The 281,086-nt window shown below is 35.2% G+C and overlaps 35 protein-coding genes, 3 long non-coding RNA genes, 1 other non-coding gene and 13 pseudogenes across 58 annotated transcripts; 22 read left to right on the top strand and 30 right to left on the bottom strand.

The window, feature by feature from the left end:
- Nucleotides 1-208: 208 nt before the first annotated feature.
- Nucleotides 209-2,457, bottom strand: LOC104790193 (uncharacterized). 6 transcript variants are annotated; one of them, XR_015560296.1, is made up of 5 exons: nt 2,238-2,457; nt 1,381-1,969; nt 1,190-1,269; nt 1,012-1,095; nt 209-947 (listed from the first exon to the last, which is right to left on the bottom strand). It is a non-coding gene; the product is annotated as an uncharacterized LOC104790193 (long non-coding RNA). The 6 variants fall into 6 exon arrangements; XR_015560300.1 differs by having other exon boundaries at nt 1,012-1,082; nt 2,238-2,338; XR_015560299.1 differs by having other exon boundaries at nt 209-935; nt 1,012-1,082; nt 2,238-2,317.
- Nucleotides 2,458-2,636: 179 nt separating this feature from the next.
- LOC104790192 (allene oxide cyclase 2, chloroplastic pseudogene) lies at nt 2,637-3,743 on the bottom strand (annotated as a pseudogene).
- Nucleotides 3,744-14,762: 11,019 nt separating this feature from the next.
- Nucleotides 14,763-16,054, bottom strand: LOC104790191 (allene oxide cyclase 2, chloroplastic-like). Its single transcript, XM_010515896.2, has 2 exons — nt 15,606-16,054; nt 14,763-15,425 (listed from the first exon to the last, which is right to left on the bottom strand). The coding sequence occupies exons 1-2, from the start codon at nt 15,835-15,837 to the stop codon at nt 14,899-14,901; spliced, it is 759 nt and encodes a 252-aa protein (XP_010514198.1). The 5' UTR covers nt 15,838-16,054; the 3' UTR covers nt 14,763-14,898.
- Nucleotides 16,055-17,101: 1,047 nt separating this feature from the next.
- On the bottom strand, nt 17,102-18,211 carry LOC104790190 (allene oxide cyclase 2, chloroplastic-like). Its single transcript, XM_010515893.3, has 2 exons — nt 17,814-18,211; nt 17,102-17,717 (listed from the first exon to the last, which is right to left on the bottom strand). Exons 1-2 carry the CDS (start codon nt 18,031-18,033, stop codon nt 17,191-17,193), a joined length of 747 nt encoding a protein of 248 aa, XP_010514195.2. The 5' UTR covers nt 18,034-18,211; the 3' UTR covers nt 17,102-17,190.
- A 1,094-nt stretch (nt 18,212-19,305) lies between these two features.
- Nucleotides 19,306-19,875, bottom strand: LOC104793885 (putative F-box protein At3g25750; annotated as a pseudogene).
- A 55-nt stretch (nt 19,876-19,930) lies between these two features.
- Nucleotides 19,931-22,014, bottom strand: LOC104790189 (methionine aminopeptidase 1C, chloroplastic/mitochondrial). 2 transcript variants are annotated; one of them, XR_015560294.1, is made up of 10 exons: nt 21,864-22,002; nt 21,669-21,702; nt 21,330-21,573; nt 21,072-21,233; nt 20,942-20,983; nt 20,799-20,870; nt 20,640-20,719; nt 20,456-20,500; nt 20,324-20,371; nt 19,931-20,247 (listed from the first exon to the last, which is right to left on the bottom strand). XR_015560294.1 is itself a non-coding variant. In XM_010515892.3 (10 exons), the coding sequence occupies exons 1-10, from the start codon at nt 21,970-21,972 to the stop codon at nt 20,099-20,101; spliced, it is 1,041 nt and encodes a 346-aa protein (XP_010514194.1). In that variant the 5' UTR covers nt 21,973-22,014; the 3' UTR covers nt 19,931-20,098. The 2 variants fall into 2 exon arrangements, 1 of the variants encoding a protein (XP_010514194.1); XM_010515892.3 differs by having other exon boundaries at nt 20,456-20,556; nt 21,864-22,014.
- A 1,305-nt stretch (nt 22,015-23,319) lies between these two features.
- LOC104790187 (AP2/ERF and B3 domain-containing transcription factor ARF14 pseudogene) lies at nt 23,320-24,644 on the bottom strand (annotated as a pseudogene). The gene has a single exon (XR_015560293.1). The product of XR_015560293.1 is annotated as an AP2/ERF and B3 domain-containing transcription factor ARF14 pseudogene (transcript).
- Nucleotides 24,645-30,191: 5,547 nt separating this feature from the next.
- Nucleotides 30,192-33,243, top strand: LOC147942174 (uncharacterized). Its single transcript, XM_087455956.1, has 7 exons — nt 30,192-30,476; nt 30,585-30,695; nt 30,778-31,372; nt 31,446-31,780; nt 32,326-32,465; nt 32,553-32,727; nt 32,851-33,243. The coding sequence occupies exons 1-7, from the start codon at nt 30,192-30,194 to the stop codon at nt 33,241-33,243; spliced, it is 2,034 nt and encodes a 677-aa protein (XP_087312082.1).
- A 9,746-nt stretch (nt 33,244-42,989) lies between these two features.
- On the bottom strand, nt 42,990-47,002 carry LOC147942173 (uncharacterized). The gene is made up of 8 exons (XM_087455955.1): nt 46,708-47,002; nt 46,191-46,665; nt 44,727-45,129; nt 44,430-44,645; nt 44,148-44,232; nt 43,995-44,048; nt 43,609-43,781; nt 42,990-43,466 (listed from the first exon to the last, which is right to left on the bottom strand). Exons 1-8 carry the CDS (start codon nt 47,000-47,002, stop codon nt 42,990-42,992), a joined length of 2,178 nt encoding a protein of 725 aa, XP_087312081.1.
- Nucleotides 47,003-59,229: 12,227 nt separating this feature from the next.
- LOC147942172 (uncharacterized) lies at nt 59,230-59,781 on the top strand. The gene has a single exon (XM_087455953.1). It carries the CDS (start codon nt 59,230-59,232, stop codon nt 59,779-59,781), a length of 552 nt encoding a protein of 183 aa, XP_087312079.1.
- Nucleotides 59,782-64,058: 4,277 nt separating this feature from the next.
- LOC104790185 (small polypeptide DEVIL 6) lies at nt 64,059-64,606 on the top strand. Its single transcript, XR_015560406.1, has one exon. It is a non-coding gene; the product is annotated as a small polypeptide DEVIL 6 (transcript).
- Nucleotides 64,607-65,435: 829 nt separating this feature from the next.
- On the top strand, nt 65,436-69,144 carry LOC104793884 (uncharacterized; annotated as a pseudogene).
- Nucleotides 69,145-70,350: 1,206 nt separating this feature from the next.
- On the top strand, nt 70,351-72,184 carry LOC147942171 (uncharacterized). Its single transcript, XM_087455952.1, has 6 exons — nt 70,351-70,355; nt 70,823-71,156; nt 71,239-71,358; nt 71,419-71,478; nt 71,614-71,820; nt 71,900-72,184. The coding sequence occupies exons 1-6, from the start codon at nt 70,351-70,353 to the stop codon at nt 72,182-72,184; spliced, it is 1,011 nt and encodes a 336-aa protein (XP_087312078.1).
- Nucleotides 72,185-76,942: 4,758 nt separating this feature from the next.
- Nucleotides 76,943-79,835, bottom strand: LOC104790184 (transcription factor AIG1). 2 transcript variants are annotated; one of them, XM_087455748.1, is made up of 3 exons: nt 79,263-79,835; nt 78,316-78,816; nt 76,943-77,129 (listed from the first exon to the last, which is right to left on the bottom strand). In XM_087455748.1, the coding sequence occupies exons 1-3, from the start codon at nt 79,749-79,751 to the stop codon at nt 77,040-77,042; spliced, it is 1,080 nt and encodes a 359-aa protein (XP_087311874.1). In that variant the 5' UTR covers nt 79,752-79,835; the 3' UTR covers nt 76,943-77,039. The 2 variants fall into 2 exon arrangements, with proteins under 2 accessions (XP_087311874.1, XP_010514188.1); XM_010515886.2 differs by lacking the exon at nt 76,943-77,129 and having other exon boundaries at nt 77,944-78,816.
- Nucleotides 79,836-88,272: 8,437 nt separating this feature from the next.
- On the top strand, nt 88,273-90,953 carry LOC147942170 (uncharacterized). Its single transcript, XM_087455951.1, has 3 exons — nt 88,273-88,962; nt 89,047-89,563; nt 89,782-90,953. Exons 1-3 carry the CDS (start codon nt 88,273-88,275, stop codon nt 90,951-90,953), a joined length of 2,379 nt encoding a protein of 792 aa, XP_087312077.1.
- Nucleotides 90,954-91,375: 422 nt separating this feature from the next.
- On the top strand, nt 91,376-92,448 carry LOC147942169 (uncharacterized). The gene is made up of 2 exons (XM_087455950.1): nt 91,376-91,832; nt 91,949-92,448. Exons 1-2 carry the CDS (start codon nt 91,376-91,378, stop codon nt 92,446-92,448), a joined length of 957 nt encoding a protein of 318 aa, XP_087312076.1.
- A 1,282-nt stretch (nt 92,449-93,730) lies between these two features.
- LOC104790183 (aspartyl protease family protein 2-like) lies at nt 93,731-95,505 on the bottom strand. The gene has a single exon (XM_010515885.3). The coding sequence runs from the start codon at nt 95,253-95,255 to the stop codon at nt 93,891-93,893; it is 1,365 nt and encodes a 454-aa protein (XP_010514187.1). The 5' UTR covers nt 95,256-95,505; the 3' UTR covers nt 93,731-93,890.
- Nucleotides 95,506-96,276: 771 nt separating this feature from the next.
- Nucleotides 96,277-101,848, bottom strand: LOC104790181 (protein CHUP1, chloroplastic). Its single transcript, XM_010515882.3, has 11 exons — nt 101,596-101,848; nt 101,113-101,177; nt 100,033-100,278; nt 99,876-99,940; nt 99,031-99,807; nt 97,568-98,956; nt 97,358-97,489; nt 97,089-97,270; nt 96,903-97,014; nt 96,654-96,797; nt 96,277-96,544 (listed from the first exon to the last, which is right to left on the bottom strand). Exons 3-11 carry the CDS (start codon nt 100,127-100,129, stop codon nt 96,416-96,418), a joined length of 3,027 nt encoding a protein of 1,008 aa, XP_010514184.1. The 5' UTR covers nt 100,130-100,278; nt 101,113-101,177; nt 101,596-101,848; the 3' UTR covers nt 96,277-96,415.
- On the bottom strand, nt 101,813-104,754 carry LOC104790182 (uncharacterized). Of its 3 annotated transcripts, none has more exons than XR_015560289.1 (11): nt 104,384-104,754; nt 104,195-104,281; nt 103,942-104,100; nt 103,762-103,850; nt 103,569-103,657; nt 103,371-103,474; nt 103,195-103,282; nt 103,026-103,101; nt 102,813-102,932; nt 102,183-102,714; nt 101,813-102,106 (listed from the first exon to the last, which is right to left on the bottom strand). XR_015560289.1 is itself a non-coding variant. In XM_010515884.3 (11 exons), the coding sequence occupies exons 1-11, from the start codon at nt 104,622-104,624 to the stop codon at nt 102,013-102,015; spliced, it is 1,674 nt and encodes a 557-aa protein (XP_010514186.1). In that variant the 5' UTR covers nt 104,625-104,754; the 3' UTR covers nt 101,813-102,012. The 3 variants fall into 3 exon arrangements, 2 of the variants coding, with proteins under 2 accessions (XP_010514186.1, XP_087311873.1); XM_010515884.3 differs by having other exon boundaries at nt 102,813-102,927; XM_087455747.1 differs by having other exon boundaries at nt 102,813-102,927; nt 103,569-103,665; nt 104,384-104,752.
- An 8,668-nt stretch (nt 104,755-113,422) lies between these two features.
- Nucleotides 113,423-116,486, top strand: LOC104790180 (piriformospora indica-insensitive protein 2-like). The gene is made up of 2 exons (XM_010515881.3): nt 113,423-114,048; nt 114,389-116,486. The coding sequence occupies exons 1-2, from the start codon at nt 113,839-113,841 to the stop codon at nt 115,613-115,615; spliced, it is 1,437 nt and encodes a 478-aa protein (XP_010514183.1). The 5' UTR covers nt 113,423-113,838; the 3' UTR covers nt 115,616-116,486.
- Nucleotides 116,487-118,466: 1,980 nt separating this feature from the next.
- LOC104793883 (serine/threonine-protein kinase ATR-like) lies at nt 118,467-139,109 on the top strand (annotated as a pseudogene). Its single transcript, XR_015560411.1, has 13 exons — nt 118,467-118,768; nt 119,127-119,242; nt 119,326-119,624; nt 119,766-119,890; nt 123,611-123,755; nt 123,864-124,373; nt 124,463-124,529; nt 124,648-124,939; nt 125,050-126,264; nt 134,127-137,419; nt 137,511-138,049; nt 138,225-138,859; nt 138,936-139,109. The product of XR_015560411.1 is annotated as a serine/threonine-protein kinase ATR-like (transcript).
- LOC147942168 (uncharacterized) lies at nt 120,285-122,517 on the top strand. The gene is made up of 2 exons (XM_087455490.1): nt 120,285-120,337; nt 120,535-122,517. Exons 1-2 carry the CDS (start codon nt 120,285-120,287, stop codon nt 121,109-121,111), a joined length of 630 nt encoding a protein of 209 aa, XP_087311616.1. The 3' UTR covers nt 121,112-122,517.
- LOC147942167 (uncharacterized protein At4g04775-like) lies at nt 122,477-123,083 on the bottom strand. Its single transcript, XM_087455489.1, has 2 exons — nt 123,062-123,083; nt 122,477-122,975 (listed from the first exon to the last, which is right to left on the bottom strand). Exons 1-2 carry the CDS (start codon nt 123,081-123,083, stop codon nt 122,500-122,502), a joined length of 498 nt encoding a protein of 165 aa, XP_087311615.1. The 3' UTR covers nt 122,477-122,499.
- LOC147942166 (uncharacterized) lies at nt 127,029-128,350 on the bottom strand (annotated as a pseudogene).
- On the bottom strand, nt 128,769-131,878 carry LOC147942165 (uncharacterized). Its single transcript, XM_087455488.1, has 6 exons — nt 131,389-131,878; nt 130,134-130,470; nt 129,872-130,051; nt 129,713-129,794; nt 129,173-129,440; nt 128,769-129,085 (listed from the first exon to the last, which is right to left on the bottom strand). Exons 1-6 carry the CDS (start codon nt 131,876-131,878, stop codon nt 128,769-128,771), a joined length of 1,674 nt encoding a protein of 557 aa, XP_087311614.1.
- Nucleotides 139,110-140,517: 1,408 nt separating the features above from the next.
- Nucleotides 140,518-141,479, top strand: LOC104793882 (nucleoside diphosphate kinase 1-like). The gene is made up of 3 exons (XM_010520308.2): nt 140,518-140,657; nt 140,796-140,844; nt 140,965-141,479. The coding sequence occupies exons 1-3, from the start codon at nt 140,526-140,528 to the stop codon at nt 141,324-141,326; spliced, it is 543 nt and encodes a 180-aa protein (XP_010518610.2). The 5' UTR covers nt 140,518-140,525; the 3' UTR covers nt 141,327-141,479.
- An 11,139-nt stretch (nt 141,480-152,618) lies between these two features.
- On the top strand, nt 152,619-155,437 carry LOC147942164 (uncharacterized). The gene is made up of 2 exons (XM_087455949.1): nt 152,619-154,159; nt 154,255-155,437. The coding sequence occupies exons 1-2, from the start codon at nt 152,625-152,627 to the stop codon at nt 155,435-155,437; spliced, it is 2,718 nt and encodes a 905-aa protein (XP_087312075.1). The 5' UTR covers nt 152,619-152,624.
- A 7,023-nt stretch (nt 155,438-162,460) lies between these two features.
- Nucleotides 162,461-163,652, bottom strand: LOC147942163 (uncharacterized). 2 transcript variants are annotated; one of them, XR_015560292.1, is made up of 4 exons: nt 163,399-163,652; nt 163,227-163,310; nt 163,000-163,048; nt 162,461-162,864 (listed from the first exon to the last, which is right to left on the bottom strand). It is a non-coding gene; the product is annotated as an uncharacterized LOC147942163 (long non-coding RNA). The 2 variants fall into 2 exon arrangements; XR_015560291.1 differs by having other exon boundaries at nt 163,000-163,310.
- A 2,400-nt stretch (nt 163,653-166,052) lies between these two features.
- LOC109133424 (protein IDA-LIKE 1 pseudogene) lies at nt 166,053-166,645 on the top strand (annotated as a pseudogene).
- Nucleotides 166,646-169,135: 2,490 nt separating this feature from the next.
- On the bottom strand, nt 169,136-170,202 carry LOC104790178 (protein MIZU-KUSSEI 1-like). Its single transcript, XM_010515880.3, has one exon. The coding sequence runs from the start codon at nt 170,184-170,186 to the stop codon at nt 169,305-169,307; it is 882 nt and encodes a 293-aa protein (XP_010514182.2). The 5' UTR covers nt 170,187-170,202; the 3' UTR covers nt 169,136-169,304.
- Nucleotides 170,203-171,563: 1,361 nt separating this feature from the next.
- Nucleotides 171,564-173,058, top strand: LOC109133412 (uncharacterized). 2 transcript variants are annotated; one of them, XR_002038517.2, is made up of 2 exons: nt 171,564-172,059; nt 172,430-173,058. It is a non-coding gene; the product is annotated as an uncharacterized LOC109133412 (long non-coding RNA). The 2 variants fall into 2 exon arrangements; XR_015560290.1 differs by lacking the exon at nt 171,564-172,059 and adding an exon at nt 172,066-172,301.
- Nucleotides 173,059-190,546: 17,488 nt separating this feature from the next.
- LOC147942162 (uncharacterized) lies at nt 190,547-191,146 on the top strand. Its single transcript, XM_087455948.1, has one exon. The coding sequence runs from the start codon at nt 190,547-190,549 to the stop codon at nt 191,144-191,146; it is 600 nt and encodes a 199-aa protein (XP_087312074.1).
- A 1,965-nt stretch (nt 191,147-193,111) lies between these two features.
- Nucleotides 193,112-193,690, top strand: LOC147942161 (uncharacterized). Its single transcript, XM_087455947.1, has one exon. It carries the CDS (start codon nt 193,112-193,114, stop codon nt 193,688-193,690), a length of 579 nt encoding a protein of 192 aa, XP_087312073.1.
- An 11,066-nt stretch (nt 193,691-204,756) lies between these two features.
- On the top strand, nt 204,757-208,003 carry LOC104790177 (ABC transporter G family member 21). Of its 2 annotated transcripts, XM_010515878.3 has the most exons (5): nt 204,757-205,076; nt 205,168-205,969; nt 206,434-206,634; nt 206,729-206,898; nt 207,235-208,003. In XM_010515878.3, the coding sequence occupies exons 1-5, from the start codon at nt 204,870-204,872 to the stop codon at nt 207,874-207,876; spliced, it is 2,022 nt and encodes a 673-aa protein (XP_010514180.2). In that variant the 5' UTR covers nt 204,757-204,869; the 3' UTR covers nt 207,877-208,003. The 2 variants fall into 2 exon arrangements, with proteins under 2 accessions (XP_010514180.2, XP_087311872.1); XM_087455746.1 differs by lacking the exon at nt 207,235-208,003 and having other exon boundaries at nt 204,784-205,076; nt 206,729-207,218.
- A 4,029-nt stretch (nt 208,004-212,032) lies between these two features.
- On the top strand, nt 212,033-213,506 carry LOC104793881 (uncharacterized; annotated as a pseudogene).
- A 1,941-nt stretch (nt 213,507-215,447) lies between these two features.
- LOC104790176 (phospholipid-transporting ATPase 10) lies at nt 215,448-220,382 on the top strand. The gene is made up of 10 exons (XM_010515877.3): nt 215,448-216,177; nt 216,335-216,784; nt 216,870-217,765; nt 217,845-217,955; nt 218,053-218,329; nt 218,405-218,493; nt 218,576-218,894; nt 218,977-219,201; nt 219,280-219,471; nt 219,563-220,382. The coding sequence occupies exons 1-10, from the start codon at nt 215,761-215,763 to the stop codon at nt 220,211-220,213; spliced, it is 3,627 nt and encodes a 1,208-aa protein (XP_010514179.2). The 5' UTR covers nt 215,448-215,760; the 3' UTR covers nt 220,214-220,382.
- A 694-nt stretch (nt 220,383-221,076) lies between these two features.
- Nucleotides 221,077-221,703, bottom strand: LOC104790175 (putative calcium-binding protein CML16). The gene has a single exon (XM_010515876.3). It carries the CDS (start codon nt 221,701-221,703, stop codon nt 221,215-221,217), a length of 489 nt encoding a protein of 162 aa, XP_010514178.1. The 3' UTR covers nt 221,077-221,214.
- Nucleotides 221,077-223,051, bottom strand: LOC104790174 (uncharacterized). The gene has a single exon (XM_087455912.1). It carries the CDS (start codon nt 223,049-223,051, stop codon nt 222,548-222,550), a length of 504 nt encoding a protein of 167 aa, XP_087312038.1. The 3' UTR covers nt 221,077-222,547.
- A 2,267-nt stretch (nt 223,052-225,318) lies between these two features.
- On the bottom strand, nt 225,319-227,149 carry LOC104790173 (uncharacterized). Its single transcript, XM_010515874.3, has one exon. It carries the CDS (start codon nt 226,773-226,775, stop codon nt 225,501-225,503), a length of 1,275 nt encoding a protein of 424 aa, XP_010514176.1. The 5' UTR covers nt 226,776-227,149; the 3' UTR covers nt 225,319-225,500.
- Nucleotides 227,150-230,498: 3,349 nt separating this feature from the next.
- Nucleotides 230,499-230,978, bottom strand: LOC147942160 (putative nucleolar protein 5-1 pseudogene; annotated as a pseudogene).
- Nucleotides 230,979-232,545: 1,567 nt separating this feature from the next.
- Nucleotides 232,546-233,090, bottom strand: LOC109133269 (agamous-like MADS-box protein AGL97; annotated as a pseudogene).
- Nucleotides 233,091-233,271: 181 nt separating this feature from the next.
- On the bottom strand, nt 233,272-235,145 carry LOC109133392 (large ribosomal subunit protein uL2my, C-terminal part-like). Of its 2 annotated transcripts, none has more exons than XM_087453998.1 (3): nt 234,925-235,145; nt 234,619-234,750; nt 233,272-233,953 (listed from the first exon to the last, which is right to left on the bottom strand). In XM_087453998.1, exons 2-3 carry the CDS (start codon nt 234,716-234,718, stop codon nt 233,406-233,408), a joined length of 648 nt encoding a protein of 215 aa, XP_087310124.1. In that variant the 5' UTR covers nt 234,719-234,750; nt 234,925-235,145; the 3' UTR covers nt 233,272-233,405. The 2 variants fall into 2 exon arrangements, with proteins under 2 accessions (XP_087310124.1, XP_087310123.1); XM_087453997.1 differs by having other exon boundaries at nt 234,619-234,800; nt 234,925-235,058.
- A 2,442-nt stretch (nt 235,146-237,587) lies between these two features.
- LOC104790172 (choline/ethanolaminephosphotransferase 2) lies at nt 237,588-241,066 on the bottom strand. Of its 2 annotated transcripts, none has more exons than XM_010515871.3 (17): nt 240,840-241,066; nt 240,319-240,512; nt 240,204-240,213; nt 240,081-240,131; nt 239,916-239,993; nt 239,616-239,815; nt 239,437-239,531; nt 239,290-239,358; nt 239,118-239,187; nt 238,947-239,010; nt 238,803-238,843; nt 238,603-238,687; nt 238,455-238,517; nt 238,316-238,374; nt 238,099-238,224; nt 237,936-238,005; nt 237,588-237,818 (listed from the first exon to the last, which is right to left on the bottom strand). In XM_010515871.3, exons 2-16 carry the CDS (start codon nt 240,453-240,455, stop codon nt 237,984-237,986), a joined length of 1,170 nt encoding a protein of 389 aa, XP_010514173.2. In that variant the 5' UTR covers nt 240,456-240,512; nt 240,840-241,066; the 3' UTR covers nt 237,588-237,818; nt 237,936-237,983. The 2 variants fall into 2 exon arrangements, with proteins under 2 accessions (XP_010514173.2, XP_010514172.2); XM_010515870.3 differs by having other exon boundaries at nt 237,588-237,815.
- Nucleotides 241,067-243,171: 2,105 nt separating this feature from the next.
- On the bottom strand, nt 243,172-245,276 carry LOC104790169 (thioredoxin domain-containing protein 9 homolog). 2 transcript variants are annotated; one of them, XM_010515869.3, is made up of 4 exons: nt 245,088-245,276; nt 244,732-245,007; nt 243,710-243,868; nt 243,172-243,628 (listed from the first exon to the last, which is right to left on the bottom strand). In XM_010515869.3, the coding sequence occupies exons 1-4, from the start codon at nt 245,106-245,108 to the stop codon at nt 243,452-243,454; spliced, it is 633 nt and encodes a 210-aa protein (XP_010514171.1). In that variant the 5' UTR covers nt 245,109-245,276; the 3' UTR covers nt 243,172-243,451. The 2 variants fall into 2 exon arrangements, with proteins under 2 accessions (XP_010514171.1, XP_087309020.1); XM_087452894.1 differs by having other exon boundaries at nt 244,737-245,007; nt 245,088-245,210.
- A 2,390-nt stretch (nt 245,277-247,666) lies between these two features.
- Nucleotides 247,667-247,999, bottom strand: LOC104790168 (uncharacterized). Its single transcript, XM_010515868.3, has one exon. The coding sequence runs from the start codon at nt 247,943-247,945 to the stop codon at nt 247,751-247,753; it is 195 nt and encodes a 64-aa protein (XP_010514170.1). The 5' UTR covers nt 247,946-247,999; the 3' UTR covers nt 247,667-247,750.
- Nucleotides 248,000-251,672: 3,673 nt separating this feature from the next.
- Nucleotides 251,673-252,749, top strand: LOC104790167 (S-adenosylmethionine decarboxylase proenzyme 3 pseudogene; annotated as a pseudogene). The gene has a single exon (XR_015560288.1). The product of XR_015560288.1 is annotated as an S-adenosylmethionine decarboxylase proenzyme 3 pseudogene (transcript).
- Nucleotides 252,750-257,008: 4,259 nt separating this feature from the next.
- On the top strand, nt 257,009-258,226 carry LOC147942159 (uncharacterized; annotated as a pseudogene).
- A 1,645-nt stretch (nt 258,227-259,871) lies between these two features.
- LOC104790166 (protein CLAVATA3 INSENSITIVE RECEPTOR KINASE 6-like) lies at nt 259,872-263,530 on the top strand. 2 transcript variants are annotated; one of them, XM_010515867.3, is made up of 11 exons: nt 259,872-260,553; nt 260,635-260,767; nt 260,864-260,935; nt 261,023-261,166; nt 261,264-261,335; nt 261,439-261,498; nt 261,675-261,772; nt 261,876-262,028; nt 262,107-262,448; nt 262,531-262,910; nt 263,003-263,530. In XM_010515867.3, the coding sequence occupies exons 1-11, from the start codon at nt 260,397-260,399 to the stop codon at nt 263,330-263,332; spliced, it is 1,941 nt and encodes a 646-aa protein (XP_010514169.2). In that variant the 5' UTR covers nt 259,872-260,396; the 3' UTR covers nt 263,333-263,530. The 2 variants fall into 2 exon arrangements, with proteins under 2 accessions (XP_010514169.2, XP_087311870.1); XM_087455744.1 differs by having other exon boundaries at nt 260,247-260,767.
- A 141-nt stretch (nt 263,531-263,671) lies between these two features.
- LOC147942158 (putative F-box protein At1g12855) lies at nt 263,672-264,861 on the bottom strand (annotated as a pseudogene).
- A 300-nt stretch (nt 264,862-265,161) lies between these two features.
- LOC104790165 (uncharacterized) lies at nt 265,162-267,276 on the bottom strand. The gene is made up of 2 exons (XM_087455832.1): nt 267,078-267,276; nt 265,162-266,206 (listed from the first exon to the last, which is right to left on the bottom strand). Exon 2 carries the CDS (start codon nt 266,172-266,174, stop codon nt 265,377-265,379), a length of 798 nt encoding a protein of 265 aa, XP_087311958.1. The 5' UTR covers nt 266,175-266,206; nt 267,078-267,276; the 3' UTR covers nt 265,162-265,376.
- Nucleotides 267,277-269,441: 2,165 nt separating this feature from the next.
- On the bottom strand, nt 269,442-271,730 carry LOC104790164 (ceramide synthase LOH1). Its single transcript, XM_010515865.3, has 6 exons — nt 271,237-271,730; nt 270,682-270,920; nt 270,432-270,587; nt 270,146-270,331; nt 269,891-270,075; nt 269,442-269,808 (listed from the first exon to the last, which is right to left on the bottom strand). The coding sequence occupies exons 1-6, from the start codon at nt 271,372-271,374 to the stop codon at nt 269,777-269,779; spliced, it is 936 nt and encodes a 311-aa protein (XP_010514167.2). The 5' UTR covers nt 271,375-271,730; the 3' UTR covers nt 269,442-269,776.
- Nucleotides 271,731-277,688: 5,958 nt separating this feature from the next.
- On the bottom strand, nt 277,689-278,422 carry LOC104790163 (uncharacterized). Its single transcript, XM_010515864.3, has one exon. It carries the CDS (start codon nt 278,332-278,334, stop codon nt 277,834-277,836), a length of 501 nt encoding a protein of 166 aa, XP_010514166.1. The 5' UTR covers nt 278,335-278,422; the 3' UTR covers nt 277,689-277,833.
- Between the last annotated feature and the right edge of the window lie 2,664 nt (nt 278,423-281,086).

Here is a 281,086-nt window from a genome sequence, read left to right as displayed (position 1 = left end):
AAATCAATTATATTCTCATATCAATCAATAATCCTAAGATCTAAATCCAGATGGTTAATCAAAGATCTCGTATTAAGAACAATTTATGATGAAGATCTAGATAAAGAATCCTAAATAAACAGATCTAATAAATCATAAAATCCCTGTGAAAAACCCTGAACCTAACAAGCAAACTACTCAGATATAATCAATGAAGCACAAGACATCATTCTGAATAATATGCAATAGAAATTAAAAAAGAGGGAGTTCAAGAATTCTTCTCTCAAAGCAGTTCAAATCTCTCTCCAAAAAGCTCTCAAAATCTCACAGGGTTGCAGAAAATAAAACCTGCTAGAATAAAACTTCAGGGTTTTCTAAAACCCAAAAACACTATATATATCCTAAAACACGTCAGGGACTTGTGTTGCAAATATGGAAAACTTCGGGCAACTTTGTAAAACTTCCAAATTTGTGATTCTTCATCGGCTGGAGAGGGTGTCGACCGATGCTCCTAAGTGGTGTCGATCGATGCCCTTGTTTTGATCCGAGTCCAAATTGATTCTTCGATATTTATGCTCCAAAATGATCCAAATTGCTCCACTTTGCTCCTTCTGTGCCAAAGTCCTAGAAAACCTGCAAAGACTCAAAAACATCCTAGAAAACAAATCAAAAGACTCCTTATATCATGGTTAAAAACCACAAAAACCATGATATATCAGGTATCGTGGAACAAGCTAACAAGAGCAAAAGGAGAAGGCGAGCTAGGTTTAAGAGACTTATAGAGCTTTAATGACGCTCTCCTGGCCAACATCAGCTGGAGAATTTTGAAAAACCCTGATTGTCTCTTGGTAAAGGTTCTCTTAGGTAAATACTGCCATACTACCCCGTTCCTAGACAGTGTAGCTCCTGCTTCCACTTCTCATGGTTGAAGGGAAATCCTAATTGGCAAAGAGCTCCTGAAATCACAGCTAGGAAGGTAATCGGTAATGGGAATGATACCCTTATCTAAACATATTCCTGGATCTCTCTTACCTCCCCACTGATACCAATGGGCCCTCTCCCGAAAGATACAAAAACCCAGACTGTTGCATATCTGACATCTCCTGCAACAAAGGACTGGGATAAATAAAAGTTACAACGAACCCTCCAAAGATACGTCGACCAAATTCTGAAGATCAAGTTAAGTAAACTAAGAGCAAAAGATACTTACGTCTGGCTACCAACGATATTTGGTATCTACTCTGAAAAATCTGGTTACTATGAGACCAACGTCCACTGCCCAGAAAATACCTTACAACAAGATTTGAATAGAGGCTTCAAGTAGTATGCTTACATTTGGAGTACAAAAAACTTCACCAAATATTAAATTCTTTATGTGGAAATTGATTAGAGGAGCATTACCGGTGGGGGAAAACTTGAGGGCATGAAATGTGAATAAAGATGCGGTCTGCCCTTTTTGTGGAAACCTTGAGTCAACTCTACACCTTTTCTTCTCTAGCAGATTCACCAAAGAAGACTGGAACTTCGCTCCTCTGAAAGTACCAAGGAACCCGCATCATTTTACTACCATTAGAGAGGGTTTTGAAACACTAAGGCACCATCGCTTTGCCACCTTCCGGAGTTCGACAATGCCCATTCACCCTTGGATTCTCTGGAAGATCTGGAAAAAGCGTAACCACCATATCTTTTCCAAACGTCACAACTCTCTGGGAGAAACCGTATCAACTGCGTTATACCTATCTCGTGAATGGCAGGAGGCCCAAGGAACGATCCAGGAACCAAAATAAATTCGCCCTAAAGAGAATATCCCCACCCTAAGATCCGATGTGTTGATACTCCAAACGATGCGGCTTGGGATGCGATCTCTCTTAAAGTTGGATTATGCTGTCAATTCTCAAATCATAGATCGGGTATCAAGATATTCGACTCCACTTCAGTGCCGCATGTCGGATCACCACTGATGGCTGAAGAGCTTGAGATGCTTGACGCCCTGAGACAAGCATCGTCACAAGGGTTCACAAAAAAATTTGTAGCTTCAGACTTAATTCAATTGATTGAAGTCATTAAATCGGAGATTCACTAGAAAGAACTCTACAAGATTTAACATATAATATTCTGATTATCTCTGCTTCTTTTGAAGAAATTTGTTTTAGATTTGTATCAAAAAAAAAAAATAAACAGGCGGATGCTTTAGCTAAGACTGCTCTACGAAATTCTCCTATTGTAAAGACCTAATTTTAATTAATGAAAGTTCTGACCTTGCAAAAAAAAAGTTAGAGAATTTTCATTTGCTTGGCCTCGTTTTTTTTTATGTCAAGCCCCAAAATATTATTTGCTTATTATTTCATTTGTTTATCATAAGATTAACAAATGCTTCAAAACTGTTGTTATCAATTGAAAACACTAGAATGTGGTTTTGTCGTTTTATTCTTCATTTTCCGTCCTCTTTACCTTCATCTCTTTTTACGCCAATCTCCTCTTCTTAGTTATCACATGTGTTTTGCCCAAAAAAAAAAAAAAAAGTTATCACATGTTTTTCCCCAAATTAAGTAGATGATTATGCATGTGAGCTTTACCATCATGGTCCTCTTCCATTCTTTTTTTTATAAAATTTATCAGCAACTTTTTAAACTTTGTGGATGGAGAACTTTGGCATGTGAAAAACAAAAAAAAAAACTTTGGCATGTAAATTTTACCAGACATTTTTTTTCACGATATATATACTTTATTGGCGACTACAAAAAAGAGATTAAAACATAGGACTAATATCAGGAATTAATTAGTATAGTTACTTATAACTCCGCTAAGCTCCAGCGCCTTAGCTTCCGCCGCTGGTTTCACGTCTTTAGACAGAGGAACCGGCGTTCCGGTGAGCTCGTCCGAAAAATCATTAGCCAACCCTTTAAGGTAAAAAGTGTAGAACAGTTTTGTCGGGTACACAAGCTGTTGAAGCTTAACCTGTCCGTACGCACCTTCGAAGACTCCTGTGCCACCAGTGATGGCCAAGAACGAGTCCTCATAAGTCAAGTACGGTCCTTGTACTGACAAGTGGCCGTAGTCTCCGAAGTAGAAGCTGTACGTAGCTTAGAATCTGTCACCGTTCTTCTCGGGGACGTGTTCGATCACGACGCAGAGACAGGCGGTGATTCCCACACGCTTCTTAAGATCGCCGGTGTAGAGTTTGTTTGTGAATGGGACAAGATCGCCGAGACCGAACATTAAGCTGAAGGCGTTTTTGAGAATTTTAGGGCTGTGTCTATCTAGTTCGTTGAACTCGTACACGCTTAGTTCTTGAACTCTACCTGAAATTATCACAAGGAGAATGAAAAAAATAAGTTAATATGTGAGTTGGGTACTTTGTAATTAATGAGAGATGAGATCATGTTTAGACAACTTACTTGGTCTAGCGTCTTGGGAGAGAGCTCGGGTAGGAGTGAGGTTCTTCTTGGGAGTGATACTTGATGGAGAGGAGAAATTTCGACCGTTGGATGAGATTCCAAGATTCTGAAAGGATTTAGAGAAACCAAGAAGAGAACTAGGATGAGATTGGTTATTGCATGACAGATTGTTTGGAGTTGTCATAGAGATAGATTGGAGAGACATAACAAAGGAAGCCATTGATCTAAGAAGACTGTTTAACACTTTTTTTTTTTTGGAAGGCTGTTATGAAATAGACTGGACTTTGGTTTATGAGATGAGTGATTCTAATTCTACTAAATGTCTGTTTATTTATAGATAAAGATCAGACATTGGATTGAATGATGCAATAGCTCTTTCTAAAATCTTGTAAAGTTCTCCAAATATGATATTTTGCATGACTTTATTTTGTAAAGAAATTGTCTAAAATCATGAACCAATAACATAATGATAATTGAACTCATTAACAATCCTAGATTCTTTTGTTTTAATTGAATAACACAAAACTTTTAATGACTTTATAAAAGTCTGAATCCAATAACCCAGATTTGTTAAGATTTTAAATGCCTTTTTACAAATCACAAACTAATAACACTAAACTTTAACAAAATCTTGATCTAATAACAACAGATTCTACGTAACATTTAAAATCTTTAAAGCTCTATTAAAATCTCAAACCAATAACTCCCACTTAAGGGTGGTATTGGATTCTAATTTATGAAGATTTTTGAAGGGTTCAACAATTCATTAAAAGTGAATAAGTGAAAGATTGTTAAAGATTGCTAGACAGTTTTTTTGATTAGTTTTCTAAAATCTTGTAAAGTCCTCCAAACAATCCATGTATTTTTATGATACTTTTCATGACTTTATTTTGTAAAGAAAGTGTCTAAAATCATGAACCAATAACATAATAATTGAACTCATTAACAATCCTAGATTCTTTTGTTTTAATTGAATAACACAAAACTTTTAATAACTTTATAAAAGTCTAAATCCAATAATCCAAATTTATTAAGATTTTAAATAACCTTTTACAAATCACAAATCTAATAAAATTAAACTTTAACAGAGTTTAACAAAATTTTGATCTAATAACAGCAGATTCTACATAAAATTTAAAATCTTTAAAACTCTATTCAAATCTCAAACCAATAACTCCCACTAAAAAAGTCAAAACATCAAAGTCTTGTCGATCAGCATGTTTTAGCGAAGGAGTATAAAGGTGGTCGGTTGTGTCAAATTTCTGTGTACACATAAAATATTTTCAAATAGTTCTATGATCTCTAACAAAATCAAATTGATTTTGATGTTCTTTGTGCATTTCTGAAACATGGAGTTTACTACTGACTGTCACATTACAAATAGTTTGAATTTTTCGCCTGTCTTCGGTCCTTCTTTGATTCCCTCTTGAATGGCTATGTTGCAGTCTTGTAGACACGCACGGCTCAAAACAAAATTAGATTAGATCAAGAGGTATTCATTTTGTAAATAATTTAAAGCCTTTGAGCGGCAGTAAAAAAAAACGCTCTTTTCACTCTCTAAAACCCTAGCCGCACAAAGTAGATATGAGGGAGATGAGGATGATACAGTCTACTCCGGCGCGTTTTTGCTGCTCTACCTCCACTCAGGTCCCTGTTCTTTGTTATTCATCGCTTTCATGGTGAGTTCTCGGTCTGGCGGTGGGTGTTGGCCTTGCTTCCCCGATGGTGTAGTGGAGTGGTAGATCCGCCCTAGATGCTTTTTGTGGTCGAGACCGGCGCTAGGAGACGCCTTGCCATTTCGCCGCTGATGAAGACTTAGTGGTTAGGTTTAAGGTGGCTCGGCTCACGGTGACAGTTTCAGATCTACAAAAGGTGGCGGAAGTCGAAAGGCGGATGGAGGGTTTTATACCTTTGTGGGAGAGATTAGCAATCGGATCTTTTTAGATATGTGTTGGCTGGCTCGGATTTGCTAGGTCGGGACAAGGAGGTGGTGGGCACCGTTTGTCTTCGATTTGGTTCAGTCCGGAAAGGGTGTTGCAGGTGAGATCTGACGGTGGCTCTAGGGCTTCTCCGGATCCGTTAGCTTCGGCTGAATAACTAGTGCCGCCGAAGGAGAAACAAAGTCATGCCCTTTGCTAACGCCGGAACTCCTGGACGGGAATCGATGTCTCCGGTAGTCAGACCAGGTCCGATCTACAACTCCGGCAGGTTGTTTCCGATAGTTTTCCTTTTTTGTAAACCGTTTGGGGTTAAATAAAATAAAAATCCATTTTGTGATATATATTTTCTAAATTTGTAAATTTTAAACCCTAAAATACTTAGCAAAATTGTTGAAAAATGATGGGACTCTAGGCATATGCACCGTGGGCACATCCTTAGAGCTGGGCTGCTTGTAGATGTACCATTTCCAAACAAATTTTGATAACTCTCTAAGCTAAGGCTTTGAAAGGATGTTATGGACAAAGTAAACTATATCACATTCTATTTTTTGGAGCGGATAATAATTTGTTGCATATTGAAACAATACGACCCGTTTTTTCAAAAAATATATATATAAATAATAATAATAATAATAATAATAATAATAATAATAATAATAATAATAATAATAATAATAATAATAATAATAATAATAATAAGTACTCTACAACTAGTGGTCCGATACCCAATAGTCACCTAACCATAATTAAACCAAACAGCGAAAATAATACCAATACTAATGAATATCCAATAATTAATAACTAATAATTAAACCATAGCAAATATCTAATAACCAAATAACAGGAAACATAGAATCAGCAACCTAACAATGCCAAACAACTAATCGAGTCTCTAGAACATCCTCCTCTTCATTGCATTGATTCCACGATCACACTTTGCCTTTACGTGCACCACAAACACAAATTGCAATGCATGAATATTTTATAAACACTCAGTAAGGCAATCCCCCCCCCCATCTATTGGGCTATACACACAAGCAATAGAGACATCACTAACCATCAACCAACAATCATTAACCAAACAACAACAAACCAGAACTTTGCATCAACCGACACCAACCATGCATCAATCAACACGACTGGGATTGCATCGGCCGACACAAGCTCGCATCGACCGACACAAGGTTCACTTTCATCGATTGACGCAATGCTCGACATTACGCAAAATCCCTAATTGCATCGACCGACGCCTTCACATAGCATCGACCGATGCTTCTAGGTCAATTCGCGTCGTCCTCGCATTGCATCGACCGACGCACAAAGTGCATCAACCAATGCACATGCCAAGCATCGTTTTCCCCAAAGCTTCTCGCCGGATCTTCGTTCCTACAACAATCAAAACTCGATCCCAAGCCCCAAGAAAGCCTCACAAGGTCCAGAATATCATTCTAACAAGCCACACAACACATAAACAAGCAGATCAGAGAAATCTCCAGCTTAGATAAGCCATGGTGATGCACTTACCTTTGCCACAGAAGATTCTGAACCACAAACAAGCAAGAACACGCTCCTAGGAAGCTCCTACAACGATCCGAGCTACAGATCTCTACAGAAATGCCTCCAACTCCAAGAATCTCACCAAAAACACTCAAGAACACTTTTCTCCTTTTCTTTTCTTCCAAAACGGCCAAACCTCGGCCACAACACGACAAACCCCTTTTATAAACGGTTTCAGGGTTTCCTAACCCCAAAATGCAACGTGTAACTTAAACTCGCCCGCACAAAACCGACCTTGCATCGACTATGTGCATCGACCGATGCACCCTCTAAACCGAGATTTCGGTTTGCGGATGTTACACATACGAAATTTATTTTTATGTAAAAGCGGTCCATAATTGATATGCAGTGAATTATTTTTAATATTTACTATTATAAATATGATAAATAAAAAATGGTCTGGTTCATAAATATATTTATTACAACTGTTTTAACCATTAGAACCGTAAAACTCGTCAATTTACTAACCTTTTACTACCAACTACATGAAAATATCAATTGATGCGTTAGAGGCAGGGCCATTTCTAATGCAATATTATTATGATATGATCATGCCTGACCCGGTAGATATATCTTGTCATAGGACCAAAAATATAAATTGACCAATTTATATCACATTCATTTTTTTGAGTTTTTAGTCCACTTAAAAAAGAAAAAAGAAATCTAAGATTGGACCCTTATATGTAAGAATTTATTCCAAGAAAATCAAAATATCAACTCCTAGATATATTTATGAGAATTTAGAAGTGACAGAAAAGAATATTTGTGCGGTCCTTGAGCAGGATCTGGATGTGCTTCCAATAGCTTCTGCTTTTTTAAAAAAATTATTTGCTTTTACTGAGCTGCAATATTTTCCAATTGATAGATTACGTGCAAGTTATGTAATAATGTAAGAGATGGTTCATGCATCTTTTCAGTAGCATTGGTCCCAGATGTATTACCAGTTCCATCTGAATCTACAAATCCAAAACACTCTGAATATATAGATTTCAAACAATTCTCATCAAGCATTTGGGAGCCAGCATGCTTCCTAGTTTCATATCATCAACAAGGTAATGGCCATATATATACAGATGGTGGGACACGGAACACTGGTTTTGTCTTATCATTCGATCTTTTTGAGAATTAGTTAGAGAATTCTCAATCAACACTATAATTCATCTCTCAAAAAAAGCTCTTTGGCACAGTTCCCGAAATGACTGAAAGAAGTAAAATAAGTTCAAGATAGCAGATCTCACCCACTTTTATTTCCTTTTCTAGCAACGTTTATTATATTTTTGGCTTTATACGATGCCTTGAGGCGGCCAGCGTCCTCCCTATTGAGTCCGGCGTAGGAGACACCCCTCATGCCACTTTCCTGCTGAGCTGACCGAGTAAAAAACAACCCCTCTCACTTTCTAAATCCTTGACTCGGATGACTATAAGAAAGGAAGCAAGACAAAGCATTCTTGTAACCTTAATCGTACAATCATTACAAACTGCTATTATGGTAACGTTGAGCTTCTCTCTTATTTAAGACTGCGCCTTTAAATACCTAAACCCATGATATGCTCAAATTAAACCCTAGAGCTACTCTCTCAAATTAAGAGGTCAAAGTAGTACTTAGGGGTCGAATTCCACAAGGACTCAAGTCTAGATAATAAATTATAGAGTTTTATAATTAAGCTAAACAAGTTGATTTAAATAAAAAAAGCAATGGAAAATATTAAATAAAACTGTTATAAATTCAGAAGATCAAAAAGCTAGGTCCAGGGAATTTCTCAGGAAATTACAAAATATTAAATCAATGATTAAATAGGATTCAAGCAATTAAAATCATATCTAGAACTCTAAACAATTTTGTAAAATAAATCAGTTCTCACTGCAAATATTATCTAAATTTAAAACCAGAAAATCCAAATCTTTTTGTAAAATTCTAGGTAAAAAAAACAGCTTAAAAACAAGTTTAGATTGTTCACAAAATTACTAAATCAAATCTCTTTGCAAGAAGTAATTTTGCTCATCAAAAGGTTTTATCAAGAAAATCAATTATATTTTCATATCAATCAATAATCCTAAGAACTAAATCCAGATGGCTAATCAAAGATCTAGCATTAAGAACAACATATGATGAAGATCTAGAAAGATAAAGAATCCTAAATAAACAGATCTAATAATTCATAAAATCCCTGTAAAAAATCCTGAACCTAACAAGCAAACTACTCAGACATGTTCAATGAAGAACAAAACATAATTCTGAATAATAAGCATTCGAGATTAAAAGAGTAAAGAGGGAGTTCAAGAATTCTTCTGTCAAAGCAGTTCAGATCTCTCTCCCAAAAACTCTCAAAATCTCACAGGGTTGCAGAAAATAAAACTTGCTAGAATAAAACCTCTGGGTCTTCTAAAACCTAAAAATACTATTTATATGTCCAAAAACACGTCAGGGACTAATGGTACAAATATGGAAAACTTTGGGGTAGATTTGTAAAACTTCCAATTTTTGGCTCTCTCGTCGGTTTGGACTGGGTGTCGATCGATGCTTCTTAAGTGTCGATCGATGCTGGTCAGTTGCTCAGACTCCAAATTGACTTCTTTGGTTAAATGCTCCAAAATCCCTTCTAATTGCTCCATTTTGCTCCTTTCATGCCAAAATCCTAGAAAACCTGTAAAGACTCTAAACCATCCTAGAAAACAAATCAAAAGACTCTAACAGACTCCTTATATCATGGTTAAAAACCACAAAAACCATGATATATCAACCCACTCACCTTTAGGTTAAGAACTGTTTTTGTTGGCTCGCATTTATTGCCTCTTGTTGTAAGTATTTAACTCTCAGCCCTTGGGCAAAAAAACAGCTCTTTAGGAAAGAACACTCCCAACTCTGTGTGAAGAACCCTAGCTTAGGATACTTTCAATTTTTCTCTACACTATGGACAGAAGAATTCCCTACAACCTAAGAGGGAAAGGGAAACAAAGTGAGTTTGCAACTCCTACTTGCAGAAGAGTCTGAGCCCCATAACTGGAAAACATAGACCTTATCAAAGAAAACCCCATACTTTAATAGGGAGGCTCACCAACCCGACTCTCCAACGCCTTTGGTCACTCATCCCAAAGTGTTTTCCTGGTTATCATCCTCTAAATATGCACTGGAGAGAAAAAGCTATAACATCCCGTTTTCCTAATTTTAAAATTTGGCCGGTTTGATTTAAGTTCTCCTGGTTTAGAGTTGGGTTTGAAAAATCCTAAGAGGACGTTTATAAGCTTTGGACGCCTCCTACTTTTTTTGTGGATTTTCGACACTTAGAAAGAAGCAGAGAGAGAGAGCCTTGGTCGATTCGGTGTGAATGCGAAGGAGAAAGAGATCAACAAAGCTTTATCTTAGAAAGAAGTAAAAGGGGCAGAATCATTAGGATTTGGGAGAAGGAGGATCTGACTGTCAAATTGTCTCGAAAGGTACTGATTTTTGGTAGAAATGTAGCTAAGAGATTTTCGTACACTCTCCTTTTACAGAAGTGAATTTGTGTTAATATTCTAGGATATATCGGCAGTCTCGTGGGGCGTTTCTTCGCAGTCGCGGATTGAGACCAGCGGGTGTTTCAGGATCAATTGCGGTTTCGCCTGAGATCTGATCGTGCTAAAATTTTGTCAAAAGCTTTGAGACATCTAGGGCTAGCATTTCACCGAAGTGATTTGATAGTTAACAATTGGTTTTTATTTTAGGGTTTCGTCTTTGAGACTGTCCTTTTATGATGCTTCTGTCCAGTTTTGCTATAAAGTCGTTTTTGGTTGTGTGGCTTGTTGTACGGCGTTGCTGGGCTGTTGCAGATGTTACGAGAGTCTCAACTGGTTGTATTTGTTGTAAGAAACAGCTTGTTAAGGTGAGTGCGTGACCATGAGCTTATTTGAGCAATTGAGTTGTATGACTTGTTTTTGTGTGATGATGTGTAGGTATGGTGCATGTATTATTGGATTTTTTGTTTAATGACTAGTTTGTTATGTTTTATTTGTGGTTATACTCTTAATTTTCTTGTGTGTATATCTCGTAGATGGGAGGATCGCCTCACTGGGTATTTCTGGTAATACTCACGCATCTCGTTGTGTTTGTGGTGCAGGTAATGTGTAGAGTGGAATCATGGCGATGAGGAGGAGGATGATTTAGGGTCTCGGTTGTTGTGTTGTGTTTATGTTATTTTGTTGTTGGACTCTTGTTAGAAGTATGCTAGGTTGCTGGTTTATATTGGTTACGATTCATATTGTATTTATATTAAATTGGAGTTTGTTTGGTTTGTCTTCCGTTGTGCATGTTAATTTGTTGTTTATTTATTGTTTAGGTTGTACAATAATTAAATATTATGGGGTATTTAATTATATTATTATTATCAAAAAAACGGGTCGGGTTGTTTCAGTTCACTTGTAACTCCCCGACCGCCACCTCTTAGTGGGCCCCATGTCCAATCCCAGTCTATGGGTCCATCTTCCTTAATGGACTTCATGTCCTCTCACTAGACCCGTGAGTCCATCCATATCTGACGGGCGGTTTGCTATGTCGGGGAGACTTTAAAGACTTGTTACCGTCCCTACAAATCACCACATGATCTTTCCCTTTGTTTTGTCCTCACTCGCACAGTTCCGAAAGTCACTTCGCGGAAGGTCACTCATCCTGAGACTACTCCAGCATAAGCAAGCTTAACTGTGGAGTACTCTCAGGACCATTGACCGAAAAGATAAGTGCACTTTGGTGACATAGGTGGCCAAATCAATTCTTACAAGTCTCTGAAACCGAGGTGTCACAATTCACCCCCACTAACAGATCGCAACGTCCTCGTTGCAAACCAAGATCGTCACCCCCAATGGTGACCCCACTCGACTCCACACTCATCTGGGTTTGGTTCTGATACCAGTTGTAACGCCCCGACCGCCAACTCTCAGTGGACCCCATGTCCACTCCTATTCCATGGGCCCAAATGGGCCTCACGTCTTTTCACTAGGCCTGTGAGTCTATCTATATCCGACGGTCGGTATGCTACATCCATGAGGTTTTAGAGACTTGTTATCATCCCTACAAATCATCACATGATATTTTCCTGTGTTTTGTCCTCACTTGCAAAGTTCCGTCAGTCACTTCCCAGAAGGTCACCCATCCTGAGACTACTACAGCTCAAGCATGCTTAACTCTGGAGTTTTTTCAAGACTCTTTAACCAAAAAAATAATAAGTACACTTTGATGACATAGGATTAACAAATGCTTCCAAACTGTTGTTATCAATTGAAAAGTGGTTTTGTCCTTTTATTCCTCATTTTCCGACCTCTTTCCCTTCATTCCTTTTTACGCCAATATCATCTTCTTAGTTATCACATGTTTTTCCCCAAATTAAGTAGATGATTATGCATGTGAGCTTTACCATCATGGTCCTCTTCCATTTTTTTTTTTATCAGCAATCTTTAAAAATTTGTGGATGGAGAACTTTGGCATGTAAATTTTACTAGACATATTAGACACTTTTTGAAAAGTAATAAGAGTTCATTAGTGTATTAGACACTTTTTGAAAAGTAATTTGAGAAATAGGCAGTTTTTGTTAAAAATTTGAAAAGTAGACACTTTTTAACTTTTGTGAAATAGAGAATTTGTAAGATATAGTATAAGACAAAAACAAATAGAAAGACCAATATACCCAGACCATGTGTCACAAAAAGAGAGTTTTATTTGTGGTCCTGGTTTTAAAGGAAATGTGAGATGGAATATAATATATAAAAAATTAAATGTATCTTCCAATGAAATTTTATGTGTGGGGGACCCGATTTTGAGGTATTAGATTAAAAATTAATGTTTCATGGTCCACTTAAATTAAGAAAATTCTCTCAAATAACATCAAATAACTTTTATTTTCAAATTTAGCACTCTAAATTTTTTTAAAAAGGGCTTAATTTTAATCTTAAACTCTAGATACTAAAACACTACCCTTCAAAATTATACATTAAGTGTAAAATAGAGATTCCAAACCTAAAAAAAAAAATATTCCAAAAAATTATTTTAAAATATTGCAATGTATCAGATAATGTTAATTTGGTGTACCATCTGGATTAAGTGTACAATCTGGGTTTAGTGTACAATCAGGGTTTGGTGTACCATAAGGTTTGATGTACTATATAAGTTTAGTGTATCATCTGATTTTAGTGTACAATCTAGGTTTAGTGTATAATATGCGTCTGGTGTCACATATGGGTCTGGTGTACCATCTGAGTCTAGTATACAATCTATGTATGATATACCACCTGAATCTGGTGTACCATCTAGCTCCGGTGTACCATATGGGTCTAGTGTACCATTTGGGTTTGGTATACCACCTGAATCTGGTGTATCATCTAGTTGTGGTATACGATCTGAATCTGGTGTACCATTTAGGTCTGGTGTACCATCTGAATCTGGTGTACCATCTAGGTCTAGTATACCATCTGGATCTTTGTACTATTTGGATTTGGTGTACCATCTGGGTTTAGTGTACCATTTAGATTTGGTTTATCATCTAAGTTTCGTGTACCATATTGGTTTAGTGTACTATCTAATTAAATTTTCAAAATGAAAACTCTACAATATAAATACTAAATCTTATTCAAAACTATACATTAAATGTAAAATAGAGAACCCAAACCTAAAAAAAAATCTAAAAACTAATTTAAAATATTGTAATGTGTGAAATATTGTTATTCTGGTGTACCTTTTGGGTTTGGTATACTATCTGAGTTGGGTGTACCATCTGGGTTTAGTGTACTATCTGATTTTGGTGTATCATCTGCGTTGGGTGTACCATCTCGGTTTTGTGTATCATCTAAATAAATTTTCAAAACTAAACCCTACATTATAATATTAAACTCTATCTCTTCAAAACTATACCCTAAATATAAAATAGAGAACCCAAACCTATAAAAAATCTAAAAACTAACTAAAAATATTGTAATGTGTGAATATTGTTATTCTGGTGTACAGTTTGGGTTTGATATACTATCTGAGTTGGGCGTACCATCTGGGTTTAGTGTACTATCTGAGTTTGGTGTACCATATGTGTTGGGTGTACCATCTCGGTTTTGTGTATCATCTAAATAAATTTTCAAAACCAAACCCTACATTCTAATATTAAAATTTATCCCTTCAAAACTATACCCTAAATATAAAATAGAGAACCCAGACCTATAAAAAATCTAAAAACTAACTTAAAAAATTGTAATGTGTGAAATATTGTTATTCTTGTGTACAATCTGGGTTTGGTGTACCATCTAGGTCGGGTGTACCATCTAGGTTTTATGTACCATTTGGGTTTGGTGTATCATCTAAATAAATTTTCAAAACTAAACCCTACCTCTTCAAAACTATAACCTATATGTAAAATAGAGAACTCAAACCTAAAAAAAAATAATCTAGAAATTTTGGGAAGTTTATGAAATTTCTAAAATAATTTAAAATATTGTAATGTGTCTAATAAAGATATTTTGGGAAGTTTGTGAAATGTGTGATATAATTGTCCATAAAACATGTTTTAGTGTTGTTTTAAGATATTTCTCAAAATCAAGCACATATATAAAATTCAAAACACATAAATCCATTAAGAAAATGATTTATTCATTTGTAAAAATAACTTTTTATTTAATTTATTAACTTGGTCATGTGTAAAAAAATAAAAAAAAGTATAAAATTCATCCATTATTAAAAAACATAACTTTGTTATTGGATTGATTTTTATTAGACTAGTTTAAAAATAAATTTGTCTATGTGTGGATACATAAAGAAATAAAAAAAAATTAAAAATGTCATTTTTTTTAATACTTGTCTAATAGAGTTTTCTAGTAGAGAAGAAAGAGAAAAGTGTCTATTTCTCGAATTTGTTTTAAAAAGTGTCTACTTTCCAAATTATTTCGAAAAAGTATCTACTTTACTAATTATTTCTATATATAATTTATTGGCGGCGACAAAAAAGGAATATGACAAGTAGATAATCCCTAATGAATCTATTAATACAAGAGATTAAACATAGGACTAATATCAGGAATTAATTAGTATAGTTACATATAACTCTGCTAAGCTCCAGGGCCTTAGCTTCCGCCGCCGGTTTCACGTCTTTAGACGGAGGAACCGGCGTTCCGGTGAGCTCGTCCGGCAAATCATTGGCCAACCCTCTAAGGTAAAAAGTGTAGAACAGTTTTGTCGGGTACACAAGCTGTTGAAGCTTAACCTGTCCGTGCGCACCTTCGAAGACTCCTGTGCCACCAGTGATGGCCAAGAACGAGTCCTCGTAAGTCAAGTACGGTCCTTGTACTGACAAGTGGCCGTAGTCTCCGAAGTAGAAGTTGTAAGTGGCTTCGAATCTGTCACCGTTCTTTTCGGGAACGTGTTCGATCACCACGCACAGACCGGCCGTGATGCCAACGCGCTTTTTGAGGTCGCCGATGTAGAGTTTGTTTGTGAATGGGACGAGGTCTCCGAGACCGAAAATTAGGCTCATAGCGTTTTTAAGAATTTTTGGGCTGTGTCTATCTAATTCGTTGAGTTCGTACATGCTTAGTTCTTGAACTTTACCTGAAAAAAAAAAAAAAAAAAAAAAATTCATGTTTATAACTAGATACTTGATTTGAGGTATGGTCATGTGCTTACGTGATCAAGTTTGCAAAGTATTAATTAAATTGGATAATTTTGTTTTTTTGCTAAAACATAATATTTAATTATGGTAAAAAAGAAAAAGGGGTTCAATTAACTTACTTGGTCTGGAGTTTTCAATATTCCCGTTTTGGGAGAGAGCTCGATAAGGAGTGAGGTTCTTCTTGAGAGTGAAACTTGATCGTGAGTAGAAATCCGGACCGTTAGACAAGATACCAAGATTCTGAAAGGATTTAGAGAAACCAAGAAGAGAGCTTCGCTGAAAACAGGAGTGATTGTTAAGATTTGTCATTGTCATAGACACAGATTGGAGAGACATGGCAGATGAAGCCATTGATAAGAATAGAAAAGAAAAATACTCAACGAAGAAACTTTGACTTGATTGGTAAGATGAATGAGTTGAGTTGCATGGAATGTCTCTTTATACGTATGTACATATTTATAGATAACACATTGGGGTGATAAATGATTGATGATGTGATGAAATATAGCACGTGCCTAAATTTCCAAAAGATGCTATGAGTGAATTTGGATTTGAATTCCATGGTCGGAACGTCGTCTAAGCTTTGGGTCTTGGATTTAAGTTGAATACTTTTGGCCGGCCGCAGACTAAAAGAATGAAAAACGTGGGGATATATATAACCAATAATATCTAAGATACTTATTTTCATAAAAAAATGAATAAAGTATTAATTATGTTAGTGAAAAAGTTACAGAGCTCATAAACATATACTTCAGCCATTCACATTAACTCGAAAACAAAAATTAATACATCAAAAATATAACGATGTATGAGTGATGAAGTAATCTGTGCACTATGCTTTAATGGATAATTAAATATGTTATTTTACTTTTTTCGAAATTAATTAATCTTGATATAAATTAATTCTGAGTTCTTAACTATTTTAGATGAAAATCTTACTCTAAAGTTATTGATGGATTGTTGATCGTAAATTAAGAAAAAAACAAATTGTTGATGGGTACTGATATTAGCACTAAAACGATTCAAACGGATATTGGCAGTATATAGCCAACTGACGTAGTATAGTGGACTAGTTGTCATTTTCACCACAGATATGGAAAATTCTCCACACCGGCATCATGATAAGAATTTATTGTAAAAAGAAAACAAAAGAAATTGGCTCCACAGTATGCAAAACAAATAATGTAAATCGAACTATTTGAAGTAAATTTTAGATGATAAAATTGTCAATATAAGTAACATTCTAGAGGATTAGTTTTGAATGTTCATGAAACTTGGTTTTGCTCATAACCAAAAAGACTTATCTAATAAGTGGCAATCACTAGATTGCACAATGCGCTAGAGTGAAGACCATGCTAGAATGCAAAATCTTCCATGTATACTGACATATTCAAATAAGTCGTTAAAAATAAATCACATAAAACTAGAGTAAATGAGTCTGCCTATATATGGTTTAAGTATACTACGGATTGTTACATGCAACTTATTAAATTATATATGTTAATATGTTATTCCCTGAATCTCATCATCAAAGATCTTCGACTTTGCTTCTGAATCTTTTCAATTAATAAATCAACATAATGTTTTTGACCAAAAAAAAAGATAAAATTGACTATACAAGAATAAGAATTTATTTTTTTATAAAGAATATATCATTATACATAGACATGATGAGTAAACAAAAGTCTATATTAATTATTTTCACTAATTAGTATAATTGCTTATAACTCCAGTGGGCTCCAACGCCTTAGCTTCCGCCGCCGGCATCACATCCTTAGACGGAGGAACTGGCGTTCCGGTAAGCTCCTCAGGCAAATCATTAGCCAACCCTTTAAGGTAAAAACTGTAGAACAGTTTCGTCGGGTACACAAGCTGTTGAAGTTTAACTTGTCCGTACGCACCTTCAAAGATTCCAGATCCACCAGTGATGGCCAAGAACGAGTCCTCATAAGTCAAGTACGGTCCTTGTACAGCTAAGTGGCCATAGTCTCCGAAGTAGAAGCTGTACGTAGCTTCGAATCTGTCACCGTTCTTCTCGGGGACGTGTTCGATCACGACGCAGAGACCGGCGGTGATTCCCACACGCTTCTTAAGATCGCCGGTGTAGAGTTTGTTTGTGAATGGGACAAGATCGCCGAGACCGAACATTAAGCTGAAGGCGTTTTTGAGAATTTTAGGGCTGTGTCTATCTAGTTCGTTGAACTCGTACACGCTTAGTTCTTGAACTCTACCTGAAATTATCACAAGGAGAATGAAAAAAATAAGTTAATATGTGAGTTGGGTACTTTGTAATTAATGAGAGATGAGATCATGTTTAGACAACTTACTTGGTCTATCGTCTTGGGAGAGAGCTCGGGTAGGAGTGAGGTTCTTCTTGGGAGTGAAACTTGATGGAGAGTAGAAATTTAGACCGTTGGATGAGATTCCAAGATTCTGAAAGGATTTAGAGAAACCAAGAAGAGAACTAGGATGAGATTGGTTATTGCATGACAGATTGTTTAGAGTTGTCATAGAGATAGATCGGAGAGACATAACAAAGGAAGCCATTGATCTAAGAAGACTGTTTAACACTTTGGTTTTTTGCTGGAAGGCTGTTATGAAATAGACTGACTTTGGTTTATGAGATGAGTGATTTTAATTCTACTAAAATGTCTCTTTATTTATAGATAAAGACCAGACATTGGATTGAATGATGCAATAGCACGTGACGTAAATTCCCAAATTCAAGTTATTGGTTTGTGATTTGAATAAAGTTTTAAAAATTTTAAATGTTATGTAGAATCTGTTGTTATTAGATCAAGATTTTATTAAATTCTGTTAAAGTTTAGTGGGAGTTATTTGTTTGAGATTTGAATAGAGTTTTAAAGATTTTAAATGTTATGTAGAATCTGTTGTTATTAAATCAAGATTTTGTTAAAGTTTAGTGTTATTATTTTGTGATTTTTAAAAAGTTATTTAAAATCTTAACAAATTTGAGTTATTGGATTCAGACTTTTATAAAGTCATTAAAATTTTTGTGTTTTTCAATTAAAACAAAATAACCTAGGATTGTTAATGAATTCAATTATTATGTTATTGGTTCATGATTTTAGACACTTTATTTACAAAATATAGTTTTGGAAAGTATCATAAAAATACAGGAATTGTTTGAAGGACTTTACAAGATTTTAGAAAACTAATCAACAAAACTCTCTAGCAATCTTTAACAATCTTTCACTTATTCACTTTTAATGAGCTTGTTGAACTCTTCAAAAATCTTGATAAATCTCAAACCAATAACATAATAATTGAATTCATTAACAATCTTAGATCTTTTGTTTTAATTGAATAACACAAAACTTTTAATGACTTTATAAAAGTCTGAATCCAATATTTGTTAAGATTTTAAATGACTTTTTACAAATCACAAACTAACTCATACTAAACTTTAACAGAGTTTAACAAAATTTTAATCTAATAACAACAGATTCTACATAATCAAATCTGAAACTTAAAGTTTATTTTAAGTTAATCGGTCGGCAAGTTTTCCATGGTCCAAGTTTTTGGGTCCTAGCGTGGGTCTGTCTAAGTTGAGTACACTTCTTGGCCGGTTCCTAAACTACGAAAGGAGAAATGAAAAACGTGTGGCTTGTGAAGCTTTGAATTCGTTATTCTAACTAGATTTTTGGTCCACAACGAATATTACGTCTAAGTTCTATAACTAGATATTTGTCCCACAATAAAATATTACTTCTAAGTTCTACCTAGATATTTGGACACAATAAGTTTTTATTATATGCAATAATTAAACAAGGTACAAATTAAAGATAATTAATATTTTCAGAGGAAGGGAGGAGAGAATATGTCAAAACAACTTTGAGATGAAGTATTTAGTCATCTCGATGAAACTATACCATCATCAAGCTTGAACACTTTAACAATTTCGCCGTTCACTGTATCAAGATAAGGGAAGTAGGTAGAATTCTTCAAACATCCATAATATTCGCAGGCTACGACCGTAAAACAACCGTCCCAAGCCACAATGAATGCGTTGTCTCCCAAGGAACTAACCCCAACCCATTTTACCAATTCCTCGTCCATCTTATAAACTTTAAAACTGACGGTCCTCTCGTTATAATTTTTCATCAGTTACGGTAAGTTTATAAACAATGCACAAATCTCCACAATATTCCAGGAGCCTTTTGTCTTTGCAACTATCATATTTAGAATAGTCCATCGGAGTTGAAGGTGTCTGTTGAACAATGCTTAACTGTGATAAACTAATCCACCAAACTGCTCCTTTTATGTCCACGGCATAAGATATGTCCCTTGTGAAGTATAATGTCCGAGAAATACGACTTGGTTATTAGTTTTTGTCCAACTTCTACTTCCTTCTCTAGTGCTACTGCACCAGATTTATAGGAGAGAAACTCTAAAGAATATATCTGATGGTATCTTCTCATACTTCGAGTTATAACATATCTTGTCGTACTTTAATTCATCGAATATATGAATCTTGTAAGATTCCCCAACCTTCAAAAGGTCTAGGGTTTGGTGGGAAGGTGAAAAACTACTTTGTTTTACACTTTCTAAATGGTTAATGATGTAAATTTCAAGAACATTGTGATATAGTTCATGATGATATGGTTAGAATTTCTGCACCAGTTGTGGTAATAAGAATTGTATGCTCAAACTGTGCGGCCGGACCACCATCTGCTGTCACAATTGTCCATTTGTCTGGCCATGTTACAAAGTCCGTCGTTCCAATGGTAAGAATTGGTTCTGTTAACAAAGGAACGAATCACTTTGTAAAAAGAGTATAAATGCATTCATCAAATTCTATATAGAGAATACTCACCGAGCGTAAAAGTTTGACCTTCAATCATATATTTAAGTTCATAATCATCTGCACAGAACAGAGAGATTTTCAGAGAAGTTCCACACCATTACCAAGAGTTGCTGCGGAAAAGCCCTTTTTGTTGTTACTTACAGTTACTATGAAGATATATAAGAGGTTCCGAATGTAATGCAGTTCCTACACCATGACCGATGAAACGCTCCATATTATAGCCATACTTTGCAGCATGCTCACTGTTGAAAATAATCAAAACTGATCCTCCTAACTTCTCTATTGTATATCTTATTTAAATCCGATTAGTACTACTAGTTATTACCTAATTATCTTCCCAATATGTTTGAAGCTTGCTCCATCTTTACAAACCGATATACCTTTCTCCAAGCATTCTTGTGTGACCTGTTTAGAACAATCTCTAATGTTTTCATAAAAATTAAGAAGTAAAGCAAAAAAAAAAAGGAAAGGAGTATCCATTAACCTTCACAAGCTGTGTAAGGCTTTCATCAACGTCACCACATAAGAAAGTCTTTGACGTATCTCCATGATATCCCTGATTGAAGGTGTTACATCCAAAACTTATAATAGCAGAGTAGCTAAAGAAGCTCATAAAGAAAGACTTACATCCAAGTAAACCGCGACATCGATGTTTACTATATCTCCATTCTGAAAACAAGGATTGATTAGTGATATATTATACTACATACAAGAGAATTTTTCATACGTGAAAAAGCAGTTTCATACTACTACAAACCTGTAGGGGACGAGAATCAGGAATACCATGAAACATACATTCATTAACCGAGGTACAAACACTTTTCGGAAACCCACCATAACCAAGAGGTGAAGGATAAGCACCAGACTCAATAACCATCTGATGCACTGCCTTGTCAATTTCATCTGTAGTAACAAATGGCTGCAACACAACAACAACAAAAAAGCTATCAAACCAAAAGGGTTCAATCAAATTTAGAGATTTCACAATAAAAAAGCTAATCTTTTTTTCACTTACTCTAACCAAAGTTCCTGCATAGTCTAACACACGAGCAGCGAGCTCGCATGCTTTCTTCATTTTCACAATGCCTATAGAGTCAGGAATCTGAATCTCACTTGATATCTTTGGTACTTCATTAGACTCAACGTATGTAGGCTTTGGTATATGATCAGGCACAAGAAGACGAGGTGATACTCTTCCACATACTAGAGGTGGACGTGGGTTTATTCTATCTTCTAATGAGTTTTGAAACTGTTGAATCCTAAAAAAAAAAAAAAAAAAAAAAAAAATGCATCAAATTTAGAACTGCTTCAACAATGTCACACATTCATGAATATTGAATTTTGTTATATATACCTTTTAATTCTCAGAGAAGATGATTTCTTCTTACCTGCAACAAAACAATACGTAATATTTCGAATTATGACTTACAGATTCCAAAAATTTCTCGAATTCGCAATCAAATTATACTAATCCCTTCATCACTATCAATTTCTCCAAAACCTAAAACACGAACTTGACGAAATAAACAAACAAAGAAAACAGAGAAACCTGAGAGCGGGAAAGTGGTGAAGTTGGTCGGAGCTCCGGCGAAGTTTTTTGGAGGCGTTAGTTTATCGCCGTTAAATAAAGAACGTGACGGGGAAATCTTCTGCAACATTTTTTTGTTTCCTCCGGTGAAGATAAAGCAACGGACCAAAAAGATTTTGAGGAAGAAACCCTTTGATGGGCCTGTAAATCAATAAGGCCCATTATAATTACGAGTATGCCCCACAAAAAAAAATGTAATTTGATTTCTATTTTGAATATCATCTATGTTGTTTAAATTTTTTTTCTAATAAGAAAGAAAAAGGTAAAAATTATATATTATTAGTTTAAATATTTACTGAATAGATAACAATGTATAGTTAACAATATATATAATAATATATTCTAATCTTTATTGGTTGGTTTAATATATATTTTGACTTAGTAATTTGTAAGTAGCTATGTGTTGATGATATAAAATAATTAAAAGTAGTTATATGTTGACATATATATATATATATAGGCATGCAAACTTAGTATAGTAAGAGTTTTTGTATAATCTTTTATTTTGCTTCTTTTGAACATTTTTTTTTTTTGCTAAAGATGTAAATATCATTAGAAATTAAAAAGGTTTTACAAAAGAGTAACACCTACACAAAAGTAATATTGGCAACAAAAAAAAAAAAAAAAAAAAAAAAACAAGGCTACAATAGAGTTAAGAAAGATTTGGGGGTTAACCAATCCAAAGAATTATTAGCTTTCCCCAATGTTTCCTAAGCCTTCTAGTAGTGATGCCGAAGCTCATGGTCGATGACTTTGAAGACGATCTCTGGAGCTATCCTTTGTGCATTGTGGAGGAGATTGTTTTGTTGAAGACGATTGCTTCTTTTGAACATAAATACTATTTTATTTAGATATTTAGTACTTAAATTTTTTTGATAATCTTCATAAGAAAGATAATGTTTTAAAGACAAAATTTGATTGAAAATGTCATTTTTCATACTTGTATTTTCTTATAAAGTATACAATATTTTGCTATTATTAAGCAATTATAGAGCAATATACAAATATTAAGAAATTGAATTACCAAAAAAGACAACTTTGGGCAATATGCCAATAAAAGAAAAACTGTGTGAAATATTCTCTTTACATTTTGTAGTTTTACTTAGAGATTCATAATAGTCCGTATAATTTTTAGTAGGATATAGCAATGGTGTAAATCAAACTATATATCTTGATACTAAATTTTTTTCTTAAGACATTACTGGATGTAGTTTTCTAACTTAATTAATAAAATAGAAATATGTAATAACATTTAAAAAATATGCCGTATATGTGAGTTTAGCAACATGAAATATAGTGGTTTCTACCAGTTTTGTCACTATGTCACATGTTATTGTTGACTAAAAATAAATTCATAGCCGGAGTGTGTGTGTGTGTGTGTGACTGTTGACTAAAAATGAATCTATACATGTTTCAATGGTTTAAAGAATTTTCCCTTTAATTTTTGCCCAACATGTTACAAACCTACAACATAAATAATCTCAGCAAAAGGTGTAAGTTAACAGAAAAATAAAAACTATAGAACTTGTTATCACATAGCTCGTTGCTTCTTGTTACACCTTAACGACACTAACATGTCCTTTTCTTCCTTCTTCGCCACCACAGCTGCGTCGTTAAAACAAATATCAACCCCAAACAACCTCACAACTCGATCCGACCCAGACCCGGACCCGGATCCGGATTTCGATTTCCACCCGATGAACAACTTGTCATCCTGACCGTTGGATCTTCTAAAACAGATCAGGTCACCAGCACAAAGTCTCTTCTCTTTAACAAATCTACTCCACCCTTTAGTCAACACATAACTTTGACTACTATTCCAATACGAGTAACGGAACCTCCACACTTTTCCGTTAACGTCCTCAAAACTCAACAGCATACCTTTCACGGAGCCGTTGTTATCGTTATCAACACCACCTAACGGTAACGGGAAATGTTTCTCCGCTTGGTGTTTCGGTATAACCAAACGGTTTAGTTTCCCGACGTCACTAGGCGTTACCGTTTTCTCAAACAGTAACTTCGACGTTTTAAACCCCGTTATAACCGCAGCGGTTACGGAACCAAACCCCGTCGTCTTGTTCCCGTTACCGTTACGTTTACGTTTCCTCTGTTCCAGCTCTTCCTTGTAAGTGTGTTTCCTCAACATATCAACGATCTCTGATTTCGAATGTGCGTTTAAAAAGTCAACCTCATCCTCGTCACCTCCGTCGTTACCGTTAAGTAACGTCGTCTCTTTGAAATTAGTAACGGCGTCGCGGCCGCGGAAACGGTGAGCGGCGACGTCGTAAGCACGCGCTGCTTCCTCTTCTTCGTTGAAAGTACCGAGCCATACGCGCTGGTGCTTCTCGTATATCTGAGCTCCCCATCTCCCGTTTGGTTGAGGGACAACACCTTTGAATCTTGAAGAAGGAAGCTTTCTTGATTCCGCTTCGAGGCAGTTGTCGGAATCAAGAACTACGCTTGTTCCGCTTCCCATTCTGTATAGCAAACCCGCCGGAGACGGTGACTTTCTCGCCGGAATCTTGACTGGAGTGTGAATGGAATCTGTAGTTGTAGAGCTTTCGTTTACGCTACTCATGGTGTCCATGTTTTTTTTGAATCGAAAGACGAAGAGATTGAGAAAAATCACAAGAAGATTGTGAAAATGTTGATAATGTGAATGTATGTGTGAACGTGTGTGAATGAATGCGTGTATGTTGTATATATAAATAGAGAGACAAGAGGGAAATAAGAAAACATCAAGTGTGCATGTATGTTATTAGTTTTTATATATTTCTTTCCTTTAAATTAATTATTTGTCCTAGTGTGTTTTTAAGGAGATAAGTATAATATATGGGTAGGTGTATGGGAATAATATGGGTGTGTGTGGGTGTATATGTTGTGGGTCAACTTAAATTTACAGGAAGGTTCATGCAGAAGATAGAAGAATATTTTTTAAGAAAGGTTAAATTGGCATGTCCATATTTTGGGTTTTATTTAACAATTAAGGAAATTATTATATAGAAAAATTTTACGCGCTTATAAAAAAATGATTCAAAATCTATAATGAATATAATCTTTGACTGGATTATCCGCACTGATCGATTTGTAAAACGAGCGCAAAAATTATTGTTTTCCCCTCTAAACATTCAAGTTTCAGTGTGACTAGCTCACATAGGTAGTGTATTTGAACCAGCTTAATAAAATATAAAAAAAATTCAAATTGTAAGAAAAGCAAAAAAAAAGCTTAAAACACCTAAAACAAATCATGAAGTTAAATTCATTAGTCATTATGTGGTTATTATTATCAGCAAAACTTTTTTGATCTTTAGTGTTTTCGTGTTTTTATAATTTCTCTGTTATATACCGTATTACCATTAAATTGACTGTTTTGACATATCAATTAATCATCACCAAGCTCTGTTAGATAATTTAAAACGTATGAAATTATTATATTCACGACCAAAAAAAGTGATATGAATATGTTGTGGGCTGCATGGGGAAGTGGGGTAGACAAGTGGACCAGGAGGATGGATAAAAGAGGTTCACATGAGAAATAGAATATTAATTCTTAGTTAAGTTCATTCCCCCTGATGTATGATTTGCTAATTTACAAGCATAGTAATCAAAAATAAACTCTCATTCTAATGATAAACAATAGATTAACAATAAAATAAAAATAAAGTAGGAGAGGATTCTTCTTTTGAAGATACTATAGAGAGAGGTTAATCAACTATTACGATATTATTCCTTTCTCACTGAAAATTAATATGTTTTTTTCCAAATCTAAAGTGAATTTTGTTCCGTGAGGATCTTTTTTTTGCAAGCATGAATCCTTCATGTTTACAACAAATGCAATGGTCAATGATCTTGAGATATTATACCTTTTCTTTATTTCATTTTATTTTTGTATATGTATAGCAGCTTTGTTCATTTTATAAGTATTATTAATTTAGAAAGGAACTATGTGTGTCTTTGGGATTGTAATATATATAAAAACTAGGGGAGCATATTAACCGTGATATTAATTAAATTGTATAAAATAGAGGTTCTGACTTGTGACTATTTATTGTTACTGGAATGTAAAAAAAAAAAAAAAGCAAAAAACATTAGGAATGAATATTCTCTATATATAGAATATAGGGTTTTAGGATTATAATAATCAAACTTGAGTCTCTATTTACTAATATTTTTTTTTGTTGAGAAATTTGTATAAATATCACCAATACGTGCATATTTTACAAAAATACATTCCACAATTTATTTTCTGAAAATACCACTACTTTCTGTAAACATATACTAATTTATTTTCGTAAAAGTTGATTATATTTCCCTAAAAATAAAGGACATGTATTTGGTGATTTTTTTCTTCTAAACCCGCTAATTTGTGCATAGTTTGCAAAAATACTACTACACTAGGTTTCGATCCGCATGTACGTGCAGAGTTATTTTTGCATAATTTTTTAATAATATAATTGTCAAGCGATCACATCCGTCTAATATGTCTGACTACAATGTTTAAATTTTTTTTTGACCCGAAAAAACCATATTCCTCGTAATTCATATCAGTAAATAGTATGTCCGCATATGTTCTGCTTGAATTTTTGTTTCCAATATTCTTGTCCCGTATTTTGTCATACATGAATATACCCACACAAAATTCTCATAATCTGATTACTATGTAACTAATTTGGATGATTTCCTAAAATATAATAAATCTGTTGTTTAATCTTTTTTTTCTTCTTCTTAATATTTAAATTGGGTCAATTTGGCAATATGAATATTTGATATGATTTTTTTTTAAAACCCTTAAGTGTATTCTCCAATTAATAGTAGAGATTTCCTTTAATTATTGAATGAAATATTCTTAAGTTATACTAATGACAATTTAATGTAAATAATAAAGTAAGAGAATAAAAAAAATAATAAAATGGGATATCAAGCGTGAGTATTTTATATAGGAGATACTAGAAGGTATTTTATTAAGAAGAATTCTATTAATTTGGATATTATTAGTTTTTAAGTAATATATGTGTCCGTAATTGATGGAGATATAAAATTACAAAATTATTTCGTGAGGAGGAAGGCTATAATTGGTCATTAGATCCCTTATATAATTGGTTTTAGTTATGGTATTATACCACTGGATTTTATAAATTTTAATTGGTCATTAGATCCCTATATATCTCAGCTATTGGTATAATATTATTACTTGTTTTCATTTTTATTGGACTGTGTTTTCTAAATTTTAAGATTTCTGTAAAAACACTATAACTACATATTTATATATAATGTTTAACTACATAAATATCCAAATTAAAGTATATATTCATGTCATTTTAATTGGTGATCATATGTTTTTTTGGGTAAATATAGAACTTATAGGAGCAAAATATTGTGCATATAAATAAAATGAACAGTAGTGGTAGTTGACATATATAGCAGTGACAGTTTTATGTAATTTTATGGAATAATAAGGGTGAACAATAAATTGGGTACGGAGCTCTCTGGCGATGACACGTCAGCTTTTTCTCCTGAATGCTTCTCTGTTAATATATAGGAGAGTTTAATTGGTCATTAGATCCCTATATATCTCAGCTATTAGTATAATATTATTACTTATTTTCATTTTTACTGGACTATTTTCTAAATTTTAAGATTTCTGTAAAAACACTATAACTACATATTTATATATAATGTTTAACTACATAATTATCCAAATTAAAATATATATTCATGTCATTTTAATTGGTGATCATATATTTTTTTGGGCAAATATAGAATTTATAGGAGCAAAATATTGTGCATATAAATAAATGAACAGTAGTGGCAGCTGACATATATAGCAGTGACAGTTTTATGTAATTTTATGGAATACTAAAGGTGAACAATAAACTGGGTACGAAGCTCTCTGGCGATTGGCGATGACACGTCAGCTTTTTCTCCAGAATGCTTCTCTTTTAATATATAGGAGATATCTTTATCTTTCTGAAAAAGATTACTATTTGTTTTTCAAAAAAATATTCAAGTTTCTCCATCTATCTACCACATATTTTTGTAATAACTGTTAGTATTTCACATAATTTATACTTATAAACAACTAAATGGTGGTGCTCAAGTGTTTCAAAGTTTCAGTCTATATTTGTTTTTCTTCTTTTGCAGAGTTTTAGTTCGTCTATTGTGATTTCAATCAATTTAATCACTTATTGACATTTTAATTAGGTGATCAAAATAAACAAATTTTAAATGGATTTTGAGAGATTAGTGCGAGAGTTGGTGTAGGATTCTCTCAGTTAACAAGGAAAATCTCAGGATTTGATTTGCTGCTGTAGTTTTATTTTTAAAGAGTTGGTTTCAAAAAGTTGTGTATATGATGTGGTCTTGTGGAAATAACAAGTGAAGATGATTGCCACGATCTTATATGTTTTTTCCAACTAGTATTATCATTTGTATAATTGCTATCTAACTTCATCAAAGTCTAATTGTGCCATTGCTAACAGTATGTTATTTTGAATGCGACCAATTGGAACACTGCAAAAGTCTGGACGCATAAAACGCTCTCAACTCACAAAGTCACAACTCCAATATATATATTTTTTGGCTGATTCATTATTTAATTAATTATCTCACCTGATTAGTTCAAAAAACATAACATAGACAACACTCACAGACCCACAATTCCTCAACTTGATGAAACTGACTGCACAAGACGATTGGCAGCTTTTAAAACTTAAGCTACACATGATAGACTTTTGACAAAGAAGAAAAATAACCATACGAAAGACTTTTGTTTTTTGTTTCTTTTTTGGGTGGGGGAAGCAAAAATATATGATATACTGTCACTCCGATTTGTATTGTTTCACTTTTTTTTTTTCACTGAATGAATTATATTAAAAATAAAGAGTTTGGAAAGGTTACAAGTCATAAGAAAAAAACAAAAATAAAATTAAGAGATACAATGATCTTTCCATAACCTGCAACTAGAAGAGGAAATGATTTTACAGATATATTGTTTAACCTAAAAATATCTTGTCTCGAGACTGATTGAGCTCTCGAAAATCATATGGACTTCTCACATATCAAAGGATGATAACGGGCTTTAACACAAATGGGGAAAACAAGAGAATAGAACTTGGCTTTCTCAGCAGAAGATGCATCTTCCTCTATAAGTGCTTTGTCAAGAGTCTCCCGGGATGTAACCGTAAAATAATCTAGACCCACTTGAACCTTTCAACGCCACAGAGAACAAGTAATTAAGTTAAACCAAGCCTTAATTCTAAATGTTCTAAACTAAGCACAAACCTAAGCTCAATCCCCTAACTAACAAAGAGATATAGTCGGGGATAAAAAACTTAGCCCAAACAAGGGAGGCTACAGCCCATAAAGGGAAGCTACAGAACCTGAGCGACTGATGATATCAGATCTTTAACGGTTATAATCTGATCAAAGAAAACAGGAGACACAAAAGGAAAGCAGTAGAGAAGATCGAGATACCGAGATAATGAAGATTCGAAATCGGGCTAATGCAAAGATTTGTCGATGAAGGAAGAGGAAAGAACCGTCGATAGAAGAAACAGGGGTCTCCACTTCGCGTATACTCACTAGAAAGAATCAGTGGTCATAACTGAGCCTAGCCAATAGTCCCCTCCGTGAATCGCAAACACCAGCGGCTCCCCCAGCACATCAGCAACCAACAGATCCTAAGAAACGGGAACCAACAATCACACTAGATCTGAACCTCCATATCTACAGATCCTCTCGCCAAAAACCTCCATGCTTCAAAAACTGCACGATACAATAACAAGGACTGAAAAACTAAGCAAGAATGTAAAGGAGGTGACCGACGCTGGCGCTATATGAGCCGCCACGCGTCGGTCAAAGTTTTAACGGAAGCTTTGAGAATGACAGGCGGCGAGAGAGAAAAACTAGGTTTAGAGAGAGTTTTGATTGAGTTGAACTTGTTGTGAATTTTATTGTTTCACATACGTTGTAATTAAGAAAAGTTGCAATTGGCCCCAAAAAAAAGAAATAGAAAAAAAAGAGACACCACAACAATATTTTGGGTAGGTAACAAAAAAAAAACTAGGTGGTAAATAAAATCTAAAAATAAGTATATAATAATCATAAGCTTAATCCAAAAAGATGAGAGAGAGTAGAGAGAGAAAACGCTCCCTGGCACGAGTTTCGAGTTTTCAAATTTCTTCTTGATTCCAGATCTGAGCTTACTGATCTACGGTGCGCTACCGCCGGTGCTACTGTTTTCTTTTCAGTCCTTTCGCCTCTCTTACATCTGCTGCTCTCTGAAGCGTGATGTCGCAGCGTCTGTCATATGCAGAGAAAAGGAAAGTTGTTGCTTCCTCCAACAACGGACCCCGAGTCTCTACGATCAAAGCCCCTGTGTGCGACAACTCTGAGTTACTTCTCCGGCATAAACTCACAATTATAGGAAGGATCACAAACCCCCTAGTCCAACGAGCGTGGACTCTTATTCCATTCTTTATGGAACACTGGAAAACTTCTTCCAGACCGTTGGGTGCCGATTTAGGGCATGGACTTTTTCAATTCCAGTTTGCAAATGAAGAAGATTTGCAATTAGTCCTGGAGAACAGACAATATCATTTTGCTGGCTTTATGCTTATCATGCAAAGATGGGAACCCACGATTTCCTGATCTTTTCCGTCGGAGATCCCCTTTTGGATCTAGGTCATAGGTATCCCAGTCCATATTTGGACAAAAGACCTAATTAAAAGCACCAGTGAAGATATTGGGAGGGTTGAGGAACTTGATGTCACCTCAACAACGGCGAGGATGCGAGTTAGTATTAATGGACTCCAGCCCCTGATGAAGACCTCTATCGTTGAATTTGGCAATGAATAGGAGATTGAGGCAAATTTAGTCTACGAAAGACGGAAGAGACACTGCAAAAAAATGCTTGCGTTTGGATCACGAAGATAAGGCTAGAAGGGTAAGTCCTAGTCTGAAAAAGAATAGAATTTCCTCCAGAGAGGAACAAGGTAACCGGAGGATAAGTCCTCCGAGGGACAGAGAGGAAAGGGTCAGATGGTTGGGTCGTCCTCTGATCTCTCACCGGGAATCCCCTTATAGAAGAAGGCGAGAGGTCGATGGCAAAAGACGCGATGATGCTGATAGCCGCGACTCAAGGACCCCAGACAAGGATAGCAACATCGGGATGCTTCAAGCAAAGCCAGAACTGAGGCGTATGGGAGGAATCAATCTCCCTATTCAGATAAGCAGAGATCTAGATACTACTCTAGTAGCTCCCGAGCAAAGTTTCATTCAATGGGGCATTCCCCCCCTAAAGGAGAACTCTGTTCAATCTAGAGCCCTGGAGTCAAGGGGAATCTCTGATAAGTATGCTGATGATGAAGCTAGATGCGGTTCCAGGAGAAGTTATTCCCAAGTGGGTGAGAGTCACCTTGATGAAATTCGAGAGTCTCCACATAGAACGCACAATCAGGTGAACCAGCGAGGTTCCCAAGTAATATTACAGGCAGCAGCTGCGAATGAGGTTAGAGAAGTAATGATAAACTATGCTAATTGCAGTGACCCAACTGATGGTGGAGCTGCAAGGAAAAGTGGAGAAAACAGCCGCACAAATTATTACTTCAAGCCTTGGATTACTGGAGCCCGTTAATCTCCCAGTTATACAAGACTTGCCAGAGGATGAAGGAAGTGTGGATAGAGTCCCGATAGCGTTAAGGCTAGGTCCAACGAATGTCGAAATCCCCCCCTCCACGTCCTACAAAACGGGTCCCTGGGAAACGCAAACCAGGAAGACCTCCAGGTCGACCTCCGAGAAAGAAGCAGACCAATCTCAATCTAGCCCTATGAACCTTGTAGGGGGAAGATCCAAGAAGAGAAAGATCCTTCGGGCACAGGTAAACCCGCGTAGGAAGCTGAATATGGATCCGTTGTTACCCTCTCATCCTCTGAGGAGCACTCTTAATTCACTCTAAGGGGACCAAGGTCAGATTTTGGTAGGTGACAACTCAACACTTCCAGGGGCTGATACTTCTCACCCCTCTGTGTCTGGTTTGATGGATTTCCGGAATCCATCCAATTCCCTTATGTAAAGATCGCGAGTTAGAACCGTCAATGGCTGGGGAATCCCAAGACAGTTCGGCGCATAAAGGCGATTCATCGACGATGGTCTCATGATTTCTTATTCCTCATGGAAACGAAGAATGCTGATAGTGTGGTACTTAAAGCAGTTCAAGATTTGAATTTTATAAATAGTTCTTTTGTTCCCCCCATGGTCACGGTGGGGGGTGGTTTGGCCCTTTTTTGAACTCAAGATTTTACGTTGGAAATCCTTGTGTCTGGTGATAACTTTATAGACACAAAAGTCACTTTGGCAAGGAAGTGTTTTTATGCTACTTTTGTGTATGGTGACCCTGAACCTGGGAAGAGGAAGTTTGTCTAGGAAAAACTAAAGGAGATAGCCACCCTCAGAGAAGGACCCTGGTTTCTTATAGGAGACTTCAACGACCTTGTCAATAGTTCAGAGAAGCGTGGAGGACCTCCAAGATCAGAATGGTCGTTTGTGGATTTCAGATCATTCATGTATGAATGCGACTTGTATGATATTCGACATTTTGGAGACCCTCTTTCTTGGAGATGAGTACGAGGTAATCATGTGGTGTCATGTAGACTGGATAGAGCAGTGGGAAACAGTGACTGGGCAGAGCAATTTCCAAATGGTTGTTGTCTCTATCTTCCCTTTGAGGGCTTAGACCATAGGCCATCAATTACCTTCTTTCGGCTGGAAAAGAAGAAGAACCAAGGCTGGTTTCGGTATGATAGGCGGCTCAAGGACAATGAAGAGGTTTGAAAGTTAATTGAGGAGGTGTGGTTGGAGGATGAGAGCAGACCTGTCCAGTCAAGGATTTCTAAAGTACGTCAGTCTCTTGTTTGTTGGAATAAAGAGAACTTTCGAAATATCAAAAAGGCCATTGAGCTGCTGCAAATGGAGCTGGAGAAGGCAATGGTAAGCACCATAAATGACCCCACCGTGCTAGACAAAAATAATTTGGCCCTGGAGGCAGCTTATAAGGAGGAAGAAAGCTTCTGGAAGTTGCGAAGCAGGCAATTATGGCTTTGTCTCAGTTACAAAAACTCTGGTTACTTTCATGCGGTAACCAAAGGAAGGAAGGTAATCAACAAATTCACAGTCATAGAGAATGAGGCTGGAGAAGTCTTCTTTGAGGAAGGACAGATTGCGGATATATCTCTTTGTATTTCCATACTCTGTTTGGATCTTCTGAAACAGAGTATGGAAAGCAATGTAGACAGATTGTGGATATATCTCTTTGTATTTCCATACTCTGTTTGGATATTCTGAAAGCAATGTAGAGGGGGTGGAGGGGATTATAACACACGCTTTGACCCCCTGTGTCACCGCAGACATGAGCAAGAGTCTGATTAGAGATCAGTCTCCTGAGGAGATTAGAGCAGCAGTGTTCAGTATTCATCCTGATAAAGCCCCTGGACCAGACGGGTTCTCCGCTTTCTTCTTCCAGACTAATTGGGCAGCGATTGGTCCAGCTATGGTTAGTGAAATCCAAGAGTTCTTCATAGCAGGGGTGATCCTCCCGAACCTTAATGAGACACATATTTGTCTTATCCCTAAGGGACAAGGACCAAGAGTGGTGGCTGACTACAGACCTATTAAATTATGCAATGTGTACTACAAAGTGATTTCTAAACTTTTGGCCAAGAGATTACAGCCCCTATTGGAGTCGCTTATCTCGAAGAACCAATCTACATTTATCCTAGGGAGAGCAATTTTGGATAATGTCATGATAACACATAAGATCTTACACTTCCTCAAGCACTTAGAAGCTAGGAAGTGCTGCTCAATGGCTGTAAAAACTAATATGAGCAAAGCCTACGACAGAGTAGAATGGAGCTTCATTCAAGCTGTTTTTCAGAGATTCGGCTTCCATCCCAAATGGACAAACTGGATCATGCAATGTATTTCCACTGTCTCTTACTCATTCCTAGTTAATAATTCCCCTCAAGGGCGAGTAATTCCAGTACGTGGAATAAGGCACGGGGATCCCATCTCCCCTTATATCTTTATCTTATGCAGCGAGGTCCTATCGGGACTTTGCAATAAGACACAAGTTTCGGGAAAAATGAAAGGCATATTGGTGGCAAGAGGGTGTCTAAAGATCAACCATCTCTTGTTCGCAGATTATACGATGTTTTTTGATAAAGTAAGCGAGAAATCCTGCCTGAATCTAAAGACGTTGCTTGCTAAGGATGAGAAAGCGTCTGGTCAAAGAACAAGCCCGTCAAAGTCATCCATCTTCTTCTCAAGAAACACTTCAGAGGTGAAAAGACAAACCGTGATGAGAGCAAGTGGAATATCTAAAGAGGGGGGAGTAGGAAAGTACCTTGGCTTACCAGAGCATTTTGGGAGAAAGAAGAAGGATATCTTCTCCTTTATCGATGATAGGATTAGACAAAGAGCCTTTTCGTGGTCCTCAAGGTTTCTCTCTCAAGCCGGGAAGCGTACAATGTTGAAGAGTGTGTTGACAGCAATGCCAACTTACTTAATGTCTTGCTCTCAGTTGTCGGTGTCTCTGTGCATAAGGGTCCAATCTACACTGACTAGATTCTGGTGGGATTCAAAGGCTGAGAAAAGGAGTATGTGTTGGGTGGCATGGGAGAAGCTGACGGGTAGTAAAAGGGATGGTGGTCTAGGCTTTCGCGACCTCCATTCTTTTAATGCCGCTTTGCTTGGTAAACCCTCTTGTTTGTTGGCTCGTACCCTTTTGGGGAAATATTGTCAGGAAAAAACGTTTCTGGAAGCGGACTGCCCTAACTCATCATCTCATGGCTGGCGAAGTGTCATTGTGGGGAGAGATGTTTTATTAAAGAACCTGGGCTGGGTGGTTGGTAATGGGGAGTCTATCAAGATCTGGGAGGCTTCGTGGATTTCGTTGGAATCCCCACTTCAACTGTATGGCCCGACTGTTAGAATTGCGGAAATGTAGAGGAGAGATTAAGAGAATAGTTTGAACAAGAATAGAGAAAATAAAGTAAAAGACTTAATTAGATAATTTCTTATGTTTGTTACATGGTCTAATATAGAGGTTTAAATGGCATATAGTCGTTAGGTGTGAGTGTAAGCTGAAAGGGACACAATGTGGCTTGTCTCGAACTTGTGCAAGGTGAAAGCGACCCGTCCTCCCTTTGTTTCACTCACATTGCCCGCCTACCAAAGGCACACACGTGATTCTTCATTCTTGCTAGATATTTAAGCTCTTCTAGATCCTTCTTTCTCATGGGCCTCTTTGTTATAAGGCTGCTGCTACACATCTCACTCCAATGGCCCTCATAGCCTCATTGCTTCGACTGAACGGACACTTGTACAGATGATTGTACGGACACTCACCCTTGATCTCATTTTCCTTCTTCTCATCAATACTCCCCTTCAAGTTTAGCCGAATGCAATGGCTAAACTTCCACTCCCGTGAAGCATCACCTCGTTTAAAACCTCAACATATAAAACCACTTAGGATAAAACTACATTGAGGGAAAAAGAGTGTGATGACCACGGTGGAAGGATTGAGATCATGGATGAGTCAAGTCCACAAGACCAAGTTTGTTGTGAATATGAGAGCAAATTTGACGACTTGCAGCCTTGATGAAGTTATCGGCGAGCTGATCCTTACTTGGTGTATGACACAGAAGTGTAACGCCTTCTTTAATATTTTCCCGGACCTTATGACCATCTAACTATATGTGCTTGGTTCGTTCATGGAACACCGAGTTTGTTGCGATATGAATGGCAACTTCGTTGACGCAATGCATAGGGATATGTGTGGAGGATTTGATGCCTAGGTCTTCAAGAAGCGCCTTGAACCATGTGAGCTCAGTAGTGAGCTTTCTCATTGCTCGATATTCAGATTCTGCGCTTGACATAGAGACCACCTTTTGCTTCTTTGTCTTCCATGTGACTAAGTTGCCTCCTATAAAGGTACAATAGCTGGTTGTAGAACGCATATCCGTCCTATCACTGCCCCAATCTGCGTCACAATATCCAACTAGCTCGGTGTTGGAGTTCTTTCCCATCCAAATGCCTTGTCAGGGGCTCTTCTTGAGATAGTGAAGAATCCTTTCCAAGAGGCTCCAATGATAGGTGGTGGGAGCTTTCATGTACTGACTCACCTGATTCACGGCATAGCAAATGTCAGGCCGAGTAAGTGTTAAGTAGATTAGCTTACCCACCAATCGACGATAGGGAGAGGGATCTTCATATGGTGGATCCTTTCTCTCCCCTTGTCGTTCTACTTGATATCCATCAGGAAGTGGTGTCTCCACAAGTTTAGCTCCTAGCTTTCCTGTCTCACATAACAAATCAAGAGTATACTTCCTTTGTGAGAGAAAGAAGCCTTCCGAAGAGCAACAAAATTCAATCCCAAGGAATTATTTAAGCTCTCCAAGATCTTTTATGTCAAAGACCGACTTAAGATGAGCCTTAATATCTTGAATACCTTCTTTGTTGTCCCCGGAGATGATTAGATCATCAACATAAATGACAATAACTATACCTTTGGAGCTTTGGAGGGTGAAGAGAGTGGTATCCATGTGAGACTTCTTAAAACCATGGCTTATAAGAGTGGTGCTCAGCTTATGGTACCAAGATCTCGGCGATTAATCTAAACCACATATGGCTTTTCTTAATCGCAATACCTTTCCCGGAGTAATGGTGTCTTCAAGACCAGGTGGTGGTGTCATGTATACTTCCTCATGTAGTTCTCCTTGTAGGAATGCATTTTTGACATTCATCTGCCATAACTCCCATGAAAGGTTAGTAGCAAGTGAGAGCACAACCCTTACAGTATGTAGTTTTGCTACTGGTGCAAATGTGTCTTTGTAATCTTCCCTATATGTTTGAGTGAAGCCGCAAGCGACTAGTCGAGCTTTATATCTCTCTATTTCTCCATTGCTCAAATATTTGATAGTGAATACCCACTTGGAGCTTACGGTTCTTTTTTCCTGGTGGAAGATCAGCTTCATCCCAAGTGTGATTGCGCTCCATTACTCCAACCTCATCGTCAACAGCATTCAACCATTCCTTACTTTCTTTGGCTTCCTCATAGGTTTGTGGAATGTTGTGTTCATCGATTTTGCTGAGGAATGCTTGATGATCAGCCGGTAGTAGCGCAAGAGAGCAAACGGCTTGAATCGGATGAGAAACAGCTTGATTATTGTAGTAAAATCTTTTATCTTTCCATGTGGATGGATGTGACTTCATCCTTTGGCTCCTTCTCAATGGTTGTGGCGTCAGTTCTGTTGTGTTGACCGATTCGAGGACTTGTTCATGTTCTCGTTCCTCATGTGTCAACTCAAGTGTGTTCTCCCCTTCCGGCGCCTGAACCGTGGAGTCAAGATCATGAGTTTCAAGAGCTGGATAATCTGACGTTGGAAGTATTTTAGTCGAGTCAGGTGAAGTATCCTGGGACACATTTTGGTTTTGCTTTGGCGAGATGCCAAGGTGATCAAGAAGGAACTTGAGGCTTGCGGATCGATCGGTTGGAGTTGCGAGATCCTTTAGATCATTCCAATCTTTCTTAGCAAAGTATCCTTGTTCTTCAAAGAACTTGACATCCCGAGACACAAATGTGCGACTATTGATCGGATCAAAGCACTTGTATCCTTTTTGCGTGATTGAGTAGCCTAGGAACATACATCTTGTGCTCTTTGCTTCAAGTTTGTTCCTTACCTCTCCTGGTACTAGAACAAAACAAACACACCCAAATAATTTTAAATGACTTATGGATGGTTTAAATTGGTTCAATACCTCAAATGGTGATTTATCTTCCAAAATCTTTGTTGGAATACGATTGATGAGGTAACATGCGGTCAAGACTGCATCTCCCCAATATCTCTTTGGTACATTAGCATGGAACATCATTGATCTTGCTACTTCCATCAAGTGTCGATTCTTTCTCTTAGCCACTCCATTTTGTTGAGGAGTGTATGGGCAACTTGTTTGATGTATAATGCCATGCTTTGCTAGGTGTTCTTTGAATTGATTGCTTGTATACTCGCCTCCATTATCTGTTCTAAACACTTTAATCTTAGCATTAAATTGATTAGTAACATAATTTTGAAAGTTTATGAAGGCATCTATCACCCGATCCTTAGAGGGAAGCAAAGTAACCCAAGTATATTTCGATTTTTCATCTATAAAGGTCACAAAATATTTGTTGTTATCCCTAGAATCACATGGTGATGTCCAAACATCTGAATGAACTAAGTCAAAGTATTTTTCATAAAACGTAGTGGACTTAGAAAATACGGGTTTACAATGTTTGCCAAGAATACAAGCTTCACAACTAGAATGATCAAAAGAAACATTAGGTATTATCAATTCAAAGGCTCGAGAATGAGGATGAACTAATCAAGCATGCCACATAACATTAAATGAAACACCAAGATGAGAACTAGGAGAAAAAGATTTAGGTGAGCTTGATGAAATATCTTCAAGAATATAAAGGTCATCTTTGGTTCCACCTTCACCAATCAGTTTTCCAGTCTCAATATCCTGAAAGTAAACATCATTAGGCCCAAATATAGCATAGCAATTAAGTTCATTAGTTGCTCTTTTAACCAACAAAAGATTAGAAGTGAATTTAGGCATATAAAAGGCCTTAGATTATTTGTTAAACAATTTTAAGTTTCCAACTCCTTGAAATGGTATCATATCACCATTAGCAATTATAACATCTCCTCTAGACGGTCAATATTGTTTAGAATATCCGAGTTACTAATCATATGGTGAGAAGCACCCGAATCAACAACAAGTGAACTATTAGGCTTTAGAGTTAAGAAAGTTTTACCGGACTCCTTGAGAGCCAAGGACTTGAAGAATGCTTCCAAGTCTGATTTCCTCACAAAGTCGTCGGATGTTGTCTCTTCTCCACTCTTTGATGAGCCGGCAGCTTGTTCATCGTTAGTGTGAGTGAGGTTGGCTCTTGGATCTTTGTTGTTGAGTTTACTCGGTCTCAAGTGGGGGTGAAGGAACCCTCCTTTTGATCTTCGATCCTCCGGCTTGAATGTTTTTTTTGTTAGCCGTGACTAACTCCCCTTTACCACTAAATAGGCCAAGTGAGCCTTGTTCCTTTTGAATTTGTGAGCACACATCATCAAGGCTAGGGAGCTTGTCAGACCTTAGGATGTCTTTGATGAGGTCATTGAAAGTCGGATTGAGTGTGAGGAGTAGAGCAAAGACCTTGTCTTGTTCCCTTTTCTCGTTGAGTACCGCCGGATCCATGGTGTTTGGCCTAAGCATTTCAAACTCGGCCCATAGGGATCTGAACTTGCCGAAATGCTTGTTAAACTCCATATCTTCTTGGCTCAAGTCGTTGATAGCTTTCCTTACTTCAAAAACATGAGTCAAGTTGGAGATGTTTCCAAACACATTCTTGAGAGTTTCCCATAGTTCACTCGTTGTCTCACAGTATGAGTAAGCTTCAAGGATTGGGGCTTCAAGAGAGTTTTGGAGGATGGAGAGAACTGTTTGGTCTTCTTGGAACCACTTGGCTTCTTCTTCTACGAGCCTAGCTTCCTCTTCATCCTCTTCGATGGATTCTTTTCCATCTTATTTGGTGGCTTACTTTGGAGCTTTTCCACCTTCGATGTGGCTCCAAAGTCCGCGGCCACATAATGCGGTTTTGGTGGTTCTTGACCACAGGAGGTAGTTACCTCCTTTGAGAACGGTTGGTAGCACCAGCGGCTTAGAGTTTTCCATGGCCGAGGGACAAATCTTTTAAACTGGAGAATGAAAGTGGATCAGTGAACTAGAACCAAGTAAGAATGACAAGAATCTTGAGAATAAAGAGAATAGAAGAATCAGATTGTCAAAAACGACAACATGGCTCTGATACTATGTTAGAATTGCGGAAATGTAGAGGAGAGATTAAGAGAATAGTTTGAACAAGAATAGAGAAAATAAAGTAAAAGACTTAATTAGATAATTTCTTATGTTTGTTACATGGTCTAATATAGAGGACCACAGGGCATATAGTCGTTAGGTGTGAGTGTAAGCTGAAAGGGACACAATGTGGCTTGTCTTGAACTTGTGCAAGGTGAAAGCGACTCATCCTCCCTTTGTTTGACTCGCATTGCTCGCCTACCAAAGGCACACACGTGATTCTTCATCATTGCTAGATATTTAAGCTCTTCTAGATCCTTCTTTCTCATGGGCCTCTTTGTAATAAGGCTGGTGCTACACATCTCACTCCATTGGCCCTATTAGCCTCATCGCTTCGACTGTACAGACACTCATACGGATGATTGTACTAACACTCACCCTTGATCTCATGTTCTTTCTTCTCACCAATACCGGCTACTTTAGCCATTAAAGACTTGAAGGTATCAGATCTCTTCGTTGCATGTACCCGGGAGTGGGATGTTGAAAAAGTTGGGATACTTCTCCCACACTTTAAAGATGTAATCCTCCGCATCAAACCAACCAGATTGGGAGCCCAGGATAAACTAGTCTGGTTGGGCAATAAAAAAGAAACTTATACTACTAAGTCAGGTTATTTTGTGGAAAGAGGGTCCCAACCCACTGTTTTGGGACAACACCTAAGGTCAGTCAACTGGAAAGCCGAAGTTTGGGCTATTAACATGGCCCCAAAGATCAAGGTTTTCATCTGGAAATCTCTCCATAGGGCTCTACCTGCGAAGCAGCAGCTCAAGGACAGGCAGATTAACATACCGGTGGCCTGTCACCATTGTGGAAAGACGGAAATTATATTACATTTGCTCTTTCTCTGTCTGTTTGCATAGGAGGTGTGGAGGTACGTTCCTCTGTCACATGAGCTTCCTTTCGAGCATGTGAACATAGAACTCAACGACCTCGACCTGCGGAGCCACCATCCGGGTCTTTTCTCCCTCACGAAGGACAAGGCATGTTATGTGCCTCGGATGCAGCCTGGCAGTCAAATTTAAGAGTGGCAAGTCTGGGATGGACAAGCTCTCTACTCTCCTCTGGGTCCCTATCCCACCACTCAGCAATTTGTGAAAATGTTTCTTCATCTCTTATGGCAGAAAGCCTTGCGTGTTGAGCTGCAATTCATACTGTAGTCAGACTAGGTTTCGATCACCTCTACTTGGAGTCTGATTGTCTACAATTGGTTGGATCTATAAACTCTCGATCAAGTCTTTTGGAAATCCATGGCATATTGTCGGACATATTTTTATCCCTGGACTGTTTTGCTAATTTTACATGTTATTTTATTTTTATCCCTGGACTCCATTGCCAAGAATTGTCTAAGGGTGTATACCCAAAACTTTGGTTGATCAATATATATTTGGTGCACAAATATATATATATATATATATATATATATATATATATAATAATCATTAATAATAAAGATTATAACTAACCGTAAACTTCAGTTTTGAATTTTGATCTCTATCACAATTATTTGATATAATTTTCAAACTCTGTCTTTTACCTTTTTTAGGCAAAACAAACTATGTCCTTTTTTTGTTCAAAACAAACTCTATGTCTATGATGTCAAAAAATCAAAACAAAGACACAAAATGTTTATCCTTAGTTATGCGCATGGGAGAAGACAAAATATCTAGTTTAGTATTAACTAATACTTACTTAGCAGTAGTTGGTGGAAAATAAAATTTTAATTGATTTGAAAATCTTTTAGGTTATGCTTACCCAATTTGTTGAAATATATCAAGATTATTCGAATACAAACAGGCGTACATTATATATATATATATATATATATATATATATATATGTACTTTATAAATGATGTATGCATAATGCATCCGAATGATGATACAACGACAATATTAAAAAATCAATATGTTACATGTTTTGTTCATAGATAAGTTAGATAGATCATATATATTGCAAAGTTGTAGATCAATTAACATGATGGGTTTAAATAATAATTTGTAGATCAATGACCGGATTTTTTTTGGTTAATTCAGAGTAAATTACCAGGCTTAAAGAGGGCTTGAAACTAAACTCTGGGAGAGGTGCAACCCACGGATAGACCTTCTCTCCGGATATTTAAATGGGCCGTTAGATAGACCCATATCCGTGTAAAGGTGTCCAGGTAAAAATGACTTAGTTTCGTACAGCAGAAGAATCAAACCTGAAACGTTGTAGCGTCCCATTCCCACTCCCTACCATTCGACCACAAGCTCCCGGATATTTTTGATAGAAATACAGCATCAGTTGGATTACGCTGGCTATTAAGTAGTTAACTACATTGCATTTGATAATAGATACAAGCATCATGGTTATAATCCACTCAGGCATTTAGCGTTCCCATTTACCCCACCATTGTTATATTCAAAAAACATTTGCTATTCGTTTTATAAAATGTCCTCTGTGTGTAGTATAAAGAATTAAAATCTCAAGTTACACATTTATATTATCTCTTTTCACTTTTATATCTACATATCGTGAACCTTTCAAGTTAAAACCTCAAGAAAATATAATGAAAATAATTGATTTGCGTTATGTATACTGTATACATCAATGTTGAATCGTATACCAAAAAAATTACTGAAACATCAATTCCATTAAAAGAATCTGTTTTATAAATTAATTAATTATTTACCAAAATTGTAAGTTCATAATGTAAGAATTACAAACAGATGAGTATGAGAAGAATAGAGAATGATATAGAATGATCAAGAGAGAAAGAGAGAAAGAGAGGGCGGCTAGGTTAGAATAGAGGAGAATGAGAGATTCTCATTCCTTCTATAATAATGACCTAGTTACAAACTATTTATAGGGATACAATAGAGTCTATATAAGGAATCTACTAGAATGTACATTTATAATCGTAGGAAGAACGGGTTCTTATATCCTAAAAAGAACATGTTCTTATATCATAAGGAGAACACGTTCTTATATCACAAGGAGAACGCGTTCTTAGTGTGTTCATGTTCACACTCCCCCTCAAGCTTAACCATTTTGGAACAGAGGTTAAGCTTGAAACTATGACCACCCACCTCATTAAAAACCTTAGTATTGAAAACCCATTTGGGACAAAAACATACTAAGAGAAAAAGAGTATGGAGTCAATAGCTTAGGGTCTTCATCGGTGGCCTGGTTAGGTCCATAAGTCCAAGTTTGGAGTGTATATACTCGCAAACCTTGGGGCTCGCTGCTTTGATGAAGATGTCCGCCAGTTGTTCAGAACTCTTGGTGTGAGATGGCAAGATAACTCCTAACTGAACTTGTTCTCTGACTTTGTGGCAGTCCACTTCTATGTGTTTCGTCCTTTCATGAAATACTGAGTTTGATGCAATGTGAATAGCGGCTTCATTGTCACAATGCATTGTGATCGGCTTTGGAGTCTCGATGCCTAGATCCTTCAAGAGAGCATTGAGCCACATGAGTTCGGTTGTGAACTTCCTCATTGCCCTGTATTCAGACTCTGCACTTGAGAGAGATACCACCTTTTGTTTCTTACTCTTCCAAGTGACAAGATTTCCTCCAAAAAAACGTGCAATAACCAAATGTTGAGCGTCTATTTTCATGATCCCCGACATAATCTGCATCACAGTATCCTACCAGCTCTGCATTTCCATTACATCCCGTCCATATGCCTTGTCCTGGTGATCCTTTGAGATACTTGACTATTCGGCTCACCATTTTCCAGTGATGTAATGTTGGCTTCTGCATATGTTGACTCACCTGGTTCACAGCAAAGCATATATCATGTCGAGTTATGGTGAGATAAATAAGCTTACCTACCAACCGTCGGTACTGTTTTACATCTTCGAAAGGAGCATCATTCAGCTCCCCCTTACGATCGGCCTTGTAGTCTTCTTCAAGTGGAGTTTCAACTGGTTTTGATCCAAGTTTACCTGCCTCATTCAAAAGATCAAGTGTGTACTTTCTTTACGACAAGAAGAGTCCTTCTTCAGAACGACAAACTTTTATCCCAAGAAAATACTTTAGTTCTCCAAGATCTTTGATATCAAAAACTGATTTAAGATAGAGTTTGGTATCTTGAATACCTACCTTGTCATTCCCGAAGATGATAATATCATCAACATATATAAGAATGACTATAATACCTCTTTGGCTTGGGTAAGTGAAAAGAGTGTGATCAGCTTCTGATCTTCTAAATCCTTTTTCCATCAATGTTGAACTAAGTTTATGATACCAAGCTCTTGGTGATTATTTCAACCCATATATTGCTTTCTTTAATTGAAACACCTTTCCGGGACCAATAGTGTCTTCAAGTCCTGGTGGTGGTCTCATATAGACTTCATCTTCCAGTTCTCCTTGTAAGAACGCGTTCTTCACATCCATCTGCCACAATTCCCAAGATAGATTAGTAGTTAATGAGAGCACTACTCTTACCGTGTGAAGCTTGGCCACTGGAGTGAATGTGTCAGAATAGTCATCTCCATAAGTTTAAGTGAACCTCTTGCGACAAGCCTGGCTTTATATCGTTCTATCTCCCTTTTACTCTTATACTTTATAGTGAATATCCATCGAGATGTCACAGCTTTCTTTCCTTTTGGTAGATCAGCTTCGTCCCATGTGCGATTCTTCACCATTGCATTAGTCTCATCTCCGACCGCATCACGCCAAACTTTATGTTCTTTAGCTTCCTCATAACTTTGTGGAATCCAATGCTGATCAATTTGAGTGAGAAACACTTGATGCTCAACAGGAAAATGTGCCAGAGTGCATACAACTTGTATAGGGTGAGCAACCGCCTGACTATTGTAGAAGATGCGAGGATTTTTCCAGTTCTTAGGAGAAGACTTGAGTCTTTCACTTCGTCAGAGGGGAATAACTTCAATAGCTTCATCCTCTGTAGCCTCAACCTTTGTAGCCTCATCCTCTGTAGCCTCAACCTCTGTAGCCTCAACCTGAGTCGGATGTTCTTCCACATGATCTTCTTCCTCTAATTTAGGTTCTTCTCCCCCGGAAGCAAGATCATCCTCCTCGGATACACGTTCTTCACCTAGATTTTTCAGTTCATCTTCAGCTTTATCATAATCATCTACTTCTTGACTATGAGGACTATCAGTTTCTTCCAGAGAAGAACAAGGTTGATGTTGATTATTCGCAACTCCAAGCCTTTCAAGAAGAATGCGGAGATTGTCTACTCTATCTGATGAAGAGTAGGGAAGATCTTTCAAGTCCTCCCAATTACTTGTATTATAGAATCCCTTAGATTCTAAGAACTCGACATCCCTTCAGACCAGAACCCTCCTAGCTTCAGGTTCATAACACTTATATCCCTTTTGAGTAGTTGAGTAGCCAATAAACATGCTCTTGACACTCTTAGCGTCAAGCTTGTCACGCTGCTCACCTGGTTTTAAGACATAACACACACATCCAAATACACGTACGTGATTAATAGACGGTTTAATTTTGTTAAGTACTTCAAATAGAGAGATATCACTCAGTGTTTTTGTTGGAGCTCGATTGATCAAGTAGCATGCTGTTACAACAGGATCTCCCCAGAACTTCTTTGGTACATTTGTGTGAAACATCATAGATCGAGCAACCTCCATAAGATGTCTATTCTTCCTTTCAGCTACGCCATTTTGTTGGGGTTTATAAGGACAACTTGTTTGGTGAACAATCCCATGTTTGGCCAAATGTTGTTTGAACGCATGACTTGTATACTCCCCATCATTATCTGATCTCAAAATTTAATCTTGCCATTATAATGGTTAGTCACATAGTTTTGAAAGTTTGTAAAAGCATCAAGAACTCTATCCTTAGAAGGAAGCAAGGTTAGCCAAGTATATTTTGATTTTTCATCAATAAAAGTAACAAAATATTCATGATTTTCACGAGATAAGCAAGGTGAAGTCCAAACATCAGAATGAATTAAGTCAAAACAATGCTCATATATAGTTGAGGACACAGGAAAAACAGTTTTGCAATGTTTACCAAGGATGCAAGCTTCACCATCATTATTCTTAAACGAAATACTAGGCAACAAAAGTTCCAAAGCACAAAAATGGGGATGACCAAGTCTAGCATGCCACACTGAACTATTAGCCTTATCAAATATTGATTTAAAACATGACGAAAGGGAAGTAGATAAGTTTGAATCCTCAAGCACATAAAGATCATCTTTAGTGGTTCCTTTTCCAAGCACTCTACTCGTTTTAATATCTTGAAAATAAACATCATTAGGGCCAAATATTCCATAACAATTAAGATCATTAGTCGCCCTTTTAACTGATAACAAATTAGAGGTGAATCTAGGCATATAAAAATCTTTAGATGTTTACTCAAACAAGTTTAAGTTTCCTATTCCTTCAATAGGTACTTTATCTCCATTGGCTATGATCACATTTCCTAAAGTCGGTTTTATATCTCTAATTAGCTTAGAATCAATAATCATATGGTGAGAGGCTCCAGAATCAACAATAAGAGGTTTCATAGCATTGAGAGTAAGATAGGCGTTACCAGAAGACTCTTTTAGAGCCTTGATGAGTGCATCGAGATCAGATTTTCTCACCAACTCCGAGGAGGCTGCTAACGCTGATCTGTTTCCTTTAGTGATTTGAGGAACCATTAGAGCTTGTATTTCACCATATCCACTCGCTTGATTCGCTCTTGGATTAGTTCCTCTCGGGCGAAAATGTGGATGAAGAGCCCAACATTTCTCCTTAAGATGTCCAGGCTTCTTGCAATGATCACATATGAACCGGTTCTTTCCATCATTTATATAGTAGCCCTTGTTTGCAACAGCTACCTCTCCTTTGTTGGCTGTGATAAGATCACCTTTTGCTCAAAACAAACCAATGGAACCATGCTCCTTTTGAATTTGATTGCACACATCATCAAGACTTGGAAGCTTATTTGAACGAAGAATATGTTTGATGAGATCAATGTATGACGAATTCAACGTCAAGAGCAAGCTAAACACCTTGTCTTGTTCACAGCGTTCATTTAGAACCACTAGATCCACCGAGTTAGGCCTTAAGATTTCCAACTCTGCCCAAAGAGATCTGAACTTCCCAAAGTGTTTAGTAAACTCCATGTCTTCCTGGTTGAGATTGTTAATTGCTCTCTTTACCTCAAACACACGACTCAGATTGGACATTACCAAACACATTTTGTAGGGTATTCCAAAGATCCTTAGCTGTCTCACAATATGAGTAAGACTCAAGAATCGGAGCATCCAAGGAATTTTGGATGAAGGCTAAAACACTTTGGTTCTCTTGGAACCACTTGTCGTTGTCACACACAACGATCTCTTTCCTTATTGTTTGGTCGTCGGCTCCTTCACAGCTTCATTGCTCTCAATGTGCTTCCAGAGCCCGTGACCGCACAGTGCTGTCTTTGTGGTTCTTGCCCATAGCAAGTAGTTTCCACCTTTGAGTGTAACAGGGATGATTAGGGTTTTGATGAGATCCATGATGATATTCTGGTGCGGAAGAGGAAATTTTGAGAATAAACACAATAGGAGCGTTACTGCCTGATACCATGTAAGAATTACAAACAGATGAGTATGAGAAGAATAGAGAATGAGATAGAATGATCAATAGAGAAAGATGGGGCTGCTAGGTTAGAATAGAGGAGAAGGAGAGATTCTCATTCCTTGTATAATAATAACCTAGTTACAAACTATTTATAGGGATACAATGGAGTCTATATAAGGAAACTACTAGAATGTACATTTATAATCGTAGGAAGAACGGATTCTTATATCCTAAGAAAAACACGTTCTTATATCATAAGGATAACACGTTCTTATATCACAAGGAAAACGCGTTCTTAGTGTGTTCATATTTACACAGAAATGGTCACAATATTATTACTAGTGTTTAAATTTTGGTAAATAATTAAAACGTAGCAATTTTTGTAGACCACCTTTTAACTTCCAGTTAGAAGTAAGAACATTGGTATAAAAATGTATCGAGAGGAGTAGAGGACTAATCAATTCAAATCATTCTCAAGATTAAGTATTATATCCTACATACACTTGTGACTTTCTCTACAAGTCTACAACTATGCACTCTAATCTCATTACATCAACTAAGAGAAATTTATATTATCTTCTAAGAAAAATGAGTATAATTGAAGAGTAAGGACAAACAACATACACGTTACAGCAACTTGTTAGTTAGAATTAACAAAGAAAAAATTAGTTTAAGAAAAGTAAAGAGAATGCTGATATTTATCGATGGAATGTGATGAAAAAAGAAAGCAAATGCTTGATGCCAAAAATATATATATATATATATACATATATATACAAAGCAAAATGGTTATCCACATTTATATTGTTTGGATTAATTAGTTTAATATCGCTGGAAATTATTATCTTAACTTCTTCAGTGACATAAACTTAATAGTTTATACTTATACTATTTGGTGCGACATAAGAAACTTGCTCAGTTAAAGATCAATGAAGTATACTATAATGACACTTGTATGACTGCGCGAAGTCATACCCACGCATCTACTGTCGGCAGCCGGGTAATATGCTAAAATCTTGTGTTATTGTGTATCTGATTTCTTTTTTTTTTAAGTATTGTGTATCTAATTAGTATTATAAAAATACCAATATTGTACTATATACTCCCAAATTACACATCTATTTTATTGGGGATCGATCGTATTCTTAATTCGTTTCATATTTCTCAGATCAAATACGAATATCAAAGGTCGTGTCTTTGAAGTATTTCGGATAAGTTTTTGGATAAGATCTACTAAAAAGAAAATAATATACATGTAACACCTTCTTGGAGCTAGTTTAGATAATGGTGATTACTTTCTTTCTTTTTGTCAAGCAGATAACGGTGATTACTAAGCAAATAAGCTACACGTTTTCAAAAAAAAAACAAAAAAAAACAAAAAAAGCTCGAAATAGATTGAATACTATTTACAAATGTAGCGTGTATAATATATCTTCAACTTACTTTCTTACATTCCTATTAAGTAATTAACCTTAATAAAAAATTATTGAGACATCAATACATAAAAATCAAAAATGAGAAATAAGCAACTTAATTATTGGAATATATTTTGTATTTGTTTACTTTTTATATTTAGTTTTTTTTGTTTGTTTCTTGAAAATTTGGCAATTCCAATTTTATTCATGGATCTTGCGCATGTTTATCAAGATAATCCAGTCTAATTTAGTGAGCATTTTTAATTTTATTTTTGTTTGGAAACTAAGCCGGATTAGCTTTTTACTTCTTTTTACGATCCAATATAAAGGGAAAAAATGTTACTCTTGACTCTTTAGTCTTTATTAAGATGTATTAATAAACTACAATGAGTTTCCGGACGTTTATTTTTGTTTTTGTTTAATAGGAAAAAGTTCAAAGAATAGTGGAATGAAAATGGTTTACACTTTACAATGTTGCGGTACCAATGACATCAGACATTATTTACATTTATCTTACAAAAAGTTGAAAATGTGAGAATTTATGATCTGATCTATGAACCAATGATTTCTTTAAACTCTCTTTTGATTAATAGAAAATCTGTTTACAAGTTTGTTCTAAACAATTTTCTAATCTCTCAAAACTCTCTTTAAAGAAACCTCACGATCTCTCTAAGTTCTTAGCTCTTTTCTTTTCTTAAGGACTAAAACTTAGTAGCTAGGTTAACTTTCTCTTGTTTGTGCTAAAGTGTTCAATCGGCCTTAGCACCCTATTTATACAACTAGGTCTTTGCCACACAATAGGCAATCTACCTATTCTAATCCTAATAGGAATTGGACAATTTCCTTTTCCTTTATGTTTAAGGAAATTTCCTTCTTTCCTCATGTTTACATTCCTATTGTAAACATGAAGTTCTTTACTCTTCTAGAAGCTTCTCGTGCCTTCTACTCTTGTGTAAGTCTTCTTGATTGTTAATAAACATCCCGATGTTCTGTTCTTGTACTTGTACTCTGTTCTTCTGAAGTAGTTCACCTTTTGAACATATATCACATCTTCAATCTCCCCCTTTTTAACTTTGTGTTTCTCAAGCATAATAAATTTTGGCTTAGATAAAACAAATATCTTAAAACCAAGGTCAACAGTTCATAACAGAATCCTAAAACGGATCATTAAGCCAAAGTCAAACATCCAAACAAAATGAACCAAAATGATCACCGAAAAAACTTCCAAAGTTATAATGAAAACACAAAGCTAAGCTCAAAGCTCCCCCAGAATCTCAGACCAGCTAGAAGCTAAGCTCAAAGCTCCCCCAGAATCTCAGACCAGCTTCTTCTCCATCTCCCCATGCTTGAGAATACAACAGTTAAAAACAACTCAAATCATCTTGGAAAGTGGATGATTCTGTATGAGCCTCTGTACTACTTCTGTAAGTCTCTGAAGAGCTTGTGATGTATCGACCAAAGCTGCATATGAACTCTCCTCATCTGCTTGACCTAACTGTGGCACACGAATGCTACCCAACTGAATTACCTCAGATGCCGAAGAAAATCCCTCATTTGTTTGTTCTTGAACTGGTATAGGATGTCCATCCTCAGTGAGTAACCCGTGTTTAACCCCATAAGCATATCCAGTTCGAACATCTTTAGTGTAGAACTTAGCTGTAACTTCTTCTTCTGCATTTGACCACTCAAGTGGACCATCCTGAATCTTAAGAGTTCCAAAAATTGTCCGAGGAAAAATCACACGCCTTGAAGGATCACTCCACTTCATACCCACAATCTGATCATAGATCAGCTGTCCGAGATCAAAACGAATACCTTTAATCAGCTTATACACAACTCGAGCACGTTCGACTGAAGGATGATTCGGATGAACAGATGGAACCCAGTTATAAGCAGCGAACATCAAAAGAGCTGCAACCTCTCCAGGAAGATCCCTAACTTTCAACTTCGACCAAGGCAACTTATCTTTTCCACTTAGAACTACTGCAAGCTCATTCTTACTCAGCTTATTAACCGCATCACTGGCTTTGTTCTCATCTAAAGTCAAATAATCTAGATTAAACGCCTCATTGATCATCCTAGGAGAGAATTCATACCACTGCCCTCTAATGAACACCTTAACACCATCTTTGGCCTTTTCGTTTGGTAAATTGGCATAAAACTCACATATCACTTCCTTGACATATAACGATAACCCTTGAACTGATTCTTGTAATCCCAACTCCATGATTTTATCAAAAATCCCAAATTCATCAGGTTGCGAGAAATCTAAATTCCTTTCTTCTATAAACTCCCTAGTTATAAGCTGGGAATACCTGGCTTGAGCAGCTTTTTACACAAACACATCAGACCTAAACTTTCCCCTTGTCCTCTTGTCACTTGATTCTGCGAATTTTGACCGCTTCGGTGTAGAAGAAGATCCTTGCTTTGTCTTTCTCCGTTTTACTGTTCGACGCTTAAGCGATTCTTGCACACGAATTTCCTCAGGGTCAGAATCGATTTCCTCATTACCAATGGTTTCTTCATCGCTAATTTCTTGTGCCGATTCATTCTTTGAAGATTCTTCATCTTCCATCTCAAAGACTTGATCATCTGGTTCCGATTGGTCATTCTGTGAAGAATCTTCACCTTCTATTGAATCGATTTGAGCATCACCACCGGATTTATCGACAAAGTGAGATTGATCTTCATCACTACTCGATTCATCAACCAACTGAGGTCGACTAAACCTAGCATCATCTCGAGTTTCCGTTGATCTCCTTCCTCCTCTTACCAACCCTCGTCGAGTTGATCTCACCATCTTCTCAAATCGTCGATACACCCGAAGAACACCACACAATGTTTTTTTTTCTTCGATACAACCAAAGACAATACCAAATAAAAAGTCTTATTATTATCTTTTTTTATCTTCTCCCCATCGATACAACCTATGCTTCATAAATCAAACAAGTCTCGAGCAAATCTTCTTAAAACTTTAACCAAAATTAAACCGATTTTCTCCAAAAATATAATCAAAATCATATAATCCGCTCAAATTAAACCATTTAATTAACCTTAAACTCCACATCTTCTCGATCTTGCTCTTGAACCAGCCCCACAAAGACTCACATCTCACAAACCCCAATTGAATTTCTTAAAGTTGAAAAACGATTAAAATCTAAAGCCTTTGTGAATATATCTGCTAACTGATCTTCAGTATCAACATGATCAATCTGAACCTGCTTTCTCTCAACCAGTTCTCTGATAAAGTGATGTCTTACATCAATGTGCTTGGTCCTTGAATGTTGAACAGGATTCTTAGAGATATCAATTGCACTTTTGTTATCACAATATACTTGTAGTTCCCCTGAATCCATACCATAATCAGCTGACATCTGCTTCATCCACAATAATTGAGTACAACAACTCCCCATTGCTATATATTCTGATTCAGCTGTAGACAAGGACACTGAATTTTGCTTCTTACTCAACCAGGCTATTAGATTGTTGCCTAGAAAGAAAAAACCTCCACTTGTACTCTTTCGATCTGTTACACTTCCTGCATAATCTGCATCACAGTAACCAACCAACCCTTTGTTCGAACCTTTAGAGTACCAAATCCCAAAATCAACAGTTTCTTTGACATACTTGATAATTCGCTTGACTGCTTCAAGATGAGACTGTTTTGGTTTTGACTGATACCTTGCACATATACCAACACTAAAACTCAAATCTGGTCTACTAGCTGTAAGATATAGTAAGCTCCCAATCATTCCTCTGTATTGCTTGACATCTACATCCTTACCATCAACATCTTTTGACAGTTTCAATGAAGTGCTCATAGGTATCACAACTTCTTTGCACTTATCCATCTGAAACTTCTTAAGAAGTTGTTTAGCATAAGTACTTTGTGAAATAAAAATATCTTGATCTGACTGTGTAATCTGCAACCCAAGAAAATACTACAATTCTCCAACCAGACGCATCTCAAATTCTTGTGTCATACTACTCACAAATCTATCCACCAACTCTTTTGAAGTACTTCTAAAGATAATGTCATCAACATAAATTTGAACCATCATAATATCACCACCTTGTTCCAAAATAAACAGAGTCTTGTCCACACTTCCCCTGTTATAGTTCTGCTCCATAAGAAAACTAGTCAGCCTTTCATACCAAGCTCTTGGGGCTTGCTTCAAACCATAAATAGCCTTTTTTAGTTTATATACATACTCAGGCCTAATTGGATCTTCAAACCCTTTGGGTTGTTCAACATACACTTCCTCTTGCAAGATCCCATTCAAGAAGGCACTCTTAACATCCATTTGAAAAACTTTGAAGTTCAGAATGCAAGCCATTCCAAGAAACAGTCTTATTGACTCAAGCCTTGCTACTGGTGCAAAAGTTTCTTCAAAATCTACACCTTCAATCTGTGTATACCCTTGTGCAACTAATCTTGCTTTATTGCGAACTACAACACCACTCTCATCAATCTTGTTTTTGAAAATCCACTTAGTACCAATAATATTCACATCTATTGGTCTACGAACCAGTTCCCAAACACCATTACGCTCAAACTGTTCTAGTTCTTCTTCCATGGCTATGATCCAAAAATCATCTTGAACAGCTTCTATATGATTCTTTGGTTCGATCATTGACACAAAACACTCATAGAAAACAGTTTCTAGAGTTGTAAAGTAACTTGTCATTTTCTTAAAGTCAGTCTGCACTCCTCGAGTCTTCATTTTCTCATTTAAGTCCCCAATAACATCAGATGCGGAATGATTCTTATGAACTTGTTGTACTTCTTCTGGTTTTGTAACTGGAACATCCAACTCAGAAACTTCATTGTGTGCTTTAGTGATGCTTACCTGTTCTGAATCACTGTCTGAATCATCATCTTGTACAGCTACAGATTGATCGTCAAAGACTACATTCACTGATTCCATGATTAAACATGTACGTCTGTTGTAGACTCTGAATGTTGTACTACTTTCGGCATAACCCAAAAACATGCCTTCATCACTTCTGGAATCAAATTTGCCAAGATAATCTTTGTCATTTAAGATATAGCGTTTTCATCCAAACACATGGAAGTAACTCAGATTTGGTGTTTTGCCTCTCCACAACTCATAGGGTGTTTTTGTAGTATCCCTTCGGACATAAACTCTGTTAATTATATAACACGCAGTGTTCAATGCTTCAGCCCAGAATTTCTTAGAAACTTGATTTCCATGTATCATTGCTCTAGCCATTTCCTGAAGAGTTCTATTCTTTCTTTCTACTACTCCATTCTGTTGTGGAGTCCTTGGTGCTGAGAATTGATGTGCAATCCCATGTTGCTCACAAAACTCCTTCATAGCCTCATTTTGAAATTCTCCACCATGATCACTTCGAATTTTCTTGATTCCTCCTCGTTCATTCAGTAGTTGTAAAGCTAAAATCTTGAAGCTGTCTATTGTATCTGACTTCTCACGAATAAAACGAACCCAAGTGTATCTGGAGTAATCATCAACTAAAACAAACACATATTTCTTTCCTGCTAGGCTTTCTACTTGCATTGGTCCCATTAAATCCATGTGAACCAGATCCAGAGCTGATTTTGACTGAACATATGGAACCTTTTTGTGCTGAATTTTGACCTGTTTTCCCTGATTACAAGGCCCACACACCATATTGTCTTCCCCTTTAAGCTTAGGTACTCCTCGAATTATCTCTTTATTCACAAGAGTAGCAAGATTCCTTGTATTCATATGTCCAAGTCGTTGATGTCATAGATCTATACTCCCTCTAGCACTGTAGCATTTGATTGAATGTTTCTCCCACATGTAACAATTATTCCCAGATCTTACACCATATAACTTGACATTACCCGACTCATCCAATGCTTTGCAATCAACTTTTGTGAATAAAACTGACAATCCTTCGTCACAGAGTTGACTAATGCTTATTAAATTTGCACGCAGTCCTTGAACTAGATACACATTCACCAGTTGTGGAAGCTCTGTATCACGTGTTGTACCTTTGCCTTGTATAAAACCATGACTTCCATCTCCAAATGTTACTGTACCTCCTTTCAATTTCTTGATATTCTGTAGATTACTCTTTGTTCCAGTCATATGTCTTGAGCAACCGCTGTCAAAAAACCAAGGCTATGTGTCTTCTTGTTCTTCAGTAACCAAAGCCATATCACACATTGATTCCGTTTTTTCTTGTTCTTCAGTACTCATGGCCATATTGCATCTAAACCTTGATCCTGAGGCTACCATTGATTCCGATTGATATAGGTCAGCTTTCTTCATCCAAACTTGTCTTCTAACTCCATTCCAGAAAAATCTTCCTTGTTGCTTTAAGGTACAGACCTTCTGCCAATATTTGTAACAAAAACGTTTGTAGTGACCGATTTTTCCACAAAAGTAACAAGTCAAAGATCCATTAGAAACACCATAAGATGTCTCCTTCTCAGATTGATAGGCTCCCGCAGATACAAATTTGGTTGTCTGTGATTTAGCTCCCATGTTCTCATTAAAGCCTAATCCTCTATGAGTCTTCTCAGTTCTCCCATAGCTCAAAATTTTGTCAAGTTGCTTGGTTCCTGCAAACATATGAATCTTCCTATTTTGTTGGTCTAATTCAGTTTGTAGTTCTGTAGATTTATTCCTTTCTCTAAGTAGCTCTTCTTCAAGCTTGTCAGCTTTTGCCGATAAGACCAACTTCTCTTTCATCAGATCTAGCGAATCTTTAGCCAGCTTTTTCTCATCCACCAATTCATTCTGTAACGACATAACAAGTGCTTCTAAACGAAATTTTTCAGTTATCAAAACTTGATTTTCCTTTCCTAGAGAAATAAGTGTATTTCGCACTTCCTTGTAACTCTGAACAATGTCAAGAACTTCATCTCCTTTTGATTCTGAATCAGTTACTTCTTCCCCATTCTCAAATTCAGTAATACCCACCATAGCTACTAAATTAATGAGTTCTTCTTCGCTACTGCTATCACTATCTGATTCATTCTCAATGCTAATCATAGACTTTTCTTTCTTGACTTTAGAGTTGCTCACACATTCCTCATGTGTGTGTCCAGTCCCTTTACAGATTGTGCACTTGGCATCTCGTAACTTGATTGTTGGATATTCTCGGATAAAATGACCATATCCCTTACATTCATGACACTGCATATCAGCCTTTTTGTCTTCACTTGTCTTCTTGAATGAATTACTCTTCTTTTGACCTTGACCTTGTTCTATCCTTCTTAAAGCTCGATCAAATCTTCTTACCAACAAGCTCACAGCATCTTCTTCTCCTTGATCAGTTAAGTCTTTGCTTACTGCTAGAGCTATTCCTTTTGATTTCTTAATCCCATTAAGGTCCATCTCGTGTGCCTGTAGCATTCCAACCACTTCACCGTAACTGAGATTTTCTAAATCTTGAGAGACAGTTAAGGCTGTTTTGTATCCCATAAACCTAGATGGAAGACACCTTAAAAACTTTTTGACTAACTTCTGATCCTTATACGTCTTCCCAAGAGTTAAGGCTTCTTGTGATAGAGCACTCAACTTTGAACTAAAGTCTGAAATTGATTCATGTTCCTCCATCTTTAGATTCTCAAATCTAGAAGCCAACATATCCTTTCTTGAATTCTGCACTTTTGTTGTACCTTCATAATGAATTTGAAGGATATCCCATGCTTCTTTAGCAGTTTCACATCCTTGAATCAAATCAAACTGTTTTCTCCCAACACTGCAATGAATAGCACTTAAGGCTCTTGAGTTGTATTTTGATCTCTTTTGTTCTTCATCAGTCCATTCTGCTTCGGGTTTGGGAATTCGCTTGCCTGATTCATCCTTGATCGTTGGTTCCTCCCACTTTTCTAGAACAGTCTTCCAAGCAAGGCGGTCAATACCTCGTATGATGGATTTGATCCTCGACTTCCAAAACCCATAATTTCCATCATCCAAGATGACTTTGTTGTTGTTGATCAGATCTCCGTAGCTATCCATCCTGTCCGCAGAATCTCACATGTAGTAATCCGAACAAGTGTTGCTCTGATACCAATTGAAAGTGTGAGAACTTATGATCTGATCTATGAACCAATGATTTCTTTAAACTCTCTTTTGATTAATAGAAAATCTGTTTACAAGTTTGTTCTAAACAATTTTCTAATCTCTCAAAACTCTCTTTAAAGAAACCTCACGCTCTCTCTAAGTTCTTAGCTTTTTTCTTTTCTTAAAGACTAAAACTTAGTAGCTAGGTTAACTTTCTCTTGTTTGTGCTAAAGTGTTCAATCGGTCTTAGCACCCTATTTATAGAACTAGGTCTTTGCCACACAATAGGCAATCTACCTATTCTAATCCTAATAGGAATTGGACAATTTCCTTTTCCTTTATGTTTAAGGAAATTTCCTTCTTTCCTCATGTTTACATTCCTATTGTAAACATGAAGTTCTTTACTCTTCTAGAAGCTTCTCGTGCCTTCTACTCTTGTGTAAGTCTTCTTCATTGTTAATAAACATTCCGATGTTCTGTTCTTGTACTTGTACTCTGTTTTTCTGAAGTAGTTCACCTTTTGAACATATATCACATCTTCAAAGGTGTGGCAGCGTTAATTGTACATATAATAATGTTTTCTTAGCAGCAATTTAAATAATATCTTTGTGACGGAGAGATCTTATCTATCTTCTGTTCACGAGCCAACAATAATAACGCTTTTGGTTATAAAAAAAAATTAATATGAGAGACTAACCTGAAAATAGCCCAACTTCGCTAATAGCCTAAATTCAACTTCGGCTAACTAGGTGATACTTAACGTTTAGAATTTAATAACTAAACTTATCAATCAAGTCACGGATATTGCAAGACTATATCAGTGGATAGAAAACTAGTAATAGTATCATCAGAGCATGGGCTACTTGTGGACCAGATGTAGTTATACCCCTCATTCCGAGTAATAAATCAAATCAAGTCATAAAAAAAAAATGATTATAAAAATAACCTAATCTATTATTTGCTTACTAATTCATTACAAGAGCTCGTCACACTTTTAAATTAAACAATTAGTTAGTGACTAGTTCCTCGTGTTATCACTTCAAGTTGCTTTTGTTGAATTAGTTTCAATACAAAGAAAGAAAAAAAAAAAGATAATTGGTCGAACCCATGGGACCAAATTTCCCCATACAAATCTATTGCCATTGGTTGAGAAGCTGATTTCTAAGGAGCCACATTGTTACCAGAAAGTAATAAAGTTTACTTAATTTTCTAACAATTTGTTTGTTCATTTGTGCAGATTGATGTATATTGTTGACTATCCGGATGGTACGCGAAAACTCTAACACAAAGAGGTAAAGAGGTCTTATTAGAATCGATCGTTTTAGGGATGTCCGTTTTCATCATGACCTGTTTCAAACTTCCTAAAACAACTTGTTCAAACCTGGAGAGTGTGATGGTAGGTGGAACAATATCAAGCATGCAAATAAAATCTACTGGCAAAGTTGGGAGAAGCTGTGTTTACTAAAAGATCTAGGAGGAATGGGTTTTAGAGATTAAAACTTTCAATCAAGTTCTACTGGCTAAACAAACCTAGAGAATTCTACAATTCTTTGATTGTCTCTTTGCTCAGGTGATGAAGAGTAAGTACTTCCCTACCTCACACTTTCTAAAAGCTAACCTGGGAAGAAGACCATCTTTTGCTTGAAGAAGCATCTTACATGGGAGGGATCTTCTAATCAAAGGTTTAACCAAAAACATAGATAATGGTAAAACTATAATGGTTTGGATGGAAAATTGGACTGAGGATGGTGATTTGTGTCCACCTTGGAGGAAAAATAGCTTTTTCAACCCTAATCTCAGAGTTTCTGAGCTGATTGATAAAAGAAGAAGATTTTGGGATCCCCAAAAGTTGAAAGAGCATTTTTTGCCGGTTGATATTCATAGAATCATCAAAATCAGACCGGTGCTATATCATGAGGACTTCTTTTCTTGGTGATTCAACAAGAGTGGTGACTTTACAGTCAAATCTGCTTATTGGCTAGCCTTTCAATCAAGTAATTCAGCTATCAGAATCCAAGCTAACCAACTTCTCTCCATAAATGTCCTGAAATCCCAAGTATGGAAGGTACCCACTGACCCTAAATTACATGTCTTTTTATGGAAGATTTTGTCTGGAGCTTTACCTGTGTGGCTTTGGCTCTAAATGCTCGGGGCTTACATACTGATGAGAGATGTCATATTTTTGGTTTTGAAGGGGAATCTATAAACCATGTTCTTTTTGTATGTCCCATAGCGAGACAAACCTGGGCGGTTGCAGGAGTTCCCTCGCTAGAGTTTGGTTTCCATAACGGTTCTGTAATCTCCAACATACATTACCTTCTTATAAACCAGAAAAATAATGTTTGGCTCAAGGAGATAAGGAAAATTTTTCCTTGGGTGCTGTGGAGATTATGGAGGAATAGGAATCAGATGGCTTTTGAAGGGGTATGTTTCTCACTTGTTGATTCGGCTCAAAAAGCGAAAGATGATTGGTTTGAGTGGATCGAGGCTCAAACAATTGATGAAGAGGTAGATCCTCTGTTGGATAACAGGCAGGTGAATGAAGATGTCAACCTCAGTGGAGGTTTCAGTCAGGATGGCAAGTTATGGGTGCCTCCGCCTAAGGACTGGTTAAAGTGTAATATAGGTACTTCGTGGTCCAAAAGAAATGAACTGGATGGTGGTGCTTGGGTATTGCGAGATCACAATGGTGTTGTCCTACTCCATAGTAGAAGGGCTTTCTCCAAAGTAACCGACCAAAAAGAAGCACAGTTTATATCTCTTATGTGGGCTATAAAAAGCATGAGAAGTCACAAAATTGAGAAAGTGATTTTTGCTTTTCAGGAAAAGTTTCTGGTTGATGCTATTAATAAACCGCAAGCATGGCCATCTTTCAGATATGAAGCTATGGAGGGCAAGTTTTTGTTGCAAACTTTCAAGTATTGGAGAATTATTTTGGAAAGTTCAATCTCAAACAGATGAACCTTTTTAATAGCCTAGAGTGTTACAAGTGAGTGCAGGTTGCAGTCGTATGCTGCCTCAAACCATCCTACATGGCTTCATCAAGTGTTTATGGACGAAAGCCAAACACTTTCTCTTTGATTTTGAGCTTTTTTGTAAAAGAAATTATATGGGTCCACCTGAATTGGGGGGGGGGGGGCTTAGGAGTAGCCGTAAGTACTTTTAACCCATCAAAAACATCATATGTGGTTTGAAATCTTTGTAATTATTATCGATATCCAATATATAATTCCAGCTGGTAAAAAAAAAAGATGTATATTGTTGACAAAATGTTATCATTCTTTTCAATATGTATATATTTGTTAATAAATGTGTTTCCATGGTTAGTGGACCTGAGTTTTCTACAATAAAAATTGTATAAGAATGATGTCTTAAAAATTATTAATTAATACTGTATTTGAGTGTTTTTGTAGTAAGTACATTCACGTTGTCGACATGACACCCCATGAGCGAATTTGATTTAACTTAGCAACTTGCATATGCATATAATTACTTTTTCCTTTTTTTAGATATATCTTTAGGGAATTTTTTGTGTTGTAATGACGAACGCAGTTGCGTCACCACATGATAAAGTGCTAGTTCAAGGTCAACCAAGTCAACGAGCTCACCATACAAATGGACCGACATGTTTTAGAACTTCTAAAGACATCAAAATGTGTTACGCCATTGACTTGCTTTAAGCTTAAACGTATTGTTTGCATTATTTCATTACTACAAATCGCGGTTAATTAACTAACAAGAGGTATCAACTGACAGTTTAATGAAACTTCACATTATAAGGGTTTTCTCTGAATCAAAGAAATGGTGATACATTTAGAGGATTCAGACTCAAGATTACATTAGGCTTTGGAAACTAATCTTCACATCAATTCTTTTTAAATAACTGAACAAGTTACAGACCTAACCAAACTATATCTTGGAATCTAAAGAAACCCAACCTCTAAATCATTCAAGTTCTAGGAAAACCTCTTTAACCATTTAACTAGAATAAGTTGGTTTAGTTATTATGATTCATTTGTTCAAAAAAAAAAAGTTATTATGATGATCATCATGCAAAAAAATAAACAACAACTGTGTATACTTGTAAGTTATAACCAAATTACGTATATGTCGTCAGTCTCAATGCGTGGAGAATCTTTCAGCCTTTATTCTGCTTGAATCGTTAAACTTTTGTAAAATAAGTTATCAACTATGTCTATCAGAAATAGCCTTTATAAAAAACCATATCATTTTATTCAAACTGAAGTCCAGACTCCATATCATTTCATTAAAGTAACATATCAATTCGAGTATATATATCACAACGATTCTTTACACTGCAGGTTGCATGTTTTTTTTCTTGACATCCACTATGATTGCATGTTATATATCTATAAAAGCCTCGTGCCTCTTATCCTCGGTTCACATGCATGTTTGCAAGCCCCGTTTTGCCCATATATAGTACTCTTTTACATTTTTACATATATAGAGAATAAATGTAAAAATGGTTTGGAGTGTATATAGTTATTTTAGGGTGAGTATTAGGGAGATTACAATTTCTAGATGAGCCCATTGATCATAACAATGCATATCTCGTTGTAAAGTGTTGGAACTTTCGGTAGAAGATGAATCTTATATTATACAGAAGACTGTACACATCTATATATACTTGTACATAGAATACTCTAGAATATAACTATAAACAGAATGTTTTATAAATGACATGAATACGGGAATGATACGAGAATATTGAGCTATTGAATAGTGTATCATTGCGTATTTGCGTATCTCTTACACTTTCGACTTTCGAGCCAGCATTACAATGCATGCATACAAGAATTTGAAAGCTACAACGAAATTAAGGCTGACTAAATGGGCTAAGCTATGTCGATATTAATGGGCTAGGTTTTAACTTTATATTTAAAAAGTCCAAAACTAAGTGCATTTGAAGTTTTTAACGTTAACTCTTTATTTTCTTATGTGTTTTGTTCTTGTTTTGTCATATGGAATCTCCCTATAACTTAATTGCTTTCAAGTTTTCAACGCACAAATGTGTTTGCGGACACGGATAGATGATTACAAACAGATACGATAACAGTTTAACATAAAACTACCATAAAATACATTGTTTATATCAAAAACAAAAATTACATAATAATGAATTGATAAATATAAATAAATCATCAAATGACTTGAGAACATTTCCTGAGAGGTAATTTGGAACGTTTATATACAAATATGTTATAAAATTATATATATATATAGTTTAATTATATATATGTATCATGTAGATAAGAATTATAAAGATAATATTTGATACAACAATGAAAGAGAAATTAATTTTTGGAGTGTTCTATATGATATTTATTATTATTCAAGAAAATATATATAATATAGACAGAAAAAATCAACCATCCGCTATGGCATATACTAAAAAGTGAGTTTTAAATTTAGAGCAATTTGAAACGTTATAATACGATGTGAAGCGATTACTATGATTAATATAGTTAATACCAAACAAGTACAGTCGTAACTTTTACACATTTTAAACCCTTTAAAAAAAAAAAAAAAAAAAAAAAAAAAAAAAACTTGTACACTTTTTTAATGTAAGCGGTTGCGAGAAAATCAACCCGTTACTAAATATGAATTATAGTAACCCTTCTTAGACCATCGACATTTAACGTGTAGATCAAACTTTTGCTTCTGTTTAAAGTTTAAACTAACCAAAACTTTTAAGTCGAACAACTCATGGGCTGAAAGACCCAGATGTGTTAAGCTAAAAAGACCCAGATATATATTAATATATACCCAAAAATATCATCACATTACATTTAATAGCACCCACTTTTTGGCTTTAAGCTAGTAGTATCTACGAACCATGTCATCATCTTCCAAAATCATCATTGCCACATCGACAATGCACCATATGTTCAACTCGAATGGAAAGTCTAACTGTTCTGACGTGGATCCAACACAAAAACAAATTATTATTCAAAAGTTATATTCTTTAAATTCATACTGTCCAAACAAAGTACCAAAATGATAAAATTATTAAATATAATATTTTCAAATAAACCAATCAACTATATATTATTACATTTCAGAAGCTTGTATAATCGAACATGTACAAATAATCAAATTTTTAGCTGACTACTAATAATTTGATCCGGTTTGTCCAAATTAAATTAAAACTTCAAATTTGATTCCATATTTCAATTTAATTTATAATTAACCAAGGTTTGACACGTAATTTTAAATGGAATATATTTATATTTATATATATGAATAATTAATTTATGAGCTTTAATATTTTGTATTCTCGCAATCTATTATAATTAAAGGTCTCAAAATATTTGGTTGAAAATAAAAGAGGGAACAAAGAGGGGCATACATGTTCGCGGCTTGTGACCGCATAAAATATGAACACGATAACTGGCTTATCCGATTCATGTTCAAACCTAATGTAGATACGTATTTGAGATTCACAATAATATTGCATAAAAATTAACTTGTAAGAAATATAATATTTTTGAAAAGTCAATAAACAATTCCTTTTTGTAGTAAAACCCGTAGAATCATCGAAAATATAAAAATATCGGAATAAAAAATAAAAACATTAAAAATAATTATATAATCGTTAAATATTTTATTATATTGTCATTTTGTGGACAACCAATAAGAAAGGTAATATCTTAAAATTGATTTTTTTTAAAAAATTCACAAGTCACATGTGCATTTTTACCAGATTTAAATTCTACTAATCAATATTTATGAGTTGTGGAGCATTAGGTTTTTGTGATGAGGTGAAGAAGTGATGATAGATTTCAATAAAATCATGTTGATCAACATGTATTTGTTTATCCTAAATTCCTAATTGTTCTCATTTATTTGTTATTGAGCGTCTAATTCGTTTGTCGTCGGTGAAAATAAAGGAATAAATTGTAAACTTCCAAAAAGTTATGTAACCCTCACATTTAGAAATGTATCACTATAAATTACATATGTCTTTTTATTTGGACCCTTTTATTTATGTTTTAATCATTTTCTGATAAATCAATTTTACAATTCAAATCCTATCACAAATGACGGCAATACCAATATAAATACGCTAAATTATAATCTGTCTATCTCAAAACATTGAAAATGATGTATGACATTTAACACAAGTGGATGGTGAGAGACAGTGTCGGGTGACTTGGGGTGCACTTCCACGCGCGACTTCGACTTGTTTGTCCCTACACAACTCTCTTCTTCTTCTATAAAAGAACCTTTCTTTGCTCATCTCAATTAATCACTTTCTCTTATCTTCACAAGTAAAAGCTTTAAAACCATCAAAGAAGAAACCTTAAAGAAAATCTCTGTTTATACCGAAGATGGGAGTTTTGAAGAGAAGAGTTTCGGGTAGCAGAGGTCTTGGAGGTGTTCTTAGAGAGCAAAGAGCTAAGCTTTACATCATCAAACGATGTGTTGTGATGCTCCTATGTTGGCAAGATTGATCTTGGTTGATTCAAGTGGTGATACTTTGAAGCTTAACAGGATCAAACTGATGATTGCAAGAAGATTGTAAGAGGAAGAAACCGGTTTGGGTTTTGCTTGCCGATAGTCAAATCTTAGGGGGACGAAATGTTAACACTTTCGATATACGAATATGGGTGGGTTTTTCGTTTTTGGAGGGTATATTTGTAAATATACGAATAAAAATTTGGGATAAATTTTGTAATGGCTTTTGCCTTAGTTCCATAGTTCCCTGTGTAAATTCGACTATATATATCTCACACATAATCTAACCAAGATTAGTTCTTGTTTACTTATTGCTTAATTTACTAATTGGTTTCATAGTTTACGTACGAGCTTGTGATAGGTATATGGTGTATTTAATATTTTCGTCTTCTAATATGTGAAATTGCATGAATCCAAATAAAACGTTATTTACTGTAAAAAATAATAGAATATAAGAAAATGGTAAGCATGGCTAACTATCCGTAACATCCACTAGAATTTCCAATTTCAAATTGTGTTTTAAGAAGGGTGTAGCAACACATACATCAATACTACAAGAAAATAAGGTCATAACTGATGGCACTTCTGACGGGCAACTATCTGTCGGTAATTACCGACGGTATACTGACCGATTTCTGATACCATAAAAGTTTGTCAGTTTTCCGTCGGAAATTTATCGACAAACAGTTGCCGTCAATAATCTGTCAAAATTTTCGACGGATTACCGACCAGATATTACCGTCCGTATTTTCCGTCGGAATCTCATCGGTAAATCAACATTTCTGACGGATTACTGACCAGATACAACCGTCAGTATTTTTCGTCGGAATTTCGTCGGTAAATATATCCGTTGTTGTTGTCGTTTGTATATTATTCAATTACCGACAGATTTCCGACGGGTATTAATTTACAGCCGTCGGAAATCCGTCCATAAACTTATTATAGTCGTTTAAATAAATATCTGTCGGATATTCGTCGGTAAATATATCCGTTAATGTAGCCGTTGTATAGCCCTTGAAAATTTCAAAAATTACTGACGGATTACTGACAGAGTACGGGCGGATACAAAATTTACTTTCTCTATAAAAACGAACCACTCCTTCTCATACTCTCACTCATTTTTTTAGAAAAAAAAAATGTCTTCTTCTTCTTATTTTCGATCTTGGATGGACGGACCGATGCTCGATCCAGAATCAAATTTATTGAATGATGAGTATGCTCGTGGTGTAGGCGAGTTTATGGAGTTGGCATGTCAACAACCGATCGTTCTTCAAACCCGTAAGTTGAAATGTCACTGTTCGATTTGCCGGAATTCTCACAATATTAGGATTGATTTAGTATGGGGTCATCTTTATTCGAATGGTTTTATGCCGGGTTACAAAATTTGGTTTCTCCATGGTGAAAGACCAGAGTATATTAGTTCTAGCGAACCATATATTGTTGATAGCGTAGAGGAACCTAGAACAGAAGTAGATTATGGTGTGGGTACTGTTGAGATGGTGAATGATGCATATAGGGAAAATATGCAATCGATGGGTCAAAATGTTGATAGGTTAGAGGAACCTAATGCAGAGGCATGCAAGTTTTTTTCTATGTTGGACGCAGCTAAGCAGCCGTTATATGAAGGTTGTAGGGAAGGTCATTCGGCTTTATCATCTGCAAGCAGATTAATGACCATAAAGACGGACTACAATTTGGCTGAGGAATGTGTGGATGCGATAACAGATTTTTTGAAAGACATTTTGCCTGAAGATAATCATTTTCCAGGTACATATTACGAGATTCAGAAATTGGTCGCCGGTCTTGGTTTGCCGTATCAAATGATAGATGTATGCGAAGATAATTGCATGATCTATTGGAGAGAAGACGAAGATAGGACAAGGTGTCGATTTTGTCAAAAACCAAGATATCAGGAAACAAGCGGTAGGGTTCCAGTTCCATATAAGCGGATGTGGTATTTACCGATCACAGAAAGGCTGAAGCAATTATATCAATCTGAGCGTACGGCTGGTCCAATGAGATGGCACGCAGAACATAGATCAAACGGAGAGATTACACATCCTTCAGATGCAGAAGCATGGAGGCATTTCCAATCTGTGTATCCAGATTTTGCGTATGAGCCAAGAAACGTGTACCTAGGATTATCTACAGATGGTTTCAACCCATTTGGAAAGCATGGAAGGCAATATTCGTTGTGTCCAGTAATCGTAACACCTTATAACTTACCGCCATCTTTGTGCATGCGTAGAGAGTTTCTTTTCCTTTCGATTTTGGTTCCCGGTCCAGATCATCCGAAGAGATCTCTTGATGTGTTTCTGCAACCGTTGATATATGAGCTGAAAATGTTATGGGATCATGGTGCTACAGCATATGACGTTTCAACCAAGCAGAATTTCCAGATGCGTGCAGCACTTATGTGGACGATTAGTGACTTTCCAGCTTATGGGATGCTATCTGGATGGTCAACTCATGGAAGGTTAGCATGTCCGTACTGTCAAGATAACACAGATGCGTTCCAGTTGAGGCACAGACGTAAAACGAGTTGGTTTGATTGTCATAGAAGATTTCTACCAGCTCGTCACCTTTATCGGCGTTCGAGGACATTGTTTAGGAAGAATAAGCAAGTGGTTGATGCACCACCTCCTGAAGTTGACGGAAATATTTTACTGGAACAGTTAAGAGACTTTGGAGCAGAGAGGACTACAGATTGTGGTGGTAATGGACATGTTGTTGTTTACGGTGCTGGCATCAATCACAATTGGTATAAACATAGCATTTTTTGGGTATTGCCTTATTGGAAAGATCTTTTGTTGAAACATAATCTAGATGTCATGCACATCGGGAAGAACGTCTTCCACAACCTCATGAACACTGTTCTAAATGTCCCGGGAAAGACAAAAGATAATTTGAAGTCTAGATTAGATTTGCCAGATATTTGTGATCGCGATTCGCTTCATGTACTAGAAAATGGGAGATGTCCAGTCCCGTCATTTCGGTTAGACACGCGCATGAAGGAAGCGTTCTTCCACTGGATTACCCACAATATTAAATTTCCTGACGAATACGCATCTAATTTACGTAATTGTGTTGATATGGCTGAAGGAAAGTTTACTGGAATGAAGAGCCATGATTGTCATGTTGTGATGCAGCGACTTCTTCCATTTGCATTTGAGCATCTTTTACCAAGTAATGTCCACCAAGCAATTGCAGGTATATTTCTAAATATCGCCATTTTTTAAAGAATTATATACATATTTATTTATATATACAGCAAAGAATTAATTCATAGAGGTTTTACAGTATTAATCCGATCTTCTTTTTACTTACAGGGGTAGGTGCATTTTTTCGGGATTTATGCTCTAGAACACTTACAGTTGACGGAATTCGTAACTTGGAAGAAAACATACCAATGATCCTATGCAATCTCGAGAAGATATTTCCCCCATCTTTTTTTGATGTTATGGAGCATCTCCCAATACACCTTCCGCGAGAAGCTAAACTTGGTGGTCCTGTTCAGTACCGGTGGATGTATCCTTTTGAGCGGTATATGTTTCATCTGAAGAAGAAGGTCAAAAATTTAAGCAAAGTTGAAGGCTCTATTGTGGCACAAAGTATAAACGAAGAAGCCTCAAATTTTGCCGAATTTTACTTTTCTGCCCAAGTTCGTACAAAAAGACGACGTCCTACTCGTCATGATGATGGAGGCGAAGTGGCTAGTTATTCGGTATACGTACCTAACTTGTTTACACAAGTAGGAAGACTCAGCGGGACAAGAAAGAATCGCCAACTGTCGCAGCAAGAGTATACGCACTTACATATGTATATTCTCACAAATTGTGAGGATATTATGGAATATAAGAGGTACATTTTAAAATTAATATGAATTAAAACTTAAATTTATAATTTCATATCTTCTAAAATTCGGTTTTTTTTTGGTTTTGTAATAGGATTTACATGGCGTTAATACGCTCTTACTACCCGACATATACCGAGGAGCAGCTTGATGAGCATAAGCAAAGGGATTTTGCGCCATGGTTGAAATATTATGTAAGTGTTTTAATAGCTTGGTTTAATAAAAATTTAATATTAAATATCATTAATTTTTTTAAACATATTTTTTAAGGTTAACGATGAAAACGAAAAAGGACAAACATTTCCAACATGGTTAGTAGAATTAGTAAACGGTTCCAACTATATTGCAACGTCTTGTCCGGGGTATTGCACGAGGGGATATGCATTTCGGATTCACGAGGAAGGAAGTAGGCGGAAAACAACCGATTCGGGTATATCATCTCATACAAGTGATGTTGTGTACTATGGTGTCCTTAGAGAGATTTTAGAAGTACGCTATCCGGGGATGTTAAACTTGAGATGCGTTGTTTTCCTTTGTGATTAATATGATCCTTACATCGATCGTGGTGTCAGAGTTGACCAATTTGGTGTTACATCCGTTAACATAAGACGTAGGTTGGTGAAATATGATCCGTTCATCCTGGCGTCACAAGCAGACCAAGTAAGGATTACATTATCGGTTTATTGAATAATTATTTAAAGAATTTATTTACGTAATTAGTAAAATAACTTTATTTGTAACAGGTTTGCTACATTCGCCACCCTCGCGTTTCTAATACTCGAGATCGTTGGGTAACAGTTACACAAATATACAGAGTTGCTGATCATGATCCTTTGCAACCTAGCGGAGTTGGCTACATGGCCCCAGTTGAGCATTCTTTTGATGTTGACCTCGTGGTTGACTTCTCCCAATTCACTGATGACAGAGTCGACTTAGAGTCAGAGCATGAAATTGGAGAATTTGACGGAGATGATTCACTCAGTTTCTTCTGATTCAGAATAGTTTGTTTTTATTAAACTTATTGTATCTTTAAAGTAGATATTTAATTTTCAATTTTAATTCCAGTTTATTATTTTATTTCCAAAATTTTAGTAAAAAAAATAATATCTCTTACAAATAAGTATATAAATTTTGATACTTTTAAATATCTCTTATAAAAAAATAAATATCTCTTATAAATAAAATAAAATATCTATTATAGAAATAAATAAATAAAATAATTAAATATCTCTTATAAATTAAGAAATAAAGAACTAAATTTAAATACTTTCAAATAAAATATCTCTTTCAAATAAATAAAAGAATAAAATAACTCTTATAAATAAACAATACCGTCGGAAAATGCGTCGGAAATTAGTAAACTGTCGGTAATCCGTCGGTATTTTCTGACAACTTTCCGACGGAAATAAATTTTTCGTCGTTTTTTAATTTTTTGTCCGTTTTTTCGATTCTGTCGGTAAACCATCGGTAATAACCGACAGATATTGACGGTTTACTGATGGACTAGTGTAAAACCTCTAGTTTTGGCTCTGTAACGCACTTATTTTATAAGAAACGTATAGAGATGGATGTTTTAATGGCTTAATAATCTTCTTTTAAACAACAATCTTCAAAATTTGTTTTTGAAAAAATAAGTTAAGTTGTTTGGCTAAAGTAGTTGTAATGTGGTATTACAAGTTATGGTTCAAGTATTTGTTACTTATCATTGAATTTTTTTTTTCTATAACTTAATCATATAGATGCTTATTTTGAACATTACTTACATGGTCAATCTAAACACATAATATATGCGTATTTGTGAAGGGAAATTATGAAATAAAGGGGTTTAACCTCTAAGCCATCGGAAATCCGTCGGTAATAGTTGGAGATACTGACGGATTACCGACGGTTTGCGAAATTTTAAAATAAACCGTCGGAAGTCCGTCGGAAATAGTTTGGAATTACTGACAGATTTCCGACGGATCCCATAATTTTCCCCGGGAATGAAATAAAATGAAATTTTCATTAAATATTTCAGTCTAAACCGATGGGTTTACTGTCGGTTTTCCGTCGGTAATATCGATAATAACAAAGTTGTTTTATCTTCTTCTCCCCCGAGTGTTTTATTTTATCTCAGACAAAAAAACATCAAACCGGCGAAACTCCCTCCAAACCGGCGAAACTCCGGCGATTGTCTCCCTCCGATCCGGCGACTTCTTATGGCGTAAGTTCTCTCTTTTCTAATGAATTTCTTAGGTTTGTTAGATTTCTTAGGAATATGGTAGAGTTATTAGATTTGATTAATTGGCTCTGTTTGGGACTTATTAGATCTTTTCTAGGAGGACGCCAAGCTCTTTATTAGTGAATTGAGTTCTTCATTTTTCTCTGAGAATTGAGATTTTTAAGAATTGTAAGTGTTTGATTGGTTTGTTCTTAAGGGATTGAATTGGGTTTTTGTTGATTTTGGTTTTGAGACAACTATCTAGATTTTGAGAATTAGCTTCAATGGTTATTGATTTGAGGATTTGAATTGTTAATTGGATAGCATTAATTAAATTTTGATGAATTAGTAAATGGTGGAATATAAATTGTTAATTGGGTTTGATGAATTGAATTTTGTTATTGATTGATTTTTGTTAATTTAATTATGCTTGAAGATTTTTTCTAAATTTTGTTGTTTTTTTGTTGAAGGAACTATGGTTCTTATGTTGCAAACACTTCTATGAACCAAGCTAATGGAGAAGCTAGTGCTTCACAATCACCTAGTAGCGCTGTCCCAGATTCTCAATGTTCAGAAAATGTTCCAGTGGAGATGAGCATTGAAGAATTCGTTTCTCAACCTGGCCGATCACTTTTCCCCCGCTTAGATCCGTATGGTGCTCCAGGGACAACATGGTTTTGTGATTCTCATAATGGCATCACAAAATCCATTTTGCATATGGTGTATGGAATCCTCAAAACACCATATGCAAAGTTTTCAGTTATGCCTACAAAAGAACAAGACATTTGGTTTTGGCAATTTGCGGTAAAGTTTTCAACTTTAACAACTTAATTTTATAACATTGTTTTATATATTTTTTGCTAATGCATTTTCTTTATATTTTTAGCAAGATTTCAATTGGAAACCAGATGTCAAGAGCCAAGTTCGAACAGCTTTCAAGAAGTATGCCGCAATACGATATTCTAAACAGTTGCATGAGTGGAAGCAATTGTGGAAGAGAGGAAAGGTGCCAAAAATGTGAACGAGGATCTCTTTAAAGGTTTCATTCAATATTGGGGGGAACCAGCTACAGAAGCAACATCCTCCCAACATTCTCAGAATAGAAGAAGCGAACGCGGGGGGTTGGGTATGGCTACCCACAACAATGGTCCAATAAGTGCCTATACCCGACAAAAGCAACTTGTAAGTTTTAAGACTTTCTATAATTAGTTTCTTTATCATTAATTAGACAATCTTTACATAATTTAAATGTTTTTTTTAGACTGCTAGGGATGGTGTGGTACCAGACTATGTTACTTTGATGGAGGATATGCACACCAACAAAAAGACCGGCCAATTACAAGATGGTAGAGCTAAGCTGCTTGTTGAGAGTTCGAGGAAGCGGGAGGAGGAGATGCTACAATCTCTTGATGGATCGGAGTCTACGGTCGAATTTAGAAGAGAGAAATTAAACGAAATTTTTTTCGAGGTAACATTTATTTTTAAAATTTTTGTTTTACTTTTGTTTTATTTTAAAATATTTATATAATTTTAAAATGCATGTGTAGGAAACTATTAAAACCAAGGGACGGGTTTTTGGACTAGGAAATCTCTCCGAAAGAAGTTCGGTTTCTCGTTCATCGGGGTTCTCATTTGCTCCCACCCAAGAGTTCCAACAAGCTATGCAAGAGAAGGATGCTCGGATTGCAACTTTGGAAAAGGAAATGGAAGAACAAAAAGCGGAAATGGAAGAACAAAACGCAGAGAACAAAAGAAGGGACGAGGAGTACAAGAAGAGGGACATGGAGCTAGCAGCCTTCATGAGTGAGATGCGGGCAAGACATTCCACTTAGGTTTTCTTGAATCGTTGCTTTCTTTTTGGAACAATTATTTGTTTTCGGTTATTAGAATATTTTTCACTTAAAACATATTTTCTCTCAAACTTTTAACTTTCTGAATTTAAATATATAAGCATTTCAGTTTTAATGAATATTTTCATAATAAAATCTGTATAATAATGTTATTTATAAATATATATATATATATATATATATTTCCGTCGGAAATCTGTCAGAAATGACGGAGTTTCTCGATAACAAACCGTCGGAATTATGTCGGAAACGACGGATTTTCTCGAAAACAAACCGTCGGTAATCTGTCGGAAATGACGGACTTTCTCGAAATTCCGTCGTTAAATCGTCGGTTTTCCGTCGGTTCGACGGATATTTTCCAATGTTGTTCTGTCGGTAATTTTGTCGGAAATATATTTCTGACGGATGTCTGACAGCAAATTACCGACGGGATTACCGACAAACATGTCTCCGACGGCTGTCCGACAGGCTTTTACTGACGGATTTACCGACAGTTTACCATTAATATTATTGTCGGTAATCTGTCGGTAAATGCTTGTCGGAATTCCGTCAGTAGTTACTGACGGATTTCTGACAGATTTATTTTTCCGACAATCTAGAATCGACGGATGCTATCTATCAGTAATTTGTTGGTAATAGGTGTTTCCGACAACTTACTGACAGTTATGCTCGTCAGTTTTAAGCTGTTTTCTTGTAGTGCAATGACAACTATTCAACCAGTTATATTAATCAACAAACCAGCTTCAGCTTTGGTCTTGACTCTTGAGTAAGCAAGTAATGTATCTCATTAACAATTACATGAATGCATAAAATTTACTTCTCCGTTATTAATAAGTCTCGGTTCATAAAACCTAATTACAAATGTTAAGTATACAAAGATTATTATGAGACAGGTATAAGTTTGAATAATACTATGTTTAATGCATGAACAGAACTCCCAATTTTTTTAGTCAATTCAACTAACCTCTTCCTAGTTCAAATGATTAGCTAATTGATTTTGATGATAACTTAAAAATTGAAATTTAAGTATTCTTTGGTTACTTGTGTAAAATCATATGTCATGTTGGTGCTCCACGTATGGGATAATCTCTACTTTCTAATTATGACTCTAATTAAATATTCTTTGGTTATTTGATTAGTTTAGTTCGTTGGACTCATATCAAGACTTTTTAGTATTATGGTGATGTATATATGTGTATAGTTTCTAATAAATTATAAAATTATACTAATCAAAGTTTCAATGACTATAGATATAAATCAAGGGACACAATATCAAAATTATTGATCGGTCCCTCTTGATTTAAATCTGACGTGACCATTAGGTGCCAAATTATTTATGATATTGGAAAGACATGTATTGTATGCTGTCACGTCAAAATTATTCTATTAATAAAACCAAATAAAAATGAATTTTTCTTTTTAATGGCGTCAATATCGTAAAGACAACAACAAATTACTAAGCTTGTGGGCATATTACGGCCCATTAGATGTTCAAGATTCTTGATCTAATAAATTTGTGATGACTCGAAGTTCGAACTAAAAATTAGAATGTTAAGTGAAGATTTGAAGTATCAAAGGTTTTTGAATGAGAGATAGTAAATAATCTAGGACAGTCTCAACCGCTCCAACCACAAAATATTATCATTAAAATATGAATTGCTGCCAAAAACATTGAATTGTTCACGAAAATTAGCTATAGATTGGTGATGAAGAAAGGAGGAAAAATGGGGTCAAAATGTCAGGTGAGAAGAAACTGAATCTGCATCATTGTTGATTCTGTTGTCGGCCAACTTTAACTATGCAGCCCATATGTTTTTTGGTACTCATCTACACTACCACCTTATAACTTATTTTGTCATGTATATATATATATATATATATATATATATATATATATATATGTGTGTGTGTGTGTGTGTTTTTCTTCTTTGATGAATGATAGAGTATCATAAAGCTTAAACCACACACGTTTTCAGATATTTATAAACTAAGAGAATCTTCTCAACTAAATATCAAGAAATTGCATGGTAGAGAATATGAATATGGATATAAACCGTATAAAGATCTTTAAAAGTAGTGTCAATAATAAGTGGAAGCCTCATGGGCTAGAGCTTTATACCAGATTGGAGTACTAGACTGAGATGCTTGATTGTTTAACCACCAGTTTTTTTCACTCATTCACGCAAATAAAACATTTTGGTAATAAAGTTAACAAAAAAGCAATTATCACATAACTATGAAACCTGGCTCAATACATTATTTTTGTTAATCCTACCTTTTTCATCATGTTAGTTGCCATGGTCACTAGAATCTGATATTGAGTCTGTACATCTATCTATTATTATTCCTCGTTGGAGAATTTTGTAGAATCTATGACCAGTAAGAAAATCTTGATGCACAAAGTTAGCGAGGATCGATACAAAAGAAGTTGAACGGTCAAAAAGACAAGTAGATAGGCTCGACCACGTGCGGCGGTCCTACCACCGTCGCCGTCGTGGCCACAACCGTCGTCCTCTTCTAATGCCGCTTCTCACATCTCGGTCCAAATTTTATTTATTGATGTTCACATCATTGAGTTTCTATTTAATGGCTTATTTTACATTTCCCAATAAAACTAAACATTCCTATGTAACATTTGTCAATTGTTTTTATTTTCCAATTTTAGAATTGTTACAAGAACTCAATATCTTCATTCTGAAACATTGTATTCCATGTTGCACTATCTATGAAAAAAGCTTCACAAGTATTCCAAAACGATTCTTCATTCTTAATTCGGTAGGATTTCACTAATCGTAAAAAATTCATGATTCATTGATTCCATAAATTTTTGGATAAATAATTCTTTTATGCCACAAGGCTAATGAAAAACTTATAACTGAAAGAAGATTAAGTGAAGTTTTTTGTTCCATTAATGATTCTGCTAATTCATTTTATCATACCAGTGTATCTTTGTTGCATGATGTGTTTTTAAAACCAAGTTTTTCCGAATAATGAACAGATCGTCTTATATATGGTGGCTCCAACTACTAATCACAAATTCCAACTAGCTAAAGTGTTTTTGGTCTGTATGTAAATTACATGATTATTTGGTCTTCGGCCTCGTGCATTGTTTGTGATATTATTTTTTTATATATGTTTAAAAAAGATTCGACATTATTGGTCCACATACTTATATATATTCACTTCTATGTACTTCAAAACACTTATGGACTTCTCTCCAAGTACACTTCATATTTGTGTTCTTCTAATCTGTATACATCGCACCTGGTTTTCTCATCTTATTATATATATATATATATCATACATGAATATATATATATATATATAGACATCATATGGACAATTTATTACTTCATGTAAACTTCTTTATATAAAAAACTTATCCTCAGTTTTGATTATCTTCTTCTATCGCCAAGTATCACAATTTTATATCCTTCTTTCTAAACTAATAGACTATGCTGTTATTTTTGGCTGTAGAGACTTTGACTTTAAAATTTTAACTGCAGAGAATTTGATTGTAGATATTTTGACTGTTGAAACTTTAACTGTTAAAATTTGATTGTTTACCAACAACTTTTAAAGTTGCAGCTGTTATTTTTATTATTATTATTTTAATAATAATGAATATATATTATGTCAAAAATTAACTCATATAGCACTTTAATGAAAAATAAATTTTATTAATGATAAATTAAAATTCTAAAAAATATCAATCAAATATGTGATTTTGTTTGAAAACTAATAAAAAATAAACAACTATAAGAATAAAAAATAAATAATTGAAGTTAGATACATCAATTTATTAAGTTATTAAAATTTGAAATAATGCAAAAAATATAAAATGCATTGAGTAGTTATATGAGCAGTCAAATATCTATTTACCACTAATCAAGGCATTGTTCGAATGTTATTCTATTATTAATGATAAATTTCATAAACTCTTTTACATTATTATTAGTGATGATGATGAAAAAAGAAAATTTGTTATTGAAATAGATCTTAAAAGAAAGAGAAAAAATGAGAGTAATTAATTTATAAAAATAAAATATGTTAAAAAATATATATATATATACTTTTAGATAGCTTTTAAATATAAAAGGAAGAAAAAATGTTTTTAAAATTGTTTAGTGTTTAAAGTATGGGTTACGAGGCTTTAAAAAAAATGGGAAAACAAAGAAGATAAAAAAAGTAAGTAGCTTTCAAAGCTTTTAAAAAAATAAAAGGAAAAAAAAGTTTGATTGGCAAAAATGTGCCTATCAAAACTATCAAAACTTTAAACATTTTTAAAGCCTTAAAAGTGTGCTACCAATCAGGTCTATTCGTATGGTAAATTTTGATATGTAGCATGTTAGCTAATAACGCGAAGGTCACAGGTTCGATCCCTGTATAGGCCACATTTTTTGTTGTTTTTAATTTTTCCCTAACATTGGGCCTCAACATCAGCCCATGTGTCAAAATAATAAGCACATCACCACGAAACACAAATATCGAATACTGCATTTGTTGGGCCAAATTTGGGTCTACGAGTTGGTTCACTCTGGCCTATAACATACTCATTAACGGGTTGCTTTAACTAATTCGTACGTAACTGTATTTTGAGTCATTTTTTTCCTAGTAGATTATATTTTCGAGTACATTTCTCGTTGGAATCTACACTGTCTAAAAGCCGTCCAAGAAATACAACTTTTGGACGATTTTAGATCATTAAAAAACTCCAATAGAGAAAGAACCTAGTTGAAGTGTTTGAACCAAGTTAAAATAACATGTAAGATCCATGGTTACAAAATAAAGTCTTTTCTTTTGTTGTAGTACTTGTACGTAGAATTTGGGATAGTGACTAAATTAGAAGAAAAAAAACTATATATACAAAAGTGACGACGAGATCATATATGACGTAATGTGCTTGTGGTATTATCATCAAATGCCTCTGTAATAATAATAAATAACGTAGGTCAGTAACGGCGAAAGAGACAATATTGCAAGAGATCCCAAAACTAAGTTTCTATAAATAGAACAAAGATCTAAGTTCTCACTTCCCACGAAAAAGATTCGATCTACTCCTCTCAATCGATTTCACTTGTCATAACTTACAAACCCTCCATCACATAAATTCTCTACCTCAATCTTTTCTAGGAAATATCGCATTAATAAACTATATATTTGTACGGTATATAGATTGAGAGGAAAAAATATTACGAGCGTCTTATACGTATCAGAAACTAGCAAAGGTACGACTACGATATAGACCATTTTTACCCATGCACATTTAAAACTGACTTCGACATAAATAATTGTTTTTCGTTTGTAACAATGGATATGCGAGAGTGAAAACTCTACATATACTCAGTGTTCAAAAAAGCGGTCTAGGCGCTAGGCGTTCAGCAGACGCTTAAATGACCGCCTAACCCGCTTAAAATTACATATATTTTATTTTAATATTTATTTCTAATTTTTAAATTACATATAATTAAATTATTATGTTTTATATCTATATACGTAATTATAAACATTTATATGTTGTTAATATAACTTAAATAAATGTATTTTTCTTACCGTTGTTTATAAATTTTTTATTTTTATATCATATATTTTAATAGAATTATATATATATAATGTTTTATGTTGTAAACGCCTAAACCGCCTAAAAACCATCTAGGCCCCAACTAAGCGTTCTAGGCACTAGGCGTTGGGTCACCGTCCAGATACCGCCTAGCGCTTTCTTAAACACTGCATATACTATATGATCATAAAATAACTTCTTGATTCCACTCCTTCATTAATTAATACAAACCCAAACTCTTTAATTACATTTCCTATATTAATCAAGACGAGAAAATTAATGTCTTAATGATAGCACAATATATAAGCCAAACCCATCACTATAAAACCCTAAACAAAGGGTTCTTCATAGATTAAAAAAACATAGAAGAAGAAACCCAAACCAAATCTTAAAAAAGACACCCAAAAAGATACTACTAAATATTAAAACCACCAACCCATAATCCCATTTTGCAATTCTAATTAACTAAACCCTAATTAAGTAATGATGACTTGACAATCTAATTAATAATAATTTTATGGAGAGGGATTAACTAATTGTAACATCGATTTACCATCTTACTAGTCCTTTGTCTCTTAATACTCCCTGAAGATGACTTCTCCAAGTTATTGTTATCATTGCTTTCATCATTATTATGGACACACTTCTCTATAACCGCCTTTAACGCTTCTTCTATCGAACTCACACGATCATTCATCATCCTCTCTGCATCATAGCCTTCCATATCGTCACCATCATGATCCTCTTCATCGTCTTCTCGGCTCAAAAACAGGACGTTCTTGACACGACCACCTACGGTTGCGATCTCAGCTTTGAGAGTTCGAAGGCGAAGAGACTTCAAGGCATTAATGACGTCATGCATGAGGTCAGTCCTGTCCTGGCAGCAAAAGGAAGCTCTTATCACCAAGTTTCCTTCTTCGTCGTTGTAAGCCGAATCCACGGTCAGATCGTCGGGCTCTGTGGGGACTTGACACGTGTCCGTGATAAGTGATGTCTGTCGTTTTAGCTCCTTCATGTGTTGGATCACTTCCGCTAGCAACGAAGCTTTATCCGTCTGTATTAAAGAGAAACGAATCATAAATATGTACTAATTTTTTTTTTCTGCTTCTTCGTAATGATAATAACTACAGATTAAAATACCACATCTATGAACTATACTTGCCTACCAGAAATACCAATTTAATTAAGATTTTTCATAGTGTTAGAAAAAAGATAAATAACAATGAAAAAAAAAACAAATGACAATAGTACCACATATGTATATATGATCGATAACCACAGAAAAAAAAAGCATATAAATATATCGTGTTGAGGCACTTATCAGTTTTGAAAATTTTACAATTACTATTACTATTAACTAATTATAACTGAATAGAGATAAATTTTCGAAAGTACCATTAGATAGTTAAATTAATTAGTATAAATTTTTCGAAAAACATACTTAAATTTCAAAAGATCAGAGACGTGAAAGGGGAAGCGTATTAATTTATGACAACTTACTTTGGTTGTGTTTGGTAGAATACTACGCAACTTAGCAAGGTGAGTGTTGATTCGCTCTCGTCTTCTTCTCTCAGCTTCACTATGACTCTTGGAAGCAGCTAAAGCCTTAGCATCCATGACTTCTTGTGCACTCAATTTTCCCATGATCTCACCATCGAACCCAAAGGACGAGCCCCGACGCATGATGGGTCCAAGAGCTTCGGACAGAATCCTCAGATGGTTCTGATGATGCTCCATGGAAGGAGGAGGAGAGACGAAACTGTCGTTATAGTTAAAGGAAGAAGAAGACGCAGAAGCTCTTCTGTCAAAGCAGTGAACTGGGTCAGAATAACGGGTCGGGTTAGATGGGAAATGGGTCGGGTCAAAAGAAGGTAAAGATGATGACGACCAAGGGAGGATCTGAGGATGGTGATGAAGAAGAAACTGGTCTTGGTAGTCTTGTAAGTTGTGAAATGTTTGAAGACAATCTTCTTCTTTCATTGCATACATCTTTTTTGTTTTTTTTGTTTTTGGAAAAGAGAAAGAGAATTATAGAAGACGAGACAAAAGGTCACAAACATCCCATTTGATAATGGATACACATGTTTATATATAGTGGTATATAATGTGTCTCCCTATATTTTAAACAAAGAAAAATGCTTTTTTAATTTTAATATTAGTTATTTCTTTCGAAATAAAAAAAATCAGTTAAAAAAAAATAAACCTTTTTACCGGTTTGTACAATCAGACCGCCATTATCTTCGATAAAAATACACATTACATATACTAAATAAAATTTAATGTAACCTAAACTATTACAAAACGTAGTAATGTTTATGGATTTTTTTTCTTTTTTGCTAATCAAAAATTTCTAGTAAACTTAGTTTCTTTCTATTTCATAATTATATAAAAAAAAGTCAAATTCTTTCATTTACTGAATCTTTTCTTTAATTAATGTTAGTATCAATTATACGTTTTCTTTGGGACCACGAGTTTTTTTTTTTTTTTTGGGGTATATTTATCATGAATATTTAACAAAAAGAAAATGAAACTGTAAGGGCTGCACATCTTCTTTGCTTTTCTTTTACGACTTCTAAATGGGGAGCTGTCATCATCTTGTAGATTTTTCTGATGGATTTGGCTTCCTATGAACAATTATTATTTATTTGTGTTCTTAGGTATACAGATTTAATGTTAATGAATGTGTGTGCTTTTCTAATTGTTATTAGAAGAATTTTTGGTTCCTTTTCGCACATAATTTAATCGTGTTTAGGATAAAAGTTTTTGCTATTTGAAAACGAGGAATACCACGTCACCACCTTTCTGATTAGTGCTAACTATAAACTACTATATAATAAAAATTACGATTTAACAGTTGAAGAGCTATATAGAGTTATTTCCGAATTAAATTAAATTAGTATGATCAACGAAATGCGATCAAGAATATTATGCAATAATAGAAAATTCTGTCATGAGGCGTTGAGTAAAAACTGGTAGAAAATAAATGATTTTAGCAAGATGATTGTGGTCAGCTTCATAGACAAACATATAGTTGACAAAATTATTTCATTTGAAACTTTTCTAGAAGTTAGAATGGTCAAATAGACACTCATGTTTACTTATATTTTTTTGGCATTTGAGCATAATCAGGACCCAAAAATATTGCCTAAGAAACCTTTATTATTATTATTATTGTCTCAAGTGCCAACTTGTGAAAATAGAAGTTTTTTTTTTTATAACAACTTGTGAAAATAGAAGCTGATGTCTAAAAATTATAAATAAAGCACAGAAGCAATATATACACATTTACTATATCAAAAGGTGAATTTTTCTTCAACAAAAAGGGAATTAGTCAATGTTTTAAAATCTGGACTGGACCGATCCAACCACGATTCGGTAGATATTCCGGTCCTGGTTACCTATAAAAACCAGACAACTAAAAACCCACAAAAAAAACTCAAAAACCCCGCTAAAAACCCGTGAACCGGTGGTTGAACCGGCGTGTCGGACCAATGGGTCAGTATCAAATTAAAATATTTTATTTTTATTACACTTCAAACTCAAACCAAATTAAAATTAAATGTTGTTATTTATAGAAAAATTACTTAGTTATTTTATCTAATCATTTCAAAGTTTAATTTTAGTTGTTTAGTACTTCATTATGTATGATTTTTTCATATAATCATATATTTATAAAAAAATAGATATTATATTTATATAATGTAAACAAACCAATAAACTAATTGACTCGTGATTCAACCGATCGATCGGTTGATCCAGTTACCCGAAAGACTTCCAATTCATTTTCCGGTCCGGCTGTTTTAAAAACAGTGGAATTAGTAGTTGAACAAAACAAAAAAAAATGTTCTATTAATTATATTTTTCTCGGTTAAACCTAGCTCATCTATGAGACTAATGCCTAAAAAAATATAACTAGAAATTTACAAGTTATGTCACGGCTATTTAAGGCAGTGATTAAAGTAATTTTATAAAATCATAATAATTTGACATGCATTTAAAGGGGAAGAAGAAAGAGATAATGAGTATTGTTTTTTCATCAGTGTCTGAAACAACGCGTTAAAAGAATTTCATTTGGCTGCTTAATGTTTTTTGTTTTTCCAGTGGAAAGTAAAATAATATTATACTACAAAAAAAACTCGAAAAATTAAACTAAAAGAATATTATAAAAAACAAACACTGACCACAGGACACACGGATTGTCTACCGACCAGAGACCAAAAAGACTTTTACTTTTAATCATTAATAATCGCACTCGTTTCTTATATAGCCAAACCCACTTTCTTGTTTTTTCGTTCCTTCTTTAATCTTGTTTTTAATCTAATCAAAAGATTTTTCTATGTTTTAGATTTGTCTCAAGTGCACTGAGGAGATTCTCTTTTTTTATTAGTCTATTCATACATATCCAAAGAATATCTCTGATTATGATCTGTATATATCTTTCATTGTATACTATTTGCTATAATCATACTAAAAATTATTCAAATCCTAAAATGAATTAATAAATATGGTTCAACCTAATACAATTTTTTTTTTGGTTGGACCCTATAACAAGTTTACCGTCAGCCATTTTATCAAATACTAGGACATTTACTAATTTTTCAAGGAAAAGAGATAGAAAGGCTTATTTCGTATTTTTGTGTGTGTTAAATATCCATTTCTCAATAAATGATAGGATACTAAAATGCTTTGTGATTCAGTTCAAATCTTTGGCTGTCACACGTATTATCAAAAACTAATCTCCGACCAAAACAGATAGTAATATCAATAGAGGAAAATGATGAAAGAAAATTTATACTCTCTGCCTCGTGACTATTGATGTTTAAAAGCTTTTACATATTTTAATAAAATAATGATTACTGAGTTTAAATATATTTTTTCTTTGATTAGAAAGATATTATTTAATTTTAAACCAATAATAATTCAAAATTTTAAATATTTTTAATAATTATTTTTAGAAGTTTACAAAACATCAATCTTTATGCAACAAAAAAATATTTCAAAACATCAATCTTTATGAAACAGAGAAAATATAAATTATACACCAAGAAAATAGGATAGGGTATGAACTAGGGTTTTGGGGTGGTGGTGCAGAGTGAAGAGTGAAGCCCACACAACGTTCAACATTCTGGGCTCTTTCTCCACGCTGTCTTCTTCTTTTTCCTTCTCCAAGAATTCTAAATCATTGTCTTTGAATTTACTCCTCTTCTTGTTTGTTTCCAATAATACTTCTATTTTATCAGTACTTGATTGATTTTTATACATGATTCTTTTCTGTTTTTTCTTGTTGAAACTTGAAACAAACCTCGCTATTATTCTTTTCTCGAAAACTTTTTTCATAGGTCGTCCTATAGAAAAGACATTTTAACAATCGATTTTACAATATTGTATATGTATTTTTTTGCTTAAATTTGTTAAAAATTTACATATCAGTAAAAAAGATTAACTCGGTGTCATGTATATTAATTTTTTTAATATAAAAATTAGATGTTATAATAAATTTTGACCCTAAATTAGAGAAATTCACTTGACCATCCAAGTAAATCAATATACAGGACGGATTGCTACCATACCAATACCTTTTCAGCCATTTAAATAACAAAAAATAAAAAATTGTTCAAAATAATCAATGTACTTAAATTTAACTAACTTACCTAGAAGACTTGTCTAAATTAATGTATACGAAAAGAATGAAGTAATGAACACAATGCATCAAAATCAAGTATACGAAAGGTAAAATATATCATGAAGCCATATTTTATACACTGAAAAAAGTGATAAACATCATATCAAAAGCAGCAATAAAAATACTAGTTTCTAATGACTATGGACATAACCTGACCATGTTTCACGGTACCCAATACTATATAACAAAAATACATTTTTTTGCATCTATTATATTATATATTGTCACGAGACCATGCCCTTCAGCGAGTATGTGCGTAACTGTTGGTCCATAAAATGTAATAATTTTATGGTGAAGAATCATATGATAGGAAACCATTGTTGGAAGAAACCTATAATCATTACCTTTAAAATAAAGTCAGTAATTCATGTTCAAAAGGCCTTTGAAAAAGCTAAAATCATTTTCATCTTGACAAGCATGGCTCATTTAGGAATCCGCTCATTTAAAACAAAATCAGTTAGTTACTTTGGCTTTAACTATATAGTGTGATAAAAAAAAAATTATAGCAAAAATATATCAGCGAATCTGAATGAAACTTCAGTATATAGTAAAATTGGTATTAGAAAAATTATGAAGTGATCTAAACTCATAGAATTAGAATACATTTGTAATTTCAATTTGTACCCCAAAATTATTTTTAATATTTTTTTTCTTATCATGAAATGAAATGAAACATTATAAAACTTGAGAGTTATATATGATATGTCCTTCATATTACTTGCAAATTGCAATTACCAATGAAAATTTAAAATTGGGGTTGTGTTGCTATTTTCAATCCCATTAAGAATATATACGCCGCTGAAGAATTTTCATAGGTTATAAACTCTTTACGGTTCATAAGTATTAATAAGTCTTATAATATTGACCCGTTAGCATGGAAATTAAAACGTATACATATTTACACTTTTTTTTAATATCATAAGTAGGAACTTGTAACCATGATCAGACCTTAATCTGTCAATAATATGCCAACCATGCACCATACCAGTTGAACTCAAAATCAAATATATACTGACTCTTTACACTTTCAACAACCAGTTGAGTTACTTTCAGATGTCATATATATATATATATGTATATAGCCAGAGGTTGACCTTTTACACGTGAATATGTGACTACACACAACAGATTTGTGCAAAGGTCTTCACGACCACATCATTACATATGTATGTGTATATACATACACACATACGTAATTCAAGGGTCTTAAAGCATGTGTGAAATAGATCATGATTGATTACAAAAGTGTTCTTCCGTTTTTAGGTTTCATGTAATTTTGTGTGATGTGTGTGTGATTACTGGCCTATTTGTATCCCATGATTGGGAGTAAGGTCGAACTCTTGTACCAGGGAAAGCAACAAGACTAACTTAACAATCTCTCTAAGAGGTTTTCATTTTGGCAATATTTATGTAACTTAAGCAGAGAACAAGTGATATAATTAGAGAAAACAAAGTGTCCACTAGTTTTTTGCTGTAATTTTTAATTAATAAACAAAATTGGAGTACAAATTGATTTCTGGGAATTTCGACGTGCATCTATATATAGTAGTGTACAGCAATAATAAGAATTATCAAGTTATCTTATTTCGATCAGGTAACTAGTAGATTATCATTACCTGGTTAATTACTCATTAAAAATCAATGGAACGCATGTTTTGTAATATTATAGCAAAGTTTCTTTTTGACCACATTTTATGAAAACCTAATCTCAATGAAGTGGTGGCATAGAACATCATGAATTGTATGAATTAATGTATAACGTAACATGCCGGGGATTTTATAATTGTATGAAATGTTTAATACGAGAATATATATGACTAATTAACTACACATTCGCTAGCTGACATCCATTATTATTATCTGTAAGTGAAACAAAACTAAACACAAATAACTTTAGTAATTAACTGTTATGCGAGAAGGAGCTTGTGGAATAAATTACAGTATGACTGAATTTTTTTGGAAAATAAGTCATGGTGACATATATAAATATAATATTAATTAATCCATAACTAAGTTTAACCATAATTAAGGTCCATAACTTAATCATTAGATGTTTACCAGTATCCGTCGTTCAAACACCATATTAATATTTCATTCATCATCCATAATAATAAAGCATGCACATAATTGTGTTTGGTCTATGATCCGAAGAAGTAGACAATTTTAAACATTAGTGCACGAAATGTTGTTTTCCAAAATGAATATAAAGATGCAATATTGCAAATATGAAACGGTGACGTGTGATGAGGTAGGTCTTATGGAAGCAAATATGAAATATTGTATAAATTAGTCTTCTTGTATATGGAAGTGCTTGCCCATGTGTGTGTTTGTGATCTTTTATTGTGTAATTTTTGATTTATAGATAAAATAAATAAAAATGTGTAAGCATATATATAAGAAATAAGTAAGCATCACTTTGTGGTCACACGCATGGGTTGTCTCTGGTCCATTTGCGTTTCCTTTTTTCACATTTGTGGCCATTTGTAGCCTTCTTATGTCACCCCTTTACATATATATTATATACACACATGTATGAGTGTGTTTGCACTTTCTTAATATTTTAAGGTTTTTTAAAGTGAATATAAATTCTTTAATAGAACAAAAGTTTGGTTACGATTTGTGAACATTATCCCGGGCGGTGGGTGCTCTTTTAGGGCTTTGATAATCATGACGCCATGCTTACTCCACTCATTTTACGTCTTCGAATTACATATCATATTCATAATTCATTATACAACTTAACATGTTGCAATTAATTGTCTTGTTCACTAAGAGAAATAGTTTTTATAGAGAAGTTAACTCAAACAACATACATTATACATGTTTACAACTTTCTAATCTATAAAACTTTGGTATGTCTCTAAATTTTAACTCTTAATCTAAAAGCACTACTATCATGTTGACCGAATCTACCACTAGACCAAATTTCTTAATACGAAATATTCTTCGTAGCTATTAATTGCATAAGATATGGTACGATGTCTATCTCTAACGTTATAAAATATATCAATGTAAATATTATATATCAGTGCTCTAAAAAATTCATTTAAGTCTATATATCGGCCAAAGGAAACAAAGTTTCGACATAAAATTATCAAAGTATACTGTAAATGTGGCTGCCCATAAAAAAGAAGATTATACACACACATATATATATATATATAGTATAATATAGCTGAGATTTTTTGAGCTCTAGAATAACAATCGAAATTTTGAAGAGTCGCGTATTCTTATCATATAATTCGTTTGTTAAAATCAAATAATTCGTACTGTTAAATTTTAAGAATTTTTAACTGTAAAAATTAATTGTTAGCAAGTAGATTAATCTGTTATATATATTTGTGTTCGTTTTCTACATAGTATGTGAAATCCTAACATACTCTAGTGAAATAATTATTTATTCATCTCTGATGGAATCTCGCTGATTTTTGGATCGGTTATATTTGTTACTAGACTCTCATTAATATTGTATCATAGATCATGAGATTCCAAGTTAAAATTGATTAGTAATGAATAGAGTGATTTCTATCTTTAATGTAGTATTTTTAAATTTTGACACTCAAACATGTTTCTTAATTCGGTTTGGCCCCAATAATACAAATTGTTGTTTGACAATTTTTGTTTTCCTTTTCAAATTTCTCATGTTTCTGGAAAGGCTTTAGTTGGACTTACTGTGTCACTTGTGGATTTGTAATAAGAACACTTTTTTCATTATAAGCAGTTGTTTGGGCTTATGTCATATTCGGCCAATTAGTCATTTTGGGCTAATATGTCATTTTCTGAGTCGCGTAGGTCGATGCATTATACCTGTGTTACAGTTCTTTTTCCCGTTAATTGCATATGTTTTCTGTTTAGGACCTTACTTGAACAAGATACTTCAACTAGTTTACTAGTACATTTTCCAGAATTAACAGTCGGTGGCTGTGAACAAAATAAAAACTAATAATTGTACTTTAGACTGTTGCGTCTTCTTTATTTATTTAATTAGTATCCGGACTCGGAGTATAAGAAAGACAAAGAGTATCTTATAATTTTTAGATAATGCATTGTTAAGAGAAGTTACTGCAGCATAGATGTAAGTTTTTGGAAAAACATAATTGATTTACAAAATCTTTTGCTTTTAATTTGTTTAACAGAGTCCAGGGCCAAAAAACTTATATAACAAAGAGAAGAAAAAAAATAAAAATGAAATAATATGAAAATGAAAAACACAATAATCATCTTTTAAACAAAATAAATAAATTACTGTCTTTTACATTGTTTTTTTTTTGTCTAACCTTATTCAAATAAGTTGCATATATACAATATCATCTATATAGTTTAAAATTAGTGTACAAAATCTTCATTTTAGATTTTCGAATACAGTATCTAAAACTATCTTATAATTCTTAGCATATTAAACTACATGGCTGATTACTAAAAAATCCTCATATTTCTTACTATAAGATATTATAATAATCATATCATTTATTTACATCAAATTAGAAAACTAGGGGTAATTTACTTTTTCTTTTAAAAATAATTGTTTCCAAGCATTTAACTGAAAATAACATTTCAACAAGTTTATCGTATTAATAACCAAACATATATGAAAAAATGTTTTGCTCAAAAAAAAAATTGAAATATTATAATAAAACAATTCATTTTTATTCTATTTTTTCACACATGCTCTCTAGTTACAGTGATACTCTTTTAAAATATAGATAATTTTTGTTGACATATATCCAGTCTCTAGGGCGATTTTTTGTGCGATTGAAAGTTATTACCCGGAGGATCTTATCTCCTTGCCGAAGTGTCTTTTCAGAGTGTTTTTGTAGTTTTGGGACAATGAATTTGCTTGGTTTCTTTCTGCCTAAACGGTTTTATGGCAGTTTTTCGATTCCGTTTATCACGTTGGATAACCGTCTTGAGAAACCGCCATGGCCTCAACAGTATAAAACCCCCTTTCCCGGCAATTCTTCTCTATCCATTATGTCTTCACTTTTCCTGACTCCGTTCCTTGATACTTACTTAGTCACTATGAGTGATTACATCAAAAAATCTCTCCAAGATCTGGATTTGGGGATTACGGATGCCCCTGTTCTGCTACCCCCTCAATTCATCGCAAAGGCTATGACTGCGAATCGATTCTCTCTTGTGGTTCGAACAGTGAATCCTAGGAAACAAAATTTGCGGGCTTTGATTGATCATATGACACGGATTTGGGGTTTCAAAGGCTCGGTGATTGGTCGTATCATGGGGGCTCACAAAGCTCTGTTTGTGTTCCAGTCTAAAGAATCCCTGAATATGGTGTTGCGCCGTGGCCCTTGGTCTTTTAATGAGTGGATGTTGTCGGTTCATCGTTGGCACCCACACATCACAGATGAGACCTTGAAGACAATCCCCTTCTGGGTGCAAATTAGGGGTATCCCCCTCCTCTACCTTTTGAATGACATGGCCAGGTATGTTGGTGAACAGTTAGGGCCTGTGGATATTGTTGATTTCGATGAAAATGCCCATTTGGTAGAATTTGTAAGGGTTAGTATAGAGTGGAATGTGGATTGGCCCTTACGCTTTCAATAAAATTTCCAATTTACTGTGGGTGATAACACTATCATTAAGTACCGGTTCGAAAGACTTAGGAAATTCTGTTCAAAGTGTGGCTCACTGAAACATGATGTTGCTGAGTGTGGTGCAAATGATGAGGAAGCAGATATGCACCATGATGTACCACCACATGATGAGAACCATGATGGTGTTCCCCCGGGTGATCAAGATGGTACGTCTGAAGCCAATACCTTGCAGACCATTGATCCTTTTGAAACAATACCAGGCCTGAAATGCCACTACTCTACCCCGGGTGCGGGTCCTAGTTCTGCTCCAAGTTCTTCACCAAGTGTTTTCGAGGATACCGACTCAACTACAGAACGTCTACGTTATTTACACACAAAGTTTACCAAGGAATTCATAGACACCTTCTCACCCGTTCATGAAAACAGAGGTTCGTTCAGAATAACTGAACCTGGGAGCGCAAAGCGTAAACGTGTGGATGTGGAAGCTTTCTACCAACAGTGGGAGGCGGCTGAAGATCAGGCGGTCTTGAGCCAGATCCGAAAGAAGGAGAGGGTCGAGTCAGAAGGTTCGTGCTCTGCAACCAACAAAATAGACAGAGGCGCGGGGGGCCCGGTACCCCCACTGTTTCCATGACGATCATCTCATGGAATTGTCAGGGTTTTGGTACATCAAATACTCAAAATCGTTTACATAGGCTCTGTTGTATTTTTAAACCTAATATTATCTTTCTAGTATAAACTCTAAATAAGTGTGCTAAGGTGAGTGACTTTGCTCATTCTCTAGGATATCAAAATGTAATTACTGTCCCTCCTGTTGGTAGGAGTGGTGGTCTTGCTTTACTTTGGAAAAACAATGTTTCAGTGTCCCTGAACTTTAAGGATGCTAGAATCATTGATGTAAACGTTAAGTATTATAATTTTCAGTTTTATTTGTCCTGTGTTTATGGTCATCCAATCCAAGACCAACGTCACCATCTTTGGAATCGTGTAAAACAAATTTCTTTAACCAGAGATGGTCCTTGGGTATTGGTTGGAGACTTTAATGAAATTTTCTCAAACAATGAGAAATTGGGTGGTCCTATCCGAGCTGAGTGGACCTTTCGAAACTTTAGACATCTTATGTCTTTTTGTGATCTCTCGGATATAAAATCAACTGGTGATAGGTTCTCCTGGGTTAGAGAACGACACTCTTTTACGGTTAAATGTTGCCTTGACAGAGTTCTAGTCAATGAATGGAGTGCCACTTTCCCAAATAGTGAATCAGACTTTCTGGACTTCAATGGTTCTGATCATAGATCGGTTCTACTATGGTTTGGGGTTCATGATCCAAAATATCGTAAACCTTTTCGCTTTGATAAAAGATTATTAGATGTGGCAAGTTTCAAGGATTATGTAAGAGAAGGTTGGAATGGTTGCAAGAGTCAACGAAATCATACCATTATTGACCAGATCAGGCAGTGTCGTACTTATATGGCACGTTGTAAGCGCAATCACAAGCTAAACTCTACAAAACAGATAGATGCTCTTCAATTTCGTCTTAACAGAGCAATGTCTAGTCTATATCGTCCAGACAGAGACCTTATCCCACAGCTGAGACAAGAGCTAGCAGTTGCATACAAGAACGAGGAAATCTACTGGAAACAGAAAAGTAGAAATTTGTGGCTACAAGCTGGAGACCGCAACACAAAATTTTTCCATGCTACAACAAAGAACCATTTCGCACAAAATTATATAACTTCAATTAAGGGCGATCAGGGTAATTCCTACTGTGGTGATACTGTTATTGGCAATCATGCTGTTGATTTCTTTCAAAATCTGTACACTTCAACTGGTCACCAAGTTACACCGATGGACTTCGCTGACTTCGCACCTACTGTCACTCAAACGATCAATGATGAACTAACAAAGCCCTTTCTATTATTGGTGATGATAAGGCGCCTGGTCCGGATGGACTAAAGGCCAGATTTTATAAAGAATGTTGGGATATTGTAGGCCATGATATAACCAACGAGGTTAAAGAGTTCTTTGCTACATCTACCATGAAATCAGATCTAAATAACACCAACATATGTATGATACCTAAAATTCCTGAACCGGTTACACTTTCCGACTATCGTCTTATTGGTCTTTGCAATGTAATTTACAAGATCATTTCTAAGTGTCCGGTAAATCGGTTAAAAGGCCATTTAGACACAATTGTATCAAGCTCTCAGGCTGCTTTTATTCCAGGTCGTATGGTAACTGATAATATCTTAATAGCACACGAACTCATGCATTCTCTCAAAGCAAGAAAACGAGTCTCTCAAACATATATGGCGATTAAAACCGATGTTAGTAAGGCTTACGATCGTGTAAAATAGAATTTTTTGGAAACAACGATGAGGTTGTTTGGTTTCTCCAACACTTGGATCACTTGGATCATGGCCACTGTTCGTACGGTGGAATATGCAGTCCTTATAAATGGTACTCCATATGGTAAGGTGATTCCTACCTGTGGGATAAGACAGGGAGACCCGTTATCACCGTACTTGTTTATCCTCTGTGCTGATATTCTTAGTCATCTCATCAATTCTCAAGTTGCGTCTGGACATTTGCAAGAGATAAAGATTGGCAATAGAGTTCCTCCTATCACTCATTTGCAATTCGCAGATGATAGTTTATTATTTTGTAGAGCAAACAACCGTAATTGTCAAGCCTTTGATGTCTATGAATACTATTCAGGACAAATAATTAACACATCAAAGTCTCTTATCATGTTTGGATCGCGTGTGTATGGACATCGCCAAGTTTCAATGCAGCAAATTTTGAAAATTTTTAATAAAGGAGGTGGTGGAAGTACCTTGGTCTATCAGAACAATTTGGTAGCAAAAAGAAAGAAATGTTTGAATATATTGTCAATCAAGTTCGACAACGTACTTCTAACTGGAGTGGAAAATTCCTATCACCAGCAGGGAAGGAAGTTTTACTAAAATCTGTAGCAGCTGCAATGCATGTTTATGCAATGTCATGCTTTAAACTTCCACTTGGTCTAATATCAGAGTTGGAGTCCTTATTGATGATTTGTTGGTGGAAGAAGAACACATCTACAAGAGGTATCTCGCGGATTGCTTGGAAAAGACTGCAATTTTCTAAGAAAGAAGGTGGTTTGGGCTTTAGAGATTTAGAGAAGTTTAACGATGCTTTATTGGCGAAACAAGCTTGGAGGATACTGAAATATCCTAATAGTTTGTTTGCTAAAGTTATGAAAGCAAGATACTTTTCTGATGATTCAATATTAGATGCTACACCAAAAAAATCTCAGTTTTATGGTTGGTCGTCTATACTTACTGGTCTTGATTTGCTCAAAAAAGGTGTACGATATGTGGTTGGAGATGGTTCATCAATTCGTGTAAATATTGATAATGTTATAGCTGACCATCCCCCACGCCCAGCTTGTTCTACTGATCCTTAACTACGATGCACTCTGTATGCATTTATTCAATTACATGGCTCTATTAAATCTTGGAATACTTTCACTACGACCAATCTTCTGGAACAAAAGGACTATGATTCTTTAAAGCAAATTTACATTCTTCAATCCGAAATGATAGATAAGATCATTTGGCACTACAATTCCTCAGGTGAATACTCTGTTCGATCTGGCTATTGGCTTGCTACACATGACCCTACAAATATGACACCTGCTCCAAATATTCCTCATGGTTCTGTTGAGGTTAAAAACAAAATTTGGGCTCTAAATATCTTACCAAAAATAAAGCACTTTCTTTGGAACGGTTTGTCAAAATCAATAGGAACAACAACTAGACTAATCTCTCGTGGTGTTGCCATCGATAAAACTTGTCAACGATGTAAACAGTCTGACGAAACGATAAACCATACTTTATTTATTTGTCCCTCGACACAGCTAATCTGGAATATGGCAAATCTACATCTGCAGAGTTCTTTTCATAACACAGACCTTGAAGTAAATGTCTCAGATTTGCACAGAATAAACAAGGATGTTTCTTTGCCTATGGAAAAAAGGCTATTACTCTTATGGTTAATTTGGAACATTTGGAAATGTCGCAACAACTTTATCTTCAATAACATGACTGAGGATCCCCAACAGACCTTTACACAAACCAAAGCTGATGTAACTGAATTGATATTGTCTATGGAATCACAGAAGAGTCAGATGCTCCCTGCCTTCAATCTCCGATCAACATCAATTGGGCAAGGCCTACACAACTGATGGTTAAATGCAACTTTGATGTTAGTTACACAACTAACTCCAAGAAAACAATAGGAGGATGGATAGTTCGTTATCATTTAGGAAAAGAATTATTCTGGGATTCAAGTCTACTAAAGAAGAATGCAAATAATCCTTTAGAGAGTGAAGCAGAGGCGTTATTGCTCTCAATGCACCAATCTTTAAACAATGGCTTTACAAATGTTTGATTTGAAGGATATAGTAAAACCTTAATCGATTGTCTAAATGGATCTTTGGTAAATATTTCTATATATAGCTAATTCAAAATATTAAGTCATGTTCCAAACAGTTTACTAAGGTTCATTTTTCCTTTATTTATCGTTCAAACAATGAGATAGCACATTTATTAGCAAAACAAGATTGTAATAATCTAGATTTCTGATCAGATTGTAAAAATCCACGGTTGATGGAATCTTTGTATTTTGATAAATTTTATTCTGAATAATTTTTTTTGCTGAAAAAAAAATATATATAGAAATCGAAATTTTACAAACTCCCAAAAATATTTTTTTATTTCTATTTTCGGTAACAGTGAACCGTCACCCAAATTTCGTACTTCCAAAAGAACACCAAAAAAACGCAACAATAAAAAAAAGAATCTTTAAGCGATCGAAACAGCATATCCCGGTGAGAAAAAAAATTAATCACGGTAAAGCACAACCACGGCGAGAAAAACCTAACCGTGATCTATCTCTATCGAATTCAAACAAGAAACCTTGCTGCATCAAATTCCCGATCACCGAGAATCCAACTTTTGGATTCACCGATTGAATCGCCAGACACTGAACCTCCTCCTCCGTCTCGATAAAGTAATTCCTCGGCGGCGGAACGAACACCGCACCGCCGGAAAATTCGAATTTCAACCTCGGCAATAACTTCTCCGGTTTCGAAACGCCAGAGACGTTTAAACACAGATCAAATCCGGGAGTCAGTTCATCCGCGTTAGGGAGCTTGATCCGTCGTCGAATCGCCGCTAAAACCAATCGATACGCCGGATCGGCTAAAAACGCTAAGGTTGTCCCGGAATCCACGACGGTTCCGCCGTTACCTGAACTGTCGATCTCCCAAATCGAAGGATCGATTCGTAGCTTCGCACCGTTGACGGAGACGGATCTCAATTTAACGTAGTAAAACGTCGGAGAGAACGTATTCGTTAGCAACGGGGTGAAGAGAAGCTTCGAAACGGCGTTGATTTGTTCTCCTCCTCTTCCGCCGCCGTCACCGATGATGAGGTAACTTGTAGGGGGCGGAGAGAGAGTATAATCCATTAAGCAATAAGAAAACTTGTTACCAAAACGACGACCCAACTGAGAAGCAAAAGAAATTGGCCCACGGCCCAAGCCCATTACTCCATGGGCTCCATTAAAGCTAGTACCCGATACAGATTGACCCGAGATCCGAAACCCGCATCCGAAAGCGACGTTTTTAAGTTTCGCCTCTTTACCAGAGCTTGTCTTCAACGACGTCGTTTCTCTACCGAATAAACCTGAAGTTAATGAACCGTCTGCGTAGCCATACTCATAATGACACGTGGAATGGATCCGGGTATGGTTACATTTCGGAGCCCGACCAGGTTGAGGCACTAAACGGCAAACCGGGTCGTAGCAATGAGCGGGAGAAAACGTTGAGGAGTGGCGAGGGAAGAAGACGGTGGCCGGAGAATGATGTGAACAGTTCCGACAAGCTGAGCATTTCACCCAAACGAGATCGCTTCCTGTATCGGCGATTAGAAGTAACGACTGAGGCGGTTGTCCGATTCGAAGATCCACAAAGTATTGACCCGACCCGGAAGATGCGCCGGAGACCACCGGAGATTTAATGAACGGGATGGGTTTACGGCGGAGAGAGAGGAAATGGAGACGGCGAGTGTCTAGAGCCAAAGCTTGCGTCGGAGAAGGAAACGGAGATTTGCGTAACAACGGAAGCTTTAAGTACTTGCCGTCGTTACTCACGGCGGCGAGATTCGCCGTCGGGAGGAGGAAGAGAGAGAGGAAGATAAGAGGAAACATTGTGAGAGACAGAGAGAGAGAGAGTGAGAAGGGTTTTGTTTGTGTTATTTTGTGTCATATGTTATGAAGAAGAAGAAGAAGAAGAAGAAGAAGACCGTATAAAAATACGGTATTTTTGTACGTATTTTGTCAGGTTGTGGTCGAAATATAGTTTAAATACAAGTACATTGTAACGTGAAGACTGAAAGATATCTCTGTTTTTGGGGGGTATCATCAAGCTTTGGCTTTTGCAATAAAAACTCTTAGCTGTCTAAATGTGTTTTTGTTTTGTTTCTTTGTTCCTTTCACTTTAGTCTTTATACATTTTTTAAATCATTGATTCGATTGATAATATCTATAACACAAATTTTTGTAGTTTTTTTTTTACGTTTGTTTTTTGTTCATTTTTGTTTTAGTTTGTAATTTGTAGAGGAGTGTTATTAATGCCAAAAATGGTTGTTTTCTAGTGTGATAATCTTAGATCCGTGAATTTATTTCATTTATAAGAGGGTCGGTTTATTTATATAGATTGTATTATTATGATAATAAATTTGTAATTATACGAATACAATAATAATAATAAATGTAGATCTTGTTTGGACGTGAAAAGTACTATACCCAAGAAATGGACCCTGTTTGTTAGGTGGTGGCAGAAATACTTTTAATTTCCAAATATATATAAAACATGAATATTATTTCTTTATACGATTGCATAAAATTACAAAATAAAAAATGAAACTCGTCCTTGTTTTCATTTGCTGTAAATCTAGTAAACCATTATTAGTTTTTTGTTTTGTACTTTTTATTCATACATGGGAAAATAAAAGTTTTGCCAAAAATATTGATAAATTGAAAATGATAAAAACATTAAAGAGTGAAGAAGATTCGGGCGATACTTTTGCATGGCTGCACATGATATGAAACATGTGACTTTTAAGACAAACCACAATTATTTTATCTTTTCTTTCAGTAGTTTGGGAGATTACAAATTTATTGCGAATTTATTATAATCTAAAGCTATATAGTAAATAAATAACCAAAATTAAAAAAAAAAATTCCAAAACCTAAAACAATAAAAAATGTATTTCTTACAATAATCTATAAAAATCACTGTACTATAAATCAAGTATGTGTGATACAATGATACAAAGAGACATAGAAGAAAAAGAAAGTAATAAAACTCAGTTTACAGATTCTTCCTCATTGTTATTATTATTATTGTTGTTGTTGTCTCCTCCACTCTCAGTTTTGGCTCTGCTTCTAAGCTCTTCAAATGCTTTCATGCTTTCTGCATCAAACCCTCCAGCAAACTGCATAATAAACATTGTCAGTTAATATAATACATCAAACACTTGAGAATAACTGGTCATTTTAATTTGGTTACTTTGTGTTCTGATCTGAGTTTAGTTTTGTTTATACCTGATGGACTCTAAAAGCGAAACGAACACCTTGGAGAAGCAAGAACTCTCTGTTTGGATCTTTATCCGAACCACTCACTGAATCAAGCTCATAAGCTACTCGTTTCATGTACTTCTTCGCGAGCTGAACTGACGAAAGCTTGATCTGTGTTGTGTGATGAAACATAAACAGAAACAAAACAGAGCATTTTCAAGATTGTTTAACAAGGATTTCGCAATCGAAAGGAAAGAAATAACAAATGTTTTTTACCTTCCCAACAACGCCAGTATCAGATAACCAATCAACTGGAATTCCGAATTCTTTATACCGTGAAACCGCCATGTCTCTTGTACGTAAAAGCGCATATACACTTTGTTCAACCCTGTGATAACACAGACATTTAGTAAAGAAAGATTTAGTGTGAATTACTCTGTTTTAGGGGTGCAAGTTACTTACTTCTCTAGCAACTTGTACATCTTCTTCAAAGCAGGTTCACAAGGAAGATTAGGATCATCGACAAAGGAAGTAACTTGCTTCTCCAATTTCATGAGATCTTGATATTCAAAAGCTGCTTCCCGTAGTGCATCAGCTTTACCTTCTGGCCAGTCAAAGTGTTTAAGAACTGCCCTTTCATCAACCTACTCAAAAAATACAGCAAATGATCCGTGAGTAAAAAGAACCAAAGTAACGGTTAGAAAGTAATATTGAACAGAGGAGTTACTGACCAAGAAGGAGAGCTCTTCATCTAGCCAGCTAACGAAAGCCAAGAGATCTTCTATACTGGTGAAAGAAGAAGCTCGGACTTCAGTTGCTAACGACTGAACAAAGTCCCCTTGTGTCTCCACATCCGCTTTTACCTGTAATCAAGTTTTAAAAATTGTTTCTTTGTTTGAAATACAATTGCAGCAAACATTATACTGAAAGTGCGAACTTACTGCTAAGAGGAATGTTGATCGATTCTCGATTTCCCCAATCATATTGTTCCTAGCTGCTGATGAATTACCAGTTCCTGAAGAGACCAAAGAAGTTGCCCCTTCTTTCTTCGATTCACGTTTCATCAATGACTGATAAAACTCAACAAGCTCAGGAGCTCGGTGAACTTTGCTCCCGCCTCCTGCTCCTTTTCCAAGTGCTCCAGGAGGCGGCGGTGGTGGCGGCGGTCCACCACCAGGTGGAGGAGGAGGCCCACCGCCTGGTGGTGGAGGAGGTGGCGGTGGACCACCACCTGGTAAAGGAGGTCTAGCACAGGGTAAAGTGCTATTTTTACCATCTCCAGTTGATCTTGGAGGCGGGCGAGGTACTCTAGGAGGTCGTTTCTCAATGTCTACAAGCTTCATTTTGGTTACGGCTTGAGCGTTTTCGCTGGTTTTACCTTCGTTAGACTGATCATTAGATTGATTAGACTGATCACCTGTGATCACCAAGGGAACCACAACCTTTTTCTCCTTTAGTTGAGCAAGTTTAGGAGGCAAAGCCACATTACCACCAAATCTCTCTGCTCTCGCTTGATCAGCTTTATGCTTAATGTGCTTCTCCCTTTCAACCGCCAACTTATGCCTGTCTTTGTACGCGGGATACTTCTCATCCAAAACATTGTCAACTGATTTAGACATCACTTGGAACGATGATGCAACTGAATTCAAAGTCTCACCAGGAGAAGAAGCTTGTTGTTGTGTTCTGATTCTTGGAAGATTCGGTGTTTCAGGGGTACCAGGAGCTGTTTCTTGATCCACTTGACCAAATGTTGTTATGGCTACTGATTCACCTGCGTTTCTAATCATCAAAGATTCTAAAGGACCTCTCTGTTTATTCATGCTCGAGCTAAGTCTTCCCGGTGATCCTCCATAGAATGATCTTGAAGGTGATGACTGAACGCTTGAATCATCCTTGCTCTTGCCCCATCTTTTGAGTTTCTGTATCAATCCCGGTTTCTTGCTAAAACTACTAAACCTACTCGTGGAACTATCCATTGAAGCATTGTCGAAATCATCGCTTCCGGGAGATGAAGGTTGAGAATAGTTGCTCTCTAAATCAGTATCTCCTTGGCCACGTTCTGAACCAGCATACTCTAGCATTAACCGTTTTGCTTTTGCTTGTGACTTGGGACTTAGGTTCTTGCTTAAGTCACGAGCTGAGATTTTACCAGCTGGTGTCTGGTAGTTTCTTAACTCATACCGTAAACATGCATTGACCCAACGGAGATAAACCAACTCCTCAACTTCACTAAACCTATTCATCTGAAGCCCTTCCACTTGCTTTAACAAGTCTTCATTGTTATGCTTCAAATTATTAACCTCTTCTCTAACTTTCGCCACTTTGTCACTCTACGAGTAAAGATAGAAAATGTTACTCTAAGAAAGAAAGAAACACTGATATGGAGAGGAATCATTACACTTACCTCAGTCATGTTTGAAAGAGCTGCAATTCTTGCTTCCGCTGAATCGAGTTTAATGGATAACTCTCTCTTCTCGTGTTGAAGCTCTCTGTTCTTTCTCTTAAGTTCCATAACTTCCACTTCCAAATCCTGTACAGCTTTTAACTTCCTCTCCACTTCGGTATCTTTATTCATCGCATCTTCTTCTTTCATTTGGAGACTCGACACATGCTGCTTAAGCAACAGTAACTGTCCTTTCGTCTGGTTAGCATCGAGCTGGATTTGCCTCTGCAACTCCTTGATCTTGTTTCTCGCCACCTCAAGCTCTTTCCTTACAATACCGTTTTGAGAAAGCTCTTCTTGAAGCTTTTTCCTCTCAGCTTGAAGAGAATTAATAGTGATGTTTAACATATCAATCTCCACAGTCTTGATCTTGAGCTGTCTTTGTAACTCAACAATATCTGATTCTTGCTCTTTGAGTCCATAATATTCGAGTAATTCTCCTTCCAGTTTCACTTCTCTTTCTTCTAGCTCCTTGACTAATTGTTTCAACCTTTCGAGCTCACCATCGTTATAAGCCATCTCGACTTCATATTTCCTCTCTTTCTCTGCTTTCTCCAAGTTGTTATTATCATCATCATCATCAGGCAATGGATACTCAATTTCACCAGATAAAAGATCTTCAAACTCGGGTAAAATATCATCATCTAAATAGTCCGAGAAACTTCCACGAGTCTGATTGATTACACTGTTGATCAGTTTCACCTCTTCTTCTTCTTCCTCCTCCTCCTCTTTCTCCACCTGAATATATTATCCGATTTGTCACACCAAGCACATGATGAAACAAAACTGTTCCATAGTACACTTACATTCTTATCGTTGAGATTGTTGTCGGGATACACAGCCTCTTCTTTATCGCCTCCTTTGCCATTTTCTTAGAGCAAAATGCAGAGAACATGAAAGGTCAGATTCTATATATGGAGTGAAATGCAATCAAATGAAGAGTATAAGAAGAAAAAACACTACCTGATTGTTTGCTCGGTTTGGTGGGTTTAACGTTGTGCCGCTTAACAACAACAGCTGCAATGGAAGCAGCAACAACAAACCCTATTCGGACAAACATATATTAAAATCTTGAAATGGGAATAAATTCCCTTCACCGTTTCATCTACAGAACCCGAAAAGCTCCTTTATATTTTCACTGCTGATACAATAACTCAACCCATCCTTCCTCCAAGAAAAAATCTCTAGTCCAAAATCCTGTTCATGAACCTTATGACAAATGGATAAACACACTTGTTCCTGTAAGAGACACTCCCAGGTACTGACAAAACTTTTAAGGAACTATGTCCACCCAAGGAAAAAGAAAAAAGAAAAGACACTTATCATCACAAATTCGATCTTATCAGCTTTATGGACCTCTCAAGTCTCTTGCATCAAAAGCCAAAATTTTCAGCATTAAATAAGTTGAAAACAACCACAATTATAGTGGTCTGTTTTTAGCTCAAGACAGATGAGGAAATAGACATGTATGGTAGTAGATGGGGTCTTAAGCCAAGACCAAGAAGCAACCGTAAATAAAACAATAATTTCTGAATTTATCCTTCTTTGTCTATACGGGTCAAAGCAAAAGATTGTGAATTATGTCTCTTTTTGTCAAAGCATAACTAAATACAGAAGATGGTTAAGATTATAAGTTCATTGATTTATCAATCAAGACCAACCTACTCAATGTAAAGATTAGTGATCTCAAATTGGTGTAGGTGATTGATTCATAAGGGTTTAGATTCTGTTGTGATGCTTTGGGACCAGTACCAGCGACCAAGTAGAGGTTGTTGCCACGCTACGTAGCAATTAACCAAATTACAAGAAAACAAAAGGTTGAAATTTAATTCTAAATGTCAAATTTTTTTCGTTAAAATGTTAGAGAAAAATTGAAATCAGCCAAACAAGAATGGACTTTTCATTATCTTATCAAATACTCCTTTTGCTCAACCATAGATTTCATTCACATGTTCAGCCTTTTTTAGCCTTATCTAAGATGCGTGAAACAAGAAGAGATAACAAAAGAGGACAAGTTCTTGTAAAAAGATGTAAGAATCTTACATGATATGGTGTGAAAACTCATATTAAACCCTTCACTAGATTCTGATTCCTTGTTTTTTACCAATCTGCACATTGAAAATGAAGATTAAATGGGTTTGATTCAGACATTGCCAGGTAAGGATCAGGACAAGTGGATACACGAAAACGAATTTTATCAAATTCACTGTTTCATTGTATGGCAGAGGAATTTTATGGTGGGAACAGCTCACAGAGGATAAATCTCTCAGAAGTCAGAACACACACACACTTGCAAAGCAAAAAGACAAGAACAGCTCTAACTGTTGCGTAAATAAAAGAGTTTTAAGAAACTTTCTTTTCTAAAACAAAAGACGTAACTCTAGATATGACCCAGTTTTGGTTTGACTGTTACTCTGCAACTGTAACTACGAAACCCTAGAAAAGCTATATGTCTAAAGGAAGAAGAAGCAAAAAAGTTTCGATTTTTAAGCAAACCCAGTTCGCGAAAAGGGAATAGAAGCATACCAGACTTCAAAATTAGCCAAGATTAGATCGATTCTTGCTGATTCAATCGATTCCTGGTGGTGGTTGAAAGAGCTCTGGACTTTGACAAATGGCGTGAGGATTTCGTTTGATTTAACGGTTCTTGTGAATCGCTCTTCAAAATTTGAAATTTCATTGCTAAAGTGTGAGAATAAGTTCAACACGAATGATTAGATTCTTTGGTTACTATTCTCACTCCTTTTTGATATTTTGAAAATTATGAAAGTTTCCCCAATTTTATTGTTTACAATTTGGTTTAAAACCAAGATTGAATTACATAGAATATAAACCAAATAAACCAACAAACAAAGTTTTTTTTGGATTTGCTTAATTTCACATTCCAAAACACTCATAAAACAAAACAATCAGCCAACAAATTTTTGTACAATGAAAGAAGATTCAAGCATGGTCATTCCATTTCCATCTCCGTCCCGCTTCTTCGAGAACCTTAGCTCTCGCGTGGCTTACCCTCGCTTCACCCTCTACCCAAGATCTGCATTTCATTCACTCATGACTGGTTAAAACTTTTCCAAAGATCAAAACTTTGCTACAATGATAATAACCATTACCTTAGAATCCGAAGAGCTTCGATTTCAGCTTCAAGGACAGATCTTTTATCGACCAGCGATTCAAGTTTTGATTGTAAGTCACTTAACATCTCTTGTAACTTGCTGTGCTCACTCAGGTAAACAGATTTATCTGATATGAGCCTCTGAGACATCTCATCAATCTCCTCACTCAAGCTTTGAAGCAACTGTTTCTGACACTCTATAGCTGATTTCTCTTTCAAACGCTCGGCAAACCACTTCTGCTGATCCCTTTTTTCATCTTCTAATTCACTAACCCTGGAGAGATTTAGATCGTTCATCTCAACTCTTCGGGATCTCTCTATCTGAAGCTTCTCATCCCAAAACTGACTTATTTCCCCTTTTTCTAGCAACTCGACTTTGATTCTTTCCATCTCAGCTTTCTGTGAGAGGGACTCTGCTTCTAACCGTGATACCTCTGCTGAGATAGCTTTCACCATCTTACCGCTTGTTAATGCTACAGCCGCTTGTGCTTTTGTAACAGGTCTATTTGGCTGAAACCGCTTAATCCTACCTGTAAATTTTGAAATCTTCATTCTGTTGTAACGCATACGCACATCAACGATCGAACGAAGAAGGAGAAGGTCGGAACAAAGAGAGGTAGAAGAATACCAAAAACGTTTCTGATGGTACTCTGGTCACCCATCAAGAAGTCCAAGAAAAATCCGAGGGCCATCTCGGGATTGAGATTCTTCGTGTCTATATAATCTACCTTTGTCCTTGATATCTGGACTGTAAACAAGTCAGGCTTTTAAAAAGATAAAAAAGCATTTGATAAGCATCACCGTTATGCCTAAAATGTTAGTAAAACTTAATCACTCACACCTCTTCCATAATTTCTGGATGGAAACCACACTCCAATTGAGCTTTCCAGTTTACCAAATCGAGTCGGGAAACAAAACTGCAGCCACCATATATATGTTAAAACAATTAGAAAACAGTAAACAACAAGACAAATAAATAGCAGATGAAGAAAGCTAATCTCCTTTTATACCTTTCAGGATTAAAATCAATCTTTCCCAAGTCATCTCGAGAATCTTGGCTGCTGAGCTTGCTGGAAGTAATGCCTGCCTCTGCCAAGGCTGCATGAAAAATCGAAAATAAAAAGTCAATTATTGAAGCTCTAATAAACTACTTAACCAAAGTAGAAATGTCTCTTATCGATTTTACCTTGAATGTACTCGAAGTCAGGGTCTGCGGTATTTATATCGTCAAATGCAGGAATTGAAGAGCCAGCTAAAGCCACTGCTGGCACAATCCTGTGCATTGGATTTCTGAAGGCAAGGGAAACACATTGTGTCAGTCCACCACAAACACTAAGAGACTTCTAACATTTGGGGGAAAAAAGTATGCTCCAAGTAACGTTACCTCTCTAGTAACAGATTTGAACGAACTAGCCATCTAGCATACTCTCGCCTAGTGCACAACTCGTCTGCCACTACATCATCCTCAATTATCTGAACAACTTAATTACAAGTGACATGTTCATGATCAGAGCTGGACAATAAGGCTCAAACTTAAAGTCAAATAGTTGTGTGAGAGCAAGTTTCAAGAAATAAACCTTTAGTTTCTTTAAAACTGCTATTGCTTCTTGTTGAGCGGCATCCACAGCAACCGGAGTGATGACACGGTGAGTTTTTCCGGCAGAAGCTAAAGTAAACACAGGTGAGTGAACTCGAATTAACACTTGCTATAGCAATTTGTAAACTATGTCTCAAAATTGACCAAAATTAGAACTTACTAGTGTCAACAGTATCTGAAACATAGTCAACGCCTTCAGAGTTAGCCTCAGAAGCAGGATTACTCTCATCATTGAATAGAGTTTCACTCTCTTCATTCTCACTCTGATCCAAATCAACACTTTGATAATGCATAGGATTACTAATGCTAAACCTAAAACCTGTCAAAAGAGACACAAAACCCAGAATCTCAAACTAAACAAATCCTACAAAAATTCAAGTCATCATCAAGGCAAAAAAAAAAAAAAGAGTAACCTTTTCTGGAGATTGAGAAGTAAGCAATAGTAGCTAATACAACAGCAAGTGAAGATCCAACACCAGTGATTACAACATTCCTCCACTCTGAAACCCCAAAACAAAAGATTCAAAGTCAAATTACAAACACATAAAAGTTGAGAAATTTCTTTGATTTTTTCCCAATAAATTAGAAGAAAAGATACTAACTTTTTTTAGTTTTCGAATGAGCTTCATCTTCAATGAGAGCCCAACCACCATATTTGTCTTTAGAAGCTTGAGAAACCCATGAAGAACCGGAGAGAGAAGCGACGATGCGGAATCGTGGCGGTTTGTTAGGAGGAGGAACGAGTAATGGGAGAGTGAGACGATGTCGTATAAGTAGTAAAGGTGTGGTTTTGGGGAAGAGGAAGGATGAATTTGGAGACTTTTTGACGGAGAAAGAGCTCATTTCTTGACTAGAGAATTAGGGTTTTTCTGGGGAGTGGATGCTTCAGTGATCGAAGAAGAAGAAGCAACGAGAGTAGATGGGGAAGGGAAGAGATGCTACGCTACTGGGAAGAGATGCTACGCTACTGTGTGTGATACATCAAAACTATCCTTCTAAATGATTCCGAGGGTTCCGGTTTGTGCTAATTCTAACATCCGGTTTAGTCTCGGTTAAATCATTATCAACCCAATGATTCCGAGGGTTTTGGTTTGTGCTTATTATCCGGTTTAGTCTCGTTTGAAATGGAATCCCTCATCAACTATGGAGAAATGGGCACTAGTATCTCCTCAGATTCATTACTGTTATCTCAAACTAATACTTATAAACTCATATTCTAAATTTATTATGAAATGGTTTTTTACTAGATATAGGTTTAACCACACCAGTTAAACAAGCTTGTTAACAATAAGAAAATTTTCCAGGAAAATCAACAAAATTCACAAAATCTTCTTTATTTGTCATAATAAAGTTGCACATGCACCAAGGTTAAAAAAATGAAGTCTTAAACTTCACAAATGAGTATTATTGATTTTTTTTATTTATTTATTTATTTTTTTTTGAAAATGGCTTTCTATTTAAAATTGCAGAGAAATAAAATGATACAAAAGCAGCCCAGCTTTAGAGTTAATTGAGAAAGTCCAGTTTAAAAAAGGGCTAAGCCCATTAAACACATAACAAAGAAACTTATTGAACCAGTTAGGAGTTGGAGGATGGAATAGTAAACGTCATTGATGGCGGAGAGAACCAGAAGTCGAGCATCTTTAGAGAAGTCGAGGGATCTGAATCACGGATGCTGGAGATTTTGTTGCGGATGGTGGAATCAACCAGACGGAGGAGGATCGCCGGAGATCGGAAGGTTTGGCGGTGGAGCCTATGATTACGCTCCTCCCAAAGTAGATATATAACACACTGCCAAGAGAGTAAGGAGACTATCTTTTCTGCTTTAGACCCGCGGAGAGATTGCATGCCACTTAGAGTGAGATCCCAAGAAGAGTTCGGTTGAATCCTACACTTTGTAGCTATTGGAGCCCAAACAGACCAAGCGAAGTTACAGGAGAAGTAAAGGTGATCCCTACTCTCGGGCTGAGAGTTACAGAGAAGGCAAGTAGGACTCGTCTGGAGACCCCAGCTGAGGATACGATCTCGGGTTGGACAGCGATTCAAGACCATCAGCCAAGAGTGAAAGCTATGCTTTGGTATGCCTCTTTTGTTCCAAACCACCTTGCACCACGGAACCGGAGGATGGACAGAACAGAGCAGATTGTAGACTTGGCCGGTAGAGTAGCGGTTGTAGGTACGACCCTCAATTTCCCATTCATAGTAGTCTTCCTGTGAGTTAAGATTCAAAGTGGTTATGAATGTGAGAAGTGAAACCTGTTTATCTGTTCTAGCGTGGGGGAGGAGCCAACATCCTTGCGAGAAGAGTGGGTTAAGAGTGGTATTAGGGGGACTCCAAGTCGAGAATCAGCAGGGGCAGAAAGATAGGTCTTTATGTTACCAAACGGAGACCAATTATCTGACCAGAATCTGCAGGTAGCACCATTACCAACTTTCATCTTTATCCAGCAATAAACCGTATCCCTCATCTTCACCAATTTATTTGCTAACCAGGAAAAACCTTGCCTTTTCTTCATTGTCCAGTAGTTACTAAGGGATCCCCTCAAGAACCGCAGTCGAAACCAGGCAACCCACACAGACCCTGACTGGAAAAATATGAGCCAGATAAGCTTTATAATGCACGCCTTATTCCAGATGGTAAGGTCTCTAATTCCCAATCCTCCCTGCTCCTTTGGTTTTGTAACAGTTTCCCAGGAAACTCGAGCAGTATGACGACCTTCAATGCTTCCTCGCCACAGGTAAGCGTTACATAGGGATTGGATCTTAGATATGCACTTTTTTGGGAGGAGAAAAGTGGAGCACCAGAAGTTGGAGATCCCTGCAATTATCGTATTTATGAGCAGCCTCCTGCCTGCAAAAGATAAGTGTTTTGCACTCCAATTGCTTATTTTTCCTTTCACTTGTTGCAGTAGAGGCTCACAGTCTTGAAGGGTTAGTTTCTTGGTGCAGAGTGGGACACCTAGGTACCGAACTGGAAGACACCCATGAGTTAGACCAGTGGAAGCAGCAATTGACTGTACTTCTTCATCTGTCAGACCTCCTGTGAAAAACGAAGACTTTTGAAGGCTTATGGCTAGACCCGATCGCTCTTCAAAATCTTGTAGCACTTGGAGTACATTCTGAACTGAGGAGAGGGATCCATCCATAAAGATAAGAAGGTCATCAGCAAAGCAAAGGTGAGTTAGCTTTGCATCCGCACAGTTATGATGGTATCCAAACTTACCCTCCTCAGCTGCTCTATTCAACAAAAGTGATAGGTTGTTCATTGCAATGACAAACAAGTACGGTGAAAGAGGGTCACCTTGACGGAGCCCCCACTTCCCCTTGAAGTAGCCATGCACCATCCCGTTGTAACCAATAGTGAAGTTAGGGGTACATACACAAGCATTGAGCCATCTCAAGTATTGGACCGGAATGGAAAAACCTTTTAGACAGTTAAAAAGGAAATCCCAGGAGAGGGTATCAAACGCCTTAGCAATGTCGACTTTAAGAACAATGCGTTTTGGTCCAGAAGCCTTGTGGTATCCATTCACGAGCTCAGCAGCGAGGATAGTGTTTTCAAGCAATAGTCTGTTCTTCACAAAGGCTGTTTGGTTTGGTAGTATGAGGGTTGGTAAGAGGGGCTTTAGCTTAGAGACAAGAAGCTTGGAGATAACCTTATACAGTGTATTGAGGCAAGAGATAGGGCGGTAATCCACAATTTTTGACGCGCCTGGTCTCTTTGGTACCAAAGTTAGAATCGTTGCATTGGTCGAGGTGGGCAGGAAGGAGGATCTGAAGAAGTTTATAATAGCAGTGGTAACTTCCTCACCAATAAAACCCCAAGCAGCCTTGTAGAAGCCTGAGGTCAGACCATCAGGTCTCGGCGCTTTGTTTGGGTTAACCTTGAAGAACATTTTGGTAATCTCTTCAGGAGAGGGGATCCTCATCATAACATTGGACTGTTCTTGAGAGCAGCGGAACGGGCAAAGCGTAGTGAACCAAACCTGAGACGACCAGACTGTATGAGGGGAAGATGCAGGGGCTAAGATGGATTGGAAATGTGCAATGGCCAGTTCACTCATCTCTATTGGATCTTCAATTTGGTCCCCAGAGTCAAGAAGGAAAGACCGTATAGTATTATAACTCGCTCGCGCCTGGCAGACTTTCTGAAAGTAAGAGGTATTAAGGTCTCCCTCCTTTAGCCAATTTACCCTGGACTTCTGCCTGAAATAGCTTTCTTCAATCCCTCTGAGAAAGTTCCATTGTAAATGCAGGTCTCGCTCACGCTGGAAGGTGATTGGGGAAGGGTCACTCAAAGCCTGTACCTGCACATCTTGCAACAAACGGTTAGTAGCACTCACTCTCTCTTGTATTTGTGAAAAGTTCTCTCTATTAATAGTTTTTAGGTCTCCCTTAATGATCTTTTGCTTCCAACAGAGATCTTTTAAGTTATCCGCAAAGCTTCCGGCCTGAATCCAAGACTCAAGTACCAACTGGTGAAAATTTGGATGTTTGGTGAGGTAGTTAAAGAACTTGAAAGGTCTAGTACTAGCTTTGGGGAGCTGATAGGCAAGATCTACTAAGCTGGGAGAATGGTCAGAAGGTAGGGGAACAAGGAAGGTAGCTACACTATCGGGGAAGATGGTAAGCCAGTGGTCATTGACAAGTACATGATCCAACTTCTTAGCTATTGGGCCCGCAGGTTGGTTATTACTCCAAGTATAGAGAGTGCCTTGAAACTTGAGGTCAAACAGATCCATTTGTGATAAACAGTCTTTAAGTTCTGTCATCGATGCAGACAGGCCGTTTACAGTAGAAGATGAATGCTCCTGAGGATGAATGATCTGATTAAAGTCACCACCTACTAACCACGGGCAAGTATCCAGGGAGAACATCTGTTGCAACCGTAAGAGCTCCACCCACAGGTCAGTTCTTTCCTCTCTTAAGTTGGAAGCGTAAACAGCTGTAAATACGAACTGAATCTTGTTTGCAATGTTGACCTCACAGGTAACGGTTTGACGCGATTGATGCAGGACTCGAACTTCAACGGGTTCCTTCCAAATTATCACAATACGGCCATCCTCATCAGATAAGTGGTTCGACGTAAACTTCCATCCTTTACAAACCTTTTCCATTACTCGGTTCAAACTAGTTTCTTTGATATGTGTTTCCAAAAGAGCTCCAAAAAGCGGCTGATGAAGCCTAAGCCAATTACAAAAGGGCTGATGCTTATCCGGGTCATTTAGGCCTCGGATATTCCAAAAAAGAAAGTTTTGTATCCATTAAGGAAGGGCTGGAGGCACTCCCTGGGGAGTGGTAGCCAACAATAGCTCTTGAGTAGTAGCCAAAAAGGGGGTTGGTGTAGTAGATTGGGTAGAAGGCAGTGAAGTGGGCTGCAAAGGGGGACTGCAAAGGGATGGGTGGGATCTAGAGCGTTTAAGAAGCTTTTTGGGAGAGAAGGGGTAAGGGGTGCCCTCTTGAGTGAAACCTGCAGGAAGGCCAATAACCATTAGAAGATCATGGTCAGATTCTGGGATATTGACTGCTAAGATGGTATGAGACTCAAAAAGTGTAGTTTGTATAGGGTCAGGAAGGGAATGGCTAGGTATAGGAGGGTCTGATAGGGCTGGAGCAGGAGGAAGGGGAGGGGGAGCCGCTAATTGAGAAAGGACTGCAAACCGGTTAGTGATCGCGGGAATAGCAGTTTGAGGAGGAGGGATAAGAATAGAGGATGAGCAGAGGTAGAGATATCAACAGAATTTTCCACGACAATAGAAGGCGGATCAGAAGTGGAAGGTAGAGAGTCCTCTTGTCCCTGCGAAGAGTCTTTTTCTTTCCAAATAGCCTGGGCAACTTATTTTTCTCGTATTTTTCACAGTTTTGAAACGTTTCTCACATTTTGTGTGCTTTTCGTGAATACAGATATTGTAACATTGAAGAATAAACTAAAATAATAATAGAGTCTACTTACTTTCACGTCTAGTCATCTAATATGTGGTAATCAAATTTTTTATTCTCACAGTTGGACAATTCATGGGAGTAAGTAATAGTTTACAATATTATACTGTATCATTTAAAACTTACAATTTGTAATGTTTTTGTTTAATTTATATCACACATAATATAGAATTTAGAATATAGAGATATTGGAAAATCGATATATTTTTGTTTGTTTGCTGTATATACAAATTAATTATTTTTGTTTAGAATTTACATCGTTAGAAGATATAATGTTTTTGTTTATTTGATGTATACAATATATTATTGTTTGTTTATCGTATTTGCATTATGATTATGTGAAAATTAGGAATTTGAAAGTTTCCCCAATTTTATTGTTTCCAATTTGGTTTAAACCAAAACTGAATTACATAATCAATTAAGAGTTTAATTGTGTCACCCAAATAAACCAACAAACCAAGTTTTTTGGATTTGCTTAATTTTCGTATTCCAAACAATTATAACATAACAAACAATCACCCATCAAATTTGTGTACAATCTGAAAAAAAAAATATACGGATGTGGAGGGATGAGCATCTGCTTAGAATCACTAGAGCTCATTTTTTGACTAGAGAATTAGGATTTTTCTGGGAATGATCGAAGAAGAAGAAGCAGCGAGAGTAGATGGGGATCGGAAGGGAAGAAATGCTACGCTATTGTGTGTGTGTGATACATCAAAACTATTATAGATGATTCTGAGGGTTCCGCTTTGTGTTAATTCTAGTCTCTGGTTTAGTTTCGGTTAAATCATTATCATCCCATTGATTCCGAGGATTTTGGTTTATGCTTATTATCCGTTTTTTTTTTTTTTGAACAACGGATTGAAATGAAATCCCTCATCAACTATGGAGAAATGGGCACTAGCATCTTCCTCAGATTCATTATTGTTATCTCAAACTAATTACTTATAAACTCGTATTCTAAATTTATCATGAAATGTTTTTTTACTAGATATAGGTCTAACCACATCAGTTATGACCTTATTAATTTTACCAACTCACTAATGTGGTACATTGAGAACACAATCGATTGAATGATAATACTTCACTATTCTTAACAATTCGAATTCTAACATATGCAAAAAAAATCTACAACATTGGATTAAAGTGTATGTTTTTTTTATAAGTGAAGTTAATTACACTAAGATTGACTGAATTAACAAAATGATAAAATTTATTGATTGGCTTAAAGATTATCTTAATTGCTAAAAAATTGATATTATTTTTGTGGCACTTGGCAATTGGTATTGTTGTCCAAACAAAAACATAAACTCTCAACAACGATTACATAAAGGATTGGATAAGATATAAAATTATCGCTTGCACTAGGTTTGTATATTGTTCTAACTTTAAAATATTTATAATTTGTTTAGTTTATAAATTTTAAATAGTTTTTAAGGAGATTTTATATATATTATGTATTTCTTTTCTATTTTTCTTATTTTATTATTTGAGATGTTCTAATCTCATTTAATGAAGACCATTTGGTATGATTTGGCTTGCATGCATTTTTTTTTTAAAAATTTTGTAGCTTTTTACTATTATTTTATAATAGTATAAAATAGTAAAATAGTTAAGAAACTCGGTCACACTTGGTTATATATATTTTATAATTGACATTTTAAGATAATTAACTTAAATTTTTAAATTCTCTTTTAGTCTATCGAGCACATTTTTTTTGAAATTCAATAATATACCATCGTTTTTATAATTTTATTAAAGTACATAAATTACTATTTGACATTTTTACCATTAGTGTATATTATTAGACATATAAAAAATCATGTGATGTTGGTTTTAACATGGTGAACAAAAATACTATGTTGTATCATTTAATTGTTGCAACTTTCTATTAAATTTTTGTCACGCTCCCTCGTGAAATACTAGGAGTCTAATGTCAAATTAACGAAACAAAAGCTCAATGTCTGGCTGTTTCATCATGAGAAGACTTTAGTATTGTACCAAATGACGTCTGGCCGGAGCAAGGAGATATGATCGTGTTATTTAAAATGGGTAGAGGATATGTATGTTGAGCCGTTGCGAATAGGTGTGATGAATGCATAGATATTCCCGTAATTAACTAACAAATGCATGTTCTACAGAGCCAAAGCACAAAACCTATCAAATTGTTTATGTTTCAATATGTGTTGCAACCAATCCACACAAAACCTGGCTACAAAATACAGTGAACTATTATAATTTAAAGTAAAAAATGTGAAATGAGTCGATTTGAAATCTTGGGAAAAAGCACATTAATGCTGGCAATAAAACTAACATTTCCAAAGTTTAACACGTAAAACTGTAAAAGAATAATTCTCCACTAATAAAATTAGTGTCAAGTATAATCTGAAAAAATCTATTCGGATATGGAGACAAATACAGTACTACTTTTTATTTGGCCAAAGAATATAGTGAACACACAAAGTCAACATTGACGTATCAAGTCACACAAGCACTGTACAAACGGTAATTTCGTTTTAATATGTCTAGTAGTATTTACTATTCCCTACTTCTCAAAATATATAATATATGATGTTTTAACTAAAACACGCAAATTAATAAGTCTTTACTTTTAACAGATTCAACCAATCAAAAACAATACTGCATAATATAAAATACTAAACGAATCTAAAAGTTGCATAAAAACTTGAAAACATCTTATATTATGAAATAAAAAACTTCTCTAAAACATCTTCTATTCTCTCTGTTTCATAATATAAGATGTTTTAGAGATTTTTCTTTGTTTCATAATATAAGATGTTTTCAACTTTTTAAGTAATTTTTAGATTACTTTTCTATTTTTTATTATTTATTTTACGCAGTCTTGTTTATGATTGATTGAACTTTTTTAAAGTGGTTATTTCTTTATTTACGTGCTTTCGCTCAAAACATCTTATATTTTGAAACGGAGGGAGTATTTTGGAACGGAGAGAGTATTTAGTAGTAGTAGATTTAGGCATGACCAAAATTAAACCGTAACCGTATTTCGAACTGTAACCAGACCGTATCATAACTGTAACCAGACCGTAACCGTATAAAATGGTTTAAAACTGTAACCGTTAACCTTAAATATATGGTTAAATTATATTAACCATAACCGTTAATTAACTGTAACCATATCAAAATCGTTGGTTAACCGCATAGTTAAACCGTAATTCGTTAACCGTAACCGTTTCAAAAACATAATAAAATATACTAATAATTATTTATTTAATATGAATCATATGATATGAAGAAATATGAGTACACTAAAAGAACATATTAGTTATAAATAAATAATATCAATTATATTATATCATCAAATAATATCAACCATATCATATTATCGAATAACCGCAACCGTATATAACTGTAACCGTTTCAACCGCAACTGTATTTAACCGTAACCGTTTAACCGTATATTAAACAGTTATGGTTAAGATTAAACAAAATTTATAACCGTAACTGGTGGTTAATTAACCGTAACAGTGATAACCGTCACCGTGGTTAAGTAGATTGGTACACAGAATAATAAAGCACCTTTATCCCATTACTTTGATAAACAAATCCCAATATTTAACTACAAATACTGTAAATTTCAAAGGCACATCTCACAAGAGCAATAAAGAAAAGGAAAAAAATCATTGTCAATAATCAGTAGACATTAAATTCAATAGCTTCCTTGATCCTTGTGCTTCCTCCATCCTATTTTCCACATTAGCCCTCTTCTTTTTCACATACACTACTTCAAAGTTCAAAACACAACACACACACACAAAAATAAAAAGTAGAAGAAGTAAATACGTGTATGAGATATAGGAACAAATGCCACATTTACTTTTATGTGACAGAGACAACAACATATAACCAAATGTCTTTCTCGTTACAGTCCCTCGATTTCATTTTTTCTTTTTTCTTTTTTAATGTAACGTTTTTTTAGCTATATTATTAATAATAATGAGAAACCCCATTGACTCCCAACGACCTCTCGCTCTCTCTTCAATAAATAATAGTAACACCAATTGATAAAGAAACCCAGAGATAACCTCAAACCCCAAAAAAATTCCACAAACCTTTGTTTTGTCTCACTTCCTCCACAATGTCTTGGATTCACTCTGTTTTGTTCCTTCTTCTAACTTGCCGGTGGTGCGTCGTCACTGGAGAATCATCTCCCGAGGTTACTGATGATGGAGCTCCCATGGAGAAAACAGAACGAGAAGCTCTTTACTCAGCTATTCAAGGATTCGTTGGTGATTCTTGGAATGGCTCTGATCTTTATCCTGACCCTTGTGGTTGGACTCCTATTCAGGTTTGAATTATTCATAAACTCATCTAGTTTCTTGAGATTTCTTAAATTGTTTTGAAGATTTTGGGAAAGAGTTTGTTCTGTAGCTGTCTGAATAATTCTCTTTTTCTTCAAAGTGTTTGTTCCACTTTGAAATTTCCATAATCAGCAAGTGAAAATATTAAGCTTCAACGCATCAAAGTGTATGCTATTTACATATAAGATCCCATTTTTGTTTCTTTATATGTATTTTGGATTCAATTATATATGTACAATAAATAATTGGCCCACAACCAACAAAATTCCTTTATTTTTATTCTTTCAATAATTCAAACCTTTTTGTTATTTTTTTTGGAAATTTCAGGGTGTTTCTTGTGATCTCTATGGTGACTTGTGGTATGTCACGGATCTAACCTTAGGTATTGTTCACGAAAACTCGCTTCCTTGCGTCACAAGTTTGGAGATAAAGCCACAGTTGTTCAAGCTCAAGCACTTGAAATCTCTCACATTCTTCAACTGCTTCACCGCGGAGATAACAATAGCTAAAGAGGATTGGATAAACTTGGGAAGTAGCTTAGAGTCTCTCGAGTTCAGATCCAATCCTGGTTTGAATGGTGAACTTCCTGAAACAATTGGTAGTCTCACGAAGCTGAAGTCTTTGGTGGTTCTTGAAAACGGGTTTAACGGGAAAGTACCGGCGAGTCTCTGCAATCTAACGATGTTACAACGGCTGGTTCTTGCGGGTAACTTGTTCAATGGAACGATACCGGATTGTTTCAATGGGTTTAAAGATCTACTGATCTTGGATATGAGTCGAAACTTATTCTCAGGGACGTTGCCTTTGTCTATTGGAGAGATGGTTTCATTGCTTAAGCTTGACCTAAGTAACAACCAGTTAGAAGGGAAGGTGCCTCAAGAAATCGGGTTTTTGAAGAATCTGACACTTTTGGATCTGAGGAACAATAGAATCTCTGGAGGGTTGTTCGAAAACGTTTTCAAGATTCGATCTTTAACCGATCTTGTTCTATCAGGGAACCCAATGGGTAGTGATGACGATGACATGATGGGACTAAAGTGGGAGGATATGGGCAGCTTAGTCATTTTGGATCTGTCAAAGATGGGTTTAAGAGGTGAGATTCCTTCTGGTTTAGCAAGTTTGAAAAGATTGAGGTTTCTTGGTCTGAACGACAACAACTTGACCGGTACAGTCCCATCAAAAGAGCTCGAGACTCTGCCTTGTCTCGGTGCTCTGTACATTAACGGAAACAATCTAACGGGAGAGCTTGGTTTCTCAAGAAACTTCTATGAGAAGATGGGGACAAGATTTAAGGCTTCAAAGAATCCAAATCTTTGTCTGCGTATCGTGTCAGAATCTCATCAGCAATGTGTTGGATTGAAGCCTTGCATGATGGAGAAGACAGAGGGTGGTTTGGTAATTAAACAAACGTGGAGCAACCTTAAGAAGGATGACGATGAGTCAAGTTCATCAACGGGTGTGATGGTTACTAGACATGTGTTGTCAAATGGGTTCATATGGGATTTGCTGCTTTTGGAGCTTTCTCTTGTTCTTGTCTTATATTATTATTATTGATATAATTTTATTTTATTTTGGTTAGTTTGTTAACTTTTTGTATGATGGTTAATAGTGTCGATGTGTTGGTTGATAGATTTTGATGTCGGTGTTTGCTTAATTAAGAGAAGAAAATCAAATCCTTCTTGGATGTAACAAGTCTGATTTCTTCTCCATCTGTCTTAACCTAATTTTTTTGTATATTTCTTCTTACTCTATTCTCTATCTCCGCCTGTTATCCGTAGCGCCGGCGAGAAAACATATAAAAAGCTTACTCTTTCATGGATGGGTGATGAAAACTTCGCGGAGCACTCTCCTCCCACTAGATCCTCTGGAGCAACCAAATTTTTCAGATCTGCAGAAAGTATCCTCTTCATCTTATTATCAGGTCGTGCTCCTCTCTGTCTCACTCCACCGGAGTTATTTTCCGGTGAGATTTTTTATCCTTTCCGTCGGTTGAATTTATCACCGGCGAGGCTTTCTTCTGACGACGTTTTATGCCTCACCTCCGGCCATGTTCTACCGCCGTATTCCGCCTCACCTCCGACCATGTTTTACCGCCGGCTTATCTGCCACCATCACGCACCTCCTTATGGGGTGTTATTTCTCCATCAGTCCCAACAACCGCTTCCCCTTTTGGATCCAGATTGGTGGCAATGTACTGGATCTAGCGCCTCCGTCTCCCATCCTCTGCAACCACTACATGTCGGCGTTCCAGATGGGTTTCGGGTATTGTGCCACTTATGGACTGTGCAGATATTGGATCATATTGAGTGATGGGCCTATTGTATCGAAAGTCCATGTTTTTATGTATCCACAGTGTCCATTTACATTATTTTCTTGTAGTTATTGGATGTGGTCACCTCAACTGATGAGAGATTACTATTATTAATGTCCTCGTTGTTGGAGAGAACTTTCCTACTACAATAAAACCTCTATAAATTAATAAACACTATAAATTAATAAATTTTGCTAGTCCCAAGTCGGAACAATGTAAAAAATAACAAAATTCGATAGGATAATAAGATAATAATTTTTTTGAAATCCTCATGTAAAATATGGTTCCAATAATATCATAAATTAATAATCATATATATATATATATATATATATATATGCTGATATAGTAAATATGTTTTTCTTAAACCTCATATCTATAAAACAATTGTTATGTTGTATTTTCAAACTATAATGATATAAAATATTCTATAACATTTCATAAAACAGCTAAAACTTTTTAAAGTTTTCACTTTCTAAATATGCATCATTTACATTTTGATAGTTTGATAGACTATTAAAATACGATAATTGATATTTTTATTCATATATTTGAATATTTATGTCATGTGTATAAGTGAATTTGTCTATAATATTTGTAATTCATTGTCAATAATATTTTTTAATTATTTCAAATTCAATTCCCCTGAGTCCATTCCCTTGACTACACAATTCCGTCTTGATTCACCCTTTCCGCTATTCATTCGGTTAAGCTCTTTCAAAAGGGTGTGGCATGATGATCTTATCTCAGATTTTTTCTTCGTCACTCGACTTATGGGAACTTGTTCCCAACCTACTCTCCCTTTCCAGGGAGCTGAAGACTTATCATCTTTAGTGCGAGTTAGGTTTATTAAAACCTGTCGGAATCTCAGCATTCCACTGTGGCATATCGTCGTTTCGCAGCCAATGAATTGGTCTTGGGCAGCCTACTATCACTTTATGTGGCCTATCTTCCTGGTGGTTCTCACTATCTATAGGGTCTTAAGACCTTTTTATCTTAGTTTCAGTATTTATTATACCTCGTTCTTTCTATTTTAATTGCTCGTAAGCACTATGGCTTTCTTTCCTCTTGTATAAGTTAGTTGGTTGTATTATACTCCTCTTAGAGTGGAGTACCAAAAACCTTGTAACTTAAGTTAATCGAGTGTATGTTTGACAAAAAAAAAACACGAAATTACATACGTATCTGGAGCTGGAGTACGTACATACGAGTATCAGTATAGACCACTTTATATTTATAGAATATTTCAGAAGAAACCATATCCTCCTAGTTTTTTTTTTCTTTTCACTAGAGTATCTTTATTGATTAAGCCTAGTAAACAAGCCAATATTACAAGCCAAAAAAACCAAATGTACAAAACAAACCAACTAAAACAAAAGCCTACAGGCCCAATCGTAATTTCTTCCTTGAGACTGAAGAGATTAGATGGAACACAGACCACATGGCAAAAGAGAGACATGATGGTTGACACGTGGGAAGTCGAAAAATGGAGTCTCCGGTCACCGGCAAACGGAAGTAACGCCGGAAAACTTCGATTCCGGTCAAAATTCTGGATCTACACCTAGAAAAGTTACAGCGGATTCCAATTTTGCTGAGAAAATAACTCCAAAGCAGAGCTTCATCATCTTCGTCTTCAGTAAAGAGCTTTCCAATCTCCAAGAAAGAAGATCTACATCATAAGCCTGCAAACCAAACAAACTCCATCGACCCATCAAACTTCGGCATAGGCACATGCATCATCATCAATTACTTCAAGTCAAACCAAATGAATGATAGAAGCAATCAAAATCGGATCCGAAGATTAACCGAATCAATTGAGTCAACAAAAAAAAACTAAAACCAAACACCATTGAGAGAAGGCAGCGGATCTACTAGATAAAAGCCGACCAAGCAATGCTAAAGTAGTCATCACTGCCGGTGAAAGCGCCAGCCAAACCGGCGTTAAAGTAGCCACTGTTGCCGGAGATAGAGCCGGCCAACTCCGTTCAAGAAACTAGAGATGCCAGAAGCGAGCCCGATAGCCGGAAAACAAAGCCGGGATATACCAACTGGCGAACAAAAAAAGATCGGAGAATTTCTCCCTCTCTGAATAATCGGAGAGAGAGAAGAGAGAGAGAAAACCCCTTGTTTGTTTTTACGTTTTATTTAACCATATCCTCCTAGCTATACCTATAATTATGCAAACATATTAAAATCTTGTACTCTAATATCATCTGTTTCAAAACCAAACCAAATAAACCGGTTGATCATACTATCTAATGGAAAAAAGTTAGTTTCAGGTGGTTAAGAAAATGGATCACTTGCTTAACTCCGTCAATGCCTCGCCGGAGAGCTGTCACCGGAGAATCGGAGCATCCTCCCAAATCTATTCAGTACCGACGATGTCTCTTCTCTCGGTAAACGCACAATCTCTTTCTCTCGAATATACGGGAACTTGTTAGGTTAATTAAACCTACGCTTTCATTGAAAATTTACAGCTTAATCGTACACTCCGTTTACCAATTTTTTTCTTCATCGTTGAGTTCCATTTTTCCGGCGAATCGCTTTTTTCATCGTCCCTCCCGCGTTGGGTGTTAATTTCCTCGACAGGCATTAGGACATAGTCAGATGTTCTGGAGCTGGTTTGTCGTGTTATGCTCTTCTTTGCCGAACCATAATTTGTGTGAGTAGATAGAGAGATTCGATCCGGTGTGCATAGTTACCGTCTCTAGGTCGTCTTCTTCAATTTGTTTTCACTTTGTTATCCAATTGCAGTCCTATGCGAGGAGTAATTCTGGAAACTGTTGGATCTCTCTTATTATCGTTGCTGCGTTTCAACTCAACGAAGGTGTACCAGATGTTCTTTAAGGACGCCATGAAGGTAATTGATGGTGAGAGGTGTTACAAGGACCAACTCTATATGATTGGAGATAGTTGCTTGCTGAACTAACCGTGCCTTCTGTATGTTGTTCAGATTTGCATCTTATTGTGTTACTTCATTCCAATGACCTTGGACTCGGTCAATTTACGTGTTTCTGTATAAGCTTCTCTGATTTTGGGGGTGATTCTTGTTCTAATAAGCCCAAATCTGGGGATGGTCTTCTGTTTAACCTTTTGGGAGACAAACGATGGCAAAATTTTGCTATTTGTATCTTGAAACTCATATGTAGAAGCCTAACTGAGGGGACACAATATGTTGAGGATCTCATTGGTACCTCATTTGTCAATGTTGCTTGTTCTTTCGTGTGCTGTACTGATCAAGATGTGTCGATGGTGAGTTGCTAGTTTCTTCATAAGCTTGGTGGATTTGGTTTTTTATCTGATCGGTTGTCTAGTGTAACTGGTGTGTTTAATTTTTCTTTGAAGATTTTGGCTTTTGGGAACATTAACCTCAAATCTAATTTTATATGGCACGCATGCTTTGAATTTGCTTCTCTTGTCGGATCAATCCTTAGTATCAACATCCTCCCTCACAAGAACTTTATACAGTCAATCATCAAACTTTTGATTTCAGATGAAACATGACTTCCTGTGTACAGGTGTGGGAAAAACGGCTTTTTCATACCTCCACAATAGTCTTGTGTTGAATTTATACATTTGACTATTGATCTGGCGTAAACATACATTATGTTGATAGATATTTGAATTTCGTACCCTAACTTTGAAATCAATACCCCAAGTATAATTGTTTTGCCATAACATACAAAAACGTGTTTATCGACTAACTCTGTTAAGCTTCCGTTTAATCAAAATGACGTGGATCCAAACGACGTCGTTTTGGCAAAGCAAAGAATCAAAAATTTTGTCCAAAACGACGTCGTTTTTTATTTCTATCCAAAATCTTTTTTCTTCTCTCCCGAAACTCTCTCTCGCGGCGGAGGAACCCTAGAATTTGGGCGTTTTCAATTTCGAGTCGATCTGAAGCCGAAGGCAATGATTCCCGGGGATGAAGGTGGTTCGGAGGTTGCACCTGGAGATCGAAACCGGTAATTTTCGAAAAATCATTTACGAAATTCCTCATAGTTCATCGATTGATTAGCATTGGATAGTTTGTTGAATTCTATTGTGTAATTGCATCAAAAATGTGTTATAATAGTGGGTATTTGTATAAGTTGTGTATGATTTGTGTGTGTGTGTTAGAGAAAATCTCGGTTTTGAACAATATTTGGTTTTGTTTTTGTAGACCTGAAGATCCAATTTTCATAATCTTCTATAATGGAAAGTTTGAAGTCGCCAATGGTGCTGTGATTGCATATGTTGGAGGCGAGACTTGTAGTCTTGAATGCAAGGCAGAGACAATATTTACAAACATGGTGGAGTCGATTGGGTTGTATATGATTGGGCAAAGGATATGGTTTAAATACCCCTACGAGATGTTCTCAGAGTTGAAGTTGTTGTATGATGGATCCGATAGTTTCCAGAGAATGTGTTCAGCTGCGCTGTGGACAAGATCAATAGAACTCTATGTGCAGAAGGATGAGATTTGTAATGATGGAGCTGGTGAAGAAGAACACAATGATGATGGAGCTGGTGAAGAAGAACACAATGATGATGGAGTTGGTCAAGAAGGAGTCAATGATGGTGGAGATGGTGAAGGCAACGATAGAGCTTGGTCTGCTAGAGGTAGTGATGAGGAGGATTGTTTCGGTAGAGGAGATGATGATGAGGAAGATGAGGCTTGTGATTCTGAGGTCACTCCTCAGAATTCAGATGATGAGGATGGTGGAGACACTTACTCTCCTAATCTACATTATACTTAAAATATGAGTTTGAGACACTTACTATTTTTATGATAGGGCCTGCTTATTGCTGTGGAACAAGAGTTGCCCAAAGTCGAACATCGTATGTGTGCACGCCACATATATGGGAACCTTAGGAGAGCATATCCGGGTAAAGAGCTGCCTAAACACCTATTTTGGGCTGTTGCCAAAAGTTTCAATAACGCAGACTACAACAGAGCCACTGAAGAACTGAAGAAGTTTGATCAAGGTGTTTATGATGCTGTGATGTCGAAGAATCCAGAGAACTGTAGCCGTGCTTTCTTCGGCTACACATCAGTAAAGATGTCTCAAATAACTTCTCAGAGTCTTACAACAATACTATCAACAAAGCAAGAGAGATGCCATTGGTAGCAATGTTGGAGACCATAAGGCGACAATGCTTGGTCCGACATGAAAAGAGAAGAAAGAAGGCTGCAAAGCACAAGGGGAAGTATACTCCGAAAGTGGCCAAGACTATTAAGGAAGAGCAGAGATACTTGAAGTATTGTCAGGTAATCCCCTGCGGTAATGGTCATTATGAGGTGGCAGAACATGTTCATCATGGTTTCAGGGTTGATATGAATGCAAAAACATGTGCATGTAGAAGGTGGAGTATGACAGGAATTCCTTGCCGTCATGTCTTGCGTGTAATTGGGATGAGGAAGAATCTGAAGCCTGAGGATTTTGTTAACTCTGACTGGTATTTGACATCAAGATGGGTGGCTCAATACAATGAGACAATGAGGGGAGTTAATGGTATGTACTTCTGGAGAAAATCGGGTGAAACAGAGATTCAACCACCACCTAGAGAGCCAACTAAAGGGCGGACAAAGATACAAAAACGAATCAAGGGCAAAAATGAATCTCCAAAGAAAAGGAAAAAGAAAGCAAAGGTTGTAGAAGATGTCGCTCCACCAAAGAAGATTAAAATTAGCAGAGCAGGAATTATTTTGCGTTGTGCTAACTGTAGCACGGTAGGACATAACACAAGAAGTTGTCCTAATCTTGGGGTCCATCGCTATAAGCCAAGGAAAACACAAGGGAAAGGTCCAAGTCAAGCAAGTCAACCAAGCCAATCAAGCCAACCATCACAGATTTCACTTGCTGATTAGTTGTTTTATAGCTTATGATTAGGATGGTTCAAAGTTTTAGGATCATGTTGTTTGGATTGAATGTTTAGGATGATGGTTTTTTGGTATATGGTTTAAGATGTAGGATGCTTGTTTTTTGTCTACTTATTGAATCGGATGTTGTTTAAAACTTTGTCATCTAAATGGAATCATCTAAAACAACAGTCTTTATAGCATTTTAGCTCCATTACCATTACATAAACATATTGCTCCATTAACATTGGTAGCAAGCAAGTCAAGACATGTTTTGCTTATTGCTTAAAAGATTAAAGCATATACAACAAACATGACTACACTACACACAATCAAATTTTTGAAGCTACGTAATGCTTGAATCTCTTTCTCACAACAAACGATCATGGCTTTGAGTTCTCCAATCTCCTTCTCACATCTTTGTGCAACAGCTTTTATGCCTTCTATTTCACTTCCATTGCTATTCATTGCTAGACTCTTCATCTCAGCTTCCACATCATGTAAGCCTTTCTCTAAGCTTCCCACATCTACTTGTATCTTCTCAACAACACTCTCAACCTCTTCAATCTCTTCCACCATAGATAAATCAGTCCATTTGAACAAATGACCACAATTCTCCTTTGAGCCATAAGGACAACAATAGAATAACCTCCCTGGATTCTTCAATGTTTCTGAAGTTTTGATTACAGACACTGCACCACATCTACATTTTCTAGGTATCCCTCTTTCTTGTCCACGACGATTGTAGCTCGCTTTCAACCCTTAGCCAAATTTCCAAATCAAAATTCGCATATATATTATCGAAATTGAATAATTAAAATCAACCAAAACAATAATTATTACTTACCAGAACTAGATGATGAATACATACGATAACCTACTTCAGATCGACTCGAAATTGAAAACGCCCAAATTCTAGGGTTCCTCCGCCGCGAGAGAGAGTTTCGGGAGAGAAGAAGAAAGATTTTGGATAGAAATAAAAAACGACGTCATTTTGGACAAAATTTTTGATTCTTTGCTTTGCCAAAACGACGTCGTTTTGATCGTCGTGCACACGTGGAATCCACGTCATTTTGATTAAACGGAAGCTTAACAGAGTTAGTCGATAAACACGTTTTTGTATGTTATGGCACAACAATTATACTTGGGGTATTGATTTCAAAGTTAGGGTACGAAATTCAAATATCTATCAACATAATGTATGTTTACGCCAGATCAATAGTCAAATGTATAAATTCAACACAAGACTATTGTGGAAGTATGAAAAAGCCGTTTTTCCTACAGGTGTGTTCCCCCAACATGTGACTCTTTCTTCCACTAGTTAAGTGAATCTTCTTTTACTATGAAAAAAGACCTACCTTCACTTTGAGCTTCAAATTCTGGGTTTGTGTTACAGGAATGCGATTTACGATTCTACCATTGCACGTTGCCTTACGACAGTGTATTTTAACTGTTCTGATGTCACTATCAAACAGACTGCAGAAAGTTTAGTGTTAGTCTTCCTTCATGCATTACGGAGAACAAAGAGCGATGAGCTTAAGGTATATTTGGACACTCGAATGAATGTCGTATCAATACTCTTTAGTTTCTTTTCGCTATTGCTATTTCAACGACTTATTGGGAAACCATATTGTGTATTTTGTATGTAGGCTTCCATGTGCAGTGCATATGTGCGAGTTGTCAAATCTTGTCCTTCTCATATTTGGCAGCTATAGTCTCTTTTACAATTTCTCTGTCATCAAGAGCCTTGTTTTCAGTTGATAGAATGTTTAGACGCTGTTCTTGTTGTTCTTGGACCTGATGCTAGTCATACAGTAGCAGATAAATCTATCAAGGATGCTAACGTTGGACAAAAAAGGCATATTAAGGATGAAAATACCTACTATAGTAGGAAGCGCCAGAAAACTATTGCTGGTATTTAACAAGAGATTTGCTTAGCTCTTGAGGTTATCGATGAGAGTGATGGAAAAGATGCTGCTTGTTTGCGTGAGATGCTTATTTCAATTGTAAATTCTTTAAAGCCTCCACCTGATGGACCTGAAACTTCAATAGCGGCACTTAGCATCCTCACCAATGCATTTGGTTTATGCTCCTCGACTGGCATAGCTTCTAGCTTGTTTCACCAGATGTATGCCTAGATTCGCTGGATTGCTAAGAAGGTAACTAGAACTCCCCAGTCCCAAATCTTTATTAGCGTTTTCATTTTCAATTTTTTTTTCTGAAAGATTTGGATGTTCATCGTTAGCAGTTGGATCCTACCATCGTCGATATTTCTATCTACTTGGAAGGGATTGACAATATGCTGCTCGTGACTGGTAATTTTCCTTGTCCATGAAGTCTGAAATTTTCTTTCAGTGCCAAATAATGTGTGGTCATCTTTTGCTTTATACCAGTTTTGGATCCAGCATTCTTAATGTATTCCCTTGTCATCAGATTTACATGATGATACAAGTAAAGAGGAAGATTTGACGGCCATACAAGTCTTGCTGAAGCTTCCTTGGGCGCAACCTGATTTGTTTGCGAAGACTAATTCTCTAATCAAGTCGAAGTGCTTATCTGTGGGGATATGTGCAAAGCTTCATTTACATGAGAGTGATTTTGGTATCTTCGATTCGGCTCTTTCTGATGATTCTGAACAAGTGCAAGCTGCTGCTGTTATCTCCATGCCACTAAACGCTTTTTTCTCTGACTTTGATGTACTTCCTTATATATTCCAGAGACTAAAGTAAGTTGATGTGAAGAAAATGACAACATAATCCAAGTTTATATTGCTAATTTTACTTATGGTTCCTAATAAAGACATAGCTTAACTGTTCTTTTCTCTTACATTCATAGGGGTTTGTTGAAAACAGAGCATTTGATGGTTAAGAAGACCATTCCACAGTCTCTTGGCTTCTTATCGTGCTTTAATGGATCAAGTACTACTGGCTCAGAAAAAACTGCATGCCATTTATTACTACATGAAGATAGAAAGAAAGATGAGACTCTGATTGTGTACTTCGAGGGTTCCAATGTTCAAAGTGTGATGAAATTATCAAAAGGCAAGATGAGAAGCACTTCAGAATGATAATGACTCCGGAGGTGGGGAAGACAAAAATAGGCCATCAGTGTGATTACTCCGATCTTCAGTCCATATATTTTCGCCTTCTCCTTGATGGCTCTCCTGAAGAGACTCAACTAGCTTGTGTAGAAGTAATACGAAGAATTCTTGGCCACATTCCCCCAGATATACTGACCCAAACAAGGAATCAGTGGATAAGTTGCATTGAAGATCTGCTACTTCATGAAAATACAATTGTAAGAGAAGCATTCAGTGCTCAGATAGGTATCTTTGTAGAACATCCTATTATGAGCTGTTTGTTTCTTGATGACAATGGTCAGAAGAAAAGCAGCAAGAGGATATTTTTTGATTTGATTGAGGATTTTCTAAGAAAAGCTACAGATCCTCATGTCATCCAGACTCTCTTGGAATCGACAGCTAAATTTATGGTAGATGTTGATAGTACTAGTGCGTTGTTCTTCTTTTCACTTTTCCTACTGATTGATCAGCTTGATCATCACAACTCCATCCGCCGAAAATATGTGACAAGTTTAATAAATCAGTCATGCTACTTACATGAAAAAGGAGGATTTATGATGCTACTTTCAAGAGCTGATGTTATTTAAAAGAAGTTGTTTGACAATCTATCCCTCAAGCTGACTAGCCGTCCAAATGTCGTAAGAGAATTTGCAGAGGCCGTATTGGCTGTTGAAACTAACGAGCTTGTGGGGAGAATGGTCCCTGTTGTTCTTCCTAAGCTCATGGTATATTGGGAGGAAAATGCTCAAGCAGCCAATACCTTGAACGAACTGGCCAAGTTATTAGACACAGAAGTGGTACCTCTATTAGTAAATTCGCTACCCCAAGTTCTTGCTTTGGCTCTAAATCAAAAAGAAGAGAAGAATCTTCTCGCAGTTTTGCAATTTACTCACAGATTGGTGGACATTTCTGCAGTCTTAGATGAGCGCATGTGCTTTGTGGACATTTCTGATACATTAGAGACAGATAGAAGGAATATACTTGCGTAGGTTTGGACATTTTAAGCAGAAATTGGTAATTGGAAATAGTATTGGCACTACAAGAAAACACGTATTTTGCGACTACACTATTAGTCGCCTTGTAGTCGCATAATCAAGAGTTACGACTAATTAGCAACTATTTCATACAGTCGTGAATCGAGAGTCGCTAATTGTTGTAATCACAATTTTGCGATTAATTTACGATTATATACATGTTGTCACACAGTAGTCATCATTTAATCGTAATTTATAGTGACTATTTTGCGACTACGTTACGACTATATACATAGTAGTCATCATGTAGTCGTTATTTATAGTGACTAGTTTGCGACTATTGTATGATTAAGAAACCTGAACAAATGGGTTGCTTAATGTGGTCGGGAAATAGTCGTATAAGTTTTGGTGACGTTTTGGCGACTAATATATGTAGTAGTCACTATATAGTCAGTTTTTGGCTATATTGTTAAAATTTGATGACTATTTGGTGACTAATGTTTTCTGAAATTGGATATAGATATTGTAATTTCTCTTTTTCCTTTTTAACCCTGTAAACCAAACCAAAAAATGATTCTAAATTGGAAAAGCAACACATAATATTCATGCCAAAATACATTGTACTTAAAAGTTATTATTAGTTTCCAAAACACAAAGTACAACACTTAGAGTCGCCATTGAGTTCATCAAAAAAGAGTTAATTAGTAGGTAACACATAGAGTAACCTATGGAGTTGAAGTTGGATCTTCTTGTTGAACAGGCTATGTGGTTGTCTCTTTATCTGAATGGGTTGTCAAGAACTGCTTGAACCGTGGATCACATTCCCGCAGAAACTGTCCCACCAAGCCGAACTCGTCAATCTTCTCCTTCTGCCCAGCAATAATTTCGGATTGTTGAGCAATTTCTGCATCACACCTCAACATATGAGCAGCCTGCTCCTCTATCTTGCGTTGAGCTTCCTTCAACTGTTCTTGCATAGCCACAAAGGTAGAAGTGTCTCCTGCTAGCTTCTGCTTGCCCTTGACAAGGCAGGCATGGAGGCTTCAAACTCCAAAAGGTTTTCCTCTTGAATCCTTCTCAGTGGACTGCAAAGTAAGAGAAATCAGATATTAGAGGATGACAAATTAAACTCCAAGATAACATTTGTGTATTGTTAAAATAAAACATAATCTGAAGAAAGATTTCTGTATATTCTTCTGTTGTGAGCTCCCGAGGCCGTGAATAACCATCTGAGACAGCAAAAGGATCTTCCTCGAGCTGAGACAACCTCTCTTGCACATTCTTCTCATATGTTTATGCTATCATCTCTGCCTTCCGATCAACATATGTCCCATCAGGCTTTGTATGTGCCTTGATGAAAGCCTCACCAATACGTACTTCTCTTCCTAATTCCTCTTCCTGCAATGATAAGAAACAAACAAGTAAATTTTTAATGTAACAGCTAGGTCAAAAATAAAAGTGGCAAAGGTGTAACTATAGAATTGGCTCACTAATTCGCCTTGAATCTGTCGATACGACTTTGGCCCTGAGAGGTGGACATGAGGACCGAGGCCATTACGGTCAGACATACGGGCTAATGAATATGTTTTGCTCCTTTGTTGTGCTTCTTCAGTGTCCCAAAATTCTGTCATTGTTGTCCATAGAGTATTTCCAATCCATTTAGGTTGGCGTCTAGTAGTTCTCACGGTGCTAACCATGTCTTTGAGCCGATTTTGACATATGGTCTCGAAGTTAGCTTGAACAGTCCCATTTATCAAAGGATCCCAAGTGTGGGTTTTCTACAAAAAAAAAGAAAAAGAAAATAGCTAATGTGAGTGAAAAGAAGCACAAGTAAATAAAGCAATATATGAAGAGTAAAGCAGTATAAGAAGATTAAAGCTATATATGAAGGCTAGAGGACAAAACACTTAACCGCAAACTCAATGAAGTATCTTTCTTGTTTATCCCGAGGCACACATGTCCAGCTGTAGTAAGGACCTTCGAATTTGTTTAAAAAAACTTTAGTAATCTTCCGAAAAAGCTTAGATCCAGTGTCACGATCAAACCTCCATACACATGAAACAATAAAACCAAAGGCAACCATCAGAGACACTCAAAAAAACAAAACCAAAGGCTAAAGCAAAGCAATAATCAAACTTAATGCTTAGTCTACGATATCAACTAAACTAAGAAGAAGAAGGATGAGAGCTTTGATGGATTAGGGTTTAGGAATTTGGGGAAATCGAGAGGAAGAAGAGAGTTGAGAATGGATTTGGGTTTGGGTTTAGTTAGGATTAGTGTTGGGTGTAGGTAATTTTAAGCTGGGCCTGTAATCTAAGCCCAAATTTTAAAATTTAAATTAGAAAGATTAATTAACCAAGGTTTATTTATAAAATACTGAATAATTTTTATAATATTACACAATAATATTACACAATCATATTACACAGTAAAAAGAAAAAAATTAAAATACAAATACATAGTAATTTTGCCAAATAATAATACATAATATATTAAATATACTACGCATATTGTTCTTCGTCTTCTTGTTCTTCATCATCAGAAGACGATAAATTACATTGAAATTCATCTTTTGGATCCGCATTTCCAACATCGTAATCAAGGTTTATTGGATTAGCGTCTTCTACCAAACTGGCGACTATGAGATCTTCAACTGTAGTCATCAGTACAACATCATCATTTTCTGTTTGCAACAGTGTCGGTTCATTGTTTTCATATTCTCCTGAAATGTTTCCCCTCGGATTTACTTTCAGAACACTTAGCCACTCCCGCTTTGGTTTCTTTGTGTATGGATACGGAATATAGCAAACTTGATCCGCTTGAGATGTTGTTTGCAAAATCACAATTTAGTATGGATAGTTACATTAAATAAACTTATATCTAAATTATATTGAGTCTTACGTACCTAAAATGAATGGCTCATATTTGTTGTATTTTCTCGAAGAGTTCACGTCAACAACGCCACTATTGCTCTTCCGAGTCCCTCTACCAATGACAAGATCATACCACTTACACTTAAAAAGTGTGATTTTCAACTTGGTCATCCCTTCGTACTCAAGTTCTATGATATCAGTTAAGTTCCCATAGAAATCTGCACCATCAGATGCATCAGTGTAATTTTCACCTTTAACACATTCACCATAGTTACATGTCTTCCGTCCAGCGTCGTGATTCTGCGTATGAAACACATAGCCTCTTGTAAAATATATTGGCCAAGTTTTGACCTTGTGTAAAGGTCCATGGACTATCTCTTGAACCCAAGTAGGAAATGGATTTGTGGCGTTCTAGTATATAACCTGGATATATATATATATATATATATATATATATATAATAAGGTCAAACATTATTATATACATATAAATATTATCAATGATATAAATAAATGCACAAACAGAGTCGGTTACATGCGTTCAAGTATACTTACATAATCTTTCACTCACACATGATATTCTTCAGCTCTTTTCGTGGACAATTCTTTTTCGGTGAATTCAGGATACTTGGTAGAAAGAAAATCCTCGAACATACTTAGAAAATAAAATATATTTAATATATATGAGAAAAAATGTTGGAGTCTATATATTTGCGATTCTATATTATATACCTCTCAATTGGTTGAAAATAGTCACAATTCCGTAAAACATATGCATGTGTGCACTGATAGTCTCTCTCTGAAAGCCATAATTCATGCATTTCCCCACTTGGACGACCGACATGAGTAAATATATTAGGAACTCCAGGCACATGATGTACTGGGACTTCACCTTCATAGAATCTTGTTAACCTGATCAAATAAGATAATTAAAAGTCATTCAAATTAAGTATAAATTATAATTTCATTTACCTATATATGCATTTAAATATACCTTGATTTTGTTTGTATATGATCAGCAAAGTAGTAGTCAGAGAAGTAAGCAATCTCATCATTGATATATGACTCAACGATTGATCCAGCCGCATATCTTTTGTTCTTTGCTTTTCCTTTCAACTTTTTGAAAAATCTTTCAAAAGGATACATCCATTTATATTGTACAGGGCCTCCCAATTCTGCTTCATATGGGAGATGTATAGGCAGGTGGTCCATCACATCAAAAAATAATGGTGGAAATATATTTTCTAAGTTGCATAAGATCAAAACAATGTCATGTTTAAGAATTTGAACGCGACTTTTTTGTAAAGTTCTTGAGCATAAGTCCCTGAAAATGCTCCAATCCCTGAAAATGTATTCAAACTAGGTTTTCATCCGCGCTAAATCGCGGGAGCAGGACTAAATTATAAACTAATTTATTTTAAATAATAATTTTTAATTTATTTAGTTTTCAAATTTCAAATTAATTAAATTTTATCTAATTAATTTATAATTTTGTTTAAAATGATTTTTCTTCTTCTTACGTTTTATACAGTTTATAACTTAATTACATTAAATTTATTATAAGATACAATATAAAATTTTAAAACACTTAGTTTTGTTTTCTAAAATTAAACAGAGGTATATGCCTTTATGGTATGTTAGTGTATATTTTTATGTGTATACAATTTTTTTTTGTTTGGAATATTAAGAATGTGTTGTAGTATGTGTAATATTTTGTAGTTCATATACTAAATAATTTATAAGTTAATTTTCCAAACTATGACTAAAAATTTATAGTATATGAAATAAACTAATAGTTTTAGTGTTGGTTCTATAGTCCAAACCCATCATGCTAGGCGGATTACGCAACATGTTCAAATATTTTAAATCTGCAAAAACTTATCATACGAAACTCGTGAAAGTAAAATATAGTATGTGAGGTTAAAAGTCACTTTTTCTCAAATCTATTTTTCAAATTTGTAAAGAACAATACCTTTTCACTCACCTCCTTATAAATAAAGAAATAAAATTTGTATACATTGACGATTATGTTTATTACTTTTTAAAACACTTAGTTTCTATAAAAAATCAAATATAAGTATAGTTAATTTGTTTATTAAATTAATTATTTAATGTTAATGGCATGTCTGTAAATAAGTGCCAACTTCAGGATTTATTTTATAAATGTCTCCAAAAATGTATATATAGAAGATTGCATGTCTTAGGAAATTATATTTAAAAATATATAGTACTAATTTAATTAAATAAGTAATATGTAATACATGATAATACAAGGTGAACGTTCCGGTCTAAGAGTTCTGCGAAGATAAATGGAAGAAGTCGCTCCATAAAAACATTGCAATCATGACTCTTCATTCCTGAAAACTTGCCATTGATCAGATCAACACAACTAGCCAAGTCTGACGAATAACCATCTAGAAATTTCACCGCATGCTGGACACATTCCAATAAACTTGTTTTGGCTTCCTTTGTCAATGTATATGCTGGGAATGGAGCTTTACCCTTCCTATCAATATGTAAGTGTGGTCGAGAACAAAATTGTTCTATGTCCAATCTTGACATGATGTTGTCTTTAGATTTACCTTGTACACTCATAAGAGTATACAAGATATTGTCCACAAAATTCTTCTCGGTATGCATCACATCAATATTATGTCGGAGATTGAGGTCTTTCCAATAAGGTAGCGACCATAATATGCTTTCTTTGTGCCAATTATGTTCCTTTCCATAGTCTGGCATCTTCTTTTCATGACCGTTACCATCGACTTCCCTAGTTTTTGGTGGATTTACACATTTTAAACGCTCGTAATAAACTTTTCTTCCTTAATTAATGACCATGAGGTAGGAATCTTCGGTGACAATCAAACCAACATGTCTTCCTTCCTTTGGGTAGATAAAACGACTTTGTACTTTCCATGCAAATTGGACAAGACAATTTACCGTGGGTGGTCCATCCCGATAACATGCTATACGCCGGAAAGTCGCTTATCGTCCACATCATCACTGCTTTTAGATTAAAGTTTTGATTCAAAGACACATTGTATACATCGACTCCAGTAGACCACAACTCTTTTAACTCCTCAATAAGAGATTGTAGGAAGATATCGAGGCAAGCTCGCGGATGATTTGGCCCAGAATTCAGAATTGTAAGAAACAAGTACTCCGTATTCATGCACATACCAGGGGTAAATTATATGGAGTCAAGATCACAGGCCACAACGAATGATTACGAGACATTCCAAATGGATTGAACCCATCGGTACATAATCCAAGGTAGACGTTACAGGGTTCTTCCGCAAACCGAGGGTTAAGCTCTTGGAAATATCTCCACTCCGCCGCATCAGAAGGATGATTCATTTCTCCCTCTTTTGATTGGTGCTCCGCATGCCATCTCATTTCCGCTGCAGTCTTTTGGCTCTGATACATTCTCTTCAACCTATCAGCAATAGGTAGATACCACATACGACTATATGGTACTCTTATTCTCCGTCGGTCCTCCTTAGGCTTCCATCTTGGTGAACCACAAAATAGACATGTCTCTTCCTTTTCGTCTTCTTTCCAGAAAATCATACAATTGTTAATACAAACATCAATTGTATCATATGGAAGGCCTAAATTACGCATCAATTTCTCTACCACGTAATGTGAACTAGTAGACTGGTTGTCTTCTGGTAAATAATCCATCAAAATTCCGCAAACCGAATCTACTAACTTTTCACTCATATAATACTCCGCCTTATTTTGCATGACTCGAGCAGCTAATGACAATTGCGAGTGACCTTCACGACAACCATCATATAAAAGAGTTTTTGCACTATCTAACAAGTCGTAAAATTTCTGCGAATGGTTTTGTACCGGTTATTCCACATTCTCATAACTATCATTTTGATGATAATTATCATCTAAACCCACATTATAACGAAATGCATCATTCACCATATCCACATATGGATCTTCTACTATATTACCCATTTCTTCATGACTCCCATCATACGTCCTATCAGTATAACTACTTCCTATATCCAAATTGATTTCTTCTCCGTGGTTATACCAAACATAATAATCTGGCATAAATCCATTACTAAACATATGACTTATAACTCTTCTACCTGAGAGACATCTATTGTTATTGCAAACACTACATGGACAAAGAAACTTACCCCCATTATTCTGAACTGTATCTTGGCTACTTGCAAACGATAAGAATTGGTCCACCCCCACTTCGAATTCAGATAAAAAATTTTCCGTCACTTTATCGAACCTCTTGTACATCCACTCCTGATAATTACCGCCATTACCACCATAATTGTAATATCCCGCCATTATAAATATATATATATATTATATGAATATATATATATATATATATATATATATTTTGGGAGAAAATATAAGATTCTATAAAGCCAAACTTTTTTTTTTTTTAGAATTTTTTTTTATGAAAGGAAAGTGACTTGTCTCGGAAATCGGAATGAAGAGAACAAATGAGTGCAACTCGTTTTTATAGACTTTCCTAGGTGACTAATTGGCGACTCCTTCATAAAAGTTGGTATACCAACCCCCACATGGAAAACATGTTTTTTTAACTATATTTTACGACTATTTGGCGACTACAAGATGACTATGGAATGACTTGCCGCATGAGTCGCCGTGCAGTCACCAAATATATGACTACCTAATGTGGTTGGTACCGTAGTCGTTAACTTGCGACGACATAATTCCATTAACAAAATAGTCGCTTCGTAGTCGCTAAAATACGACCACCGTACCGACTGCATCAGTTAGTCGCTATAGAGTGACTCAGTAGCGACTAATTACTTGTAGTCACAAAATAATCGCCAATTTGTCACTATGTAGTCGTTATTTTTGGCGACTTCATATGTAGTCGCTATTTGTAGTCGCTAATCATTTGTTTTCTTGTAGTGTGGTAATTGGCGATTGTTTGTGGTTCATGACATGCTGTTTTATGTCAATACTTTGCTTATGCCGGATACAGAGACTGCCTGATGTAATAAAGAAGATCTCAAAAGTTTTAACAGATACAGATGATCTTTCTGAATTCTTACAAAGCTATTTTGCTGGACTCCTTAATAGTATTGACAGAAAAATGCTTCATGTAGACGATAGTTTTCTTCAGGAACAAGCATTGCCGCGTATTAAGCTTCTCGTTGAGATGATGGACAAGTATCTCAACGCACATCTGCCGAAGATTATGCTTCTCCTTATCCATGCCATTGAGAAAGATGCACTTCAGAGCCAGGATCTCTCGATCTTGCATTTTTTAACAAACAAGATGGCTGCCAAATCGCAATCTAGCATGAAGAATATGATCTCTCAGGTTTTTGCGGCATTTATACCCTTCTTAGAAAGAGAGAATGAATGGCTCGACAAAGTGGTGAAGATTCTTGAGGCACTAGTTTTGAAGAACAGAGATATTCAAAAGCAGCACCTCTGTGGGATTCCCAGCTTACCTACCATACCTTGTTTAGAAGAATTGAACCAAGCTATTGCAGGAGCACGTGGATCAATGAGCCTGAAGGATCAGTTACGGGATATTGTAAATGGTATGGAACATGAGAACGTGAATGTCAGGTACATGGTGGCATGTGAGCTAAGAAAATTGCTGTACTGTAGAAATGAAGGTGTTGCTGCACCGATTGCTTACGAACTTGTTTCAGACATGGAGTTCTTGAGCACATTGATCACATCTTTATTACAGAATTGTGCAGAAGAATCACGAAATACAATGGGTCAGAAATTTGAGTTAGTCTATGCAGATTTTCTTGGAGCAATAGGTGCTATTGACCCCGCCAAACTGAGAGTTGCTTCATACAATCATAACTGAGAGTTGCTTCATACAATCATTTTGATGTCCTATTCTCAGATGATGATCTTATATTTGAGCTCATTCACAAATACTTGGCAAGAGATTTTAGAGCTGCACATGATACTATCATACAAGACTCAGCTGCTTTTGCCATATAAGATTTACTAAAGTTTGCTGGTTGTATGCCATCATTAGCTGGGATTGTTGTGCCACACGATGTATCTGATTCTGGTGGATCTGACGCGAATAAACAACGGGGAGAAGAACTGTGGCACCGGTTCTCAGACGAGATTAAAGAACTAATAGCTCCATGCTTGACTTCAAACTATAAGCTTCCGAAAATTTCTAGCCCTGAATCAGAGTTTCCAATTTATCGGTCTTCTATGTCATTCAGAAGGTGGGTATCCGACTGGATAAAGAAATTGACAACATATTCACATGAATCCAGTAGAAAGATGATATTTGAGGCTTGCCTAGGCATAGTGTATCATGATATGCAGATAGCTACTTATCTTTTACCATATTTGGTTCTTGATATTATTGGAAATACAAGTATAGGAAAAGAAAGAATTAAGGAAGAGATCCTTTCTGTTCTTGATCCTGCTGCGTCAGAAAACAGTTTTGGTGTTGGCCAGAGTGCAGTTTGTGTTCAAGCTGTTTTCACGCTTCTCGATAACCTTGGCAAATGGGTTGATGATGTGAATCAGAGAATAGCATCTTCGGAGTTGTCACTCTCATCATCTTCGGATTCGTCACTCTCGTCATCTTCGGAGTCATCAGGCGAATCTGCAACAGAAGATGAGTCATCAGGCGAAGAAGCAACAGAAGATAATGAACAAGAGAAACTTCGTTTACAATGTAAAAACGTGTTGGACTTTTTGATTGCTATTCCCAAGGACAAGCTTGCTAAGGCACCATTCAAGTGTCAAGCTTATGCCAGGTCATTGATGTACCTCGAATCCCATGGACGTGAAAATCCAGGCTCCTCAAATCCAGTAGCAGGGAACACCTGCATCTTTGAAAACGCTGATGTTTCTTCTCTAATGGAAATATACAGCTGCCTTGATGAGCCTGATGGTCTTTCGGGCTTCGCAAGATTAAGTAAATCGTTAAGTTTACAAGACCAATTGTTGATAGATAAGAAATCTGGTAGCTGGGCAGAAGTTTTTATTGCATGTGAACAAGCCCTTCAGATGGAACCAACATCAGTTCAAAGACACTTAGATGTTCTTAATTGCTTACTTAACATTTGCCACTATCAGAAAATGGTCACTCAAGTTGACGGACTAATTTTCAGAGTACCTGAGTACAAGAAAACGTGGTGCACACTAGGTATACAAGCTGCATGGAGACTTGGAGAGTGGGACTTGATGAATGAGTATCTTGGTGGAGCAGATGAAGAAGGCCTACTCGATAGTAGCTCAGATAGTAATGCCTCTTTTGACAGAGATCTCGGCAAGATTCTCCAAGCAATGATAAAGAAAAGTCAACACTCTGTAGCTGAGAGGCTAGAAATGTCCAAACAAGCTCTAATTGCTCCTCTAGCCTGTGCAGGCATGGACTCCTATGTAAGAGCTTATCATTTTGTTGTCAAACTTCACTTGCTAAGGGAGGTAGAGGAGTTTGAGGTGCTTTTTAACGAGGGTTCGTTTAGTACAAGTGATCCGGTGTTTCCAAAAGTAGTAGCTAACTGGGAGAACCGGCTCAGATATACTCAATTATCATTGTGGACAAGGGAACCTCTCTTAGCTTTCCGAAGGCTTGTCTTTGATGTCTTTAAGCTTGGTGCTGAAGTTGGAAACTGTTGTCTTAAATATGCAAAGCTTTGTCGTTTGGCTGGAGACTATGAATTAGCTCGAACGGCAATTAGGAAAGCTCAGGCTTCTGGTGCACCTAATGTTCATCTGGAAAAGTCAAAGATTCTTTGGATCACTGAGCATCGGAAAGATGCCATTACAGAGTTACAGGCGTCTCTAATGAATATGCTGCCTAATATGCTGCCCAAGGAGGTTGTTTGGTCTAGTGTAATTTCCTCTGTTAAAAACTTATCGATAGCTCCGCCAAGTTCAACTACTGATGTTTTCAGTGACAAAAAGGAGGTTGCGAAGACTCTTCTTTTGTATGTCAAATGGACCCATTACAATGGTTTAAAACAAAAGAATGTTTTAGAGTTTTGCAGCCAACTAGTCAAGGAATTGCATCCATGGGAGAAGGGATATTCCCACTTGGCTAAGTATTATGATGAGCTACATGTTGATACAAGAGGTTGTTTTGCCTCCGGGTGGGATTACCTATATGAGGGAATGTATTTCTATGCTCAAGGCCTTATCAGTGGGTACAAGAATCTCTATGAAGCTCTTCCGAGGTTGCTTACACTATGGTCTGAGTTTTCCGATTTCTACCAGAAGAGTGGTTCAGCAAAAAACCAGGAATTGGAAAGTATTCATATAAAGGTGAAAGAGTGATTCTTTTTTATACTTAGTTCTCCGGGTGTTTTTTTTTATTGATATGACATCTATATATATGTTTTTATTTTTTTGGCAGATAAACAGTTTGATGAAGAACTGCTTAGAGAATCTGCCAACCTATCAATGGTTAACTGTGTTGCATCAGTTGGTTTCTAGAATCTGTCACCAGAACAAGGAAACATCACAAATGGTTAAAGAGATTATCACTTCTGTGCTAGTTCAATTTCCTCAGCAAGGGCTCTGGTTTATGGCAGGTGTTTCAAAATCTTCTGTTTCTGCTAGGAAGGAAGCAGCTGCAGAAATTATACAAGGAGCACAAAAAAAAGTGACGGATGCAAGAATATGTTCGTACAGTTTACTAGTTTGACTGATATATTCAGAGAACTATACGACCTTGACACTAATGATGAATCCAACAGTATCAATATAGCGGCTGCAGTCGAACCCTTGAAAGGAATGATGCCGCTGGATATCATCATACCAGTTAAACAATCTCTAACCATTAGCCTACCAGCATTGGATATGAACAACAGCGCTTTTGGTTCAGATATACCAACTATATCTGGTCTAGTTGATGAAGCCAATGTATTTAAATCCACTACGAAGCCAAAGAAGGTATGTTTTTCCATTTTTCACGTTGAAAGCGTCAAGCTAATCCCATATGATTCTCTGCTCTGCTCGCTGCTCATATCACATAATGTATCATTATACCATACTATAATTACATTTTATCCTCGAGTATCAGTCCTGCAATATGCCTTACCTATAGATTATATTTTGCATCATTCAGGTTATTCTGGTGGGAAGTGATGGTATTGAGTATCCATTTCTCTTCAAGTGCCAACATGATCTCAGGAAAGATGCTCTGATGATGGAATTTGCTGCGATGCTAAACCACTTACTGTTCAAAGATCCCGAAAGCAGGCGAAGGAAGCTATATATCCGCACAGTTGCAGTAGTTCCTCTGACCAAGGACAGTGGTATATTGGAGTGGGTTAAACATACGCGTGGACTCAGAAGTATTCTAGACGATTTATACTTTTCTTGTGGGAGTTTTGGTGAGAAGAGAACAGATTCTCAAATTCGAAGAAGGTATAACCACTGTCAACTTGGGAAGAAGTCTGAGATGCTGAAGACCGAGATCCTCCCTAAGCTCCCTCCAGTTTTCCATAAATGGTTCTTGACAACGTTTCCTAAACCAACTGCTTGGTTTAGGGCACGTGTAGCTTATGCTCGCACCACAGCAGTTTGGTCCATGGTTGGGCACACTGTTGGGCTTGCTGACCGTCATGGAGAAAATATACTCTTCGACTCTACTTCAGGGGATTGTGTTCATGTAGACTTCGATTGCGTATTTGACAGTCAGTTACTAGTAGTAACTTACTACAGCCTAAGCATGAGATGGTGCCGTTCAGGTTGACCCAGGCAAGCAACTCGTTTCTGTGTGCTCTGTTTTTTATTTACTCCTCCGTTCTATCAAATGATCTTGGCCAAACCACAGAACATGATCGATGGTTTGGGCATCACTGGATATGAGGGCATCTTCAAGAGGGTATGTGAAATCACTCTCACAGTGTTGAGGACACATAGGGAGACATTGATGAGCATCCTGGAGTCTATTATCCACGATCCTTTTGTGGTGGAGTGGAGATACACACGTGCTCGGCAGGTTTGAATAATCTTTCTTTGCCCCCTTTCCATTATTTTTTGGTTTATTGTTTTTTCTTCTCATAGTCAACGCTATTTATTTCATTTCTTCTGTTTGTCTTTTTTTGGGTGCTGCGATGGTTGCGCTCAATCTTCTCCCCGCTTCAAAGGACAAAGGCAATGGCCAGTCTCCTGATCTCCTCTGTGTCTCCGGTTCACGCTTGCAAGTTTTCAGTTGATGCCGCTAATTTGCTCGTCCGTTGTGTCTGGTTGATAATCATTTCTCTGTTTGGATTAATTGGGTTTAGGTGATTTCCTCGTCTAAGTAGCTTGGTTTAAGTAAGTTTTTGCTCTCTCTTATTAGTGAATCTATTAACAACTCGTATAAGTGGGGTGGGAGGGTGGACGTGGTTTCTTGAGGTGAGACAAGACGAAAGAGGTAGCTATACAAACTCAGAAAGGCCAACAACTGGACCTTTTCAGAGTCGAAACCCCATATAACAACGAAACTTATCATTCAATCCGAAGTTAATGTTAAAAAATAAATAAATATCCTAAAAACCAGTTTCTAATTTCAAAAGGTACAACTTTATTAATTTAACCTCTATAAATCTATTAATTTATAGTGATATTAATCTATCTAGTTATAGATATATACTTTAATTTAAAAAAATTTTAAATTATGATTTGAGACAATTTTAGCGAAATAAGACTAGACTTTAGGATGTTATCAGTTTAGAATTAAATTTGTAATATTTGGAAAACATTATTAACTATAAATTACAAATAATCTATAAAACTATCAAAATGAAGATGGTGGATATGTAGAAATTGAAATTTTTTAAAAAAACTTGACTATTTTTTGACATGTCATAGAGTATTCTCTATCATTATAGTTTGAAAAGATAATATAACCATTATTTATAGTTATGAGTTTTAGAAGAAAACTCAAAATCTTAAAGCATACATATATCAACATATATATATATATATACATGATTATTAATTTACAATATTATTGGGACCATATTTTACATGGAGATTTCAGAAAGATTATTATCTTATTATTTTATCAAATTTTGATATTTTTTACACTGGCCTGACCAACAAAATTTATTAATTTATAGTGTTTATTAATTTATAGAGATTTTACTGTACTACACACAAATAAAAGGTGAAGTTAATATTAAAAAAAGGAAAATGAAAAGAAGATGATTTCCAAGCAAGATAGTGACACCAGATTGACGGAAATAACAAAGATAATTAAGTATTTGCTATTTGATTGTATTTGTAATTTCATTACTAATCTTGTATACTTCTGGTTCATATTAATGAAGTTTATTAGATGTTAAAAAAAAAATGAAAAATTTCTAATAATAAAAATTATATTACAAAACCCTAAAAGGCTAAAACTATTTGGCCGCCTCCTCCGAACTCCTAAGCAATGCATCGATCGATAATGCCGGAAAAAAAGAGAAGGAAAGAAGCGATGATGGAGAATCAAAGAAGAAGAAAAGAAGCTAAGATGGAGAAAACTTTCGTCATGATCAAGCCCGACGGTGTCCAGAGGCGACTAGTACGTTTCCCTTAAATCTTTCTTTTGTTTTAATGTTAAGTGTGATGCAAAGCAGAAAAAAATATTGGTCCCTCATGCATGTGTTTCAGTTATTTTGCTTTGCTTGACAAAGATTACATATGTTGTTTGGTGTTTCAGATCCCTGAAGTCATCAGAAGGTTTGAAGAGAAGCGTTTCAGTTTGAAGGGTAATTTAATTTGATTCCTAAACTCTTGCTTGAGTGATTTTTTTGGAATTAAAAAAAAAAAAAGAAGAAGATTATTTGACTCAGTCAAGTACTGAATCGATCGTAGGAGTGGATGTACAGGCATGAAGCTGATGAATGTTGAGCGGTGTCTTGCTGAGAAGCACTACGAGAACCTGTCTGACAAGAAAGTATTATTCAGGCGTCTGGTTGATTACATTGTGTCTTCAGGGCCTGTTGTTGCAATGATATGGGAGGGGAAGAATGTTGTGGAGACAGTTGGAGAGATGATTGGACCCACAAACCCATCAGACTGCTACGCTGCAACCATTCGTAGGGATTTTGGTATTGACAAGATCAGGAACGTGATCCATGGGAGTGACTCTGTCGACATTGCAAACAAGGAGATTGCATTGTGGTTCCCCGAAGGACCTCTCAACTGGGACCCAAAAATCAACAATTATTGGAACCAGTTCGATTGTTGAATACTTGAATAACGTTTCAAAAAATATCAACAATAAAAAAATCAACTCCTCCTCCTCTCTCTATTTTACAAAATAAGGTTTGCTGGTTGTAACTTGATTTTTTTTATTTTCTTAACAGAAACATGATATTAAAAACATTCTTTCGTTTTCTCATGTGTCTATATGAGAGAATAGAGACGTAGAGAAGTAGAGACATATTAAGAGATAAGTTGGAGTCTTCATCTTCAAAGATTCCTCATAGTCTTCTCCTCGTTTATTCTTCTTTGCTATTATAAATCTGTAACAAATAAATAAATATATCTCTATGAGAGCATAACAAATGGAGTTGCGACAGTGGTGACGTACGTAGATGTGGAAGATGGCGGAGAGAAGAAGAAGCTGAGAGGTGGGTAAGCAAATCTCGGGGAAGGAGATCAAAATTAACCCTAACCCTCATTCCAGTGTTAGCGTCAGACGGGTAAACAAATCTTCTGATCTCTAGTTAAGTTGTTTTCGTTTTCTTGTCTCGGATGGCCAGTGGTTAGAGGATTTTTTTTTTTTTTTTACTTATATAGAGCTAATTGACATAACTAAAGAATTTAAGCAATTCAGACTCGGAGAAGGAGGGTTTAAATCATTAGCCATGGTGTTGTTATTTAGCTTAAGGTGGGTAACGTATAACGGGACTGTGAGTTTAAGGTAGAGGTTAATATCATTAGCCGTGTTTACTAGCACCATTTGGTTTTCTTTGGTTGGCTACTTCATTTCGGGTTCATAGGCATGCAAGTTATTTTTTATTCTTACATGGGTTCTGTTTTTTACAGGGAAGGGACCAGAGGTTAATACCAGCTCTAGTAATTGTACTCTCATAGTCTCATGTTCCTGGATTCATTGACAAAGCATTAAGGAACTGAAGTCAAAGGGTGTTGAAGAGTCATTTGCTTTACTGGTGACTCGGTGAGTATGTTATATAATATGAGAAGGTTTTCATTAACTTTACCTTACAATGCGACATTTGGCATTCTCTTTTAGTGACACGTATGATCCTTTATTTTCATTTTATTATTTTAAAACAAATTTATATCATTTCTAATGTCAAATAATCATAGTTCTCTTCTTAATAGTGGTACAATTGACATATATTTTTAAATCCACTTTTATATATTAAGTCCTTTTGTAAAACAAAATCAGATTATTGACATGATTATGATTAAGTTTTTATGTAATTTTATAAACCTTAATTTTTACATGTTTTAGAATCATATAATATTTTCTTTCATTAATTGAGTAGGCAATAAAGTTAGTCAGCTCCACACTTCTATTAAAATCCTATTAAATTATGATAAATTACACAACAATAGCTTTTCCTTTTATATCAATACACATATCAACAGAAAATCGTTCTTGTCAAGAGCATTTTAGAATTGTTGTCATGTTCAAATCATATATATATATATATATATATATCTTATTATATAAAGTAGGGTTATGAAAGTTAGCCATTAACAAGATTTTGACATGTGTCAAATTATCAATCTTAGATTTTGACATGTGTAAAGTTAATATTTAATAGGAAAAAATTTGATTACATCAAAAATAAAATACTTTGGTTTAAAAAATACTCCATCTGTCTCTCAAAATTGATGTTTTGTGATTTCTTTTTGTCCCACAAAGATTGATGTTTTACTTCTTTCAGTTAATTAATATTAAACTTTTGTAAACTTCAAGAACTGATCATTAAGAAAATTTAAAAATTTCAATAGTCATTGGTTTATAAATATACTAGATAAGAGCCCGCACGATGTGCGGATTTTAAAATGGTTGAAGAAAATAAATCCTAAACCCTAAACAATTTTTTAAAAATAGAAACAAAAAATATTTCTTGAAGTAGATATTTAAATATTTTTAGTTAGAGAAAAAAATCATATTTGTATTTACCTTCATACACTTATTTATATTTTTATATTTTAAATATATTATAACAATTATTACAATAATCTAAAGCTAATTTATACTCCACCAAAACTTTTGCCAAATACTCATCATTACAAATATTATTATTGTCAAATTTCAAGAACATTTCACAACTTATTACAAAATATTTTACATGCAAAGAATTCATCAAAACAACATATAATTAACAACCATGTACAATTTTACTGTATATTTTACCATTAAAAATATGCTCTTACACCCAAAATTATTTTATTGTTAAAGTATGTTCTTTATCACCACCTAAAATGTCATTTAAAAAAATTAAACAAATTTTTATGTTGCTTTACTTTCATTTTGGCATAATTATAGTGCTTATAATTACTAAAATTGTTTTGTGACATAAGTTTTTTAACCATAAAATTTTTTAGTCCAAAGATATTTTGGATGAACAACTGGTGAAAATTATCTACTCGAGTACACTGATTTTATGACCAATCCAATAAAAGTTTTTTTATTGAGAAATTGAAAGAAAATTAATATAACATGATAAAATTAAAAATTTGAAAATTATACAAAATTCAAAATAAAAACTTTATAAACAATCAAAAACATGATACATGTCATAATCTCGTTTAAGGGTCGACGACTTGTTCACTCCTCAGAAGTATCACATTGTACCAAAATTACTTAGAACTATGACCTCGTTTCAAATATTCTCGAATCGTAAGTTCTCAACTTATTTCTACCCAATCAAAAGTTCTCATATATTTCTCTATATACCTGGATTTAAACGGATTACGAACCTAACCCGATAAAAAACCACATAAATACGGTTTGAAACCAATTTTAAAACGGTTTACAGTTCTAACTTCCCAAATTTCAAAATCACTTCTCAATTACTCGATCAAGTAGCTTTTGTTTCAGTACCGGAATCATTGACATTATCAAGAAAAGAAAACTCTAGATTTTGATCAGAAACATCAACCATCGATTTATCTTCGAAACTTATAATGCTACTAACTGTAGAATCAATTTTGGAACATCCATCGGTATCTACATCCTCGATTAATTTAGCGGGCTTTATATACTTTGATTCCATTTCATTGCATATGATAGCTTCCATTGAAGAACCTGCACGAATAAAAGACCCACAATAGATAAACAAAATTATATCAGGAAAAAATCAAAGATCAAAGCTTTCTTTCTTTTTTTTTTTTGCCAACAAAAGATCAGCTCAAAAGAGCCAATGAGAAGGAAAAGTGTTTACAAACAAAATATGATGCGGAGATGTACGCGCTTGGCGTGCCAAAGAATCCGCACTTACATTAGCATTTCTAGAAATATAAGATAAAGAGAATGAAGAAAACTCCTCCCTATCGATATTGATATCGTCGAGATAGATCTTGAAAGCCTGCCAGTCGTGAGGAGAAGACACCATCTTCACCAAGTCTGAGCAATCTGTGTAAAAAGCCACCTCTCGATAATCATGGCCAATCATGCACCGCATAGCCCAAACTAAGGCTTCTACTTCAGCATGCAGTGGGGAAAGACTTCGTCTGAAATTAGCAGCTCCCTTCGTCGTTGAAGCTTTCTAAACATGTAAATTTATGTAGATATAATGTTATTGTCTTAATTAGGTGTCCTATTATGTTTCAAAAATAACAATTCGTTTGACATAACTTATGTTATTCTTTTTAGATTTGTTATTCCCTATTTACTGATTAATAATAATATACATGTTTAATGAATTTTTTTTTGTTTATACATGTCAAAATCTAATTAAGAAAACACGTATAATATAATTAGCATACAATGAAAGATATATTAGTTTGTTAATTTTCCTTTTTGATTTAGGAAATTTATTTTTAGATATAAACATGTAAATTTTATGTAGATTTAATGCTATTATCTTAATTAGCTGTTTTGAAAAAATAATAATTTTTGATACATTTCAACATCTCATCAGTCATGATCCTGTTAATGACTAATTTTGAAAACCTAACTTTTTATAATAAGATTTTATGATTAGTAATTTTTTTATTTCTTGATTTTTTTAAAATATTTTTTCTTTTAAAATTAGAAATTTGTATAAAATTGACACTTGTCACGATCTGGTGAGTTAGTAACTTTTGAAATTGACATGTGTCACGATCTGGTGAGTTAGTAAGATTTTCTTCTTTGAAAATTAAAAATTTGTGTAAAATTGACACTTGTCATGATCTGATGAGTTAATAATTTTTGAAATTGACACGTGTCACGATCCGGTGAGTTAGTAACTTTTGAAACCATACTTTATATAATAAGATAATACTTTTTTTTCATAGTAAAACAATATTGTATTTAAAATTAATAATTATTATTTCTTAATTTGTGTGAAATCTCTCAAACATCAATCTTTGAGTGAAAGAGGGAGTATTAAACATGTAAAATGATAATTATCAAAAATTACAGAATTTATAAAAAAAAAATATAAAGTTATGTTAAATAATTATAAGGAGATTTTATATAGAAATTCATCAAATTCGAAATTATAATATATTTTACTTATTTTTAATTTTAAGTTATTAATTCTACAAAAAATATAGAAAAATGGACTAAGGAAAATATACAGTTAATTCTTAAATCTAAATTTATAAATACTCATTTCTATATAAACATAGATCGTCTTATTTTTAAATAATTTATTCAAAGACACAGTTTTCAACTTTGTTTAATTGGGAATTTTTTTTAATAGGAAGGTAAATTTTTCTTATTTTTGTAAACTATAATTTTCTCCTACTTTCTCCTTTTTCAGTTGGGAATAGGTAAGATTAATATGTTGACCCAAAACAAAGAATAATATATGCATCTTCTTTTCCTAATATTGTATTTTAAAATTTGTTGTAGTATTTTTAGATTGTTTTATTTAATTTATATTTTCATCTTTGAATTATTTGGGATTTATATATTACCATGATTATAATTTTCTATTGTTTCTTTAATTTTGCCAAATTATATTTTTTCTTATTTCTCAACCTTGATTGGTTGGTCATAAACCCTTTTTTTTTTGCAAACATAATTGTTATAATTATTCATTCAATCATGAATGAAGATAACGAGTAGAAGCTCATCACCCTAATGAATGGATAAAATAGGCTAATCAAACACAAGCGTACAACAAACATAGATACATAGATTGGAAAAAACAATCGTTGTTGATAGATCCATAGGAGCTCAAAGACTCTCACACCATGGTTTGCATAAAGGTGTAAAAGAATAGATTTTGCCACATACGTCACCAAAATGTAATTATTTTTTCGGTCAAGGGTCCTAAGAGAACTTCATGATATGTGACCTTCCTAGAAGTGATTGTCGGAACGGTGATAGTGAGGACAAAACAAAGGAAAAAATCATTTGTTGATTTGTAAGATCCGTAAATAAGTTTTTTAATCCTCCCAGACGTAACAAACCAGCAATCAAATATGGGTGGGTTCACGAGCCAGGTATAGATTTAGGGGCATTTAGAAAGGTGGGCCCATGGACTGAGAGTGGACATGGGCTCACTAAGCAAGATGGCAGTTGAGGCGTTACAGAGACAGAGACTAAATCATGGTGTGTCAAAGACACTTCCACGAATACATTGGACGCAAGGTTATCTACCCAATGGAGGAATGTGGAAGAGGTTGGACGCAAGGTTATATCCACAAGGGAGGAAGGCGGAGCCAAGGTTCTCTCCATGGTGGAGGAGGTTGGACGCAAGGTTCTCTGCATAAGTGATGAGGGCCGAGCCGAGGTTTTTTCCATGGCGGTCATATATTATTGTGATGAATACATCATTGATTATTATATTATGTAATATATAAACACATTAAACAACTAGATTACTTTCACTTTGGCATAGTTACTATTACGAATACATTGAGAAATTTAACATTAGTTATTATCAAAAGATTTTGTCACGTTAGAAAAAGATTTTTACTTTCATTTTTTGTCGGATCAAGCCATTTTGAGATAGCAAAAAGACGTGAACATGTTTTTTCTACATAGGAATAGAGCATAGCTGAGGTTCTCTCTATGGTGGAGAAGGTTGGACACAAGGTTATCTCCTTAAGGGAGGAAGGTGGTCTCCCCAAGGGAGGAAGGCGGAGCCAAGGTTCTCTCCATGTTGAAAGAGGTTCTCTCCATAAGGGATGAGGGCAGAGCCGAGGTTTTCTCCACGGTGGTCATATATTATTGTGATGATACATCATTGATCAGTATATTATGTAATATATTTTTTATTCAAAATGTTTTTTGAGCCAACAATTTTAATAATCCAAAAACTATGCAGAAGTGAAAGTAAATAGTTGGCTTAATGTGTTTATATAGACATTTTTTAGGTGGTGATAAAGAATAGATTTGTAACATAGAATATATTTAGGTGTAAAAAATACACTTCTAATAGTAACATAGATAAAAGATTTGTAAATGGATATAAATCAGTGTATTCTAACAAAAATAAAATTTATAAATAACATACAACAAATTTAATATATATTTGTTAAATTTAATTTAATTTATAAAATTTTAAACCCGCACATCGGGCGGGTCCTCATCTAGTATATATATATATATATATTCATATATGTTGACATTCTTGATTTTCTATCTATTTATTTCATTTGAAAATTGTAAGTGACATATTTAAAATAGTATTAATTAAATCATTAAGTTTGATTATTTCTTATATGGAAAATATATTAAAATTTGATATTTAATTTCATGTAGTGGGTTACAAATTGCCTTCACCATGCATTAAAGAGAGTTATAATTTCAATAACCATCCATTGAAATGTATTTAATCTAATGAAAATATTTCCGTTTTCAAATATTTATGTTACAAAAGTTATGACACCAAATTCCATAATTCCCAAATTTATAACTGTTAATAAATTATTTTGAACCTAAGAGTAACATTTATCTAACATTCAAATAGGTAAACATTTACTTAAATACTTAGACTCAAATTTACTCTCAAATTATAGACCTGTTATAACATATATCACCAATGCTAGCTGCAAGAGGAAACAAGATCGTCATGTTTCTTGATTATGATGGTACCCTTCTCCAATCCTTGATGATCCAAACAGAGATTTGATGTCTCGCAAGGGGTCCTTATAATTAACCAAAATATATATACCTTTTCTCTCCATAATCAAGATATATTTCATATATTTTCCAACTTTTATAGTTACGTAGACGCATTTATTTTTGGTAGAATAGTTACATAGATGCATTGACAAGGTACATTTTGTAAAATAATTTTGTTTCCCATTTTCTTAACCAAATTTGTTAACGATCAAATTACACTGATATGTTATTTATTATTTATTATTTTTGTAGATTTATAGCTTAGTGAAGCTAGCATAACTCTATTATATTGAAGTCATGGAATGGAATCAATGGATATTAAAGGCTCAGCTAAAGTCTTCTCAAGATAAAAGAAGGTAGATTCTTAAAAACAATGATTAACCAAATTTTAATCTGAATTCCTTTATTTACTTTTTAATCAAAATTTACTCTTGGTTTTTATATATGTAGCCATTATTTTAACTTTCCTGAGGATTAGTTAAACGTCTTTATTTTAGGTTTATGTGTTTGTTTTAACATCTTATCAAGAAAGGAGCCAATCCAGTTTCGGAGGATAAGCAAACTAAACAACCTTAGACCACAAATTTATATTATGTTTAAAAGCCATCGAATAATATGTATATTATAATAGTTACAATATATTTTTCTCACTAAAATCTACTTCATCCATTCTTTATTAATCCATTTTCTAGAGAAAAACAAATGTTGCACAAAAAAAATAAGGATTAATCAGTAACAGAGGGAGTATTGTCTAATATAACCATTTAATACAATCCCACATAAATTTTAATATTTTCAATGATGGGAAGTTTTTTTAGTCAAGTGGTTACAACACCAACTCTGTGACCGATCCCACCGGAGTTTGATTCCACTATGTCACGTTATCTCGCTTAGTAGGGACTGGCTATGAATCGGGCCTTTGTGATTATATGTTGAAAAAAAAATCAATGATAAATGGAAATAAGGTCGGAATATGATTTGTGGCAACATTTTCATTTTGTTGGATGAAAAGGGATTTAATTTCATATAACAATATTGGCCAGGCTGGATTATGGAGAATCACTATCCATGAAGATAGAGGCATATCAAAGGCACTTAAAAACGTTTGGACCGAGCAAAATCGAAGTCAATTATGGCCGGCCAGTTGTGGCCCAATGGTTGAGAAAAAAAAAAACATAAAAAGTTGAGGCAAGTTAATTCAAGAGTGATGGAGAGATAATTGTTTAGTATTATTGGTGTAGGTGCGGAAGCTTAAAGGGGGTTAAAAGGCGACGGCTCTGTTTTGTTTGGACAAAAACAGAGTGTTTGTTCGTCATCGTAGGTGAGGGGGAAGAACGGGTCGACGAAGGTGGAACAGAACGAACAAGAACGAAACGAGAGTCCTCCTCTCAGGTCTTGACACAAGCTCTTTTGGCAATTACTATTGCCTCTGTTTTGGGTTTTTTATTAGACTTCAAATCAATGATAATGATACAGAGATTTGCGACTCTATTTAAGGCCAAACTAAAAGATACGTCCTAATCCTAAATCCAAGAATTTAGACTCGAGTTTATCCTAAACCAAAGGAAAACAAATCCAAAAACAAAACGTATAATGAGTCTTGTGGCACAAGCAACACAACATCGACGTAAGTGTGTCACAAGGCGGAAGTACGATGCACGCTGCATCAATTATAATGTTTAGTATGTTAAGTATCTGGTGTTTAGGGTTTAGAATTTAGTTATTATATATATATATATTATTGAAAATGGATTACATGAGAAGGGATTTCTTTTAAAATTATTTGTTGTTAAGTATTACTTTTAGATGATGAAAGTAAAATAAATGTATAGAACAACATTAAATTATCTATCAAAGTAATTATATAGTAAGGTCTTACAATTTTCTTTTTAGACTACTGATCAGTTTTTTTCCAAAAACAAAAAACAAAAGTGTAAATAAATATAATTTATCTGAATTACTTAACAAAAATACCAAATTAAATTAATTTTGCGGTAACTTAAAAAATAGTCCTATTATTATAATAACATATTGTTTAAATATTTTCAACAATACCACGTACTTCCTCTATCTCAAAATCACTCTTTTATAAAGCATCATATAACAAATATATATTAAAATATTATACTTAAACCGTAATATTATAAAAATTAATTTTCAATACATATAGTAACAATTACATATAAATTTCAAATACAATTGAATATAAATTTCATTTTTTATTTCAAATAAATAATGCATACAAAACCCACGCATCGTGTGGGCTAGTTTCTAGTGAATTATATGTTTTGATCTCATCTCTGTTCTTACCTTTCTAATGAATTTGTGTATACTTGTGAAATCTAATCAAAATGCTGGATTCGTTCGTCAATGTAAATTGTAGTTGGTGTTTGAACAAGTTGTATAACCTTTTGGAAGCTTTTCCACTCTTACGGTTCTCACTTCTTTTATCCACTCTTTTAATGATCAGTGTGAGTGGTGTTGTATTAATAAATAATAATCAAGTGGTTAATGAATTTATCTGCTGCAACGACTAATGTGGCCTTTATCCAACTGATCAGAACTTTCATGGGGTTTCAAATGTTATTTAAGTCATGATATTCTGATATCATAACATATGCTTTAATTTTGTCTTTCCTAGCTCTAGGTCGGTGGTCTTCAGATTGTTTAGGCTCTTCTGTTCAGTTTTAGGACTGATTTGCATATATGTTGTTATAGCGTCTTGTATACTGATTGATAGTCCCTTTTATCAATCAAATTTGTGTTCAATGTATTTGACTTGTAAAGTCTCTTTATTTGAAAATGCAGGATAAGTGAGGAGTACAATTGCAACATTTAAAGACGTATAGATGTGTACGACATAGAGTATTGTGTGCTTGTGCCAAACTGAAAAGACATGTCTTGACTCTTGAGTAAGTATGGGTCTACTAAAGCAGGTTCCTTTGAGGACTTCGCGAACGAGAAAAAGCATCCGAAGGTTTTAACTCTAAAAATACTTAGCTTCACTCCTAGAGGTGAACCTTTGTATTCACTCCCTCTCCTCTCAACCAATCATAATGTTTTATCTAATATTTTATTTTAAAAGTAAATCAAAATTAATTAAAAAGCAAAACAAATTATATAGACTTTTATTTAAGAAAAATTAAATACTGGTTTGGTTTAGATTTTACAATTAAACGAAATTATATATTGGTTTGGGTTTAGAAATGAGAAATAGGGTTTAGATTTTACAATTAAAATGAAACTATATGTCGGTTTGGATTTACAAATGAGGTGGTTAGGGTTTAGATTTTACAATTAGAACAAAATTATATGTAGGTTTGGTTTACAAATGAGGTGGTTAGGGTTTAGATTTTACAATTAGAGACGAAATTATATGTCAGTTTGGATTTACAAATGAGATGGTTAGGGTTTAGATTTTACAATTAGAACGTAATTATATGTCGGTTTGGGTTTACAAATGAGATGGTTAGGGTTTAGATTTTATAATTAGAACGAAATTATATGTCGGTTTGGGTTTACAAATGAGATGGTTAGAGTTTAGATTTTACAATTAGAACGAAATTATATGTCGGTTTGGGTTTACAAATGAGATGGTTAGGATTTAGATTTTACAATTAGAATAAAATAATATGTCGGTTTGGGTTTATAAATAAGATGGTTAGTGTTAAATTTTATAATTAAAATAAAATTATATATGGGTTTGGATTTATAAAAGATCGGTTTAAGTTTTTAATTTTATAATAATGTATACAAATTTTATTTACTTATTTTAGAAGGAGGTGAACTAAGAAGTTATGAAGTATTGCTCTTTTAACTCCCTCTCATGAACTTGGTTCGATGACTTGATGTAGTCAAAAATTTGGTACCTATGTTTTGGGTAATTTATATAATATAGTTTTTTAATAATATTTTTTAACTAAAAAGGTTTATATTTTGACTTTGCCAAAAAAGGTTAAAAAACATGCAGCGTGGTACAAAAGTGGTAATACAACATTAACATTAAAATTGTGCTACAAAAGTGGTAATCATATCATAGAATATACGCTGTGATATGTGAACATATGATATTGTATCTAAAAAACGCTATAGTATATGGTGAAAATTTATGTAAACAGTAAACGATATTATGTCAGTATAGTGCTATAATCACCCATATTTCTGTCTTGTGATCGGGTTCTTATAGATGGATTGAACTAACATGTTTTATCCGTAAAAAAAACTATGAACTATGGTGATTTAGTGACGGCGAGGGTTGGCGATCAGGATGCTGCGATGACTGATGTCGGTGAGAGGGCCAGGCCGCCTGGAGATCCTCTTGACCCATCGAGAGTTTGGGTGGAGAAGTTGATGGGTAGCACGGGTGGGGGGATCCCAAGGCCGAAGAATGTAGTTGATGATGCCTTCGTAGAGGCGAGGCTAAGTTTGGAGTTTTTTGATGGAGAGGATGGGGAACCAGTGCTTACAATTGGCAATGAGGTGCTGGAAGCTATGAACGGGTTGTGGAAGAGATGCATGATAGTCAAGTTGTTAGGCCGACCTGTCCCAATTAATGTTCTTAATCGAAAGCTGAGGGAGTTGTGGAAGCCAAGGGGTGACATGTTTGTTATGGATCTGCCTAGGCAGTTCTTTATGATCCGCTTTGAGCTAGAAGAAGAATATATGGCGGCGCTCACAGGAGGACCGTGGAGAGTGTTTGGCAATTATCTTATGGTACAGGACTGGTCGCCACAGTTCGACCCATTACGAGATGACATAGTCACGACCCCGGTATGGGTGAGCGTGTCAAATATTCCATATAACTATTACCATAGAGCGATCCTGAACGCGATAGCACGTGGATTAGGGGAACCGTTAAAGGTGGATATGTCAACGCTGAATTTTGAGAGAGGGCGTTTTGCTCGTGTCTATGTGGCAGTTAATCTGTCTAAGCCATTGAAGGGGACAGTGATGATTAATGGAGAAAGGTTCTTTGTGACGTATGAGGGCCTACCGAATATCTGTTCGCTGTGTGGAATATACGGTCACTTAGTTCATGCGTGTCCTAAGAGAGTCGTAGAAAGAAGTATTGTGGTCGCAGAGACGGCTCCGGTGATGGAGGGGACGGTGCCGGTGAGTCATGGTAATGAATTCACGGATGTGAGGAGGCACGGGAGGCGGTCCAGCTCAACGGTGAAGCCGCTGGTGTTTACTGCGGGTGTGTCGGCTGAAAGAGCGGGGGACAAATCAGGAAAGAATATCCAGGGGATCTCCAGGAAACCGGTTTTGGAAACATCAAATCGTTTTGGCAGTTTGGAGGATAATTTAGTATCTCACGAAATCAGGGAAGTCGCTAATGTGGCGGAGGTGAATAAGGAAAACATATCTCCTCAGAATCAGCGGCAGCTGGAGCAGAGTAAGGCACACGCAACAGAAGCGGCTACGATGGCAAATTCAAATAAAGGTCAGAGGGGGCGTTATGTTGGGCCGCATAATAAGAAATCTGGAAAAAATAAAGTAGTTGAATCCAGTGGGCCGCAACAGAAACAAGGTTTATTTAAGAAACACTCAAAGGGCCTCGTTTTCGGGCCCACTAAAGGGGAAGAGTTGTTGTTCACCACTGGTAAGCGACTGCGGGTAGAGACGGGGGAGCTGGGGAGACCTGGAGGAGTGTTCACGAACAGTGGAAGGGACCAATCGATGGAGAGGCAGCAGATTGAGTTGCCCATGAGCATGGAGGATGGTTCTTTGTTGCCGGAGAATAAGAAACCAGATGATGGAGATCCCTCCCAGAAGAATTCCTCGACGGAAAGGAGAGATTTGGGGTCGCAGTAACAGTTCGCCCCGGTAGTTTAGATTTTTCTCATTCAAATCTCAATGAATTGTTTATTGTGGAACTGTCGGGGGCAAATAAACCCAATTTCAGGAGAGCTATTCGATATCTCTTAAAGAAATTTCCGACAGACATACTTGCGTTGTTTGAAACTCATGCCAGAGGTACCAATGCGGATCATATTTGTCAAGGTTTGGGCTTCGATAGTTCGTTTCGGGTGGACTCGGTTGGGCAGAGTGGTGGTTTGTGGCTTTTGTGGCGGTCAGAGATTGGAGAGATTACCATTGTGGAATCTTCAGATCAGTTCATAGTGGCAAAGATAGTAACGGGGACGGAGGTTCTGAATCTCGTTGTGGTGTATGCAGCTCCCTCGGTGAGCCGACGGAACGGGGTTTGGGATCAACTAAGTCGAGCTATTATCGCGTTAGATGGTCCTGTCCTGGTCGGGGGGGACTTTAACACAATTGTGAGGATTGATGAACGGTCAGGTGGTAATGGGAGGTTGTCACCGGATTCACTGACGTTTGGGGATTGGATTAATAGTCTATCTTTGATCGACATGGGTTTCCGGGGGAACAAGTTCACATGGCGTCGAGGCAGAATGGAACAGACGTGTGTGGCAAAACGGTTAGATAGAGTTTTATGCTGTGCTCATGCGAGACTGAAGTGGCAAGATGCAAGGGTTATCCACCTCCCATTCTTGGCTTCCGATCACGCACCCCTCTATGTACAGCTGTGCCCGGAGGTTGTTCGCTGTCCAAGTCGAAGACCTTTTAGGTTTGAAGCGGCCTGGATAAATCATCCTAGCTTCAAGGACCTCTTAGCAACGTCGTGGAATGGCCAGGTAACAACACCGGATGCTTTGAATGACTTACGGGTAAAACTCAAAGAGTGGAACAGGGATGTGTTTGGTGATATTACGAAACGGAAAGAGGAGTTGATGAGGAAGATCAGACGAGTCCAGGATGATCTGGATATAATGCATTCGGATTCGTTATTACTTGAGGAAGAGGATTTGTTAAAGGAGTTTGAAGTGGTTCTAGAGCAAGAGGAAACTTTGTGGTTTCAAATATCAAGGGAGAAGTGGATAATGCAAGGAGACAAGAATACCAAATATTTTCACATGTCTACTATCATACGAAGAAGGAGGAATCGTGTGGAGATGTTGAAGAATGATGAGAATAGTTGGGTCTCGGAGGCTCAGGAACTGGATAGGATGGTTGTGGCTTACTATAGTCAACTATACTCGTTGGAGGATGTTCCAGCACCTGTCTAAGTCTTGCCGTGTGCCGGTTTTGTCACTCTTACGAGAGCGGATCGAAATGTTCTAAACACACCCTTTGTTGAAGCGGATGTGGTGAAGGCTGTTTCTAGTATGGGGGGGGGGGGTTTTAAGGCCCCTGATCCGGATGGGTATCAGCCTATATTTTATCAAAAGGGTTGGGAGACGGTTGGAGAGTCGGTAGTCAAGTTTGTTCTAGACTTCTTCAGGACAAGGGTCTTATTACCTGGTATGAACGATTCTCTTCTTGTTCTGATACCTAAAGTTACAAAACCGGAGAGGGTAAACCAGTTTAGGCCGATAAGCATGTGCAACGTGCTATTTAAGATTATCACGAAGATGATGGTGATTCGACTCAGACATGTGATTGGTAAACTTATTAGACCTGCACAATCTAGCTTCATTCCGGGGAGATTAAGCACCGATAACATTGTGATAGTTCAAGAAGCAGTGCATTCAATGCGCAAGAAGAAGGGTAGGAAGGGTTGGATGCTTCTTAAATTGGATTTGGAAAAACACTACAAGAAAACAAGCCTTTTGCGAGGACACATTGCGACGGAGTACAGCTCTCGCAAATTTGCGATAGATTTGCGAGGGATTTAATAGGAAATAAAAAATCGTAGCAAATCCCTCGCAAATTTGCGAGGAACAACTCCGTCGCCAATCCGCTGCTCATTTGCGACGCATTTACGACGAATTCGCTGGGAAGGTCCCTTTCCTCGCAAATCCCTCGCAATATTGCGACGATTTTGCGAGAACAACCTCCATAGCAAATTTGCTATGGAATTGCGAGTAATTTGCGAAAGCCATAGCAAATTTGCTATTACAAAACTTAATAGAATTATTCTGAAATACATTTGAATGTGTTCATAAGGTGAATTTAGTAACTTTTAACATTATTTTGATGGTTTTTACAAATTAGATATTCAAGGTTTGCGACTGATTTGCTAGAGCCATAGCAAATTGGTCGCAAATCCATTGCAAAAGACCCAAAACATAGCAATTCCCTCGCAAAAAAAACTTTAAACCCTTAACCCTAAACCCTAAACCCTAAAGACTTATTACATTACTATTAATGATTAAAAAGGATGAATCCAAAATTGTTAATCAAAGATAGCAGTGCAACACAAAATTGTTAGAGAATTGGAAAATTTGGCAAATATTTGTCTCAATGTATTGAACATATATGTGATATAGTGTAGAACATCATCATGTTTAGAGTAAGATGCAAAATTGGACAATTTTGGAAAGTTTGATGATAGAAAAGAGTATGATGACACCATTGGACCTTATAATATACTTGAAAGTTAATTTGACTAATTTGTTACAATTATTTTGATGGTTTTTGCAAATTAGATATTCAAGGTTTGCGACAATTTTGCGACTGATTTGCTATGGCTTTAGCAAATCAGTCGCAAATCCATTGCAAAGGTCTCAATACATAGCAATTCCCTCGCAAATAACAACCCTAAACCGTTGAACCTAGACCTTTAAGACTTACTTTGCGAGGGATTTGCAAGAGTCCCTCGCAATTTGGTCGCAAAAAACTGTAAATAAGAAAATTTATATTAATTATTGTTTGCGATGCTTTTGCGAGGGACTCTAGTAAATCCCTCGCAAATTTTGCGAGAGAATTGCGACGCCATTAATTTCTTATATAAGTAAAAAACCTAGTTTGAGCGAAGCTCAAACCATCACCCGCAGCCGACAAACCCTAAAAACTTCTCTTCTTCTTCCGATTTCATTCTTCTCCGGTTGTCTTCTCCGGTTGTCTACTCCTCATCTCATCCCTTCTCCGGTTGTCTACTCCTCCTCTCATCTCTTCTCCAGTGTCTACTCCTCCTCTCATCTCTTCTCCGGTGTCTACTCCTCCTCCCATCCCTTCTCAGGTTATGCTACTCCTCCTCTCATCCCTTCTCCGACTAATCTCCTCCTCCTCTCTCTTCTTCTGTTGTTTTTTAGATGGGTTTCGATTTAGGGTTTGTCGATTTAGGGTTCTTAATTCAATTTTTGGGTTTCGATTTAGGGTTTTCCGATTAGGGTTTCGATTTAGAGTTTTCCGATTAGGGTTTCGATTTGATTAGGGTTTCAATTAGGGTTTCGATTCGATTTTAGGGGTTTTAATTCGATTCGATTGGGATTAGGGTTTCGATTGGGATTAGGGTTTCGATTGGGATTAGGGTTTCGATTGGGATTAGGGTTTCGATTCGATTGGGATTAGGGTTTCGATTCGATTGGGATTAGGGTTTCGATTCGATTGGGATTAGGGTTTCGATTGGGATTAGGGTTTCGATTGGGATTAGGGTTTCGATTGGGATTAGAGTTTCGATTCGATTGGGATTAGGGTTTCGATTGGGATTAGGTTTTTAATTCAATTCGATTGTGATTAGGTGTTTTAATTTTTGTTTTTAATTTAGGGTAATGATTAATTTTACATATTCTCCTTCTCTTCTCAGATGTCTTCTCGAGACCAAAACGGATCTGTCAACCAAAACCATTACTCAAGGTTCATATCTTCACAAGGATTATCTCCTCCCGTCCCTTCTCGAGGGGTACGTTCTACTGGCTCTGCTCAAAGGCTACATTCTACCGCCTCTTCTCAAGGTACCTCACCGGTGCAAAATGATCTTCCTCCTCTGCAAAATGATCCTCCTCAGCAAAATGATCCTCCTCAGCAATCAACGTCGTGTGTCAACGGTGCAAGTGCCTCTCAAGTGTTTTTCACTTTGGAAGAGTTACTTGCAAGTCTCGGGCGTGCTGGCTTACCAAAACTGGATCCTAAGCGACCTCCGGGTACTATGTGGTGAGAATGTTATGTATCTAACATATAGTTTATCTTTATATTTTGTATTTTCAATGATCCTAATTCCTTTTATCTTATGTTTTGTAGGTTTGACCAGGATTCTTCGGTTGCTGCTACTGTCCGGGCCATTTTTGAAAGAGATTTCAAGTCAGCTCATGCCAATTGGACCCAAACACCAGGTCCGGTTGTAAACCGGTGGTTTGAAACTTTTGCGGTAAGTTACAAATTGTTGTTGTGTTTAAATTTGAATTTGGTTCTGATTCTGTTTCTGATTCATTTTATGTCTTTACAAGCAAACATACAATTGGGATGCGTCCATCAATGGAAGAGTTAGAGCTGAGTTTGAAAAGAAGTTGAAGACTCGAATGAGTGATCAAGTGTCTCGGTGGAAGGGTAAGTGGAGGAAGAAAGGTAATGATGCAATGCCGCGGTGGCTTGATCCTACTGTATGGGATGGCTTGGTCAACTTTTGGTGTGAACCAAAATCAGAAGCAAAGAGTATCAACAGCCGTAATGCTCGCTATAGTGATCCTGATGGCACCGGAATACATAAGCACCGTTCTGGTCAGACCTCTTTTAAAGCCCGAGCACGAAAGCTTGTAAGTATCTATGTTTAACACAAGTTCATTAATCATATCATATATACAATATAGTAATATAGTTGTTTGATTTCTCTGTTTTTAGTCTGAGAGTACTGGTGAGCCACTACCTGATTTCCTGCGAGTACTAGAAGATACTCATAGGAAACCTGATGGGTCGTTTGTTGATGGACTGTCTGAGAAGGTGTTCAATGAAGTGTCGTCAAAGATAGCTGAAGCTGAGTCTTCCCTAATATCAGCGGATAACATGGAGAGTAGTGCTTCTGGTGGGTTATCACTAATTGTGAAGAACCAAATTTATGCCGAGGTAAAACATGCTTCATTGTTTATGTTAATGTTTGTGTTTGTGTAAACACTTATGGTGTCTATATGTTTTGTTCGCAGGTTGCTCCAAAGAAAAAGAACCGGATATATGGTGTTGGTAACATGCAAGCAGAAGCATCTTCAGCTCATATTGTTCAACCGCCTCCTCCTTCTGAAGATCCACTTGTTCTAGCTGCGAAGCTTGCTGCTGCCGAAGCTGTTCTTGAAACTCAGGCAACTCAACTATAGGCCAATGCACAAAAGATGCAAGAAATTTCAGAGAAGATGCATAGTTATGATGCATACTTTGATTATCTTGCATCTAAAGATCCAGAGTTTGCTGCTAGATTTCACCGAGAAGATTCACCGGCCAGACCTGCCACCGGAGATGGAACCACCGGAGATGGAACCACTGGACAGTAAACAATGATGAACTTGTTTTGTAAACTTAGTACTCTTTATCCTCTCATATTTAGAACAATATCGGTTATTATGTTTTGTTATTGTAAACTTAGTACTTTTAATTTGCTTAAGTATAAAGTTTAATTATAATTCCAGGATTAATTTTAATTACAGGTTTAATTTAATTACCAAAATGAAAATTCTATTTTTTTTTACAATTTGCACCGAAATTTGCAACGGAAATTTTAATTGCAAAAGCCTCGCAAATTTGCGAGGGATTTACTAGATCCAGAATTGCTAGGATTTTGCTAGAATAGTAGTTCCTCGCAAAAATGCGTGGGATTTGCGAGGGACAACGTTTCCTCGCAAAAGTTGCGAGGGAATTGCAACGTTGACCGATTTGCGAGACGCGATTTGCGAGGAACAGACTTTCCTCGCAAATTTCTCGCTTTTGTCGATTTGCGAAGGATTCGCGATAGATTTGTCCATCGCAAAAGACGTGTTTTCTTGTAGTGAAAGCATATGATCGGATCAGGTGGGACTTCCTGGAAGACACATTATATGCAGCAGGATTGTCAACGGAAGTAGTGAGCCGCATCCTTTAATGTGTTAAGCAGCCGGCTATGACTATACTCTGGAATGGTGACAAAACAGAGCCATTTACACCATCTCGTGGGCTAAGACAAGGGGACCCCTTATCCCCGTATCTCTTTGTCCTATGTTTGGAACGGTTATGTCACTTAATAGAGAATTCCATTCTGGAGGGTGAATGAAAACCTATTAGTCTGTCGCGTCGAGGCCCTAAGTTATCTCATGTCTGCTTTGCAGACGATTTAATACTTTTTGCAGAAGCCTCGATCTCTCAGGTGAGAGTGATTCGACGTGTGTTGGAGAGATTTTGTACAGCTTCTCAGGAAATGTCTCTCGGGAGATGGGGAAGTTAATTAGTGATGAGAGTGGGATCCAGTCCACAACGGATCTTGGTAAATATCTCGGTATGCCTGTTCTGCAGAAAAGGATCAACAAGGAGACCTTTGGAGAGGTGCTACAAAGGGTCACATCGCGGTTAGCAGGGTGGAAAAGCAAGTGTCTAAGTATGGCAGGGCGGTTAACCTTGACGAAATCAGTTTTATTGGCAATACGAGTCCATTCAATGAGCACAATACTTCTACCGGCATCCGTTTTGGATGGTCTGGATCGAGTAGCCCGAGACTTTATATGGGGTAGCTCTCAGGAGAAGAGAAAACAACACTTAGTGGCGTGGGACAGAGTGTGTTTACCTAAAGTAGAGGGAGGTTTGGGTATCAGAACTGCCAAGAATATGAATAAAGCACTCCTGGCGAAAGTTGGATGGAGACTTTTGGCTGATCAGACTAGTTTGTGGGCACGGATTCTGCGAACCAAGTATAAGGTGAAGAACAACCGGGAACGAGATTGGATGGGTGCTCGGAAACCGGGTTCATCAACGTGGCAAAGTGTGAAGGTTGGGTTACGGGATGTGGTGCTCCAGGGTCAGAGTTGGATTGTGGGAAATGGTCGGGATATACTCTTTTGGGAGGATAGATGGCTGCTCGAAGAACCGCTTGTGGGGTGGGTGAGAGCAGATTTGCCAAGTGAGCTAAAGGAGCTGCATGTAAGGGATTTTTGGAGGGATGCGCACGGTTGGTCTCTGGCACGTCTGTCACCTTTCCTGTCTCAGCATATTCAACTGTTACTAGCTGCATTGGTAGTTGATAATGGCTCTGGTGCTTGGGATAGATTGACTTGGGGTGAAACGGCTGATGGCAAGTTCACCGTGACGTCTGCATATTCTATGTTAGCGAAGAACGCTTGCCCTCGAGTGAATATGGCTGCCTTTTATTCTCGCCTGTGGAGAGTTGTTGCTCCTGAGAGAGTTAAAGTGTTCTTATGGTTGGTGTCCCAGCAAGCCATCATGACAAACGTGGAGAGGCACCGCAGACACTTGAGTTCGACATCAGTTTGTCAGGTATGTAAGGGAGGAGAAGAGACAGTCCTACATGTTTTACGAGATTGTCCCTCTATCGCTGGCTTATGGAGGCGTGTTATACCAATGAATTCGCGACAGAGTTTCTTTAATACCTCACTGTTAGGGTGGTTGTATGATAATCTGCAAATGGGTGTTCAAGTAGCGGGTAGTGATTGGTCAACCTTATTTGCTATGGGGTTGTGGTGGAGCTGGAAATGGCGATGTGGTAGTGTATTTTGTGAGTACAGCAGGTGTCGGGACAAAATAAGATTTGTTAAAGATTTGGCTCGGGAAGTTAGTAAGGCACACCTAAGCTCTCGGGAGGGACAAGAGAGACCTGAGCGGATAGAGAGGCTGATTGCTTGGTTGCGTCCGGGACAAGGTTGGATGAAACTCAATACAGATGGGGCTTCCCATGGTAATCCCGGGTTGACTACTGCAGGTGGTGTTCTGCGGGATGGTTCTGGAGCATGGGGTGGAGGTTTCGCTTTAAATATTGGGATATGCTCAGCGCCCTTGGCAGAGTTATGGGGTGTATATCACGGGTTGTATTTGGCATGGGGGAAGAACGTTAGAAGACTGGAGCTGGAGGTGGATTCAGAGATAGTAGTTGGGTTTTTAAAGACAGGGATTAGTGATTCACATCCTCTGTTGTTCCTGGTATGGATGTGCCATGGCTTTTTATCAAGGGACTGGATAGTCCGGATTTCACATTTGTATAGGGAAGGTAACCGTCTAGCTGATGGGTTGGTCAACTATGCGTTTACTTTACCTTTCGGTTTGCATGTTTTCGACTCTGCTCCAATGTTTGTAGCTTCGATTGTAGGGAATGATGTTCAAGGGACTTCGGTTCCGAGACAGACTCGATTATAATTTATTTTTTAGTTTAATAATACCCTCCATTACCAAAAAAAAAAAACATGTTTTATCCATGGATCTTAATTTTATTATTTTTTATTTTCAAATTCATTTAAAACTTAACTTGGATTTCCAAATCAAATAAAAACATACAATCAATACCCCTAAGTAAACCCAAGAGCCGCAAGTAGAACAAACCATTCACGATATCAAAGAGAAGAACAACACCCCATGCATGTGTCACGTACTTACTATTCTTCTTCTTGGTCTATGCTCATTTGGTACTCTTCTTCTTCAACTTCTTATTTATCTTCTTTATTATTTTCTTCGATTTTCTGAAATCAACCAAAGTCTCCGGTCGCTCCTTCACCATGAAAGAAGTAGCATTCTTGGGATGAGAAGAAAGAAAAGCCCCACCTCCAATCATCTCCACGTCTTTGGTTCTATTCCCAGCAACACTACCAAACCTCTGCTTGAGACAAGTCACCAGTGGCAAAGGATAACAAGGGGTCAAATTTGATATCAGTGGTTTGAAATGACCTGTCTATAACCATTTGAATCCCGTATAAACAAATATATATGGCATATAAGCCTGGGTGCTTACCCTGGGTGCATGTTCTTCACAAGAGAGATGTGTGGTGAAACTTTCAACGCTTTGGCAAGAAAATTGGCAGCGTTTGCAAGAAAAACCAGACAGATTCATCAATTGTTACACTTGTTTCACTGCACTTCTCCAGGAGAAAGTGACTTCTTGGCTCTTTTTTATTATCACAAAGTGTATTTTCCCAAAATAACCCAGAACAAATCCGAACAAGGGAACCAGAGACTTACTGCCCAAGGAACCAGACGACCTAGCTTGCGGAGCAACCACAAACATCAGCAACGAACTAACTTGCAGATGAAGAAGCCAACGACCTGACTTGCGACAGAAGCAACAGATTAAAGAGACTAAAACAGTGACGTGAAGGAGATGGGAAACAGATTAATGTTTGGATTTCCTTACCCAAACGAACCACCGGTGATGGATCTCGACTCGGGTGAGAGAAGTGAACGACGGAGACAAACCGTGACTCAAGCGGTGGTGACTACGGCTCGACGTAATGTGGCGAACAACTCGTTTCTACTTTCTCACGAACAAGGACACACCACAACAAGGACAGCAACTTGATCTCAACGAGGATGGTGATGGTGACTTGAGATCCAGATTTACGGAAACAAGGGAGTGATCGAAGTTGGAACGAAAACTTTGTAAGCGGCTATGACGAAGAAGACAATACGTACACCCATATACACACTCGCTTAGGGTTTTTGTTTAACAAACGGGTTGGGCCTTTAATGGGCCTAAACGGGTCTCACAAACTTCTCCAACGATTATTATCGACGATGGCGCTATCAGCAGCCGAGAGAAAGAAAGGGATCTCTAAATATTTAGGGTGTACATTAATTTGTTGGGCTTACGACAAAACATTGGAGAGGCCCACAAGTTTCGTGGTATATATATATAGTAAGTTCACAACTGATGTTTCTAAAAATTATAAATCTTTAATTTATCGGTTTTAAATTAAGCTTTAAATGATGATGACTTTGTCGATTTCTTTAGGAGATACATTGGTTAACAATATGGAGGAGGAAAGCTTGAACCTTTACGAGTCTTCTCAGATATGTGTGACCAATCAGATTATCGGTTTAAAAGTTACAACTTTAAAAGTTAGCGGTAAACAATCAGATTTTAACAGTTAAAATTTTACAGCCAAAGCATCTACAACCAAATTCTCTGCCGCTAAAATTTAAAAATCAAAGTCTCTATAGCCAAAAATAACAGTCATTACCAATATGGAGGAGGAAAGCTTAATGACACTATAATTGCTTCTTTAATAACATACATTGTTGTATTCTCAAATCGCATCTATAAATCGTGAAGAGTCATAGATGCGATAATTGCTTCTTTAATAATTGGTTTTAAAGGTACCACAATATCATTATTATGACAAATATTAGTAACAATTTTTTATAAACGCTAAACTTCTAACATTTCTCATTTTAATCTAGATAATTTATTAAACAATTGACATTCATCATATTACGATAACCAAGATTATAAAATAAGAAAATTCTTTAAAAATGTTAATAATAACAAAAGTATCTTATTTTGTAATAAAAAATTTCAATATAAAAACGAAAAAGTCTCTTATTAATTTATCGATAAATTAAAACCTCTATAAATTAATAAAAATTCATGGTCCCGATCTTATTAATTTATTGAGATTTACTGTATATATTATATATTTGTATTCTTGTAAGTGTATCCATGCACTTGATTGTTGTTGAGTCTTTTGAATATTATGGTTTCATTGTATGATTGTATCATGATTGATTACCACATTTTTCTAATATGTATAGTTTGGTAATAAAATCTTGATTAAATCAAGTAATCCATTGATATAAAGAAACATAATAAAATTGACGACTTGTACCAGCACGTATCTTAATAATGGGTCCAAAAAAATTACACGTTTCAAATTAGATTATTAGCACTTTTAAATATGAAACTACATATTTGGGAGCTAGCTGGAGTACGAGTATTGACCACTTTATATTTGTAGAATATTTCAGAAGAAATCATATCATATATATGCTATACCTATAATTATGCAAACATATTAAAACCTTGTGATCTAGTGGTCCATGCGAATATCTGTCTTTGAGTCGACGATGATCAAAATCCAACGGATCATGCGTGTGCATGGTTTGACATTTTCGTCTACTACATGAAATTAGTTGCCATCTGTCACATTACGTTATAGTTTTATATACATTTCATGCAAAATTATGTGCTAACTTAACGTAAATCAATTAAACTATAAGTTCTTTGACCACATGACTCTAATCTCTTCACGTAGAAGACAGACTAGTTCTTTTCTAGTGACGAGATTCAAATCTGATACCTAATATAAGTTTATTTTATTTTATTTCTGTGGTAAACTATAAATTATGGAAAATGAGTTTGTTATAACAGAAAAATCATGTGCTGATAAAATGAAATATGATTAGTTGCATAAATCATTTGCAGATGAATGATTAACTATTTTTTTATGATAGATAAAATTGTTTGGTGACCCTAAATAACGGAGCTAATCATTAGAAGACTTGTGTATTAACTCTCATAATGATAAAGGTTATGATACATGCATGTATTTCTATAGGGGGGAGAATGCAAAACCTAAATTAATTAACCTACAAAATTTACAAATATACAAAACTACATATATGAGATAACTATTAGAAAATCTATTCAAATTGTCTAAAAAAATATACACTAATTTCTTTTATTGTAACCATATGTGTGGATAATTATGGTGAGTACCTTAAAACAAATTACCCAATCTTTACAGACAAACTTGAGGTAATCACGTACAGTCGTACACCATCCTCCCACGTAAAGTCCAACGCGGCATTTCGAGTCTAGTAAATATTAATATATTTCGTTTTTTTTTAAATCCACTATCGTATATCGTTGACATTTAGAAATCTCAAAAACTCCATTACTTGCGCTTCACTTCTTTATTGTTTCTTTGCTTTTCTTGTTTGACCATTTTACATATATAATAATGTGCAAACTTACATATATAATCTATATCATGCACATAAGTATATAGGTCTATACGCATAGTTATACAGCTCACAACTTAAACCTTTCTTAAAATCCAAAATTTATAAAACCCTAGTAGCTAAACCTATGTCTCTTCCTTCTTCTTCTTTCTCCGAACATTGTCTTTCTCATAAAACCATGTTTATCACTCTTTATATTGTTTTCCTCTTGTGTTTTGGTTCCTACAACGCCACAGCAAGGGTCGGACCTGTTAAGGTTTCTGAGACAGAAATAGTTCAAACAGGATCAAGATCATCAAGACAAGAGATCATTGGGGGTTTTGGATTCAAAGGTCGTGTGGTCCATTTATTTTCTAAAAGGGTACTTGTACCACCTTCGGGACCTTCCAAGAGGCACAATTCTGTGGTGAATAATCTCAGACACTAACTGGTTTTTTCTTTCTTTTGGTTTAATTTCAATCTCTTCGACTTTTTTTGACGATCATGAAACTGTATTTAGAAGATTCTTGAAGCTGTATTTGATGGATTTTTCTTTTTTTTTATAACTTTTATTTATTTTTCCTTTATATATACATATATTGAGTTCATACACATTTGTAATTTCTCGGTTGGAAAGTTATACGTATCGTTTTTTTTTTTCTGATATGCGGAAAAAAAACAAATTGCCAAACACGGAAAAAACGAGAGATTATTATTATAATATTAATTATCATCTATCTAATATCCAACATTGGGAAAAGCAAGGAACAAGACAACTTCTATTCGTAAGCTGTGGAGTTTGCGAATTATAAAAAAAAAAACAATTAGCATTGTGTATTTGTTGGTGCTCTTCATTTTGGATGGGTTCTTTCAAACTACATCGTTTTCTATTTATAAGGGATCGCATACAAGTCCGTTAAAAAGAATATCAAGTTGCTTAAATCCCCTAATCCACTGGGATTTGCATAAGTGAATTGTATGAGCCCATTTGCAGCCGGCGTCCATTCGTGTGAGGTGGGCTTCTTTGAGTTTGGCTCAATAATAAAGCTCTTCACAACATTTTGACCATTGTGTGATTTGTTTGTGTCTCTCTCTTTTATCTCTTTAATCAAAAAAAGAAGAATGAAATTTATTTAATAAATCAATTAGTATACTTACGGAGAGGTAGAGAGTTTGGAGGCAGCTACAAATAGCTTACAGAAAATAACAAAGCATAACTTGCGTTTACTACCTGATTATAATTTTCAAGACACAAATCAAGCATTACAACCAGCAAACCTTATTTTGTAAAAGAGAGAGAGATAGAGAAAGGAGGATCAACAATTGAACTGGTTCCAATGATTGTTGATTGTTTTTGTCCCAGCTGAGAGGTCCTTCTGGGAACCACAATGCAATCTCCTTGTTTGCAATGTCGACAGAATCACTCCCATGGATAACGTTTCTGATCTTGCCAATACCAAAATCCCTACGGATGGTGGCAGCGTCGCAGTCTAATGGTTTGTGGGTCCAATCATCTCTCTCAGTTTCTCACTGTCCTCCCATATCATTGCAACAACAAGCCTTGACGACACAATGTAATCAACCAGACGGCTGAATAATAGGTTCTTGTCAAACAGGTCCTCGTAGTGCTTCGCAGCAAGACCCCACTCAACATTCATCAGCTTCATGCCTGTACATCAACTCATACGACTCAGTATTTAATCAAAAACAACTCAAGCAATCTTCTGTTTTTTTTAATCAAAAACAACTCAAGCAATCTTCTGTTTTTTTTAATCAAAAACAACTCAAGCAAGAGTTTAGGAAACAAATTACCCTTCAAAATAAAACGCTTATCTTCAAACCTTCTGATGATTTCAGGGATATGAATCTTCAAACCTTTTGATGATTGCAACATATGTAATCTTTGTCTAGCAAAGCAAAGAGCAACGAAAAATACATGCATGAGGACCAATTTTTATAATCCTTTGCATCACACTCAACATTTCTAAAAAACAAAAGGAAGAAATAAGGGAAACCGTCGGGCTTGATCATGACGAAATTTTTCTCCATCTTCGCTTCTTTCCTTCTTTTTTTCTTCTCCATCATCGATCCTTTCCTTTTTCTCTTTTTTTCCGGCATTATCGATCGATGCATTGCTTAGGAGTTGGGAGGAGGCGGCAAAATAGTTTTACATACGCTTATAGGGTTTTATAATATAATCTTTATTACTAGAATCTTTTCCTTTATAACATTAGTTAAGATTTCTTAATCTGAAATGAAAAATGTAAAGAAAATTTTCATTTCCTTTTTAATTTTAATTTTATTTTTTTAATTAACTTCACGGTTTAGAATAAAATTAAATTTTTTATTTAGTAAACTTGTACATTTTCGATTTAGAAATTGGTTTTCCGGATTTTTTTCGGTTAACTTTGATTTTTTCGGTTATTTGGAGTTTTGTTCAATTTTCGGCTTTTCTGAGTTTGTATATCTCTCCTCTCTAGTCTCGTCTCACCTTGGCTCTTCCACGTTAACCCTTCCAATTACACGGTTTTTCAATATATGCACTAAGAATAGAAAAAAAGAATTAGAAAGTGTTGTTGCATTCTAATTTATAAAGAATTTCAATAAGATCATGAACTAGTGAAAGATTTTAAAGAATTGATAGATAAGTTTTTATAATTTTGTTGATTAATCTATAATTTTGTAATGTCTCCTGAACCGTTTGAAGCGGTAAAATTAACATCAACCGCAACAACCACAAATCTCGGTATTATGTGTTGATTGGTTTTTCTGATTGCATGTTGTGGTTGTTGCGGTTGATGTTAATTTTACCGAGATTTGGGTTAGACCGCAAACAACGCTAGATAATTTGGTCCACCAATCCTTGCCCGAAAATACCGAGATCTATGGCTAGATGAGCCATCATCTCGAAGGGCGTATTAAGGATATAATATCCCATATCGGAAGGTGAATGCGCTTCTCCACTTTTTGCCAATTGGTTTTGAGTTTGAAGCACACAATCTAATACCCTCGGTTTAATCAAACTGTTTGTCAACCAACACCAACTTTTTTGAAATGTAATTACACTTTATTTTAAATGCAACCATTTTATTTTAAGAATAAAAGATTCATCCATATGCACCTAGTTCTAGTCTTCTAGATAAGAATTTCACTTTTTGATCACAAATCTTTTGGAACATCATGAAAGATAAATTCCAGTATCACAAGTTGAACATCATCATTTAAACGAAAGCCCAAAATCAAAAACACATTCTTAAATTGGTCAAATATTACCTTTTTAATCATATACTACTAATCTTAGCTTATATTCCTTTTTCCCACTTAAACCCTTAGAAAATACACACTAAGCTCAGGTCCACCACTTGACACATCAGGGTTCATCATGTAAAACGCCTCGGAGTCTCTCGACCCGATAACCCGCTCGAACCGGGCTCTCATATACATGAGCTCACCTTTCTCGGACCCAACCGCTCCATTCCCTTCTTCTTCCCCCGCCGTCGTCTTCGCCGCCGGTAAAACTCCGGCACCCATTGTTATAGGCCCGACCGCCTTCAACACCTTCCACTCCGCTTCACCACACTCTTTCCTCGCCGCGTAACCACATTTCTTACCGTTACAATACGTTCTCCACGTTGACTCTTCCAAAAGCTTCTTCTTCGTATCCGTCTTAAACGCCGCCGTCTCAAGCGCGATTCTCACTAGCCCTGAAGCCATCTCACGTACGAGAACGCTCGTGGGAGTCGGTAACTGGATCAAAACAGCGGGTAAACGGGTCGGGTCATCTTGTACGGCGAAGTACACGTGTCCACGGCGGTTACCGAATAAAGTACCCACGACACGGAAACCCAGACCCGAGTTAGAGAACCCGAGAGCGTAACGGATCTTTTCGAGAGTCTTTTTCTTTTTTTTCTTCTTCATCATCTGTTGGGTACTGAACTGATCCGGACGGGTCGGATCAGAGGAGAAGTTGAAACGGGTCAAGATTTTTTCTTCGTTGTGGTTGTAATCGTCGTCTTCTTCTTCCTCTTCTTCGTCGTCGTCTTCTTGAACTTTCTTCTTCTTCCAGTTAAAGTAACGTTTAGAAAGAGAGAATGAAGAGTCGAGAGAAGTGTTGGCTAAGATTGACTTCATGATCCAGTTGAAGTAACCTTTTGTTTCTTTCTTGGAACTGAGACTTGAATTGAATGAAGTTTGGACTCTCATGTGTTCTCTTATATTGATCTTTAATGGATTTTTTTAATGTTTTTTGTGGGGACTGATTTGATTTAACTAGTTTTATTTTTAAATTACATTTTTATATAAATTTTATATTTGACCTTTTGTATTATCTCTCTCTGTCATTTTTACTGTTTTCACTTTCTTATTTCCTTTTTGAACTGTTTCACGTATGATGATTATTTTATTGAGGTGCATTTCACGTATGAACATTTTTTAAGCTAATAATTGAAGATTTTACTGTTCTATGTCATTTCTACTGTTTTATTTTCAAATTTTAATGTATCCACCAAATTCATGTATTTTAATAATATATTTTCTGTCGTAGTTTTATAATTTCACACGTTTGAGTCTTTCTTTTATTCAATGTATACTCATAATGTAACGTTGTCTTTTTTTTTTTTTTTTAACTGACATGTAACGTTATGTTTAAAACTATAAATGCTAACATGCAAGAGAATGTAAAGATATGGCAATTGACTAATTTATGAATCACCCACTTAGACAGTAAATCAAACTAAAGATAAAAGTAGTCCCGTTTCCTTGGACTTTAAAGAATTTTTTATATTATCATAAATTAAAATTAGAAATATTGGTCTGCATGGCTAAATAAATATTTTAGAGGTTGTGTTAATTAAAGAGAAAGATTGATGCGAAAGGAGATAGAAAAAAAAGAAAAGGAAGAGAGGAGGAAGGTGAGCAGCCACCACCTAACCGTAGATTAAGGACTGTCTTCATTGGGACTTATGAACAAGACACATCATACACCAAATCGACATTTACAATTTGTCTTTCATACACATACACACACCCTATATACACATATAGTTTAATATATTCTTTTGTTAAGAAATATAAGGATTGAGTTCTGACTAAAGAAAAATTGTGGATAAAAGAGAAAAAGAATAGGGAAAGTTTTTCATTCACTCAATATAAAAGCACAAGTAACTTCTATCTTTTTCTCTCTTTTGTCAAAAAATTTCATCATTTCAAAGATGTTCCTTTGTAACAGCAAAAAAAATAAAACACGAAACTAAGATATTGTTACAACAAGATAAATAAATAACTACGATTGGTAAGTCTAAAACAACTAATATGAGATCATTTTTTAAAACAATTGTACACAAATATTTGTGTATATAGTCTAATTTACATCAAGTAAACAGGATAGTTAATAATATCTGTGTACATACACAGTTTTGAAGGAGACAAGGTGTGCGATAGATCTCAATCAATGTCTCATCTATAGTGGGGCTACAGAGTTGACAATTTAGTCCACCCTTTTTCACTCAAACGCACATATTAATTTGTTATAAAATCTTACCATAAACGCAATGTTTCTTGGTCGCTAACTATAAACGCATTTTCTTCTTCTTCTTATAGTATATTTGAGGTTATCCAAGGATAGAATAAAGTGGAGCTTTTTTGGGGTACTCAAACCATTTCTAAGTAAAAAAAAAAGAAAATTAAAAAAATTGACCCACAAATTAGTAGAACCGATGCTCTGCAAAGTATTAGAAGGAACCGTGAAGACACGGTATGTGTCAATTTCTAATTGGATTTTGATAAAATATAAAACACAGTTTTTTTTCTCTCATTTTCTTCTTTTCTCTCTCTTGACGAAACGGCGAATCGATTTCTTGTTCCGGCTTCAAAAACACAACGATCTCGTCCTCCGAACCTATCACCCAAAGATTCAGCGGTCTTTCGGAGATTTCAACTCCTTCTTTTGCCAGCGGATACGGTTGCGCATCGTCTCTTGGTCAGGAAGTTCACGCTAATTAAATGCCTCACAAGTTTAATCCTGAAGAAGTTGTTCTGTATCAGTACGAGGCTTGCCCTTTCTGTAACAAGGTTAAAGGTATCTTTCACATCTCGAAATTTTTGGATCTGATCAGATTTTTGACCATTGAAATTTTATGATTCAATCATGGTTAGAGCTTGAACATAGCGGGTGGTGGTTTTGAATTCGAGTTGGTTCTTGTTGTGTGTTATTTAGTAAGATAGAAATGGTTAGCTTATGTCTTTACTTTGCTGGTTCTTCCGTAGTGTTCTTGGATTTTAACAAGATTAATCTGAGCTCTTAATTAATCTCTAACAGAGGTTGGTACATCTTCACATTATGTATATATAATTTGGTCTCTATTCCTCACTTCACACCATCGTTGTTACTTATTGTTAGCAATTAACCGATAGAAAATCTTAGATTGTGGTTTGTTGGGATATTACAGTTACAAGCTCAAAAAGGCATGTTGTTCAAGAGTAGATGGAGCTCTCATTGTGCAACCCATCAATCACAAGTTTGATCATTCAAGAGAGAAGGACCAATCTCTTATGAATTTGTGCAATTTCGTTTAGTATCTTACTCAATCTGAAAACTTGAATTTCTTATGTGTGTTTGGGATAGATCAGATTCTCAAAGAGTTTGTAGCATCAACTAGAATTGGCGATCTTGGTGAATGGTGCCTATATGAATCATAAGTTGCAGGTAGTCAATGAATCTCTGAATGGTGCAAATTGCCAACATGTCTCTGTTTAGGTGGTGGGAACATGTTCAAGAGTGGTCTAGAGCATATTATTGCAGAATGGTGGTCTTTGGTTGTACAACACAACAAACCTGCATCTTCGGGAGGGAAGCATTACTAAGAAGGTATGATGAATGTGGTGAAGGGTAGCCAACATGAGGCTACTGGTGGAGAGAAGAGTCTGAGGGATGTGAGCGAAGACTCTTATCACATCTTTTACTTTGTTATTCATAATTCCTAATTCTGTAATCTGAGAGTTTTAATAGTTGTTTGGATCTTATTGTATATGGATTTGAGCTTGTATTGAGAGATAAACGAGTATTATTGAGATCAAACTTTTTGTTCATAGAGTTTACAAGTTAAAAGCTTAACACCAGTTTTCAATTCTATATTCACATTGCAGCTTGTTTATTTGAGATTCTCATATTTCTTAAAGCTGAAAAAGAAGATGAAATTGGAGAGAAGAAATCTTGATAGGATTCTCTACTCGAAGGGTGATTTGGTTTATAGTTGTTAGTGGATTGCTTTAATTAATTTAATATTAATTATATGATTAATTTATTTTTGAGCAACCCATATATGAGTTGCTCCATTGATCATGGTCTCAATGTTATAACGATATATTGTTTTGGGCGTGGAGGATGCAAAATGTCAAAAACCATACGAATCTATTAGAATCAGGCAATCAACTAATTAGAATTGTGATTTATGTAACATTACTCTCTCTTATTAAGACGGTTTTTAGCTGTATATTAGTTATTAGGTGTGATTGGTGACAAAAACAAAGCGGTACAAATGGTACAACTTTGAATTTTTACCAATCACAAAAACTTAACTAAAAACTTTATCAAAAACTTTACACTCAGCTTTTTTGTACAGCTTTTATGTACAATTTTTTGTTACAGCTTTGCACTATTCTGTAAAAACTTACGTTTTTTCTGTATAGCTTTGGATATGTTACCAATCAGACCCATTAATTTATGTGGTTAGAGGTCTTATTTTTATTGGATAGGTTAATGTTTTTTTTTTTGTTAAAAGGTATTCAATTATAAAAATATAATGCCCAGTGGGCTATTTCCGGAGTAAGCCCATACAGAAATCCCAAAGGGTCCAACTCGTTTACATCAAACCGGACTAAACCGTTGGAAAAACAAAACCGGCCGGGTTACAACAACCGGATTAAACCGGTACTACGTGAAACCCTAATCTACAAACAAAGAACTCGTTTTGCAGCCGCGATCCATAATTGCGGATACTCGACCGGAACAGGACCTCCGGCGAGTCTGGACGATGGTAACCGAACGGAGATGGTGATCCAAGATCCGTTTGCCATCCCGCCACCGTAGAACCATTTTGAGAAGGAGGAAAAGATCCGATCTGTCATTTGTCGTGGAGGATCCATGCTCAGTCGTGAGAGAGAGAGAAGCAGCATGGAGTAGATAAGAGGACCGTCGACGGTGGCTTAGCTTTACCAGATCAGAGATTACCTCCCCTATCATAACCAATCCGGTGAAACCTCTAGAATCTCCGATCTCCAGATCTATCTACCCTCTTCTCTCGTTCTTCGCCGTGAATCTCCCTCTTCCGCTCCGCGTAGCAACACCTCTGGTAGAGCTCTTTACCGTCAGCGTCTCGCGGATGCTTCTCTTCTCCACCGCTCCCTTGATTTCGTCCAACAGCTTCGCCGGGATGATGCAACAAGTCATGAATGAAGAACCATGGACCGGAGGGTCCTCACCGCTACTGGAATTGACGGAGAACCCGACATCGGCGCACGAGGTTGTGATCAGAAGAACGAGTCTTTTGAGAGAAAAAAATCGCCACGCGTAGAATTCACTCGTCCGATTTTTCTCTCGACTTTTTCTTCCCACGATTCATCTTTAACTTCAAAAATAATGGATAGGTTAATGTTTGATGACCAAATTATTCGTAATCTAATTTCAAATTTAAATAAAATCTAACGATTTTAATTAAGAGAACCTACATTAAACACATCATTGTCACATCTTCGGCGTAAAAAGGATGGGACATTTACGGCAACATCGAACCAATCAAACGTTGTCTATGTGCTGTTTTTTTCATACACCTACACTACACCAACAAGCATGCTTTTCTTTATTTTTATTTTCATCATATTGATATAAAATTATTACAAAATTTTACGTCAAAATCCTTGACTTTGTGAAAAATATGATGGAATTTGGTGTACCATTTGTCTTGTTGGTGCTACTTATGACTTAACAATAAGACAAACGCATGCGCGCCAGCCTATGAATATAGGAAGTAATGTTACATAAACCACAGCTAAGAGATTTTATATAAAAAACCGAGCTCTCTTACTTTGATAGGATCACCTCATTTTTTTGTGTTTATGGTATTTTGGAAAAAAAATTATGGTATTATGGATTGAAACTTAAAATGTGATATTTTTGGGAAAAAGGGGTAATTTGAAGAATTTCTCTACACATTATATTCAATGGGAACAAAAATTCAAGTAGTTTACTTTACATTGGTTTCCCCAGACTTGGTTATGAATATTGTGACTAACTATTTGGTTTCATGTTTGTATACTATTGGCATTTGGCACAATAAAAGTAACCTATGTACATTTCTACTATTTTCATTCACTGTGTCACTGTGTAGTGTGTTCCAATAAAAGCGAAACGTTTTATCACAAAAAAAGTGAATATTTGACTTATTTCACATTTTTATTGAATATTTCAGGAAAATGTATAAAACATGGTTCTCGTATCTTTATGCTTATTTAAACTATTCTTTTATTAGATGGCTAAAAATCATGTAAAGGCAGAAAAAGATCTGTGATTTAGACTGTTCCGTACAAGAGTTATTTAACAAAATATATAATGAAAACTAAAATGAAATTCAGATTCTAAATTTTGGTTTTTCTAAACTGTCCAACAAAATTGGATGAAGTGCAATATTGGTTTCTTTTGGTCAGCTCGAAATAGGCTGTTCGGCTGTGCTTGGGTTCTAAGAAATTATGAAGGTAACGTGGTGTTGCATAGTAGGAAAGCTATGGCAAATGTCCATGACAAACAGGAGGCCCATCTACAAGGACATCTATGGACGATTAAGAGTATGAGATTTCACAGGTTGGAATATGTGATCTTTGGACAGCAGGATCAAACTTTAGTAAAAGTGGTTACTAAACCTGCATCATGGCCCTCATTTCGATACCAATCCAATGAGATAGGAAGAAGCTTGGATTTTTTGAAAGGAAGTAAATTCCTTTTGGAAAATTCATTTTCAAACAAAGGAGCTCTTTTGATTGCGCAAAGTGTTACCCAGGAATGCAGATTACAATCTTATGTGGCGATGGGGCATCCAAAGTGGCTATAAGATTTGTTTGCGGAAGAAAAAATATGGCCTTGATTGAATTTCAGTTTTTTGGTATAGGGGTTATATGGCTTCACGAAGGAAGCATTTTTTGTATAGGTCTGCACAGTTAGACTGTGAGCTGGGACCGACCAAACTTCTTAAAGCAACTAACTGTTGAACTAGTGCAAACAAAAGCTAACCAAATACGATGACTTTTATGAAAAATCAATATAACCAAAGTAGTAATGTAACTTATAGGTTTACTATCCCGTTCTCTAGACGACCAAGTAGTAAACCTACAACTACAAAATGTAACATTTATTAATATAAGAAAACATGATTGGAGAACCTTGGGCGTTCGTTAGATTTGGGTATAACAGACAAATGTTTGGCTTAACGATAACATCGAATGTCGTTCACTAACAACGTGGAATGTGACACATAAACAAATCATATACTAACGCCACTCAGCCCCGTCTTAAACAAATATGGAGCTCTGTCAAATTTTTAAAAAACCTAAAAACTTTTAATAAATTTTGTTTTTTTGAAAAAATTGGACCCTTTTACTTAAAGAAATTTTTTAATATTTGGGATGGATCCATGGCATTTGCCTACTCTGCCATGGGGTAGAGACGGCCCTGACGCTTCTTGAAATATACATCATCCATCATTTTTATCAATAAATGAGATGTGCATGTAGAAAACAACATAAATCGTAAACATGATGAATAAATTGGGAGCCTAAAGGTCCAAATGCACAAATGAGCCATGAAAGCCCATATTTTGTTTTCCAATTGTTTGTCTTTAAAATACTTCAAACGAAATTAGTAAATTGTACGCAACAGCTCATCATTCTGTAGATATACGCTAGCATAATTCTTAACGCATGTTAACAATATAAACCTTTCCATTGTAAACAATTTAACGATTATAAACTGAAAAGTTTCAGTAAAATTAATAAAAAAGTTGGATGATGTCATACATTGTAGCTAGAGGCCAATTTACTTAACTTAGAGACACCGAATGCATGAAAATTCCTACCTAACTAGTAACTAAGTACCACATGGCTTATCGCATGAAGAAAATTACATGATTCACGTGAAAGGAAGTAGATATTTATTTGTGTTGGCCCAAACCAGTATAAAGCCCAGTCTCGATTTCAGACACTTAGGTTTATACTATAAGTTATTTATTTACACCATTTGAATATTTGAATTCAGTTTTGATCGTTTTATGTTTTCTATCATTCTATATATGTGTTAGGTCTTGTATCTTTTTTGTTTTTTTTTGGAATCTAATGTCAAACTATATTCAAAAGAAAATAAATGTTTTAACATTGCTAGTGCAGCCTTTGTCTTAGCAGTTTAAAACAGAGGAAAAAACAAATTTTAAAACTCTTTCAATGTAGCCTTGTAGAAACCAAGTTTGGATTCTTGTCCCTTCTCCATTGGCTATTGTGCTCAGCCGATTCCTCACATTTTTGTCGATCACTTCTCCTTTGGCGATGGTTGTTCCCCATGAGGCCATGACGTCGATTATTCTTCTCCCTCCACATAGAGTGTATCGAGTTCTGAAGTGTGTATATCCAACGAGAAAAGTTTTCGTTTTGTCCATGACTTTGCCATCAAGCAACCTTAGTACCTCCTTCCAAGTGTGTTAGGTCTTGTAATATCGTGTTCAGTTTTTGTCATTTGCTTAGTTTATTTTTTTTCGTCATTTGCGTAGTTTGATTACGTGTGCATTCTAATAGAATTAATATAAAAAAAAGACATGAGAAAAGATAAAGACAATTCACCTTAAAATTAATTGGTCATTTTGGAGAATGGTATCCAAATTAATTTATCTTTGATGAAGTACCATAACAATTTATAGAAGTTTCTGGTAAGAACTTTCTAGCTAAACAGATTATTTTAATAAAAATTACGTAAAGATATGATCTCGTAGCCTAAAGTATTACATTCGGACTAATGTGGTAGGCACCCTGTGATGCAAGTATTCAACTGGATTAGAACTAGACACTTACGCGACAAAAATAAAGCTTATAATCTATAATAATTGGTTCATGTTTGCTTTGCTGTCGAAAGAAATAACATATATGAATATGCCTCTAAAGTTGCATTTGTATGCAATAATTGGTTCAGGTTTTTTTTTTTTTTGATGAGTTGTGACAAGTCGGTACATGAATGTATATTGGTAACCACTACATGTATTTATTTATGATGACAATCACACATTCTAGGTTCTAGCTGTTGACAAAATAAAAACACAGAAGTCTACCTCAACAGTCGATAAATTCTCTAATCTTCATGGAATATTTGTAATGTACGAGGATTTGATTTTATTCGACTTCATAAAATTTCCCGCATCTATGCGTTCTTACCTAACTCGTATATATATCACAATTAAATTTAGAAATCGTATATAATATTATAAAATAAAAATAAAAATATTGTTGAAATTAAATTTTATTTGAAGACAAAATGTTGAAGAGAGAGCAAAAGAAAGGAATAAGAGTTTTTCCCTTTTATTTGTTCTACAACCAAAAATCATTTATTGAGATGAATTTCCAAAATTGAAGTGATATATATCATCGGTGTTCTTATTTTATATAAGAGAATATTATTTTATCTAGCTATTTCACGAAAAAGAAGATTCTGTGGGAACAGCTTGCCAACACAAAGTCTAGAATGTGAAGAGATGTGATTGTGATCAAGTTAAAAAATTGCTTGATGAAGCTGATACTAGCAGGATTATTCAGTTTCTTATGGGGTTGAATGATGACTTTGGAAATATCATGAGTCAGATATTGAATATGAAGTCGAGACCGTGCTTGAATGAGATCTACAATATTTTGGATTAAGATGAGAGTCAGAGAGTAGTTGGAGTGTCTTCTCGACCAATCTCCAATCCTACTGCTTTCCAATCTCAAGCTTTGATTCCGGATCAGAATTCTATCTTGATGGCACAAGGAAACTTTCAGAAACCAAAATATTCTCATTGCTCACGTATTGGACACATTGCGGATAAGTACTATAAGCTAAATGGCTATCCTCCAGGAAATCCAAGGGCAAAGAAGAAAAATTATGTTGGAAGTACTAACTTGGCTAGCACTGGTCATGTAGAAGATGTGAAGGATATACCAAAGGAGAATTTTAATGAAGATATGTCTAATGAACAACTTCAACAGATGATCTCTTATCTAAGCACTAAGCTTCAGTCTTCAAGTGTCACCTCATGCCCTGATAAAGCCATAGCTTCGACTTTGAATTCTGTACCAACTATCTCACAGATATCTGGTACGTTCCTTTCTTTATATGATTTGACATTTTACGACATGTTGACTTCCTCTATACCTCATGAAACTGAGTTGTCTTTTAGGGTTTAGGTCATAGATTCAGGGGCTAGTCACCATGTTACCCATGAGAAAAACCTTTGTGTTGATTATAGACCTTTAGATAGAACCTTTATGAGACTTCCTAATGGTCAAACTGTCAAAATAGAGGGAACCGATTATATACAGCTTACATATGCATTGTCATTACATAATGTGTTACATATTCCTGAATTCAAATTTAATTTGTTGAGTGTCAGTGTAATCACAAAATATTTGAGGTCTAAAGTTAGTTTTACTTCTGATGATTGTGTAATACATGCTCTTACTCAGGACCTAATGATTGGCAGAGGTAGTTAAGTTGCGAATTTATACATTCTGCATTTGGATAAAACCCTTGTTAATGTCTCTAGTTCTTCTTTTCCTGGTAAGTCTGTTTGTTCTGTCACTTCAGTTAATTCAGATATATGGCATAAAAGGTTAGGACATCTTTCTATTGCTAAGATAGAAACTATTTCTGATATCTTGTTATTACCAAAATCTAAAATCAATAAAGATAAAACTCATTGTCATGTTTGTCATTTATCGAAACAAAAGCATCTTCCTTTTAAATCATTAAATCATATAAGAGAGAAACCTTTCGAATTAATTCATATTGACACTTGGGATCCTTTCTCTGTTCCGACGGTTGATGGCTATAGATATTTCTTGACAATAGTGGATGATTTTAGTCGTGCAACTTGGTTATACATGCGTAAACAGAAATCTGATGTTACAAGTGTTTTTCCTGGTTTCCTAAAGCTAGTAGAAACTCAATATAACACTAAAGTTTGTTCGGTAAGGTCTGATAATGCTCATGGATTGAAATTTGCTGCTTTATATTTACAACATGGCATAAAAGCATATCATTCATGTCCAGAAACCCCTGAACAGAACTCGGTTGTAGAAAGAAAACATCAGCATCTATTAAATGTTGCTAGAGCTCTTATGTTTCAGTCTGGGGTTCCATTAGAGTATTGGGGTGATTGTGTTCTCACGGCAGTATTTCTCATTAATAGGTTATCTTTTCCGGTCATAAACAATCAAATACCCTTTGAAAGATTAACCTCTAAAATCCCCGATTATCATAGTTTAAAAGCTTTTGGTTGTCTTTGTTATTGTTCTACTTCTCCTAAGTCTAGAACTAAGTTTGACCCTAGGGCTAAGGCTTGTATTTTCTTAGGATATCCCTCAGGTTACAAAGGCTACAAGCTATTAGACATAGAGACATACTCAGTTTCAATTTCTCGATATGTCATTTTCTATGAGGATATCTTTCCTTTTGCATCATCCACTATCTCAGATGATGCAAAGACTTTTTTCCTCATATTACTCTCCCTGCTAAAATCACTGATGAACATTTGCCTTTAGTGCAATCATCTTCTGATGCTCCTCACAATCATGATGAGACATCTTCTATGGTTTATGTTCCTTCTGAACCTAAACCAACCAGGCAGAGAAGACTGCCTTCCCATTTGCATGACTTTCATTGCTATAATAATAATACTCTTACTACTAATAATACTTCCCCATATCCACTCGCAAACTATATTTCTTATTCATACTTATCTCAGCCTTTCTGTGCTTTCATTAATACCATTGCAAAGTCGAAACTTCCTAAAAAAATTTCAGAAGCTAGGCTGGACAAGGTATGGATTGATGCTGCGGGGAAAGAAATTGGTGCTTTTATAAAGACCAGAACTTGGAGTGTTTGTGATTTACCTCTTGGTAAAGTGGTTGTCGGTTGCAAATGGGTGTTTACAATCAAGTATCATGCTGATGGAAGCATTGAGAGATATAAAACTAGACTGGTGGCAAAAGGATATACTCAACGAGAGGGAATTGATTTCACTGATACTTTTTCTCCGGTTGCAAAGATGGCAACGGTAAAGATGATATTTTCTCTCGCACCTAAGATGCAATGGTATCTACATCAATTAGACATTTCTAATGCATTCTTAAATGGTGACCTCGATGAGGAGATATATATGAAATTACCACCAGGCTATGCTGAATTACAAGGTGAAGTCTTCTCTCATAATGCTGTTTGTAGATTACACAAGTCGATTTATGGACTTAAGCAGGCGTCCAGACAATGGTTCTTGAAGTTTAAAACTACTCTTGTGGGTTTTGGCTTCGACACATGTCATGGTGATCATACCCTTTTCATGAAAGAAGAAAATGGTCAGTTATTAGTAGTTCTGGTATACGTAGATGATATTCTAATTGCAACCACAAGTTCTACTAATTTTTGTTTTCCAGCTTCGAGATCTTGGTCCACCTAAATATTTTCTTGGCATTGAGATTGCCAGAAATGAGGAAGGGATCTGTCTTACTCAGAGGAAATATGTTCTTGACTTGTTAGAGACTACTGGTTTTTCGGATTGATGTTCCCATGAAGCCAGACCACCAAATGTCTTTGACTAGTTTCTCACGACGAAGGAAGAAGAAAGTTGCTACAGTGTCTGAGGGTGATGAAGATTATGAGGTTGAACCTGCTCATCCTTCTGGTTCTACACTTGCACTTTTAACGGATACGAAGCAGTATCGTTGATTGATTGGAAAGCTTCAGTATATGACCATCACTCGTCCAAATATTACTTTTGCTGTTTCTAAACTTGCTCAATACTCATCTGCTCCGCGAAAGTTTCATCTTCAAGTTGCACACAAGGTACTTCGTTACTTGAAGGGTACTATTGGACAGGGCTTATTCTATGGCAAGGATTATGACTTCTCGCTTAGAGGATTCTCTGACGCAGATTGGGGAGCTTGTCCCGATAGTAGGCGCTCTGTTACTAGCTATGCCATCTTCATTGGTCAGTCCTTGGTATCTTGGTGATCCAAGAAGCAAGATATGGTTTCGATGAGCTCTGCAGAATCTGAGTATCGTGCCATGAGTGTGATTACCAAGGAGCTGTTGTGGTTCACATATATCTTGAAAGCGCTTCGGGTACCTTTCTCTCTTCCCGCTGATTTGTATTGTGATAATCAGGCTGCTCTTCACATTGCGAGTAACTCTGTTTATCATAAACGCACGAAACACATAGAATTTGATTGTCACAAGGTTAGAGAGGCAATTGATGATGGTATTCTCAAGACCATGTTCGTTCGTACTGACAATCAACTTGCTGACATCTTAACCAAAGCTTTACATCCGGCTCTCTTCAGTGCTAATATTGGCAAGATGGGAGTCATTAACATCTACTTGTCTCCATCTTGAAGGGAGGTATTAGATTGTATATATATTGGTTAAGGTTATTAGATTAAATTCCGGTTTATTAGGAATTGGTTTAGTGCGGTTTAGTGTATATAATACATACATGTAAAGTTTGTTACGATTAAAAATACAGAAAACATTTCCACATTTTGTCTTTGCTCATGAACACAAATAGAGAACTTGTTAGTTTTTGCAGACAACACACCGAAGAGGAAAGATATGTGAGCACCACATATTATTTGCGGTATCTTAATGAAACACATCACTATATATATGGTTCGTGTGTGTTGAGGACCATTGGTGATAGACAGTGCCATAGTGGTGCGCGCCTGCGCGGAATGGTTTTGTATCACAAAGGTCATCGATAATGGAAGTCTATTGGTTTGGTAAGACTACTTAAATCGATTGTTTTTTTTTGTTATTTATTTCAGTTTGTTATTGTATTGGTGGCTACTTTTTCTGTTTGAGTTAATTCATTATTTGTTGCATGAGCCTGAAAGAAAGTGACAAAGGCCCAAGTGGGCAACAGCCAAACCCTCTTTCGTATGGTCGCTAGCTACATTCTTGATCATATCACATCATTTACTATCATGCTTTTCTTTTCTTTCCTTTTTTTTCTTTTGATACTGCAGCCCAATTATATACATTGTTAAACGAAAGTATCATACTTTGAATGAGCTTATCGCCGATTAATACTAGCACACTGCTGAGTCTTTTTCATGGGTCAGAAATAGATTTTTGATGCAACGTAGAAATAAAATGTTATTTATTACATTTTATGATCCTATTTTGATGAGGATGGTCTAGTGTAGTATCTATGTTAAATTTCTTATTAACTAAGAGTTTTCCGATATTTCCAAAATCAACGTATCATTATTTTGCCTTTAAAATCTTCCACTACGTCAATCTTAAATTTAAGTCATTAAGATTAACGGTCTAAATATATAAACTACTTAAGTTTCAGCCAATGATCTTATTTAAACTTACATTTGTGTATTTTGTGTCAGCATCGTTTAAAAAATATGAATGACATGTCACTATCTTCTGTCTCCTCTTGATATTTTGTTCTTACTCATATTCGTACGGAAAATATAGATAAAGTAATTTAACCATAGATAGTGGAAACTAAAACAAAATATAGTCAAATGCACTATAATTCCTGAAGGAACGAGAGCAAAAACGATAAGCTGGTAAATCATTATCTTTGAAACTTTGACCCAAAAAAGAAAGAAGTCATTATCTTTGAAAAAGAACTAGAAGTTACTTGTTTATTACTTTCACAAATATGTTTTACGGTCAGCATATATACGAAATATTTTTTTATATTAATTTTAATATAACATCGTGTCAACGTTAAAATTAAATGATATTACTTTCATATTTGCTTAGAAGACATTTCTTAAATGTAAATAAAATTTACTGCAACTGATCGAGGAAAGCTAAGCTTTCCAAAATTTCTAGAATTGTGTGTTTAAAAGAAGACTAGAAAAATGCTATATTTTTCAATGTACCCTTGAGTTGTACTTATCTTCTTCTGAGTTGCCTCTTTTTGGTTACAAATATGTAAGGAACCATTACTATGGTGTGTAGTCATTATTTCTTGGACCCTTATTACTACGTGTAAGTTTACGTGTAAACTGAGAGAAGGACAAATAATTGCAAATCGGGGTAGTGAGCCAAACTTATGGTGGGACATTTGTGCCGACCGAAGATGCTCTAGAATCTATCTACAGTATCTTTTGTCAACAATCCAACTACACTTCTTTTTATGCTAGTGTTGTGTGTGTGTGTGTGTGTCAGTGTGCGTAAATTTGCATATTCACAGTTCTCTTGAAGAATCAAACTAAAGATTCACAGTTTATTACAATAATGTCTAGAAACACTAATGCATGAACATTTTAGTGGATAGTTCAGAAAATTGTAATATCAGTGTTCTGCTATGTATCTAACGGACAACTAAGTTTTGATTTGATTCGTTCATGAAAAAATTAGATAATATGGATATCCGAAAAAAATTCAGAACATCTAGCAGAATACCATAAGATTTCATTAAATCAATTTTTAATCAATATAATAAGGAATTATTTTTTGATTTTGTAATTTTGTCACTTAAAAACTATGCATTTTTGATTAATATATATATATATATATATACTAGATTAGGACATGCACATGTTTTAAATTATTTAATATTTTTTTTTTGAAATATAGAAATAATATTTTGTTAGTGAAATATATTTTTCGGAAATAAAAATATAAATATTTTTAATTAGAAATAAGTTTTATCTATTTTTACTTTAATAGATAAATTATTATTACAATTCTTACAATAACCTAAAGCTAAATTATCGACCACCAAAATGTTTTTTAAACATTATCCATTACGAATATTATTATTGTCAAATTTCAAAAACAATCAACAAATTATTCACAAATTTTTTTACATGCAATTAACCCGTCAAAGTGTCATCTTATTAGCATGTACGTATAATTTTACTCTATGTTTTACCACTAATAATGTGTTCTTATACGTTAAAATAATTTATTGTTAAAATACACTCTTTATCACTATCTATAAAATGTATCTGTAAACAATTAAACTAATTTTTGTCTCTTTACTTTCATTTTGACGTAGTTTCTTTTCACCACTAAAATTTGGAGTGACAGTTTGTTTAACCTCTAAAACTGTTTATTGAAAAAAAAATTTGGATGAAAAACTGAGGAAAAAATATCTACACGAGTGCAATGAGTTTATGACCAACCAAATAAAATTTGAGAAATTAAAAGACAGTTAAAACAATAAAAAAATTATACACGATGATATAGGAGTCTTAGATAATTTATAGATATAAAATATATTTTAAAATAAAAATCTAAAATACTACAGCTACATCATAAGAAATTTAAAATGTTTATTTTAAAAGGAATAAATAAATAAAGATCTTACATATCTTTAACTGAAAAAAAAAAGAAACTCAAAATTATAGAAAAAAAAATATTTCAAAATATCATGGAATTTCTAATAAGAAAATCAAATTTAACTAAAGAATATAACTAAAATCTAAAAATTCTATAACATACTTAAATTAAAATAATAAAAAGAAGGAATAAACAAATAGATTCGTCATCCAAAATTGTATAAGACAAGCATATTAAAAGTCCTTACCATCATCTAAGTTGTGAAGTTGTAATTTTGGAACCTTGTATTTTGGTAAAATATTTTTGACAATGAAAATCAATGAAAATTTTAAAATAATACGATATCTATTATTTATAGATGTTAAGTAGTCGAAGATATATGTGTAACATTATAAGTATTTTCGACCATTACTTAATATACATCTTTATTGATTGCCGTGCTCATACTTATGGAGGCCTAAGGCAAATTTTTTTTTTTGACTTTTGTATATTTATTAGTAAATTATTTTAATGTTAAACAAAAATGAAATGTTAATAACAAAACCAATAATATGAAAATAAAACTAAAATCATTTTTTTAACTCACAATGTTTTATAGTAATTATCCACATGTACTACTTTTAGTTATTCTTTGTTTAAATATTTTTTTTTACTTATGTTGTTATATATTAGTAAGGAATTTATTTTCAAGATAAAAAAATCTCAATAAAACTTAAAGTATTTAAAAATATACAATTTCTAATGATAAGTTTCCATTATTAAAAGGATCAAACACAATATATTAAGTTAACTAAATATAAGCTTATATACTTTTTATATAAAATGTGGCCTAAAATTTTAGTATTTTTTATGGTGGCTTGGGGCATTTGCTCTTTTTGCCCAAGGGTAAGCACGGCTTAATAAGATATATGCTCTATTTTCTTATGGTGATATATTTTTTTTTTTGCTTTTGTATTAGTTTTTTTTGTTTGGTAATTATTTTCTAAATTTTTTTTTCTAACGATTAACTTAACATGTGTCAAAATCTAAGATTGTTAATTTAACACATGTCGCGATCATGTTAATTAGTAATCTGGACACATGTCGACATCTTATTGATACAATTAACATGTATCACGATCTTGTTAATGAGTAATTTTGACATCAAATTTTATAAAATAAGATATATACTTAAACAGTACTAAACCCTGAAAAGATGGAAAAACATATAATTTGTAAAGTTGTGTTTTTAATTATAAAAAATGGAAAACGTAAAATATTTAAGGCAAAATGTCAAAATCCACAAACGCTGCCGCTAAAGAGAGACGTTTTCCTAATTGATTCATATAATAAACTAGTAAAACATTGCGAAATAACCTAACAAGGATAAAAAGAAGAGGTCAATTTTTTTTTGGTTGGTAAGGACATACTATAATATATAGTTATATATTTAATCAATGTTTTTGCAGTTTTTTTACTCTATTTTCACTAAAATTCTATGTATTTTAAAGTTACATAAAATAAAATAAATATTACTCCCTCCGTTTCAAAATATAAAATGTTTTAGATAAGTCTTTTATTTCATAATATACGATGTTTTCAAGTTTCTATGCAACTTTTAGATTAGTTTAATATTTTATATTATGCAATATTGTTTTTTATTGGTTGAACTTATTAAAAGTAAAGACTTCTTAATCTGCGTGCTTTAGTTAAAACATCATATTTTTTAAAACGGAGGGAGCATTATTTAAAACAGCACGATATATATGTATATATATTATCTAGCATAGAATATCGAAGTGGATGATCATGACTGTTTAAAATAAGATACTATGTATTTTGATTTGCTTTGTTTTGAATGAGTACCATGCATGTTTTACTGTTTGCTTTATTTACAAAGATCCAAAAGTTTTGGAACGAAGAATACCTAAACAAGCAGATCTAATGGATAATTCATATTGTAAGCGAATGCTTCACTTTACTACAACATTTGCATATGATTATGAACATTCAATTAATGCTTTTGTAGAAATATGTAATGTACCAGAGACCCTCGAGCTTTTTTGAATCTTTTTTTACTATCAAACAAACTATCTTTCTGCAATGTTACCTTTACATCGATTAATTGTTATAGATTCACAATTTTCATCAACGGACAAGGATTCGACATACAAAAGTAAAGTTTTTATATAAAAAAAACGTGTCCTCGATGTTGATGATTTTGGAGAGCTTTGCAGATATATCCATTACCATCTCGAACTTTTGGAGTCTTTGCTTTGAGGAACATGCAAAAGTTTTTAACCTTAATAATGCATGGTCTTTAATAGAACATGCAAAAAGGAAACAACATATTGTTTTGACAACATTATAAGTTACAACTTTATGTGCTCATTTTGTTTGGTCTGATTGAAATATAAGCTTACAAAACTTTTGACTACCGAAGAAATCCCTTAAAAATTTTATAATGTATTTACACATTTGCTCCTATTGTCTAAATTAATTCATATTATTGACAAAAGAAGATAGACCAATTAATTTTTTCATAATTAATAAATTCATTATTTTAATAAGTTCCAATAGTAACTTAAATCAAATTACCATCTTCAAAGCTGTTAATAAGCTATTTTAATAACCAATTAGTATTAGATTTGAGGAAAGGTATATTTTTCGTCGGATATAAATTAATTGTTTGAATAACATTTTTCTTTTTGTCGACAGACATGTAAGATTGTTAGCGATTTTTTGATATCATTGACAAAGAAGAAGAAAAAACCTTTAAGGCGATGTCAAAAGCGAACTGCTGCGGATCGAAGTTCCGGTCAACACTCTGATTTAGTTATGGCTGAAGCAAGTCTCAATCGTCTTCCTCCCTTTTCCCCTGACTCTCCCGATCTAAACCCCTATGTCTCTCTCTTTGATTTCCCTCTCCTTTCACCCATCTCTCCCTCCCTCTTCCCCTCCCAACACTCTCCTCAAACTCCTTACATTGAGCCTGAGAGAGTGATTCTAGCCCTCCCTGTGCAACATAAGTCAACTCATGTGGTAGTAAACCCCCAGGTTCAAGCTATTCTTAACACTTACCATCAAACCCTGAAACTAAACCCTAGACCTGATTTCTCTGCTACAATGGCCACATTGAAAGTTGCATCTCAAACTGACGGTTTTTTCACTACACCACCACCAAAAATTGCTCGTCGAGTGATTAGTCTACACTCAAAATTAAGAACTCCACAAGTTAATTCGAAAACTGGCCACACGCCTGGAGCCCCTACAGTGCTGGTCTCGGGAGATGCTCCCCCAAACCTAGAAACAATAACTTCTTCTTCACAAACTGCTTCCCCTGTCGTCCCAAATGTTCTTCCCCCTCTTCTTCCAATTCCATTGGTCACTCCTCCGGGCACAGAACCGCAAACTGTACTTCCTCCTTGAGTTCAACAATCATATTGTCCTCCTTCCCTACCGCGAGCAAACACTCCGGCTCCCACACCCCAGGAAAAACCCGCAACTCTGGCTCAAAAGTTAAAAAAGGAGCGGATAGATCGCTGCATCGAATAGCCCCCACCACTTACTCTTCTGAAGGGAAGCCAAGGATTTTCATCCCTGATTCCGTCTTTGAAGAAAGAACTCAAATCCATAAAGACTTCATCATTGGTATGTTTAAAGGGCGACTACCAACATATAGGCATGTTCAGAGTGTTTTGTGTCACATGTGGGGCAGATCAACGGTTAGAAGTGCACCTAAATCATGAAAACAACACCATGTTAGTAAGATTGCCTAACGAATATATTCGAACAAAAGTACTTGAGAAGAAGATGTGGTACATTGGGGAATGTATGTTCCTTGTTGCTCAGTGGGATTCAACTGGAGGTGCAAGCACTGACTTGGATGTTATCCCCATCTGGGCACATTTAAAGGGCATGCCTTTTGATCTAATGCACCAAAAAGGAATAAGCTTAGTGGTAGGTTTAATTGGTGAACCCAAGGAAATGGATGAATTCACGAGGAATTTAGTTAGTATCTCTGAAGCTCATGTAAAAGTGGAAAGGAATCTAAACCTCCCATTACCTGCCTCGGTTGAAATTGAACGAGCCAATGGAGAAGTCATCACTATAGCTGTTGAATACCCGTGGATCCCTCCTACATGCTCTCACTGTAAGGAAATATGACATGTTGTTCGTTACTGTCCTGGTGTCACCCTATCTTGGACTCAATCTCGTCACGAGCAGACTGTAAGGGAGGCAAAAGAAAAAGTAACAAATGAAAAAAGGAAAGAGCACATTGTTACCTCTTCTTCTCCTGCTTATGTGAGTGCTGATGATGCTGGTTGCTCCAGCAGTACTAGTCCTGCACTCATAGATCAACAACAATCTACGAGCAAAGTTGTTATTCTAGAGCAAGAAAACTTACCTACCCCCCAACCTATAGCCTCCTCACCCTCGGATTGTTTGGTCACACTATTGCCTCCTTTTACGATTACTGACCCCAACCCTTTTGAAGTTCTAGCCACTCTGAACCCCCAGTCAAATCCCTCACCTTCCTCAGCCATACCCACTTCTGCTCCAGCTAGTTTTATCCTCCCAACTGACCCTCCTTGTCCTTCTAACAACTCGCCAACTCCCACACCGATGATAATTGAACAAGTTGTCCCCTCTCCCCCTGTTTCAACTGTGGTGACTCTCCCTTGCAAGGGAGAGAACCAACACCACTCTTAAAATCCTTTTAAACCTAACCATGTATATAAAACAATTTTTTTTGAACATCCGTGGTCTTAATGATCTGGATAAACATCGGCTATTCAATAACTGGTTTTCTACCCATAAGCCTCTTTTTGGTGCTATTCTAGAATCTCATATAAAGGAACCAAACTTGAACAGAGTTTTGAATCTTACCTGTCCTGGTTGGCATTTTGTTTCAAATCATGCCTCGCATCCTGATGGAAGGATAATTATCATTTGAAAATCACCAGCCACTGTCACTGTCCTGCATCAGTCAAGCCATATGATTACTACTGAAATCGCTATCCAAGGTGGCCATAGGTTTTATTTCACGGCTATCTATGCACCGAATCTAGGTGAAGAACACACTGACCTCTGGTGTGAACTGATCAATCTCCAGCAGAGGTTTCAACTTGACTCTCAACCTTGGTTACTTGGTGGGGATTTCAATCAAATAATTCATCCCGCTGAACACGCTAATCTGAATGTCAACCACTGGTCCTCGCATATGCTTGAGCTTCGAGATTGTCTCCTTCACATGGAGTTGTTTGACCTGCGATATCAAGGTTCTTTATTCACTTGGTCGAATAAGAATCCCACAAATCCTATAGCAAAAAAGTTAGACAGACTGCTTGTTAACAATCATTGGCTCGCCTTATATCCCAACAATGTGGCTTCCTTCCTGGCTCTAGAAATATCTGACTACTCACCCTGCCTCCTGAATTTAGCTACTTCTCTCCCTTCTGCTGGCACAAAACCTTTCAAGTTCTTTAACTTTTTGACCACCCACCCCAAATTCCTCCAAACGATTGAGACTGCTTGGATCTTGGCTGGAACTTTACATCCCTTGGAAACAAGTTTGTCAGTTTTGAGTGCTAAATAGAAAACACTAAAGAGAGAATTAAAAACACTTTCGAGAGAGAATTTTTCGGATATTCAAAATAGGGTGAGAGAGACTAACTGTTTGTTAAACTCTGTGCAGGTACAAGCAATGAATTTTCCCTCCCCTGACCTATTTCAACAAGACCGAGATCTTCACAATCAATGGGAGTTCCTCATAAAGATTGAAGAAGCATACTTTAGGCAAAGATCTCGCATTAATTGGCGAAAAGAAGGAGATCAGAACACAACTTACTTCCATCGCATGATGCAGATCACAAACGCTTTCAATGCGATCTGATCCTTTTCCTTGGTATCAGGCACATTGATTGACGATCCCTTGGAAATGAGTAGGATGGTTGTAGCTCATTTTCAGTCAATTTTAAATCCCATCTCTCTGCAGCCAATTGTTGCCTCACACCTTTGGATCCAGACACTTATAAGCTATAGTTGTCCACCTGAGTTGAAACATAAAATGGTAAGTGTTCCCACAGCAGACGAGATCAAGAGGGTGATGTTCAAACTAAATGCAAATAAAGCGCCAGGTCCTGATGGATTTACCTCAACGTTTTATAAGGCCTCATGGGGGATACTTGGTTCAGAGGTTACTGCATGTATCCTGCAGTTCTTTCACTCGGCTTTTCTACCGTCAGCAGTAAACGCAACCATACTTGCATTAATTCCCAAGAACCCTGGAGCATCTCTTGTCTCGGACTATCGACCTATTTCCTGCTTAAACACCCTTTACAAGGTCATCTCCAAGATCATTGTATCACGGTTAAAACCGGCTCTTCCTGACCTGATTCAAAAAAACCAAACTGCGTTTATAAAAGGAAGATTATTAGTAGAGAACACACTACTAGCTGCAGATTTGATTAATGGATATCATCACCAGCAAGGTCCCAAACGTATTACCATCAAAGTTGACATTGCTAAAGTATTTGATACGGTTAGATGGGAGTTTATCTTTAGTTGTTTACGAGGTATAGAGGTGCCTGAATTATACCTGAGGTGGCTTAAGGCGTGTGTCTGCACTCCATCCTTCTCGGTGGGATTCAATGGGAGCGTCCATGGTTACTTTAAAAGTTGCAAGGGACTGCATCAGGGAGACCCTCTCTCGCCTTATCTCTTTGTTCTAGTGATGAACTGTCTCTCAGGCATGCTAGACAAAGCGGCTGAGGAAGGAAAATTTAACTATCACTATAAATGTCAGAGATTAAAGCTAACGCACTTGTGTTTTGCTGATGACCTCTTGATATTCGTAGATGGCTCTCTCTCTTCTGTGCAAAGTGTCCTCCAAGTGCTGAAGTCGTTTGAAGAAGCTTCAGGACTATCCATTAGCTTACCAAAGACAAGCTTCTTTACGTCTAGTTTTCAACAACCTGAAATTGACCAAATCAAGCTTGCTTCAGGCATTAGTCATGGAAAACGACCTATTCGTTATCTTGGAGTCCCTCTATGTACTAAGAAACTTACGCTGCTTGATTGTGCTCCTCTTATCCAGAAAGTAAAAACCAAGCTCAATGGTTGGTCGACAAAGTCGCTATCCTTTGCAGGTAGACTCCAATTACTTAACACAGTCATCGCCGGCATTTCAAACTTCTGGTGCTCAGCCCTAGTCCTGCCAAAGAAATGCATAGACACATTGAACTCCCTATGTGGTGCGTTCTTGTGGAAAGGAACAATGGAGGGTCATCACTAAGCGAGAGTAGCTTGGAACACTGTGACAACTGCGAAATCAGAAGGAGGGTTAGGCATAAGAGACTTAAGGAGGTGGAATAAACCTTGTCTACTTAAACTTATCTGGTTGTTATTTTTCCGATCTAGATCAATCTGGGTAGCCTGGTTCAATGATGCAATCCTCAATGGGAACCTAAGTAGTTTTTGGACAAGAAAACCAAATAGTAAGCTCTCTTGGCTAGCAAATAAGCTTCTCAAAGTGAGAGAAGACGCTTACCCATGGATAAAGATGAAAGTAGGAAATGGGAGAAGTTGTCGCTTCTGGTCTGATCATTGGTGTAATCTGGGACGAATGTCAAGTTTCTTACTTACAGAGAGGTCCATAGGTATTCCGGGAGGCACTGTTTTAGCAGGTTTATGGAGGCAAGGAGCCTGGCGATTACCGGCTGCAAGATTGAAAGCTCAAGTAAGTTATCAAGTAGAATTATCGGTTATATCCTTATCAGATGAAGAAGACTCATATACCTGGTGGATCGACGATCGGTTGAAGAGCAGGCACTCCACAGGGACAATCTATAAGGCGTTAGGGGGAGCGATATCAACTGTCCCATGGCACAAGGTCGTTTGGACTGCGGGAGGAATCCCAAAACACAATTTCCTTACCTGGTTAGTAATGTTGAACAGGTGCCCAACTCGTGACCTCCTACTTCAATGGGATTGCAGGTCGATCCGCTATGCTTACTTTGCGCTTCTGCTGCTGAATCTCGTGACCACCTCTTCTATTATTGCCCCTTCAGCTGGTCGGTCTAGAGTAAGATCTCTCACTGTTGCAACTTCAGCTCCCCACCATCATGGTCAGGAACAATAACCGGTCTCATTAACTTTAAAGGCTCTCGTGAATCGAAAAAACTCCTTCTTCTCGCCTGGCAGGCCACGATTTACTCCCTTTGGACTGAGCGGAATCATAGGTTGCATCAAAACTGCTTTAAGCAAGCTGATCATCTTCTTCAACAACTTGATCAGCTAGTAAGGAACAGAGCCCTCAGCTATCGTGATTCAAACCCGTCGCTCACATCTAACCTCCTTCTTCTCTGGTTTGATGGTTCGTACTCATGAGGGTAAACAAGCTAAACCTAATTTCTGGATCTCTCTGCGATCTCGTGAAGTTTCTCATCATTCAATGTTGGTACAACAAGGTGGTTTGAAACGTTTTAATTGCCAACCGTCTATCTGGTTCTATTTCAACTATCTGGTTCACTTCTGGTTCAATTTTGGTTCCTTCTCTATGGGTATTTGTAATCTAATTTCTTAGCTGGCTTTCAGTATTGTGCTTTCTTTTAGCTCTGTAAAACATTTTAGTTCTGCTTTAGTTTTAAATGTCGTTTAACAAAAAAAAAGAAGAAAAATGCAGAAGGTGTTGGCATCTCGATTTATAGGTTCGTCCATGATGAATATTTTTCTAAGTGCGTATTTCCATTTTGATCTCTTTCAACAACTGATTAAATAATTTGTACGCCAAAGATCCGACACGTAATAAAGATCGTACTCTCTTATCAAAAATAAATACTTGGCAATAGGAAAATCATGTGTCCAATTTATGTTAACTGAATATAACGTACTTTTTCAATAAAGTCACAGAATAATTTTCCGAATAAGGCGATGACCACATCTCTTTCATTACTAGAAAATAAAAAGTTCGAAGAATATAAGTTTATAAAAAAGCAGTATACCATTTCACATATTTTGATATTACTAATATTCAAGAAAAAACATAATAATTCTAATTTATATCAATATGTTTTGATATTCAGTAGTTAAACAAGTGTCGGTAAGTGTCAGAGTTTCGAGGAATAGTGGAATATAGCAATCGTTCAGATATTTTTTTTTTTGGATTATTTGGAATTCGGTTTAACAGTAATGCTTTATTCTTTAATTTTCATTGTTTTATTATGTTTTCTTTTTCACTATATATATATATATATTTGTGAAAAAAGTTTAATATTTTTGTTAGAATTTGCATTATACATCTATATTAATATTATTGAAGTATATTTGGTGTTATCTCCATTAAGTTATACTTATTTACATATTTAATCTTTTAAAATTTTGACAAAATATAAAAAACTTTGGTAAATTTTGACACTAAATCTCAATTGATATACACCAAAACTGCAATAACTTATTATTCCTAAATATCTCTATAATCAATTTTTTTTCCTTTTAAATTAAAAGATTTAAATGTTTTAGTCATTTTTTTTTTTGGTAAAAAATTTCTAGAAGAAAACAAAATCATACGCCACCATTAAATATTAAATATCCTATTGCCTTAAATATTCAAATAATTATATTTCTCTCAAATTCAACTTACAATATTTGTTTTTTGGTGTACCAAAAATTAAATCCTAGTAGAAGCAATTAAGAAAGGTGTATTCAACTTGACATTTTAAGTGATTTGTATAAAATTTACAAATCCTATTTTATTCAATGATGGATTTTAAAAATTCTAATGAAATTCACTGTTATTGAACTAATAATTTTAAAATCTACCTTAAAATAACTGTTATTCAAAATCATTTGTGTAGTTGGATTTTAATGATTTTTCGGGATTATGAAGGATTTGAGAGGTTTTTTTAGTTAAAAAATATAAAAATCCAAATATCATAATTTTAGGTGGGATTTGAAATTTTTTTGCAATAAATCATATCAACTTTCCTAAAATCATCAAAATCATTTAAATTCTCATCAAAACTCAAATCAGTTGGAATATTAGATTACTAGGATCTACCCACGGGGAAATTTTTTTTTTCATTCCGTTTTCTAAAATACTTTAACAATTTTAGTTTTCATACATTTGGCAAAGTTATATTGTAGTTTTGTTCAAATTACATATGTTAATTTGCTATATATACATTATCTTTTTTTAGTATTTTTAACAATATATATTTCTGAATTTTACCAAGTAAAATACATTTATAGATATCCAACTATATTATTTTATTTTATGTAAATTTGCTTAATATAATTTTTGGATTTCAAAAAGTTATAAAAGAAAATATTCTTGGCATAGCGGTTTACCAAGTCTTGGCATATTCTTGGCTACGCTAAAATAAACTGGCTGTTGCTGGCTGTTGTTGGCTGTTGGATCGCAAGTTTAGAGTATATTCTTGTGATATTGTTTGTTTTTATTTAGGGAATAAGGTTAATGCATATCCTCATTTTGATTATAGTTAGGATTTGATTTATGTTATTTCTGGATGAGCAATATACGGATCCAAGCTGATTACTATACATATAAGAAATTTACCAAATTGTGTTTGCGATTAAAATTAAATCAATTTAATGTTACCATCCATAAAACTGTAATAGGTGCAACTATAATTAGTTATTAGTTATATATTTTAGGGAAGATCCGAGATCTGTAATTCGAATAATAATTTTTGGAATCATTTAATTGTATTGATTAATTGTAGTCCTACACTTTAGGGAAGATCCGTAATAATCGGTTTAAACTTTGTGTTAATAAGCCGAAGATCCGATTTCTTCAATTGGATTATTTTTAGCAAAAAAAAAACGATCCATGAGACAAAAAGAGGTGCATAAATTTGTACTTCAAAAATGTTAAAATAGATATTGAATACACTCTCAAAGAGATATAGACTTATTTTTAGTGGCATCTGTAATTTTTACCCTTTCTACCTAACCATCTTTTAAATTTGCCATTTTTATATATTTTAAAACGTAATTTTATACTTCATGTTTGGGTTTATTTGGTTTCATTTGTTTAAGGATATATCTTTTGTTATCAAGTATGTATTTTATAAAAACAAATTCTCAAATGTTTAGTTTTTAAAGTAACAAAATTTGGTAAAATGGCAAAAAATGGAAAACTTTAAAAACAGTTAGACAAAAATGGCATTTTGGAAAATAATCCCTTATACATATTTCGATAAAACCGCAAATTAAAATTAATTGGTATACCTTTTAAACCAAATAATTTTTGACAAAAGCACATATCATCATCACAAGGAAGCTCCAAGATTAAAGGTGGTCTGCAAATTTGGTTTGGCTAAAGATAATAAAGGGACATCAATCGGAGATCCTCAAGCTCAAGTTCTATTCTTTTTTTATTCAATAGCTCTTTAAAGAATTTCGAAAGACTAATGCATATATTGTAAACACAATTTTTTTGGTTGAATAAATTTAATATTTATTATAAAAAAAACTATCATCATTAAAGCTAAAATTGAATTACAAAGTTTCTTGAGTATGAAAAATTGAAAACCCTTCAAAAAAAAACGATATATATATTCTCTTGAGTAAATGATTATAGTGTATAGGATTTGATTTGGCATAAGCTATATAACTACAAATTGTTTTAGAAAAAAATATATTGTCACAACTCGATTTATACAGTTAATCGCTTCTCCATCTTTTGCAATGATGTCCTTATAGTTTCTGTGTTGGACACCTAAACGAATAGACTTTGTGATTTAAGTAGGGCACGAAAACATTAACAATAGGATAGTAAAATCGAGAAAATGGATAAAGAAATTAATATTTTTTAAAATGGTTTTTAAGGAAAAAGACAACAATCAAAGGTTTAGAGCACATGATGATTCAACGAAGACTATCTTTTTCTTTAAGAAAGAGAAGACACAATCTTACCCAAAATCTTTAGCATCGAACTAGCAAGTGCCACGTTCTAAAGAGCACCTATAATAATCACACACACAACACAACAAAATTCTATTTTCCTCTCCAAAAATGTATTAAAATGTTTTGAATATTCTTCAAGGAAGAAAATCAGTATTTAAATTTAATATATAAACTCAATGGAGCCACTAATATTTGGGAGTATATTAAAAATACGAACTTTAATTATGATTAATGACAATTGACCGTGTTCACATATCGTGTATATTATTTTATATAGTTTTGCATATGATCCCTTTTACTCCATTTTGGATGAATAATATTACCTCATGCAGTGAGTCGTAAGTTTTTCTCCATAAAAACAATAATACTTCATTGAATCAGATTCTATTTAAAGCTTTTGGGGTAAAACATCTCTCTCCCATCCAAAATAAGGACTAGGTAACTTTTTTTTTTTTTTTTTTTCCGTTTTTCCTCATTTTTTTGTGTGGAAAAGAATAGGATAAAAGGATAACACTTTCATTTTCCTTTCTTTTTCTCATTGACAAGAATAATTTCAATCTATATTGTTTTAGAAAAGCATGCGATTTAACATATATATGTTCAAATGATTTTCATTGTTTTAAGTAAATTCATACTAAACCCCTATTAGTCTGCTTCATACAAAAAGAGTATTACAATTTTTCTCATAGAAGTGTAAATTTTCAATAGCTTATATATTCATGAGTTTTTGCACAAATATATATATATATATATATATATATATATATATATATTCATGAGTTTTGTTCCTTGAATGTAATTTTCAATAGCTTTTAAATATTTCTTATGTGTTCGTGCCGTAGTAGTCTTTGGCCTCCCATCATTATCAAACATTATATTATCTAGTCCTTTTCCACATGATATCTAATATTCGTAATATTTTCCATAGGTATATATTGTCGACTGATTTTAGTTTACTTTGAAAATTATTTTCTTTAGCTCTTACGTACTTAATTACATCTTACTAACTGTTGAGCTGAAGATAGATTTCAGACTTTGAAACTTTTGAGGTCTCTAAAAACTCTTTCTTGTTTATTCGTATTTAAACTAAAGACGTTAAATTAAATAATAAGATAAAGAATGTAAGCAAATTATACGTGTTATAAAATAATTATAACGTGTAAGAAAATAGCGTTTATAGGGGTATTCAGTAAATTATAACTAAAGGTGGGAAAGAAAATTGTGGTATATATAATATACAGCTGTATTGGTTAGGCTGATCTTTGAATAGAATCTCTAGAATAAATGTGTTGCAATGAAGCATAACTTTGTTCTGTAATGTTCTTAGCTTTCTGTTTTGGTGTCAAATCCAACTACTTTATTTCACAATAATGCTCATTTCTTCTTCTTTTTTCGAGCTACGTTTCCTCATTTAATTCAGCGAATCGCACGAATAAATATTTGATGTTAATTAAAAAAAAAAAAAAAAAGAGTAGAAATGCTACTAACTCCTATAGGTGCATTTGAGTCACTCTCTTAGGATTATCATGTATGGTTTATATAAATTATGGACCAGAAACAAAGTAAAAATGCTTTGCTTTTGTCACTCTCAAAAAAGACTTTTATGTTTTCTCCATACTATGACGTCACAAACATGCTACGTGTTCAAGAAAAATTAAGCTTTTTGTCCATTAATTGTAGTTTTTCTTGCTCGGGCTTCATGCCTTAAAATGAAAATTATTTTTTTGTCCCAAAAAAATATGCAAATTAATTTTCGAATATGCCAGAATTTCGTAATTTCATGCCGACTAACATTATATTAATATCTAATACTACTACTACTGAAAAAACGGCCAATTCGATCCTCCGTGAACTAAATTATTTTATTATTCATATACGAAATTTTAAGTTATACCTATAACTATACGAACTTAACTAAAATTTAAATTTACTACCTGATCAATGTAAATCCGGCTAAAACCATCAAACTGACAAACATAGTTACTGTTCTATTAACAAACAATGACTAGAATGCCATGTTTGCAATTATGGATGATGCATTATTAGTTTATTAAATAGTTGACGATTTAAATATTTATAATTTAATTTAGTTTGAAATTGTTTAAGCGTATTATGATTATTGTTTGACATCATAATTATAAACAAAAATTATGATTTTAATCTTTACTTTTTTATCAGATAATATAATTTTTTCGACTTTAATAAACTAATTATTCATCAAATAAACTACCGTATATGGTATTAAACCAGGAAAATGAAAAACAAAAAGTCATGCCATCCATCTGGGTGTAAAAAGAATTTATTGTTAATTGTATATAACCAACGGTCTAGATTTTTTGGGGAAAAATATAAAAATATAAATAAAATACTCTTTCTCGCATGTTTCCTTCACGCATCTCTTTTGTCTCTCTAGTTTTGCTTTTCCGGAGCTCCCTCTCTTACTTTTCCGGAGATGGGTAACGCATTAGGAGGTCACCATAGAAGGATATCGAGATTTTTCTTTCCGACAGACGAGGGATTCGACCACTACACTGACGGCGACAAATCTTATTATTACTATTACTTTTTTTGCTGTAAAATCTTTTTATTTTATTATAAAATATCGTTTTATACTTTCATATGTTATATACATATTTAGAGACAAAATCACTGCGTATAAAACTATATTGATGAAAAGTATAATTAAGTTTATGATGATACTCTTTACTTATATGTGAAAATAAAATAAAACGACATTTAGTGAAACGAATGCAAGAATAAGAGACCACAATACGTAACCTACTAGTTTGTTCCTTCTAGTGAGCTATTACTACACAAAGTTAGATTAACATGAGAAAAATTAAACGAGAATAATAGAGATTTGATATTTCACATTGATATATACAAGACAAATAATAGTTGGCTACAACCTCTTCATTGAAAATAGCTTTAACTATATATCATATTCATTCTTTTTCTTAGATAGGATAGGACATAGAAGTTTAGTGACTCGCGTATGTTGTATTGAAGAATACTCACTACAAGAAAACACGCGATTTGCGATGGAAGAAATCATCGCAAATCCCTCGCAAATCAACAGTCGCAAGGGATTTGCGAGATACTACGATCCCTCGCAAATCACATCTCGCAAATTTCAAACATCATAAATCCCTCGCAAATTATGCGAGGAACTTTTGTCTCTCGCAAATTTTGCGAAGAACTTTTGTCTCTCGCAAATGCCTCGCAATTTGCGAGTATATATTTCTTCGCAAATCACTAGCAATTTGCGAGAAACCTATTCACTCGTAACTCTGAAGCAATTTGCGAGAAACATATTGACTCACAACTCTGAAGCAATTTGCGAGAAACTGAATTCATCGCAAATTGAATTGAAATTGGTAATAGAATTGAACGGAAATTAAATTAAATTTGAATTGGGAATAGAATTGAGATTAAATTGAAATTAAATGAAATTTTAATTTCAAATCACAACTGTGAATAAAATAAAAATTCTTAATAAAATCCAAAAAAATAAATTCCAATTGAAATGAAACTTAAATTGTCTTAAAAAAAAATTACATTACAAAACATAAGTGTTTAAAGCAATTCAGAGAGAGAGAGAGTGATAAAAGGAAGAGTTTAAAAAGTTTCAGAGAGAGAGTTGATGTTTCTGGTTCCGGTTCCACTACCGGCGTTTACTGTATCATCGTTGTTGCCCCCTTCTCCGGCGTCTGGGTTGGTCCTTGTCGGGTTTCGAAACCTAGCAGCAAATTTCGGATCCTTTTCAGCGAGATACTCGAAGTATATATCAAAGCTTTGCATCCTCTCTGCACTTTGTTGGATTTGAGTCGCCTGAGTTTGAATACATTCTTCAGCTGCAGCTAGCTTATGAGCTAAAAGAACCGGATCATTAGCCGGAGAAGACGATGGTGGTTGAACACTACTGCTAGAGGATGCTTCAAACTGCAAAGAACCAACCCCATAGATCCTGTTTTTCTTCTTTGGAGCAACCTACCAACAAAACAACAAAACATCAATGAACTTCAAAGAAAGACAAACACAAAACTCAAACAAAAACAAAGACATTCAAAGTATATAAAACAGACAACTTACCGATGTGTAAATTTTGTTTTTGATATGAATTGGCACCCCACTAGAAGCAGTGCTCTCTCCATTCTCCCCCGTACACCTCATTGAACAGAGACTCCGACTTTCCATCCGTAAAAGACCCATCAGGCTTTCGATGAGTCTCTTCTAGGATGCGTACAAAATCAGGAGTTAACTCACCAGTTAGCTCAGACTGAAAAAGAGAAACAGAGAGATGATTAGTCAATATGAAAAAGAGAGATGAAAAGGAGAAAAAGAGAGATGATTAAACACTTACATGTTTTCGAGCACGGGCTTTAAAAGAGGTTTGGCCAGATCGGTGCTTATATATGTCGGTGCCATCAGGATCATGATATCGAGCATTCCGGCTGTTGGTAATCTTGACTTCTGATTTGGGATCAAGCCAATATTTAACAAGACCACTCCATACTTGAGGATCAATCCACCGTGGCATTGCCTCATCACCTTTGAGTTTCCACTTTAACTTCCACCTAGACACTTGATCACACATCCTATCCTTAAGCTTGTCTTCAAACTCCTTCCTAACTCTATCATTGATGGACCGGTCCCAATTGTATAGGTGCTTCCAAAAAAAATAGTAAATTAGTATATGTTTAAAAATGAAAAACAAAACATATTGTGTGATTGCAAGACAGATTAGACTTACCGCAAAAGATTCATACCAACAGTCTACCACTTTAGTCGGCGTATGTGTCTAATTGGCATGAGGCTCTTTGAAATCTCTTTCAAAGATGCTTCATACAGCAGAAGCAACAGAGGGATCTTGGTCAAACCTTCAAACAAATTACAACATGAAAGGAGTGAATGATACTTGAATGATTCGGATTCAAGATGCAACTATGAAGATAAGCTTAAATGATACTTGTATGATTCGGATTACACAAGGTTCAGGCAACTATGATTCGGATTCAACAATTACAACTGTTACTATTCGGATTCATGCAACAATTAAAACTATGATTTGGATTCAATTACAACTATGATTCCTATTCAATATGCAACTATGATTCCTATTCAACAATTACACAAGGTTCATGAAAATTTCTTACCAGAGTTCCTGGAGGTCGTCGCGGGTTTAGCTTCGGTAAACCTCCACGCCCAGGACTATCGAGTAACTCTTCGAGGGTAAGATTGTTGAGACATGTAGAAGTTCCTGTAGAAGACGAACGAGCGGGTGGAGACACCTCTTGATGCTCCCCAGATCCAAGATTCCCATTAGAGGGTGAAGGAGAAGGAGTATAATAAGATGGCGTCTGAGGTAGTGGTTGCGAGTTTGAACGGAGAGTATTAGAACCGGCAGGAGTTCGTGTATGGTTAGAACCTGTGGGAGCGGGTACACCTTGATCAGACAGGAACCTTGTGTAATCGCTCCCATTGAACATTTATAAGAAAATCAAAATCAAAATAAATCAGATCTTGACGGAGAAGAGCGGCAAAGACGGAGAAGACAAAGCGGGTTAGGGTTTGACGGATCCAATTAGGGTTTGTCAAATCCAATTAGGGTTTGTCGGAGAAGAGAAAGAAGAGCCGATTAGGGATTTGACGGAGAAGCTTAGAGTTTGCCGGAGAAGACAGAGAAGACAAAGGAGACTAGGGTTAGGGTTTGCCGGAGAAGATGATGAAGAAGAGAGAGTTTGAGAGAATGAAGAAGAGCGGCTAGGGTTTCTGAGAATGAGTTTGAGCTTTGCTCAAACCTGCTCTTTGTATATATAAATATTTGTAGCCTCGTAAATCCCTCACAGATATTGCGAGGGATTAACTACGAACCCTCGCAAACTAGTCGCAACAACCGACAAACTGACCAATTAAAATTCACCAATTTGTGAGGGATTAGCGTGAAGTAATCGCACATCCCTCGCAATTTGCGACGGATCTGCAAGACCAATAAATTTGCGATGGATCTGCAAGGCCCAATAAGAAATCCGTCGCAAATCTCTCGCACCCTTATAATCAAATACATTTTATATACCAACATTATCCTCATTAAAATGTTAGACAATCAAAAGCTAAAGAAATAAAAATGATCCATTTACACTATATTTGAAATTTAAATTTTCATTATATGTGTAGATACTATATAATGGAAACTATTAGATGTATATACAAATAGTTTGCTATATGTAGATGAAATTAAGGTAGGTTCATATCATTAGTATATATGCTAAGTTCATGTTATTAGTTTGCTAAGTTCATATTTTCATATGCTTTGGAAATTAATCTCCAAAGTTTCTTGTCTCTTGATGCAATGTTGGTTAGTAATGCTCTTCTTTAATTTGCATATAAAAGATCAAATTGTGAGGGAACCGTGAGGATTTAGCGAGGGATTAGCTAGAGTTAATCGCAAATCTCTTGCAATTTGCGAGGGATTAGCTAGGGGAATCCTCGTAGATCCACCGCACATCCCTCGCAAGTGTATATATTTTTTTGCATCAACTTTATTTTCTCAATGATACAATCTCCATTAATTTCATGTTTTGGAAATGTTTTGGAAATTTCATTGTTCATATATTTGGTGATTACTGGACTATGGACTCTACATTGCAAATGTTGAACAAAACATTTTAACACTTGGTCATATGTTCATAATGAAAGTAAACCACCTCTTGATTTACATATATATATATATATATATATATATATATATATATATCTTATATATGTGTTTTCTTTACACATGTTGATTCATTTCAAATATTTTTTTGTCTCTTGATGTTTTTACTGGGAACTTCACTTCAGAATTAAACCTAAACTCAAACCCTAAGCTCAAACTCTAAACCCTATACCAATAAAGCCCTCATAAATCACTCGCTTCTTCCTCGCAAATTTGCTACAGATTATATTACTCGCTAATTCATCGCAAGTCTGCGATAGATTTGCGAGGGACAGCTGTTTCCTCGCAAATGAATCGCACATCCCTCGCAAATTTGCGAGGGATTTGCGAGGGTCCTCGTCTTCGTAGCAAATGACCCGCAAATTCATTACAAATTTGCGAAGGCATTTGTTCATCGCAGATTTCCTTCGTAAAGAGCGTGTTTTCTTGTAGTGATTTATCAGTTTAATTATGAGAAATATAAAAATAATTAAGTTGACATTATTTGTATTTTAAAAGTGGAAAATGAATTAATCGCGCTATGAATAAGTATATACTCTCTCCTACTTAATTTTCCCTCCATAGTAAGAGAGAGTCCCTACTTCTTTCCTTTATATACACATCACATTACATGTGAACTTCTCAACTCAACACAACCAAATCTTTCTCTTCATCTCTCTCTCTCCCTCTCTAGATGATGCCTCCTAATGAGCACGAATCTAGCTTTCCGAAAACACCGGGTGCAAACCGACACGAAACTAGTCCGGTTCAAGAAAACCGGTTTAGCTCTCCAAGTCATGTTATCCCATGCCTTGACGACGATGACGACTACGACGGTCCGAGTAACCAATCAAGACAATCTTCAGTTCTACGTCAATCATTACGTCCTATAACCCTCAAGGTCGTTAAGTTAATAATTCATACATAGATCTCTTAAGTCATGTATTGTCTTTTTCTCACTTTTTTCTTTGATTTGTGTTTATATAATGCAGTTTGAAGAGTTGGCGTACAGTATTAAATCACAAACCGAGAAAGGAAGCTATTGGTTCGGTTCACAAGAACCAAAACTGAACCGATTAATCCTTAACGGTGTAAGCGGTATAGTCAAACCAGGGGAGTTACTAGCAATGCTTGGTCCATCAGGGAGTGGCAAAACTACGCTAGTAACGGCGTTAGCCGGACGTTTACAAGGGAAGCTATCCGGAACCGTTAGCTATAACGGAACCCCGTTTACAAGCTCCGTTAAACGGAAGACAGGGTTCGTTACACAAGACGACGTTCTCTACCCACACTTAACGGTCATGGAGACGCTAACGTACACGGCTTTGCTCCGTTTACCTAAAGAACTGACCCGAAAAGAGAAACTAGAGCAGGCTGAGACGGTGGTTTCGGATCTTGGGTTGACCCGGTGTTGTCACAGCGTAGTAGGAGGCGGGTTGATCCGAGGAATTTCGGGTGGGGAAAGAAAACGGGTAAGTATCGGCCAAGAAATGCTTGTGAACCCGAGTTTGTTGCTTCTTGATGAGCCAACGTCAGGTCTTGATTCAACCACGGCAGCCCGTATAGTGGCCACCTTGAGATCGCTGGCACGTGGCGGCCGGACGGTGGTAACGACGATTCATCAGCCTTCGAGCCGGCTTTATCGTATGTTCGATAAAGTGTTGGTTTTATCGGAAGGATGTCCGATTTATAGTGGAGATTCGGGTCGGGTCATGGAGTATTTTGGTTCTATCGGGTATCAACCCGGTTCGAGTTTCGTTAACCCGGCTGATTTTGTGCTTGATCTTGCTAACGGTATGTACTAAATATTTTAATTTTAATTATCGTCGTCTATAACTCATACATGCATAGTTGCATACTATTTGATTTGAATGTGAATTATATAACACGGCTGCACCACTAATACGAACCGTTACGTGTCCCGATCAATTGGTAGTTACAAAATCTTTTCGAAATTCATTTACTGTGTGTTTTAAGTTTGAAAAGGGAAATAAATTGAAACAGCTAAGTTCGGGTATAAAGTTAAACACTTTCTTTTTATTTGCTCATGCATCATGAGATATGTGACAACGACAATTCTATCCTATTCTTTGGATATTTATTACAAAAGGTTTTTGCTTTCTTAATTTAAATCAATCTTGAAAGAGAAAGAAAAGGTTTGTTAATAGTGGGAGAAATCATGTGGTTATGACTATAGTATATACAGTTCTTGTTATTTAACAATGATTGGAAATATATACATTTTTTGTTTTTTGCAGGAATTATTTCGGATACAAAACAATATTGTGATCAAGTCGAAATAAATGGAAGATTAGATCGGCTCGAAGAACAAAACTCAGTGAAACAATCGTTAATTTCGTCTTACAAAAAGAACTTGTATCCACCTTTGAAAGAAGAGGTTTCAAGAACATTTCCACAAGATCAAACGATCACTAGATCGGGAACAAAGTCATTAACAAGTAAGTCTTGGTTCAAGTCATTATGTAATAACACTTAAAAATTTTTTGTTGATTTTCATTTATCATAACGACATTGTTTTTGGATTTTCTGAAGATCGATGGCCAACGAGTTGGTGGATGCAATTCTCAGTTCTACTGAAACGAGGTTTAAAGGAGAGAAGTCACGAATCATTTTCAGGACTTAGAATATTTATGGTCATGTCTGTTTCTTTGCTTTCTGGTCTCTTATGGTGGCATTCTCGCGTTTTCCATATACAAGATCAGGTAAGAAAAAAAAAAAGTAAACCATGGCATTAGAATTTCGATTTCTTAAACATAAATATATAAAATAGTTGGCATCAAACAAAAAATACTTTTTCCTTTTGGCAGCAAATACAATATATATTACGAAATTTCTAAATTGAAACTTTGAAAGTATATATGTAGAAACATGATCACACAATATTGATTGTTGGCTACAGATCGAGAATATAAAATAATACTAATACATTTCTTTAGAATAAAGTACATCCAACAAAAAAAACACTAATTCATATATAATTTAACGTATAATAAAACGTCATATATTGCCCCATTAATATTCTTTTTTCACTATAACAGGTGGGTTTATTGTTCTTTTTCTCGATCTTCTGGGGATTCTTCCCTCTCTTCAATGCCATTTTCACATTCCCTCAAGAACGACCGATGCTTATAAAAGAGCGATCCTCCGGAATCTACAGACTCTCCTCTTACTACATAGCAAGAACAGTTGGCGATTTACCAATGGAACTAATTCTTCCAACGATCTTTGTCACAATCACATATTGGATGGGAGGTCTTAAGCCATCTTTAACCACATTCCTCATGACTCTTATGATCGTTCTCTACAATGTTCTAGTGGCCCAAGGCGTAGGGTTAGCTCTAGGAGCAATCTTGATGGACGCAAAGAAAGCAGCGACATTGTCTTCTGTGTTAATGCTAGTGTTCTTACTAGCTGGAGGTTACTATATTCAACATATACCAGGTTTCATCGCGTGGTTGAAGTATGTTTCCTTTAGCCATTATTGCTACAAGCTTCTTGTTGGGGTTCAATACACATGGGATGAGGTTTATGAATGTGGATCAGGGTTGCATTGTAGTGTTATGAATTATGAAGGGATTAAGAATTTGAGGATTGGGAATATGATGTGGGATGTTTTGGCTCTTGCCATTATGTTGCTTTCTTATAGAGTACTTGCTTACTTAGCTCTAAGGAACTTGTGACACATTTTATTGTGTGTTTATTTAATTATGTGTAACGCAATGTGTTATGAATTATGGTAATTTTGATCAAAACAAAAAAATGTGTAACGCAAGTGTAAGATATATATACAAGCTATGTTATTGTCAATTTTCTGTTTCTTTTTTGTTAAAGAAATTATTGTCAATTTTCGCATCATTCATTTGTCTTATTTTCAAATTATATTAAAATCAAGAAAGTATAGTTGGTAATTTGGTATTGGTGTTATCTTGTGTCCAATCTACTATAGTTGCAATTTCTAGAAACAAAAAAAAAAAACCCCACTATGAAAAATCAAAAGTAACCATTAATTTGTTTAACCCATGACATGTAATTAGTAAAATATACGTAATCCATCATATTAACCCATGACATCTTTTTTTTTTTTTTTGGACTAGAAATTTGCAACTAATCCATCACCCAGAGTATGTTACAAAACATACGAAGGAAGAAAGAAATTATTACAAAATCAACAATTTCATATAGTTCCAAAGATTCCTACACATTTGTAAGTGAACGATCGAAATATAACATTGAGCAACCAAAATAGTGAGATAACTTACAACAATCTACATTTGAGACCGAATCAGGAATCAGCTTGCTTGTAACAACATCGATTTCATCTAGAAGCATCATCTTCTTGCTTAAAGATCATTACCGTAATCAACTTTATCTGTATCCTTAGTGATAATTTGAACTTTAAACGTCTCAACACTCACAAAACAAGATATTTATAAGACCTTGGTTCATTCATATGTGACACACTCGGTTTCCATCGTTGTTACAAAACGAGTAAGCGTTATTCCACAAGTTTTTGATTGTTTCAAATTATAATGTTTGTGTTTGAATCTTATGCTTGTTATTGTACATTATCTGGTTTACTCATCCAAACCTACGGAATTGCGTTCTTAAACTTCTTAATGATTTCGGATTTCCCATTGGGCTTCCCTCTGTCAATCATTGGAGCGGCAGTCCCATTTCTATTCTTATTGGGTCTAATGTATATTCACCTTTGTTGTATATGATCCGAAAGGGCCTTTTCAATAGAATGGCAAGTTTCTATTTAAACGTTTTGCTACAATGATAAAATGGAAATCTCAATGCTTTGCCAGGGTACATATAAAATCATTATTAAACCCTATTTTGTCTTGACATCATTTTGTTTATTTGTTACATCGATATCCAGACCACAACAACAACATTAATCTCCTATGTGAATGCTGTATAGTTAGATATATAAAATGTGTATGACCGTTGATTTTTTTTTTTGTTCATTAATGGCTGTCACAGGTCATATGAACTTTCTTCATTTATGATATCTAGAAGCTTTTGATTCCGACCTTTAAAAAAAAAAAGAATCCCAAAAACGTACTAATAACAATTGCGATATTAATGACAAAATATGAATCCATGACGTCATGGATGATTATAAAGTCACGTGTTAAGGAAGTCAAGAATACTTCAAAAGACAACTATTCACCCTATTGTATTGCAAAATATTATTTCTGGAATTCAATGACGACGAACGAAACACTCTTTAAAAAAAACTCATACTATATAAGTAGTGACATGATCGTCATCGTCTGATCATATTGAATTAGTTTGGTTCTAGAGGTACGTCAAGATTAATAACCAAGTTGGTGTGCAGAAGTATTTTTGAGTTAATTGAATCGCTTGACGACCTATATCACCACTGTCTAAACAAGTGGTTACTTCCGAAACCGGTTAATGGGTTAGTGAAAGTTACATTATCCAAGAAACCTAATTTCAACAAAGCTAATAGTAATAAATGATTAAATTTTCAAAAAAGTTCTAACCACTATTTTAAATTATAATGCCGCACATTTTATAGTCAAAGCAATAATGTGTTTATATTAGTTTATTATAGTAATCATTTATAGAGATAGACAATGATGTTAGAAATTTGGAATGGTCGCGCAGCCAGAGATGATGATAATAATACAAGTAGATGAATGGTATGCATGTTTGATTGATAAAATATCACATGAACAACGTTTAATGAACTGGTTTCATACTTAATGATATTGGATTAACATTCTAATATTGACTCACGGGTCTAAACATTGGTCCAACGAAATATAATATTTTATAGTTAATTTTGTCTTTTAAAAATTAATTTTTGAGTAGTTTATTAATTTATCCTTTTCATAAAAGTGATCTATTATTCTCTCTCTAAAATCTATCAATAATTTTTTATGAAAATTTTATTTTATTCTACTAATAAACAAATATCTATTTCTTCACTACAAGAAAAAACTGTCATTGTGACGTTAGTTTGAGACTAAATTTTTTTGTCACAAATTTGTGACCGTTTAGATACTTTATTGTGACAAAACTTTTCAGTCATAAATTCGTAATTATTTCGTCACAATATTATTACGAAATAAATCGTCACAAAAAATTGTCTCTATTAGCGACTAAACAGTGTCGATATTATTAATTGTAACAAGTGTGACGATTTTACTACAATCATGTAGTCACAAATAGTGACATTTATTTGAGACAAAATTATTTGTCACACATTTGTGACCTTTTAATATGGAGAATGTTCATTGTATTGTATTAAGGAAAATATAGATTAATAAGTAAAAAAAATTATACTCTTTTAAAGTAAAAAACTATTTTAACTTATAGTTAAACATTCATCTTAGGGTTGAAAAAAAAAAGCATTCATCTTAGGCTTGCTTCATGTCCATCTATCTCATGTTCACCTTTTTAATTCCTGAAACAGCATGAATATAAATAAAAGAATGTTAATCTCATGTCTATTGTCCACCACTTAATGATTTTCTAAATATAAACAAAATACATAGTCAACATAATGTACTTTTGATATCAAAGAGTTAATAAGATCATGCAATTTTTTTACTTCGTCTTCTAGGTAATTGACTCGGCTTTTCAAAGAAATCACTTCTGATTCAATGGCTGTTGTTGTAGTGCTATTCTGATTATCTTTTCTTATTCTATAATCTTGCTTCCTCGCAGGTTTTCGAAAAATACTTGACGTATTATCTTCCTCTATGTCACTCTCGTCAACTATAAGGTGATCTAATTCTGTAATCTACAAGGAAAATAATATGTCAGCTGGATAGAGATAAAAATTGGTTCAAAAGTATTTAGCAATATTGTTGTAGGACAAACATCGTATGCACTTTCAAATCTTGTGGTGTCTGTCTTCATTTTTGTTTCCTCTATACATTCACTTCTTTCAGGAATTAAAGAATCAAAACAAGGATCACTTGAATCCAACATTGGCGATTCATACACATTGTCTGGAAACCATATACGTATATCAGGAGGTTCTAAAAAAAAAAAATTGATCAACATAAATTAGTACCAAATAGATTAAAATAAGAAAACAAGGTCTACAAGAGGATAAGTGAACAAGTATTTACCAGAAAGTGGTTCAAGACTATCATCTGGAATCTGCATAGAAGTACTAAACAATAAAAGATGGTTTTAACAAATCAAAAACTCAAAATCTACAATAGTGAGATAGAGTACCTGGTTCATCTTGTTACCCTTCAGTAAAAATAGAGGTGAAATCTGTATGGAAACATTAACATTAATTAATTATTAGTTAGTCAAATTATTAAGAGACTCACGAGAAGAAAACGACAAGCATGTTTAATTAATTATAAAATATAAAAACAGAGCACCGTAAGATGTTAAAAAAAAAACAAAGCACCACCGAAAGCTTTGTAGCTACAATGAAAAAAACAAATTTGCGCAAACTATTGTATAATTCTAAATTGCCAAACACCATGTTTCATAAGTGACTGAAACAAGGAACAAATCTACAAGAGTACTGTAATCAAATAATAAATAATTGACATGAACAAGGAACAAATCATAGATGGAGAGGTAAATAACTCGATTTGTGCAATAGAGAGATCGATTTGTGGTATAGAGAGATCCAACAAACAGAGTAACGGAGGCTAGTTTGATTAGGGAGTTTTTCAAGAAGTATTCCCTGACTTTGCATCCAAGCCAAGAAATGTGTACCTTGGGTTATGCACAGACGGTTTTAGTCCATTTGGTGTATTAATATCTTCTTTATTCAACTTTATCTCCTAATTACTTTGTCTTTACCTAATCTTCATTTCTATTGTATGATAGATGACTCGTCCTCCAACTACAAGTGGGCGTTTGTTTGGAACATCACGTAATCTTCAATCTGGAGGTTCTCAGTCTGCTGGCTTGCGAAGACCATCATCTCCTCGACCATCAAACTCAAATGCTGCAGCAATCATTGAACCAAATGAAGAAAGAGAACAAATTGCACCAGTGATACGTGATACTCGAGTGCTTCATCCGTCAAGAAGAAATGGAGCTAAATGGTATTTTTTTTAAATATGTACTTAAAGGTACAAATATGAATATGACTATTTTTTAATCACATGTGTTACAGGTTCAAAAGTAACACTGAAGTATCAACACGTATTCGAAAGATCATTGAATCATGTTTTAACGGACCATGGTATAGCTGGTCAAAAGTGCCTGGTTTTTTCAAAGATTCGTGGTTTACAACATTTAAGGTTTGCTTTTGTTATTGAACATTTGAATAATACTTTCATCATTTATTTAATTAATGTTTTGACATAATTTATATTCTAGACATACTTCGAGTGGGATGCCTCAATCGAGCATCTTGTTAAAGCCAACTTTGATCAGGTTGCTGCTACTCGTCTTAAAGGAATGGTTAGCCTTGCAAAGTCCAATGCAGCAAAATCCAATGGAGAAAAACCTGATTGGATTCTCTCTGAACATTGGAGTGTAATGTCAGATTATTGGAGGACACCAAAAGCCAAAGGTAAAAGTGAGAAAGCTCGTACTACGCGACTATCTACTCGTGATGGTTTAGGTGTCCATCGACACAGAGCAGGTTCACGTAGTTATGTCAAAGTGCAAGATGCTTTGGTAATGTTTATGTTTATTATTATTCCTATTTTTTCCACCAAAACTTCTCTATTTGTAATTGAAGATTTATATTATTTCTCACATTGACTATTTTTCCCTTATAGGTTGCCAACAACGAAGACTCTTCTTTCATTGCTGTAATGAAAAAAAACACACCCAGAAATCTGATGGAACATATGTTGATGAAAAAGCACGACTCATTGCAGAAAATTTTGATGAACATGTGGAAGAACTCTTGTCACAGAGAGAATTTTCAAATGGTGAGGGTTTAACCCAAGAGGAGAAAAACGAAATTTATGTTAAGGTAAGAGTTCTAGATTAAATTATGCATAGCTACATATGTTTTGTTGAGTTATAAATTTACTACTCTTTTTTGTGTTTGAAAATACATATCATTGTTTATAAATGTGTGCTTTTTTAATAGATTGCTGGAATATCAAAACAAGGTCGTGTATTTGGAATTGGGTCACTGCACAATGGAATTTCTATGTCTTTGGGTGATCCATCTGTCCCACAACCTACCGAAGAAGAAGTGGGTACATTAACCCATCGACTTGAAGAACTTGAAAATGAATTGAAAAAGAGTCGTGATGGAAACTTACTCCTCGAGAAACGTCTCCAAGCACTAGAGGACAACTATGTTTCCACAAGTTCCCCTGAAATTTCTATGTAATCGAGTTTGGTTTGGCTTTATTTCTAGTTGCTACTTAATTAAGTTTGGTTTGGCTTTATTTAGTTTATTCATAATACTATGGTTTTTATTTCTATTTTATATGATGTTATTTTATTTTTCATAAATTTGATTTGGATTAGCACGTTGTTGGATATTGGTGTCTTTATTTTAAAATATTATTTTAATTATTAATATATAAATTATGTATCATTGTAACAATAATTTTAAAAAAAAACAGGGGATGATGGTTTAGGTCATAATTGCAACGATTTTGGCAAAAATAGCTGGTGTTCATGAGTTAAAATTATAACGTAATAATAGTAACAAAATGCAACACTTTGTGATAGTTAGGTGAAGATGTTTAGTCGTCATTTGTAACATTATGAAACTACAGTTTTGTTATAATTAGTGACTTATTTAAAACGGTTATGCTGGTCACCACATATGATGGTTTTGAGACGAAGTTTTAGTTGATATTTTTGACTAATTAGCAACGATTTTTTTGTAATCATCAGAGACGGTTGGAGACTAAAGTTTTGTCAAATGACAGTTTTGATACATGTTCTTAGTTAGTAACCGTGACGGAAAAGTGACATTTAACATGTCACTAAGTGTGACGTTTTGAGACTACAACTGCGTCGTAAATAGTGACTAACTTAATACGTGATTTCGGTCATGAAATAAAACGTATTTGGGACGATAATTTTAGTACGAAATTGTGACATTTTAGATACATTTACAAATCGTTACATTTGGTGACGAAATAGATACGTATGATTTAGTCGCAACTTTTGTGACGTTTAAGTGACTAAAACAAATTTGTGACCAGCATATTGTAACCATTCACCAATCGTCACAGATTCGTAACAATATTTTTATTATGACGAAAAAATAATTATTGTGACGGAATATTAGATGACAATGGACTCACTTTCTTGTAGTGCTTGTTAATAAACTTTGGGTTAACGAATTGAAGAAGAAATTTTTTTTGAAGTAAACATTTATTTCTAAACCTTATTGGAGAAAAAGGAAAATACAAAAAAACGAATAGTTTTCTAATATAAAAAATATATCTACGGATTACAAAACTTTTTTTTTTTTTTGTCAACCATTGGGCCACAACTGGCCGGCCCATTAGCCAAATTCCTACATTCGTAGGAAGCGGGACTCGATCCTTGGTGTGATTGTGCCTTCTACAAATGGACTTACCTCCTATTGTGCCTTATCATAGAGAAATAGATAGTTAAATTTTTTTTTATTGATAGTTAACTTCTTATAGATGACTTAAATGGTACAATAATTAAATTCTCATAAACCTCGATGAGTCGGATCAATATTTTCAGTTATTTCCGGGATATGAAAAGTAATAGAATAATTCCAAGAAGCTTCCATGTCATGCATGACTCATGAGAAATGGAAGAGAAATAGAATAGAGAAACATAAACAAATAGATCAGCAATCAACCGATTGCTACGCCTCGTCCAGCTCTTAATAATTATCATTTCTCTATTTTTTTTTGTTGTCTCAAAATACTAGAACAAAACAAAAAAAAACAAAAACTAATCAGTACTGTATTTTATTCTAGTGACCTGACATAATGATTTTATAAGTATTGATCGGTGCAGTGAATGCGCTGATGATTCGATGAACTGGATTGCAACTTACTTCCGTTGCGCATTTAAAACACTTGCGGTTTGTTTGATAATTTACCGCTACAAATATGTGATACATATCGTTTAATTATTAAGGTAAAAATATACCAACTAGATTACGCTATTCTAGAACTAGAAGCAATCGTGTATAATGTAATTTGGAAAACTCGATTTAGATTATTCTCAACCAGATGTATTATTCTGCCCGGCAAATAAGAATACCCGCGTACATATTTTCGATATTTTTCGAAACAAACAATACTCATGACAAATTGACAATTAGTATATCTTTTCTATTTAAAAAAAAAAAAGAAACATCCATCAAAAAAGTCAAGAAAACGAGCCAAAAGTGTTACGATTCAAAGTCGTCGTTCAAAGTTTGGTTCTCTTTTATAAAAAAAAAAAAAAATCTTCTTAGCTTCACACATTTTTTAAAAGACTCCATCTTCCCAATTTTTTTCATATCTTAACGATTTCAACATTTCTAACGTTCTTTAATTCGTTAACCCAAGTGTGTTCTCCAAGTATTTTCTTGATTAAAGGCCCAAAATTATTTCTCAAAATTTTCAGACAAGAAGAGAGATTTGTAACTATAAGCAGCTATGGCTGGTGGTACTCCTAGTCCTGGTCCTGGTCGGAGAAGAAGAAGATTACATCTAAGCAAGATCTATTCCTACACTTGTGGCAAATCAAGTTTCAAAGAGGATCACTCCAACATAGGAGGACCCGGTTTCTCCCGTGTCGTCTATTGTAACGAACCGGGCTCTCCGGCAGCTGAACGCCGGAACTACGCCGGGAATTACGTCCGGTCGACGAAATACACCGTCGCTTCTTTCTTCCCTAAATCTCTCTTCGAGCAGTTCCGCCGCGTAGCTAACTTCTACTTTCTAGTCACCGGAGTCTTGTCGTTGACTGATCTCTCTCCTTATGGAGCCGTTAGTGCTCTCTTGCCTCTTGCTCTCGTCATCTCCGCCACAATGGTTAAAGAAGGTATCGAAGATTGGCGCCGTAAACAACAGGTCCGCCCGATCTTAAAAACAAAAACTCAATCTTTACTCTTAAAAAGTCAAACTTTGCTATTCAAGTACAAAAAATAAAGTTTCGATTTTTAATAAATCTTCCATAAAGTATGGATCTTTATTAAAACCCTTGAATCAAAATTTTTTTTTTTCTTAGGATATTGAGGTGAATAACAGAAAGGTCAAAGTACACGACGGGAATGGAATATTCCGGCAAGAAGAGTGGAGCAAACTAAGAGTAGGTGACATAGTGAGAGTCGAAAAAGACGAGTTTTTTCCGGCGGATCTTTTGTTATTGTCGTCGAGCTACGAGGACTCGATCTGTTATGTAGAGACGATGAATCTGGACGGTGAGACGAATCTGAAAGTGAAACAAGGACTTGAAGCGACTTCTTCGTTGTTGAATCAAGATTCAGATTTCAAAGATTTCAGAGCACTTGTTAGATGTGAAGATCCAAATGTGAATCTTTATGTGTTTGTTGGGACTTTGGCTCTTGAAGAAGAGAGGTTCCCATTGTCGATTCAACAGATTCTTCTACGTGATTCCAAGCTTAGAAACACAGAGTATGTCTACGGAGCTGTTGTTTTCACCGGACATGACACAAAGGTACGAACTTTTTTTTTTTTTATATCTGCTCTGTTCTCTCACTCTGTTTTGGATTCTGAGTTGACCCCAAATTTGAAAAATACAGGTGATTCAGAATTCAACTGATCCACCATCGAAGAGAAGTAGGATTGAGAGGAAGATGGACAAGATTATATACTTAATGTTTGGTTTGGTGTTTCTAATGTCATTCGTTGGATCAATCATCTTTGGTGTTGAGACAAGAGAGGATAAGGTCAAGAACGGAAGAACAGAGAGATGGTATTTGAAACCAGATGATGCAGATATCTTCTTTGATCCGGAGAGAGCTCCAATGGCTGCAATTTACCACTTCTTCACAGCCGTGATGCTTTACAGTTACTTCATTCCGATCTCGCTTTACGTTTCGATTGAGATTGTTAAAGTTCTTCAGAGCATTTTCATCAATAGAGACATTCATATGTATTATGAAGAAACTGATAAACCTGCACAGGCAAGGACTTCGAATTTGAATGAAGAGCTTGGTATGGTTGATACAATTCTATCTGACAAAACCGGGACTTTGACTTGCAACTCAATGGAGTTTATTAAGTGTTCTATCGCTGGTACTGCTTATGGACGTGGTATAACTGAGGTTGAGAGAGCTATGGCTGTGAGAAGCGGTGGTTCGCCTTTGGTTAATGAAGATTTAGATGTTGTTGTTGACAGTTCTGCTCCTAAGATCAAAGGGTTTAACTTTGAGGATGAAAGGGTTATGAATGGGAATTGGGTTAGGCAACCTCAAGCTTCCGTGTTGCAGAAGTTTTTTAGATTGCTTGCTGTGTGTCACACGGCTATACCTGAGACCGATGAAGAGACCGGGAATGTCTCTTATGAAGCTGAGTCTCCTGATGAAGCTGCGTTTGTTGTTGCAGCTCGAGAGTTTGGTTTCGAGTTCTTTAACCGGACACAAAATGGGATCTCGTTCCGTGAATTGGATCTTGCATCAGGAGACAAAGTCGAAAGGTTCGTTCTTTAGACTCACTTGTTTTTGATGTAAGGTTGCGCTTTCTCTAACTCATGTTTTCCTCTGTTCTTGCTGCAGGGTTTATAGGTTACTAAACGTTCTTGAGTTCAATAGCACGAGGAAGAGAATGTCAGTTATTGTAAGAGACGATGATGGGAAGCTTTTGCTGTTGTCTAAAGGAGCTGACAAGTAAGCGAGTTGCAACACTGAACCATAGTTTAAAAACCTTATTGTTGAAAGACTTTATTAACTAACGTTGATGTTGTTGTGTGTGTTCTGTTTCTAGTGTAATGTTCGAAAGACTTGCAAAGCACGGTCGTCAATTCGAGGCGAAAACACAAGAACATGTAAACCAATATGCAGATGCTGGTCTAAGGACTCTAATACTTGCATACCGTGAGGTAGATGAGAATGAGTACATAGAGTTCAACAAGAATTTCAATGAAGCTAAGGCTTCGGTGAGCGAGGATCGTGAAACTTTGATAGATGAAATCACGGATAGGATGGAACGCGATCTCATTCTCCTTGGTGCTACTGCTGTTGAGGACAAACTTCAAAATGGGGTATGACTTTGAAAGACTATATAAAGCTACAAGTTGTTCAAGGTTTTTGGAATTAACGGTTGATGGGTGTTTCAGGTCCCGGAATGTATTGACAAACTTGCTCAAGCTGGAATCAAGATTTGGGTTCTAACTGGAGACAAAATGGAAACAGCTATCAATATTGGGTACTTATTTTGAATCTTTGTCTTATGTCTGTTCTTGTGTGTGTGTTTTTTTGGTTACTGACTTCAGAATCTTCTCTTGCAGATTTGCTTCTAGTTTACTAAGACAAGAGATGAAACAGATCATCATAAACCTTGAGACACCTCAAATCAAATCTCTAGAGAAATCTGGAGGCAAAGACGAAATCGAATTGGCATCAAGAGAAAGCGTTGTGATGCAACTACAAGCAGGAAAGGCCTTACTCTCTGAATCAGGCGCAAGCTCTGAAGCATTTGCTTTGATCATTGATGGGAAATCGCTAACCTATGCCCTCGAGGACGAAATCAAGAAAACGTTTCTTGATCTTGCCACTGGTTGTGCCTCTGTGATTTGCTGTAGATCATCACCTAAACAAAAAGCATTGGTACAACCTCTACATCTTGATGACATTTCTCATGTTTTTTTTCTAATGTTTCAATTCTAACAATTATTTTCGGGTTTTCTAGGTTACACGGCTGGTTAAATCTGGAACTGGAAAAACAACCTTAGCGATTGGAGATGGAGCAAACGATGTAGGAATGCTTCAAGAAGCAGACATTGGTGTTGGTATAAGCGGTGTTGAAGGAATGCAAGCAGTGATGTCTAGCGATATCGCCATTGCTCAATTCCGATATCTAGAACGTCTATTGTTAGTTCATGGTCATTGGTGTTACAGCAGAATCGCATCAATGGTAAAAAGACTGAAACTTCTCTCTGATTACACCATTAGTCTCAATCATTCTCTTACCCCGTGTTTTCGCAATTTCCAGATTTGTTACTTCTTCTACAAGAATATCACATTCGGAGTCACAGTGTTCTTATATGAAGCTTACACTTCCTTCTCGGGACAACCTGCATACAACGACTGGTTCCTTTCTCTTTTCAACGTCTTTTTCTCTTCTCTCCCTGTCATTGCCCTTGGAGTCTTTGATCAAGACGTCTCAGCTCGCTTCTGTTACAAGGTAGGTTTAGAGATTAAGATTCTTGAAATCTGCTGTAAATTTTTTCGACCCCTGCTACAGTCACTTACCCTTTAATCTTTGTTTCTGGCAGTTTCCATTGCTATACCAAGAAGGTGTTCAGAACATTCTCTTCAGCTGGAAAAGGATTATAGGATGGATGTTAAATGGATTCATAAGCGCTCTCGCTATTTTCTTCCTCTGCAAGGAATCTCTAAAACACAACCTATTTGACTCCAATGGCAAAACCGCAGGCCGGGAAATCCTCGGTGGAACAATGTACACTTGCGTCGTGTGGGTTGTCAATCTCCAGATGGCTTTATCAATAAGTTACTTCACTTGGGTCCAACACATTGTGATTTGGGGATCGATAGCCTTTTGGTACATCTTCCTCATGATATATGGAGCTATGACCCCAAGTTTCTCTTCCGATGCATACATGGTCTTCCTCGAAGCCCTAGCTCCTGCTCCTTCATACTGGCTCACCACTTTATTCGTCATGATCTTCGCTTTGATCCCTTACTTCGTATACAAGTCAGTCCAAATGAGGTTTTTCCCTAAATACCATCAAATGATTCAGTGGATTCGGTACGAGGGTCATTCTAATGATCCTGAGTTCGTTGAGATGGTGAGGCAGAGGTCGATTAGACCCACCACCGTCGGATACACAGCGAGAAGAGCCGCAAGTGTACGGCGCTCCGCTAGGTTTCACGATCAGATCTATAAGGATCTTGTTGGTATCTGAAGAGTATAGATTTGTTTCTCTGTAAATACGTATATCTCTAACTTGGAGACTAGGGTTTTCTGTTCTTGAGATTCCTTGCCAGAGAAAGGCTTCTGTAATTTTATTACACACACGCAAATGTTTTGTACATAATTTTTTAATAGCTTAGATTCATGTATTTTTAATTTTATTGTGGTCTTTAGAATTGATCGTTATTAGAAACAGAAATTTCATATGATGATGATAGTAGCAAAGTACAAAAGTGTTATGTTTAATTAGTAGTTTATATTTTGCTAAGTACTACAATAGTAAATCTATAATTAATTTGTTTATTCTGATTATCTATTAATTAATCTGACCCTTTTTGAGAATAATAAAAGAAAGATCTCATACGTCCACTGTCCAGTCCAATGTATTTAGACCACACCAAAAAGATAAGACAACAAATTTTGGAAATTCAAAGTTCAGACAAAGACATAAAAAGAAGGATCCTGTGAGGTTTGATAAATTCCTATTTAATTTTTGTTCGTCAACGATTTCAATTATTTAACTGTTTCAACCATTACAATGCTACACCATTGCAACAACTGGCTATGTTAATCCAAATGCACCCATTACTCATATGCTTTTATCTTTTAAACCCAACAAATGCACTCAACAGTATATACCATTCGAAGTCCAAAAAACTGTAAATTTAATTTAAATGCAACTAAATTACTATAACTTTGCCAAATCGTTGATTATACTACATAATAGTATAGATTAAGTAAACTCATTAACTAAAGAAAAGATATTGGAATTGGCTTATACTTTCAAATTTTTTTGTCAAAAGTCAATCTTGACATGACATTTTTAATTAGTACTACCATTCTACCAAATTAATCTTTTACGTCACTCCACCAACGGATCACAAATTAATTAATAGAAGATTAACGCATTGTTAATTGCACAAGTTGCACGAAGACAAAAATAATAAAAAAAAAAAAAAAAAGAAGAAGAAGAAACAAACAGAGAATGACTAATTAGGAAGAAGCAGTTAATCCAAGAAAATCAGAAGCAGATTTAGCCATAATATGAGAAAACTCATTGAAACTAATAACACCGTCACCATTAGAATCAGCTTCCCTCATCATCTCCGTCAACTCACGGTAAGTCAACGGATGTCCCATTTTAGCCATTGACCCGGCAAGTTCCGCCGCCGTGATCGAACCGTTACCGTCGCGATCAAACGACCGGAAAACCTCCATCAGCTGCTCCTGGTTGATGAGAACCTCTTCGTTCAAATCAGGCAGTATCGCCACCACGAGCTCGTCGAACTCCACGGATCCGTTGCCGTTGCGGTCGATCTGGTTTAAGAGGAGAGAGATCTGATCGCCGCGTGGTTTGATCCCTAGAGAACGGAGAAGCGCCGCGAGCTCGAGCTGTGTTAAGCTCCCGTCGTTGTCCATGTCGAAACGCGCGAAGATGTCTTTGAGTTGTTTGATTTGATCGGTTGGTTTCGTCGACGCCATTGATGAAAGGATCTGGAGTTTTTTTTTTTTTCTAGGGTTTCATTTTGAAAATGTTGGGGATGAATAGTTACTTAAAGTAGAAACCGCGTTTTTGGAGACGAAGTTGAAAGTAATAATAACTATTTATTGTTATATGTAGAGTTGAATAGTAAATTGAAAATTTAATTGCATTATCTAAAAGTTTTAGATTTATGCTATTTTCAATTATTGGATAAGATATTAATATGTGGAGACAAATTAATGGAGGGATTGACGGTGAAATCATTAAATTGGAAATTGGGTAGGAAGCACAATCACACAGCTATATTCTTGTCTTATAATTATTTTTATTTTGTGATATTAGTTTCATAGTTTTGATGTTTTTATCATTTCAGTTACCATATAAGAATTTTTTAGAGTGTATTTTTTTTGAAAAAAATCAACAAAAATTTGAGGTATTTTTTTCCAAATTTCTACTTAACGTTTTGTTAAAATATTTCTAACGTCTATGAAAAATAGTTGAAGTAGGTTTATGTTTTTATCATTTTAGTTACCATTTATTATTCACCATCCGCATTATTAAACATACTAAACTAAATTTATGTAATTGGTTTAAGTATAATAAATTTTGATTGTTGTGCTTTAAAGATTTGGAAATTAAATCTTTCAAGACCATATGAAGATTAAGTTACCATTTTAAAATGTCAATATATATTGAATTTTATATGAGGTGGATATTAATAGAGCAAGAACCTGTCAATTATATGAATTTTTCTTAAAGCAATATCATTTGTTAAAACGTTAAGTGGTATAGTAGTATGAATTTCTTAAATTTGGAACAAGCAAATTAAAAGAAAATTCCAACCTAGTTGATATTATTATTTCGATATAATTTAGGTGAAGTTGTGAATATATAATCCAAGGAGTACAAATTTTCTTCGACGATCTCATAACGACTTACAAATCTTATGTCAAAGTTGTCATTACCACAATTTGGCATTGACGAAGAATTTTGAACCCTCTCTTGTCCCCAGAAGCTTCCAAACAAAAACTCACCATCCTTTGAAAACTCCTCTAACGCTTGTTCAACTTCTTCAATACACCTAAGACCTTCCATCTCCATACTCATCGTCATAGACTCTTTCCTCCATCCAGAATCAACGTCGGTATTTTCTTGACGACATTCGCAACAAAGCCCCATTCTTTTAATCTTTCGATTGATCCCCCATTTTGCGTAACATTTTCTCGTGTTCTTGACTAGCTTTTGAGGGAGTCCAAGGAAGATGAAGATCGCGATCTGGAGAACTAGACAGTTGCAACAACATGATACAACGACGCAGTCAGCTGCAAATGTGTTGAGATCTTCCATGGAATCTTGAAGGAGAGAGTCGAATAAGAGATAGAAAGACGATAGAAGACGTTAAAGAACAAACTAAATCCTAACATATTTTGGGATATTTGGTCTGAAGGAACTCCTTTGTTCTTTGCTTCTATAAGGAAGGCATTGAGGAAAAAGGTTAAGCAAGGAAGCAAATGTAATAAATGAAGTTATATGGAGTATTACTTTTAGATAACATAATGTGTAAACAGAATTTGTGAGATTACGATAATCGTGGCTGATTTTTTCTTGAATAACACTCTACATTAAATTAGCCATTCGATCAAGATATTCTTTTTTGGTATGGTATGGACGAAGAAAATGGTTTTTGATCATATTATTAAAAACATTTCTTAATCTTAAGTCTTAACAAAAGAATAAAGTTTATTTAGTGTATATATCGTTGAATCCATGTCCTCGAAGCTGAAATGAGCATGTGATTACAAATCTTTTTGGAAATTAGCAATTGAAGTAGTTAAAAACTTCATATAAATTGATAGAATAAGTGTGAATCCCTTAAAAGATATGACGTAATTCAAAACTCTTTGTGAAAAGCTGTCCATTGTGTACACGCTAAGTATCTTTTCTTATACATCAAAAAGCATAGGCTATGTGAATCGGTACATGAAGATACGATGACAGATTGATACGTTTGGCAAAAATATGCATTGACCTTTTTCTTAATAGACCATGCATAAGTATGGCGAAGATTAAAAAACAATAACACCAACAAGTAACAACAAACAAAAATTGTTATGAAGATGGAAATAGAAACATATAATTTGGTAAGTAATCAAGAAAATGAGAAAACGTTTCAAAACAAAAGCTTGCCTTGCCTCATGAAATTTTGGAAATGGTTAAAAGATTGTAAGTAACTCGTTGACTCGGCGAATGTGTTTTCTTGACTAGCTATGAAGAAATTTGGATTATGATTTTTACTTGACTCATTTGATCCTTGGGGTCTTTCGGGCCAAAGTTATTAAAATTTTTCTCAAGTTTGGGAATACAATAAGCTATATATTTTGTTTGGGCTTACGTGATTGGATATTTGCTTATAGAAATTGGGCTCAATAACATTTTAGGGACATAATCGAAAGTGAGAGAATACGATCACGTTAAGGAACAAAATAGAAGGCTTGCAAAACAAACGCCACCAACAAAACAAATGCTCTCCGAGCTTTTACGAGCAACTTAAGAAGATCCATATGATTGTTGTACGAAGGACAGAGTTCTATGAAAAAAACAGCCTCTCTTAATACATACGTATATAGACTATAGTACAACATTCTCTAACAGCTGAATTAAGAACTTGTTCTTTTGAGAGAGGTAGTGTGATTAGAGTCGTGATTGCGTGCATTGTCCTCGATACATATGCTCAAGATCACCATGCCATGATAACATGATTCTTCTTTTCATAGAAGTTCTATCCATGCCATGATAACATGATTATAACAAGCGACTTGAGAGCTATAACGGGAACGTCGGGAAGTGAAGAGTGAAGTGAAGACATTACAAAAATCTCACTGAACTGATTATAAACCTCAGATTTAACGGTGAAACTCAATCAAGCATTAGTACACCAAACATAAATCAAACCGAATCAAACCTCAAAAAAAAGTTTTATTTCCAAAATATTGAATCAACTCAATCAAGCATTAGTACATATACAGTACAATATTTTTATAACCAAAAAAACTGATACAAGCAAACCAAAAGTAAAATTATGAAACAAAACTACAAAAAATATACTATTTGACTAAATCTCAAATTCGATCCGAACCAAGAAATCATACTATGTTTATATTAGCTTATTAGAATCCCACATCGGTTGGGATATGTTTCTTGGGGTAATATATAAGGATCATGCACTACTCCACTCATAGCCAATTGGTTTTGGGTTGGATGTCCATGATTCCTAATATGGTATCAGAGCCCATGGTTAGGCCCAACAAGCAATTTCCCACAAAGAAATGGTTTCCACCTATGTGACTCATATAAGTGGCATGTTTTGTTGTATTTCCGAGATGTTGGGCTTGGGCTGTTTCCCGTTGGACCGTTTCTCACCCACATCTCGAGGAGGCCTATTAGAATCCCACATCGGTTGGGATATGTTCCTTGGGGTAATATATAAAGATCATGGACTACTCCACTCATAGCCAATTGGTTTTGGGTTGGATGTCCATAATTCCTAATATGGTATACTACGACAATCATTTCTCTAACCATAAATCTAGAAAACTAACCCGAAGCTAAACCAATATCGCAAAACTTGGAGTTGGATATATTCGAAAAAGAAAAGAAGAAAAAAAAGACAAAACATAAATAGATGAAAAGAAAAAGATTAAATTAAAGCTGTTTTTTTTTTTACTAAAATTGACATCGGATCGCACAAAACCAGCTCCATGTTTCATTATTAGATCCCATAAAAATTGTCTCTTCATTATGAATCTGTGTGATGATGAAGTTGATGTTGTTGATGATGATGATGATGATGTCCAAATATCCATTTCCATCCTTTGAAACTCTTTCGACTCTTTCTCATCTCTCCTCCATCTTTCCGACAAGATCCTCCTCCTCCATGTACCAATACGCCGTCGTTTACATCTCCTCCACCAGAAGAATCAAACTTAAGATCAATGAACCCTGGCTCTTCTCCTCCGGTGAAGTAACTACTCTCTTTCATTGACATTACCCTCCTCGTAAAATTCATCGCCGTCGAATCACATTTCCGATACTGCTCCGTCGTCTTCGCCGCCGCTTCGTAGTTACTCCTCCGTGGTGGATGATTCTCCCTCCGATTATACTCTGTTTCACTAAAGTTACTCCTCCGAGTAGGATACTCTGTTTCACTAAAATTACTCTTCCTCGCCTCGAAACCACTTCTTCGCGGCGGCTCCGATTCACTGAAATTACTTTTCCGATTCTCCGTCGTCGTTTCGCTGAAATTACTCTTCCTCCCTCCTTCGAAATTGCTCCTCCGATGCTCCGTCGTCTCGCTGAAGTTACTCTTCCTCCCTTCGAAATTGCTCTTCCGAGGGTACTCTGTTTCGCAAAAACCTAATCCGCCATTAACACTCGAGCTTCTCGCGGCGGAGAACGCACCGGAATACGAAGAACCGTCTTCCTCCGATCCGATACAGTACAAATCTTTACCTCGGAAACTACAGAGCGATCTCGATCTCGAAACTCCTAGTTTCTTCACATCATTGTTATAATCCAAACCCCATGAATCATTGTTACTGTTCTTCTCAAAATCTCTCTCCTTTTTCAGATTAATCTTCCTAAAGAACCTTCCGATCTTCGAGAATCTATGATTCTTCGTTCTCTTATTAATCTCAACGCAACTGCTACTACTCCTCTTGAAAACCACCACTTCCTCTGTTTTCCTCTGTTTCGTCTCTTTCCTCTGTTTCGCCCTCTCTTCATCGATGAGGGAAGAGATCCGGACAACGTTTTCTTCGGGGACGGATTCTACGGCGGCGTTAGAGGTTCGAGTGGGAGAGATATCGGAACAAGAGCAAGAAGAGAGTCGCTGCTCGCCGCATTCTGAGCAGACGAGATTGACTAATCTGTCGTTGAGACAGTACGGACAAATCCCGACGCCGGAAGAAACTGATGGATGTTTCCGGCAAGTGAACTCCGACGGAGTGCTGTAATATAACGAAACGTCTTCGTTTCTTTGTTCCATTGCTGTTCTCTTTCCTCTTTCTTTCATTGCCAAAAGCCAAAATCAAGAAACAGAGCAGTTTCCCAAAAAAGAAATCAAGAAACAGAGCAACGCAGAGAAAAAGTTTCCAAATTTGGGATTTGTTTTGGTGATTGAAGATCCAGAGAAGTGGAGATGACGATCGGATCTTAAATTAGAGTTTGTTTTTTAAAAACTTTTTCTTTATCTCTGATTTTGATAGATGAGAGGATTTTTGAAAGAGTGAGAAAGTGTAGTGACGCCTTAGCTATAGGCTTCGAGAGTGTTTGCTTTAGCTTTACGTTTTCATTTTTTTTTTTTTTTTTTTAATTTTTCTTCCCCTTTTCACTTGCCCCACAAATTTTGTTCAATTTATTTCGTTTTTAAAATGACTGGTTTTATTACTTTTATTAGTATTGTTTATTATCTCAATTATTTCCATGATTATTGACATCATATCCTCAAATTTGGGCAAAGTTTACGGTTAAAAATAAAAAATATGGAAAATGATAGAAAGAATCGGAATTTGATTGTGAGAATCGAGAGAGGTAATTAGCATTGGGATTATGAAGTAATTTAGGAAAATCATATGAGAAGATTCGTTAGAAAACGAATAATTATTTTGTAAAAAATAGAGTTAGGGAAAGAAAAGAAAAAAGATAAAGTGTATGATCAAGAAAGCACCTTAGGGTTGTTTTTTCTTTTTGTGTGTTTTTGAATTTGGTAAAGCCGAGGACAGAATTTTAGATATCAAACTCAAGTTTATATAAGTTTTGGTAAATTATGATTACAGTCGAAGTTATTAGTCTCTTCTGTAAGAAGAATCAATAACTATGTTGCCATATTTACCAAGCAACTAGTCTGAACTGTGCGTGTGTTTTTTTGTTGTTGTTGTAGTATCTTTTTATCACATTCATTGTGTGGGATTTAATTTACGGTATCAATCAATATATAAGACAAAAACAAAAGTCACAAAATTATTAAAGAGACTACAAAGAATATATTTTTTAGGTTTAAATTTTAAGATAAAGGTAGAGATGTTTGATTTAGACAAGATGGCATTTTCAGATGTTTGATTTAGACAAGATGGCATTTTCTAGAAATAAGTCGGTTCTAGTCATTTTGTATGGCTGATTCTATGCGAACATGCACGTCAATGTTTTAAATTGTCCAAACATATCTATGTGAATCCAAAAACATTATTGCACAAGTAGACAAAAACGTCTCAAAAAGAAGAAGAATAAAATGCAAGAGAATGAAATAACAAAAATGAATACAAGTGGAAATATATATGTGGAGACGAACGAACGAACTGATCATGCGTTTGCCATTTGTTCTTTTAGAAGTCAGTATTAATCCTCTTGTCAATTTCTTTAATTAAGTCACTTCCTTGTACCCCATAAAGACATACAAAATATACATATAACCATAATGGTGTGATTATAATATATCCTAATTTCATATTGTTTTTGTAAGTAAAAAATGGTATACTATGTGCTGCAACGGTAACACGAATAATAGAGATTAGTTTTGTAGGATTTTTTTTGGTAGCCATGTAACAAAAATAAGTTGTATAAAGAGTTTTGAGAAATAGACAAGATATGACTAGGATCTATTTGATTTTTCTTCGTCTTATTATTATTATTATTATTATAGACTCTTCTAATGATTAAAATTGTGCATGCTGTGTCCTTTTTAAGTTTTACAATTTAGTGTCTTCATTATATAACATCATTTTATTCCTAACATTATCTTAACTTTTTATGATATAATACAACGTGAATATAGTAAATTCTGGGTATATATTTTGTGTGTGAGTGATAGTAGTGTATTTTCCGGTTTGAGAAATATATTCGTAAGTTTTTAAACACTAGGGTCAAATCAAACTCATTCCTTTGGGTTACGTGGGTACAATAAATACAAGAATCATATAAAACCCAAGAAAAAATAAAGTTTGACTTTCGTAAAAATAAATTAATTACCAATCATCTCTTGAAAGCATAACATATAACCCGAGGCATGGTATGGCCCAAGATCATCATTTTTTCTATTTCTTTAAGTTGATTTCGGGTACATACTTCATACATGTGCGGTGTGTTTATTCTACAAACAAAACACACGAAACGTAATAAAGAAACTAAAAAAAAAATACTACTTGAAATAGAAACGTGAAATTTTCGAGACTGTTTTTGTCTCTCTAGAGTTATGTATATGGGACATGGACTCATGCCTTTAATGTTTAACGTGACGTGGGGGACATTGCAAATATTTACTCCATTGTCTCTCAACTCTAATGTTTTTGGTATTTCTTATACTATTAGCTAGCATATTACAAACTCTCTCATACACACAAAAGTTAGTTTATAGGTACATTCGTCACAAACTTGAGGTTAACAAAAGAAAAAAACTTCATAAATATAACCATAGCGTCGGCAAAGAAAGAACATTCTTTTTCAAATTTGGCCAAATTTTGATGTAATTATTAACACATTTTGATAAAATAAAATTTTAAAAATAGAAGAGCTCAGAAATATGGGTGGGTAAAAAGTGAGATAATGCAAAAGTCAGCACGCCCCTAGGCAGCATGCTTGAGCAATAGACATCATTTGAGACATGTCAATGTTCTAAGGTATGTTTTGTCTCTTATTTTTATAAAAAATATTCTTGCATTTTTTTTTTCTTACAAAATAAATAAACTTAATTTAATAAGTAGTTTTTGTTCTACGTATGTATCTCTGTGTTAAAAAAAAATAATCATTGTGTTGTATTGTTCCGTTGCTCATTAATTATATTGTTTGTGTTTCCATGATTGGATTATTCATTTCTAAAGAGACAAGATCTTGCTTTTCTCGTTAACTTAATTTTAATTAACCTTTTTCTCCACACATTTTACATTTTGGCATTCCAGTGTCGGTCCGGTTTAAGGTGTTTTTAAAAACATGCTCCAAAACTAGCCGCATCGGCTCTTGTAATGGACCTGAACCCTTCCATGTTTTACAGTAGACATTACAGCAATAGATCACAGCAAATGGTGTGAAACCACCTGCCTAACATGTTCACATGTCAAAGTTCCAATAGAAGGGCTAATTAAGGAATATTTTTTTAAAAGCAACATTATACAAACACGGTTCTACATGAATAACATTAAAGAGTATACATCCAAAAGCATATCGATCAATTATTTTAGTTGCGAAGTAACGAAACATTCAGATTTGTGTTGGGATTTGCATTTATACTTCAAAGTGCAAAACTGCGGCTTTCACAAATTTAATGGCACGATTTTGCTTTAGGGTTTCGTCAGCTTTCGTTCGGTGATTCCTTCTTCTCATCACTGATTAACCGAAATCGATCTGCCGGAGAATTGTGATTCAAATCAATCGCTGCTATAGAATTCACGAAGGATATGAAAGATGAAGAAGGAGAAATTTCAACATCATCATTCACGCGTCCATGGGCGAATTCACATGAATTTGTTTAATTAGAACACAAAAACGTTTAAGAGTCACTTCACACTTGCAAAGCATATTTTTTTACCACTTCTAATATTCTCCAATGGATCGTAAATTTAATGCTTTGGATGATTGATTACAAAGCTCATCATCGTACGTTAGTACTACAAGCTAAGTTACTTACACGGTTGAGATCTTCTTTACTTTACATTCTCTTGTAGTCTTGTCTGCTAAACTGCTGGACAAACGAATAAAATGTCTTCACTTCACATCATTGGCCGAGTAGGGGAGCCAACATCACTAACTATCTGAGATCATTATCCTCCAATCCAGATATAAGTTCAGTCAGCTGGCTTCTGACACCTCGTAAAAGCTCCATAACAGCATTGTTGTGAACACAGTCTATTTTTCTACGAAAGTGAAGCGAACCCGTAAGAAACAACCCATCTTCATTAATGAAAGAGAATATCAGAAACAAAAGTACATACACAGCTTCTCCTTGATAATATTCCCAAGCTTTGAATCAGCAACAGCTAAGGTTTCACCATCACAGTTTGTTTTCAAAAACTTGCGTAGACCCTTGCTTGGAGTTCCCTCAAGCAATTTAGCCACAGCTTCAAGAGCTTCAGATGTGTTGTCAAACTTGTCAAAAGTTTTAAGCTTAAGATAAATGAATTGAACACAGCACAAGGATGAAGATAATAACCTCAACATTAGAAAGCTTTCCTTCCTTCAAGACTTTAAAGAGGGCAAAACCACCTGGCGTCTCAAACAGTAGTAGCATTTTCACAAGCTCCTAAGCCATCCCCTGAAATTAAAACACCCTTAAAATCAACTCAACGTCTCAAAGTCACCATACTTACAAAGTTCTTCTTTTAGGAGCTACAGAAACTAAGCTAGTAAGAAACCATATTTCAAGAAAAAGCCTTCTTCAAGTTTACAAATCACAATCTATGGGATAAAAAAAACAGAGCACATTACTCTGTTCAAATTCTTCAAAATCCGACGGGAGGAAAAAACTTCACTAAGCTTTAGAAACTTAACCGTATTTCTTCAAAATTACTAACACAGATACACGTCCAACTACTAATAAATCTTTTTTAAACATTGTTTTCATAAAACTCTACTGATCGGAGGGAACTAAACCATCACGAAGCTTCTTCTGTCAACATTCATCTACATTAGATTCTAGAAAGAGAGATGCTCATAAATAATAGATCCACAAATAAAATAGTCTCACAAATCCTCTGAAAAGCAAAAATTAACAAGAATACAGTCGTTTGTATTTTAAACACCAACAAGGAGTCTCTCTATGTAATAACTAAAAGATAATAAAGGGTTAAATGTTTTTGGATTTAAAGTACATAAAAAAAAGAAACTCAATAAAATTTAAGAAAAAAAAAAAAAAAACTGAAATTCTCTCCAGCGACACAAAAGGGATCTAACAAAACCGTTTTCTTCATTGCTTTTTACGGACCGCCGACACTTGCCGGTGGTTCTCCTTACTTTTAAGTTTGTTTTCTTTTTCTGTTTTCAATAATTGCCATGGGAACACTTATATCGGATTTGTTTCCGATCTATCTCCTTCTTTTGCATGGTGGCAGTGTTTGTGTTCATGTTCACAATGGATTATCAGTTCCATGCAAAAACGATGCCAAACCGTGAAGCAGAAGGTGTAACTTCGAGTTCTCTTGAGCAAATAGTCTATGCAATCTCGATTTGGGATTTTTCTTTTAGAAAGTGGAAACGCAATCGTTTCTAACATCTTCCTCTCTTTAGGGAGGCAATTCATTCTTGGTTCGTTAGAATGTTTTGGTTACTTGATTCAACATACAACGAGCTTGTTATCTCCGTGAAAGATTTCTCCATTTACTGAAAGGGATTGAGTATAAAGTTGAAAGAGATTTATGGCATATTGATCGGCGAATTTGGGATCCAGGCATAACAAACTTATGGAGAATCGAAGAATTAATGCAAGAGAAGATATTGAGTATCATCACTAATATTAGACGACTGTGGAGTTTTTTCCGTGAGAAGATAGTCAAGAACGACGATCTCATAACTTTGGGATTGATTCTAGAGAGGGAAAGAAACAGATTTATTTATCTGTTGGAGAGTAAAGCTTCGGTTTCCAAAGCGTCGTGGAAATTCACTTCTCTATCGTTCTTTTTATTGATTGGTTATGTATTTGTGGATGTGTATTTTGATTTACTTAGTGTTGGTGTATCTCTAATGTATCAACTCTTTTACAAGATTCTGAATCAATGAATGAATGAGGTGTTAAAAAAAAAAAAAAAACTCAATATTACAAAACAAGGGGATACGATACGAGAAAAGAATTTAAGAAGATCCTATGTAGAAGGGCTAGAGTTTAGATCAAAACCTCGATCACAATCCTCGTCAGTGATAGGGTTTTGTTCGGTGTTAGAAACAACAGATTGCGACTTTTCTTTCTTCTCAAGGCAAGCCATCACATGCTTCTTCACTCTCTCTATACGATCCTCGAGGATGTTTAACTCAGAGAGATCATCACAAGAATTGTATAGATCAGGGTCTTCCCACCAAACCCTAGCTTCGTCGATTGGTGTTTAACTTCAATCTTAGGAGGTGGCTTGAGGTTTAGGTAACAATCAGCGATCTCTTGGGCAGGAGAGTAGCCGGAGAAGGAGTAAACAACGTCGGAGATCTCTGACGGAGAGGTTACGAAGACGGCCATGTTGGCTCCGGAGAGATGACAGAGATCGGCGGCTTTCGAAAACACAGTTTGACGACGTTTAGAGCAAGCCACGGCTCTTTGCTGTTTGGTTTCTCGTTTCTTGATTTCGATTTTTCGTTTTGTTCCTTTCTTCATCGTGGACTCAGACGCGTTTGTGCTTAACGACGGCATAATGTTTCTTACCGAGACAAATAGATAGAGAGAGCAGTTCGAGAGAAATAGAGAGACTAGAAAGCATTTATATATAGATATTGTAATGATCGGGTCAAACTTAGGTCTTGTTATTATTTTCCATTTTATGTCATAATTATTGATTTATTTCCTATTTTACGTTTTGTGTTTTCTACTAGAAGTTTCTAAATCACAACAATAACTGCAGACCATATTTATTCTTAATTGATCAAAGCCTAAAAGATTCAATAACGACGTTCACAAAACCCTGAGAGAGAAGCATCTGAAGAAGAGAGAGAGATCGTAACTTGTTCTTCACCCATATCACATTTTGGCAGCTGCAGCAGCCAAACGCTTCTTCTTCTTCTTGACACTAGCGGATTTGTAACCGCCTTTGCACGGTTTCCCCCACGGAGTAACCGATGTCCCACCTCGGCTTCCACTACTTTTGCTTTTTCCTTCACCTCCACCATGTGGATGATCACACGGATTCTTGGCTATTCCTCTAACTGTGGGCCTTATACCCAACCACCTACTATGTCCTGCTTTTCTCAGCTTCTTAATTCCGTGAGACGGGTCCGACACTGTGCCAATCGTAGCACGGCAACTGGCGTTGATCCACTTGGTGTTTCCTGATGGAAGCTTCAGCAAGCATTTCCCTGAAGCATGCTCCTTTAGGATCTTGGCGTTGGTTCCTGCAGCTCGGACCATCTTGGCGCCTTGCCCTGGGTTTATCTCGATGTTGTAGATGATTGTTCCGATACGCATCATACCTAGTGGCATGGAACTTCCTACCATTGAGTTGATGTCCATGTGGAGCATCTCTTCTTTCATTTGCGCCACCAATGATTTGTTCTGCGCCTCAGCAAAACCTGTATAATAGAAACGGATAGATATAGAGGCCTTAAAAGTGCCAGTCATAAAATAAAGCACACCCAAATCAAAGACATGAATTTGACACAAAGCTAGACTGAAACTATGGATCTCCATGTATCATGTCATTAAGTAACTTTCAGGATGTATATACTCAACAGAGATTAATCTTCACAGAAGAAAACCATATAATATAGACTAGAGAAATCCCCCAAGTCCCATAAAGTAAATAAATGTACAGGATTCACCATTTTAAATGCAATTCTGAGGCAGCCAACACCTGAGTATTGCGTGTTGCTTCTTTCTGTTAGAACTCAATGCAATGCAATTCTCAAGCTTCTCTGATAAATCAAAAGCTTAAGCCCTAGTTATCAACTTTTCTTCATGTTGTAATGATGGTAAATTCTTCCAACACAAGAGTGAGTATCTTAAGCATAGTTTCAGAGTAGTCTAAATGGTGCAAGAATAACTAGGAAGAAGAGCTGATCTGATACAAGCTCACTCATTCGGTCATCTTCTAACTAGTTCTAACAGAGACAAGCAACTGCGGTTTCTCACACACACACTTGTTCATAATCTGAGTCGAGAAGTAAGTTGTACCATCCAGTTTCTTTCGTGATGATACACACAGACAATGAGAAAAGTGAGGAAGTAAGAAACCTACCTGTGGAGAAAGAGCGAAATGCTGGACGAATAATGCTGTTGAATAAAGAAGAAGAAGAAGCAGATCGAGGAGCTCTGCATAACGCTACAAGAGCCGACATGGAGTGAGAGACTGTTTGCTCCCTCCAACAACCTATGACATAATAAAACATACCATCAACAGTTTACAAGGTTTGCGATTTCCTACACAAAGACATTGAAATTGAGATTTTTAAAAATTCTCTCCCCTATTACGAATTAAAATTCTCAAGATTTCTAAACTAAAGAATACGAATGATTTTACAAAAACACACACAAATAAACAAACCTTGGGGATTGGGGTCAAAGAAGCAAGAAGCAAGTAGTGGATGAATTGGTTTCCGAGCTCCTTGGTGGAGGAATGACTGAAACAAAACACTCTTTTTCTCTTACGTCGTCCGATCGAACTGAACTGAAGAAATGAAATCGAGGGTTTTGCAATTTGAACCGGGTTTTCTCACACATTTTTCATTTGGCCTTAGGTCCGGTTTAGCCAGCCGCACCTGCTCTAAATGGGCCTGAGGACTGTTTTGTTTTGTTTTGTTGTCAAACGTTGCCTCAATTTTTAAAATTTTTGTCAACAATTTTTTTTTTTTTTAATTTGTATTGTTTTTTAATGGCTCAAATTTTTAAAAGAGTTAAGAATGAAAAATTACCCAAAGAAAGTTAAAAAGGAGATACAGTTTGTTCTAAAAGGTCCTAATTAAGTAATTTATGCACAAAGAAAAAAAAAAAAAAAAGTTATACAGAGAGAACCACACTGGCTTAATGAGCAACACGTTCCAAATCTTGTAGTTGTTGATTGAGTTAAATTCCTCTTGCAGTTCTTCTCCAATGTAAACTAACAATAAAACACTAGGGGAAGCCCTAACCAGTATTTTTCTTTTAATCAGGGAATTATATATTAGTTTAGAAAATGCTATTCAGAAATTGAGATACATAAATAATTTTTTTTTATTTAATCGTACATGAATACTTTTTATTATACCAACAACTCCGGAGCAGTCCCGGTGCTATTATTATACTTCTGAATGACAACGATCGATGCCGTCGTCGAAGATATCAGCAAATTGCCCAATAGGCCCAAGCTCTGGTGGGCATTCACTGCTTTCGCTAATCGCCGATGCTATCTCGCCACCTGGCATTCGACCGACCAAAAACAGATTGCTTTGCCGTTACTTGCTCAATCGCTGATCTAACATCCACGGCGGCGTTGTGGAGCGGTATCGAATTATCTGCAGACGATTTCTTTATAACTTGAGAGTCATCATCTCCTCATCCGATCTGCTACTAACTCAACTCCACCATTCGCGCAATCTCTCCCATTCTCTCCGGCGATACGATAAATCGGAGCAGTCCCGGTGCCATTATACTGCTGAATGACCACGATCGATGCCGTCGTGGAAGATATCAACAGATTACCGATAGGTCCAAGCTCTGGGCATTCACAGGTTTCTTCCCTAATCGTCGACGCTATCTCGCCACCTGGCATTCGATTGACTAAAAGCAGACTTATCCGAACCGAACCGAACCGAACCGAACCGAACCTTTCTTATTTAGTCGGCCGGCGAAGAAGTAACTCTGAATCGGTGAATCACCAAGATCGGTCCCAGAGCTCGGACCTATCGGTATTTTGTTGATTTCTTCAGTGAGAGAGAGAGAGAGAGAGAGAGAGATTAGAGATTAGAGACAATTGATGAGATTTGAGGTGAGTAACTTTCATAGCGTAGTCGACAAATCGAGATTCTTTTTCTTTTTCTTTTAGCGGTCATGCCCATTAACATGTTCTTTTTCTTTTAATGTCATACATATATTCACGGGGTAGTTTAGGTCTGGGCATAAAAACCGTATCTGAATACCCAACTCGGAACCCAATCCGAAAAACTGGATTCGGATTAGGTACGGGTTTGCCTATAAAACCCTATTGGGTTCTATTTTCTAATATATGTGGGTTCGGGTTAGGGTCGGGTAATATCCGGTACCCGTTTGGATACCCATTAAACCCGAACATATAAACATATTTATAATATTTATCATTAATATAATGTAATTACCCCAAAATTATGATTATAATTTTGAATATTTCATTTAGTTTTATACCTAAATATCAAAAATAATCAAAATATCTAAAATATTTTGTTATGTAAGTCAAAATTTAACTAAATTTATTTAAATTTAATTATATTTTTTCGGGTACCCGGTAGTTCGGGTACTAATTGGGTTCTAAAATTTGTAACCCAAACCGACTCGAACCCGATAGTACCCAAACCGAACCGAATTCATATATCTAAAAATACCCAATGGATTCTATTTTTCGAAATCCATTTACCCGAACTCGAATGGGTAATATCCAAACCCGAACGGATTACCCGAATGCCCAGCCCTAGGGTAATTCCCTTTTTCCTGCAACACAAATCTATCGTGAAGAATGCGTATACTATGGTTTAGCAAGAGAATTCTTCCAACACAAGAGTATTATAACATGGTTTCAGGGTACTAAATGGTCCGAGAATAACTAGGAAGAAGAGCTGATATGATACAAGCTCCAACAGAGAGAAGCAACTGTGCTTGCTTTCACACTTGCTCATAATCTAAGCCCACAAGTAAAAGTTGTAAACGCTAATACTCCTAGTTAAAAACGTTAATGATGTTAAAAACATATAAACGTTAGCATCCATATAAACGTTAGCATCCCCATAGTGGATAAAGAATATATAAACGCTAATAACACAAGTCACATTTACACTGTCTCTTAAGACTGTTTTGTCAAATGTGATTTTGCTATTTTTTCAAAACAACCACGTTGCCTCGAAATTTATAATTATTATCGTATTTAATTATTTATTTCTTTTTGTTCAAACAAAGTTAGGTCAATATCTCTTATAACCAACCCAACCACAAAAATATGAAATCTTGAAAAAATGTGATTACAATTACCAAATTCATCAATAATAATCTTGAAAAATCCGATTTTTTTTTTTTTCTTAAAACGTTTACACAAAAATAAAGGTGCTACATGAATTACCCTATTTCGACCAATCAAGAAAAAAAAAACAAACAAAAATAAATAAATAAAAACATTAATGAGTATACATCCAAAAGCATATCGATCTCAATCGTTTTAGTTTGCCCGCAGTAACAATAAATTCAGATTTGTGTTGGGATTTGCATTTGTGCTCCCTGCTAAAAAAAAAAAAAAAAAGCAAAACCAAAATGAAATCAACGAAAAAAACAAACAAACACACACAGCGAGTTCTTGAGACGTGAAGAAAACTAACAAAAATTTACGAAAGCTCATACCTTACGATTTTTTCATTTTTCTTTTCTTTTAATCACATTGTTGTTTCTTCAAGCTTCTTTACGAGTAATCCTGATGAACGATAAAACAGATCAAACTTGTCAAATTTTCGTAAAACTAAAACAATCAAACTGTACAAAAAAATAGAGAATGTATTATTCCAACCTGAAGCAGTAGATTCCAAGTGCAGTTGTGATCTCATGAATGACTGAAGTTGCAAAATGCGCATATAGTGACAATGTGAATATACAATAACCAAGAAGAACCCAAAACTCATCCACAAGAGCAACCCTGAGGAGAGATCATTTATTGAATCTTATTATATAAGCCTGATGAAAACGACAACGAGTAAACCGGAAAATGAAAAAGAACAAAACATTACCCGTCATTGAGTCTAGCGGTTAGAGCATTTGCTAGTGCAAAGGGAAGGTATAGCAGTGACTGTGCAAGAGAGAAGGTTAATGAGGACTACCAACAAGAATGAATTGTACCGACTGAGAAGAAAGTAATCTGATTCTTACCATACACATGTTTGTTTTTAATCCTTTGGGTTCATCACACAAGTGAGCTAGAATCATTCTTCCCTGATATCAAAACCCGTGACCAAATGATTCAGCTTTTGATTCATTATTAAACAACAAATAATGATTTCAAAACCAGATTGCTTACCACAAGGAATCCAAATGCAAGACCAGTTCCCATTACGACTAAGTGAGGGTAGTTTCTTATGAGATCAATTGGAGACAAGTAATCCCTGATTAAGGCAAGAATACTGATTAGTCTCACTTCGTTGTAGGAACAGATTAAGACAAAAATGGCTAACTGTCATGTATTCAGCAAGTTAAAGAACAAGTTAGAAAAAGACATACCAAATCAAAACTCCTGCAATCAACGTGACTAATGGATATAGCTGAATACAGAAAAACATATTGGCGTTACATATCTTAGTTATGAAAAAAAAAAAACGAAATATAAGTAACTAAATCAAAATTTGGTTTCAGGAGACTATATACCATAGCTAATGCTAGAAGCATGCTTCCTTTTCTTGACTGTACAACTTTGTAAACATTAGACGAGCTGTAGAATGAAGAAAGGTGCATATGAGCAGAGCAATGCATAGAAAAAAGTTAGCAATTTTCTCAGCTTGAAAAGACAATAAGACGGATGAATTGTGGATAACTCACTTGATAGCAAGGGTTGGTATAACAGCAAACAATATCATCGTGAATAGGATTATTCTTGACATTTGCATCTCTGTAAAGAACCAAGAAAAGTTCCAATGGCGTTAAATAAACTTCTCAGGAGAAAAATTAGTGGAAACCAACAAAGAAAACAAAAGGTTTGTGGAATATTTACCGTTCAAAAACGGAACCCAACTAAACAAAGGAATTGACTTCCCCAACGGCTGAGCCCACCACTCGGCACCTTGAGATTAAAAAGAGTATAACAGATTAAGAAAGAATTGTTAGTGATAGAGATTTCTTTCCATGGTTGGAGGCTTACCAACAATGGCTGTGAAGAAATGGCCACAGTATATAAGTGCAAGACCTTCTGTAGGACCATTGACTACCGGAAGAGTAAGCGTATTGGTAAAATAGCTAAACACAAAAGAGCAAGAATGCAAAGTATTAGAGATTTCTCAACGATTAATCAGAGTTAAACTTGAAATAAAAAACACTTACTGTTCCCATGTTGCTCCAAAAAATGGAACAGCTGAAATAACCCAAAACCAGAAAGTATCTCTTCCACACATAGCAGTGCTCCCATATGCCATTGTTTCTAACGCACAACCAAGAGCATCACAACCATGGTCGAAAAGCTCTCCTAGTGGGCTAGACGAATTGGTTCTTCGTGCTTGCTTCCCATCAACCGCATCAAAAGTCTAAGATTCAACCATAAGCGCTCAAGATATGTCAGGAACACAGTCTACATGACCCTTAAGAAGCAGATGAAATTGGGATATTCAAGAGAAAGAAGCAGACCTGATACAAAAACAGGAGTAGGCCATGTGCAAAGTGAACCCATCGAGGAGGAGCAGAATCCAACTTAGGCGAGTATATCTAAGCACAGTTTGAAGAAACCCATATGAGCAAAGCAACCAGAAGCTTCAAGAGAATAAAGAATTATGAAAATCAAACCAAACTCACATAGCCTAACAAAGCAGATGTGAGAAGAAACATGAACCCCATAAGTGTTATCTACAAAACAAAACACACACAAACCGTAAGTGTTTGTTAAGTTTCAATGCGAAATAAAGAATTAACTTATACCATGTTGGGTCTGGATATGGATTCCAAAGTGAACACATGAAAAGACAAACAAAAAACGTTAGCTTCAGATCTCTAAACAACTAAATTAAAGAGAATGTAAAAGGAGGATACTTACGGCATCCATAGAGGGAAGATTTTGACAAAACGGTTCCAAAAAGGTTGGAGAACGTATTTGGCAAGATAAGAATGATCAACACCACTGTATTTGTGTTTCTTAAGAGCAGCTACACCATGAGCTCCTATGTAACCCATTTTTTTTCAAAATTACAATTCTGAATCCAAATTGGGTCTCTTTCTCAAATCAACAACCTGTCAAAAGATCAAAAAACAACAAACGAACAAAAAATGTCATTAAAGGTTGGATCTTTTTATGTAAAGACGAAGACTTTTCAAATACCCTAGAGCAATAGCCACGAATTCTACATGACCCATCTGAAAAAAAGACGAGATTTTTTTTGGGAAATTGCTTCAAATTCACGAACTTGGAGAAGCAATTAAAGAGGCGTTTAACGAAACTAGTGTTTGGTGTATAGGACCTTTTAAGAGATCGTAGATTCTAGTGAATGAGAAGCAGATTCGATCTAAGATTCTGAAGACGAAAGAGGTAAAGAGAAGAAGAAGAAGAATAGAACTTACGACGCTTCGGCGATGGCGTAATGCTACAAAGCCGAAGATGAAGACGAGAAGAGGTCAGAGAAGAATCAGAGAGAGAGAGAGAGCTATGGGGTATTGTTTGCTTATATGAGTCTCTCTCTGTCTTTGTTGTATCTTCTTCTCTCTCTTCGTTGCGCCCTAAAAGAGGCGAAGCGGGACGAGAGTGGAAAGGAGGGCTTTGCGTATCTGTAACCATCTTTAATTTCATTGTTTTCCATTTTAAGTCCCTTTATTTTATTTTATTTTCCTGTATTTTGTATATAAATAATTGTTATATTGAGAATCACCATTATAAAATATATTTGTTCAAACTAAATTCTTTTTTTTTTTGATAAAATCAGATGAATTTTAATCCAATGACATTTTAAATAAACCACATAGATGACTTTTATCTTTTTGATCAAGCTTTGAAGCCACAATGGAGTCAGGAAATGTGGAAGGAATGGCAAAGAAGTGAAAAATATGAACTTGTATATTTTAGTAACGTGTTAGAAATTAAATAAAATTTGAAACAATATACAAAATATATATCATACTATATAATATCAAATTTAGAATCAAACTCGTACAATTATGTTGATATGATTTTTCAACCCATATATATAACAATATTAAAAAAAAGTAAAATAAAATTTAATTTTGAGATATAATGGAAGAAGATGAAAAAATGATTACATTTAAGATGATAATCTACAATACATAATGGAGATCAAATTGTCAACTTGATTATTTTTTTTTGCGATGGTTCGTACTATTGAGATTTTTTGAATCGCCATCAATTGATCTGAAAAAATTTATAGCCATCAAAATTTTAAGTTTTACATATTAGAGGTTGGACAAAAAAATATGAAAATTTTAGAATGAGTATAATATAATAATCTAATAATATATTAAAAATAAACTAAATATTATATTTAGACTTTTCCAATGATAGTTTAATTGATTTTCTGCCAATACGAAAAAACTGTTAAGGATTTGAGATATAATAGAGAGGTTGAGAGATTTTTTTTTTCCACTAACATTATATTATTTAGATGAGACAAATGTTTTTTTTCAGCATGAATTCATTAAAATATTTATGATAATAAACAAAAGCAATGGATCTGAATTAAAAAGAAACAAGTAGTCATGGAAACTACTTATAGGTTTTTCTCTCTTTGTAGGTTTATCTGCTTTTGATGATTTAAAATTTTTCATGGAAACTAAGTTTGTTCTTGATGACTTAAAATTTTTCATGGAGACTAAGTTGTCCATCAACATATATTTAAGTGTGGTATTTACAAATATTTTTGTGATTATACTCAAATTTGTAGTTTCTCAGGATGATTTAAGTTGTAGTATGATTGGAAAGTCAGTGATTTGTTAACATTTATTTTTCATCTTCATTTCAAATTTGTATAATTTGATCATTCATGTATATATATAAGAAAATTCTTGTTCTACAAAATTATTATTGTATTTCATTTTTGTTTGAAGTTTTCGGTTATATTTTATGATTGAAGTCAATTTTTTGAGAATACTCTTAATATATATATATATATATACATATATTTAGTGTAATTAATTTTGATATTTTGGTTCGTTCGAATATGTGTCATATGTGATGGAGATTGAAAGGAACCACAAAACACAAGAATGGGTGCAAAATTAAACAAAATACATTTAGAAAAAAGACATAACATACCAATTTTGATGTAATTAAGTTGTTGATAAATAAAACTAATATTGCCTATTCAATTTTTTTATTACAACAAAGTGAGACAGGCTGTTTTATAGTTATTTTTTCTTCTAAATTTGAAAAGTAAAAAGAATCATATTCGTCATTTTTTTTATTAAAGTTTTGTTTTGGCATCATCTTTTTCCCGTCAAGGAATATGGCATCTACATTTTATATTTGTAGACAAAATCAAAGTTGCTATCTTATATGATGTCCACAAATTTTGCTTTCTAAAGTATTATATATACATGATCGACCCCATCCATGACTAATTTAAAGATCTTACATAAAATTATAATAATAGTATGTGGAATTCGTATGTACTTGTGACATTATTGTAGTTTGATCGAAATCGGGATATTTTTTTGTACATTTTAAACAAAATATCGATGAAACCAAGAAGTTTCGTCATCATTAATTTGGATTCTTGTTTCAAAATATTGATAGATTTGTTGTTGGGAGTATTAGTTTAATATTATAGTGTAAGCAAGTTGAGAAAAATGATCACGCTGTCCTATATAATTATTCTCCCAAGTCTTAAGAGATCTAATGCAACCAATTAGTTTAACTTACTCTTATAGGGTCATATCCAATGAGTTTAGTGGACATGATTCGTCCTTAACATTTTTTATGCATTTACACAAATAAACTAAACTTTTGTGTGTGTTTATAATGTTTACATGTTAATAAAGGTTAAGAAACCTTCTCTCTTCATTCCAACACTCACTAGGTACAAACATCTCTCGTTCATTAGATCCACGTAAAACATCTACTTAGTAATGTAATTTAGATAATGGCGTGCTCCTTAATCTAACAACCAACAAATGTCCACATACATAATACAACGAACAAACCTTTGTTAAAAAAAACTTGGGATTTATTCGGAGTCGGAATCTGAACGAGCACTCTGTCTCACGTTCCTTCTTACTTGTGTTGTAGACTTTGGTTTAAGAGATGACTCTCCCTCGTAATGGATCACTTGCGCTCTGGCTATTCTCTCTTCCAAATCCTCTGTACTGAAATCACCTTTCCCTCCCAGCTCATTGAACCCAACCTATCAACGACAAGAACACTGTATCATCAACACAAATCATATTCTACAAGATGGTTTTAGTTTAAAGCGTGATTATTATACCACATAATCATCGACTTTAGTGTTCTTAATGAGGGCAAGGGTGGGAAGAACAACAATCTTGAGCCTCTCAGCCAAGAATGGACTTTTCTCTGCTTGAATCTTTACAAAGCGTGTCTCAATGTGCTGCTTTGCCAATATACTCATGTGTTTATCCATCACCTGCACATGTTTTTTTTCCGTTTATAAATCAATCATCCCCAAAAACAATACATCGATCATCTTCAGAGACACAAGTAATACACAAGATCATTATTAGATATAAGTACATCATTTCCAAGCTCTAATAAACTCAGAGATCACAGGAAAGATCAGGCAATGCAAACAAATTCACAAGGTCTGCAGAAAGATTTCTGTTAACCTTAAGCTAAAACATGTCGCAGAAACAATCAAACCAACAAGTAATGACTTTTTGAAGAAAGGTTAAACCCAGCAGAAAAAAAAAATGTTGAAATTCGAATAAAACACGACAGCGGTGATATTCATACACAAGAGCAATGTTCCGATATCACTTCCAAATCTCTAAGAAACTCAGGGAAGAATCAGATAATAGCAGAAAAATCCACAAGGTATAAACTTGAACCTTATCCTAAAACAGGTCTAGTGGGTGGCTATACACAAAAAGCACCATTTTTGGTTCTCAGCTTAATATCTCTAACCAAAACCATAAACATTGTTATTATTACATCACTTATGAAGAGCATTGTTAGCTATTATTACACCACATCCAAGCTCTAAAGAAACTCAAAGATCACAGGGAATAATCAGGCAATGCAGACAAAACCACAAGGCATATATAATCTTATGCCAAAACACGTCTAGTAGCTATATAGAAGAAGCATCATTTTTGGTTCTGTGATCAAAACACGTCTTGTCGAAAATCGAAAAACGACACTACCAAGAAACTCAGTGATCACAAGGAAGAAGAATCAAGCAAACAATACACACATAAACAAAACAAATCAAACCAAAACAATTTGCAAAAAAAAAAAAATGTTGAAAGGCAAGAAGAAAGTGAAATTTACTTTACAGGGCCAATTCTCACGGTAGAAGTGACAAACGACGCGTTCACTAGCTTTAACGACGGTGAAGAAGTCTTTCTCAGAATGAATCTCAGAGTATTCTCCATGTCCAATACTCCTCCAACGTTTCTTCTTCTCCGCCATTTTCTTCATCTGCTTCAACCTTCTCTCTCTCAAAACTTCCAGATCGTCTTCGTCCAGCTTCTCTAGAGACGCTATATCCTCATCTAGCTTGTCTTCCATTGCTTTCGCTACCGTCATGACTTGTTTCTCCAGAATCTTCATTCATCACCAAAAAAAAAATCATCAATTGATTTAAAAAAAAAAAAAAAAATTCAAAATTTGGAATGGGATTGTACCTCTTGAATTGGATTCGCCATTGTTACAAAGAGCTTCTTCTCTTGAGTTGCAGATTTTTCAGATTCGAATTGATGATGATGATGACGACGACGATGAAGATGAAGCAAAATTATAGATCTCTCTTCGTTTTTTCTTTTTTAGGTTAATTTTAAAAATAGATAATTCAAAACAAAGTCTCTAACTGACACAGAGTCTCTTAAGAAGCGTTAGGATCTGGTTTAATCTTGAAACGGTCTAATCTAGAATCGGTTTAATGAAAAAACACATCTAGTAGTGTATAGAATTTAAACTTTTCTATATAAATAAAATAAAATCAAAGATGAAAGTAGATTAATAAAACTAAAACATGATAAATCAATCAAGAATTGAAACCCTAAAACCATCTGGTAACTCTCTGTAAAAAGAGACTCCTTAAAGTACTTTGAGTAGTCGATCTCTTAACACTTTTTTATTTGTTTTAATTTGTCTCATTGTTTAGACTCAAAGAGCCCAAAGTTTTCCGTAATCTAATGATATATATAATTCTGGAAGAGACTACATAGAAGATCATGGCTGAGGCATGAGGTAAAAGTGAAAGGTACGAGTAATTATAAAGTTATTAAAGTAATTATCATTATTAGCACCCCATGTTAAAAACAAACGATTAAAGAAAAAACACAAACTGATCAAAACTATAAAGAAAAAAACATCAAAACCGAAGGATCAAAACTAAAATCTATTCGGCGTTCTCCTTCGATTCCGTCTCCGACTTCTCCTTCAACTCCTTCTTCTCCACGTTAGCGTCCACCTGCTCCTTCGATGCCACGTTCAACTCCTTCTCCACCTTCACGTCCTCCTTAGGGGTCTCCGTCTTCTTCTTTGTAGCTAACTCCATGAGAAAGTCACGCTTCGTTGCCACAAATACGGCGGCCGCTGAACCAAGAGCGCAACCTTTGCTCACAGGAGTCTTGAAGAACTCGGTGGCCTTGGACAAATACTGTTTCATCATGATGATTGAGAAAGAAAGAGAGATATGAATATAAGAAGTTAATGAAGAAAAGCTTGTCTTGAGTCAATATTTGCTCTTTAAGTTTTTAAACATTGAACGAAGCTATACGAAGTTTTATAACTTGGAGGTTACTCATAAAGCCCTAACTAAACTTGGAGATCACACATTCTCGAACGGTAATTATACTTTTTGGTCTAATCTTAACATATTATTAAACGTGATGACTTTCATATACGTGCTTTACAATTATATTAAAATTGGAAAAAATACCAATTTATATTGGATTGATTACTGAATTTTCCCATTTTTCTTAATTGAAGTGGCTTTTTTCCAATGACGGTCTTAGAGACTTCCGTCTACAACAGATGCTTTGCTTTATAAAAACCCTCTCTGTGGAATCTTTTCACCTGTTTAATTGCAAGGATATTATCTGAAAAAATGTTTTTATTTTTATTTTCTCTAAATGTTATATTTTAATAGGATGTTTAGAGTTTTGTTTTTTAGTACTACTATATTAAATATTTAAGAGATTGCAGTGTTCAAGAAAGCGCTAGGCGGTGATCCAACGCCTAGCGCATAGAACGCTTAGTTGGGGTCTAGACGATTTTTAGGCGGTTTAGACGTTTACAACATAAAACAGTATATATATATAATTATATTAAAATATATGTTATAAAAATAAAAAAATTATAAATTATAAACAACGGTAAGAAAAATACATTTATTTAAGTTATATTAACAACATATAAATGTTTATAATTACGTATATAGATATAAAACATAATAATTTAATTATATGTAATTTAAAAATCAAAAATAAATATTAAAATAAAATGTATGTAATTTTAAGCGGGTTAGGCGGTCATCTAGGCGTCTGCTGAGCACCTAGCGCCTAGACGGCGCCTAGACGGCCGTCTAGACCGCTTTCTTGAACACTGGTTACATGCAAACGTTAATTATTTGGAGATATATATATATATATATTGATTTTTTTTAACACCAACATATATATATATATATATATATATATATATATTAATTATACATATACATATATATATATATATATATGTATATTTGTTTGGGTCAAAAATTAGATTTATATAATTTTCTTTGAGTACTATCTATTCTGCCATATATTTTGCCTTTGACTATCTTTAATTAGTATTAACTCTCTTTTTAATGTTAAAAAACTAAAAAAATCTACAATTTTATCCAAAACATGTTTCTTATGTTATGAAATATGGAGAATAACGAATAACAAAAGACAAAAGTAGAATATTTAAAATTTTAAAGGTCAAAAACCTGTTATCATAAAAAAAACTCCATATTAAACATAAGAGGTAATTTAATTGTGGAAGAAACTAAAAATATATGCTGTTAAACAGAAGAGGTAATTTAACTATTAAATATACTGTAAAAAGTTAAAAGTTCCATATTCTAGTGATAATTTATTCTGGAAGAAAATAAAATATAAATATTAAAAACACATTTATCGCAAACTATTGGATTCAGTCATCAAAAGAATTATAAGAAAAAAACTGAAAGTAAGCAAAAGAAACTAATTAAGCATCATTAATTAGCCGCTGATGTTAAACAAACGATTTAAAAAACCACAAACTGATTAAGCAAAAAATAGTCATTAGTAACACAAAACTGCTAAACTAAACTCCTCTACTCCGCGTTCTCCTTCGAATTTGCAGCCTCCTCTTCCTTCAAGTTCTTATTCTCCTTCTTCTTCGTGGCTATCTCCTTGAGAAAGTCCCACTGATGTACAACAGCTACGACGGTCGCTGATACAAGAACGACACCGATGGTCATAGGAGCCTTTAAGAAGTCGGTGATCTTGAACAAATATTGTGACACCATGGCAAAAGAAAGAAAGAGATATCGGATAAAGAAGCAGTTGTCTTGATTGTGTATTTTTCTCTCCCACAAGTTTTTAACAATGAACGAAACAACGCTTTTATATATACAAAACCCTAACTAAACTTGGGGCGCACATTCTCGAGTGGGTAATTTGACATTTTTCTTGTCTTCCACGCACCAAGACTATGGGCTCATTCGTAATAGACTTTTAAGACTTTAAAATTATCTAAAGCATTTACAGCCGTTTTTTAGCCAATTAGACTTTTATTACTTTTATTTTTTTTAAAGTTTGGAAAGCCACTTCCTTTTTTTCTTTCCTTGTTTTCTCATTTTTTTAAAAGCATCAAAACCATGCTTTAAAATTAAACAATTACAAAAACATTCTTTTTTTTTTCCATTATATTTAAAAGCTCTCCAAAGTATTTGTATATATATTTTACATATTATACTTTTACAAACTAATAATTCTCATTTTTTTCTTTCTTTTAAGATCCATTTCAATACTAGTTTTTATTTTTTCATCATCATCATTAACAATGGTGTAAAAAAGTTTATGAAATTCTTCATTAATAAGAGAGTACCATTCAAAATAATGTATTGATTAGTATTTAATGGATTTTTGACTACTCATATAACTAATCAATTAAAAAAAACATACAAAACAATTAAAATCAATGAAAATCAGTCACCAAAAACAAAAGAAAAAACAGAATTTTCAAACAAAAAATCACATATTTGATTGACTTACATTTTTAAAATTTTTAATTTATCATCAATAAAATTTATTCTTGTTATTAAATTGGTATATAAATAAATTCTGGCATAAGTTATATTTATTAAATTGTATTGTTAATATATAATAATAATTTAAAAACAACTACAGCTTTAAAAGTTGCTAGTAAACAATCATATTTTAACAATTAAAGTTTTTACAGTCAAAACATCTAAAGTCAAATTCTCTACAGCTAAAATTTTAAAGTCAAAGTCTCTACAACCAAACCTAACAGTCGTTACCAATCAGGGCCTATAATCGAATTAAAATAAAAGGGCTATTTTGCTACTATCAAGTGTCGAATCCAATAACTCAATAACAATATCCAAGACAAATACCATTAGACTACAAATGTTTTTTTTTAAATAAGGCCGAAAATTATATGTAAAATACAGGACATAAAATAAGGCCACAAGCTAAGGCCTGCTCTGAGTACAATTTAAGTGCGGTTTAAACAACATAAATGCGTTTGAAAATAGGAGAAAAAAATTCTTATAATTATGAGAAAATGGACTAGTAGCAACATGATTTTAAAGAACAAAATTATTATTATGATTATGGTAAAATGGACTAGTAGAACATGATTTTAATGTATTTCACATAATCATAATAATAATTTTGCTCTTTGTCTCACGTGTTGCTCTTCCATTATACTATATCAAAGTATTGTTTTAGTTGTTTTTTGAAATGCATCCGAGTAACACCATAGATCTCTGCCAACAAATTAGGGTAGATGCCACAAAAGTACATCATTACGGAGTCCTTCGTTTTTCCCATGTATTACTGACCACAAAAATAAAACAAAAGGATATGTAATGTAAAGGATATTAGAATCATTGTATGTGGTGAATATATTTTAAAAAAAACTTAAAACTTATACAAAAGAATATGTAATGTACCTTGAATACTAGTCTAAGTTCATCACAATGGGAAAGATAATTCCTTACTGCTTTTACTCTGTAATGATGTACTTTTACAATATATCATCAACTTAATTTCAAAATTTCGATTCAGAATTTTTTTACAGTATCTCATATAATTAAAATCCATAATCTATATATACATTTTTGGAGACATTTATGAAATAAATTCTGAAGTTTAAACATATTTACAAGCATGCCATTGATATTAATATTTAATTCTTTTTTTAATAGAAGCTAATTGTTATACATAAATCTGGTTTAATTGTTAGAAGAGCATATGCCATATATTTCGGTTTAATTGTTATACATAAATTTGGAATGTTTTTATAGAAACTAATTAGTTCTACCAAAATTATTAAATAAAATTTCCTAAAATATAGCTATAAAATCGCAAAATTGAAACCAAATCATAAATTATATAGTTATAAAATCAATGAAATTCCTAAAATATCTCCACTGAATTAATTTCGCATTTCCTAAATCATTTTTGATTTATACTCAACAACACTTGCAAGATTTACTTGATTATTATTTTGTAATTTTTTCATCAAATGCCATTAGTGTACTAACAAGAATAAAACAATTATCACTTAAAAGGGTAATTTATATATTTTAAAAAGCAATGTTTGCACAAAAAAAAATAGCAATGAAAATTTGGTAAGTTTAATTAGATCCGCTTCTCTTCAATCGGATTTTTTTTGTCCTCTTTTTATTTTTAATAAAAAATAGTTACAATTACGATACTACACCATCAATATCAGATTATTCAAAGTTTGAGTCAAACAAAAATTAGATTGGTTAATTGGAAGTCATGTGCCTTAAAAGAATTATTTAAAACTGAGTTCTATGAAATCCATCAGTATAATGTTATTTTCATGAAAAAAATGAACACTTATAACAGTAATATTATTTTATCATAATTCCTATATAATATTTTCTATCTTTCACTTGGTTTACCTTTTTCATATTTTAACACCATTTAAAAAAATTAAATATGATTATTTCTATGTTTAAACTCAATAAAAATTAAAATATTATGAAAGTTTAGACTTATAAAAGTTAAAAATCTCATAAAACAGGGTTATATTTAAAAAATGGGCTATAGTAACATTAGTATAAATTTAAAATATTATTAACCAAATGCTAGAACATTGGTTAAATTTTCATTTATTATTTTGTTAACACCATCAATATTAGAATATTAGTCATATCCACTTAAATTAATTAAATTACGATTATGTAAACAAATATCTCGGGTATACGGGGAAACCTCAAACATAGTAATTATAAATTAACTAATGTATAAATAATAAGGGATATATATTTAAAATATGCAAAACATTAGTCATCTATATAGTTAATCTACTAATCAAATTATATTTTTCTTTACTAATAAAAATATAGCTTCGCTGTGTACCGCGGGGTAAATTTTAGTTATTAAATATAATAATTTGACATTACATTAGCTATGCCTATCCTCTATGTACAGTACTTGCTTTCTAATTAAGCAAACCTATTAAAGGGAAAAAACTATTGATATCAAAATCCATATTTATTGCGTAAATAATTTTTCCATACTTTAGCCATGTGACGTTAATACTGAGATTACTTTACATTAAATTGAAATAATTGCCATCTTTGTCTTAAAACTTAGGGGTAAACGTAAATATAATTTCCATCCACTAGCCTTTGACTATAAAATCAAAACCTCTTTGTTCTATTTTCACAGAACCTCATACTTCGAAAAGATAAAATTCTCTTCTTCTTTTTTCCCCGATCGAATCCGATTCTTGTCGTCCTGTTTCGATCTAATTAGGGTATATCTTTGTTTACTGTTTCTTTGATTTCTGGCTCTGGATATTTAAAATGTTCTTTGATCATTCTCTTGAGTCCGACTGTCTGAGTCCGATCGATCATCGATACTTATGCTTTTGTTGTTTTGTGTGTTTGTATCGTCGTTTACAGGTTATTTGGTTCTCAAGGGTTTTGATCAGATTGGTTGGTTCGTTAACTTAAACAACCTTTTTCTTGACGTGTAAGTATCTTTCTTCAATGTGGGACTACAAAGCTTCTCTTTTCGATCCCTCATATACTTAGGCTTGCTGAGTCTCTTTCTCTTACAGTCAAATCCGTTCGCTACACTCGTGGTAGCTTTATTTTCCCAGGAGCTCAATCTTACCCTCACCGTAGCTTCTCAGAAGAAGTTGCTTTACTTGATGGCTATTTTGGTAAGCTGCTCAATGCAGGAAGCAAAGCGTTTGTGATGGGAGGGTTAGATAATAAACCTCAGAGGGGATGGCATGTCTACTCTGCTTCTTCTGCTTATGAATCTGATGTGGTTTGTGACATACCTGTGTACACGTTGGAGATGTGCATGACTGGTCTAGACAAGAAGAAAGCTTCGGTGTTCTTTAAAACCAATTCGGTTTCAGCTTCTGAGATGACTATTAGCTCTGGGATTAGAAACATCCTTCCTAGCTCTGAAATATGCGATTTTGACTTTGAACCGTGCGGTTACTGGATGAATTCAATTGAAGAAGATGATGTTTCCACCATCCATGTGACCCCGGAAGATGGTTTTAGCTATGAAAGTTTGAAACAGTTGGGTATGATCTAAAAGGTTTGAACTTTAAGGAGTTGGTGGATAGGGTTTTGGTTTGTTTTGGACCTGAAGAATTCTCTGTAGCGGTGCATGCTAATCTTGGAACCGAGATATTGGCACGTGATTGTGTAGTTGATGTGAAGGGATACTTGAGCCAAGAGATAGGATTAGAGGAGCTTGGACTTGGAGGTTCGGTTCTTTACCAGAAATTTGTCAAGACCGTTGAATGTGGCTCACCAAAATCTACTCTTGGGTTCTGTTGGAAAGAGGAAGAAGAGTGATCTATTCTGGATTTATTGCTTATCTTTTAAGGATCTTTTGTGTTTTGTTTTTCGAATAAGAGAGAACACAGCCTCTCGTTATGTGTTCTCATGAAATCAGTTCTTGTCTGTGTTTGTATTTTTGAAGTTTGTAATTTTTATGTTCTCTCATCTCTGGTTGCTGCACCAGGAAGTTAATAAGTTCTATGCTCTGTTTGTGTTATGAATTTAGTGACAAATTGATAAATGATGTGTACACAAAGTGTAAGAAAATGACATTTTCTTGATGAGTAATACAATCATACAAAAAGTATATGTCGAATTGGTTTTAGCCAGACACAACTTTTATCAATGATATGACCCTGAAAATATTTGATGCATGTACCAGTTCCATTCTCTATTAACCTTGAAGGATCTTTAGGGGGGCCAAGTTTTAATGTCGATTATATGAAAAAGTATTTTGGTTTGTTCTGTCTTTGTTTCTCTCATTTTTTCTTGAATTTGTAATCGGATGTGAAATGAACTTTGTCTTCCGTCCAAATTTAAGTTCGCAAAAACCTTTCTAACTGGTCGAATAGTATTTTACAAATCTTAACCTTTCCCCTTTTTTTTGTTTGCGTAAACTTTAAGAGTTAATTAAGATGATACAAACCCGCTAAGCTTTCTTGGAATCCTGAATTAATAAGTACAAATTACTGTTATACTAAACAGTAAATATATGCACTATAAATCAAGTGGATTCTTAAGTCTAGTAACAATAATAGGAAATATTAAACAAGTACTATTAATAGTCTAAAGCATGTAACCATCATACAGGCACTAAGTAAAGAAAATCAAGAAAAATAAATATAAGGTTGTGAGTTGTCCTAATTGCTTTTGTGCATCCAGCTTTTAGAGAAGAACTTATTCTACCTTTTCTTTATTTTCTATTTTTTCCTTTCTCTTATGGTCACAATTGAAGTAATATGAAACCAAAACTAGAATATTATATGTAGGAGACCCATGAATAAAAGATGTATGTTCATAACTTTGACGACACTTATTGCTTAGGCATGTACCGAAACTCTAACAAGTCCAGCTAAAATGCGTAGGATTGGTACTCACTCAACTGTCTCAATGCTAGGATTGACATCAACATGACTTGGTTTGGTCTGTCAATGGTTTCTGCTAATAAGATATCTAAGAGTTCTCCTTACGTATCAAGCAATGTTTTCTTTGGATCTCATGGACAAATCATATGATCTGTAATGAATAATGAGTACTTCTTTTTGGGAAGCGAATGATAATTCTCAAGGCAGCTAGCTAGATCTTGCTTGGTTATGCAAGCTCAGACCAGTGGATACATATCTATTCACCGGATGTTTTTCCCAACAGCTACATGTTCCGGTTCATTAAGTATATATCATTAAGCACATAAAGGTAGGGTAACAAAAAAGGTGGGGGTAATGAAATGAACAACAAGTGAAGAACATTATTTGATTGAAGAGACACAGGTGGGGTTTTACTTTTTTTACATCTCTCTCAATGAACGTACAAAAAATTGAGTCGTTTATATTTGTAAGGTATTTGAGTTTTATTTTATTACAATGTTGTAATTAAAATCTAACCATATCCAAGAACTAGATTACAATTGCAACAACACCTCAACGTCTTTTACAATGTCATGAATCAACTCGTAAGATATATATATATGTATATATATATATATAGTTTTTTTTTTTGAAACACACATACATCTCATTTCATTAAATAGAACACGACATACAAAGAGAGTTGGATGGATTACAGAACAGCAAATAAGGACACACTCCAAAGTTAAAAGCAATAAAAGTATATTGATAGATATGGGCAAGCGATATTAGGGGCTTGAGAGTTATGAGCCAAATGCTGATTTGTATATTGGAGCCTGTGAGATCAAGACATGAACAATTTGATGGAAAGGACGGTGGCCACAGTCTTGAGTCGAAGACTCGTAAGATATATTATGATCTATTTTTTTCATAAAGAAAATTAATAAGATAACAAAAATTATAGAAAACAAATTGTACGGGATGAGTCTATAGTATAATTATTCCACACTCATTTGATTTGAGGATATATAACTTGAAGTAGTGGGTAGATATGTTGATTGGTGATTACTCCCACTTTTTGTTACTTGTTTTTTTTTTTCCATACGCAAATTCTATTTTTCCCTTCCGATGATGCTATATCATCTGATTTAGAGAGACACAACCAATAACACAATTTATATATTATTAACCATTTTTATGTAAGAAAAAACTTTATAATCATACTATATTGTCATCTTTTGAATTCAAACCCTATATAATATAAAATTTTCTGCCATAAACTCTTATGATGGAAGTGTTCACTCCAAATTAACATTTTGGAAAGACCACATAACTACAACAAAATAATAAACCAATCATAACTAATATCAATCAGTCACTATAGTTTTTTCTTAACTGTCAGAGATTTCAAAACAAAATTCAAATTAATATCCGTAATGTACGATCGACCTTTATTTCTCATTACTCTGCACACAAAAGTTGCAATGCGCGCGGTTGGAAGTTTGTGAGACGTGGTCAAATCAATTGATGATGAAGAAGAAGAAATGAACATTTTATTATGTTAAAACAGAAGAGAATAGTATCACACGTGTATCCATGCACACGACATGCAAATCATGACACATTACAATATTCATCTTTTCAGGGTTTTTTTGTGCAAACATTATCCCTGAAACCCCCCAAAATAAAATGTAGTATGTGAAATCAGTGAAATGCACTAAGATATTAGTGTAATGATGAAAGATGGAGGAGAACAGCTTTTGCTTTATAAAGCAGTTTGCTTTTGTGCTTTCAAAAGTGGCTGGTCTGTTGACTATTACTGTGTTTAGCCAAAGATTTGATTTTAGTGTTTCTAAATAATTTAAGCTTATATTTCCTCTTTCTTTATCTAAATTAATTAATCGTTGTTGGACTTGGATTAGTTGCTACCCCTAAATAATTTATTAATCAATCATTTTTTTCTTCTGGCTCTACTATAACCATTTTTTTTTTTGAAAAGGTACTATAACCTTTTATTGTAAATACTAAATAGTAAATACTAGCTAGAATCGTGTAAAATAATCAGACACACATCCGATTGAAGTGTACTTATATGATGAAAGAAACCATATCAAGTTATCACCCAAAGAAACTTAATATTTTTTTTCCTTCAGTTTTCACAATAAATGGTATTTTTCTAACGTAAATATATTGAAGTAACTCTTTTTTCGGGTTAAAATTGAAGATGTATTGGTTTGTCTGAATTAGTGTGTGTGATTCAAGATGTGATACATGATTGTTGTTGTTTTATGTGCGTGAGAAGTTTATAGAAGGTTTGAGAAGAAAACATTGAAGGAAGATTTGAGGATGAATTGAAGATGAAAACAACTATTTATTGGGTTAATTAAATTTGAGTTTTACAAGGAAAAGGAAAATAGCAAAAAGAAAAAAGTCATTTTCTTATGGAATTTGGAAATTTTCTCCTATGGTGATTAGGAAATCTTGATGGATATATAAGGAGGTGTTGGGCACGTCCTAGAGAAGTAAAAGAGCTGAGGTATAAAGATAAATCCTAGGGAGCTTTCTGTGTTTGTGTGCGGCTTAGTTTCGCGGTTTGGTGCTTGTGTGATCAAGCTTCTTTGTTCGTCGGTGTGACGTGTGTGTGAAGGTTGCTCAAGAGAGTTGAAGATCTGAAGTCTAGGCTCAGGGGGAGTTTAGCCCAATGTTAGGTTATCTTGGTTTAAATCTAGGCTTGGTGTTAGTCTAGTTAAGGGTAGAGATTTAGATTTCATGTTATAGAACAGAGCTGTGAATTAAGAGGGTTGTGCTTGATTTACGCGTTTGCGAATAGGTTGTATTTGCTTTCTTGTTCTAGTGCAATCGAAATCTGGACGTGGTCCCAGGGAGTAGGAAAAACCGAACCTCGTTAATAAAGTTCTTGTGTTCTTTACTTTCTGCACTTTATTATTGCCTCATCCGCATTTACAAGTGGTATCAGAGCGGGTTCTCGATAGAGATTAAGTCTAGTTTCGGGTAGATCAAGGGTGAGGGTAGTTTAGGAAGTAAGGCAGAGCTTTGAATCAGTTGTGATGACTTCATACAGAGAAGGCACGTCTATGTCAAGACCACCGTTGCTTGATTCAACGAATTACAGGTATTGGAAGGTTCGTATACAAGCGTTTATTAGTAACCTTGATGAAGATTGCTGGAATTCGATTAAGCTTGGTTGGGAGCCTCCTAAACTTGTGGATGAGAAAGGGGTTGAGAGTCTTAAGCCTAGGGATAAGTGGATTACTGCAGAGAAAAAACTATCAAGTTGTAATTCGACAGCCAAGACAACGATTTACAATGCTATTGATTCAAGCCAGTTCAAGTTAATTTCTCAATGTGTATCAGCTCAGAAAGCAAGGAAGTTGACATTTGAGTAGCTCTTAAGGTATCATCTTGTGAAGATTCAATGGCTATGTTATCAAGACAATTTGCTAAATTTCTGAAGCGTAAGGGCGAAGAGAAGAAAAGTAGAATGGGTGAAGAGATGAAGACTTCATCAAAGAATGTTCAATGTTTTGAATGCAAAGGATATGGTCATGTACGGTCTAATTGTGCCAATCTACAAAAGCATAAGAAGAAGGCTGTGAATGTTGTTACTAGTGATTCTGAAACTGATTCAGATAAAGAAGAATAACTGAAGAATTTTGTGGCGTTTACAACTTTTGAAGATAGTACTGAATCAGTATCTGCATCAGCGTCTGCATCAGTGTGTGCAACTGCTTCTGAACTTGCAGCAAAACCTGCAACTGCATCTGAACATGAATCTGATAGTGATAGTGATGGAGAGGATATGAGTTATGAAGAACTTGGTAAGAGCTATGAGAAGTTGTATGCACATTGGCTTAAGGTAGTTGATGATAATTCAGTTTTGATTAAGGAAAAGCTCGAGTTAGAGGCTAAAGTCGTTGAAGCAGAGAAACATGCAACAAAGAAGGGAGAAGAAGCATTACTAGCTAAAGTGAAACTTGAAGAAACTCAAAAGAATTTGAGGATGCTTAATAATGGTACAAAGAAGTTGGATCATATTCTGAGTATTGGCAAGATAGATAAGTGTGGCCTTGGATATGAAGGAAAAGTTTCAAAATCGGATCCAGTGTTTGTTTCAACTAGAAAAATCACGTCTGCATCAGGAATTGTGTCAGCGACTGCTTCAAAGACTGCATCAAATACTACTTCAGAGACTGGTTTTGTGAAAGAGCAGAATGCACCTAGAAACGTTTTTCGACCTGTTTGTCATCATTGTGGTGTTGTTGGGCATATTAGGCCAAGATGTTTCAGATTATTGAGAGAGAGAAGCCGAATAGAGAATGCTTTTGATGTAAGGTTTCATGGTCCTACATGTTATCATTGTGGAGTTCAAGGACATATTAAGAGGAATTGTTTCAAGTTCATTCAAGAGGTTAACAATGGAGGTCTAAGGCACAACAAGATTTGGGTCAGAAAAGATAATTTCTATGGAGGTGGTGTACTAGGCTATCAACCGCGTATTGCAAAGCGGGGAGAATTTTCTTGTTAGTTTTGACCATGTTGTGACTCATTCAGGGGGAGAATGAAGATGTGTTTGGTGATGGTGTTTAAGTGTTTGAACTGATGAGTTCACAAGCATAGTCAAAAAGGGGGAGAATGAAGATGTATTGGTTTGTCTGAACTAGTGTCTGTGTGATTCAAGACGTGATACAGGATTGTTGTTGTTTTATGTGCTTGAGAAGTTTATAGAAGGTTTGAGAAGACAATATTGAAGGAACATTTGATGATGAATTGAAGATGAAAACTACTATTTATTGGGTTGATTAAATTGGAGTTTTACAAGGAAAAGGAAAATAGCAAAAAGGAAAAAGTCATTTTCTTATGGAATTTGGAAATCTTCTCCTATGGTGATTAGGAAGTCTTGATGGATATATAAAGAGGTGTTGGGCACGTCTTAGAGAAATAAGAGAGCTGAGGCATAAAGATAAATCCTAGGGAGCTTTCTGTGTTTGTGTGCGGCTTAGTTTCGCGGTTTGGTGCTTGTGTGATCAAGCTTCTTTGTTCGTCGGTGTGACGTGTGTGTGAAGGTTGCTCAAGAGAGTTGAAGATCTGAAGTCTAGGCTCAGGTGGAGTTTAGCCCAAGGTTAGGTTATCTTCGTTTAAATCTAGGCTTGGTGTTAGTCTAGTTAAGGGTAGAGATTTAGATTTCATGTTATAGAACGGAGCGGTGAATTAAGAGGGTTGTGATTGATTTACGCATTTGCGAATAGGTTGTATTTGCTTTCTTATTCTAGTGCAATCGAAATCTGGACATGGTCCCGGAGAATAAGAAAAACCGAACCTCATTAACAAAGTTCTTGTATTTTTTACTTTCAGCACTTTATTATTACTTCATCCACATTTTTAAAAATTAGCTAAGTTATTTATATTGTTTATTTTGTTCTTCTAATATTTTTCTTTAATTTTCGACCAATTGTAAAGCTGTCAATCATTGATTCTTTATTTGGCATTTCGAGTTTTGGAGTTTCTCATTTTAACTTCATTTGTGTTTTTCATATTATTAATTTCTTAATAATTCTTAATCCTGCCCCTCTAATATATATATATATATATATATATATTTGTCAAAGTACCTCATGATATTCCACCGCTTTAAATATGCATTTGACATAACGAAAAAAAAACCCATCCATTTGGCTATAGCACATGATACGTTATATATATTTTAAATCAAACTGTTTATAAAAATGGTTGACAAAAATACTTTATAACAATTAACAAATTCAGAGAATACTTTTGATAGAAAAAAGAAGAACAATTTTTAATTTTTAATACATTAATGAATAGTTATGAAGATAGTAATAAATATTAAGAGTGATTAGTGGGAATAAAAGCAGAATTAAAGCGAGTCATTAAAAAATGAAAAAGAAAAGAAAAAAGGAAAATTCACTCGTCACAGACTCACAGTGTCTCTCATAGGCACAACGAGTGTCCCACTGTATCATTCACAGTTTATCCCACTTTGTGTTACATCAAAATAATTTCACACTTTTTTTTGTAAAAAGATTTTTTTTTATAAATCAAATATATATGATTAATGAGTCTTTCACACACACTCTATTTGTTCGAGGCCACTTACTTATAGTTTTATACTTTTATTAGGTTAAATAAAATAACAGTTTAATGGTGCTTACCACATGAATTCACTTTTTACCTGCTCCATTTGAATATTTTACGTTCATATGTTTGTTCCTATCCCAAAATATCCTATTTTATCGTTTGTTGCCGTCCTAGATAGATCCGAGAAGATTGAGTCTATTGATCCTCTAGACATAGAACAACCAGAGCTTTGGAATCCAACATATACATAACTTACAAATGGAGAAAGTTTGTAAATCTTTAGTTTTTGTTACAAATTCTCTATTCTCATATTTGTAGAAAGTTTGTAAATCTTTATTTTTTCATAACGATAATACATAAAAAACCTTATCTGAATGTTTTCTCAAATGCTTGAAAACAATGCAAAGAAACATTACCATTTTTTTTCTCAAAAAAAAAAAAACATAACCATTTTTTTTTTCACCCTGACCTTTTCCAGTTTACAGTCTTAAAGGGCTATTAGATAATAATTGGCAGACAAATCTTTGCCTTTCTCTCCTTCTCTCTCTTTCACTCTCAGTCACATACACTTCCAAATCAAAATCCTCTGTTCCATCGTTTTCCCTAGTAACCTCCAAACAAGGAACTGAAAGCTGAATATTTCATATACAAAAGAGAAAGAAACCTCAAACTCTGCACCTTAGAGAGATTAAGAATCTCAAGTTTTGATGCAAGAAGAACAAACTTTGATTAAGACAAAGATGATGCAGAGAACAAGAGAAGTCAAAAAGAGTTGTGCTTTGTTTTCTGTAACCTTCTTCTTCTTTATCTGTTTCCTCTCTTTTTCTTCTGCAGAGCTCACAGACAAAGGTGTTAATTATGAAGGTAATATTCATCAAAACATAATCTTCTTCCTCTCTCTGTCTTTTGTTTATCTTGTTAAAACATGCTTCCTTTTTTTTTTAGTTCTTGCCTTAATAGGAATCAAAAGCTCACTGATTGATCCTCATGGAGTTCTAATGAATTGGGATGACACAGCAGTTGATCCATGTAGCTGGAACATGATTTCTTGCTCTCCTGATGGCTTTGTCTTAAGCCTGTAAGCACTCACACAACACACAAAACACACACACACACACACAAGCACACATATGTGTAAGCATGTTCACAATTTTTTACTTATATGTGTATGTAGAGGAGCTCCAAGCCAGGACTTGTCAGGAACTCTTTCATCAAGTATTGGCAATTTAACATATCTACAGACTGTGTAAGTTTTTTCTTTAAGCAATTAAGGCATTGTTTCTTCATCTCTTATTTACTATAAATATTCTACTGTACTTGTTTTTTGATACAGGCTATTGCAGAACAATTACATAACAGGACATATCCCTCATGAGATTGGGAAATTGATGAAACTCAAAACACTTGATCTCTCTACTAATAACTTCACTGGTCAAATTCCACTCACTCTTTCTCATTCCACAAATCTTCAGTACTTGTAAGATTTTATCCATTTATCAAAACTTTTCATTATATATATAATTTATAAAACTATTTATGGAAAGATTGTTTTTGTGTTGAAAATTGTGGAGCAGGAGGGTTAATAATAACAGCCTGACAGGAACAATTCCAAGCTCATTGGCAAACATGACCCAACTCACTTTTTTGTACATTCTCTTTCTTTTTATTTTATTTTTTTTTTCATTTTCTTCTTTATATATAAATAATGTATGTATATATGTTCATATATTTCGAAATTATTTGTTTTAGGGATTTTTCGTACAATAACTTGAGTGGACCAGTTCCAAGATCACTTGCCAAAACATTCAAGTAAGTCTATTTCTGTGAAAGAATATATGTCTGCTCTGTTTTTACTCTGTTTTGAGAAAGAAACAGTGTAATTGTAAATTCCATTGTCTTTTCTCTGTAATTTATCCACTTCTAAACGTTACCAAAGTTATACTATATAGTTTTTTATTTAACAGTTTTTGTTACTTGTTATCCAGTGTAATGGGCAATCCTCAGATTTGTCCAACTGGAACTGAAAAAGATTGTAATGGGACTCAACCTAAGCCAATGTCAATTACCTTGAACAGTTCTCAAAGTAAGTTAAATCTAAAAAAATTCAGTCTTAAAAAAAAACGAATGTGATAACTGAATCCTATGGAATGTAAGCTAAACCGTTTTTTTTGTTGTTATTTGGTTAGATAAATCATCTGATGGAGGAACAAAAAACCGGAAAATTGCGGTAGCTTTCGGTTTAAGCCTTGCTTGTGTTTTCTTGTTGATCATTGGCTTTGGTTTTCTTCTTTGGTGGAGAAGAAGACATAACAAACAAGTATTATTCTTTGACATTAATGGTAAGTTTCACATTGAAAAAATCATATCTTTTTTAACTGCAATCTATTGAATGCGATGTGAATTTGCACCTTTTTTAGAGCAAAACAAGGAAGAAGTATGTTTAGGGAATCTAAGGAGGTTTAGTTTCAAAGAACTTCAATCTGCAACGAGTAACTTCAGCAGCAAGAATCTTGTCGGAAAAGGAGGGTTTGGGAATGTGTATAAAGGTTGTCTTCACGATGGAACCATCATCGCGGTCAAGAGATTGAAGGATGTAAATAATGGCGGTGGAGAGATTCAGTTTCAGACTGAGGTTGAGATGATAAGCCTCGCCGTGCACCGGAACCTCCTCCGTCTTTACGGCTTATGTACTACTTCCTCTGAACGGCTTCTAGTTTATCCTTACATGTCCAATGGCAGTGTCGCTTCTCGTCTCAAAGGTAGTTTAAACACCACTAATTAAGCTCGATTCCTATACATGAATTGACACGGTTTATGATTCGTGTGAATGGCCTTTCGCAGCTAAACCGGTATTGGATTGGGGCACAAGAAAGCGGATAGCATTAGGAGCAGGAAGAGGGTTACTGTATTTGCACGAGCAATGCGATCCAAAGATCATTCACCGTGACGTCAAAGCTGCTAACATACTTCTTGATGATTACTGTGAAGGGGTTGTCGGAGATTTCGGGTTGGCTAAGCTTTTGGATCATGAGGAGTCGCACGTGACAACCGCCGTGAGAGGAACAGTTGGTCACATTGCACCTGAGTATCTCTCAACAGGACAATCTTCGGAGAAGACAGATGTGTTCGGTTTCGGGATTCTTCTTCTCGAATTGATTACTGGATTGAGAGCTCTTGAATTCGGAAAAGCAGCAAACCAGAGAGGAGCCATTCTTGATTGGGTAAGAAGTAAAAGAGTTAAAAAAAATGATATTCTTGTTTCAATTAGGTCAAAATACTCACTTCTAGGGGTTTCCTTTGGGATTACTTGTAGGTGAAGAAACTACAACAAGAGAAGAAGCTAGAACAGATAGTAGACAAGGATTTGAAGAGCAACTACGATGGAATCGAAGTGGAAGAGATGGTTCAAGTGGCTTTGCTTTGTACACAGTATCTTCCGGTTCACCGTCCTAAGATGTCTGAAGTTGTGAGAATGCTTGAAGGCGATGGTCTTGTTGAGAAATGGGAAGCTTCTTCTCAGAGAGCAGAAACCAATAGAAGTTACAGTAAACCTAACGAGTTTTCTTCCTCTGAACGTTATTCAGATCTTACAGACGATTCCTCGGTGCTGGTTCAAGCTATGGAGTTATCAGGTCCAAGATGACATTAGAAAGTATATATCGATTTGGGTTTGTCAAAAACATATATAAACTTGTGTATTTTTGTTTTATGCTACAATCTTGTACAGGTTTTGGTGTCAGAAAGACATATCTTTTTCTAAGTGCCTGTCCAAAAAATTATCCTATAGATACGGTTCTGTTCGATCTTTACTTAAATGAGATTCCTCTGTTTCTTCAAGAAAGATGAGACTTGAGAGCTTCTTGAGACTTAAAGAGTGAGATTAGTAAGACACTTAAATAGGACTAGTTGATGCAAAAACTATAAAACAGCTGAAAGTGTAGCTTTAAGAGCACGTAAAGAAGTGGACTTTCATCACAAGGGATCACAAGGGACATGCAAAACTTGGAAAATAAGGAAGAAGAGCACTGTCAATGCGACGAGGAGGCCGAGAATGAGGAAAGATGCAATTGTCAATGAGAGTAAAGTTTAGGGGTTCAGATAGGGAGAGACTTTTGGAACAGGGTCTTGAGAGCATCTTGTCACCGGGCATTTTGGAAAGTGCCATAAGTTTGAGGAGCGAAGAGTAATGAGAATCAAACCAATTGGAAGTAATCTTGTTCAAGTCAAAGGAGAACATCTTGTCCATTATCGATAATGTCCCTCCTATGTTGTGGTTAGTGAGCCTTCAAACGTGTTGCATACCATCTGCGACCATCTCCATCTGTCTCTGAAAGTCAACACAAGACCACGGTCATCATCTACAATTTCCATAAACATATCAACAGATGATGATGCATCAATAATCGGATTTGGAACTATTCGAAACACCTCCATGTGAAGATCAAAAGCAACTAACTTAGTCTTTCCTTTGCTGAGCCAATAAAGCCATCCGTTAGCAAAAGCTGGTGCATGCTCGTGCTTTATCCTATGATGATGAGGAGGTGGAGTCACCTGCCTCCATTTCTTAGCACTGAAATCGAAAACCTCGCATGATGTTGAGGTGTTCTTGTTACTTTTCTCCTGTCCTTCATGGCTTCATGCAACAATGAGGTGTGTTTAATCGTATGCAACCACTAGTTTTTATGTTCATAATGCTTCTGTTGAAACCTGGAAAGAGGGAGCTTCTGAGACCACTTTGTGTCTGGGTTTATCACCTCGATTGGTTCTGTCATGTCCACACCACTAAGCAGAAAAGAACCATCAAAACTCTTGGAAAACAGCATCGTCCTCTCTCTGTATTTATTGCTTGTTAAGTATTCTTCTTCTTCGACTAGACGAGTCAAAGACCACTCCAACCTCATGGTCTTTATAGTAATGTTTAATGGCGTAGACAGGTCTCTACCTTCATAGATACAGATAAATTTGGGTATTTCTTCATGAAATACCTAGACTTTATCGTATATGCCCCCAATGTTTAGACACGTTTTGGAATCTAAGTAGGGATTCCACTGGAAGCCTCACCATAATCTCGTCTAACACATCGTCGTTGGGTATCTCAACCACCTTTGTTTCTCTCTTCCATGATGCATCATCTCCTGCTTTCTCTTTTGATTCTCTTCCGTGGTGCATCATCTTCGGTGTATTTACTTCTGCTTTTTCTTCCTCCCTCTGTAGAGGACGAAGCAATCTTGCCCTTTTTGAACAAACTCATGATATGTTTTGGCTTCTTCTTCTTCGTGTCTTCAATCCTTTTCTCCTATTTACTTATAAGGACGTTCGCATGCTGACATTGGAATTAGAAAATTCTAGTTTTTCCATTTTTATTTCTAAATTCCTAATGGATCCTTAATTTCCAATTTTTTCTTTATCTATTTTGGGAGTGATGTTTGCATGCATGCATAGGCTTATTTTGCGATGAAGGCCTGAGGAAAATTTGATTGAAACCAAAACCATTAATAATCTCAGTTTAAGAGTGTAGACAACATGCGACTTTCCCTACGTATACGGGTAGGTGGAGACTAAAACTTGAAAAACTGTTTTTGCAATGAGGACAACACAAGCACACACCTAAAGGTCTCTGTTTTGTCCAACTAAGCATAGAAACAATAAACAACTTTTTTGAGAAAGCTTCCATGTCTCTCTCTGAATCATGTATATAAATCTGAGTCGATCCAAGCATCCTTTTTAAGACCAGCTCTTGACGAATTCTTCTCGAGATCTTTGTTCACACTAGCGAGATCCAAACTCGGGACAATGTGCTTCAACAGAGCTCCAACAAATCTTATCACTGAAGGACCAAACTCAGGCCATGAGATCACCAATGTTCCTCTGATGTTCTTTAGCTGACACCGGCTCAAAAGTGAAGCACTCAGACCGTCGATTACACTCCCTGATGGGAAGTAATCCAGATTCACCAAGTGACTTGTAGCTTTCTTCTCAGCGGATGACTCAAGTTTAGCTGCCAATGTTTCGTCTGGTGAGAGTTTACCTCTGAAGTTACGGCTCTGAATGGAATCCAAGATTATAACCCGCTCGGGGATGATGTCTTGGCCAATGAGCAACCTCGACACTAGGTTAGACCGTTCAGGAGATACAGGAAGCTGAACAGAGACGAGGAGGATTGAGTTTTTATCATTGGTGTCACTTAAGGAATATATGTTGCAGGATTTGTCTTCCAAAGAAGGTTCTATGGTGTTTCCAGAAAACGGGACTTCAGGCATGATGAGACTTCCAAGGAGAGTCTTTGAAGGTAAACTGTGGGAAATATAGAGAGAAGGTGAAGATATGGCTATGATGAGTAGAGATGGTCGGAGGGGCAGTTCAGGTTTCGGGTTTGAGAATATGATGAAAGGAGATGGAAGTGTTTCGGGTGGGGGAACAAAGTTGTTAAGATCTTCTTGGAAGAATCTTGAAGGTGGAGGATTCTGGGTAAGTACATCTTCCATTTCTTCTTAGCTTTTATCGAAATCTCACAAACCTGTACCAAGACACGAAACCAAGATGCAGTTAGGTAATGCAACGGGAACTTCAAAATACCTCATCTACATTGTGTGTATACATTACCTACAAAGAGTTGACAATCATGGAATCACAGATCTTGATTAAATAAAGTTTCCTAGATAACCATGAGAATCAGATAAACAACAATGTCACGTAAACCCCAAATCAGGTGATGCAAACACAAACAGTTCTTTGATTCTGATCAAACCCATCATGAAAGCACCAAAAATATAACAGTCACAGGATCAAATATCTCATATTCCAAATATGAATGAGATCAACTAAATCAAAAGCAGACTTGGGTTGGTTCGTAGACATATAAGAACAGCAACTCAACTTATACTCCACAAGCAATGCCAAAAAAAAGATGTAAATCATCAAACAAGTCATAGATCTTCTTCTTCAAAGAACTACTTAAAAGTAACCTAAGAGACTTCAAAATCTACTGAGCTGGTTCAGATCTTATGCTTAATCGTTGAATTTGATTCCTTCAACATTTCTAATCCAAACAAAAGAAAACTGTAGAAACCCAAAAAAAACTAACAAAGAAAAATCGAATCTTTTCCAAACATACGAATCACACTGGTAGCCCAAAATCAAGCTTCTTACAATCTACTGAACAGTGCATAAGAGACTGAAACTCAAAATCCTTAAGAACAGGGTAACGATTCAAACTCAGAATCTACAGAAAAGTCTCAAAATCTATACATTGCAAGAGTTGTGAAGCAAACTAGAGAGTTATCAATTGAAGCGAGATGTATACGAGAATCGCAACGAGAGACGACCCAGGGAACAAAAAGCAAGAAAATTTAGGGTTAAGTGCGGAGAAGGAAGTGAAAAAGATGTACCTTTTTTTGCAGTAGAATCGATCGATGACGAACCCCCAAAAGATTGTTTTCTTATTGTTAGCAATGGTTCAGTCTTCTCGGCCAAGACAGACAGCTAAAACCCCCAAACAAATCTCAAAGGCGAGTGTCGCTATTGTGCGCCTAAGTAAATGCTGATTTTTTATTTCTCTTTTCTTTTTCTTTTCCATTTATTAATGAGACTGTTCTTTCTTTTCAATATATTTGTTAGCAAAATGCTCCCGTGTTTTCGATTTTATAAATTTAACTAGATTTTAATCCGCACTACAGCGCCTACATATAATTTCTATTTTATGTTGTATCTATTTATTAAATATTGAATATTTTGTAAATAGAGAAATAACTAAATTTTTTCGTTGTTGTGCGGCTAAATATTTATATTATTTGTTATTTTTTTTTTCTTTGTATACAATACAACTTGATATTAAATATTAATTATTATAACAAAAAATAAGGGATCTAAATACATAATCAGTAATTATACGCTTTGATTAAGTCACATATTTTCTAATGATTTAATTATTTTATACAATCTTAGTTAAATCAACTTGATTTTATGTCAAATATTTTAATATTAGTAGTGTTGATAAATAATTAAATGAAGATTTAACCGTACTAACACAAATTTAATAATATTTTATTAATTTCAACATGTTCTCTTTATAACTCATCTACTATATAACCACATTATATAATATTTTAGAATTTTTTAATTTTACATATTCGTAATAATTAAAAATTTTATTAAGTTTATATATGTTAATTATAATATTTAAATAATTGTCAATCGAATTTTTTTTTTACGTTAAGAATCAAAGCTCACATATTTTGGAAAACAAATGGGAATCAAGTTGTTTTTTTCTTTGTTTACGAAGGATTCAGATATATAATATCTTCAAAACACAATATAATGTATGGTTAAATATATGATAATTTCTATTTCCATATTCATTGCTGTTATTTTTTAATTGAAATGAAATATAAAATATTTAGGAAACAAAATCTGGAGTAATGTTAGTTTTGGAAAATTTTTAGAGGTTAATGTTGTAAATAACTTTTTAAATAAACAAAAATAAAAGGGCATAACACAAAATGTACTTCAGTGTACTCCTTTGATTTTAAATTAGTTGTAGACTTGTAGTTAAAGTTTTTTTTTTTGTATCTATATTAATTATATTAATAAAATATTAAATTTTGAAGATATATAAAAAAAATAACTACAAAACTTAAGAGAATGACTTTATATTTTTAACAAATTTGATCAATACTCAGATAAATACGTGGAACTAACAATGATACCTGATTTCACGTAATCCGGTATATATTTAGTATGCAAGTAGAAATCCTTAAGAAAAACCGGGATTGTTTTTTTTGGTCGATATGTTGTTCACCAAAATTGTGTATGTAGTGTGGTGAGGAGGTGTGGTGGTGTCCGAACAGAAACTAATCATGCTATTTTCGAGTGTCCGTGGGATTTTTATTAATGCTTGGCGCATATCTAGACTAATTGCTTGGCGAACTGGTTTTTGTGTTTCGCCAAGATCGAGAGAGATAGAAAGAGTTGTATTTTGTTTTCTTCGTCATGTTTTTACTTCAAAACGAAATAGAGATAGATTGGCAGAAAAGATTTGTGTGCGTTCTTTGGTGACTATCGCCTTTTGCAACACTGTTTTTTATTCTATTTTATTTTGGCGTGCTGCACAACTATGACTTTTGCGATTTAACGTTTGTTTTTTTTAATTTCTTTTTCTTTTGTATGTTTAGCGATTGTTTCTTTTTTTTTTTTGGGTGTAATTAGCGATTGTTTCTTTGGGTTCGTGTTGATCATTTTTGTCCCTAGTTCATTTGTCTCAAGTTCTACGCTCACACACACACACACACGCGTATGTGTCGGCTATTCATCTATGCCTACCATTCATCTATACACCTTCACATCCTATACATACTTCACACCTGGCCTATACATCCATCTTATACATCACATCCTATGACATTCATATATACCTTCACATCCTATCTATGTCTAACATACATTCATCTATACCTTCACACCCTATCTATGTCTAACATACATTCATCTATACCTTCACACCCTATCTATGTCTAACATACATTCATCTATACCTTCACACCCTATCTATGTCTAACATACATTCATCTATACCTTCACACCCTATCTATCCCTAACATGCTTATCATCAGGAAAAAAACAAGAAACAACATACAGATATTGGTACCACATGGCACAGTCTAGTCAACTTTCAACAAAGTCTGGCAAAGCTTGATGGAAAAACGCCACACAGTCCTCCCAAGTCCCAAGGAGCTAATTTACGATGAGAGTTTATATGATACAAGGAATTTTGTGTTATTATTGCAAAAGCATAAATGAAGTCCATAAATTAAAAAAAAAAAAAAACTATAGAAGAACAAAATAAACAAGAAATGAAGCAGTTTGAGCAGTGGAGTGTCTAATCAAAATCTTGAATTTGCTCAAACTTTATAGAGAAAACCAATAAACTCAAAAATTCAAATCAGATTGAGAAACCGATCTATTCAAAACGGTTTCATCCAGTTATGATCCTCCGGAACTGTTAAAACTTCTTCTAAAGCAAAACCACCCTGCACTGAATCCGGCTTGATGTTGAACTCTGAAGTCTCTTTGAGTATCCCCAAACATGCGATCAATCCTCGTGTTCATCGTCGCTTTCGGAATCTGCAAAAGACATGAACATTAGTAGAGTTGGTTTCTCTGCCTAAATGGTCCAAGATATCATCATAGACTTTTTCTTGCGTACCTGATCTGACATCTTCGCTAAGCTTGCCTCGATCTTGTACTTGTTTCACAAGCATCCGGTAGATCAAAACCCACCAGAATATATGAAGAACCAGCAGAAAATACAGAAGTGTGTTGAACATGTAGTACAAGATCGGCCCATCGATAGCATGCTTTTCCTTGTCCACAGTCATAATAATTTGATAGCTGCAAATAAAAAAATCACATTACATACATCAAAAAGGCAAGAAAAACACTCAAGAGGATATTTACAAACCTTGTGCTCCAAAGGATCCAGAAAGGATAGTAAATGAGACGTAGAACAACCCATGACAAGGCGAAAAGAACAAAGGAGATACTCGCTAGCGTCTCAGCTCCGCAGTATTTAGACATTTTCCCAATTTCCAAGAACACATCACTCGCATCATGAAGTGCAAGAATAACAGAACCAGCACGAGATAACCTACATCACCAACATTCGAAAAACAAAAGAAGAACAGAGTAAAGATGGATCCCTTTCCTTTCCTTCCCTCCACAAAACTAGTGTATAAACATATATGTACCTGCAGAAGTAGGAGAGGACAATGAGAATAACAGTTGTGATATGATGACCCATCGAAACTCCGAAATCAGACCGTCTTGTTTCCCAAAACACCAAAGCGAATATAGAGTACGTGTAGAATCCAGCAGCAAACATATATAAAAACTTCAACTTTAACCTGCACATAACCAAAAAAAAAAAAAACAAGATTAGTTCAGAGAATCATATTTTACCAAACTCCCATCACAAAAGAGAGGAAAAAAAACTCTTACTTCATCTGTTGGTCAGGCCAAATCTGATCACCAGGACCAATCCAAAAGTAGAGAGTATTTGAGAACCAAGGCTCATTATAAGTGACAGATAAAGCAAGTAGCTCAGCTGAGAGATAGTAAATACACTTCCAAGCTGACTCTTTGAATTTTCGTACTTTTCGACTATTTTTCTTCCTCTCTTTTATGTTGTCACTCTTATTCGTACTCTTCCTTCCATAGATCACAAGATTTGCCAATTTCTACAACCCACCAATAAAACAAACAAAAAATGTAAACTTTCACCTACCAAATCTATAACTTCATCCACATTGCATTTATCTTTCAAAAACAAAAATCTAAACTTTGATGATCAGCAAGTTCATCATACAGAGAGACACGAGCCAAGAGTAATGATTGGTCCTCTCAAGTGTCAATTCATTACTTTTTTTGGTTTGTTGGTTGGTGAAAACTGAAATAAATGCGATTGCAGAAACAAAAAAAAAAAAAACAAATCTTAAAAACACCCACAAAAGGTAAACAAGACAAGAAACAAAAAAAAAAGGTTAAAATTTTTACCTCAAAGACGAATCTATCAAGTAGAAATCGAACTGAAGGGAAGAACACTGCAAAGAGAGGCAAAAAGCCCAAATCTTGGTAATTTGGGTACGATTCTTGTTCCCAATCGATTGATTTCACCGTTTCGAAGACACCCATCTCTGAAAAATCCTCTCTTTCCAAAATCAGATTTTGTTTTTGTTTTTTCTTCTTCTTTTCTACATAAGAATGGAAGGAATCTCGTGTGGTTGACCAGAGGAAGAAAGCAGAGCAAAAGAGATGAGAGAAAAAAAAGTTCAATGCTTGTAGTTTAGATTTAGTAGTAGGATCTCTCAAATCTAATGCAACAATGAGTTGTTTTCTTGATCGGATCAAAATTTGTTTACTCGAGAATCTATTATGTGTATGTGTGAGTGAGTTGCAGCTTGTGCAAAATCTAGAGATAGGCCTTTAGGGTTCGATGGGCTCTTTGCTCTGTTTGTCTTATCTGAATTACTTGAAAAAATCAATTATTTTCTTAAATTATACGAATCTATATATCTTATGTGACAATCTTTTTATTATTTAAATTCGGAATATTTTTAAACACAATTATGCTACTATATGTGAATTATTTTTACAAAATAATAGTTCTTTCATTTGTTTTGTATTTTTTTATCCTCAAAGGATGAATGGGAAAAGCTTCTTGTTTTAGTCAAAACGTTTTATATGTTATTTTTTTAGAGAATATGGACTAAATACCACAAAAATAAAACATAATTAAGAAAATAACATACAAAAAAATAACATAATTGTATAGTGTTTGTGAGAGAATAATCTCTCTTCAAATATAATTATATTTATACTTATTTTATATATTACATTTTTTTTAATATTATATTATTTTTTTCACATAAACAACAAATTCTCTCTCTTTCAATTCTCTATTTCTATTTCTCTCTCTTCTCTTCCTTCATGTTCTCACATCTACTCAATTTTCTCTATTACTTTTTCTCTCTCTTCTCTTCCCTCCTGGTCTCTCACCCTCTCTCTTTTTTCACAATTGACTTTACTAACACATCAAACAACATCAATTCTTTCTTTTTCTGTTTATTTATTCTTTTCTGTTTTTCTCCTTCAAATTGCAGAAGATATATCACTATATGTCTTTGGATTTCAATTTCCGTCGTCGTGCATTTCTGATTTAATTCATGGCATTTTGTTTTGTAACACGCTATTTTATCAAATTACACATGACAACATGTTACTTTATCAAATTTCACGTAACAACATAATATTTCTCTCTTTAATAATCTATTTTCTTAAATTACACGTTATTTGTGAAGATTACATATGCTTTCGTTTGAAAACACGATTTTTAATATGAAAATACTTTTTTTTAAAAATGATACGCTTTTTGTTTTAGTATATACTGATATTTTTATTAACTCACATGTTTTTTCACAAAAAGCAATATGTTGTTGTACTTTTGTCTTTTGTTTAAGGGTTGTTTTGACTTTATCCTTCTCTTGAAAATGGTAGTTACCAAACTTTTCTGACAATGTGGTATTCACTTATTTTTTTTCCAAAATTGTGGTATTCACTAATATTACCCTTTTTTTTTATCATAAGATTAAAATTTTATTCATAAAAGTATTTGGGCTTACAAAAAAAATTACATGTGTTTTTTTGATAAAGATGATTTTTAAAAAGGGTCTCTTCTAAGATATTCTTTTTCAAAAATACTATTTTTAAAAAAGTTTTCATTTTTATTTTCTTGTACACAACTATACTATGTTAAATTAACTTTTCTTTTTTTTACGTAGAATTTAATCATTTTATATAGAAAATATGTACTTTTGAAAATGAGCAACATGAAAGGATATTTTTGAAAAATAACAAAGGAAAAAGGCATAATACCTCTTTAATAAATTCATTATTAACATTTTACATGTATTATAAAAATTATATGTTTGTTTATCATTTTAGTCCCTTTTATTTTTTTTTTGCTTTTAATGTTTTTTCTACTTTTTAAATTTGAACGCACCACTTAGATGCATATTTTCCGTTTGGATCTTGCAATTATTCATTGTTGGTGCAGAAATTGGCAAACCGAATGATTTTAGGATCCGATTAAACCAAGGAATCTCGAGTAAGGCCCGTTAAATGGGCTTGTAAGCAAAAGTCCACAGACATCGTCGAGCCACCTCCTATTTCTCGGAAGCCAACCTCCTACTCTCAAACACATAAAAAGAAAAATACCATAAAAGAAGATTTAGATCTAGATTTTAGGAAATTTTACTTATCTTGTAACCTAATTACTTCATATAAATAATAGAGAGTTCACCCTAGTTTCTCTCCCAAACACGAATATCGAGGCACCACTACCACCACCATCCTCCGACGCCGGTGGGTTTTTTGACCGTCGGCGTCGGGATTTCCCGTCCTTGAACCCTCTGTCGAGTTCCATGTACTATCTTAGAGCAAAGTCTCATTCTTTTTTCCCCTTTTTGTTTCCTCTTTTGAATCGTTACCAAACGATCTCAATTAACCCAAATCGCAGTGAAAGCTTGCTTAACATCTGTTCTAAAAGGAGTCGGGGTTTGGCTAGATCCTCTCCGGGTTTCTCTGTCTCAGCCTCTCTGCTGGCGGCACCAGAGTCCAATTGCCCCCTCAACTCTCGATCTGAAGAGGTGGTCGCCATGGTAGCACCCTCCTCTCCTTCGCCACCTGAGTCTTGCGAGATGAAGACGACACCGAGGGATAACGAAGGTTTCTACAGAGATTCGACTCGCCTCCGTTACTCGACTCCCGCCTCACTCACACACACAAGTCACGCGTTGAGCTTGGCAGAACAGAGCATGCTTTCAACAGAGAGTTTGAAGCTCCTTTCACTCTCTTCAGGCAACCGCCGTGCGTCTCCATCTCCTAGGTCTCTCACAGTATCTCTAAGATCTGTATGGACGAACCAAGTATCTACTCTTGGTCTGCAAGCATCCCAAGTGCTACTGCCCAAATCTCCAAAATCCAGGTTACCTCTAGCTATTCCCTTGTTATCCGAGAAACACTTCCTAGGGTCTTTGGTCGATCTCCTTGTTCGAAGACTGCATTGCAGACTCCATTGGCCTAGAGTGTTTTTGGATTTTAGAGTTTATGCTAGATCCCTGGTTGTTGCTCAACTTGTGTTATTGCTTAATGGGTATCTCAACTGGATAGATTTTGATTTATGAACCATCTATCGCATCCAGTTCTCAACCTAAACCCCTAAACCAATCCCTGAGTATGCTACCACCAACCCATAAGAACAAGTCGGCTTCAACTCTTTTATTGGCAATCCGATTACATGCTTTGTGTGGAATTTTTTATCTCTTTGGCAAAGGGCACCATTTGAGAGAGAGCCCACCTGCATTGTTACTTTTTGTCATAGTTACCTGGCTTGTTCTAGTTGACTCTTCCTTGTTTTGGTCTGTTTGTAAAGGTATGCTGCTCTATGGTCTTATGCCCTATACTCCAAGATGCTCATTTGACGAAGCAAAGCAACCTTCTGTCAGCGCCACCTCCAGTAACCACATCCTGTCTGTAATATCAACATCCCAAAAGCCCACGCATGTCGCTTATTCCTCATTGTCATTCTGATTACCTGCTTTGTGTGGATTCCTTTATCTCCATGGCTATGGGCGCATCTGAGAGAGGACCCACCTGCATCGTTACAGATTGATACATCTCTCTGGCAATCTTTGGCTTATGGTCCCCTTGTCTGGTATGTTTATTTTGGTTTGCAGCCCTTTGGTCTTTCGCCCGAAACGTTAAGGCTCCCATCTGACGAGGCTAGGCAACCTACCTTCAGCATCATCACCACCACCCAATCTGCTACCTACCGAATCTCTGTCAAAGCATGGCTTTTGCATTTGCACCTCACGAAGGTGAGGCACTTGACTCCGATTCTCTATTCAAAGTCAATGAGTCTTAGGACCATGACTATCTTGTTGTCCTTCGGGTCCCTCGAGAATGATCACTCAAGCAACCATGATCTCACATGTCCCAAGCTACCTTTAAGTACTTGTTTCAAAGCTCTCATGGATCATTACTTGATGTTTTGTGTTTCTTTGTGTAAGGCTTTGGGGAAAGCCCTTCTTTGTATTCTTCTAAACTATGGGATTATGATCCGTTACTCTTGTACTGGTTGATTTTGAATGAATGAAACCATACGTTTGTTCCAAAAAAAAAAGTACTTCATATAAATAGGGAGATTTGTCCCTTATGCAAAGGATCCAAAAAATTAAGACTAAAAACTCTAGTTCTTGAGAAAAACATACTTTGTTTGTGAAGAGATTACAATTTGTTCTCTGTCAAACTTTATATCAACTTTTTTGAGAGAGTTTGTTAAGTGGATTTTGTTTTCTCCTCTAAACAAATTTGTTGTGTGAATTCTTTATTCTACATTCATCATATATACATGATCTTGAATCTCCGATGCTTATTCTTAATTTGAGTTTGGAGTTCTCCTTCAATACACTATCTTGATTCTCCAACATGTGGTTCAGCTTATTGATAAGACAGCTGTTTTCGTTGGAAGCCTAACCTAAGAGCAAAGTTATTCGAGATGTCTACATTTTATAGTTACAGTTATATAAAGACTTTAATGCAAAATACCAACTCTTATAAAGTTAAATGTGAAGTTTATTATTGGAGAAGAACACTCTTAAACTTCATATGAAGATATAGAAACTTCAAAATTAAGTGTGTTTTGGAGATGCTTTTAAAAGCTGACCTTAAGAACTTTAAAAACTACTTCATCAACACCTACTTGTTTATATAATCACATTCTCATTTCGTCTCCAACTATATGAAAGCTCTTGGAACGTTAGGCATTACACAATACACTTTTTTTCTTTAGTAATGTACTAGCCTCGAAAACGCTCTATGCTTAGAAATTGTTGGCAGGCACTATCACCAGAGCCTCCACCATGCCTTGTCTTCTTATGTTCCCTTTTGTAAAATTTGTATTCTTTCATTTTCAGTCTTGATTGAACTCGTCAACCATTTCATTTCATTTTTTTTATAAAGTATGAATTAACTTTTTTAGAATATATCAATTCCAAATATCTAATTGAATAAATCTTTAATAGACAATGTGTCATAATGATTCATCAATAGTTAATTTGGAATCATTTTTTGTATCGACTGGCGTTTTGAACAGAAGGATCATGCTGTCTACTGTAGTACTGTGTCTTGGTCCAAAACCGATTCTTATAATAATGTTCTCTAGATATTTCGACCAAATCCTAAGCTGTGATTCCGAGGATGATCTCTTTATATGTGGTTAATATTGGTCAGTAATAGCATTAACGTAATCGGATACTTATATAAAACTTGTGGTTGAAAATAGAAGCAGTTTATAAACAAAGACCATTATCACCCATTTGTAAAGTAGGTCAAAAGTTACTAGAAAAAGCAAAAGATTGATATCTTATTATCTATCGGTTAGTGCTATTGCGCAAGTTTTTACATAGTAGTAATGCGCCAGGTGAAATTCAAGAAAACATGTTTGGTGGGTTTGTCACACTCGTTGTGATGCTTTAAATAGATACAAAATATTTTTAAGAAAGAAAAGTTCATAAAATCTATAAGAAAAAACAACCTAATGATTAAGTATTTGATTAAATTTGTTAAAAGAAGAAGAAGAAGAAGAAGAAGGGCCAACAATTTTAGCAATCTTTTGTTTTCTTTCTTGTTTCAAATGATGCCCAATGCAAGTTTTATTATTATGCGGCGAACAGAAACTATCAGAAATTGTTAGTAGAGGCCGTCGTCATCATTAATTTACATTATATTATACTACTTTATCTATCTTTTTATAAAACATGATCAGTTACAACTCAACTCATACACCACACCTACTAATCAAATTTGTTAAAAAAAAAAAAAAACATGATGGTAATTGGTAATACTAGTGCAAAGTGCAAATATACGACCAGTCGACCACTATTTTTTTCCTTTCAGTATTCTTCTCTTTGTGTCTAGAAAGCTCTTACGTGTTCGAATTACTAATGTCAGAACATATATATACTTCACATTATTTTATGAGAGTTTAGACGAGTTAAAACATAGTACTTTCTAAGTACGTAATATTAACATAGATTATGATTTGGTAATTACAGATAGAACGGTAAGGTAAAACCAATTACAGTAATAGAAACCAAAAAGTCACATAACGACATAAATCTAAAACAACGAAATTGCAGATTGGATCAGTAAAAATCCGGACTCTGCAGAATTGTATCGAACATAAAATCCGGTTATGCATACCCTAACTTAATTAAAAAATAAAATAAACATATCATTTAGAGTATTTTATAAAAATAAATATTTTCTACACTAAATCTACGTTAAATTTTGTGTTCGAGCAAGAACTATATATAATTTGAGACGTTTCGTATTACTTATACGTTTGTGATCGTATGATTATCTATATATATAAGAGAACATGAATATGCTCAAGAACTAAGTTAGATTATTTAACTTCAATACAGAAATATTATGTTTATAATATTAATATATCAACGTTACCAAATATTTATTCGAGAAATTAACAACCAAAACCCAAACTCAAAATCTCTGCCCTTCCGATGAGACATACTAGTTATCTTCAAACTCTCTTTGAATACTGTTTTCGTTGTTCTTGTTAGATTTCAGTTCACAAACAAGCTTTCGGAGATCAGAAGCTTCTTCTTTGAGTTTGGAGTTCTCCTTCAATATACTAGCTTGAGTCTCCGACACACGGTTCAGCTTATCGATAAGACAGTTGTTCTCGTTGCGAAGCCTAATCACCTGAGACCAGAGTTCGTCAAGATGTCTCTGTTTCCTCATCCTCGACCTCCTTGCAGATTCTCTGTTAGAAAGCATCCTTCTCTGTTTCCGCTCGTCAAGTATTATGATGCTTTGGTGATGATCTTCGTCGGAAGCTGAGTTGTTGCTTATCATGAGTTCTTGACTGTTGGATGATGAGGAATAGTTGTTGTTGTTGATGATCAGATCGTTGAAGTAGTTTAAGGATGAGGTTGGAGAAGAAGGCATGTTTATTATGTTGTATTCCGGCGATAGATATTGGAAATATCCGGTGACTTCGGCCGGAATCATTGTTTTTGTTTGGTTAAATATGAGTATGTATGATTTGATATGTTGTGTGAAGAATTGGGAAGAGTTAGTTTGAAGTAAGAGGAGGAAGTAGGAGAAGGGTTTTATAATGTTATGAGAGTTAAGTGAATCATGTAGAATGGGGTCCCATGGATTATAATATGTTTATTTAGAGCATATTTGAAGAAGACAAAAAAAAACTATATAATTCGTAATATATAGTGGTGGAAGAGTAAAAAAGGATCATAATCAGAGATCATTTGAATTTAGTCGGCGTATATGACGTATTTAATTTGATTTTTATTTTTTGGACAAATATATTTAGCTATTGTTAAAATCCATTTGTTTCTATTTTTTGTAATAAGGACAAATAAATAGAGATAGTTAGTTTAGTCATAGCAAAAACAAAAATTGTTAGGTTGATATAGTTTGTTTATTGGAAGTGGGAGCAGAACTGCAAGAAGCTTTTTACAAATTTGTCTTCTTTCTAATTTAAATCGAAAAATGAGATGCTAATTTTTATGATCCAATAAGTGAACCCTTTTTACCAAGTAATATGCATCTATCTTACTCATGAACATTGAAGATTATATAGTGTTTGTAGAAAGAAAAACAGTTGTTTGGATTGCAACATCGATACGTTAAGTTAACGTGTTTTTTTCCTAACTTTTTGTTAAGGTTTTTATTTTTCTTCTACTTATATCATCAAACAACGACAGCAAAAACATTGTTTCTGTGTACTATATTGGAATTTTTGTTATTTATGCCATATTTTTTCTAATTCTTTTTAAATATGTTATATTGGTAAAACATTTTTAAATCTGCCATATTCATTAAACATGGCAGTTTCAATTTTACCAGATTGTCTTTGCAATTAAGATTTGTTTCGAGGGAGAAAAGATGGACGCGTGATAAAAAGTATTTTACGGAATGATGGACAACATATTCATATTAGAACTTGTCCACCGAAACAAAGTAGACAACAAATTAATACTAGTTGTCTATCATTTGAAGAAATTCATTAAACAATTAAATACTAGACATCATATTAAAAGTGATTTAAATTAGTCTACCACAATAAATGTATAAACCAAATAACAAGATATGCGGATAGAAAATAAAATGTATACACACGCAAACATAATGATAGACAATTTTCATACTCATAATAGACAATACTAAAAATACACCGATATTGTCTACTAAGGTTTTAGGTTGTCCACCACCCGATTATATTTTGTCCACAATAAACGATTTTACATCTAGTCCATAACAATCGATTTTCCAGATCTAGTCCATAACAAACGATTATAGACGACAATAAAGGCTGGTCTACAAAAGACAAATTTAAAAGAACACTACACTTCATGATAGACAATTTTTTTTTTTTTTTACTAATGTTTGGCCTAAGGATATTTTTGTAATTCGTTTCATACCCAATGCCATTGCTATGGCAGATTTGGAAAGGTGTAACTGATTATGGCACATTTAGAAAGATTTTTCACTGTTCATAGCACATTAGTTAGTTTTCTCTACTATATTTCTCTATCAATAAAAATAGTAGTTCGATTTTGATATCATCATATCTTATTTTATTTTTTTGAACAAAACAGAGCCTTACTTTCATTCAACTAATCATAGTAGCATGGTTACAAAGGGTGAAGGTTTTCAAAGCAAAGCTTGATAGACAAACATCTGCAACAAAGGTAAAGATAGATAAATCGACAGACATGTCCAAGAGGTGTTGTAGACTTGAGCAAAAGAGCATCAAACTACAAGCTAAATCCGGGGTTGTCGACGCCACATTCGCTGATACAGCGGAAGAGTGGTAGATTGTCCTTATCAAATTGACATTGGGACGTTGAAGGTGTTTCCATGGCCGAGAGACTAGATGGTTTGATCTGCTCATTGGCAAGGAGGATGGTGGATGGAGGGTTAAGGTTGGACATGGTTTACTTGAGGAGATTTCGGTAACCAACACCCATGGAGCTATGGTCAAAATGCCGACATTCTTCAAACTTTGCCAAGGGGAAACACACTTCCTGACATTGATGAATTGAACTTGGGAGTAAGCAGGTCGCAAGGGAGGTGTGTAGAGAAGAATGGGAAGGTGTCGGTAACTTTCTCTTCTTGAAGAGAAGGTCATAATGCCGATCTTCCTATAGCTTCCGGTTTCAGCACAAGTAGAGCAAAGATGCAATTGAGATATTTCAAGGAACAGCTGAAACAAGGGGTTAGATCCAAGAGGGACCGGTAACCATCACTCGGTTGAGACGAGTTCATAATGCCGGTCCTCATCAATCTTTGACAGTCAAAGGTAACAAACCTAAGCAGATCTAGAGGCAAGGTTCTCAAAACAACTTCGCAGCAACAGAGCACACATGGGTGATTATGTTTCAATTGCAGTCTTCGAAAAATTGATTCCATGAATCGACCCAAGGTTATGCTACAGGAAAGCAGAAGAGGATTTTGAACAAACTTGGGGCTATGAGGTACATAGGTTGGGTCGCGAGGCCTTGGCAAGATCTTGCACAGCTCCAACGTCAATACAGAGCTCCTGTTCAACTGCAACCGAGCCAAACGCTTGGTGAGGGGATCTAGATCCAAGGAGCAGAGAGGTGAAAAAGTTGACTTCAAGGGAGGCGCGTGACAAAGACGAAGCACAAAGTGGTATGGGCATCCTGAGATAGCGATGAAAGGCTGGAACTTTGTGAGAATCACCTCACCAAGAGGACCACCAAGAGAGACAGATTGA

The sequence above is a fragment of the Camelina sativa genome, chromosome 6 (assembly GCF_030686135.1).
Source record: "Camelina sativa cultivar CO46 ecotype springtype chromosome 6, ASM3068613v1".
Classification (NCBI taxonomy): Eukaryota; Viridiplantae; Streptophyta; class Magnoliopsida; order Brassicales; family Brassicaceae; genus Camelina; species Camelina sativa.
Note: the sequence above shows the minus strand (reverse complement) of the source record. Positions and strands in the feature narration are given on the sequence as shown.

Bases quoted from the DNA above. Each gene is read 5' to 3' on its own strand.
- LOC104790191 (XM_010515896.2), bottom strand. From the start codon at position 15,837: ATGGCTTCATCTGCCATGTCTCTCCAATCTGTGTCTATGACAATGACA. The intron at 15,426-15,605 runs GTAAGTTAATTG...TTTTTTTTTCAG, and splicing joins TATTGAAAACTCCAGACCAA to GTAAAGTTCAAGAACTAAGC.
- LOC104790190 (XM_010515893.3), bottom strand. From the start codon at position 18,033: ATGGCTTCCTTTGTTATGTCTCTCCGATCTATCTCTATGACAACTCTA. The intron at 17,718-17,813 runs GTAAGTTGTCTA...TGATAATTTCAG, and splicing joins CTCCCAAGACGATAGACCAA to GTAGAGTTCAAGAACTAAGC.
- LOC104790189 (XM_010515892.3), bottom strand. From the start codon at position 21,972: ATGTTGCAGAAGATTTCCCCGTCACGTTCTTTATTTAACGGCGATAAA. The intron at 20,871-20,941 runs GTAAGTCTTTCT...ACCTTCAATCAG, and splicing joins ATGTCGCGGTTTACTTGGAT to GGATATCATGGAGATACGTC. The intron at 20,557-20,639 runs GTAATAACTAGT...TATTTTCAACAG, and splicing joins CATATTGGGAAGATAATTAG to TGAGCATGCTGCAAAGTATG.
- LOC147942174 (XM_087455956.1), top strand. From the start codon at position 30,192: ATGTCGCAGCGTCTGTCATATGCAGAGAAAAGGAAAGTTGTTGCTTCC. The intron at 31,781-32,325 runs GTAAACCCGCGT...AAGTTTGTCTAG, and splicing joins GAAAGATCCTTCGGGCACAG to GAAAAACTAAAGGAGATAGC. The intron at 32,466-32,552 runs GTATGAATGCGA...GGTGTCATGTAG, and splicing joins GTGGATTTCAGATCATTCAT to ACTGGATAGAGCAGTGGGAA.
- LOC147942173 (XM_087455955.1), bottom strand. From the start codon at position 47,002: ATGTCCAATCTGAGTCGTGTGTTTGAGGTAAAGAGAGCAATTAACAAT. The intron at 46,666-46,707 runs GTTCCATTGGTT...ATCTTATCACAG, and splicing joins TCAAATTCAAAAGGAGCATG to CCAACAAAGGAGAGGTAGCT. The intron at 44,049-44,147 runs GTCCCGGAAAGG...TGATGGAAAAAG, and splicing joins AGGACTTGAAGACACTATTG to GATTTAGAAGATCAGAAGCT.
- LOC147942172 (XM_087455953.1), top strand. From the start codon at position 59,230: ATGGCTTTTGAAGGGGTATGTTTCTCACTTGTTGATTCGGCTCAAAAA.
- LOC147942171 (XM_087455952.1), top strand. The intron at 71,479-71,613 runs GTATGGCTACCC...TGTTTTTTTTAG, and splicing joins AAGCGAACGCGGGGGGTTGG to ACTGCTAGGGATGGTGTGGT. The intron at 71,821-71,899 runs GTAACATTTATT...ATGCATGTGTAG, and splicing joins TAAACGAAATTTTTTTCGAG to GAAACTATTAAAACCAAGGG.
- LOC104790184 (XM_087455748.1), bottom strand. From the start codon at position 79,751: ATGTATGCAATGAAAGAAGAAGATTGTCTTCAAACATTTCACAACTTA. The intron at 78,817-79,262 runs GTAAGTTGTCAT...TCTTTAATACAG, and splicing joins TTCTACCAAACACAACCAAA to ACGGATAAAGCTTCGTTGCT. The intron at 77,130-78,315 runs GTAAATCGATGT...TTATTATTACAG, and splicing joins GACAAAGGACTAGTAAGATG to AGGCATTTGATGATAATACC.
- LOC147942170 (XM_087455951.1), top strand. From the start codon at position 88,273: ATGAATTTGCTTGGTTTCTTTCTGCCTAAACGGTTTTATGGCAGTTTT. The intron at 88,963-89,046 runs GTTAGTATAGAG...ACTATCATTAAG, and splicing joins ATTTGGTAGAATTTGTAAGG to TACCGGTTCGAAAGACTTAG. The intron at 89,564-89,781 runs GTTCGTGCTCTG...CTCATTCTCTAG, and splicing joins GGAGAGGGTCGAGTCAGAAG to GATATCAAAATGTAATTACT.
- LOC147942169 (XM_087455950.1), top strand. From the start codon at position 91,376: ATGAGGTTGTTTGGTTTCTCCAACACTTGGATCACTTGGATCATGGCC. The intron at 91,833-91,948 runs GTACCTTGGTCT...TATCACCAGCAG, and splicing joins TAATAAAGGAGGTGGTGGAA to GGAAGGAAGTTTTACTAAAA.
- LOC104790183 (XM_010515885.3), bottom strand. From the start codon at position 95,255: ATGTTTCCTCTTATCTTCCTCTCTCTCTTCCTCCTCCCGACGGCGAAT.
- LOC104790181 (XM_010515882.3), bottom strand. From the start codon at position 100,129: ATGTTTGTCCGAATAGGGTTTGTTGTTGCTGCTTCCATTGCAGCTGTT. The intron at 98,957-99,030 runs GTAAGTGTAATG...CTTTACTCGTAG, and splicing joins CTCTTTCAAACATGACTGAG to AGTGACAAAGTGGCGAAAGT. The intron at 96,545-96,653 runs GTATAAACAAAA...TTTATTATGCAG, and splicing joins TCGCTTTTAGAGTCCATCAG to TTTGCTGGAGGGTTTGATGC.
- LOC104790182 (XM_010515884.3), bottom strand. From the start codon at position 104,624: ATGAGCTCTTTCTCCGTCAAAAAGTCTCCAAATTCATCCTTCCTCTTC. The intron at 103,851-103,941 runs GTAAGTTCTAAT...TGTTTACTTTAG, and splicing joins TTCAGATACTGTTGACACTA to CTTCTGCCGGAAAAACTCAC. The intron at 102,928-103,025 runs GTGTGAGTGATT...TTTACAGTCCAG, and splicing joins ATCCAGAAATTATGGAAGAG to ATATCAAGGACAAAGGTAGA.
- LOC104790180 (XM_010515881.3), top strand. From the start codon at position 113,839: ATGTCTTGGATTCACTCTGTTTTGTTCCTTCTTCTAACTTGCCGGTGG. The intron at 114,049-114,388 runs GTTTGAATTATT...TGGAAATTTCAG, and splicing joins GTGGTTGGACTCCTATTCAG to GGTGTTTCTTGTGATCTCTA.
- LOC147942168 (XM_087455490.1), top strand. From the start codon at position 120,285: ATGATTCCCGGGGATGAAGGTGGTTCGGAGGTTGCACCTGGAGATCGA. The intron at 120,338-120,534 runs GTAATTTTCGAA...TTGTTTTTGTAG, and splicing joins GCACCTGGAGATCGAAACCG to ACCTGAAGATCCAATTTTCA.
- LOC147942167 (XM_087455489.1), bottom strand. From the start codon at position 123,083: ATGTATTCATCATCTAGTTCTG. The intron at 122,976-123,061 runs GTAAGTAATAAT...AATTTGGCTAAG, and splicing joins GTATTCATCATCTAGTTCTG to GGTTGAAAGCGAGCTACAAT.
- LOC147942165 (XM_087455488.1), bottom strand. From the start codon at position 131,878: ATGCCAGACTATGGAAAGGAACATAATTGGCACAAAGAAAGCATATTA. The intron at 129,795-129,871 runs GTATATAATATA...TTATTTTCTAAG, and splicing joins TATTTTCAACCAATTGAGAG to TATGTTCGAGGATTTTCTTT. The intron at 129,441-129,712 runs GTGTGAGTGAAA...TTTCATACGCAG, and splicing joins AAAGAGCTGAAGAATATCAT to AATCACGACGCTGGACGGAA.
- LOC104793882 (XM_010520308.2), top strand. From the start codon at position 140,526: ATGCATCGATCGATAATGCCGGAAAAAAAGAGAAGGAAAGAAGCGATG. The intron at 140,658-140,795 runs GTACGTTTCCCT...TTGGTGTTTCAG, and splicing joins ACGGTGTCCAGAGGCGACTA to ATCCCTGAAGTCATCAGAAG. The intron at 140,845-140,964 runs GTAATTTAATTT...GTGGATGTACAG, and splicing joins GAAGCGTTTCAGTTTGAAGG to GCATGAAGCTGATGAATGTT.
- LOC147942164 (XM_087455949.1), top strand. From the start codon at position 152,625: ATGACTGATGTCGGTGAGAGGGCCAGGCCGCCTGGAGATCCTCTTGAC. The intron at 154,160-154,254 runs GTAACAGTTCGC...ACCCAATTTCAG, and splicing joins AGGAGAGATTTGGGGTCGCA to GAGAGCTATTCGATATCTCT.
- LOC104790178 (XM_010515880.3), bottom strand. From the start codon at position 170,186: ATGAGAGTCCAAACTTCATTCAATTCAAGTCTCAGTTCCAAGAAAGAA.
- LOC147942162 (XM_087455948.1), top strand. From the start codon at position 190,547: ATGATTACTACTGAAATCGCTATCCAAGGTGGCCATAGGTTTTATTTC.
- LOC147942161 (XM_087455947.1), top strand. From the start codon at position 193,112: ATGAAAGTAGGAAATGGGAGAAGTTGTCGCTTCTGGTCTGATCATTGG.
- LOC104790177 (XM_010515878.3), top strand. From the start codon at position 204,870: ATGATGCCTCCTAATGAGCACGAATCTAGCTTTCCGAAAACACCGGGT. The intron at 205,970-206,433 runs GTATGTACTAAA...TGTTTTTTGCAG, and splicing joins TGTGCTTGATCTTGCTAACG to GAATTATTTCGGATACAAAA. The intron at 206,635-206,728 runs GTAAGTCTTGGT...GATTTTCTGAAG, and splicing joins GGGAACAAAGTCATTAACAA to ATCGATGGCCAACGAGTTGG.
- LOC104790176 (XM_010515877.3), top strand. From the start codon at position 215,761: ATGGCTGGTGGTACTCCTAGTCCTGGTCCTGGTCGGAGAAGAAGAAGA. The intron at 217,766-217,844 runs GTTCGTTCTTTA...TTCTTGCTGCAG, and splicing joins TCAGGAGACAAAGTCGAAAG to GGTTTATAGGTTACTAAACG. The intron at 219,202-219,279 runs GTAAAAAGACTG...CGCAATTTCCAG, and splicing joins ACAGCAGAATCGCATCAATG to ATTTGTTACTTCTTCTACAA.
- LOC104790175 (XM_010515876.3), bottom strand. From the start codon at position 221,703: ATGGCGTCGACGAAACCAACCGATCAAATCAAACAACTCAAAGACATC.
- LOC104790174 (XM_087455912.1), bottom strand. From the start codon at position 223,051: ATGGAAGATCTCAACACATTTGCAGCTGACTGCGTCGTTGTATCATGT.
- LOC104790173 (XM_010515874.3), bottom strand. From the start codon at position 226,775: ATGAAAGAAAGAGGAAAGAGAACAGCAATGGAACAAAGAAACGAAGAC.
- LOC109133392 (XM_087453997.1), bottom strand. From the start codon at position 234,769: ATGTTTTATTATGTCATAGGTTGTTGGAGGGAGCAAACAGTCTCTCAC. The intron at 233,954-234,618 runs GTAGGTTTCTTA...TCTATTATACAG, and splicing joins ATTTCGCTCTTTCTCCACAG to GTTTTGCTGAGGCGCAGAAC.
- LOC104790172 (XM_010515871.3), bottom strand. From the start codon at position 240,455: ATGGGTTACATAGGAGCTCATGGTGTAGCTGCTCTTAAGAAACACAAA. The intron at 239,532-239,615 runs GTAAGTGTTTTT...TTTTGTGTTTAG, and splicing joins TTTGGAGCAACATGGGAACA to CTATTTTACCAATACGCTTA. The intron at 238,225-238,315 runs GTAATGTTTTGT...ATCTCTCCTCAG, and splicing joins ACCGCTAGACTCAATGACGG to GGTTGCTCTTGTGGATGAGT.
- LOC104790169 (XM_010515869.3), bottom strand. From the start codon at position 245,108: ATGGCGAATCCAATTCAAGAG. The intron at 243,869-244,731 runs GTAAATTTCACT...AAACATGTGCAG, and splicing joins GTGAGAATTGGCCCTGTAAA to GTGATGGATAAACACATGAG. The intron at 243,629-243,709 runs GTATAATAATCA...TGTCGTTGATAG, and splicing joins CTAAAGTCGATGATTATGTG to GTTGGGTTCAATGAGCTGGG.
- LOC104790168 (XM_010515868.3), bottom strand. From the start codon at position 247,945: ATGGTGTCACAATATTTGTTCAAGATCACCGACTTCTTAAAGGCTCCT.
- LOC104790166 (XM_087455744.1), top strand. From the start codon at position 260,397: ATGCAAGAAGAACAAACTTTGATTAAGACAAAGATGATGCAGAGAACA. The intron at 261,499-261,674 runs GTAAGTCTATTT...CTTGTTATCCAG, and splicing joins TCACTTGCCAAAACATTCAA to TGTAATGGGCAATCCTCAGA. The intron at 261,773-261,875 runs GTAAGTTAAATC...TTATTTGGTTAG, and splicing joins TACCTTGAACAGTTCTCAAA to ATAAATCATCTGATGGAGGA.
- LOC104790165 (XM_087455832.1), bottom strand. From the start codon at position 266,174: ATGGAAGATGTACTTACCCAGAATCCTCCACCTTCAAGATTCTTCCAA.
- LOC104790164 (XM_010515865.3), bottom strand. From the start codon at position 271,374: ATGGGTGTCTTCGAAACGGTGAAATCAATCGATTGGGAACAAGAATCG. The intron at 270,921-271,236 runs GTAAAAATTTTA...GGTGGGTTGTAG, and splicing joins TTGATAGATTCGTCTTTGAG to AAATTGGCAAATCTTGTGAT. The intron at 270,588-270,681 runs GTAAGAGTTTTT...GGTTATGTGCAG, and splicing joins TGGCCTGACCAACAGATGAA to GTTAAAGTTGAAGTTTTTAT.
- LOC104790163 (XM_010515864.3), bottom strand. From the start codon at position 278,334: ATGATTCCGGCCGAAGTCACCGGATATTTCCAATATCTATCGCCGGAA.